Source organism: Carassius auratus, chromosome 50 (genome assembly GCF_003368295.1).
Source record: "Carassius auratus strain Wakin chromosome 50, ASM336829v1, whole genome shotgun sequence".
Lineage (NCBI taxonomy): Eukaryota > Metazoa > Chordata > Actinopteri > Cypriniformes > Cyprinidae > Carassius > Carassius auratus.
In genome coordinates, this window is record NC_039292.1 from 7,182,827 (window position 1) to 7,471,184 (window position 288,358).

The window sequence follows — 288,358 nt, forward strand, 5'->3', positions numbered from 1 at the left end:
CAGACAAAGTCCATTTCTGATTGTATTGTTGTTTGTATTGTCATGTTGCAGCATTTTACTTGCTGATGTTTTAAAAATATATATTTTTTGCATTTTATATGCAAAGTTGCTGTATGTAATTTTTAGACTCTACTAAAGCATAAAAATGTAAAATTTGTCAAACAAATGCATAAAATCAACATAAAGCAGCTCATCGGTGGCTCATCAGAAAGCATCCTGCGGGGTCATTTGTGCCTATTTGTCAATAAAAGAGAGGATGGTAATGTAGTCACTCCAACACATCGTCTTTAGATGTTGTATTTCCTTTGGATGGAGAGTTTTTGTCTCACCAACCATTTTAATACATAATTCTAACATCATCCAGCATCACTACATAGCTAAATTCAGAAAATGGCATTTGTCCTTTAATGTACATTGAAAGCAACCAGAAAGAATGAGAGAGAAATGAGAGAAATTGTAATTGTAAAAAAAAAGTTGATGATGATGAGATGAGCATCCTTATCCGATTTCTCAATAATAAAAGCTTATAAAAACTCTAATAACCTTCGTACATTCTGAACGAAACAGAGTTGTATCATGCTCAAAATTCTCTATTTTGGGCAGAAAGCCAAATTAGTTTAATCATTATCTCATGATTTTATGAACATGCAAACTTTTTCTGAAGTTCTCTATAACCAGCAGTTTCTGTGAACCAGGAAATTAAGACTAAACAGGCAGATTGGTCAACAATGTGAAAAAGAACAATATAGAAGTTCAGTGATGTTTCATAACATGTATTTTTATTCAGTCAAAGATTTGGTTGACATTTTCAAAGAAAAAAAAAAGTAGCACATTCCCCAGTTGTCTAATGAGAAAAATGGATGACAAGAAGCTTGTCTCACCCCTGGATGACAAGCTACTTTGGAACAATGGCCCCAATGGATGACGTCAGAATGTAAACTCTCTGGGAAAAAAGAATTATTCGGTAGACAACCTGGCGGAGGCTTTACCCCTTGTAAAACTATACAGACCTTTGATTCGATCTCCCAAGTCAACCTTAGCACCCACGATCTTCTGTGGCAAGATGAACTCGGGAGATGACGGGTGCTCATTTATTGGTCAAAAACATGGCATAAAGCATCGGGTTTGATGCTCTTTGAACCAGGCGGCGGAGGAGTGTCATGCCGTCCGCCTAGGGCCATCCAGTGCCACCACCAGGCACCGTGGAAGAGATCATCCAGCTGGTGGAGGGCCAAGCGGCATTGTGTCTGGGAACCATTCTCTCGTCTCTGTCGCTCATCATCCTTCCATCTCCTTTTCTCTCGCCTCGTCTTTCCTACCCCCAGGTTCCCGCAGGTACCCGTGAGCGGTCCCCGAAGGGGGGGGGGGTAGAGCGCAGTCTCGAGGGTACCCCGGGCCTGCGAGGGGCGATGGGGGTATGTGACGAGTGGGGTGGGGCCGAGAGACGTGGGAACAGGAGCGAGGAAATGAGCGACACCTGCTCAACCCACCGGTCTCGAGTCCCACCGAGGAGATGGAGGGATACAAAACCGGAGCGACGACAGTGATGGACGATAGAGGACCAGGCCTGGACTTCATTTTGTATTTGGTTTTTATTTTTCCTCGTCAGTCGTCCGTGAGGGGCTGACGCATTGTTTTGTCTTATTTTGTAATTAAAGTTTGATTTGATTGTCCGCCGGTTCCCGCCTCCTTCTTCCCGATGATTATGAAGGTTTAATTTGTTACAAAAAATAATTATGAACGACGGAGTGCTAATTGACAATTTATTACAGTACAGAAACTATAAAGTATATTTTCTACCTTATTCTGTGCAGAAAACTAAAATAATAGCTAGTTAAATGTGGTAGTCTATATAAAACAATCATAAAATTGCCATTAGGAAAAAATATTTATTACAAATGTTTGATTATTATAGAGCAGTGTATTTGATTTATTACATCAAATTAAAAGTAATAAAAAAGGGAGAATTCCTTGTAAAAATGTTAGCTAATGCATAATACTTTTAAAGCTAATGCATAATACTTTTTTAAAGTAGCTCTTTTTTTTAAATCTTGGCTTACATACATATTTACGTATGCCATGTCATGCCATACCATCATTAAACAATTTTTTTTTTCTCTCTAATGTATGGTTCTCCAACCATATAGGCTGGTGTAATTTGCCCCCTGACTATACATTTAAAAAATTTGGGGAAAGCATTTAAATAATCCTATGAATGCACTTAAAGAATGCAGAATCAAATCGTTACAGTCTAATCGAATTTAATTGTGAATCGAATCGTTTGAAATTTGCCAAAATCATTATTGAATAGAAAACCTATGAATCGTGAAACTAATCAAAGCTTACCCAGATTCACAGCCCTACTCTCAATATGTCATTGGCTGCAGAGCCAAATTGGAAAACGAGAATGGCGTAACCAGATATTCAAAATGCCCTCTGGGAGTATTAAAAGTGGTCTTCCACTCATCCCCCTCTCTTTTGCAGACCAAATGATTACTAAGATCCAACTACATAAAAAAGGAAGCACCCTGCAGTCTTTCCAAGCCTGAAGACATCAATGGCAAAGGATAAGTATTCTTTACCATGATGTTGTTCAGTCCTCGATAGTCAATGCAAGGACTCAGGGACTAATCTTTCTTTTCCACAAAGAAGAACCCTGCACCTGCATGAGAACAACCACCTGAGATGATTTTGGCTGCCAGAGAATCAGAAATATATTTCTCCATGGCCACACCTTTCTGGAGCGGAAAGCAAGTATAATCTGCCTTTTGTCATTAACAAATATTTAATTTGGGAGCAAAATTGGTATCCAAGAAGTTACCCTCAGCTCCCAAGGCTATTCAGGTTTGACACAAGAAATGAGAACGGCCCCACTGCAGTCTGACAAGAATAAGAATGGCAGTAAGAGAAGATTTTTCAAATGAAAGCCCACCCATTGTGCAGCAATTTCCCGCAGTACAAACATAGGCCTTGAGACTTGCATCTCTCTTTCTCTGCCTGGGAAAGATGAGTTCTGTCCACCTGCATGATAATACAAAGCCGGCGAACAAACATGGCCGAGGGAAGAGAGAATGAGGAGTAACAACAATACAATGGGACAGTCTCTGGGTTGATTCTTTAACAAACTTTTGATGTGAAGCAGTACTTGGCGATTATAGGTGATGATAGAATCAGCACAATGAACAACAGCAGAGAAAGCACAGAAAGCCAGAGTACTGAATGGATATTTAAAAACTGACAAGACTAACGGTATGCCGAAAAACACACAGGCACCATCTTGCACACGTCACTTGTGATATGTGCCGATCACAATGTGTTTTAAGGACAATTAATAAAACGGCATACATAAAATCTAATAATATTGTTAATATTGTTATTTCATAATAAACCGAAGCAACTGTCGAAAATTTTCATTGTTTGAAGATGTTGAATCCATGTAGCATCAAGTCTGAATATGATCTGAATATGCAAAAAGATAGTAAAAACATTTAATCAATAAATTTAACTTTTTTTATTCATTAAAAAAACAGGTTTAAAGAATGTACTTACTAGAAGCAGCAGAATAACCAATTCTGGATGAATCTACAAAATCAAAGAACTTTATTCATAAAAATCAAGTATTTTCTAAATAAAACTAGTAGTCATTCATTTCAGTTTTTGACCTACCTCCTTGTCTCTTCCTCCTTATATATATGACGACTCCAGTCCCAAACACCAGAGCCAAAACTATCAGCACTGAGAGAATCACTGGTTTAAATGGTTCACTGAAATCTAATTCAAAAATAAAATAAAAACAAAACAAAAATTAACAACATTTTAAATGTCTCCACATCTTATTACCGCAGCTACTAATTATTACCAATTATCAACATCAGAGCCTAAACTGTCAGAACTGAATTAATGACTGATTTAAATGGTTTCCTGTGATCAAACTCTGAAACATCAACTGAGAGAGTGACTTAAATGTTTTTGTTTTTACTGTTAGATTGTGTTTTCTGTAAGAGTTCATTACCCAAAGTGACGTCCAGAGTGAGGTGTGTGACAGAGCAGGTGTATTTGTGTTTGTCTGCAGCACTGATCTCCAGACTCTTCCTCATCTGGTACGTCCCGTCAGCATTGGGCAGCAGAACTCCTCCAGTGATCTCATGATCAGATACAGGCTGCCCATCTCTGAACACGGTCAGGTTGATGTGACGAGGGTAAAACCCTGATGCCAGACAACTCAAACGAGACCTTCCAGAATTTGAGATTGCTTTCTGAATGAGTCTGACAAGCGGTTTCACTGCAAAAGGAAAGAAGGGCAGAGAAAAATAAGTAATAAGGAAATATTAACTGTACATTTTATTTAAATGGCTATTGATTGTAGATATCATTACCTTTTCTGTTTAGTTGAGTTTCTCTCTTTTTAAGGTAATTCTTCAGCACTTTTATACAGGCTGGGTAATATATACTTTTATATAAATTCTCAAGAAGTAACTTGGTCCGTTCTAGATTCCGTATTTTTTCTGGTTCCGTGTAATTTGTAAATACCTGATATGTGAATTTGCCATCAAATAAATGCAGCTCATCAAATGTAGAGCCTTGATAAGCGGTTTTGCTGATCATTTGATCAAGGTTATTGTCACTCTGTTCACAAACACTCACAGCCTGATGAACTTCATAACCTGTTAGGAAATAAAGAGTGATATTTCAACATATTTGCCCTCAGGAGCCCTTTATAAAGTATTGCAATGAACTCTCTCTGTTTCTTTTTCAGCTAGCTCCCATCAGGGGTCACCACAGCAGAATAACCCACACAACTGATTTGGAATGGTTTGTGTTCAAAATTATTCAACCCCCTTGACTTGCAAGACAATTTGCTGTGGAGGATAACATTTTATGAAATCAATTTAACAAAGGCATCAGTAAAGTATTAGAGAAAGTTTGTTAATATACTTTTGAGTGATTCTGAGAATGGAACATTGATGAATCATGATAAAATTCGAATTGGCTCTAAACATTCATGTTCAAAATTATTCAACCCCCTTTGTGCAGAATCTTTAATTCTTTAAAATCTCCAATAAACGCTGCCTGTAAGTGTTTAGAAGCTTCTGTCAACTCTCTACTACAGTTTTGGCCCATTCCACACCTGAAAAAGCTTCAAGATCACTGATAATCTTTGGTTTTCACATTGCCACTGCTTTCTTCAAATTCAACTAGATATTTTCAATGAGAATTCAATTCTGGAGACTGAACAGGTCACTCAAGTACATTCTATGACTGATCCATGAACCAAGCAGCAGTAGATTTGAATGTGTACTTTGGTATGACTGGCCTGCAGGAAAGTCCATTGATCATCAGCTTCAGTTTTTGCACCAAAGGCATCACAATTCTTGTCAAAATGGCCTGACACTTGTCATTAATACAGTCATGATTTCCACTTCCTTCTACAGTAAAGAAACCCCATAACAGGACTGATCCACCTCCAAGTTTAACAATGGAGATGGTGTTCTTATGCTCATGAGCTTTGCCTTTTTTGCAGCAGACATACTGCTGATCCATGGGTCCAAAAAGTTCCAGTTTGGTCACATCACTCCATAAAACATTCCTCTAGAGCTCCACAAGTCTACACAAATGTATTTTATCAAGTTCAAGTTGTCCTTTGTTCTTCTTGATCAAGAGTGGTATTCTGCAAGATGTCTCAACATAAAGGCCATACTTGTCTAGTGTTCTTCTTATACACTGCTTTGAAATGGTTTTCCTCCTTTCATCGGGTCATCTTGCAAGTCTTTGGCTTAACATTGCAGATTTTTCTCAGTTGCTCTGATTAAACATTTTATGATATTGTGCTTTTTCTTCCACAACCTTAAAGATTTTCTGGTAAAACACACTTTAAGCGAAGGAATAAGGCTGAGAGCTGTGTCTCTAGGAACTTTCAATGTCTTGGAAATCTTCATATAGCCTTAGCTTTTCTAAAGTAATACAATATTTATTCTCTTTAGCTTTTGTGAGATCTCTGTTGACATTTTTGCTACTTAACTTCAACACATGCATGGGCTAACTGTATGTGTAATGGCTCAAGATAATTCTGTTTTTAATAGAGTTTCTAAAAGCTTAATTGTGTTTTGAGACTGTTTTATTCCCCACCATGCAAATAAGTGATTTAAAAACAGCAATGTTGAATAGGGGTTAAATAATTATGACATAGCAGTATTATTAAAAAATCTTATAACTCAAAAGTATTACTTTATATATTGACAATATCACTTTTAATATGACAGCGAACTGTTATAGATACAATTTTTATTTTATCCTGGATCTTCAGAAAAGCTTGTATTTCTAAAGTACTGCAGTCTCTAGGGGGTTAAATAATTTTGAACACAACTGTATGTATACATTTGCTTGTTTGTTTTGGATTTGTTTCTGTTTTGTGTGTTAGTCAATCCAGTAGATATATGTTCAAATATAATTAATTGTTTAAATAGTGGGCAGAGATATTGGATTGAATCACACTGAAAGAAGGCCTGTGAGCAAAAACTTATGTTTTTATTTTCTCCATGTGCAAACTAATACAACAATAAATAAATAAATGAATAAATAGTTACTTTTAAGTGTGAATCACAGCTGAATTATTTTAACATCTATCGTAAACTAACAATGTGCAGGTGCTGGTCATATAATTAGAATATCATCAAAAAGTTGATTTACTTCACTAATTCCATTCAAAAAGTGAAACTTGTACTTGTACTTCATTCATTAAACTCAGACTGATATATTTCAAATGTTTATTTATTTTAATTTTGATGATTATAACTGACAACTAAGGAAAATCCCAAATTCAGTATCTCAGAAAATTAGAATATTACTTAAGACCAATACAAAGAAAGGATTTTTAGAAATATTGGCCAACTGAAAATTATGAACATGAAAAGTATGAGCATGTACAGCACTCAATACTTAGTTGGGGCTCTGTTTGCCTGAATTACTGCAGCAATGTGGCGTGGCATGGAGTCGATCAGTCTGTGGCACTGCTCAGGTGTTATGAGAGCCCAGGTTGCTCTGATAGTGGCCTTCAGCTCTTCTGCATTGTTGGGTCCAGCATATCACATCTTCCTCTTCACAATACCCCATAGGTTTTCTGTGGGGTTAAGGTCAGGCGAGTTTGCTGACCAATCAAGAACAGGGATACCATGGTCATTAAACCATGTACTGGACGCTTTGGCACTGTGTGGAGGTGCCAAGTCCTGTTGGAAAATTAAATCTGCATCTCCATAAAGTTGGTCATTAGCAGGAAGCATGAAGTGCTCTAAAACTTCCTGGTATACGGCTGCGTTTACCTTGGACCTCAGAAAACACAGTGGACCAACACCAGCAGATAACATGGCAAGACAAACCATCACTGACTGTGGAAACTTTACACTGGACCTCAAGTAACGTGGATTGTGAGTCTCTCCTCTCTTCCTCCAGACTCTGGGACCCTGATATCCATAGGAAATACCAAATGTACTTTCATCAGAGAACATAACTTTGGACCACTCAGAAGCAGTCTAGTCCTTTTTGAAGAGAGACGCTTCTGACGCTGTCTGTTGTTCAAGAGTGGCTTGACACAAGGAAAGCGACAGCTGAAACACATGTCTTGCATAACCTCTGTGTGTAGTGGTTCTTGAAGCACTGACTCCAGCTGCAGTCAACTCTTTATGAATCTCCCCCACATTTTTTTAATGGGATTTGTTTCACAATCCTCTCCAGGGTGTGGTTATCCCTGTTGCTAGTACACTTTTTTTTCTATCACATCTTTTCCTTCCCTTCGCCTCTCTATCAGTGTGCTTGGACACAGAGCTCTGTGAACAGCCAGCCTCTTTTGCAATTAGCTTTTGTGTCTTGCCCTCCTTGTGCAGGTGTCAATGCTCGTATTTTGGACAACTGTCAAGTCAGCAGTCTTCCCCATGATTGTGTAGCCTACAGAACTAGACTGAGATACCATTTAAAGGCCTTTGCAGGTGTTTTGAGTTAATTAGCTGATTAGAGTGTGGCACCAGGTGTCTTCAATATTTAACTTTTCACAATATTCTAATTTTCTGAGATACTGAATTTTGGATTTTCATTATGTCAGTTATAAACATAAAAATTAAAAGAAATAAACATTTGAAATATATCAGTCTGTGTGTAATGAATGAATATAATATACAAGTTTCACTTTTTGAATGGAATTAGTGAAATAAATCAACTTTTTGATGATATTCTAATTATATGACCTGCACCTGTATTTGTTACAAAACCAAACACCTTTTTTATTTAACATATTTTTCATGTTTCTTCATGTATTTACATTTCCTTCATTCATAAACATCAAACACAGTCATGCAGTGATATAAACCATTCATGCAATATCTGAGCCAAATCGCTATAGCCAACTGAACTTACTTTCTGTTTCGTTGACAGGTCTCAGGAGATGTGATCTTTCTATGAAATGATTAAGCAAAGTTTCACTTCCATCCTTGAGAGGATATGGATCTATTACATCATCTTCGTTTGTAGTATTTCCTCTTGCAACATAGATCTTTGTTTCTGAATTATAATATCCTACAGTGATGTCATCCAACAATATTAAAGCACTAAATGCTTTTTCTCCACTAATGTAAGTTGCAAGCGCCGTCAAAGTGTGAGAAGCTGAAACAGCAGACATATGTTAATTAGTAATTCATCAGCGGGAGGTTCTAGTGTATATTCAAACCTGATAGGCTACATCATGGAGACGTCTATTAGACGTCTGCATTTACATCTGCAAGACGTGTTATTTAGAGTGTTTGTCATCTGCACTATCTATGGGACGTTAACTCTCAGATGTCAAATAGATGTTAAGAAAATAAATTTTTGATGGTTATGATTTAGAACGTATGTAAAACTGGATCAGAAATCAGATGTTTGCACACAACCGATTTTTTCCAAATGAAGATCTTTAACATCTTGCAAATATACGTGCTATCTGGATAATAGGCATGTGTGGAGCTATAACAGCTTGCCCATCCAGCCAGATCCACACACACACACACACATATATATATATATATATATTACAACTTTTAACTTATTAATTACTATAAATGTTATGTGTGTTGTCATGCATTTCATTAGTACAATATGATAAATAATAATGATAACAGTAATATGCTAATTAATGCTAATTAATAATGCTAATGGAATCTTCAAATCCAACACAGCAACAGGCAAAGACCCTTGGAAACAGGTCTTATGCGGAAGTTGAAATACCTGATACTCTAAAAATTCTCATCCTCTTCAAATATGTTACATTAATTTAGATTTAAGTTTAACTTTGCCGTTTAAATAAACCATAAATATTACATATTTCGGCAAGGCATCTTCCTTTAGTAATATTACGATTTTTCTTAATTACCCAATCAGATCCCTTGACCGCGGCAGATGACGCTTTGTTTGAAGTGAGGCTTGAGTGCTCAAAGATATTTCAAAATACAGCCGTGTGTTTGGAGTGGAGCCAAGATGAGAGGAAAGGAAACGAGGATGCAAAAATAAGAAATGAGAAGCACCCAGTTCTCCTGGCGCTAGCAACGTAAAATAGTGGGTTAGTTTCAAGGCAACTGGGCAAAGCTATAACATGAAATAAGATTCAAAACAAATTATAACATGCTTCTTTATCAAGTAGATCATACCTGTTAAACCAGAAACCGAAAGCAAAGTGAAACACACAAAGGCACAGGCTGTGTTCATTTTGCTGTTGACGAAAACATCTATGATAATATTATCCTAGAAAATAAATATGTTGTTTTTTATAATCACAGAGAATTTCGAATATGAATCGCTCGAACCTGCTCCAACTGGGACACTTCGAGTAACCTTGCGGTGTGGACTTTGCCACCGCGTGCGCGTGTCCGTTAAATCCAAGAGATCGAATGTTGTTCCTTAACTCATTTAGTTCAGTAAAGTTGGCAAGATATTCACAGATTCGACTTCTCCTGTCCAATAACTCGTGAGCAAAATATTTTTAGTTGAAGAATTAGGCCTCTTTTCACTCGGAGTGATGCAGTAAACGAAGTACAAGCGAGCCTGAAACAAGCTTCTTTCGCTCTGTACAAAATAAGTTGCTCTTATGCACTGGCATCTGAGAGACCGAAGGGACCTTCTGCAAAGTGCGAAACACGAAAAATGTTACTAATAATATACTCCATAACTTCATGGTAACACACTATAGTGTTAAGCCTGGCTCACACTACAGGAGTTTTAAAATCATAACCGATTTTGAAATCTGGTTGCAGCACACACATAAGGATAATCTTTGCAGATTATCTTGCCTCAAATATTAAACATGCACACACTATAAGATTTGAACATCGTGGAACATCACACACTGCAAGATATCATTAAGATTATCATGGCAGAGGGAGTGCCTCACGTGATCTCACGCAGCAGATCGTCACAGAATTTTTCTTTTTTTTTCTTTATTTAAACATGCTAGCTTTCTCTACTCACCTGGTTTTCAATCCAGCACTTCTATATCTCCTTACAGTGATGCGTTTTCGACACATTACAGACAGTTATGTTTGTCAAGTAACAGTTTCCTCTATCTCCACTATCCAACGAAGCCCTGCATCAACTGTTTTGCAGTTTTGCACATTGGCTGTGAAAGTACTGACGTAATCATATAGCCATCATCATCCCAATTTAAATCCTAAATATCAAACATGTTTGATAATAATCTGGGCTGCCCCGATTTGTGTGAGAGTAGATCAGGAGGTTAGAGATACGATCAATTTTTATGATTTTTGTATATGTGTATATATATATATGTGTATATATATATACAGTACAGACCAAAAGTTTGGACACACCTTCTCATTCAAAGAGTTTTCTTTATTTTCATGACTATGAAAATTGTAGAGTCACACTGAAGGCATTAAAACTATGAATTCACACATGTGGAATTATATATGGAATTATATACATAACAAAAAACTGTAAACTGAAAATATGTCATATTCTAGGTTCTTCAAAGTAGCCATGTTTTGCTTTGATTACTGCTTTGCACACTCTTGGCATTCTCTTGATGAGCTTCAAGAGGTAGTCACTTGAAATGGTCTTCCAACAGTCTTGAAGGAGTTCCCCGAGAGATGCTTAGCACTTGTTGGCTCTTTTGCATTCAGTCTGCGGTCCAGCTCACCCCTATACCATCTCGATTGGGTTCAGGTCCGGTGTCTGTGGAGGTCAGGTGATCTGGCGCAGCACCCAATCACTCTCCTTCTTGGTCAAATAGCCCTTGATGCCTTCAGTGTGACTCTACAATTTTCATAGTCATGAAAATAAAGAAAACTCTTTGAATGAGAAGGTGTGTCCAAACTTTTGGTCTGTACTGTATATATGTGTGTGTGTGTGTGTGTCTGTGTGTTATACTGTTATGTTTGAAGTACATATTGTATTGTATTAAATTTAATTTATTGCTTACATTTTGTACTGTTGTGTATATTCCATGTCTCTACTTTTTCAACACTGGAAGCACCTGTCACCAAGACAAATTCTTGTGCTTACATTGTAAACATTCTTGGCAATGGAGCTCTTTTAGATTTTGAGAAAGAGGCAAAATGTAATAATTAAATTAGAAATTTATTTTTTGAGTCCATGGTTGCTTTTTAATATTCATGTTTTTGCAAAAGCAACTATTTTCAATATAACTATTGTAGTATAACTAGCAGGAGAGAAGTGCTGTGGTGATGTTAACGTTTTCATAATACAAAAATCATAAAAATTGTGCAAAAGCATCTATTTTCAATATAAGTGTTGTAGTATAACCTCCAGGAGAGCAGTGATGTGTAAACTGGATTTGTTGAAAGTACAGCGTGTTAAGGTAACGTTATTAACGTTTTCATAATACAAAAATCATAAAAATTGTGCAAAATAAACTATTTTCAATATGAGTTTTGTATTCTGCCGGAGAGCAGTGATGTGTGAACTGGATTTGTTGAAAGTATAGTGTGTTACAGTTACGTTATTAACGTTTTCATAATTAAATAAAATTATACAAATTGTGCAAAAGCAACTATTTTCAATATGAGTTTTGTAGTCTGCAGGACACCAGTGATGTGTGAACTGAATCTGATTAATGTACAGTGTGTTACAGTAACATTATTAACTGTTTATCCTAATAAAAAATCATAAAAATTGTGCAAAAGCAACTATTTTCAATATAAGTGTTGTAGTATAACCTGCAGGAGAGCAGTGATGTGTAACATCTCGGTTACGTATGTAACCTTGGTTCCCTGAATAGGGAACGAGATGCTGCGGTGACGTCACCACGTATGGGAACACCTCTGGTGTGACGAATGTCTGAAGCCCTATACCATCCCGCCAATCCTATTGGCCAAATGGCGCATAGCACCACCCCACGCATGCGCACGCATGATATACCTGGGTGCAGCGCGCCATTTCGCTCAGATTTCATGACTGAAGATGAAGAGTTATCAAGGTACGGAACGGCCAGAACCGCAGCATCTCGTTCCCTATTCAGGGAACCAAGGTTACATACGTAACCGAGATGTTCCCTATCATAGGTCACTTCGATGCTGCGGTGACGTCACCACGTATGGGAACGATATACCAAAACGCCTGACGTACCTGATAACTGAGATCCGAGGAAGCATCTGCTCAAGCGGAGAGAACCCGGGAGCCAGGGGCCATCCTCACATCCAGACTGTAGGACTTGATAAAAGTGCTCGGTGAGGACCATCCTGCCGCAGCACAGATATCATCCATAGAAGAGCCACTGAGAAAAGCTTGAGAAGAAGCTACAGCTCGAGTGGAATGAGCCTTAATCCCTAAGGGCGAAGCGAGTCCGCGCGCCTCATAGGCCAAAGAAATTGCCTCCACCAGCCAATGGGACATGCGCTGTTTTGTAACTGCATGGCCCTTACTTTTATGTCCAAAGCAGACAAACAGCTGGTCAGATTCACGCCAAGGGGCTGTACGATCCACATAAGTCTTTAAAGCTCTCACAGGGCAAAGACTTAGATCTCCTGACCCAGCCTCAGCAGGTGAAAAAGCTTCCAGAACCACTTGCTGAAAGCGAAAAGGGTTAGATGCGACCTTAGGAACGTAGTTAGGCCTGGGCCGCAGCAGCACCTTCACAGAGCCTGGTGCAAATTCCATGCATGAGGGTGAAACAGAAAGAGCCTGTAAATCCCCAACTCTCTTGAGGGAGGATAAAGCCATGAGAAGAAGTGTCTTCAGTGTCAGGAATTTATCCGATACGGTCTCCAAGGGCTCAAACGGATGCCCTGATAAACCTAGCAACACAATGGATAAATCCCATGAAGGAACTCGCACAGGGCGGAAAGGCCTCAGCCGTCGCGCACCCTGTATGAAACGAGAAACTAATGGATGACGCCCCACAGAGGCACCGCCTATGTATTCGTGGTAAGCTGAAATGGCTGCCACGTAAACCTTTAAAGTTGCTGGTGTAACGCCATCCGAAAAACGCTCCTGGAGGAACTCCAGCACTGAAGCCACTGGGCAGTAAACTGGATCCACATTATGATTGCCACACCAGGCTGTAAACAGTCTCCACTTGAAAGCATATAAGCGTCTCGTAGAAGCTGCTCTAGAATTCAATATAGTCTCAGTAGTTTCAACAGAAAGACCGGGACATACTAATGCACTCCGCTCAAAGGCCACGCCCACAGTTTCCACAGATCTGGCCTCGGGTGCCAAATCAACCCCTGTGCTTGTGATAATAAATCCTGTCTGAGGGGAATCTCCCACGGAGAGCCCGCTAGCAGACTGATCAGATCCGCAAACCACGGCTGCGTGTGCCATCGCGGAGCCACCAGCAGCAGCTGTTCCACTCTGTCCCGCCGTATTCTGCATAATACCGCTGGGATCAAACGAATCGGAGGAAAGGCATACAGACTGGTCCTGGGCCAGCTGTGAGCTAACGCATCCACGCCCAGGGGCGATGGGGAGCGTAGGGAGAACCATAGCGGGCAATGCGTAGTCATGCTCGACGCGAATAAATCCACTTTCGCTTTGCCGAATATCCGCCATAAAAGATCCACCGTCTGGGGGTGTAATCGCCATTCTCCCTGTTCCAGAGCCTGTCTGGATAGCAAGTCCGCTCCGAAATTCTATCGTCCGGGGACATGAATGGCCCGGATCGACAGAAACTTGTCTCGAGACCACAGAAGAACACGCCTCGCCAGCCTGCACAGGGGGCGAGAGCGCAATCCTCCTTGATGGTTCAGATAAGACACAACCGCTGTGTTGTCTGATCTGAGCAGCACATGACGGCCGATCAGCAGATCCGTGAAATACTGGAGAGCCAGAAAAACTGCCAGTAATTCCAGTCTGTTTATGTGCCAGCCGCGCTGAGCCGCTGTCCACACTCCGTGGGCTGGTCGCCCTCGACACACAGCTCCCCAACCAGTCAAAGACGCGTCCGTCGTGACAGTCTCTCGGAAAGCATACATTCCCAGTCGAACTCCTGACAGGAGAAATTCGGTTGACATCCAAAATTTTAGCGACATCACACACCGCCGTGTCACCGAAATCGTGCGATGCGGGAGACAACGGGGTGAAATATTCCGCCTTTTCGCCCACCACTGAAAGGGGCGCATTTGAAGCAATCCCAGACGAATCACGGGGGATGCTGCTGCCATTAGACCCAAGAGCCTGAGGCACAATCTCACTGTCACCGTGCGACCCGCTTTGAAGTGCCGCACGCATGACGCAATCGACTGAGCGCGCGGGAGAGAAAGCTTCGCTGTCATCGCGCGAGAGTCCAGATCTATTCCCAGAAAAGTTATCCGTTGAGAGGGAGTTAAAACACTTTTCTTGAAATTTGTTCGTAAGCCCAGGCTGTTTAAATGATTCAGCACAAGATCTCGGTGAGAGTGTGCTTGAGTCCGCGACTGCGCTAGCACCAGCCAATCGTCCAAATAATTCAACACACGAACGCCCTGGAGCCGCAACGGGGCCACAGCTGCGTCCATGCATTTTGAGAAAGTACGGGGCGCTAAAGCCAAGCCAAAGGGAAGAACGCGGTACTGATACGCTTTGCCCTATAAAAAGCGAATCTGAGGAACTTCCTGTGTCTCTTGACGATCTGAATATGGAAATACGCATCCTTCAGATCGATCGTAATAAACCAATCGTTTGGTCGGATCTGAGACAGAATAGATTTCACCGTCAACATCTTGAATTTGCTCGGTCTGAGTGCAAGATTCAGACGGCGTAAATCCAGAATGGGCCGTAACCCGCCGTCTTTTTTCGGTACCACGAAATAACGGCTGTAAAAACCTGTCTCCATCTGAGAGGGGTGTACTTCTTCTATAGCCCCTTTGCTCAGCAGAGCTGACATTTCCTGTCGCAGCACCGCCATTTCCGTAGACTTCACCGTAGTGGAAAGAATTCTGCGGAAAGGAGGCGGGCCTTTCCGAAATTGAATGGTGTATCCGTGACAAATCGTGCGTAACACCCATTGAGAAATGCCGGGCAAGCGTTCCCACGCGGCCCGAAACAATATTAGCGGTTTCAAAACTTCCGCTCCCTGCAACGCCGTCATACGCGTTAAAACGACCGGACATGAAAAACCCGTGGCGTTCGTGCACCGGGGAAGCGTATGCGCCAGAGTCGTTGCGTTCCGTTGAGTATAATCCTGAAACGTGTCCACGGCAGGAATTAGGCCAACAGATGGAACATCGGGCTCTGCCGCTAGCGAAAAAGCGGCGGCTGCGCGAGCCGTCATAAACGGGCCGTTTGTGCAGGGTCCTTGAGTCGTCCCTCGAACTCCGAAAGCAGGACTGCGCAGAGTGTCTGAGGAAGCGTCTGTCATTACAGCTCGATCCAATGTTGCTCGAGGCGCTGTTTGCGGCGAGACAATCAATGTTTGAGCATGGGGACTGCAATGAGAGCGTAGGATGCGCGAAAGCGGTCCGACAGTGCTCTCTAGCGGAGGGCACAGTCCCTGGCAAGCAGCAAAAAGATCAGGAGCTGCTATTCGGTACCCGAGAACGAGAGGCTTTAGCCGTCGAGGTCAGGTTCAATCGTTTACGTTGACGCTGGTGCGCCGGAGGAAAAACCCTAGGGCCCCAGTCCTTACGAGGAGGCGCCATAGGTGTGGGTTCCTCTCGAGAGGCTGCTCGCTGGCGGTGAGAGGAGGTTGAGCGAGAACGCACGGGCGCTTGCCGGCGTTCGACCTCTCTGGGTCTGCGGGGAATCAGCTGGCGGAAAGCGGCTGATTGCTGTTTCGCTGCCCTGAACTTCTCCACTACTGACGTGACAGCCTCACCGAACAATCCATCCCTGGAGACAGGGGCATCCATAAGGAAAGATTTATCCTTCTCCTTAATATCGGTGAGATTAAGCCAGAGGTGGCGCTCAACCGAAATCAAACCGGCCATAGTACGGCCCACTGCACGAGCGGTATGTTTGGTAGCACGTAGCGCCAAATCCGTAGCTCTGCGAAGTTCTTTCACTGCCTCCGGTGTGATGCCCTCACCTTCATCGAATTCCTTCAATAACTCCGCTTGGTAGGCCTGAAGGACCGCCATAGATTGGAGCGAAGCAGCCGCTTGACCAGCCGTCATGTAGGATTTACCCACCAAACTAGACGTGACTCGACACGCCTTCGAAGGAAGAAGGGGGCGAGACTTCCATGCCGCGGCCGAACTAGGCGCAAGGTGTTCGGCGAGAGTCTCTTCCACCGGGGCATCATAGTGTAGCCATGGTTCGCCATATCAGAAACGGTGGCGAAATCCTGGTGGAGGTCCGGGAAAAAAGGTAAAGGCCTCCGGGGCTGTGTAGGTGTCCGACTGGTTAGAAAACGGTCGTCCAGCTTAGAAGAAGGTTGGGACTCGGCCTTGTCAACCTCCCAGTCTAGCCCCAATTTACCCACCGCACGAGAAACCACATCCAACAGCTCACTGTAGGAGGGGGAAACACGCCTCTCCTGTCCGCTAGGAGGAAGAGGGCTAGTGTCGGTCGCGAAGTCCTCAGACCCCGAGGCCGCGGTGGATAAAACATCGTCGTCATAGCGTCCACAACCGAAGGAGATGGCGGCGCATGCCTCCGGTGTGGGAAGTAAATCCTCATTAGAGAAGACGACAGGCTCAGTATAAGTTTTATTCTGCAGCAGGGTGGTGGAGAGCGAGCGATGTGGAGAATATTCCAGCGCTGCGCTGTCCACGAAGTCCATATCGCACGTGTCACCCCAGGGCCTCGCCTCGTGCGGTGCCTCGGCAGTCGCAGAGGTGACCTGACGGGGGTTAGACTCGAGGGCGACATTAGAGAATACTTCCACCCTGGAGCGCAGTACTCTGAGCCGCAGGCCATCACAATGGGGACAGGAAGAAAGGCCGCTAAGCGCCGCCTGTGCGTGATGTAAACCAAGACATACTACGCACCTGTCATGAGTGTCCCCCGCCGTGATGTACCTGGTACATGGCTCCTTGCATTTTCGAAAACTCATCGCGTCCGCGAAGAGGAGTTAACACTGCTCGAAGATATCGCTGGAGAACGCGAGATGATAGGGCACAGAAGATTCGCTATTCCTGAAGGAATGAAATCTGAGCGAAATGGCGCGCTGCACCCAGGTATATCATGCGTGCGCATGCGTGGGGTGGTGCTATGCGCCATTTGGCCAATAGGATTGGCGGGATGGTATAGGGCTTCAGACATTCGTCACACCAGAGGTGTTCCCATACGTGGTGACGTCACCGCAGCATCGAAGTGACCTATGATAGGGAAACTGGAATTGTTGAAAGTACAGTGTGTTAAAGTAACGTTATTAACATTTTCATAATATAAAAAATCATAAAAATTGTGCAAAAGCAACTATTTTCAGTATGAGTTTTGAAGTCTGCAGGAGAGCAGTGATGTGTGAACTGGATTTGTTGAAAGTACAGTGTGTTACAGTAATGTTATTAATGTCTTCATAATTAAATAAAATTATACAAATTTTGCAAAAGCAACTATTTTCAATATGAGCAGTGATGTGTGAATTTGGTAACACTACAGTGTGTTTGTTACTGTGAAGTTATTGAGTATATTATTAGTAACCTTTTTCGTGTTTCGCACTTTGCAGACGGTCCCTTGTCTCACAGACGCCAGCGCGTTAGATCCATAGATATCATATAGGTAGACGCCCTGCTAGTTGCATACCTCCGCCATCTTGGATTTCCGGTCTAGCGAGTGTGTGCGTAGATATTTCCGGTTTTGCGGGTCTTGTTATTTACTACAGAAAATGGCGTTTTACACAAGGTGTTTGCAAGATCTGCCAAATATTACTATTAACGATGTCCAACGCATCATTCAAGCCTCCTCTTCTGCACCAAGAAGTAAGCGTGAGAAGGGGTTTAAAATGTATGTATCCAGTTACATCGATAACTACGAAGGTAAGTGAACACTGCAGAAATAAAACTGGTAAATAGTTATAGCCTAGCTAACTGCAACAGCCAGTTATATAGATATTAGTCTAAATAACTAGCTAGGTAATTTCACTATTTACACAGTGTTTTAGTCTGAATGTGCTAACGATGTCATGACATTGTTTTTAGTATCAAACAAAGATCACACAGGAAGAGTGAGCGTCAGGGCTACTTGCTACAGATCTATGAAGAAAAATGAGAAACCACACAACCTTAGAGTCAGTTAAATGTCTCAGCTGTGTTCTGGGGTTTTTATGAGCCTTATCCTAGATTCTGTATAGCTATATATTCTTGTTAAGGAACCTGTTCATACACTGGAAATCTAAATCAACTAGGTAGATGACGGTAATGTTAGCTCCTGAAACATGTTTCTAACATAAGCAAGCAAGATAGTTTATAGGTTTCATTTAACTGTAGCAATAAAATCTCTGAAAAAAATCTCTTTGCCAGAATTCAAAATATTTATTTAGCTCTCATGGAAACCCCGAATGTGGTTGTGACAGCTAATGTTCTCTGTTCAGAGAAGTTTGTTCAGCCTGAACCTGTTCAGTGTTCATTGTCTTACAAACATTTTTAAATATTTGCCTGGTTTCACAGAAAAGGCTTAAGCCTATTCCCAGACTAAAATTCATGTTTAATCTGTCTTAACTGAAAGCAATTTGCAGACATATCTTAAAATATGTCAGTGCCATTGTTTTGTCTCAAGATGCACCTCAGTAATTGTTTTTTCCCTCTCTAAGCCACGTTTATAAAAGCTACTTAATTTTTTTAATTTAACTGAGGTTTAGACCTGGTTTAATCTAAGCCCTGTCTGTGAATCTAGGCCACTAAGCAAGAGGAAGATGAGACTGTGACTACTTGGACAAGGCTCAGTCTGCTTTCATGACCATTTAACACATTCTGATCAGCCACTTCTCAACTTGCTCATCCTTGGTTTTGTTCTGCAAATAATTTGAGATGACATCTTGTCATTGTATAACTGTAACGTTACAATAAATAAATGTTTGTTTTTTGAAGATCGTCTTTGTGGATTCATCCCCTGTTGAGATGTGCAATGCTGAGTGTTCATGTGTGGCTGGAACAGCACTGTGCAATCATACTGTTGCACTTCTTTACCAAACTGCACACTATTCCCAACTGAACCTTACGGCAGTCCCCCCCGTTCTGAGTTGCACTGAGACAGAGCAACGCTGGCACAAGCCAAGAACTATGGTAAGCCTCTGATCATTAAAAACAAAACTTATTAACTTTTCATTAGACATATTTCATAATAATTTAATAATTCTCAGGGTGTGAAACCAGGTAGAGTCGGTGATATGGTGGTAGTATCTACCAAGCCAAAGCAGAGGACTGTTGCTGATGGTGTAAGGTAAGGGGGGTGGTGTGTATCACATTTTGGAGGAATTAGAATTATTTTTTCAACAAATTATATTTTGCAGAATTTGAAACTTAGTGTGTTTAAATAGTACAGGGACATCTTATATGCTGAAGGATCAATTGAATTTTGATTCCTTAAAATTTAATTAATTGCTGCTTCAATCGCTTTATATATATATATATATATATATATATGTAAATCCTTTCTTCACAGGAGCACACTTTACAAAGCAGTGCAAGGAGATTTGCCTGATCAAGACATGCTTAAAGTGTCAGAAATTTACAAGGACTTTTCAACAGACATTGCACCACTCATTACTACCTTGTCTATAAATGCTGACATCGCACTAGTTGATTCTGCTCTTGGAAAAGTCCAAGAAGACAGCCCCATCTCCTTTCACCATCCAGTGCCAGTGAGCCGGACAGTAATTTACCACCCAGATTGCCCTCCTCCACCACTCCTACCTTTAGATGGTTACAGGCTTGAGCCCACCAGCTGCCAGTTTGTTTGCAGTCACCAACAGCAACTACATCTGCAGTCACTGGAGACTACGTTGGACATGGCCAGGAGAATAGAAGCTGCACAAGGAAACAGAGTGACTCTGTGGAGTGGTACAGAGTTAGAAAGCCACGGATCACCTCTTCGCGCTTCAGGGAGGTGTGCCATGTCCGCGGCCAGAGCTCCTCAGAACACCTTGCTGAACGAATTCGGAGAGGAACAGCACAAACAGCAGCAATGAAAAGGGGCCTAGCACTGGAGCCTGTAGCAATTTAGGAGTATTGCAGAACAAAAAACACAAATTTCTGGCCTTGTGGGTTTGTCATCCACCCAGATGTCCCCTGGTTAGGGTCATCACCTGATGGTGTCATTTTTGACCCAACTGAAAGACCCCCATTTGGCCTGCTTGAAATAAAGTGCCCAAATGCAAAAAGCTATGTTGATTGCAGCTATTTAAAGTTACACAGTGGTACCATGCAACTAAAATCACAGCACAGCTACTACTGGCAGGTCCAAGGCCAGCTCTTGATTACTGGAATGGTGTGGTGTGACTTTGTTGTTTTTGCAGAGGATGACATGTTAATTCAGAGAATATATCAAGACAATGAAGTAGCCAGAATCATTAGAGAGAAAGGAGACTACTTCTTTTTTTATTTTTACATGGGAGTATTACACAGGTAATTGTACAGTACATCATTGAACATTAGTTGTTTTAATCACATGTACAGTCCCTTTTGAATAGTCAAACTATGAAAATGTAAATACTTTGGAGATTTCTTAATGACATTAAAAATTTCATATTATATTACAAAGTTTTGAAGTGTTGCATTTTGATTTAAGGGGCAGGGTTGTTTTTGAATACACATGGATTATACAGGTTGATTAAAAACTCAATTAATTCCGAGATGTTAATGTACAATTGGAGAGCTACTGTCCTGCTTATTTCAGCTCCAACCCCAATCAAACACCTGAAGCAGCTAATTAAGGCATTCACAGTTACTTGAAATTTAAAGGCAGAAGTGTTTGATTTGGGTTGGAGCTGAAGTCTGCAGGAAAGTACCTCTCCAGGAGCAGGGCAGTTTAAGGAAGCTGAATGTAAAATAAAAGGTAATATGAGGGTTTAATTTACAAGTTGGCAATTTTCAAACAGCTCTATTTTGTTAGAATGTTCATTTACATACTGTTAAATCTCTCTTCTAGTTAGCTGCAGAAGACACCCCATTTATTTATAATTGAAATTCAGTGAACATTCTAGCAATAAAAAGCTGATTTAAAATGAGCATACATATCTTTTCAAAACTAGCATTACCTTTTCTTCTGACATTCAGCATTTAACTGACCATGACTTCACCAGCGGTCCATTCTGGTAGTTGACCAGAAAGCAAGCTACACTAAACAGCTGGTCAATGCTGCCACATATTGACAATGGTATGGGTTTGTCAAACAGTTTGTTCTCCTTCACCCTCCGGATGCATCTCTCAACATGTACTCGCAGTTGGGCAATGGATTGGGTCTGTTGTACATCCTGCCTGGACATCTGGGAATTATTTGACCGATAAGCAGGTCGGTAAACCTTGCAAGGAACGAGATCATCTACCAAAAAGCCCTTGTCAACCATAATGGCCATGTCTGGTGTGAGGCATTTAATAATTCCTGAAAGTTTGAAAATCTCCCGGTCACTCATAGAGCCTGCATACAGCACTGAAACAAAGGTAATGGCACCATGTGGTGCAATGCCAATCATCGCCTTCAATGTACTGTGTGATTTGTAATTCGAAAACACCTCATTCTGAAGTAGTAGAGAGGAGGGTGTTTGGCAGTACAATTCAGTGCAGTCCAGCACCACTTGAGTGTCAGGGAAGTCTGCAAACTCTGGTGGTAAGAGAGCTCTGACGACTTCTTTTGGTATCCACAGGCGAATTGAACCAAGTAGGTTGTACAGAAAGTGTGTCCAAGTCACAATGATTCGGCTAGCTGTGGTCCGATGAACACCAAAGCGCTCTGCTAGATCCCTGAGAGGCAGACCCACAGACAAGTGCATCAGAAAAAGCAGCAGCTCATCTACTGGTGCAAGTTTCTGTGAAAAATTAATAAAGAGAGTTTAGATACAGATTAATTTGTGATTACACTGTACCACTAAACCTTATTGTAAATTATTTACTATTTACTTACATACCGTTGTTTTTGTTTGGGTCAGCTCATCAAAGCTGTCAGAGGCAGCCCTTGCACTGGTAATTCGCACCATCCTACTTTTTGCAGCAGGCTCCACCAATTTCCAAAAGGCCAAGAAATGCTTGTAAGAAGCAAACCTAAGTATAATATTATTATAAGACAAGGTTAATTATCATGAAAATAATGACATGTATATTCCTTCCATTCTATTGAGATAACTGTTTTTTTTTTTATTAGTGTGCATGTTTGTGACAGAATTGTGTGAGTAAGAGACAGTGAGTGTGTCTACAAGGGGTTTCTGTGACAGAGTGTGTGTCCACGCGCACATGCAGAGAGAGAGAGTGTATGAGATGATTGTTTGCGTGCAAAGAGAGATCTCTCACACACATTTTAATAGAACATAAGAGCTATAAACGCAGACTCACGGTAATAGATAAAAAGGACAATATAAAGAGAAAACATGTGAATGTTATGCTATTCTAACAACATTACCAACCTCGTGTAAAAACGAATATTGTCGTCTGATCCAGCGATGCGGTGTAAACCAAAACGGGACTGTAACTGTACAGTTTCCAACTGATATTGTAGATCTTCCAATTTCCTCTTCAGTTCGTCATAACTCATTGCCATTTCACCTGCCATTACTGATGTTGCTGGAGTGACAGGGTAGTCATGATCAGGTGCCGTTTGTGGTTCACTCATCTCAGATTCAGGCGGAGACGTCTCTTCTGGGACGGAGCATCTTGGTCGACGATCCCAAACATTCTCTCTCGGTGTGGGAAGAGTATAGTTGTTCCATGCAAAAAGAGAGGGAATAACTCCCCTTTTAAGTTTTCTCAGTCCCCCAGGCGTCAAAACAAAATTAGCTCCACAGAAATGAACACTACACACTCTAGTATTTTTTGTAGGACTGAAGTGATCCCTACGGATTTTCGTTAACCACTGAGCACGAACTTCAGCGTCAACAGGGAAAGAATGAAAGCTTATTGCGCTGTTGTACCGAGACGAATTAGTGCACTGAGGTATACAGCAATGTAGGGAAGATGTTCTCTCCTGTCGCTGATAAACGACTTTATTCTTTTTTATTTTAAACATGCTTATTTTTGCTAACGAAGACACAGATCTTCACTTCTTCCCTCACAGTTCTATACGACCGGAAATAAGTATGCACACACTTGCGCCCCGGAAGTTAAAGGGCGCCATCTTGTGCAACGAACCAATTTGCGGCCGCCATCTTGAACCGGTCGTACTCATAGTTTCGTTGCGTAGCAGCAGTTAAGATACCAGAGCACTATGCAGTATTTTCCTGTTCTGATCGGCGGACCATCGCAAGTACGGCTCGGGATTACTTTTCACAAGTAAGATTTAACATTACTGTTGTACTATTGGTTGTAGTTTGTCCTTAAATCCAGAGAATTAAGAAGTAGCAAGGAACTTTGATAGTACTGTAACATTACTTAAATCGTAGCTAGTTAACGTTAGTTAGACTATGTATATCCCTCCCTCAACTCAAGTATTTCTCACATAACTTACTATTACTATTCAGATCAGAAAGAAGTTCGAAAAAGCACTTGTTAGATGCACGAAACTTACTTTTAGCGTTAGGTAACGTTAAGTTACGGTGCCCGTAACGTGGCTTGTTTGGTTTACTTAGTTTTGTCGTGGCCACGAAATAATAACTTGTGGGAACGTGATGATATGTCGTGGCCACGAGATTTGTGGGAACGTCATATTGTGTCGTGGCCACAAGGTCATTTTGTCGAGGTAACGACATCCTCATGTCGTGGCCTCGAGATGCTATGTTGAGGGAACGACATGTTTTTCTCGTGGCCACGATCTTAATGCGTAAACAAACCTGTGTGACCATAGCAATCAGATAATCAGAGATGGATTCATTTATATTTTATTTAGAATTTAGTAATTATTACATTACCATACGCTTTGGCTACCGGGCTGTATTACATGTGATCGTCGGCATTCAAATGAAGTTTATCATAAATAAATATTACATAAAGTGCATAATAAAATATAAAAACTTTTTTTTTATCCATCCTACAGTCTTGCAAGTCCATTAACTGAAAGTCTTTCCCCCGTAATATGTGTACATTATTATTATTATTATTAACTTATTATTATTGGTTATATTTTTTTATTTCGTTTATATTCTTTTCTCTTTTTTGCTTCAATTTCGATCCCTTAACATTCTGAATACTTTTGTAAATAATAGAGTACCGTAGATGCTCGACATTAACATAAAATGTCATAAATGCATAAAATGTAAATATGAATGAATCCATCTCTGATAATCCCGGGTTGCTATGGTCACGCAGGTTTGTTTACGCATTAAGATCGTGGCCACGAGAAAAACATGTCGTTCCCTCAACATAAGAAGTCGTGGCCACGAGAAATGGATGTTGTTCCCTCAACATAGCATCTCGAGGCCACGACATGAGGATGTCGTTACCTCGACAAAATGATCTTGTGGCCACGACATAATATGACGTTCCCACGAGTTAATATGACGTTCCCACAAATTAATATCTCATGGCCACGACATATTATCACATTCCCACAAGTTATTATTTCGTGGCCACGATAAACCTTACGGGCACCGTAGAAAATATGTAATTTTGTGTTTTTTTCCAAATCAGTGACATCATTTATGAACTTGGTAATTAAAGAGTTAAAAAAAATTTTAACATTTGGTAGTTTTGATCAGAACTGAGGTTGATTAATAGATTTATGCAAAAAAAAAAAAATTTTTTTTTTGAGAAGTTTTTGAGGGTTATGGAGTGAGTTTTGGTTCTTTATTACATGCGAGAAAATAAAAGATCTGAGAGTAAAAAAAAAGTTTGAGAGAAAAATTTATCACACTGATAGCAAAAAAACATTTCATGAGAGAAAAAAGAATATTTGAGAGAAAAAGTTTTCATGCCAATAGCAAAAAATAATAATATTTGAGACTAAAAAAAGTTTTGAGAGAAAGTATTTTCTCATAGAACATAAAAAAGATACATTTGAAATTTTTAAAAAATTATTTCTGAGAAAAAAAATCTCTCTCAAAATACTTTGAAAAAAACTCTCAAATATATATTTTTTGCTATCAGGGTGAAAATATTTTCTCTAAAAAAAAGTGTTTCTCTCGAAACGCTTTTCTTTGCTCTTGATGCAATTCCTTGCTCTCGTGTCAGGATTTTGCTTTCACTGTGAGAATTGTGTCATGGGCGGGGCCACGTTCCTATTGGCCAGTCGGGTGAGCATTGTCTTGTCTTGGGAGTCGAACTGAATCATTACACCATTGTTCGGTTCACCTGCATAGATGCCGGCCGCCTCTGCCTTATGGCTAGTTAAGTTGAGCAGTGAGCACGGACACTCCAATGTTTGGGTAAGATGATGACACACAGCTGGCTGAGCAAGTTCAGTATCACTGAAGATTAAACATTAAAAAATAGCACTCATATTCATGAATGAATGTGTATTATATTATTTGCTTGCTAATCGCTAGTAAAGCTAACCAGCCATCATGCTAGGTAAACTTGCAAACTCACCTGGTTTATACTATGTTTAAATCAAATGCCAAATTAATGTTTTGATTTCGATAGTTTCACGCCTTATTTAGTGAGTAGTTTCTACCTTTGCACTTGCTAGCCTCAAAGCACCTGAAGAGTAACATCTCGGTTACGTATGTAACCTTGGTTCCCTGAATAGTGCGAAGCGAGTCCGCGCGCCTCATAGGCCAAAGAAATTGCCTCCACCAGCCAATGGGACATGCGCTGCTTTGTAACCGCATGGCCCTTACTTTTATGTCCAAAGCAGACAAACAGCTGGTCAGATTCACGCCAAGGGGCTGTACGATCCACATAAGTCTTTAAAGCTCTCACAGGGCAAAGACTTAGATCTCCTGACCCAGCCTCAGCAGGTGAAAAAGCTTCCAGAACCACTTGCTGAAAGCGAAAGGGGTTAGATGCGACCTTAGGAACATAGTTAGGCCTGGGCCGCAGCAGCACCTTCACAGAGCCCGGTGCAAATTCCATGCATGAGGGTGAAACAGAAAGAGCCTGTAAATCCCCAACTCTCTTGAGGGAGGATAAAGCCATGAGAAGAAGTGTCTTCAGTGTCAGGAATTTATCCGATACGGTCTCCAAGGGCTCAAACGGATGCCATGATAAACCTAGCAACACAATGGATAAATCCCATGAAGGAACTCGCACAGGGCGGAAAGGCCTCAGCCGTCGCGCACCCTGTATGAAACGAGAAACTAATGGATGACGCCCCACAGAGGCACCGCCTATGTATTCGTGGTAAGCTGAAATGGCTGCCACGTAAACCTTTAAAGTGGCTGGTGTAACACCATCCGAAAAACGCTCCTGGAGGAACTCCAGCACTGAAGCCACTGGGCAGTAAACTGGATCCACATTATGATTGCCACACCAGGCTGTAAACAGTCTCCACTTGAAAGCATATAAGCGTCTCGTAGAAGCTGCTCTAGAATTCAATATAGTCTCAGTGGTTTCAACAGAAAGACCGGGACATACTAATGCACTCCGCTCAATGGCCACGCCCACAGTTTCCACAGATCTGGCCTCGGGTGCCAAATCAGCCCCTGTGCTTGTGATAATAAATCCTGTCTGAGGGGAATCTCCCACGGAGAGCCCGCTAGCAGACTGATCAGATCCGCAAACCACGGCTGCGTGTGCCATCGCGGAGCCACCAGCAGCAGCTGTTCCACTCTCTCCCGCCGTATTCTGCATAATACCGTTGGGATCAAACGAATCGGAGGAAAAGCATACAGACTGGTCCTGGGCCAGCTGTGAGCTAACGCATCCACGCCCAGGGGCGATGGGGAGCGTAGGGAGAACCATAGCGGGCAATGCGTAGTCATGCTCGACGCGAATAAATCCACTTTCGCTTTGCCGAATATCCACCATAAAAGATCCACCGTCTGGGGGTGTAATCGCCATTCTCCCTGTTCCAGAGCCTGTCTGGATAGCAAGTCCGCTCCGAAATTCAATCGTCCGGGAACATGAATGGCCCGGATCGACAGAAATTTGTCCCGAGACCACAGAAGAACATGCCTCGCCAGCCTGCACAGGGGGCGAGAGTGCAATCCTCCTTGATGGTTCAGATAAGACACAACCGCTGTGTTGTCTGATCTGAGCAGCACATGACGGCCGATCAGCAGATCCGTGAAATACTGGAGAGCCAGAAAAACTGCCAGTAATTCCAGTCTGTTTATGTGCCAGCCGCTGTCCATACTCCGTGGGCTGGTCGCCCTCGACACACAGCTCCCCAACCAGTCAAAGACGCGTCTGTCGTGACAGTCTCTCGGAAAGCATATATTCCCAGTCGAACTCCTGACAGGAGAAATTCGGTTGACATCCAAAATTTTAGCGACATCACACACCGCCGTGTCACCGAAATCGTGCGATGCGGGAGACAACGGGGTGAAATATTCCGCCTTTTCGCCCACCACTGAAAGGGGCGCATTTGAAGCAATCCCAGACGAATCACGGGGGATGCTGCTGCCATTAGACCCAAGAGCCTGAGGCACAATCTCACGGTCACCCTGCAACCCGCTTTGAAGTGCCACACGCATGACGCAATCGACTGAGCGCGCGGGAGAGAAAGCTTCGCTGTCATCGCGCGCGAGTCCAGATCTATTCCCAGAAAAGTTATCCGTTGAGAGGGAGTTAAAACACTTTTCTTGAAATTTGTGCGTAAGCCCAGGCTGTTTAAATGATTCAGCACAAGATCTCGGTGAGACTGTGCTTGAGTCCGCGATTGCGCTAGCACCAGCCAATCGTCCAAATAATTCAACACACGAACGCCCTGGAGCCGCAACGGGGCCAGAGCTGCGTCCATGCATTTTGAGAAAGTACGGGGCGCTAAAGCCAAGCCAAAGGGAAGAACGCGGTACTGATACGCTTTGCCCTCTAAAGCGAATCTGAGGAACTTCCTGTGTCTCTTGATGATCTGAATATGGAAATACGCATCCTTCAGATCGATCGTAATAAACCAATCGTTTGGTCGGATCTGAGACAGAATAGATTTCACCGTCAACATCTTGAATTTGCTCGGTCTGAGTGCAAGATTCAGACGGCGTAAATCCAGAATGGGCCGTAATCCGCCGTCTTTTTTCGGTACCACGAAATAACGGCTGTAAAAACCTGTCTCCATCTGAGAGGGGTGTACTTCTTCTATAGCCCCTTTGCTCAGCAGAGCTGACATTTCCTGTCGCAGCACCGCCATTTCCGTAGACTTCACCGTAGTGGAAAGAATTCCGCGGAAAGGAGGCGGGCCTTTCCGAAACTGAATGGTGTATCCGTGACAAACCGTGCGTAACACCCATTGAGAAATGCCGGGCAAGCGTTCCCACGCGGCCCGAAACTATATTAGCGGTTTCAAAACTTCCGCTCCCTGCAACGCTGTCATACGCGTTAAAACGACCGGACACGAAAAACCTGTGGTGTTCGCGCACCGGGGGGTATGCGCCAGAGTCGTTGCGTTCCGTTGAGTATAATCCTGAAACGTGTCCACGGCAGGAATTAGGCCAACAGATGGAACATCGGGCTCTGCTGCTAGCGAAAAAGCGGCGGCTGCGCGAGCCGTCATAAACGGGCCGTTTGTGTAGGGTCCTTGAGTCGTCCCTCGAACTCCGAAAGCAGGATTGCGCAGAGTGTCTGAGGGAGCGTCTGTCATTACAGCTCGATCCAATGCTGCTCGAGGCGCTGTTTGCGGCGAGACAGTCAATGTTTGAGCATGGGGACTGCAATGAGAGTGTAGGATGCGCGAAAGCGGTCCGACAGCGCTCTCTAGCGGAGGGCACAGTCCCTGGCAAGCAGCAAAAAGATCAGGAGCTGCTATTCGGTACCTGAGAACGAGAGGCTTTAGCCGTCGAGGTCAGGTTCAATCTTTTACGTTGACGCTGGTGCGCCGGAGGAAAAACCCTAGGGCCCCAATCCTTAGGAGGAGGCGCCATAGGTGTGGGCTCCTCTCGAGAGGCTGCTCGCTGGCGGTGAGAGGAGGTTGAGCGAGAACGCGCGGGCGCTTGCCGGCGTTCAACCTCCCTGGGTCTGCGGGGAATCAGCTGGCGGAAAGCGGCTGATTGCTGTTTCGCTGCCCTGAACTTCTCCACTACTGACGTGACAGCCTCACCGAACAACCCATCCCTGGAGACAGGGGCATCCATAAGGAAAGATTTATCCTTCTCCTTAATATCGGTGAGATTAAGCCAGAGGTGGCGCTCAACCAAAATCAAACCGGCCATAGTACGGCCCACTGCACGAGCGGTATGTTTGGTAGCACGTAGCGCCAAATCCGTAGCTCTGCGAAGTTCTTTCACTGCCTCCGGTGTGATGCCCTCACCTTCATCCAATTCCTTCAATAACTCCGCTTGGTAGGCCTGAAGGACCGCCATAGAGTGGAGTGAAGCAGCCGCTTGACCAGCCGCCATGTAGGATTTACCCACCAAACTAGACGTGACTCGACACGCCTTCGAAGGAAGAAGGGGGCGAGACTTCCATGCCGCGGCCGAACTAGGCGCAAGGTGTTCGGCGAGAGTCTCTTCCACCGGGGGCATCATAGTGTAGCCATGGTTCGCCATATCAGAAACGGTGGCGAAATCCGCGGCCGCAGCATTAGTGATCCGCGCCGAAAACGGCTGTTTCCAGGACCTCGAAACCTCCTGGTGGAGGTCCGGGAAAAAAGGTAAAGGCCTCCGGGGCTGTGTAGGTGTCCGACTAGTTAGAAAACGGTCATCCAGCTTAGAAGAAGGTTGGGCCTCGGCCTTGTCAACCTCCCAGTCTAGCCCCAATTTACCCACCGCACGAGAAACCACATCCAACAGCTCACTGTAGGAGGGGGAAACACGCCTCTCCTGTCCGCTAGGAGAAAGAGGGCTAGTGTCGGTCGCGAAGTCCTCATACCCCGAGGCCGCGGTGGATAAAACATCGTCGTCATAGCGTCCACAACCGAAGGAGATGGCGGCGCATGCCTCCGGTGTGGGAAGTAAATCCTCATTAGAGAAGACGACAGGCTCAGTATAAGTTCTATTCTGCAGCAGGGTAGGGGAGAGCGAGCGATGTGGAGAATATTCCAGCGCTGCGCTGTCCACGAAGTCCATGTCACACGTGTCACCCCAGGCCCTCGCCTCGTGCGGTGCCTCGGCAGTCGCAGAGGTGACCTGACGGGGGTTAGACTCGAGGGCGACATTAGAGAATACTTCCACCCTAGAGCGCAGTACTCTGAGCCGCAGGCCATCACAATGGGGAAAGGAAGAAAGGCCGCTAAGCGCCGCCTGTGCGTGATGTAAACCAAGACATACTACGCACCTGTCATGAGTGTCCCCCGCCGTGATGTACCTGGTACATGGCTCCTTGCATTTGCGAAAACTCATCGCGTCCGCGAAGAGGAGTTAACACTGCTCGAAGAGATCGCTGGAGAACGCGAGATGATAGGGCACAGATGATTCGCTATTCCTGAAGGAATGAAATCTGAGCGAAATGGCGCGCTGCACCCAGGTATAGCATGCGTGCGCATGCGTAGGGTGGTGCTATGCGCCATTTGGCCAATAGGATTGGCGGGATGGTATATGGCTTCAGACATTCGTCACACCGGAGGTGTTCCCATACGTGGTGACGTCACCGCAGCATCGAAGTGACCTATGATAGGGAACTGCTTGTTCATACAACCTCCCGTACAACTTTCAACTAACGTTAGTATGCATGAAAGGTGGCAACCCTACAACTAGCTAACGTTAGACAATGATTGACATACCGTTTGAAAATTTAAAAGAAAAAATAATTACCATGACAGTACAGGCACAAACATATTTGTGGGTTGCTAATGTAAGAGTTAAGCCCGACAATCGGACGGGACTAGTTTTACAGGGGGTCGTTAGAGAAATCTGCGTTTCACAGACGTACTTGGTGATTTTAATCCCGTCCGAATCTGCCACGTCTGTGTTTTTCTCACACAACCTCTGTGATAATTCCAGAGCAAATTACCTACTGTTTTTCAGCAAACTCAGTGATCCTCTGAGAAAACTAATCCTGTCCGAATGCGAATGTCTGTGATTGCCGGTGATATTTTATTTCACAACGCGTTTCCTTGTGTGTTTTGGCCAACGCGAATTATGCTCTTACCGCGCGGGTGTTTGATATATTTGCTTAGCGGCAAATAAATTATAATAAAAAAATAATACAAATAATAAAATCAAGAGCAAGATCGCGTAAACTGTAAATACCGGCTATTGTAATATCAGCATCAGATAAGATTACTCGCGTTCATTTATATACTCAGTTACATAATGTTTTAATTACATTTAATAAAAAAAAGGAAAACGAGTTAAACTAAAGGAACCACACATTAACATGGTTTTGCTATACTAGCCATTTAGTATTTATTGTGTAATAATACTAAGGCAATCATTCCGAATGAATGCAATGCACGCACACAGAGCGCGTGATCTCTGTGACGCCCAGATGCACAAATCAGACCCTCCCACCTCTGTAATAAACACGGAGATGTTAGTCCCGTCCGAATTGGTACATGAAAATCACAGACGTCAGGTGGTAAGAATCGAAACTCAAACGTATAGAAAACTAGTCCCGTCCGAATAGTGCTTTAGTCCTAGACCTGCAATTTACCTTGTCAGCTCTAGACCTCGGCTAGATGGTAAAAAATATTTAGAATAAGCCCCGTGTAGCTGAGTTTGTGAGCTATACATGCAGTGTAGCTAAACATGTAGTGCAACAACCATACAAAGACTATTTTAAACAAAACTAGGTGGGACACTTTCAAACGGTATATTAATCACTGCTCACTACTCACTAAATAAGGCGTGAAACTATCGAAATCAAAACATTAATTTGGCATTTGATTTAAACATAGTATAAACCAGGTGAGTTTGCAAGTTTACCTAGCATGATGGCTGGTTAGCTTTACTAGCGATTAGCAAGCAAATAATATAATACACATTCATTCATGAATATGAGTGCTATTTTTTAATGTTTAATCTTCAGTGATACTGAACTTGCTCAGCCAGCTGTGTCATCATCTTACCCAAACATTGGAGTGTCCGTGCTCACTGCTCAACTTAACTAGCCATAAGGCAGAGGCGGCCGGCATCTATGCAGGTGAACCGAACAATGGTGTAATGATTCAGTTCGACTCCCAAGACAAGACAATGCTCACCCGACTGGCCAATAGGAACGTGGCCCCGCCCATGACACAATTCTCACAGTGAAAGCAAAATCCTGACACGAGAGCAAGAAATTGCATCAAGAGCCAAGAAAAGCGTTTCGAGAGAAACACTTTTTTTTTTTAGAGAAAATATTTTCACACTGATAGCAAAAAATATATATTTGAGAGTTTTTTTCAAAGTATTTTGAGAGAGATTTTTTTTCTCAGAAATAATTTAAAAAAATTCAAATGTATATTTTTTTATGTTCTATGAGAAAATACTTTCTCTCAAACCTTTTTTTAGTCTCAAATATAATTATTGTTTGCTATTGGCATAAAAACTTTTTCTCTCAAATATTCTTTTTTTCTCTCATGAAATATTTTTTTGCTATCAGTGTGATAACTTTTTCTCTCAAACTTTTTTTTTCTCTCAGATCTTTTATTTTCTCGCATGTAATAAAGAACCAAAACTCACTCCATAGGGGGTGAAATGCTCGTTTTCACTCAATATCCTGTTAATCTTGAGTATATAGAGTAGTACTGCATCCTTCATAACTCGAAAAAGTCTTTAGCTTTATTATATTCATAAGAGAAAGATAGTCTGTACCGATTTTTCCCGGAAAAACACGACCAGCTGGAGGCGTGACGTGTGGGCGGAGCTAAAGAATCATGAGTGCCAGTTGGCTTTTGCGTTGAGAGCTGTGACACAGATCCAGAGGCTGAAATTTTAAAGGCCATGTTGCAGGTTAAACACCACTTTCGATTAATGGGTACATAAATCACTCAAGATATGCATATCATTTTTAAAATGTCTCAAAAATGGGCTTAAAGACCTATTTTTTTAGTTTTTGGTATAAACGTTTTTTTACGCAACTCGGTGATGACGTCATGTTGGGGAGAAGTGGAGGAAAGGTAGCCTCAGTCTAGTATGATGCAGCGTTTCAGGCAGTGGCGTAGCCAGGGGAGGGGCCATGGGGGCACTGGCCCCTCCTGAAAACTGATTGGCCCCCCAGTGTGCCCCCACATTTCTACTTGTCTGTCACTCACAAATTCAAATTATAATCTTTCAGTTTAGTAAATAACTCATGATTGAGTCGCGATGCTTCTCAACGAGGACTAAGAATAGCGAGCTGCTGTTTTCCAAAAAAAAAGCACCTATTTTAAATAGCTTATGTTTTTCGATTAGCGAGTTGTTGCAGTGCAAGAAGTGTTTGGTACTAACGTTAACGTCTTTCGGTGTTAGACAGACCAGGTTCGATGACGATGTTATCTCCTAGCAGACCAAGATGCTAATCATTATATTTACTATGCTCCTCTGATGCTGAATTTAAAAGGGGTTTACTGCGTTACGATTTCGGCCGAACGAGCCGATATAGGCAACAACGCAATTTAAAGCAATGGTTTAAAAAAAAAAACTATAATAGCAATTCTAATAAAGTCATTATTGAATCATGCAGTCGATTAGCGACTTTTTTCACTCAAGTGAGGTGACGAAACAAATCGTGTAATGTTTATCTAACGCTCCACACTTGAGACTTTTTTTTTTTTAAGTCTATATGGGTGAGACACATGCAGAGGTGGGTAGTAACATTTACTTCGTTACATTTACTTGAGTAATTTTTCGGGGTAACTAATACTTTTCGGAGTATATTTAAAAATGGGTATTTTATACTCTTACTTGAGTAAATGTTTTGGGAAAAATCTGTACTGTTCGTTACTGTGAGCGACGCTCCTCTCGTTACTTTATCTTAATGTAATAAATGTTATAAATGCTTCAGTTTATTCCAAACGCGCCGTCTACTTTTCTCTGGGCAATGAGCGATGCCCATTCGCCAATGATTCATTCTTTTGAGTCAATTCTGTTCAAAGGCTTGATCAAACCAATTGGCAAACGAGTGAATTGGTTCATGAATCAGTTTGAAGGAGTCGTTCAGTTCCCTGCCGCACGCGCTGAGCATCTGAAGCGGTTCACTCAGAGTTATAACGTTTAACATCAGCAGCGTTGAAAACGTGGCTATGGAACTGCACTGAATTGAAAGCAAATCTGCAAAGGCTATTATTTGCTTGCGATGGAGATCCTTATTAGATGAACACCGCGTGTACTGTCTACTGTTTAACAGGTAATAACTTGGGCTAAATTCGATTACAGTACACGATACCACTATGACAGTAGTTTGTTGTACGTGTGTGGCTTATAACAGAGGGGAGTCAAGTTGAATGCAGCTTCCAAAAGACAAAAAATAGCCGATTAAGATTGTATTAATTTTAATACAATCACACCGGTGCGAGTACGTTCAGCAAGTCACATTCAGTGATTTTAATGGGAGTTTCTGAGAGTGATTGAAATCTAGACTGTCAGTGAAAATGTTCTTTAATAATGTAAAAGTTATTTGCTCTCTTTCTGAACAATGAAAGATTATTAGCAATATTTATATCACATTAACGTTCAATGTTAAATTCACATTTAATATAAAGTAAGTCGTATTAAAAATATGTTATGGCATGAAACCTATATCTGTTACTTAAGTAAACAGACAGGGTTTTATAATAAATTGGAGTAAAGGCTGATGAAATATATACATTTACACACGCACACATACATTACATACATTTATCTATATATCTAAATAAAAATAGGCTCCGTATATATGACCCAAAGTAACTAACTACTTGAGTAGATTTTTTTATCCGATTACTCAAGTAACTATTCAAGACTAGTACTTTTACTTTTACTTGAGTAAATATTTCTAGAATTACTTTTACTTTTACTTGAGTAAAGTTTTTGGGTACTCTACCCACCTCTGGACACATGCAAAAACATTGTTTTTTTTTACTGGTCAATTTTGAGATTTGGACCTGTTTGTCTTCAGTAACATGTCTTCTTTCAGACTTGTGGTGAAAAAAAAGTCCAAAATACACATATAGGTCTTTATTTTTCTACACCTTTAGTCTATTTGCGTCTGTAGATTCCTAATAAATTCAGTTGGCGTTCTAAATCAGCATGGTGATCCGCGATTGCTGTCTGCACCCTGGAAAGCTCTCTCTCTAGCTCTCTCTCCCTCCCTTCACAGAAGTTATTGACAAAACGTCATTTGATGACACCCAGAAACATTCTCAAAAAAATCATACATAATTATTTAATGCATGATTAAATAGCTAAATAAATAACTAATACTAAAATAACACTGGACTAATTAAGCTATTCTAAACTGTTTTATAGGATCCACATATTTTACATGTTAAACTAAAGCTACCTTTTTGAACAAGTAGCTTTCTAACAAAGTATGGATATATGATATTTTTAAATCAATATGCTCAAGATTAATTAGCCTTGGCATAAGTTGATTTTGTTTATTCATCAATGCAAATTTACTGCAACTGCTGCTATGCAAATTGAATGGGATGTGGATAATAAACAAAAACATATAATGAAATTATATTAAATTTATATTAGTTATATTAATTAATTAATTGTGTATTTATTTCTATGAATTATTAATGTTATTCTGCATTTATATAAATAAGGCTATTATATATATATTATATAAGGCTATTATAAATAAATTATATTATTATTATTTGTGAGTCGTACACTATTCATACATTGGATTATTTTATTTATTACAGTTTTTCTTTCACTTTTGTAAAGTGAAAAGTTAATACAAATTGTATTTGATTTTTTGTTATTTAGAGCAGTGAATAATTGCTATTATCAATGTTTATTACTAATTTTAAAGGTTACTGAACTCTTGAAATGATTTGGATATACAGTTCAAACAACACAAGATTGGCCCCTCTGTATTAATCGTGGCCCCTCTTGTGCCCCCCAGTTGAAAAAATCCTAGAATCGCCCCTGGTTTCAGGCAACCCGTAACCCGTGTTTTTCCAACCTTAAACCCATGAAAGTGCACTGGAACGACAATCAAATCCGTGACTTCCCACCCGTGAACTCGTGTCTCATACTAGATTGATGTACTCCGAGTTCCAGAGCACGCGAAACAACGATGACAGCCCATACGAATAATACTGCCTGCGGATGCAGTGTTTATGCAAGTAGTACACGTTGAAAAAACAATAAAATAAATAATCTAGTTACAATTCCTTGCGCTCAGAAAGTTTTGCGTAACTTGGAACGGTACAAAGTCGTTAGTAGTGGTATGAAATAGTGATTACGAGCTCAAAAACCTGCCTGGAACGCAGCATCAGAACTATAGCGACTGACTGGGATGAGGAAGAGGTGGCGAGAGCAAACATGTATGATGGCCCGCAGCTGTGTAATTTCGATCGAGCCAGCCGTGAGAGGGCAAATGAGGAATTGCCAAGAACTGATGTCCGTCAAAGTCTATGCATGGTCCGAGGAGAATGAGTGGAGAGTTGAAGTGTCCTGGTGAGTTGCTATCATTTAGCATCGCACAATAACGACACACACACACACACACACACACACACACACATATATATATATATATATATATATATATTAGAGATCGACCGATATGGGTTTTTCTATAGCCGATGCCGATGTTTAGAGGTCAGGGTCAGCCGATGGCCGATATGTGCTGCCGATTTTTAGGGCCAATATCTTGGAGTTTTCCTCTTGATTTGCATGCTAAAATGTCACACTAATAATAAGTGGATGCACAACACATTTTTTCTAAACCTATCATAATTTATTGAGCACTGACTTGAACCATCTCTTCATTCATCTTAATTTAGTGCACTGCACTGTATTAAAATAAAAAAAAAAATGTATCCAAAGTTACAAATTAATAAACTGACCAAGTATTAAATATATAAAACAGGTAATATATATATATATATATATATATATATATATATATATATATATATATATATATATATATATATATATATATATATATATATATATATATATATGTCAATCATTTACATAAAAGTTTTAGAGCATTTACATTTATCAAGTAGAATTTTTCAAGTTTGTTGGAACATAAATGTAAACTTAAATATACATTTAAATAGATACAATTTTAGAAATAAAAATCAATTAAACTGAAAAATATAAAAAAATAAATATATAAAAAATAAATAACAGTGGTGCTGCAAAGACACTAGCAACCAGCAACATTTGTGTTTGGTATAAATGACACAGAACATCTAAAGTGCATTCTAATTTCGAACTTACATCGCAGTCTGTTCATTATTAAAATAAAGTAGAGTCAACCAAACATATAAAAGGTTACACCTCTCTGCTGTTATGCAAAGGACTTTTTTGCTCATGTGAAGAGGATGATTTTTTCCGTCTAGTTTACATAAAAAAAATATTATAGTTTAACATTCAGATACATTGCGAATATGGAAACATTTGGATATGTGCAGAACGAGACGTGAGCAATAACCTCCAAATACATCTAGCCAAACCCACGCTCGCTCGTCCTCTTATGGACTTAGTGCACATGGCATAATATCTTCTTTTTAACATAATAATAAGGACTTCTCATCTCCCAGTCTGCTGTGAAGAAGTGAGCAGTTTTCGTCACAGAGTTCTCCGTCCCCCTGGACGTCCACCCGTCTGTCGTCAGCGCAACAGAGGATGCTCGGGATAGTTCATCCACAACTTTTTTCTTCTCCTGTTCATAAAGATCTGGCACCATCTTTTCACTCTAACCTCTTTCCTTCATCATTATATCTGACAGGGAAGCCAAAATGCGCGGGGCGTGCAAGCTCCTCCGCTCGGCATTATCACTGAGTGTGGACTGAACATGCGCAACTTTTTTTTTTTTTTTTTCATAAATCAATCCGCGGGTCACGCGTATGCCGAACTGAAGATATTGATCTGAACGGATCACGGATCAATGATGATCCGTTGCACCACTACTATAGCAACAACGAGCATCACGAAACCATTTAAAGAGGCGCATTCAGCGGTCTCCTTGACAGAAAACATTCAGCAGTAAAATGATCTCAAACGTATGGCACACTCTCTTCATTTTATCAAACGATCATAATCACATTTATTCATTTTACAGTCCTGCTACTAGCATTTTATTAATACTAAAACCCCTTTAATTCAGGTTAGAAAGCTTTTTTTCCAAGTGGCTTTTGCACATAATAATAATACGCTGCAGACGCATTTTGCAGCATTAAGGTTATTACTTGATCGTTAATTTAAACGACGATCGATCATGGAAATTATCAAATATTGACATCCCTAAATACAAATGAGTTGGATGGAAAACTGGTTATTGGCTGCATCAAACCATGCTTCTGAGTATATGTCATTCACCGTTCTGGGCAGCTCCAGGACAGCTGTCTCTCCGAGCGCGGTGCTGTCTGTGAGCGGGGCGGAGTAACGGAGCCCTCAATCACGCTGCAGTGTTTAAGAGCTGCCAACTTCTCCACCCCATTTACAGAGTGAAATTCTCTGACTACCTTTATCTCGCATGTCTGTTGTTGAATCTTCCAAAAGTTTTGGCTCGGGGTGCTTCACATGCAGTGGCTGCAGCAGCACTTTCCACCAGCAGGGGTTCAGATAAAAAATCGGCAGCTGGCAGCAGGAAGTGGCTGCCATTGACAGCCGGAAGGCAGTAACTGACAGCCGGAAGGCAGTAACTGTCAGCCGGATGGTAGGCGGGACCTGCCATTCGGTGGGAGCCAATCAGTATCGACCAACGTGGGCGCAACCAATCAGATATAACTGCACCCAAACGCTTCAGTAATGGTTGCGATTGATCAAACGGTAAGTTCAGAAATTGGTCATCGGAGTAATTAATGTTTTTTTGCGTTGTAAGTTTGATTTTAATTGGTATCTTGGTGAACGACTTGGTAGACTTGGTGTCTACTTTGGTTTAATTGTTCAATGAAATCTAATTAGTGGTAGCAACGTTGTTTGTGTACCTTGTTAGGGGCCTACCATTAACTTCAAATTACGTTTGACGTACCATTAAATATTAACGTTTGTTAGCGTGTTAACAGTCTATTGAATAATATAAAAGAACGTTGTTTGACTGGAATGATAGAAGATAAATGTGCAACACTAACCATATATTTTTGCATGTTTAGTCTTTCAGGAGATTGTGTGATATACATTAACTTAAGTTTTTTTGTTTTTTTTGCATTATTGAGGTGTGTTTTCTCTAATACTATGCATGTGCAGAACTGTTCTGTGTACCAGTTGAAGTTGTAAGCATGTGAATGCAAAACAATTATTATTATTATTTTATTGTTATCTATACAAAATATAATGGACCGGTTCATAATTCCTTATAACTTTTAGGTCTAGTTTCACAGACAGGGCTTGGATTAAGCCAGGATTAGGCTGTAGTTAAATTTAGAACATTGAAGTAGCTTTTGTAAACATGCATTTAGAAAGAAAAAAAAACACATTACTGATGTGCATCTTGAGACAAAACCATGGCACTGACACCTTTTTTTTAATTTTTTTTGTAATACCCAATAGTTGCCAGATGCTGTCCTGTTGAAAATTCTTCTTTACGAGATCCTGGAGGAGGGGTGATGCTACATTACTAAGTCCGTCTTTGGTTTGTTCCAAATTCAGAAGTCTGCTGTACTGTATACAGACTCCTTTCGAAAGAGGGCACAATCCAGCTGGCTTGACTGAGTATCTTCTTTTACAGATTAGATTAGAGGTTTAAAAAGGTGCCATAACATTACATTTCTCAGTTGCCATGTCTGAATGTTTATCTTTGTAATAATGCTGTTTTCATGCTCCTCATCTCAATATACAGGTGGAACAAAATGGAGAACAAGTCTAAGCCATGTCAGGAATTCAACAAAATGTACACCCTGCAGACACTGCGAAGAGGTTTACAACAACTGCTTACCAGGTGTGCAAATTATGCATGAAAATGTAATCACTGCTCTGTACATGATGACAAGATGCAATGGGAATAATCATTAATATGGCTGTGCATGCATGTCTACTGTTAATAAAGCAATTTAGGTATTAAAGTCACCATTTTCTTATGAATAGTAAAATGCAGCAGCTAGAGTTCTTCCTAGAATCAGGAAGTATGACCGGATTAGCCCAGTTCTGTAAACTGTACTGGCTCCCTATCAAACATCGTATAGATATTAACATCTTCAATTATATTAATCTGTTTCTTTTTTATTCTGAGGTCACTGCAGTCACCTGGATCCAGTACGTATCCAGACCAGATGGTGGATCGCACCTAGAAAGGACCTCTACAGCCCTGAAAGACAGCGGAGACCAGGACAACTAGAGCCCCAGATACAGATCCCCTGTAAAGACCTTGTTTTTTCTCCATTTTGTCACCGGTGGAGTTTTGGTTCCTTGTCGCCTCTGGCTTGCTTTGTTGTGGTCACTTCATTTACAGTGATATCATTGACATGATTGCAAATGATTCCACAGATACTATTTAAACTGAACCGAGCTCAAGGATGACATCACTGAACTGAATGATAAACTGCCTTTTAAACTGACTACAAACTGAGTTTACTAATGTCCTTCTGCATTATTGACTGACACACTATTTTCCTATTTAATACTGTAAAGTTGCTTTGCTTTGAGCTGTATTATTAAAAGCACTATATAAATAAACGATGCTTGACTTGACCATGTTGCAAGAGGAAAATGAGGGGAGATGCACATCCACCCTGGGTTTTACAGTGATTGGTGCAAGATGCTGGAGAAGTAACTCTGTATACCTCATCGGTTCTGATCTAAGAGTCTTGAAAATACCTCCGGATTGTTGTTAGTGATTCTGATTGATATTTTAGTCTGCTTGCTTACTGGATATATTTTATACGGTTTACATTGTAAAGCACTGACTTTGACAACTTACTAACCCAGTTACAAATTTAACAGCTACTTTATACTATATATATATATGTATAGTTGTTTCTTGAAATACTACAAATATAACCGCAAATTATGATTTTAAATAAAGGTCTCTGAGAGATTTCTCTCTTTTCAGTCATTTATATAGCCTATAATAAATATACAACATAAACCCAGTAAGTGCCACTCTCGTATATAAATATAAATTGTTTTATTTCACACAAACAATGATACATGCATAAACATTCAGCTGGAAATTAACGTTTAGCAAAATGATCTTATTTCTTTGTTTATATTTGATCAATATTTTAAATCAAATAATATACAATACTGACCTTTTATACTTATTTAAAAAAGTATTAAACATAATCATAAGTGTATATAATTATTTATTTGTCTTGTTGCCGCTGGCAGCCTCCTCCAATTTCCGGGTATTAGCGACAGCTGCCATCCGGTTTTATTGGCAGCCACTTCCTGCTGCCAGTGACAGCCACTTCCTGCTGACAGCTGCCGATTTTTCGCTGAACCCCCTCTCCTTTCCACCGCACCAATAACACAGGGCTGCCCGCCGACGTGCCTGACTTTAAATCAGCGCCACTAAACAGGGATATCGGCCGATGCCGATATATAAAAAAATGACAAATATCGGCCCGATATATCGGCCGAGCGATATATCGGTCGACCTCTAAAATATATATATATAATTTTATTTATTTTTTACTGTCATTGAATAGCACCGAGTGAAAAATCTATGTTTTCTTTATATCTAGTGGCAGTGATCATGACGTTAGTTCAGAGAAGTACCGGTAACCTTTGTCATAGTGTCGTAGAACTGGTAAATTTTGTCTTTGTTATCTAGAAATAAAAGGCATCATGCTAGCTATATGGACGTTTCTAAGCGTTTATCTCGTCCTCCGGTCAAAATGTTGTTGCAAACGTAGCCGTGTGTCTGTCACTGTGTTTGACAGGTGCTTGTGTGGGCGGTGCTGTCCCATGTAAACTGCGTTAGAAAGCTTGTGCTGTAGGGAAGTGAGTGCGTTTGGGTCGCTATCTCTCTATCTATCTGTCTGTCTATCTTTCTATATACTGTATCTAGTCTATCTATCTATCTATATATATATCTATTTATCTATAATCTGCGTTCTGCGCTATCTGAATACTCTCGTCTCTTTAGTCACTCTCAATGCTCTCAAGGCGGGCTTTGGTAAATTCTCTCCCCAACGTGACGTGATGCAGTGCATTGTGGGCGAAAGGAGACCGCTGCAAGAAAGTACCTACTTTTTCGTATTATTTTCCTTTTTGTGATACCCAACAACATAAAATACAATGGATAACAGTTTAAATGTTTATTACCAACAAGCAAATTGCACATATTCATTAAAAAATTAACCTTGCAACACGGCCTTTAACAAGAGCAGCATCAGCAACAACGTCTCTATGTGGTCTGTACTGAAACTGTATGTATTTGCTTAGCGGTTTTGGAAAATGACTAAGTTCCACTTTGTCGTCTTTTCTTTTTTTTTTTTTTTTTTTTTTACGCTGTACATGTGGAAAGTGCAGTTTGATGACAACATCGCATGTTGTTTACTTGATGTGCTTATGCACCGATAGCTAAGTTAACAACACAGAGATATCTGAAGCAGTTTTACTCACCGCATGTGGTTTAAACACACGATCATGACCCTTTTTCGTTGTCTGACCGCCCTAGCTTAATTTTTTAAAGAAAATGTTCGGGTGCCAGACAAGATAAATCCTGTCAAATTATAAATTAACCCAGGATAGCAAAAACTAAGAAACCACCTGTTACAATAATAATACTAATAATAATAAACAGTCCAAGGAACATTTCATATGAGAAATTTATTCCATAAGTCCATGAAAGAAAAATAAATCATCATGACAAAAGATCATATAAAAAAACAAAGTTCACAGCTTTTCACTTCACAGAATGACCATAGAGAGAGAGAGAGAGAGAGAGAGAGAAAAAAAAAAAAACATGAAATAAAACTGGTTCAGATTTAAGAAAAAAAAAAAAATCAAACAGCAGTCTTGGAGCAAAAATAACATTGGCATAATCATGAAAATAAAATAAATAAAACATACAGAATGCACGGATGGGAATTTAACATGAGTGGGTATGTGTGAAGTAATGTATGAAATGGGGTGGCGTACAAGTAGGCTACTGACCAGGTTTGCAAATGAGAAGGAAGCTGAGGTTGCACGTCGTCATCAGACACTAGGACAGGAGGATAAACGGGCAGCTTTTCGTTGGACACTTCACCCATATAGACGTTTTTTTCTCTTCACTGGAATCCATTAAATCCGAAACATGCAACAGTCAACCTGCCACGCAACTTTGATGACGCGCCTCTCTCAGGTACGTCACATCTCCTTTATATCCTCCATTCTTCCGCTGTTAATTGAAATCTCCGCCTAAATAATTTCGAGTGAAAACGAAAGTAAACTAAAAAGTACGGTCACCGAAGTTTTCCACTGCCACAACTGCATTATCCTTAAGAAATAAACAATGTGCAAATCCGGCTTCAAACTGGGCCTTGTTTATAAAACAAGCATCTTCGAAATGCAGGGGAACAGACACAAACACTTGCACAACTCTGTTGATGCTCTGTTAAAATAAACTCCATCCACTGGTCCCTTAATGCTGTTTTTTTTTTTTTTTTGGTAATCTGTGCAGGGTTGTCTTGCCCTGGCAACCAAAAACACACTTCTTTTGTGACATTTCTTGACGCTCTCGCTCTGATCAGTGAACGTCTGTTGTGCTCTCAGTGCTCTCCCGGCGCGCGCTCTTCCGGCAGAAGTGCCTCAGGACCCATATAAGGAAATTCCGCTCCATCTAACGTCACACAGAGCCATACTCGAAAAAAACTGTCCGAAACTTGTGATAAACCGGAAGGAGTATTTTTGGAACAGAAATACTCCTTCAAACATACAACTTATTTTTTGAAACTTTGTCCGTGTTTAGCATGGGAATCCAACTCTTTAACAGTGTAAAAAACTCAGTATGCATGAAATAGCATTTCACCCCCCCCTTTAAGTTTCATCCTGAAGTTATACACTATGAAGATCAGAAAGGAGATAATATCCAACAAAGCGTTATAATCTCTAAAGATTTTGGCGATCTGATCTTTTTGAAACTTATCATCTGAGGTAAAAGTTAAAGTGCATTATCTCAGTCCCCTCGTGTTATTGAAAATTATCTGCACATTATTCATCTAGTATCTTTTAAAAAGTAACAAGTTATACTTTGTTTAATGATTTTATTCTCTGAATCAGCATGCATTGTTTTCCGCATTCCATTCATTTTTAGCCTACAATTTGCATATGCTCTGTATCTGGTGATTCTGGTGCCTGTTGGTGTCGCTGTTGGACAGTGTTTTCTCTACTTCCTGTTGGCCTTCTGTATCTAATCATAGCTCCATGTAGCTGTTTTTATTTTATATTTTTTCTCTATAATCTTTCTTACTATCACTGTCTGTTTGTTTGTTTTTTTAATTGTAAAATATAACTTAATTCACACCATATTTCTGATATTACCGATCAATCTTATCAGATTAACTTTGATCGTTCACTCTTCCGTGACTGCAGCACACCTGCAAAGCGTTAGCACTCGTTAGCTTGTCATTAGCGTTTTCTTTTCTCCTCTCCTCTCCTCTCTCACGCTGCAGTTTTCCACAAGTTCATCAAACAACCGCAGTAAGAATATTTCATCAAGCACGGTGAGTAATGAGATGAGATATCACACTATAGAGACTGTGTCTGTTCACCGAACTAGAAAATACAAAAAACGTCCAAACCAAGTTAAGATTAACAATTTAATTGAGGTTCAACAAATAAAAAACAAATGCAATATGGATAAACAAATGATAAAGATTGGCTTATTGAATATCAGATCCATTTCTACGAAAACACTTTTTGTAAATAATATGATAACTGATCATAATATAGATGTGCTCTGCTTGACAGAAACCTGGCTAAAACCTGATGATTACATTATTTTAAATGAGTCCACCCCCCAAGATTATTGTTATAAACACGAGCCGCGTCTAAAAGGCAAAGGGGGAGGTGTTGCTTCAATTTATAATAACGTTTTCAGGATTTCTCAGAGGGCAGGCTTCAAGTATAACTCGTTTGAAGTAATGGTGCTTCATATAACATTATCCAGAGAAACCAATGTTAATGATAAATCCCCTGTTATGTTTGTACTGGCTACTGTATACAGGCCACCAGGGCACCATACAGACTTTATTAAAGAGTTTGGTGATTTTACATCCGAGTTAGTTCTGGCTGCAGATAAAGTCTTAATAGTTGGTGATTTTAATATCCATGTCGATAATGAAAAAGATGTATTGGGATCAGCATTTATAGACATTCTGAACTCTATTGGTGTTAGACAACACGTTTCAGGACCTACTCATTGTCGAAATCATACTCTAGATTTAATACTGTCACATGGAATTGATGTTGATAGTGTTGAAATTATTCAGCCAAGTGATGATATCTCAGATCATTATTTAGTTCTGTGTAAACTCCATATAGCCAAAATTGTAAATTCTACTTCTTGTTACAAGTATCGAAGAACCATCACTTCTACCACAAAAGACAGCTTTTTAAGTTATCTTCCTGATGTATCCGAATTCCTTAGCATATCCAAAACCTCAGAACAACTTGATGATGTAACAGAAACTATGGACTCTCTCTTTTCTAGCACTTTAAATACAGTTGCTCCTTTACGCTTAAGAAAGGTTAAGGAAAACAGTTTGACACCATGGTATAATGAGCATACTCGCACCCTAAAGAGAGCAGCCCGAAAAATGGAGCGCAGCTGGAGGAAAACAAAACTAGAGGTATTTCGTATTGCTTGGCGGGAAAGTAGCATATCCTACCGAAAAGCATTAAAAACTGCTAGATCTGATTACTTTTCTTCTCTTTTAGAAGAAAACAAACATAACCCCAGGTATTTATTCAATACAGTGGCTAAATTAACGAAAAATAAAGCCTCAACAAGTGTTGACATTTCCCAACACCACAGCAGTAATGACTTTATGAACTACTTTACTTCTAAAATCGATACTATTAGAGATAAAATTGCAACCATTCAGCCGTCAGCTACAGTTTCGCATCAGACAGTGCACTATAGACCCCCTGAGGAACAGTTCCACTCATTCTCTACTATAGGAGAGGAAGAATTGTATAAACTTGTTAAATCATCTAAACTTACAACATGTATGTTAGACCCTATACCATCTAAGCTCTTAAAAGAGGTGCTTCCAGAAGTCATAGGTCCTATTCTGACTATTATTAATTCCTCATTGTTATTAGGACATGTCCCCAAAACCTTCAAACTGGCTGTTATTAAGCCTCTCATAAAAAAGCCACAACTTGACCCCAGAGAACTAGTTAATTATAGACCAATCTCGAATCTCCCTTTTCTGTCCAAGATACTAGAAAAGGTGGTATCCTCACAATTATATTCCTTCTTAGAGAAAAATGGTATATGTGAGGATTTCCAGTCAGGATTTAGACCGTATCATAGTACTGAAACTGCTCTCCTTAGAGTTACAAATGATCTGCTCTTATCATCTGATCGTGGGTGTATCTCTCTATTAGTTTTATTGGATCTTAGTGCTGCGTTTGACACAATTGACCACAACATTCTTTTGCATAGACTTGAACACTTTGTTGGCATCAGTGGAAGTGCATTAGCATGGTTTAAATCGTACTTATATGACCGCCATCAGTTCGTAGCAGTGAATGAAGATGTATCATATCGATCACAAGTGCAGTATGGAGTACCTCAAGGCTCAGTTCTAGGGCCGCTACTCTTCACGCTTTATATGTTACCCTTGGGAGATATCATCAGGAAACATGGTGTTAGCTTTCACTGTTATGCTGATGATACGCAGCTCTATATTTCCTCGCAGCCCGGTGAAACACACCAATTTGAAAAACTAATGGAATGCATAGTCGATATAAAAAATTGGATGACGAGTAATTTCTTACTGCTAAATTCAGAAAAAACAGAGGTGTTAATCATAGGGCCTAAAAACTCTACTTGTAATAACCTAGAACACTGTCTAAGACTTGATGGTTGCTCTGTCAATTCTTCGTCATCAGTTAGGAACCTAGGTGTGCTACTTGATCGCAATCTTTCCTTAGAAAGCCACGTTTCTAGCATTTGTAAAACTGCATTTTTCCATCTCAAAAATATATCTAAATTACGGCCTATGCTCTCAATGTCAAATGCAGAAATGTTAATCCATGCATTTATGACTTCAAGGTTAGACTACTGTAATGCTTTATTGGGTGGTTGTTCTGCACGCTTGGTAAACAAACTACAGCTAGTCCAAAATGCAGCAGCAAGAGTTCTTACTAGAACCAGGAAGTATGACCATATTAGCCCGGTCCTGTCCACACTGCACTGGCTCCCTATCAAACATCGTATAGATTTTAAAATATTGCTTATTACTTATAAAGCCCTGAATGGTTTAGCACCTCAGTATTTGAATGAGCTCCTTTTACATTATACTCCTCTACGTCCGCTACGTTCTCAAAACTCAGGCAATTTGATAATACCTAGAATATCAAAATCAACTGCGGGCGGCAGATCCTTTTCCTATTTGGCGCCTAAACTCTGGAATAACCTACCTAACATTGTTCGGGAGGCAGACACACTCTTGCAGTTTAAATCTAGATTAAAGACCCATCTCTTTAACCTGGCATACACATAACATACTAATATGCTTTTAATATCCAAATCCGTTAAAGGATTTTTAGGCTGCATTAATTAGGTAAACTGGAACCGGAACACTTCACATAACACCGTACTTTCTACATAATTAGAAGAATGGCATCTACGCTAATATTTGTCTGTTTCTCTCTTGTTCCGAGGTCACCGTGGCCACCAGATCGAGTCTGTGTCCAGATCAGAGGGTCACTGCAGTCACCCGGATCCAGTACGTATCCAGACCAGATGGTGGATCAGCACCTAGAAAGGACCTCTACTGACCTGAAAGACAGCGGAGACCAGGACAACTAGAGCCCCAGATACAGATCCCCTGTAAAGACCTTGTCTCAGAGGACCACCAGGAGAAGACCACAGGAAACAGATGATTCTTCTGCACAATCTGACTTTGCTGCTGTCTGGAATTGAACTACTGGTTTCGTCTGGTCAGAGGAGAACTGGCCCCCCAACTGAGCCTGGTTTCTCCCAAGGTTTTTTTCTCCATTCTGTCACCGATGGAGTTTCGGTTCCTTGCCGCTGTCGCCTCTGGCTTGCTTAGTTGGGGTCACTTCATCTACAGCGATATCGTTGACTTGATTGCAAATTAAAACAGACACTATTTCAACTGAACAGAGATGACATCAATGAATTCAATGATGAACTGCCTTTAACTATCATTTTGCATTATTGAGACACTGTTTTCCAAATGAATGTTGTTCAGTGCTTTGGCGCAATGTATTTTGTTTAAAGCACTATATAAATAAAGGTGATTGATCTGTCATTATTCTACTGTACAAAATATTAACATAGCAACGATAGACAATACTTTTATTTTACAATACTGTAACTTTCTACAGAGACTACAGAGAATATAATGTCCTATATTTAAGCAAAAAAAAAAAATAGCTTAGTATGTATTAAAAAGTATACAGAATGATGTCAGCAACAATGTCAGGTTCTTCATATAAATATTTTAGATGTTAAGTTTATTTTCATATGATAATGCATTTTATTTCATGGCGCCTTTCAGAAACACCCAAGGTCACCTTACAAGCAATATACAGGTCACTGCATAAGACAAAACAAACAAGAAACAAACAGCATATACATATAAAGTGGATTTAAGTCTTAATAAAAAAAATTATAAAAAAGCCTGTATAAAAAGATATGTCTTAAGACGCTTTGTAAAAGTCAACAAGCAATCGCTATTGCGAACATCGAGGGGAAGGGAGTTCCATAGGCGGGGGGCAACATGACTAAAAGATCTGGCACCCATAGTAGTAAGTCGAATCCGAGGTACCACAAGAGAAATTGAAGATGAAGATCTAAGTGCACGTGAAGGAGTATAAACCTGGAGAAGTTGAGTAAGGTATTGTGGTGCAAGATTATGAAGTGCTTTATAAGTGAGTAGCAAGATTTTGAATTCAACTCTATATTTTACTGGAAGCCAGTGCAATTGCTGGAGAACCGGAGAAATGTGATCAGTATAAGGTGTTCTAGAGAGAACACGAGCTGCAGAATTCTGAACCAATTGAAGTTTATGTAGCAATTTGGAGGGAATACCTGTGAGAAGAGCATTGCAGTAGTCTATACGTGAGGTGACTAGTGCGTGAATGAGAACTGCAGTATTATTATTTGAAAGAAATGGACGTAGACGATTAATATTGCGCAAATGGAAGTATGCAATCCGTGTGATATTATTAATCTGAGCTTTAAAAGATAATGTGCTATCCATGATGACACCCAAACTTTTAACCTGAGAGGAAGGACAGATTGCAGTATTATCAATGTGTAAAGAGAAACAATTAGATTTAGACACAACAGATCTAGTGCCAACAAGCAGAGCCTCCGTTTTATTGCCATTTAATTTCAAGAAGTTCGCTGAAAGCCAGTCTTTAATTTCAGCTAAACAGCTTGACAAAGATGGCGGAGGAAAAGAAACCGGTAGGTTTGGCAGACAGGTAAAGTTGGGTGTCATCCGCATAACAGTGAAAATGAATACCATATTTCCTTAAAATATTACCAAGAGGGAGCATATATATAATGAAGAGAAGCGGGCCCAAAACAGAACCTTGGGGAACACCAGTGGTGACTGTAGATATTCTTGAACTAAAACCTTTTAGTTGAATACGCTGACTGCGTCCAGATAGATATGAACTAAACCATGACAGAGCAGTGCCAGTAATACCAATGGAGACTAATCTGTCAAGAAGTATGTTATGTGAGACAGTATCAAAGGCAGCGCTCAAGTCAAGGAGGACAAGTATAGTTAAAAGCCCAGAGTCAGCTGCCAACAGTAGATCATTGGTTATTCTGACAAGAGCAGTCTCAGTGCTGTGGTGGGGACGAAAACCAGATTGGAATTGTTCATACAAGTTATTATTGGACAGATGTTCATGAATTTGAATTGCAATACACTTTTCAACTACCTTAGAGATGAATGGTAAATTTGAAATTGGACGAAAATTTTCAAAATCAAATGGATCACCCCCTGGTTTCTTAAGTATGGGTGTAATAATAGCAGATTTAAGAGATGGAGATACAAAACCAGAACCAAGTGAAGCATGAACGATTTTAGTTATCAACGGCAAAAGGGCTGGTAAACAAGCTTTAACTAAAGGAGTTGGTAGAGGGTCTAATTGACAAGTCGAAGATTTAGATTTACCTATCAGACCCACTATCTCTGAAGTAGTTGGTAGTGTAAAGTTAGAGAAGACAGAGTGGGGAGGTGTGTGAGTGATAGACTGAAAGGAGTCATTGTGAAGAGTACCAGTAAGTAATTGCCGATGTACATTTTCAACCTTAGATGTAAAAAAAGTCAAAAAGCGATCACATAAGTCAGTGGAATACATATCAGATGGCAGAGAATCAGGTGGTTTCAGAATATTGTTTACCACCGAGAAAAGTGACCTAGAGTTCCCATTGCTAACTCCAATTACATTGGAGTAGTAATCGGATTTAGCTGTAGTCAGTGCATTTTTATAATTTTGAATATGTTCAGCATACATGTTTTTATGAACGGTAAGGCCAGACCTGACGTACAGCCGCTCTAACCTACGGCCTTTAGTTTTAAGTTCACGCAGTTCAGGTGTAAACCAAGGAGCTGAATGCACAAATGAAACCCTTCGCGTTTTCACAGGTGCGAATTCATTGATACAACAGAACAGTAGAGTGCAGTATGACCATGTTGTGGTTCATAAGAGTATGTATATGATTACAGAACAAATAAAAATGTAACAATCAAAATTAACATCATAACAATTTAAATATTTGTAAAGTTTTTTTCTTTATATACACTGCCCACCTGGTTATGCAATGTTTTTCTTTATAATTACATGCATACACAAAGGACATATTTTTGTCTTTATGGATTTTAAACAGATTCAGCCATCAGCCAATCTGAGATTTCTCTCTGGTTTTCGGCCACCCATTTTATATTGGCTTTTGTCTTCTCGATGGCCTGCTCCAGAGCTGCAGTCCCTGATCCAGCGCCGATCTCTGAATTTTCTCTCTTAAACTGCAGAAGCTTTTCACCAGTTGAAAGATACGAGGGGACAAAAAAACAAAACTAATTAGACAAGTAGACTAACCTGTTCAACCTGTTTAGAGTTTCAGTTTGCAAAATGTTATAGTATTAATTGTGTACCTATAGAAAATACACACCTGCTCAAGTTCTGATTCAGTTGAAAATGTTTTGGTTATGCCACTTATAAGGCTGGCAAAGTTAAAAGACCCCACACCGTACCTAGGGACACAAATTAATTCTGTTCATCACATAACCATTTATTTCAATTCATTAAAATGTTGCAGTTATCTTGTATATGAGGATTTGTGTTGTTCATAAAGCTCACTCTGTGAACATATACACCCAGTTCTTCCTGACAAAATCCCAAGCCAATGTCCGACCATCCGGGTTGCTGGATATATACACAATGACAGAGGAAGCGTCCTGTTTACGGATCATCGATGCGTCAAGCGTGTATCCAAGGTACCTATATTTATGACAATTCAAATGAAAGTATCTAATGTTAATCCTTTGAAAAGTTGCTATTTGTTCCCAAAGAACAATATATTTCAAACCTTTCTAAAAGTGTGGTATCCTTTGCACAAGCCAGGGCTGACATGAGTTTGTCAGCTTCTATTCCGATGGTGGCGTTCTTAAACATCAGCCAGCCAAAGTCCCACTCGTCAGTGCCACCTGAGGCAATAGCACTGCAGTACACTGCAGACCTTAAATTGGGGTGAATTCTGGAAAAAAATAGATCTGAATTAGATATATGTAATAATGTGGACTGATTTTTTTCCCTGCAGTATATAACATTGGATTGCTTGGCTAGAAGACCAAATACTGAGTGCTCTAATGCATGGGTAAACTCACGGGTTGTGGTTTGCTTGGTCCATCCACTGTCTGTACCAGCCTTTAGTGAGATTTTGACACTCATCTACACCAGTGCTGCAGGCAAATCTAATGGCATTAACTTGATTGTACCTACATTCAGTAATACTCTTAAAATGTTCAAAAAGGGGGGTCACCTGCTTCCTGGTGTAGTTCTACAACAACAACAAAACTGCTAAATTCATAATACTACTACTCTGAAATCATATATATATTCTAAGAAATATAAAGTTAGAGCAGACCTGTAAGAGTTCATAGACATCAGTTTGTGTAAACATGAGGTAAAAATAATCCAGGTTGTTGAGCGCAGACTGCCATGGCATGTATTCTCGTTCTTCAGATAAGTACTTTGTAGTATTTAGGGCTAGAGTGACAGGAATTATCTTTGCCCTTGAAAAAGAGTTATAATAAAGTATGCAACTGATTTAATTCAAATGTGCTTGTACAAATAAATTAAATTATATATCTAAATAAATTGTACCCCAACTCTCTTTATGTTTTTTTTTTTTACCTTGCAAGATTAAATGCATCATCCACTATCTGAGCTCTGTTGATGACTGGAATGACCTTTAATAAAATGAACAAAAAAAAGTGATAATTGTAGTGTAATTTTTATTCTATACTGGGTCTTTGATTTCAATCACATGTCTGTGTCTTTACCTTATGGTTTTCTGTCAGTTGATTCAGAAGACGCTCCCAGTTCTCAGTGTCATAGTTCACTCTGTAATATCCAGTGATGTTCAGATTCACCAGCACCCATTCATTTCCAGTTGCCTTCATATCAGAGTGATAAACTGCATATGAAAAGACAATCATGTTAACCTATTTATTATTTAAAAATTATGAGCTTGTCCCAGTCATACGTACAAATAACAGCGTAAAACTTATTTTGTGTTCCTACCAGTTTTTTCTGTGAGCCAAAAGCGTGACTGTTCCACCTCTGCCTTCATCCAGTTGATGGGTACAATCCATTCATAACTTTAAAATAAAATGAAATAGACATAACACACACACACACACACAAAACAGATCTAAAAACAACAAAGCCTGTTCAGGTAGCTTAGGCATGTATTTAGACCTACTTGAATGGAGACTGCCTCTGTAATGAAGACTCAGGATCCAGAAGGAAGTGCATCTGAGAGACCTGGCCTGTGGTAGTGTTGATCAAGACCACCGGGAAGCCCATCTGAAGAACCCAGCGGTCCATGATTTTTTTGACACTTAATGGAAGAACTGTTCCAGTCTCATCAACAGCCTAGATGTGGTAAAAGAGAGTGATTATTCAGCCACTAGATGGAAGTACTGGCAAACTTTTTGAGTTAGTTGGGATTTAGTCATTTGTGGTAGGCCTAAATATTAATCAAATAATTTACCTGTTTATAATTAGTATGAGATTACAGGTTTTTATTTCTGATGCAACTCACAGTTTGAAGGTGGTTCCACAGATCCTCACCGACTGTATTTTGATAGGCGAACGTGGTGAGATATGTCTTTTAGAGAGAAAAATATCAGAAATATAACAGATTCAAAACAAAACATTTATATATATATGATGTAAATTAACTGTGTTGTAATTTGCTCACAGACTCAGTAAGGAAGTCTGACAGCATTCTCAACACCGACGCCCCCTGCAGGTTACCAGAGAAAAGACTTTGATAGAAGTAATAATGGATTTTAAACTGAAAGTTATCGAACGTACAGCACCTTGCTGTAGGAGATTGTATCAAACTGCTCGGTGATCTGCTCTGGTTTTATAATATCTTCCTCCTTCGAAGACAGGGGATGGGAGGAGGCCAGAGCATCCACAGCAAAAGCACGGTGTACGTCTTTAAGGATGATCAAGTCTTTCTGTGAGAGCGATAGTTGAGAAACGATAGAGTGCAAATACATTTTTTCTAAATCTTTTCGAATGTATACAATGAGGAATTGTTATAATTAATATTTTTTATATACATATTATTACTATTATTTCAGAATCCTAAGTGACGAAAGCGACGCAGGAATTTTGTTTATTCATGTGGAGACGAGTCACAAAAACCAAGATGTGTGGGCCGCATTTCTGCGAAGGTAGTACACGTGTTTACTTCAAATATTTAACGACTAAACGCCTGTTTTGTCATATGAACATGAAATTAGTTTAATAGAATAACACAAAGTACACTTTAAAAGATGTAAATAAAAGTTCATGACTGGTAAATGTTGTTTTAGTTGACCAACCATTGGAAGGTGCAGTAAAGCCATTAAAAGTTCATTAGTTTGTGAACACTCACCACTTCCCAGGACGATTCAGCAAAGTCTGCACCAAGATATGATACATAAGACGCGAAACCTTCATTTAACCAAACTTCATTCCACCACTTTAGAGTCACAAGGTTGCCAAACCACTGACCAAAAACACAAACAAGTCATAATATGATTATTTTACACATGTTATAGTTATTTAAAACTATTAACGTTATATATCATATTTTATAAATGAGAGTACCATGTGTGCCAGTTCATGGGCTATAATGGTGGCCGTTCTCTCTTTGTTTGCATTGGAGGAGATGACTGGATCATATAGAAGGTTTGTCTCCCTGTACGTCACCAGACCCCAATTCTCCATCGCCCCAAAGTAAAAATCAGGCAGGGCAATCTGGTCTTCAAGGTCGAGAATTAAAAATGCTTGCTTATTATTTTTTACCCCAGGCAATAATTTCCAAGAGATGATTTGGATGTGTAAACATACCTGATTTTGAAAGTGGATATGGTACACTGTAATAGTTTTCAAAAAACTTGAGGATTGGCCCAGTTATACTCAAGGCATAATCACCATGGCCGTCTTCGATGGCTTTCTTACGGGCCCATATTTGTATCTGTTCAGAGCAAACATCATTTAGTCATATGCACCATGAGTAAATATGCTGTAAGGCACACTTTGTGGTCAATAAATGTGAGATTTTTATCTTTTAAAACAGCCGTACAGTTCTTGGAGTTGGCAAACAAAAATGTTAAAGATTTACAATTGATGTTAACAGAGGAGACAGCACAAACAACAAGGATGCTGAAAGGACAAATGTCGGTGTATAGAGTGTATTTGGCAGACAAGAAAGGCCCGAAAAAAGACTTTGTGTGTTACAGATGCAAAGGAAATCATGCACCTGAGGAATGCAGGTTTGTGAATGAACTCTGTCATAAACGTGTGAAGCGTGGACACATAAAACGAGCATGAAGGACAAAGAGTGGTCAGAGAGGAAACAGAGAAAGGTAGAAGGTCATTTTTAGTCAAAGAGGAGGAAGTGAGTGATGTAGAGTATGCAAGTGACATCAATACAATTTACAGTTTATCTCAAAACCTACCTAAAGTGGCTTCTATCACACAAAAGTTAAAGGTGAATGGCATGGAAGTGGAGTTTGAAGTTGACTCAGGATGTGGTGTCACAATAATCAGCAAGGAACAATACTTTGTAAAAGCTTTGGATGCTTTGGAAAAGAACAGAAATGCCAGAGTGGAGGTCATGCAATATGAACTTGAAGACATATAGGTGAGAAGATGGGGGTTCTGGGACAGGTAACAGGAAGAGTGACATACCAGGAAGTAGAAAAGAAAACTGGTAATGGGCCTAGTAGAAGGGCCAGGGCCAAATTTGTTGGGCCGTGGCTGGCTAAGAGACTTGGGTTGCTGCCACAACTGGTAAATAAAGTAACAATGACTCCAGCTGTAAAGTTGTCAGACAGGCACACTGAAGTGTTCAGAGAAGAGGTGGGACAGCTTAAGGGCACTACAGTGAACATGTTAACCCTGAAGCCCAGCCACGATTCTATAAGCCTCAGCATTTACCTTTCGCAGTAAAACCCCTGGTGGAGGCAGAGCTTCAAAGACTGGTGGAAGAGAAAATTATAGAACCAGTACAGTTTTCAGAATGGGCAGCATCCATTGTACCTGTGAGGAAGCAAGATGGCTCCATTCGAATTTGTAGGGATTATAAACTCACAGTCAACAGAGCATCCAGTGTGGAACAATATCCTATTCCTAAAGTGGATGATTTGTTTGTACAGTTAGCTGGAGGACATAAATTCCCAAAGCTGGACATGAGTCATGCATATAAGCAGATCATGCTTGACCCAAGTGCAAAGAAATTTGTCACTATCAATACGCACAAAGGACTGTACACTTATTGTATGCTACCATTTGGAGTAGTGTCAAGCCCAGCCATCTTCCAATGCACCATGGAAGGAATCTTGCAAAACATGCCACACGTCACGGTTTATTTGGATGACATTTTAGTCACAGGGACTAGTGATGAAGAACATCTAAGGAACCTAGACAAGGTATTGTCTAGACTAAAAAGAAGCGGGCTGAGGTTGAAACGAAACAAGAGTGAGTTTCTTGGAGAGGAGGTGGTATTTCTAGGCTACAAAATCAGTGCTGAAGGTATGCGATCCAGGAAGCCCCCACGCCGCAGTCTGTGAGTGAATTGAAGGCTTATTTAGGCTTGTTGAACTATAACCATAAGTTTGTGCCTAGCCTATCCACCTTGTTAGCACCATTACATGCATTGATGAGGAAGGAGACAAAATGTACATTGGGCTCCGAACAAAAAGAAGCCTTTTAGAAGTCAAAAGATTTTCTGCAGTCGTTAGCCATACTAGTGCATTATGACATAAAGAACCCGCTCATTCTGGCTTGTGATGCTTCCCCATATGGGGTTGGAGCCGTGTTGCACACAGGATGGAGGATGGAACAGAGCGGCCGATCGGGTTTGTGTCACGAACACTGAATGCAGTTGAGAAGAATTACTCTCAGTTAGAGAAGGAAGGTCTAGCTGTCATCTTTGGTGTGAAGAAATTCCACACATACTTGTATGGGAGGCAGTTCACCATTGTAACAGATCACATACCATTGATTTCATTATTTAATGAAATGAGAGAAGTGCCACAAATGGCACATATACAGAGATGAGCTGTGACATTGGGTGGATACGAATACAATTGTCTACAAAGCTGGCAAGGAACATCAAAATGCTGATGGACTTAGCAGACTGCCTTTAACAGAGACAGGAGTAGAGACTCCAGCGGAGGAAGAAAGAGTGCTCCTACTTGAAGAAAATTATGTGCCCCTTGTCAAAGCAGAACAAGTGAGGAAATGGACAGACAAAGATGCATTTTTAGCTTGAGTGTGAGAGTATCTGCGCAAAGGATGGCCAAAGAGAAAGGATGAGTCCATTTTTGGTGTATATACTAAGAAACAGAAGGAACTCAGTGTACAGGGAGGCTGTGTTCTGTGAGGTGCGTGAGAGAATTACACATCAATCACCCTGGAATAACCCGAATGAAAGGTTTGGCACGAAGTTACATGTGGTGGCCACAGATGGATGCGTAAATAGAAGGCATGGTAAAACCTTGTGCCACATGCCAAGAGAATAGAATTTCTCCACCCTGTGCACCTTTACATCTGTGGGAGGTGCCGAATCTGCCATGGAGAAGAATGCACATTGATTATGCTGGTCCAGGGTTAGGGAGAATGTTTTTGATCATAGTGGATGCCTACTCTAAATGGCCCGAAATGGCACCAAACACATCACCATAGCACCGTATCATGCAGCTTCTAATGGACTGGCTGAACGAGCGGTGCAAACGTTCAAAAGTCTAATGATGAAGTGGACAAGTGATTCCACTGAAACAAAGCTGGTACAGTAAAACTGTTCAGTAACAGGATCACACCACAGTTGATGACTGGGAAATCTCCTGCGGAAATGTTGTGTGGAAGAAAACTACGGTTTACCTTGGATCTCATCCACCCGGAAAAGTCAAGTACAGGAAAAACAGATGAAGCTAAAATTTTACCATGATCGACATGCTAAAAAGAGACATGTGACTTAAGGTGACCAAGTGTACACTAAGAACTTTGGTTCAGGGCCTATCTGGATTCCTGGGACAGTTCAGAAACAGACAGGACCAGTGTCTTGTACTGTTGCACTTGGAAATGGTCAGATGGTGTGCCGGAAGATAGAGCAAGTGAGGAACAGGTATTTTGTGCCTGCAGAGGAAACTTTGGAGTTGGAGGAAACATCTATGAAAGAGGGGAAGGTCAGCTGTGGGTGTTACACTTCCCAAAGACACTAATATGGAGCAGACAGAGGAAACGACTAAGGTGGTGTTAAGATCAGGAACTCCTGTGTTGAAAGGCCATTTATAGTTAAGCTGGTCGACGAGACAGAAGAAGTCTGCTACATGTAATCCTTCAGCACATACAGAGAATTGAAACTGCATTAATCTCAGACCCTTTGTGCAAAAAGAAAACCCTAAACACTAATGGTAAAATGTAAAAATACAAATAAATACAACTATACAAATATACAAGTAAAGACATGAAAAAAGGCATACAAAAAAAAAAGGTACCGGTAGATAGATAGATAAAGACTGCTATCTGTGAGAAAGTTGGGAGAGAGTTGAGCTTCCTGACAGCCTGATCAAGTCAAGTCAAGTTAAGATTTATTGTCATTCCGCTGCATGTGTGAACATACACTGGTACGGAATGTTGTGTCTCGCAGGATCATGGTGCTACATAAATAAACATATCACTAGACAAAAGAACAATTCTTAGACCTACATAGCTAACTATCTGAAGTGTAATCTAACTATACATATACTACAAATATTTGACTATATATACGCATAACCTAAACCTGGACAGACTATCCAAGTACTTACATAATTACTTACATAATAACTGTGCATGATATTGTGCAAAAGTGGTACTCAAGGTCAAGAAGCAAGTTGTGCAGTATGATTTGTGGTGCATTCACATGTAAACATTTGTGATATCTTATTAAGTGATATTCTTATTAAATATGTGAGTGTTTAGAAGAAGGTGTCTGGTGCATATAGAGAAAAAAGAGTGTGTTTTTCTACAGGAGGTTTGTCCAGCCCCCTCACCTGTGTGTAGCACACTCAGAATTGCACAATGTTCTTGAGATTTTCAACAGTTTCCATATGGTGTGGTGGGATGGGGAGAAAGAGGATCCTGGTTTCAGGTGGTAGGGTTGTGGATGAGGTTTTTCATCCATGTATTTTGTTTGCTTTTATAGTTTTGTTGGATGTTTGGAAACCTGAATAAACCAATTTAGATTAAGAAACAAGAAGATGCGTGTAGATACTTTACTGACACAAATTTTCATCAAGCGCTGGAATTTACACAAAATTTTACGCCATGTATAGACACATTTAACCTCCCCATGCTCATCATTTGTCACACCGGTCATCAGAATCATTGTTTTGTAGAATAAAAAATGTCTTGGTATTGCAGAGTACATTGCACAGTATTGACACCAGCATTTCAGGCAAGAGTCAGCAATAAGCTAGATTTTAAGTGAGATCAAGAAAATGCTTGAACTGATACGTGAATGCAATATACTGTACGTCTCCATAAAAACAATCCATAAGTGTGAATGCAAGTAACAGGCAATGAGTCAACGAGCATAATATTAAGAAGAAGATCTTATTATTTCACAACAACCTTTTGGTCCAACCACTGAAAGTAAAATAGTGATCGTGAAAATAAATCTGATCATTCTGGCTGCAGTTTTCAGTGCAATGGCAGTAAACAAACTCTCAACTCTCAAAGTTTTGGAGTGAAAAGGACATTAATGCAAAGATAAGTGAACTGAACTTTACATCCTATTTTTTTCCATGGGGCCCTTTGGCATCCACAGGGTCACTGGAATCACTTCTTTGAAAAATAAAATAAAATGAAATTTAAGTGTTTGTTTGTTTATTTATATAGCACAATTTAATACAACTCATATTGCCCAAAGGGCTTTACAATCACAAGTTAAACAGAAAAAAAGAGAAGAAAAAAAAACAAGAAAATGACAGAGGTAGTTATATCCACATCACATAAACAGGGCCGTTTGAAGGAATTTGGGGGCCCGACCCCCACACGCACGCAAAGCCTACAGGAACTACAGCATAGCCATACAGTTTAAGTTCACCCACACTTTATATAAATAAAAAAGGTTTACAGTGCAAATACTGCTTGAAAAAATAGTTTGGTGGGAATTCAATAGTGATTTGCACTGTTTTTGTTTTCTAATAATATGACAGCACACACTTATCAGTTTAAACTCTTGGCTGTGCAGAATATCAGCTATAATTATAGAGCTTGTGGTACCTTGGCTATATAGAGGAAACATCAGCACTGAGAAGTGATGCATCTGTTAATGTTGAGGATGAAGATGATGGTGTAGCTGGGAAAATAATTGAAAAAAAATTCTGAAATTACCTGTGAAGTAAGTTTTACCATTTCACTGTTAGCATATTGACAGAGGTCACTATTAACAGCTAAGGGGTGCGTTTCCCAAAACCATAGTTGATAAGTTAGATGGTAGACACTTTGTAATAACAATCATTAATAGATGGTAAATTGATAGTTAATTAATCTTTAATCTTTGTCATTTAACTGTTAGCAAACAGTATTTTTACTTATTATAAAGTTTACCGAAATATTTAAGATATGTTAACATTTCTGTATTTTGATATTAGAAGGGAAGGGATGCAGGCAGCTGCTTTCACTACCAATGCTTAAAAACAACCCAAGCCTGATGCACAGAATTTATTATGTGGTTTTCATAACCCCCATTTGGTAAATAGATTATCACGGTGGAATAGTATAGCATGCTATTTGCTATGCCACTTTCATCTAGGGCTGTAGCTTTCAAATTTGTTAGTAATCGAGAATTCTACCAAAAATTCCATCGATTAATCGAGTAATCGGATAAAATGTGTTTTTGCTTATTAATATTAATTATGTAAGAGAAAATAAGACTCCTGGGTCTCTTAAAATGAACAACTAAGTTTCCTTTTTTAGAACATTTTTATTTTATTATTTTTAAATGCATAGAATGCAATGCATACATCAAAAATAAACATTTAATTATTATCCATCGTTTCTTTGTCTGTACTTGTACTGTGAACAATGACAATAACGTTTACAGATGAATTAAGTGCATTTAAGTCCCATTCAGTTGGGGTTTTAAATAAAGCATTTTCTGATATGCACATTAAACATTAAACACAAAACATTAATTTAATTTATATTTTAATTATTGAAATTTAAGCAAACTTAGCTTTTTGGTAAACAATGGAGATTTACTATTAAAAATAAAACATGGAAGAAAGGCTATGTACATTCTGCTGAACAATAGTAGGCTAATACATCTATGGCAAATACTTGTCTAAAACAGAACTTTTACTCAAATCAAACGGTCAAATGCTCATGAAGTGACTGTCAGAGCAGTTCTGGAGATGTTGTTCATGTGTTCTTGTCTTATTTAGTGAGACAGCAGACACTGAAATTACCGCGAGCGTCAGGTGCTCTTCAGTGTGTGTTAATAAAGGAAGTCGCGCTTCTGCTGCATTCATTAACAGAGACACGCAGAACATGCAGGATTCATATTTAAATAGACTGTTCCGGCTTAAGCCCCGTCCACACGGAGATGCGTTTCTGTGAATACGCACACATTTTTTATCGTATAGGCGTTTCGTCCACACGGATCCGGCATTTTCGCAAGGTGAAACCGCTATTTTTTGAAACCGGGTCCCAGAGTGGATAAATTTGAAAACGCCGTCTTTGCATTTTCGTCTGGACGGCTAATCCGTATATTTCCTGAAACGATGACGTCATCAGCCCACGTCTCCCCCTAGTCAGACAGCTCTACGTCACATAACAGCAACAAAAACATGAACAAACACTGAACAATTGTCTTTTTATTAACTAACATTAACACTGATTAATAAATGTATTGTTCCATGTTCGTTTGAGTACCACGCGCAAGGTTTATGAGCATAGTCCAAGTCTTCTTCTCTGTTTTTAGTGTATCTCTGTGGCAGAATTACAGCGCCACATACTGGTCTGGGATGTATACTACATCATTTTGCGGTTTCGTGTGGATGCGGATATTTCGAGACGAGGAAAAAAAAAGATCGGATTGGGGTAAGCTCCCTCTCTGTGTGGACGGGGCCTTAATATTTACAGATATTAGTCCACCACGTGAGATCACGTGGTTGGCTGGCTGCTGTCAGCGACTACTGAGAGGGGCCCCCTTGAGGGGGATCCCGATAACAGTTTAATTACACGTTACTGCATTGACGATCAAAGGGACGCTCACACAGTGTCGTTGCATTTTATTCTTAACCAGTCATTGTCTTGGGGCCCCAGGCCAGCTCGGGGCCCCAAGCAATTGCTTGGTTTGCCTGCCTTGTCGCGACGGGCCTGCACATAAACATACATAAACACTAACCCCTTTAAAAATGCTCTTCACTTGAATTTAAAAGATGTTGTTTTAAGACAGTTTTGAACATGTATAAGGATTTGGCAGATCGAATAGATTGAGGGAGGTCATTCCACAATCTAGGGCCTGCTCGAGAGAAAGCTCTATCAGCTCTATGTTTATATTTTGTCCTGGTAGTGCACAGCAGATGTTGATTCTCTGATCTCAGGGATCTGGAGGGGGTGTAGATTGTCACCAAACCGGACAAATAGCCTTAAAGACAAGTACCAGGATTTTATAGACAATTCTAAGTCATACTGGCAACCACTTTAATGAAATGAATAACGGAGTCAAAGATTCAGATTTCTTTGCCGACTTGATCACTTTTGCAGCAGCATTTTGGATTTGCTGTAAACGCATGAGTGCTCGAACGTCAACATTATTTATTTACTAAAGGACACCAAAAACAGACGACTCACCCACTCCAGTCCAGATCTCAGTTAAAAATAAGAAATCAAATTTGTGTCTAGTAAAAAAGTAATTTAAAATAAAAGACACAGATTTAATTAGACACAGATCTGGCCATAGCCAAGACCATAACGTGGGAGACATAAGTTTTTACTTGTGACTGATGGACATACTTCAATGATTTAATATTTTGAAGATTCACACCCCTTCTTTGGAGATGCAATTGAGAAGTGCAGACATCGGCCGACTGCCACTGGTCCGGTATGATGGGCAGATATCAGGCACAGCTCACATCCCAGGAACGGCGAGGCAGGTAGGTCTATAAACCATGATAACTATAGAAATGTGTGACGGGATGAGTAGAAGTTGAGACAAAGAAATGTAAACTTCTCTCCTAATCCTCATCCGGACACCTCTGTGATGTCACTTGTGATGTATGCAGATCACAATGTGTTTTAAGGACAACTGTTAAAAATGGCATACATAAAAACTAATAATATTATTTCATTATAAACCCAAGCAACAGTCGAAACTCATTTTTTTGATTGTTTGATGATGTTGATCCATGTAGCATCAAGTCATGAAATTTCATTTGATTACGCTGTTGTTTCAGTGTGTTCTTCAGGTGCTGAAAAAAAAGTTAAATGAAAGATCTGAATACGCAAAAAGATAATAAAATAATTTAATCAATAAACTTAGCTTTTTTAGCTGTTTAACTTTTTTAATTCATTCATAAAAAAAAAAAAAAGGAGGTTTAAAGAATATACTTACGAGCAGCAGAATAATCACTTCTGGATGAATCTTTAAAATCAAAAGAACGTTATTCATAAAAATCAAGTATTTTCTAAATAAAACTAGTAGTCATTCATTTCAGTTTTTGACCTACCTGCTCGTCTCTTCCTCCTTATATATATATATATGACGACTCCAGTCCCAAACACCAACACCAGAGCCAAAACTATCAGCACTGAGAGGATCACAGGTTGATTCTTTGATTCACTGAAATCTAATAAAAAAAAAAAAAATGGAAAAATGGAAATGAATGAAATTTTTTATGTCTTCTCATCTTATTACCGCAGATGCTTATTTTTACCAATTACCAACATCAGACCAAAACTGAATTAATCACTGATTTAAATGGTTTTCTGTGATCAAACTCTGAAACATCAACCACAGACTGAGAGAATGACCCTAAATGTTTTTGTTTTTACTGTTAGATTGTGTTTTCTGTAAGAGTTCATTACCCAAAGTGTTGTCCAGACTGAGGTGTGTGACAGAGCAGGTGTATTTGTGTTTGTCTGCAGCACTGATCTCCACACTCTTCCTCATCTGGTACGTCCCGTCAGCATTGGGCAGCAGATCTCCTCCAGTGATCTCATGATCAGATACAGGCTGCCCATCTCTGAACAGGGTCAGGTTGATGTGACGAGGGTAAAATCCTGATGCCAGACAACTCAAACGAGACCTTCCAGAATCTGAGTTTGCTTTCTGAATGAGTCTGACTAGCGGTTTCACTGCAAAAGGAAAGAAGGGCAGAGAAAAATAGTAATGAGGGAATTTGAACTATAAATAAAAACAAAAATGGTTATTGGTTGTAGATATCATTATACCTTTTCTGTTTAATTGAGTTTCTCTTGTTTTAAGGTAATTTGTCAGCATTTTTATACAGGCTGGGTAATAGAAATTCTCAAGACGTGACTTGGACCGTTCTAGATTCCGTATTTTTTCTGGTTCAGTGTAATTTGAAAATAGCTGATATGTGAATTTGCCATCGAAAAAATGCAGTTCATCAAATGTAGAGCCTTGATAAGCGGTTTTGGTGGTTATTTGTCCAAGGTTATTGTCACTCTGTTCACAAAACGTCACCAGCTGATGAACTTCATAACCTGTTAGGAAATAAAGACAGTGATATTTCAACACATTTGGCATCAGGAGCCCTTTAAAAAGTCTTTCAATAAACTCTCTCAGTTTCTCTTTCAGCTAGCTCCCAGCAGGGGTCACCACAGCAGAATAATCTGCACAATCGATTTGGCATGGCTTATGTATTTATTTGTTTAGGATTATGAGACTCGTGAGTTGATGCGTTTCTGTTTTGTGAGTTAGTCAATCCTGTAAATAAATGTTAAAATAGAATTAATTGTTTAAATAATGGGTGGAGATATTGGATTGAATCACACTGAAGAAGCCTGCAAGAATGCCTGTGAGCAAAAACGTATGTTTTTTATGTTCTTCATTAACTAATATAACAATAAATAAATCGTTGATTTGAGTGTGAATCACAGCTGAATTATTTTAACATCTATCGTAAACTAAAAATTTATTTGTTACAAAACCACACCTTTTTTACTTAACATAATTTTCATGCATCTTAATGTATTTACAGATCTTTCATTTATAAACATCAAACACAGTAATATAAACCATTCCTGCAATATCTGAGCCAAATCACTATAGCCAACTGAACTTACTTTCTGTTTCGTTGGCAGGTTTCAGGAGATGTGATATTTTTTGAAAATGATTAAGCACATTTGCACCTGCAGTCCTGACGATATTTGGATCTATGACATCATCTTCGTTTGTAGTATTTCCTCTTGCAAAATAGATCTTTGTTTCTGAATCATAATATCCTACAGTGATGTCATCCAACATCAATGAAGCACTAAATGCACTTTCTCCTCTAATGTATGTTGCAAGCCCCGTCAAAGTATGAGAACCTGAAACAACATATATCTGTTAATTAATTCATCAGTGGGAGGCTCTAGTGTCAATGCATACAAACCTATCACACACACACACACGCTAGCAACGTAAAATTAGTGGGTTAGTTTCAAGGTAACTGCGCAATGCTATAATATAAATTAATATTCAAAACAAATTACAACATGCTTCTTCATCAAGTAGGCTATGCGGTGAGACCATACCTGCTAAAACAGAAACCGAAAGCAAAATGAAACACACAAGCGCACAGGCCGTGGTCATTTTGCTGTTGACAAAAAAAAAATCTAGGATAATATTATCCTAGAACATAAATGTTGTTTTTTATAATCACGGAGATTTTAGAAAATTTAAGTTTTGAGAATCATCTTGTGAAATATGCGATGAATCGTTCGACCTGCCCTAACCGCGACTCTAAAACTTGCTGTGTGGACTTTGCCACCGCGTGCGCGTGTCCGTTAAATCCAAGAAACTGAATGTTGTCGAATATTCATTTTATGTTTAAGAAGTTGCTCCTGAGCGTCATCGGTGCCAAATTCGGTCAAATACATTACGCAGAACATAAAAAAAAAAAAAAACACATTACGCAGAACACCTGTATGGCTACCCCAGTCTTCTTCTACGATTTAATGGCGGTTGACAAGCAAACTTGTGGTGTATTACCGCCACCAACTGGACTGGAGTATGAAGCATTAACGGGAAGGAAGAAAACTAAATAATAATAATAATAATAATAAATAAATTCCATAAATAAATAAACCAACCGGTAGCATTATTATGAAATTTATATAAGAGTAATTTTGATCCAGATATTGTTGAACAACAACCTCATTAGATTGTTTTCTCTTTCTTAACCATATATTGTAGATGAAAATCTACTTGAGGCAAGGAAGCCTCAAAATGTGCTTTACTGGATGTAATTCTGAATGCCCTTTTACATTTATCCAATAATTCATAGATTATTTGAATTGTCGTAAACTTATAGTCATTTCTCCCAGCTCCACTTAAATGGCTGATATTGGAGAAGATCTGAAAGTTCCACTACATATTCTTAAAGATTGTGCCTGAACAGTTTCTACTTTTAAATCAAAGATTTAGAAATAGATCCATAAATTATGCCTCCATAATCAATTGCTGACCTAATCAGTGCACTATATATTCTTAGTAAAGATTTCCAACTAGCTCCCCATTCTATTCATGTTAGACATCCAAGTACATTATTACTGTTTTTTGCACTTATCAATCAACTTCTTGTTATGTGTCTTAAAGGTCAACATGGAATCCATCCATATTCCTAGATATCTTATATCTAACTTGTTCAAGTACTTGTCCATATAACTTCACTTTTATTTATGGAATATGATTCTTCTTCGCAAAACAAACTAGCTGAGTTTTAGTAACCGAAAGTCAAAAACTCAATTTTTTAGCCCATTATTCCACTTCATTAACCGCTGATTGTATGACTCTTGTCACATGATATACATTACGACCCCTTTTCCATATCGCTCCATCATCAGCATAGAGAGACCTTCCTATATCAATTTTGACATTCTGGAACACATCATTTATCATGACATTAAACAATAGTGGACTGCACACACTTGCTTGTGGAGTACCATTATCCATTTTATATACCCTGGAATATGAAGCCCCAAGTACTATTAAGTAAAAAATATTTAATCCAGTTAAACATTCTGCCTTCAATTCCTAATTGTTCAAACTTTATTAACAGCCCCTCCTTCCAAAGCATGCTGTATGCTTTTTCGATGTCAAAAATGATACCTACTACCATGTCTTTATTAACTTGAGCCTTTATTATGTCAGTTTCTAAATTAAAACAGCTAAAACAGCATAATGTACTTCGTTCTGTACGAAATCCATATGATAAGGTGAAATAATCTCTTTTTTCCTTCTAACATATAGTTCTCTACACACGATCATACGTTCCATTAATTTACACAAATTTTGACATTAATGCTATACTGTAGGTCTATAACTTTCAGCATTATGCTTGTTCTTGGCTGGCTTTAAAACGGTAATTACAAGAAGAAGAAAGACTCCCTGATCTCCACACTTTATTAAAAAGATGCAATACAATTTAGAGAAAAATCTGATACATTTTTGATCATTATATAACATATCTCATCCTTTCTTGGCAAAGGTTTTTTTTTTTTTTACTCTACCGACAGCTCGCTTTAATTCATTTAATGAGATTTCCACATCAAGATGTACATTGGAAGGCATTTTCTCAATCCTAATATTTGGATGTTCCATTTATTTGGTTTGGTTTTCTCCACTTATTTTCATTTCTTCTGATATATTATTGCTATGTACTTTAACAAACACCTCTGCTAACATTTCTGCTTTATCAGCATTAGTCACAGCTATTCTTTCCCCGTTATTTAAAACAGGAATTCCAAAATGTCTCTTAAAACCACCCAGCTTTCTTAACATACCCCATACTTCACTGACATTAACCTCCTCCCCTTTAGAATTACAATAATTTCTCCAGTAATTCTTTTTAGCATCTTTAATTACCCTCCTCACATTCGCTTGTGCTTTTTTTATATAAAATCAAATCAAATCTAAACGTCTTCCCAAACTTTTTAAAAGCCTTATTTCTGGCTTGTATTGCTTTGTTACAAAATTCAGTCCACCATGGTACGGATTTCTTATTTCCCCTTTACTCTTCCCAATAACCTCCTCAGCTGTACTGTACAATGCTTTACATAATTTATCATTATATTCTTCCTCCATTTCCCTGTTTAACTCTTAAAATTTCCATCTACCTATCTTTTCCTCTAAATCTTCACTAACAGCTACACCTATTTGACAACTAATCAAATAGTGATCACTTTGTATGGTAGAGTCCTCCCAAACATTCTGACACCAATGTAAAATCAATATAAGAACACCTACCCTGAGCCAAGTCAATTCTAGTAGCTCTACAATTAATCATACACACCAGACCTTTCCAATCCATAATTCCTTCTATTATCCTACCATTATAGCCAAGAGTACAGTGCACATTTTTTGATTACCTATTCCCAAGATACTTTCTAACATTTCCATACTAGTCTATTGCAAGGATTATAATTGTGTGTGTGTGTGTGTGTGTGTGTGACTGAGTTCTTGTAATATTTTTATTACCATTTTCTTAACTATAGCAAATAAACTGATAATGAGAGAAATGTTGAAAGTGTCTGAATAAACTTAGGTTTGACTGTATATTTATTTCTTACAGTGGTATTTTACATTTAATTGCTCAGTTTATGTACCTGGACACTTACAAGCTTGAAAAAAAAAACGTAAACACTGTGTAAATAGCACAAACAAATAAACAGAACGAACATACAAATCAAACACTTTCAGACAGGGCCCACTGGTACAACCTGCACCGGGGCCCCGCTGACCCCAGCTACGGCCCTGGTTGTACCAATGATTCACTCAGCAGTCCATACTACCATCTGTAGTCTTCTGAGGTCAGATATGGTAGCTGAGCTGAACCAGACAGTTATTGAAGTGCAGAAGATGGATTCAATGATGACAGAGTAGAACTATTCCAGCAGCTCCTGTGACAGGTTAAACTTCCTCAGCTGGCGAAGGAAGTACAACCTCTGATGGGCCTTTTTCACAATGGAGTCAATGTGAATGTCCCACTTCAGGTCCTGAGAGATAGTGGTGCTCAGGAACCTGAATAACTCCACTGCAGTCACACTGCTGTTCATGATGGTGAGTGGGGGACAGCAGGGGGGTTTCTCCTAAACTCCTCCATCATCGCCACTGTTTTAAGAGTGTTGAGCTCCAGGTTGTTGAGAGTGCACCAGACAGCCAGCTCTTTAACCTCCTGCCTGTAAGCAAATTCATCACCGTCCTGAATGAGGCCAATGAGTGTGGTGTTGTCTGCAAACTTCAGGAGCTTGACAGAGGGGTCTTTAGAGGAATGATTGTGTTAAAGGCCGAGCTAAAGTCCACAAACAGGATCCTCACATAAGTCCCTGGTGTGTCTAGATGTTGCAGAACATAATGCAGCCCCATGTTTTCTGCATCATCTACAGACCCGTTTGCTCAGGTAAACTGAAGAGGATCCAGCAAGGGTCCAGTAATGTCCTTCAGGTATAATGTGACAATATGAGAAACAAATACAGAAATCGCTTTTATAAAACCTTTATCTGGTTTTCGGGGCCTGTAGACCAAAACGGATAACCAATAACGGAGTAGCAGAATATATATTAACACATTGAGATTCAAAAGTAGAAAAGTTCCTGACAGAGACGGACTGAGATTTAAACCAGTTCCTGAAAACCATAGCCACTCCACCTCCTTTTCCAACACATCTCATAGAGCTAAAAAAAAAAAAAAAATAGTTTAAAGGACAAAGTTCGAGAGAACGAGGAGTAACAATGGGACAGTCTCTGGGTTGACTCTCTAACAAACTTTTGATGTGTGGTAATACTTGGTGATTATAGGTGATGATAGCATCAGCACAAAGCATTAACAACAGCAGAGAAAGCAGATTCGTCACCGTCCTGAATGGATATCTAAAAACTGACGAGATAAATGGCATACCGACAAACACACAGGCACCATCTTGCACGTCACTTGTAATGTGTGAAGATCACAATGTGTTTTAAAGACAATTGTTAAAACGGCACATAAAAACTAACAATATTGTTCATGTTGTTACTTCATAATAAAGCCAAGCAACTGTCAAAACTTATTTTTTCATTTTTTTGAAGATGTTCATCCATGTAGCATCAAGTCTTGAGTCATGAAGTCATGTTTCAACGTGTTCTTTGGGTGCTGAAAAAAATGTTTAATGAATGACCTGAATATGCAAAAAGATAATAAAATCATTTAAATCAATAAACTTAACTAAACTAATAAACTAGATGCAGCAGAATAACCACTTCTAGATTAATCTACAAAGAAGTAATAAATTATTCATAAAAGTCAAGGATTTTCTAAATAAAACTAGTCATTCATTTCAGTTTTTGACCTACCTGCTCGTCTCTTCCTCCTTATATATATATATATGACGACTCCAGTCCCAAACACCAACACCAGAGCCAAAACTATCAGCACTGAGAGGATCACTGATTTAAACGGTTCACTGAAATCTAAATATAAAAATAAAAAAACATTGAAAATGAAAAGACATTTTTTATGTCTTCACATCTGATTACCGCAGCTGCTAATTATTACCAATTACCATCATCAGTGTCAAAACTGAATTAATGACTGATTTAAATGGTTTTCTGTGATCAAACTCTGAAACATCAACCACAGACTGAGAGAATGATCCTAAATGTTTTTGTTTTGACTGTTAAATTGTGTTTTCTGTAAGAGTTCATTACCCAAAGTGTTGTCCAGACTGAGGTGTGTGACAGAGCAGGTGTATTTGTGTTTGTCTGCAGCACTGATCTCCAGACTCTTCCTCATCTGGTACGTCCCGTCAGCATTGGGCAGCAGAACTCCTCCAGTGATCTCATGATCAGATACAGGCTGCCCATCTCTGAACAGGGTCAGGTTGATGTGACGAGGGTAAAATCTTGAAGCCAAACAACTCAAACGAGACCTTCCAGAATCTGAGTTTGCTTTCTGGGTGAGCCTGACTAGCGGTTTCACTGCAAAAGGAAGGAAGGGCAGAGAAAAATAGTAATGAGGGAATTTGAACTATAAATAAAAACAAAAATGGTTATTGGTTGTAGATATCATTTATACCTTTTCTGTTTAATTGAGTTTCTCTTGTTTTAAGGTAATTCTTCAGCATTTTTATACAGGCTGGGTAATAGAAATTCTCAAGACGTGACTTGGACCGTTCTAGATCCCGTATTTTTTCTGGTCCCGTGTAATTTGAAAATAGCTGATATGTGAATTTGCCATTGAAAAAATGCAGTTCATCAAATGTAGAGCCTTGATAAGCGGTTTTGGTGGTTATTTGTCCAAGGTTATTGTCACTCTGTTCACAAAACGTCACCACCTGATGAACTACATAACCTGTTAGGAAATAAAGACAGTGATATTTCAACACATTTGGCCTCAGTAGACCTTTAAAAAGTCTTTCAATAAACTCTCTCTGTTTCTCTTTCAGCTAGCTCCCAGCAGGGGTCACCACAGCAGAATAATCTGCACAATCGATTTGGCATGCTTTATGTATTTATTTGTTTTGGATTATGAGACTCGTGAGTTGATGCGTTTCTGTTTTGTGAGTTAGTCAATCCTGTAGATAAATGTTAAAATAGAATTAATTGTTTAAATAATGGGTGGAGATAAGAAAGCCTGCAAGCAAGAACGCCTGTGAGCAAAAACGTATGTTTTTTATGTTCTTCATTTGCAAACTAATATAACAATAAATAAATCGTGAATTTGAGTGTGAATCACAGCTGAATTATTTTAACATCTATCGTAAACTAAAAATGTATTTGTTACAAAACCTAACCTTTTTTACTTAACATAATATTCATGCATCTTAATGTATTTACAGATCTTTCATTTATAAACCTCAAACACAGTGATATAAACCATTCCTGCAATATCTGAGCCAAATCACTATAGCCAACTGAACTTACTTTCTGTTTCGTTGACAGGTCTCAGGAGATGTGATATTTTTTGAAAATGATTAAGCACATTTGCACCTACATCCTTGATGGTACTTGGATCTATGACATCATCTTCGTTTGTAGTATTTCCTCTTGCAACATAGATCTTTGTTTCTGAATCATAATATCCTACAGTGATGTCATCCAACATCAATGAAGCACTAAATGCGTTTTCTCTAATGTATGTTGCAAGCCCCGTCAAAGTATGAGAACCTGAAACAACAGACAACATATTTGTTATAATTCATAATAATTCATCAGTGGAAGGTTCTAGTGTCATATGTTAAAACCTGATAGCACAGGTACATCACAGAGACATCTATTTGACATCTGCATTTACATCGGAAATACATGTGTTTTAGAGTGTTTGGTCATCTGAAATCTGATGTCATTAAGAAAATATCTTTAAGATGTTTATGATTTATAACGTATGTAAAACTGACATCTTAAAGATGACTATCTGGGGCCCATTTCACAAAGGAGGTTAAGTGAAAACTCTGAGTATGTTAACCCTGAAATGATGGAAACTCTAGGTTTTCTGTTTCAGAATGGGAGCTTTGTGAAACCCGAGAAAGCAGGGTAAGTCAAGCCCGTTTCTGAAAGAAAGTCAACTTATACTCAGAGTATAACTTATACACTTATACCCCCCCCCCCCCCAAGAAAATTATATAAGATACTTAGTCTTGTTTCCTGGGGGGATCTAAATTAAGTGCATTTTACTTAAGTAAAATTATATGGTAATAAAAATACTCTTAATGGGAAACAAGATTATTTGGAGTGTATATTACTAAGTGCCAATCTACTGTAGCTCCGCACTCCATCAACACATAAGGACACATGTGAATAATGGCTTCAAGGCAGTAATGTTTTGGGCACGGAAAACTAGCTTGTAACACGATTGATTGGGTTAGAGTCTGGCTTTTGCCAATCTCTTTCTTCTCACTTTTCCCATCACATGTCACATTAGAACAAAATGTTCTAATGGAAGTAACGTGCCTAACCAGTGTTTAATAATGATACAACTATTTATAATTGTAATAAACATAATAATTTACAATCTGTTATTATTGCATCCTGTTAATGTATAACAATACTGAGGTGCAAATGTTTCTGCCATTATAAAGTATAACTAGCATCTAATTATTATTTACACTTGTTGCCTTTTGCAAACAACTGCTACTTTTACATGGTAAATAGAATATATCGCGATTTTCACTATACATTTTTACTATAAGTGCTACTTGCACTTAGCCTACTGTAAATAGGAAAGCTAAGAAAGTATGTTAATAATTCCACTTAGTGTAAATAGCTACTGCCGTATTTTTCTTACTCTATTACATTATAACTAATGTCTCAAGGCAACTGCGCAATGCTATAACATGAATTCCATGTGAATAACGTGTTTCTTTATCAAGTAGGCGAAATCATACCTGCTGAAACAGAGACCAAGAGCAAAAGGAAAAGCACAAAGGCACAGGCTGTGTTCATTTTGCTTTTGATGAAAACATCTAGGATAATCTTATCCTAGAACATACATATGTTGTTTTTTATAATCGCAGAGAATTTTGAAAATTCAAGTTTTGAGAATCATCTGGTGAAATATGCAATGAACCGTTCCAGCTGGGACACTTCATGTTATGTAAACTTGCGGTGTGGTATTGCTGCTGCGTGATCCGTCACCGTGTCCATTAAATCCAAGAGATCTAATCTTGTCGAATCGTCATTTTAGGTTTAAGAAGTTTCTCCTGAGCGTCATCGGGGCTACTTCGGCGAAACACGCAGGACACTTTTACTGTCTATGGTTGTACCCAGAGCCGATGAAAAAACAGAGTTGCGACACTCCCATAGACCGCCATAGGAACTTTGGATTGGAATGCGGAAGTAACGCGTGTCGTGGATCAGCCAATAGTTCCAAACACTGATAGTTCCAGCGCTGAACTCCACACATTTTCAATGTTTCTGAAGTAGCCTACGCTCGCTGGTAAATTGATGAAATTACTGTATTTTCGACATTTGAACGCATTTGCCGACCTCTCATGCATCTATATAATAGTTGTATTTTATGTAGCCAGCTTTATTAATGTTTATTGGAGCCTGAGGTAGGTAGACTCTTAATCGCTGTTTATGTAACAAACACTTAACTAATATTAGCAACCATAATCTGATGATGATAATTTTTCTTCAAGTTTGTTGGCATACAACGTTTATCGTCGGTTTTTAGATTTGTTGTTAAAGTGATTAACACTTGTTCGCGACCGTATTAGTACACCTGATTACAATTAACTTTAGCTAGTTTAACTAGAATCAGGGGCGGGTCTACGTGGTGGCCAGGGGGGGCACCGGCCCCCCCTGAAATTCGATTGGCCACCCCAGGTGCCCCCCCTATAAGATGTCTTGTGATTGGTTCATTTTATGGCCAATCATTTTATAGACTCTACTGAAGTTCGCGAATCGCGATTCAAAGAAGTGCAGCCGCAGAGAAACAACCGCTCGTCGCGGACTTGGACTTTTAGTTTATCAAGTGTGGGAAGTCGAGACACTAGTGATGGGAAGTTCTGATCATTTTACCGACTTGAACTTTTGAGTCGCGTTCAGCAAAATGAACGAATCTTTTTCCGATTCATTTCGTTCATTTTACCAAAATGTAGTTAAAATGTTACGCATTACTTCCCCAACACATCTAGTACTTAAGCAAACGTTGATCACACTACAAACAATACAAAAATAAAATGCTATAAAGATACAGAAAAGATTAATGAATTCTTTACCTGGGTCTTCAGTCTGTGACTAACTCACCTCTTGTCTGTCAAGTCTTCGGGTTCAAATCATTCCTTAATCACATGACAGCCACATACGCTATTTCTGACATTTCTGTCACTGTGTTTTTGTAACTGTTTCTTGAGGATCTGTGGTGTGTTATTATTGTATAAATAAATAAAACCTTGTTATAAATAAAATATTGATTAATTTGTCTTTTTGACTGTCTATCAGTAAATAAATACTAGGCTATATAATAATATAATAATCCAAGTATTTATAGCCTAGTTAAATTTTTAATCCAATTCTGAGTTTGCTGGTATAACAATTGCTTAAACTGGTCTTATATATGTATAAGATGCTTGCTCAAAAAGGACATAATGACATAAATTAAAAGCAAATAACATTTTGAATCCTAAACAAGTAACACTACAGTTCTATAGTCTAATCTGAAGGGTGAACTCAAAAGAGAAAAACCTTCAAAGTGATGTCGCCGTCATAGAGACGACTCGTTCTTCCCTAGCCACATTAAAGATTCGAATCGTTCAAGAGCGACACATCAAAAAACACCAAACAAAGAGCTGGTTGGTAACCTTTATGTATGGTTTAATATGTTTGTATGGTTTTCTCAGATCAATATTTTTACCCCGTCAGGCTCTGCTCGCGTTGGTCATGGTTGATTTCAATCGAATGTTCAGTCAACGTTTAATAAAACACAATAAAAGTAAAATACGCTGGGCGCTTTCAAACAATAAACAGTCAAGGTGACAATATGCACAGAATGTTCCATAATAATAACTGTATGGTGACATTTTACTTGTTAATGCATGAGATTAAGTCAGATAGTCAGTTAAATTGTCAGGCCTAACTTAGTCATTTACACATGACATGACATGGATGCATTCTGTGCATTTCATTCACAATTAGATTTTTTTATTTTTTTGTGAGATTGAGAATAACAGACACACATAAGTGTTTCTTTTGAAGGCAGGGAAGAGAGCAGTGCCAAGCCATGAAGTAAAGAAATAGGGAGTTTCTTTCAAAAAAAAAAAAATATATATATATATATATATATATATATATATCTATATATAGATATATATATATATATATATATATATATATATATATATATTCTCAAATGTAACTTAATGGATATATACAGGGATGACAAAAAACTAAATTAATAAAAAAAAAAAGTGGTTTATTACTGCATTTGTTTACAAGTAACTTTATTCAAGATAAAAAAAATAAATAAATAAATAAATAAAATCAATAGGATTTACGTAATATACTGTATAATTTAGCTTTTTTTTTTTTTTTTTGGTCACTGGCGGCCACCCCATTCGGAGGTAGTGCCCCAGCATGGCCCCCCCACTGAAAATGCTCTAGACACGCCCCTGACTAGAATTTGTTTGTTTTTTTTGTATCTTGCAAGGTTGTTTTTTGGTTAATTTAGTCATTAAAGCTACACAGATCGTTTGTTAGACAGTGCATTGTGATGATAGGATATGTAGCATAAATGTGGATGATCCCAGCAAATAAAAAGTATAATTGCAAAAAGAAAGATTATTAATCTATTTTTAAATTGAAGAGGCTGACATGTGAAACCATTTGAGACTGACTTTTGACCAAAAAACTGAAGTCATGATTTTAAGTTGTTATTTAGAATACAGTGAAGAATTTCAGCTGCATAACTCATGTTCATGGCTCTAAAATTTTTTGTGAAAGAAGCACATTACACTGCTGCTCTGGTAACACATTGAACTTTAATCTAACAGTCCCGTTTGTGTAATGGAATGTATACACATGAAAGCAGAATACATCTTTGTAAATATAAATTCAAGTAACTATTGCATTACTTACAGCTTCCTTGTTGGAAGTCAAGCAAGTCTCTTTGAAGACCGCACATTCAAGGAAAGTGTATCTACCCTCTCACAGGATGTAATGTTTAATTAAATGTTTTGTTGAATGCAATTGGTTGCCTTGTATATTTTTCACTGTTGACATTTTTTCTTGACTTAAACTGAGCAGCTTCTGGCATTCATTGATATTCACTTGTTGTGCATGTGAAATATGCTTCATCTTTGTCAAATCCATGATCACTGGAGTATATTACATCAAATCCACTCCACTGCAAAGGAATGTCCAATATTTTCTTAATAAAAACTCCACATCAATCCAAAATATTTTTGTATATATACAATGAAAAAATAAATGTAAAATAGTTTTCTTTTCACCTTTATAGAAATCACAAGAGTAATCCATTTCTAATTTAAAGCGTTCCAGCACGTTTAACTGGATTTTAAAAGAAACCTCTTTTACTTTATTATTAATATAGAATTTGTCTACTGTTCGCCAAGCTTTACGTCAATTCACATCTCCAAATACAGAAGACAAGAAAAAGCGAGCTGGAGGATAATGTTATTAAGTATATTCCTGTATAATATTTGTATTACCAATGAATATTTTACTCTTGATCTCTTCAAAATTCAAATCTTTCTCCTGTGATGCATTTCTGAGAAGGAAGAAAACTTTTTGAGGGATTGCATCCATTACAGCTGCATATTCCTTAGGTTTAACTGGTATTTTACATTTATTCAAAAATTCTTTATATGTTCATAGAACTCCATCATTGTTCATGAGCTGGCTAACTGCTGTTATATTGTTTTCAAACCAGTAATCAAAACATAAAGATTTATTTTTGTACAAGATGTCTTTGTTGTTCCAAATTTAGTACCTCCTTGGTGAGAAATTATGTCTGTAGGCCAGAGTCCATGCCATAAGAGCTTGTTTATGAATTTTTGCAAGCTTCATCTGTATTTTTGTAATTGAATAATTGCACTTACAATTGCAACAATAATTCTAGGTCACCCAATTGCTTGAACAAATAGTTGGGAAAGGAGTTCCAAATACTGTCTTTATTTTTTAAATTTTGAATAAGCCTATTTATTTTAAATACATTGTTTAACGTATCATAACTCAACACCTCTAGACCACCATGATCTTTGGAGTTGCATAAAATTTATTTTCTCAGGTAATGAGGTCTTGTTTTTCCAGATAAAATCAATAAGCATTTTATCCAATTGCTTGGTAACTTTAGGAAGAATATCCAATGATAAGGATGTATAGATCTGGAAATACCTTCAGCTTTTGACAGAAGTACCTGCCCCTGAATTGACAAATCACTAAACCTCTTACTAGATTTAGTAATAATTGGATTGAAATTTAAATCACTACGCAAATATTAATCTTTACATATAACAAATCCCAGACATGTTACTTGGTTTTTAATTGGAATATTATGGAAATAATAATAATAATAGTAATAATAATAATAATAAAACATTTGTTGAGAGGAAACAGAACTGATTTATTCATATTCATTCTTAACCCTGATACTTCTGAAAATTATTTTATAGAGATAACTGCTTTAATGATTTCATGCAAATCTTTTACAAATAATGTAGTGTCTTCGGCAAACTGACACAACTTAAAAGTTCTCCCTAATGAAGCAATTCCTTGAAAATCACTTTTTTTATGTGAAGGGCCATTATTTGACTTGTGAAAATCAATAAAAATAAAACTATCATCTAAAATTAATTCATTGTAGTCTACAATATTTAAAAACAATCTTATATGTTATTCTAATGTGTCAACATTCGCCATGGAAATGTATTCCTAATTTGTTTCAATATTTGTAAAAAAAAAAAAAAAAAAAAAAAAAAAGTTAAATTATCTATTATTGGTGGCATATGAATTCACAAGAGTGAAATGAGTTTGATCAATGTTAACATGTAATATTACCATTCTACCTAAATTATCAATTTCATGGCTTAGGACCTGACTTCTGAAGTTTCCTTTTAAAATAGCGACCCCTGCAGATTTAGTGGTGCAATGTGAAATGTAATTTCCCCACTGACTTTTCATCAGTTTTTCACAGGCATAAGTTTCTTGCACAAAATAATAATAATAAAATAGGATTTTTTCTAGTTCCGTATCTCTTATCTTATTGAAAATGATCTCCATCTAGTATATTCTAAAAAGTAACAAGTTATACTTTGTTTACCGACTGTTGCTCTCGATTTCGAAAGAAAAGGATAATTTTCTTCTCTGAATCAGCATGCATTGTTTTCAGCGTTCCGTTCATTTTAAGCGTAGCCACAATTTGCATATGCTCTGTAACTGTCATTATTCTACTGTACAAAATATTAACACAGCAACGATAGACAATACTTTTATTTTACAATTCTGTAACTTTCTACAGAGACTACAGCGAATATAACGTCCTATGTTTAGGCAAAAATTTTTATTGTAGTATGCATTCAAAAGTATACAGAATGATGTCAACAACAATGTCAGATTCTTCATAGAAATATTTTAAACTTTAAGTTTATTTTTATATGATACAACAGAAGAGTAGAGTGCCATATGACCATGTTGTGGTTCCTTCAGAGTATGTATATGATTACAGAACAAATCAAAATGTAACAATCAAAATTAACATCATAACAATTTAAATATTTGTAAAGTTTTTTTTCTTTATATACACTGCCCACCTGGTAATGCAATGCAAAAATGTTTCTCTTTATCATTACACATATACACAAAGGTTTTGTCTTTGTGGATTTAAACAGATTCAGCCATCAGCCAGTCTGAGATTTCTCTCTGGTTTTCAGCCACCCATTTTATATTGGCTTTTGTCTTCTCGATGGCCTGCTCCAGAGCTGCAGTCCCTGATCCAAAGCCGATCTCTGAATTGTCTCTCTTAAACTGCAGAAGCTTTGCACGTTGAAAGATATGAGAGGGGAAAAAAACAAAACTAATTAGACAAGTAGGCTAACCTGTTCAACCTGTTTCAAGCATCTTCACATGAGTTTTTGTTTGCAAAATGTTATAGCATTAATTGTGTAGCTATAGAAAATACACACCTGCTCAAGTTCTGATTCAGTTGAAAATGTTTTGGTTATGCCACTTATAAGGCTGGCAAAGTTAAAAGACCCCACACCGTACCTAGGGACACAAATTCATTCTGTTCATCACATAGCTGCATTTATTTCAATTCATTCAAATGTAGCAGTTATCTTGTATATGAGGATTTGTGTTGTTCATAAAGCTCACTCTGTGAACATATACACCCAGTTCTTCCTGACAAAATCCCAAGCCAATGTCCGGCCATCCGGGTTGCTGGATATATACACAATGACAGAGGAAGCGTCCTGTTTACGGATCATCGATGCGTCAAGCGTGTATCCAAGGTACCTATATTTATGACAATTCAAATGAAAATATCTCATGTTATTCCTTTGAAAAGTTGCTATTTGTTCCCAAAGAACAATATATTTCAAACCTTTCTAAAAGTGTGGTATCCTTTGCACAAGCCAGGGCTGACATGAGTTTGTCAGCTTCTATTCCGATGGTGGCGTTCTTAAACATCAGCCAGCCAAAGTCCCACTCGGCAGTGCCACCTGAGGCAATAGCACTGCAGTACACTGCAGACCTTAAATTGGGGTGAATTCTGGAAAAAAAGAGATCTGAATTAGATATATGTAATAATGTGGACTGATTTTTTTCCCTGCAGTATATAACATTGGATTGCTTGGCTAGAAGACCAAATACTGAGTGCTCTAATAAACTCACGGGTTGTGGTTTGCTTGGTCCATCCACTGTTTGTACCAGCCTTTAGTGAGATTTTGACACTCATCTACACCAGTGCTGCAGGCAAATCTAATGGCATTAACTTGATTGTACCTACACAAGGAAAAAAAATATAAATACATGCCAATTATTTAATTGGAATAGTTAATTGGAACAAAATTTTGAATGAGATTTCATTATTGATTACAAAAATAGTTATGGATCACTTACTGGTCTGTATGGCCAGTGGGCACATGCGACCAATTTTCGGTAATAGTCTTAAAATGTTCAAAAAGGGGGGTCACCTGCTTCCTGGTGTAGTTCTACAACAACAACAAGAACTGCTAAATTCATATTACTACTACTCTGAAATCAGCATATACTTTATATATTCAAATAAAAATAAAGTTATGAGTTTCAAATGCTAATATATAAGAATTATTAGAGCAGACCTGTAAGAGTTCATAGACATCAGTTTGTGTAAACATGAGGTAAAAAATAATCCAGGTTGTTGAGCGCAGACTGCCATGGCATGTATTCTCGTTCTTCAGATAAGTACTTTGTAGTATTTAGGGCTAGAGTGACAGGAATTATCTTTGCCCTTGAAAAAGAGTTATAATAAAGTATGCAACTGATTTAATTCAAATGTGCTTGTACAAATAAATTAAAGTATATATCTAAATAAATTGTACCCCAATTCTCTTTATGTTTTTTTTTTTTTTACCTTGCAAGATTAAATGCATCATCCACTATCTGAGCTCTGTTGATGACTGGAATGACCTTTAATAAAATGAACAAAAAAAAGTGATAATTGTCGTGTAATTTTTATTCTATACTGGGTCTTTGATTTCAATCACATGTCTGTGTCTTTACCGTATGGTTCTCTGTCAGTTGATTCAGAAGACGCTCCCAGTTCTCAGTGTCATAGTTCACTCTGTAATATCCAGTGATGTTCAGATTCACCAGCACCCATTCATTTCCAGTTGCCTTCATATCAGAGTGATAAACTGCATATGAAAAGACAATCATGTTAACCTATTTATTATTTAAAAATTATGAACTTGTCCCAGTCATATGTACAAATAACAGCGTAAAACTTATTTTGTGTTCCTACCAGTTTTTTCTGTGAGCCAAAAGCGTGACTGTTCCACCTCTGCCTTCATCCAGTTGATGGGTACAATCCATTCATAACTTTAAAATAAAATAAAAATAGACATAACACACACACACACACAAAACAGATCTAAAAACAACAAATCCTGTTCAGGTAGCTTAGGCATGTATTTAGACCTACTTGAATGGAGACTGCCTCTGTAATGAAGACTCAGGATCCAGAAGGAAGTGCATCTGAGAGACCTGGCCTGTCGTAGTGTTGATCAAGACCACCGGGAAGCCCATCTGAAGAACCCAGCGGTCCATGATTTTTTTGACACTTAATGGAAGAACTGTTCCAGTCTCATCAACAGCCTAGATGTGGTAAATGAGAGTGATTATTCAGCCACTAGATGGAAGTACTGGCAAACTTTTAGTTAGTTGGGATTTAGTCATTTGTGGTAGGCCTAAATTTTAATCTAATAATTTACCTGTTTATAATTAGTATGAGATTACAGGATTTTATTTCTGATGCAACTCACAGTTTGAAGGTGGTTCCACAGATCCTCACCGACTGTATTTTGATAGGCGAACATGGTGAGATATGTCTTTTAGAGAGAAAAATATCAGCAGATTCAAAACAAAACATATATATATATATATATATATGTGTGTGTGTGTGTGTGTGTGTGTGTGTGTGTGTGTGTGTGTGTAAAGTAACTGTGTTGTAATTTGCTCACATTTAGTCCTTGCACGAACACAGACTCAGTAAGGAAGTCTGACAGCATTCTCAACACCGACGCCCCCTGCAGGTTAAAGAAAAGAGTTTGATACTAGTAATAATCAATGGATTTTAAAGTGAAGGTTATCGAACGTACAGCACCTTGCTGTAGGAGATTGTATCAAACTGCTCGGTGATCTGCTCTGGTTTTATAATATCTTCCTCCTTCGAAGACAGAGGATGGGAGGAGGCCAGAGCATCCACAGCAAAAGCACGGTGTACGTCTTTAAGGACGATCAAGTCTTTCTGTGAGAGCGATAATTGAGAAAGACAATAATAATTACGATAGAGTGCAAATAAATGTTTTTTTCTCTCTAAATCTTTTCGAATGTATACAATGTTGATTTCTTATAATTTTATTTATTTATTTATTTTTTCTAGATTTTTTTTCTTCCAAATCCTAGGTGACGTAAACGACGCGGGAATTTTATTTATTTATTCTGTTAGTGTGGAGACAAGTCACAGAAACCAAGATGTGTGGGCGAAGGTAGTAGTATACGTGTTTACTTCAAATATTTAGCGGCTAAGCGCCTGTTTTGTCATATGAACATGAAATTTGTTTTTATGGAATAACACAAAGTACATTTTAAAAGATGTAAATTAAAGTTCATGCCTGGTAAATGTTGTTTTAGTTGACCAACCATTGGAAGGTGCAGTAAAGCCATTAAAAGTTCATTAGTTTGTGAACACTCACCACTTCCCAGGACGATTCAGCAAAGTCTGCACCAAGATATGATACATAAGACGCGAAACCTTCATTTAACCAAACTTCATTCCACCACTTTAGAGTCACAAGGTTGCCAAACCACTGACCAAGAACACAAACAAACAAGTCATAATATGATTATTTTACACATTTTATAGTTATTTAAAACCATTAACGTTATATATCATATTTTTATAAATGAGAGTACCATGTGTGCCAGTTCATGGGCTATAATGGTGGCCGTTCTCTCTTTGTTTGCATTGGAGGAGATGACTGGATCATATAGAAGGTTTGTCTCCCTGTACGTCACCAGACCCCAATTCTCCATCGCCCCAAAGTAAAAATCAGGCAGGGCAATCTGGTCTTCAAGGTCGAGAATTAAAAATGCTTGCTTATTATTTTTTACCCCAGGCAATAATCTCCAAGAGATGATTTGGATGTGTAAACATACCTGATTTTGAAAGTGGATATGGTACACTGTAATAGTTTTCAAAAAACTTGAGGATTGGCCCAGTTATACTCAAGGCATAATCACCATGGCCGTCTTCGATGGCTTTCTTACGGGCCCATATTCGTATCTGTTCAGAGCAAACATCATTTAGTCATATGCACCATGAGTAAATATGCTGTAAGGCACACTTTGTGGTCAATAAATGTGAGATTTTTATCTTTTAAACGGCCGTACAGCTCATGAAAGACGAATAATGGTCGTACCAAGGTGTCATTTGCTGATGTAACATTTGTATAGTCACTGACAACCAGTGCCAATAGATAGGAGGACATGTTCTTTGTGGGTTCAAATGTTGTCACCGTAACAGGTTGTCCATCAACTACAGTGTCAGCTTTCTCTGAATAATTAAAACAAGCAGAAAATTTGATTATATTTTATTTATCTATCTATCTAGAGTATCTATCTGATGATTTCCAACTTCTCTTTAGAAAGCTTTGTCTGATTTTTTTTTTATACAGTTGCTCTAGGGACCCCGATTTATAGAAATCCATTTTCTAGTTCACATTACGTTACTTAAAATGGTCAACAGGTGTGAAAAGAGACCGTTCTTGGTAGAACTGACCGATTTCCATTCCATTCGACAGGGCCACGGTTCCTCTGTCGTGGATGAGAGTGATGTAGAAGACCGCTCTCATTGCAGGCTCATCGAAACATGGAAAGGTCTTGCGAGCATGTGTCGGATGCATCTGACTGGTGGCTACTATCCTGGAGGAAGTAATTACTGTTATATCACAAAGATACAGTGCTCGTAACGCCAAGGTACAGTACAGACCATAAAATAAGTGCTGGGTTATTGGTATGCCATTTTGGGAAACAGTATGTATTTTCTCTGTCCAAACAATGTTAACATGATGATTGAAATGCGTACACCTGAAAAACCTTGTGGATATTGTGTAATGCCCAAACACACACATAAAAAAATGCTTTATGGATCCATTAAGTAATCGTCCATGTTTATATGATGGTACAAAGGTTGAACAAACATAAAGCTGCCAAGAGGCTTATCAAGCAAACATGTGACCTGCCAACTGCAATAGCCTTGATGCCGATCCTGATAGCTTTGATTTTTCATCTATAAGAGTTCCTGGCTGGTTTTATTGAAGATCTGTGTTCATCTTAAAAAATGATAGTTGAACTTACTTTTTCTCTCCGTTCTCCTCATATTCACTTCGGTAGAACCCTGCCAGGTCATCGGCGAGTTCTCCCACAAACTCTGTGTAAAGCTCATAGAGCTCTCCATCTTCCAGCTTGCTCTTCAACTGTATGACAAGATACTGCGTCGTCTCCTGCATCCAGGTTTTCTGAATCGAAGGCGCTGCTGAGGTACCAAGCGCAGAGAGTTTGGCCAGATGTCCATCTATTGAGGTCAGGTTCAGCTTATTGGCATGAATGAGGATGAGATCGGTCTCCCACAGACATTTGAAGACCACGCTGGAATTTCCAGTGAATACAAAGAGGCTGTGACTGTTCGGCTGGAGTCGAGGCCAGAGCGTGATGTTGTAGTAGACTGGAACCAGAGCGGCTGGTAGACGATGCTCGTTCCAGGGCTCAGCAAGAGATCCCGTAGAAGGAAGGAGTTGAACGGTCCACAACCCAACAATGGTGGCCAGTGATGCCATCCCCAGGAAAGTGCATCCAACACACATTGCACTAAAATGGATTCTCACCATGTTCCCCTTCACCACAGGCCAGCAAAGATTAGACCAAACCGTGATGGCATTTTTATTTATTCTTCCAATCTTTTCTCCTCCCAAAGTGTATAATGGCTCATCCATTAACACTGAGACTAGCCAGTGAAAGTGAACTGATAAATAGAGGTGCACTAAGATAATATATTAAGGCATGTGTCTTCCTTGACATGTTTATGCAGCCATTACTCTTTAGTAGAATGTAACACTGAGACTCGTGGGAAAAAGCTCAGAAAAACAAGCACAGCAGGATCACAGCAATGAAATGATCTAATGTAATCCAAAATGTTTTCAGTCAGTGTAACTGTTTATGTTTTTATTAGCTTTATTAGGCCATATTCTGAAATCATACCTTATAAACAGTGCTCCAGACCAAGATTGAAATAATATATATATATATATATATATTTCTTGAGACAAGGTTATTTTCTGACCGTTTGTTCAAATGACAATGTAATTAAAGATAGATATTCAGAATATAAAAACAATAATGGTATACTAAAAAAGAATTACAAAAAAGGTTATTTACCATCCGTAGGATCCTGTTACATAAAGTACAGAAGTTTAAAGTAGCCGATTAAAAAAATACAATTTAGTTCATGGATTGAGGTTTTTATTTTCATTAGACAAAAAATTAGAATGATAAATACAGAACAGTTCTGTACTGTTTGCATATTCCGTTCTGTTTCATTCTAAATTATTTTGTCATTACACAATTCATTTTTTTATAAAAAAAGAAAAGGGAAAACAGAAAATTATAATGCATGCCTTAAAGAAAGATATTTATATACTGTACATCATCATAGGAAGAAAGTTGCTCTGGAATATATTTGTATTTAGAAGGTCATCCATAATAAATAATCATTTCCCTTAATGCTCATCTAGGTCAAGTAAAAGAATGTCCCAGTGTTCAACAACAACAAACTACAGTATGTGCATCTTTCAGAGTTATAATGGTCTTATGAGTTATTTCTGAACCAATCTAAGACTGCTTTTTGGTTCTTTTCGACCCATTTGATGTTGGCATTAGTCCTCTCGATGGATTGTTGAATAGCAAGGGTCCCTGACCCAAAACCAATGTGAGCGTTGTCATCTTTGAACTGTATCAGCTGTGTTTTCAAAACAGGACAGTAGATTAAGAAACATTCAAATGTAAGTATCTGCTGTACAAGATGACAGCCAAATAAATAAAGCAAGCCTGGGGAAGATCGCATACCTGTTGCAATTCAAACTGAGTTGAGAATCTCTTTGTGACGCCATTGATCAGATTAGAGAACGAGAAAGATCCACCTCCATACCTAATGAGGAATAAAAGAAGTGGATGTGCATTTATAGAAAGCGGCTATCTGTATTTTTAAGCAAATATAATCATAAGCCACACGCGAAAAAAAAAAATCTTACTGTTTGAAAATGTACTCCCAGTTGGCTCTAACAAAATCCCAGGCCAACCCTTGGCCGACCACATTGCTTGCAATGTAGATGATGGTAGAGGTGGCATCTTGTTTCCGAATTTTTTCTGGATCCAAAGTGTATTTGAGATACCTACAATTTAAATTGAAGCACATGTCTTTAGCTACATACAATGAGAACTGTATGCATTTGTCAGAATTAACCTGCAGTGAGCTCACCTGTTCAGTAACCACGGCTCGGTGGCACATGCCATTGCAGCTCTCAGTTTGTCTTTCTCTGAAGCAATAGTAGCATTTCCAAACATCTCCCAGGCAAAGTTCCACTCCGTCTCACCACCTGCTGCAATGGCACTGCAGTACACTGTGGACCTCAAGTTGGCCTTAATACTGAAGCAGATTCAATTATACATAGTCATACATTTTAACTATGATGCACTCATGGAAACATAATCACATACTCTCTAAGATTTCTACTGAGTGAAACTCACGGGTTGACATTTGGATTGTCCATCCACATCTGAAACCATTCTTTGATAAGAGTCTTACATTCTTCATTTCCAGTGCTGCAGGCAACTCTGAGCGCATTTATCTGATTGTACCTGCAGATGCAAATACATGAATACAATAAATAGATGTTTGAGAACAAATCTGAGCATTTACTGTGGCTACTCTATAGATGACTTACTGGTCAGTGTGTCCGTCAGGCACATCCTCCCAATTTGTAATCCTTTTGAAGTAATCAAACAGATCTTTCACCTTTCCACCAACGTACTTCTACAGGTACGAAAAAATGGGATGTTAGAATTCAAGCTGAGTTGCGATGACATTATGAAATATTCAGAGACAAACGTACCTGCATGGGGCCGTACACCTCCGTGCGATCAAACATGAGGTAAAAGTAGTCCAGGTTATCGAGAGCAGCCTCCCACGGCATGTACTCAGTTTCCAAGTTTAGGAAGAGTGTGGTTTTTAGAGCCAATGTCGTTTCAATAATTCCTGCTCTGTAAAGGGAAAAAATGCTATTGAGCATTTATACTGGCTGAAACTACACTAAAAACTTTATAAAAAAGAAGTTCAGATCTTACTTGGCCAAGTTAAAAGCATCATCAATTAACTGCGCCCGGTTAATAACTGGAATGCTCTAAATTAAATCAAATTAAAAAGATTGTCGTTGATTATTATACTGAACAAAAAACAATCCAAATCTTGCTCTAATTATCTTCAACAATATTACCTTCTAATTTTTATAAATGTAATTCTTTTTACCTGTCTTGAATTCTGGAGTACATTAAGTAGGTGTTCCCAGTTATTATTATCATAGTTGACCCTGTAGTATCCTGTCACATTGATATTGGCCAGAACCCACTCATCAGCACTTATTTTCATGTCATTTGATTGGTCTAAATTAGAAACGTAGAGCAGGAACACGTGAATTTGTTGAAGAAAGTACAGTATTGTCCTGTATTACTAATGAATGATCATTTGCACATATTATCACATGCAAAGTTATCTAAATCATTAAAAAATCTGTCATCATTTACTCATCATCATGGCTTTCTTTTCTCTGTGGAACATGAATAAATTTAGTAGAATGCTCTTTTTTTAATAGTTATGTCATTGTTATACATCACATGCTTTCAGAGGTTTTGCAATATGGTATACAAAGAGTATGGAAGGCTTTTATTTTGCTTTTTTGAAGCTTAACAGCCCTAAGTCTCCATTCACTCTCATTGTATGGAACAGAATCATTTGAGCATTCTACTCGACTTCTACTTTGGTGTTTAACATAAGAAACAAAGTCATAAGGATTTGGAATGACATGGATATGTAATGACAAAATTATAAATTTTGGATGATTCATCTCTTCCACCGTAAATCTAACTGTGATTGTTATTGTCACTGCCATCTTAAAACTCACCGGTTTTCTTTAGCAGCCAATATAGGGGCATTGCTGTGTCTTTCTTTGTCCATGAAATTGGTACAAACCACTCATAACTGAAAAATGAAGCATGTTATGATATAGTAATTCCACATTTCAGCAGAACTTTGTGATTCATTCTTAAGTAGGATATATTTAATAAGTTGGTATGTAAAGAGAATTCATTATAAAATGAAGTATATTATTGATCTAATTTTAAACAATTCATTAGTGCATATATTTAATTAAAGAAAATCTTGTTATTATCTCAATCTTCTGGTGAGTCTACAAACTTCCCTCTGCTGCACGATGTATGTCAGACTTCTCCAATCATTTAGTCTGTTTTAACCCTCCTATTTCTTATAATTGACTGCAATCTCACATTAAGCTAATCTTCTCCATCCAATCAACAGCTGATTGATATTTTTGCATAAATTCTTTGCATTATTGACACACTGCTTTCCTAATGAATGTTGTTCAGTTGCTTTGACGCAATGTATTTTGTTTAAAGCGCTATATAAATAAAGGTGACTTGACTTGATAGAATCAAGTCCCCATCCTATCTTCCTATGTTTTTTTTTCTTTTTTGATTGTCTGTTTTACTTAAATATATGTCACAATATAGAAGAAAAGATGTCTCGCTACTTCAGTTTCATATGAAGTAGACTTTAATTATCTATTAGACTGTCAATTCTTTCAAAATACTTTTTTACATACTTAAATTCTGATGTCCTGGTTGGTTTAGATTCAGGGTCCAGGAGGAAGTGCTCCTGTGTGATTTGGCCAGTTGTAGTGTCAATAGTGACCACGGGGAAGCCCATCTGAAGAACCCAGCGGTCCATAATCTCTTGCACAGTTTTGGGAAGATCGGTGCCGGTGCGGTCCACAGCCTATAACATTTCATATCTGAGCATGTTTTCTGTGGGATTTAGTTTTTGATAATGACATGATTGAACAGCATTGGTTAATTGAACCATACCTGTTGAAGATGGTGCCAAAGGTCTGTATACACTGTGTTGTTGAATTCAAAATGATTCAGGTAAGTCTGTTTAAAAAAAAAAGGGTTGTGAATGTAAAAAAGCATTCTTTCATTTTTATTGTACAGTACAACAAGGAATAGTGTACAAAGGGTTTTTACCGTGATGCCTTGGGTAAACACTGTCTCAGTTAGAAAATCTGATAACATCCTAAGTACTGATGCCCCCTAGAGGAAGAGACTGCATGTAGTGTGTATGTTCTTCATTATTAGACATTATAGACAAGGTAGGAAACATTTCCCACTTTACCTTACTGTAGGAAATCGTATCAAAAACTTCACTGATTTGCTCGGGTCTTTGGACCTCCTCTTCTTTAGATGACAAGGGGTGAGATGAGGCCAATGCATCTATGGCAAACACTCGGTGCACGTCATTAAGAACGATCAAATCTTTCTGGAGGATAGACATAGAAGAGTCAGTTATGATTTCATCTGCTTTTTGTGATAGCTTGTAGCATTAACAGTTAGTTTAACGCTGTTGCTTTTGCTCCAGACACTCACAATGTTCCAATTCGGCTCAGCTTTATCTGCTCCAAGATATTCTACATAAGATGCAAAACCTTCATTGAGCCAAAGGTCATTCCACCACCTGAGAGTCACAAGGTTTCCAAACCACTAAAAAGAAAGAGGAAGATGGTCATTTGCAGGGGTTATTAACTTTATAGTAGAGAAGTTGATAATAACAACTTCTGTAAAGCATTTCCCATTTAGGGTTCAAACTGGAAAAGGGGACTACTGATTATACCTGATGGGCAAGTTCATGGGCGATAACAGTAACAATTCTCTCTTTGTTTCCATTTGAGGATATTTCTTTATCGTACAGCAGGGCTGTCTCTCTGTATGTGATTAAGCCCCAGTTTTCCATTGCACCAGCGTTGAAATCTGGCAGAGCGATTTGATCTGTGCAATATTTTGAGAAATGAGTTAAACGTCTGAAAATGGCCTAAAAGTTTGAACTATTAACCTAATCTTACTTAAATTGTAATTTCGATTATAACGAAAACAAATGTTTTATTTGCCTCATAAAATGTGTCATATCATAGTTTCTTACCTGATTTGGGCAGTGGATAGGGGACATTGTAATATTCCTCAAAGAATTTGAGAATCGGTCCAGTCACATTGAGTGCATAATCCCCTTGTCCTGCACTTATGGCTTCTTGACGGGCAAAAATTCGAATCTGTTGTGTTTTAGTAGACAAACATGTTGTTTTCTAATCTTTGCTAAATTAGGTAGGGCTTAGGGCTGTAGGTTTAATTATTAAATTTGTAAAATTTTGTCTGAAGATCCTCTGAAGAGATAAGTTACCTGCAGTTTATCGATGTTTTGTTCAATGAAGCCGAAATCGCTGATAATAAATGCCAACAAATATGTCGACATGACTTTTGTGGCCGCAAATGTTGTTCTGGTTACAAGAGTGCCATCCACTGTGATGTTAACCTCATCTGAAAGTCAAAAAGAGACATTGAATGATGAACCACTGAACACTGAATTTTCTTGAAGTCAGTTTGAAGGAATTAAAGGGTTAGTTTACCCAAATATTAAAATGATGTCATTAATGACTCACCCTCATGCCGTTCGAAACCCGTAAGACCTACGTTCATCTTCAGAACACAGTTTAAGATATTTTAGATTTAGTCTGAGAGCTTTCTATCCCTCCATTAACAGACCAGGAAGAGAAGACAATGCTGAATAAAGTCATAGTTTTTGCTATTTTATATGTATTTTCGGTGCTTCAAAATTTCTAACTGACCCTCTGATGTCACATGGACTACTTTGAAGATGTTTTTCTTACCTTTCTGGACATGGACAGTATACCGTACACACATTTTCAATGGAGGGACAGAAAGCTCTTGGACTAAATCTAAAATATCTAAAACATTAATGACATAATTTTCATTTTTAGGTGAACTAACCCTTTAAGCAAACTTATTCATCAGAAGTAAACTACTTTATCAAACTAGTAGCTGTGTAGGGCAACCAAACAGTACATTGCTGTTTTTAAGCTAAAAACTTTCTAAATTGCAAGTCATTTATTATATAATATAATTTACCCATTTATATCCAAGAATGTATAACCATTATATTTTATAAATATAAAGATATCTGGTCCCATTAAGTAACTTAAGTGTAGCTACTTTTTGTATAGCTGTTAGTATTACTAACTACTTTTTCAAAGCAGTAACTTCACTGTATTTTAACTTTTTCATATTATGATTAACTTAGCAAGTTACGCTTTCAAAATAGCTTCCCCAACACTGCTCCTGTACACAATGAAGTGTTTGTTTACCTGTCACAACCCCATTGGAGAGGGCTACGGTTGCTGGATCATGATAAAGAGTGATGTGGAATACCGCTTTCATTGCAGGTTCATCAAAGCAAGGGAAAGCCTTCCTGGCATATGTTGCCTGCATCTGGGTTGTGGCGACCACTCTAAAGAACAACAAGATTTAACTATATATGAAAGACCTTTTTTAGAATAGGAGGAATTGACAAGAGGAATCAGCTTCTTACTTCTTCACTCCATTCTCATAGTATTCACTTCGGTAGAAGCCTTCCAAGTCATCTGCAAGCTCGCCTACAAATTCTGTGTAGAGCTCGTAGCTTTCCCCAGCAGTCAGTTCTTCTTTCAGATGGATTGCCATATACTGCGTTTTTGTGTGCATCACAATCGATTCAATGGTAGGAGCTGGCTTGCTTCCAAGTGCCTTCAAGGTGGGTTGCTTTGTCATGTTCAGCTTGTTGGAGTGAATGAGGATGAGGTTTGTCTTTTCCACACATCTGAAGACCACGCTGGACATCCCTGTGAAGATGTAGAGCAGGGTTGGATCTGGCTCGAGCCGGGGCCACAGAGTGACATTGTAGGTTTGTGGACTAAGAGTCTGAGGAAGGCGCCACTTGTCCCATGGTTCATTGGATGGTGCAGTTGTTGGAACTGATGTCGTTACTGCACCTGTGGGTTTAACCTCATTCTCGTTCTTGGACTTCTCTTGGGAGTAGACCACCGAGAGAGCAATAATTGTGGCTAGCGCTCCAGCGCCTAACACAATCCCTGCTACCCCAACAGTTTTACTGATGTAGAAACCCTTTCCCATGCTTCAGCAATGACAGGATGAGAGGAGTGAAACTGACATCTGCTCAACCTTTTATTTAAGGCATGGGAAGATTCTCCTCCCACATGAATGAATGGTTCATCCATTAACTCAGCGCAGCTCCAGTGTACAAGAGGGCATCTAGAACCTCAGGGTCACTGAAACCAGGGTTATCAGAATGTGGTATGGCCATATATTTAAATACAATTAAGGCATTATGGGAAGAAGGCAGGCTGGCAGAGACAGTGTTATGATCTGGGTAATGTTGTGTAGGAAAACCTTGGGTGCTGGCATTCATGTGGATGTTATTTTGACACACATCACCTACCTGAAGATTGTTGCAGTGAGGTCAGAGAGGTACCACATATTGGCACAATGCAATATGGCTTCAGGAATGGTTTGAGGAAAATAAGAAAAAATGTAAAAAAAAAAAAAAAAATATTGCACCTTGTCGAACAAGCATCTATGGGATGTACTGGCCCCACCTCGCAGGACTTGAAGGATCTGCTGCTAATCTCTTGGTGCCAGACACATTCAAAGGTCTTGTGGAGTCTATATTAGGCAGGTGGTTTTAATGTTGTAGCTGATTAGTGCATATGCATAATACATTTGTATAAATATATTTTCTGGATATATAGCCATTTTTGCATATTAAAACATGAATGTAGTGCAAAATATTAGTGCAGATCACCGGTGGGATCTATTCTTTTTCATTTGATTTTGAATTAGATGTCCCACTCAGAATCACATGCTATGGTGTCATTCTGAAAGAGAAGTGAACTGACAAAAACATGCACTTTACAAAGAAGAACAATGGCCTCAGAAGCATCCGTTTGTGTAACTTCTGGTACAGACATCTAATTAGTGGCATAACTGTTAAAGGATAACGAAATGTCACAAAACTGTGCGGTTTGAACTGTTAACAAAGGAGCAAAGGACGGGATTAGTAACAAATGAACTTGCAAGCCTCTCTCTGCGGTCGTCAAGCTACATTTTGAAGTTGGATGTTCTAAAAACTGTGAAATAAAAGATGAAATTAATACAAAGATTTGGCATTTGGGAAAATTTGTATTTTATTTATTTAACCAAGTGACCATGGAAAATCATTTAAAATTTCTGTCAATACGTCATAAATAGAACGCGACAGCAGTTTTCTGTCAGTTTTTGCCACGCCGTTCGCATCTGGTGTAGACACGGTGTTAGCAACCTCAGAGGTTTTATATTATCGATTTTTATTTGCCTTATCATAAATTATTTTTCAAACGACAAGTTATAATTTTAATTTCCTAAATGCAATAAATATTTCATTTATTACATTACATTTTATTTTTATTTGAGCAATATTTATCTCATCATTAAATCAAAAGGCTCCCATTACCTCAGTGATTTCCCTTTTCTATGAAAATCATCTTGTTTTATAAGTTGACTAATATAAAGTCTTGCTAAATATTCAGCAGTCAGAAGAGATAGTGGATGACTTCAGATGTCATCTGATGACTCTTGAACTTTGATCGTTATCTTTAAAGATGACCAATAGTAGCTGAGGCTTCTAGATAAGCTATAGATAAGCTTTTTAAGTTGTATGTAACTCATTTTTGTTGATCCCATCTTTGAGGACCTCCTAAAAATGCAATAAAGTTTATTTTATAACGCTGCAAACTCATGGTGAAAGCATCAATTTTGTCAAACATTTGCTGACGTACTGTCACATGAAACAGACCTCGCCCTGTGAACTGGTGACACTGCAGATCTTTCTGACAGTAAAATGTTGAACATTTAACATGAAATGACAAGATCAAATATCACGTTTTGTGTTTTGGAAATGTGAAGAAGTTCAGTGATCAAGATAAGACTTATCTCCAAAATACAATCTCATAAGATATTTACAACCTTGAAGAACCCTTTATTCATGGTCCAGTTCTGTTTGAATTATAGTAATAAACAAAAATAATAAAGAAAAATTAAAGACTTGAGTTTGGACAAAAACATATTTTTAATGACAGAGTAACATTTAATATAAATTATTAATGCATAACATTAGTAGTTGGTCTGTTGGCATTAATGACATGTTAGTACAGTATTGTGGAATTTTGCTACATCACAGACAAAACACTATAATCAAAACTGAAAACAGTTTGTCTACAAACCAAAGTCTGAAATTAAAAAGGTACATTGCAAATGATTGGACCCTGTAGTGTGCGTCGGACTTTTAAGAGTCCTCAGGTGATGGTCAGTCGTAAGTCCATAAATGGCAATATCTACAGTATCTGGCAATAAATGTCAACACACAATGACAACAAATAACCACAACGATTAGTCGTGCAAACTCAAAACGGGGAGAGGCTGGGAACTTTTATATTGATGTCTCCGATATTAATGTTCCGGGGTATTTCAGGGAGGTTCATATTTTTCACCGCAGAAACAGCTCGTGCCGGTGCTGCAGACAGACCGCCCTGCGGGAAAAAAAAACACACACACACACAAAACTGAAGTCATATAAGAAAACCTACTAGTGACCGAGCCAGTCAGTCAGTTAAACACTGCATTTTAGTGTCAAAGTACAGAGTACAGTAGAGTTTATTAACCACCACCATCCCATTTCTACAGTTTTTAACCAAATATTGTGGATGGATGTTGCTTCGTTCTCTTTAATGTGTGTTGTATCCTCTAATGTAACATTTCCTCATTTTAATCCCTTCCATGTGTACATAAGAGTGTGTCTAATGTTATATCAGGTGTGTGTGTAATATCAGGAACACAGTGACTGTAAATCACCGATATGGGCCCAGACACCTTTCACCATTATATAAAATCAAATTAGGCCTTCCATCTTTGATACAACCAAACGATTTGCAGAAACAGGAAAGTGATGCTGAACAAGACTAATGTAAAATGTCTTCTGAGATATCGTTCATGCTTTCTACAGACATTCCCACGGCCCTTTTAATGTGTACAATACTATTTAACCGGAATGTTTAAAAACAAAAAATTAGCATGTATGTATCACAGAAAACTATTTAAAAATGTCCCTTCCTGTTTGGATTGAGCAATGACAGATGTATAAGATGTCTGAATAAACTGGATTGACTACCGGTTACTCTGTTAAAGCTGTGGTTTTGACGCTCTAGTGCTTAATAAACAGAACTGCTTGCATCTTGCGGAAGAACATCGTAGCCGGAACTACTTCTCTCTGTTTATGTCTCTATGAAGAATCACAAAGGTACTGGGTTACTCCGCCGCGGTAACCCCGAAGCAATCTAAAATAGTCCGAATATAAACACTTATTATAGGTGCACCCTAGTGATTCAGGACAAGCTAAAAACACGGTTTGGAAAATGGATTCATGGTGTACTCGCTTATTATATAAATTTTTCTAAATTTTGAACACAAACAAAGTTACGGACCGCAGCTCTGATTGGTTATTTTTTACCGGGAGCGATGGATTCCTGCAAATGGCAATAGGAGCACTGGGAGGAGCCAGAGGAGCTTGATTTTTTTCACAGATTTTCTGTCTCATATTCTACTTTCGGGACATAATGACAGGTTTAATAAATATGTAAAAAAATATATTTTTACAAAAGTTACCTACTGCAGCTTTAATGTGAACTCACCTCTGATTTCTCCATTCTGTTCTGAAGCTCGACTTGGGCGACTATTTCATTCATGTTAGTTTCCAGAACCATCCCGCCCATGACAACTTCCTGGAGAATGTAATGAACCTGGAATAAAAAGCAAAACCTTCAACCTTCAAACCCTTGTTTTTCAGTAGTAACTTACAAAATACAATAATGATTAACAAATCAAGACCTAGGCCTGAGTAACAAAACACATTTCCCAATCTGATTCTGATATTGATTTGATTCTGTTTCATTGGGGTATTTTATTAGTGAATAACATTTAAAACATTTTATCACTGGCGTCACCTTAAATGAAAAGAATCAGTTCAGAAAATCATTAGGTCCTGAATCGTATCACACTGGTTTTGATTCTCTAAAAAAACAAAAAGTCATTCATTTGTGAATTTGACTATTCTGGTTACACATCACGTTTTGATTCATTAATACGAACCCGTTCATAGGAGTCACTTGTTCGGGAATCTAGTTATACTGTATGATTTAATATACTAAAAGAACTGCTTCCTAGGAATCATTTGTTTCTGAATCGAATGGAAAACGTGATTCATTGGAAACTCATTACTTTTACACAAACAGCTCAGCCGATAAATCAGAGCATTAAAGAGCACTGAGACTGGACTATAACCCTGAAAATACACACAAGCACAAGACTACTGAAGCGCATTACCAAACATGTTACACATGGCTCACTCAGAAACAAGTTACCATAAAGCCATACATTGCCATTTACAAGTAATTCCTTCCCATCATAAAACATTATTACTGATTAGATAACTAACAAAAGCACTGTAGTGCACACTTGTGTCATGATCAGATTTTACAGTGGTGCCATAATGCAACAGGCAATTATCAGAAAGAGTAGACTGGCTTACATATAAACTTTCCCTTATACGCTGGATTTAATTATGATCACCCCCAATTATTCATGCCCTGATGAACATTTAACAGCAACAAAGAGCACTTTTTGGTAACTAAGGAGGTAAGACATTCTATGCGTCATTATGAAAGGAACATCACAAACAAGTGTTATTTTAGTTTCACAATATACTGTTATGGTTTTTATTAGTGTTTTGAATTAGTTCTTTATTTCCGTTTTAAAGTAGCTAAAGTTTTTGTAATTGTGTTATGTTTATTTAGTTCTTTTTCATTTTTTTTTTTTTTTTTATTAATCATTTTGAAATGATGCCTTGCTGATGTTTTTTATTTATTTTCTTTAATTTCAGTTAACATTTATTTAATGTCAAGTGACTTTTTAATTGTTTTAGTTAATGATAATAATTGCTCAAAACGGACCTTATCCATGTGAAAAATTAAGTCCAGTTCACACACGTTCTCAAAGCATTTGTCCAGGGTTTCCACAAAGACCTGCATGAAAACAGTATACACAACTGTGAATAAAAAGCTGTTCTTTCAGCTACATTTTTAAAATACTTGTGTAAAGTTTCAGGTTACACAGAAAGAAAAAAAGAAGCAAAGTAACTACTCATGCAAAAAAGTAGTATGGCATTCCCATTGTATCAAACGGAAATACTAAAGGTAATAGAGAATTAGTATGGTCTAGTGAGGACTAAAGCATCCTGATATGTCAAACAACCATTGCACTAAAACAAGTGTTTAAAACTCTGCCTTGTCTTTATGTACATCTTCAAAAAACCATTAATACCTGAATGCAATATGAGTACGTTCACCTGTATGAGATCTAGAATCCCCAGCTCACTCTCTGATGAGTCCACACAAAACACAAAGTACAGGGTGGCATAGTGTCTGTAGATCAGCTTGTAGTCAGAGCCTCCGATCAAACTACAAGTGAAGAGCAAAACTAGAGTAAATCACTTCTGACATATACAGGTGCATCTCAAAAAATTAGAATATCATGGACATTTTTTGTTTGTAATTTAATTTCAAAAAGCCAACTTTTTTATTTTCTAGATTCATTGCACACAAACAGAAATATTTAAAGAGTTTTCCAGTTTTAATTCTGATAGTTATGGTTTACAGCTTAGGAAAAAAAAAATTCAGCATCTCAAAAAAAAAAAAAAAAAAAGAAAAGAAAAAAGATTTGCAAAACAGAAATGTTCAGGATCTCCAAAGCAGGTTTAATTATGCAGTCAGTACTTGGTTGAGGCTACTTATGCATGAATTACTGCTTCAGTGGCTGGAGGGCGTTTGAGGTTTGAAGCCCAGGTTGCTTTGATAGCAGCCTTCCGTTCCTCTGTATTTTTTGTCAGATGTTACTTATCTTCCTCTTCACAACACCCCATAGACTCTCTGTGAGGTTCAGGTCAGGTGAGTTGGCTGGCCAATCAAGCACAGTAATATCATGGTAATCAAACCACTTGGAAGTGGTTTTGGAACTGTGGGCAGGTCCTGCTGCAAGATTAAATCAACATCTCCATAAAGCATGTCAGCAGATGGAAGAAAAAAGTGATACAAAATCTCCTGGTAGATGGCTGCACTGACTTTGGACTAGATCAACCTCAATGGACCAACACCTGCTCCCCAAATCATCACTGACTTCAGAAACTTCACACTGGACTTTGGAATCTGTTCGTCCCCAGTCTTCCTCCAGACTCCAGACCTTGATTTCCAAATGAAATGCTAAATTTACTTTAGGACTGTGGACCACTGAGCAACAGTCCAGTTCTTTTTCTCCTTACCTCAAGTGAAATGCTTCTGACGTTTTTTTCTGGTTCAGGAGTGGTTTGGTTCTAGGAATGTGACAGCTGTAGCCCTTTTCCTGAAGACGTCTGAGTGTGGTGACTCTTGATGTGCTGACTCTGGCTTCAGTCCACTCCTTGTGAAGCTCTCCCAAGTTCTTGAATCAGCTTTTCCTGACAATCTTCCCAAGGTTGTGGTCATCCCTGTTGCTTGTGCACCTTTTCCTACCCCACTTTCTCCTTCCAGTCAACTTTCTATGAATATATTTAGATACAGCACTCTGTGAACAGCCAGCCCTTAAGCAATGACCTTCTGTGGCTTACCTTCCTTCTGGAGGATTTTGATGATTGTCTTCTGGACAACTGTCAAGTCAGTAGTCCTTCCCATTATTGTGGTTGCATGTTCTAATCTAGCCCAAAAGGTACCCAGTGTAATCAAGCAATAACCCAACTAATCAAGCTCAAAATGGAATATTCAAATTTTTTGAGATACTGAATTTGATATTTTCCTAAGCTGTAAGTCGTAACCATCAGAATTAAAACAAACAGAAAAAACTCTTGAAATATTTTAGTTTGTGTGCAATGAATCTAGAATATAAGAAAGTTTGCTTTTTTTAAATAAATTACAAAAAATAAAGAGCTTTTCCATGATATTCGAATTTTTTTAGATGCACCTGTTCAGAGCATACATCTTTATACCGTCCTAGATATAGAGATACAGGTGACAATTGTAACAGTAAAACCTTATGAGTAACATTATTATGCAGTAACCCTTCTGTCACCTTCCACCCTCCAGAAAATTGCAAACATTGTCGTCTCTTTTAGACACCAAGTGAAAGGTCTCCCTAATGATCTGTTGTTGCATATCTTCTGCCTGTGACAAAAAAAAAAAAAAAACATCATCAGTTGTTGTCAATTACTTTTTCACACTGGATTTTCACATTAACTCATAATAAAATATACAGTGGAGCAAATGAAACACAATGGTTAAACATTATATAAAAATTACTATTATGAAAATAAGATACAGATTACTACGCTTATGTAGATTAGTTTATACACATATAATAAGCAATAAACAAATTGATGCTGTATAGGCTAATGCTGTATGTTTAACTATGAAATATTGAGTAAAAGACAGATAAATGAATTAATCTGCTAGTAACGTTAGTGTCTAAATAGTAAGACTGGCAATGGCTGGCAAATGCAGTTTCAGTGTCTTTTATGCGCTTATCTTACAAAATATTGATAAAATCTGATGAGTCTGGGTTTCCCATGGTTGTTAAAAATGAGAATAGCCTTGATCATCCTTTCCGTTTGACTATTTTTATGTGTTTACTAGGTTTTTACGTTTTTAGCTAAGCTTTAGCTGGTCAATAAAGAACGACTCTAAGTACTTCCGTGTCCTTCCCTTCTTTATTATAAAAGTCCTTGGAAATAAATGTACAGACGGGGAAAACGATTAAAGAGAAGAACCTGTGTGTGTTGTGTGTGTGTGTGTGTGTGTGTGTGTGTGTGTGTGTGTGTGTGTTTGTGTGTGTGTGTTTCAACATTGTTAATTTTACATTACGAATATTTGTTTTGTATATATTTATATAAAACAATTTTACATATAATCCCACTATACCTTTCAAACTGTGACTACCCTAATAATTTCTGGAATTATTCAATATAATTAAATTCTCCATTATGAGCGGATGACTTTTATTTTGACGCGCTCACGGCCCGGAAGTCCTGCATGTCCTCTCGTCGCGTCACTCGTGTGTCGTGTCTGTTAGCTAGCTGCTACTTATATAAACAACCCAGAATTAAAATAGGAAACATCAGACAGCAGAGTGACAATAAACACGCACTGCATGAGGAATGAGACGGAACTTATTCGCTTACGTTTGTAAACTGCGGTAAAGAAAAGTGTTTCGGAAACACTGCTATTTACATTTATAACCGATTGTTTTTGTTGTTGTTGTGAAAGAACGCGTTGTATTTGTTGGTAAGTGCATCCTCGTGAGCTTTTTTATGCATTTGCTTTGTCAGTGCTTTAATAGTTAACACCTTTTGTGTATTAAAATTGTATTGTGGTCATTCATCTGCATGATTAAGTCATTTTCTAATTAATGTAATTAATGTTCATATCTTATGTTATTTAAATGTTATTTATTTATTTTACTGTAGTGTGTGTATCTAAGAAAAATAGATCCAGATCCAGTGGGTTAGAAAATTGTTTGTATTCGACAAACAATGTAGTTTGTGACCTTGTGACCCACATTACCATAGTAACGACCTTTAATTAACCTCCATGATGGTGTAAATTTACAATTATAAATTAGCTTCATGTGTGTCTTAAATAACCCTTTATATTAAAAATAAATAAATAGATAATTAATGTAATAGGATTTTTTTGCTGATAGTTCTATGGAAGTGATTTAATCCTGTTTTATCTAGAACTAAAAATGGCTTTATTTATTTTCTGTCTTTAATTCCAGCTCGGGACGGACCATCCGTGAATAATCTGCTTCATCTCTTGTGAGTTTTATTTCTTTGTTCAAGCCGAGATGGAAGTCATATGATCTGTAGATCCTGGAAGGAGTTTAGAGAGCCCTTCAGTGCTGTTTGCCATGACCAGGTGCTCTCAGGGGTGTGGCAGACATTTATGTTCTTCGCCCCAAGACCTATTTATTCACTTTCGAAGCTTTCATATAACCAACAAACTGCAGGATCAACTCAAGTTCAAAGCATATTTCTAGCACTTAGAAGAGGTTAGGGCGTATGCTTCTTTAAAATGGGAGCTTCTAATGTGAAATAGAATATCATATGTAGCTTTATAATATGCCTCAACGTTCCTACATGTTATATAGCACTTATTGTTTAGTATTATTATTGTTTCACAGGTTTGTGAAACCGCAGGTAGACCAGATGAAATTGTAAACATTTTCCTTGTAGTGTTTTGGAATTTGTACTAGATGGCGCAATTGAATCATATTTATGTTCATTCTCACTAGCTTCTGATACAACTGATATCTATCTTTCTAATATATTTAAAAATGAATGAATTTGCTTTTGTAGCTTTTGTGTATCTCACAGATGTTGGGGATGTGATCCTCTCTCACATTATGGTCTCAGCCACTCATGTGACCATGCCTGTCCATCCTTTCCTGGTCCTGCTTCCCATTCTGGGTCTCCTTGTGTTTCCATATTCACCCATGCATTTGGTAAATGGCCTCGGGATAGTGGAAAAACCGAAGAATTGTTCCCTGAGTCTTTGTAAGTCTGTCTCTCGTGCACCTCAGATAAGCTTTTGAATGATTTGTTTAAATTGCATTTCAATAATAATAATTATATATATAATATAATATATAATTATTTTTTTATTTACATTTTTTATCAATTTAATGTTTTATAATAAATATTCTTGGATTTTAATAACATATTGAGAGAAAGGTAACCACAAAGGATCATTATGTTATGGCTACTATTCTGACAGAAGTATGCTATTGCAAAATGTTTTTTGTGTGTAAATAATTTTTTTGTTGTTTTTCTTTTATATATATATATATATATATATATATATATATATAACCTAATTGGATTTTACTTTATATTTGTTGTTTAATGTCAAGCATTTTTAAACTCAAAGAAATAATTCAAAATCATTAATTATATTCCTATAATGCAATAAATATATAAGATTACACGGGTAAATGTTTTTGCACAGAATCCAAGTCAGTCATCTTGGTAATTTTAACTTTCTGTTATATCTATCAGCAGAATGTTTTGACAATATTCAATATCATTCAGAACCTGTAAGACCTAGTTCAGGTCATGTCAGATAGATCATATTTATGAGTTGAACGCACATGAACACCACCACAAATTCATTATTACATTTGAGTAAACTCTGAATTTTTATTAAATTGAATTAAAAAAAACGAAAAAAAGTAAATATCACAATGTAAATTCTTTATTCATTTTTTAGTTGTATTATAAAAAAAAAAAAAAAAAGTTTAATTTTATGTAGACAAGTTAATCTTGTTCTGACCAAAGTGACTTGAACATACCAGACATCATAATAACGACTTGTCAACACTTGGTCTTGAATGCACAAATTCTTCTGTGGAACACAAAAGAAAATATTTTGAAGAACCAAACAACATTAAACCCCACTTGAACTTGTGTGTGTGTGTGTTTGTGTGTTTAATTTTTTTTATTTTCCATAATCTCTTCCAAGAAAGGAAAGGTTTGCAAAATGATCGACTAAGTTCTAACAGTACTGTTAACTGGCCCGAAGCTCTCACACGGGTCATTATTGTTGATCCCTGCACATACATAAGACATAAAGCAGAATGAACAGATTTGTTTGATTCTTTTAATCTATTTCTAAGAATTAAACCAGAACTTTTCTTTTCCTGTTTCTTTGAGGGCTTGAGAATGAAATGCAATCTGTGTGCTACCTTCAAAGATAAAACAAGGTACCTGCGGAATATAATATTTTTTTTTACTAAAGTAAAGCCATATGTTGCGCTTTGACTTTTATACATCAAGTTTTTCCTTTGAAGGACGTGCACTTTCAAAGAAGGCCATGTGTTTCGCATTTAAGATGAAAGGGAGGCCTGGTCGGGCTGTTCTGCTTATGTGCCAGGCGCTGCTTCAGCGGGCCATACCCTTCTGCAGTCTTCGTCAAGACATGCTCTTTTTCTAATTAAATCACTTTCTTTTTCCCCTTTCACTTTGACCACACACGTTGCACTTGAGTATCTCGCCACCTCTGTAAATGCTGGCTGTGTGTAGAGCGACTGGCGTAGCCTCCGTCTGATAACACGCACATACATTGTCGGTATTGAGTTTCCATCACGTTAGCTGTACAGAGATCGAAAGCAAGGTCAGAATCACCACCGCCATCTGGAAGTCGGAAATGTTTGGAATGATGGCAAGCTATAAATACATAAGCATTCCACATTCCACTGAAGGGAACGGTGTGTTTTGGACTCGTCAAAGACCAAACGTCCTACAGGGCAACCTGTGGCGACTGCAAAAATCAGGCCAGGTCCTCTACTGTTTCACACTGCTCTCCTTTCACCTCTGGTTTTGTTTGTTTTCTGCTTTGAACAGCTGGAGAAGTGTTTTAAAAGGGAAAAATCACGATGCAGCTGGCCACTTGATTTAGTGTGTCGACGCTGACCAAGAGATGATTCATCTGGCGGTTAGCACTTCAGTGAGGTTGATTATTGATTCACCTGGAGCTTTTAAACTCTGGATGATAGTCCATTGGCAAGATCGAAAAAAGGAAATGGGGGCATTTTGGAGCATTCTGCAGTGCCAACGCAAGCAAATTCTTTCTAGCCCCGTTGGTCCTGCCGGGGGGAAGTGGGAATAAGGGATAGATTGGAGACGGATGCGGAGGTTGAGGTGTGCACACATGGCTGCTGGGAGGGGTTCAAAAAGAGGTTCAGCAAGGCCTATTTTTCCTCCCAGACGTGACTCGTTCCCAAAGACTGCAGAGCTCAGTTTGACATCCAGTAATGAGCATTCGGGGAACATCTCTCCCAGTGTAAACAACCTCTGGTTGAGGAGTCGCAGATTGTTTGTTTTATTTCATACTTTAGATCAAGTTGTTAGAAATATTTGGCCATGACACTCTAAAAACAGCCTTTGAAACTTGGGTTATGGTTGTAAAAAGTGTCCATTTTTGCTGTTTGATGATTTATGAATTGGACATTTTGATGATGTCTCGGATCTTGTGAATATGTTTTCTATTTGTTTTCAGTAACTTCAGATTCAGACTGATTTGAACCATTGACCTGTGTACTTTTCAAATGATTCATTCAGAAATGGCTCATAAGAGTCATTTAACTGTTGAACTCAATTCGGTCTGCAACTTGCTTTCAAGATCCTTTTAAAATAAGGTTTCTTTTGCCGTGGTACTGATTCATTAGCACCTCTGTCTATTCATCAGTCATATGTAGTTTTGAAGTCCATCGAAATTGACTGTAAACAAGGTTTATTTCAAGTAATAAAGTCCTGCTGATTACTTTGTTCTTCATTTTTCAGGTCCTGCAGGGGAATTCGGTTCGAAGGCCCAGAATGTTTCTTGTGAAAATGCCACAAATTTCAAAAACCCGTCAGTGGAACCAGATGTGAACCTAAATGGTAATATCTTTCCTAGGTTTACCTGCAATTTTTTTTTTTTAATCTCTTGTAAGAATGTTTGTATTTGTTTTGTTCACTAACTTGTTCATTTGGAATGATTTGTCGCACTGATACAAAACCGTAAAGCCGAGTTCAGACTGTACGATTTTCAAAGTAGTCGGGTCACTGTTCTTTTCACACTGCATGACTATCCTGGCCGGCATTCAGTCACTGCTGTGCTCACACTGCACAATGGATCGGCGACAGAAGGATTCACACTGCATGACTTTACAATAGGAAGAATCGCCGACAGCTCTGTCTGGCACGCAAACTGTGTTTCACAACCAAACACACGCGAGATGTGACAAGGAAACAACGCGATATCACACTTGCAAGACCGGGGTTTTCACGTGAGACTGGGATAGCTCAGATGAAACGTCAAACAGACACGGGTGCTCCTGCTAAATTTAGACTAATTTATTTTCCATTTCATGGGTCCAAATAGACCGAGAAGAAAGCCTTTTTCTGAAATTAAGCCATACTTGCCGATGGTGTAGTCTATAACTCCCCGAATTCCCCGCTGCTCTGTATCTTGCTCTCTCATTGGATGTCGTTCATTGCCGATGTAGTTTTCAGTCAGAACACTTTTCAGACAGCATGATTTTGAATCGCCGACAGGTCCAGATATTTAGCATGCCAAATATCTCACGGGCATCGGCGACTCGTCTGCGATTCTCACAGATCGCGTCTTTGCTCCTTCACACAGCGTGATTGTCACTCGCGTGAATTAGCTTAGATTTGCCTGTGATTTCAGGCATTTGTCGGCGATTTTTCAAAACCTGTCGGCGAACCAAAAACGGGGCTAAAATCGTGCAGTCTGAACGCGGCTTTACGTGCAAAGTTATCAGAATCTAGAAATTAATTGTGACATTAGTGCAGTTAACATGGTCCAGATGTCACCATTTGTCAACCCAACCTTTGTTTTGGCAGACTCTGTCCATCTGGGCAAAAATCAGACTGGTGAATCTGTGATGCAAAATCAGCTTTCTGACACAAACTCCCAATCTTCTCCAGATGGTTCTTCAAATAATGTCACACTTAATGCTGATGACTTCATCTTCAGGACTTCCACTACCACAAATCTGGCCACTTTACCAGACAAATTTATGACCATATCGACCACCAACCTTCAGACCACTCCAACAGAGATGGTCCCCACAACCATTACAGTGGCAAAACCACCAATCACCTCAATAACTCTGACAACACCAGCTGCGACATCCACCAACACAACTAAACCTAAACCAATCACAACCAGCCCTACACCCTCTCCAGCCAGCCCTACACCCTCTCCAACAACTAGCAGAATAACCACCACCTCCATAACAGTTGCACAAACCATGTTTTCAAAACCGTCTTCTTCACCATCACCATCAGGGACCAAAACTTCCGCCAGCATCTCACCATCAGTGCCTACAACAAATTCATCCACTACTACCGCAAAACAAATCCAAACTTCTCCAGCATCATCAGATGAGAAGAAGCCATCACCAACCACGCCAAAAACCTCATTGAGCCCCTTAGTAGTGGCATCTACACTGCCCAAGGACATTCCCAAAGGGGACCAAGCCGTGATTGAGGTGGCCGGAGACCCTTTGACCAGCCACCTGTTGAACACAAGCTCCTTGTTGGCCGTTCTTCTGTTTGGCCTCCTCTTCTTCTTGGTCACGGTGGTGCTGTTTCTCAAACAAGCATACGAGAGTTACAAGCGGAAGGACTACACTCAGGTCGACTATCTCATCAACGGAATGTACTCCGATTCAGGGGTCTGACCAGGATTGTTTGGTTTACCTTTCAGTATATTTCCTTTTTCAACGGTTGGTAGCAGATCGACTTTGGTTTGAGACCTCTTGGTAGCACTCAAACACTTGAAAGCCCCTTACGACTTCAAGATACGAGAATCCAGTTGGTGCTCGAGTGTATCTTTTGTTTCTATGCAGATTTAGCTTCCACCTAACTCTTGGCACACGGGGCTGAAGCCTTAGTATTAACTTAGCCCTCAACCTTCATTCAGTGAATGTCATTATAAGGGATTCATAGTGCAATACCTGGAAATGTTTTGTCTATTCTGTCTTGTCCAGTGTTTCATCTGCGGCTGCTGAGTTGGCTGCAATAATTGCCTTTTTTTGTTTGTCAGAACGGTTCAGGAAAATTCAAAGACATGTTTATGAATTAATGCCTTTTTTCTTTTGTTTTTTAATGGGTGTGAGGAATAAATGCCAAACCAGGAATTGTGGTACAGAAGCACATTATAGCCAAGGGAATAACTCCGCCATTGTGTATTTAGTGTCTGGAACAAAGATCAGATCAGAGGAAGGGATGAAGTATGATCGTTTGATATGTGCCAAATTGATTTTGTAAGTCTTAATCGCTGCACTGTTAAAAAGATGCATAATAAAGAAAAAACTTATTTTGCACTCAGAGTTATTTTATTATGTGTGAAGTGTCTGTCTGTTCTTGATGTTACCTTAACTTTGATCCATGACTAGGCTGACGCCAAATCTGTGCATCTGGTTTCCACAGAAACTGGAACTTTCATCATAATGGAGTTTGTGTGTTTCTCTTAATTTAATAAGAATGTAGTTCACCCCCTTAAATAAGTTGGTCAGCATTTAACTAGCACATTAAGGAATGTGACATTGCTCTGAGAAAACTAAAATAAAACATTTAGGAGATGACAATTATGCGACATAATAATATATATTTTTTATTTAAATTCTTATCATAGTTATTCCAAATCAGCACAGAAATTGAAAAAAAAAAACAAGCAGAAATGGATGCGTTCAAGGGGTCCGTCGCCTTGCTTTTGGAGCCATTGGGCCCCAGGTTTCCCACGGTTTCAGTGTTTTTTATGAGGAGTTTATATCAATCAGCCTTTGAAGTAAACAAGATGCCACACATAAACAAGCCACATCTACCGGCCAATCATTGCACCTTGGAAATGTGCATCGCACATTGTCTAGTTTTAAAAGTCTGGAATTTTAATTGGCAGGGAGGAGAATAACAAGTTGGAAAGGTGGGCTGACACCTTTACAACACTCTCACCAGGGGATGGTTTTGTTTTGGAGGGAAACACAACAAGTCATGTGAAATGTGGATTTTATTAGAGAAGCACAGGATGGAGTATGGAGTCCATTGTTATCTTCTGCTGACGGTTGTGCAACTAGTTGCTGACCTGATCTGTCCTAAAAACTAAAAAATATCATAACCTATGATTACCACATTTCTTGCTGAGCACTGTATTTTTATAATTTCCAAAGGAATTGTCTCAGGCCTCAAAATTTCCCAATCTCTCACTTTCTTTTGGCATTTCACATCATAGATTATTACTTCATGCCAAAAGAGAAACAATGGAGACAAATTTCCAATAAAAACGTTAACCACGCTCTTCAAACAAAACAGTGGGTCTCTCATTTGTTTTGATGGTTTGGTATTGATGGCTATTATTAGCCTTTTATTTGCTACAACTTTCAGCAGAATATCCATGTTTTCCTTGGTTGTGTAACTAAGTGGCAGACCCATATTCCAGCACAGCTTCAGGCTGACTATGACCATGAATTTCCAGTGAGAAGTAGGTAGCAAGCAACAGGGTTAGTGTGAAGCACACTGACATGATGCCTCTATAAACCCTCCGTTTTAAGAGGACTTGTTCCAGATGGCATCTGTTACGAACAAAATATGTCTCGGATTAAGTCTTGGATGCTTGGATGCAAAGTATAATATTCAAAAGTAACAGCGGGCAATGAAGAAAGTGATTTTTTTTATTTGTGCACAGTGCTCGGTGGATCAAAGAGAATGCCAAGAGCTATATTGCACAGGTGACTGTAAAGGCAGGTTTCATTTCAGCATGTTTCTCTAGGCCCGGGAATTACTGCCTGCTTCGCTCACACGCACTACTGTGCACATATGCTTTCACTTTGGATTTGGAGTTGGTTGCAAAACTTTAGCATTCAGCCCAATGAGCGCTTTCAGTCCGCCAGGGGTTTGGTTTGATCCTTGATGTTTACAGCACCTCAGGACTCATGAAAGAGCCCAAAAAGAATTTGCATCATTGTATTTTACTCTTGAGCTTTCATACGAGCAAGAAACATAACAGGCTAGCAACAAACAGGAGAAACTGTGCCAAGCATGGCATGTTTAAGCTAATGTTTTCACAAAGAAGAATTGATCTCTCATTCACTTACAAAGCTGGTTTTATGAATTTTAAAGCTTCTATCTCTCCTACGGAATGCAAAATGAGATATCTTTAATGTCTCATTTGTGTCTCAGATTGTCCTCTGGAGAAAAAGTCTCCAGAAAACACTCATGTGAATATGTATCATGTTTCAGAATATTTGACAATCTCTCATCAAAGAAATCATATGTCTCATCAAGTTCTCCCAAGACTAAATGAGATCTTTTTAATATCTCAGTTATTTCTCCTCCTTTTCAAACTGTTCTCCTGAGAAAAAGACATCAAACTAACATTTGTCTCTTTCAGTTTGAGAACTATTTGACAATCTTGAATCAAAGAACTCAAATATGTCTTATGAAGTTCTCCCAATACTGAATTTTAAATCTCTTTACTCTTACTATACATATTAACAATAAATATTAACAATGTTACATATTAACAATTGAATCATGTACTCTTTTTACTTTTCTGAGGATTTGTATTATTAAGAAACATTGATGGCTGCTTCTACTGAAAATCCCCTGAAGGATGAGAGTATAAAGCCACAAAAGTTCTGAGTATGTAAGTGGAAATGTGTGTATGTGTGTGTGTACATATTTATTATTAAATATAATTATATAAAAAAGTAAAATTCACTGATTTTGCGTTTGCTAACTTTATATGTCAATAAATCAGCCTGTTTGAGTGATTAAAATCAGTTTGTTACTGTAAAACTGACTGATATCAACTATGTCCACATGATGACTACAAGTTCATCAAGATTGGCCTTTCCAGCAACTGTAGCCAATAACAACACAACGAAAGAGTACAGTGATACACACACAAACATAATACAACACCACCATGACACACATAACACCATAATAAAGCAGTAACATTACCTAAAAAAACTGAATACAACATAAAAACTCCAATAGAAAATTAAAATAGGTTTAATATATACTCTTGAATTTTAATATATATATATATATATATATATATATATATATTGCCTAAAATGTATATTCCTACTGCATTTTTAATACTGAATTCTTCGCACTTTAAAAAGGATTTCAAGCTTTATTGTAATGCTGGTAAAACTTTACAATAAGGTTCATTAGTTAACTACTTTAGTTAACATGAGCTAAGCATGAACAATACTTCTACAGCATTTTAAAAACCTTAGTTAATGTCAATTTCAACATTTACAAATGCATTATTAAAATCAAAAATTGCGTTTGTTAACATTAATTAATAGAATGTTAATTAACATGAGCTAACATTTATTATAGACTGTATTTTCATTAACTAACATTAACTAAGATTAATAAATACTGTAATAAATGTATTGTTCGTGTTAGTTAATACATTAAAATGAATCAATGGAACCTTATTATAATGGTTTACAAAACTTCGCAAGTAAAAAGGCAATTAGAGCATATGACGTTTTATATATGTACATATGAATATAGAATTTAGTTGTTGATGGATTATGCACTGGCACAGGGTTTTTAGATATTTTATTTTTTATTTTTTATTTTTTTGCAATGGATAATTCTCATTGTATTGTTCTCGGTTATGGCATTAATTATAAAAAAAAAAAATAAAATAAAAAAAAACCTCCACTGGACTGGAGAGGCGACCGCGCCACAGCGCCGCACAATCCCACTTGATGACGTCGATCGGTTTCCGCTGTCAGTCATTCCCCTCCTCGTGCCTCCTTCTACTATCGCTAGAAGAGTCGCTCGGGCGAAAAAAAAACTACAAAAGTCCAACTGACTGACCTACGGACGGCAAACTTTCTCCTAACACCAATACCTCGAAGAAATGGAGCTGGGATTATGGAATTAAAGCAAGGAGCTCTTGCGATGGGGATTTTACTGCTGGAACTGCTGCTTTGTTGTAGTCTGACGGTGATTCGTGGTGAGTAACTTAGTTTCTGTGGAGTTTTTCCTGCGGCTCTGAGGTGTTGAACTCATTTATATCACCGCGAACAATGTGATACATAGTAACACGCAAGAGCGCGAGACAAACTTGCGCACGGTCGGTTTCGCGTAACTTTTACGCGTTTTGTTGTGTTTCAAACGGGTCGTTTACATGTTAAGAAAATGTAACTAGTTTTGAAAGTAAATATAAGTCTGCCTAAAGTTGAGCTGTTTGAACAAAATGATAGTCTGCGGTGGGTTTTTTTTTTTTTTTTTTTTACCCAGATGTGCACTTCTGGAAGTTGAGTTGAAGCTTTAAAACTAAAGTCAACTTTTTGTGATGCCTGCTGGAAGCATTTGACATGTTTGGTCGGAGTTTTTAAGCTCACAGGTCTCGTAAAGTGCTCTGGTTGTGTGTTATGGAGGCCTCTGCGGTGTCGGATGTCAAACACCGTGAAAAAGAGTGAAAAATTCTTAAAATGACTTTTAAAACTATTTTAAAAACTGCTATTTTACCTGGCCTTCATCCGAATAGTATTACTGAAGTTTAATAAGAGTAAAAAAAAAAAGAAAAAGAAAAAAAGACTAAGCCAGTTCAAAGACTCACAGTATAAAGATCAAGATTTTCTTGATACCACTTTATAATAACATAGATATATAACCTAAACAAACATTACTAGTGCTTAACAGCTACTTAGTTTAGTAAATTAAATTTAGTTAACGTCTAAATTGGTAGTTTGTGTTCATTTTTTAGATTAAAATGTACTTATATGTTATGTCTGTCATAAACTATTTCTAGCTTTCCACATTTAAAATTGACCTACAGAGTAATAAACTAACTCTTAAAATTATAGTCTTGCAATATCATATGGTCATAAATGCTAAATGCATACAAATTAAAAAAGAAAAAGCTAAATGCTTTTTAATTTTGTAGGTAGTATCTACTATATATATATATATATAAAAGATGAATGATTAGTGTTAGATTTCAATATTGTTACAGAGAGGCATCGCTGTAGAAAGTTGCTGATGAGAAATTGGCATTCAAACAGGCCTGTGCTTAAATATTTATAGTTTTAGCACCATGTACTTATATCGGTTTGCTTGGATTTTTGTATTCACGCCTAGAGAGAGAGATTGAGCTGCGGTTTGCTGTTATTTCTGGGGCAAGGAAGTTAAAGCGTGTGAATAGTTTAATTCAGATGGATTGAGTCATATTATGTGCCTCCACTCATATCTGTTTAGCTTCTATTCATAACTTTATTCCTAACATTTACCAACAAACACATAGTCCTTTTTTGTATTCTACGAACTCATTCCAAAAACTTTATTGCATAAATAATCCTTAAAATGACCAGTTTCTTTTAGACTAGTCTTCTAACCCATTTCAACGAACCTTATTATGTAAATATTGCTTAAGATGATAATTCTGTATATTAGGCTAGTCTTGTAATTCATTCCATTAAGCTTTATTGCATCAGTTAATGTGCTTTCGGATAGTAAAAAAATGCTTAATTTATGTTTTTTAATCTATTCGGATCAAATGAACATAAACTTGTTCTATTAAGCATTTTTTTGTGTGTGTGTGTGTGTAAATGAATTCCTATTAAAAGTTATAATATAGTGTTACCAAGTTGTCCGAACAACATGAATCTAATCCAATCCTGTTGTAATAATAATAAAAAAAGGTTCCAATTAGATCCAAAAGGTTTTACTGCCTGATTCTGTTGGAAAATCTTTAATAAGTTCCACAACAAACAATTTAATTCTCTTTAACTGTAGGAAATCCTACATATATGGGTGCTTTAGAGAACTCATAAACCACGCTGAAAATCTAAAAAGCTGTAATAGTGCAGAAAAAAAAAATTAAGAAGAGTGAGGAACAAAACCTACTTTTTTCTTGGCTGAAATGCTCTTATTTTGGCATTATGAAGTACTTAAATTATTACAGGGCTACATTGTTTGTATGCAGCTGCTGTCGCGTTATTATTCCAAGCTATTATATTGCAATTTTAAGAACAGACTGTCATGTTATTTTTTAGTTGGAGTTTGGGCTTGGTGTTCTTATTTACTTTTAGAGAAAAAAAAACATATTTATTCAGGTCACGTCTATAAGCGAGGGTTCATTTGTTGACATGTCACTATGTACGTTTGGAAATGTCTGCCAGCAAGCATCACTGCTAATGTCGCAGAGCCTCGTCTCTGGAGTTTTACTAGTAGTATAATATTAATACCAGTTGAATAAGCCAGTCGTAACCCAGGGTTTTTAAACCTTTTTTATTTTAGTGTCTTCAAAGACAAAAGTGATGGGGTAAAATTTGTTGCATGTAATGCTAATTTAACATAAGTGAACAACAAAAGGCCTTGTTGAATTTTAGCATAACAAAAACCTCAAACTTTTGATGCAATTGTCAAGCTCATACTGCCAATGTCAATAACTCCTTAAGCTAATTAAACAAGTTTGCATTTGAATGAAAGGATTTTTTTTGGGAGGAAATGTAACAACCAGTTCCTATTTTTGTGCTAATATGGGTGTTGGATTTGTGGGACATTTGTGCATTTTTAATTGTTATTTCAGTTTAAAATTGTTTAAAAAATGTGTAGCCAATTTAGACCAGATAACTAGAAAGATCTTTAGGTGTTAGGATCATAATAAGGTGTCAGAGAGTTCAGTAAAAAAAAAAAAAAAAACTTTGCATTCTTGTGTGTTTTCTTTAACACAGTCTCTGACTTTACTGTATTGTCTCTTGCTGATAAGGGTTGGAGGAAGTGAGCGACCGTTTTTGATTATAATCAGGTAGGTAAAAGGAGACTGAGGACAGAGGGAGAAAGAAAACAGTGATAGTGAATGAGCTGAGCAGCTTTTCATTTGAAGCTCTTTTCCCCACTTTCCAGGAGTCTTCACGTGTTCGTAGACCTCTAGCCTCCTTTGTGCTCCTCCCTTCTGAAGACGGTTAATTCTGGTGACAAGCTCAGACTCCTTCAGCTGTTTCTTTGTGCTCTTTCTCTACAAAGAAGGAGCCCGGTGGGCCCAGGTGCTCTCAACTCCCACTTCTGGCACTACAGAAGTCAGAGAAGAGCGGAAGTTCCTAAGTCATATGGGTGCTGGGTTTTAGACTGGAAATGAGTTCTCCTAGGGCCGTCTGTTTAGGGAGATTAGCGATCTTCACACTGTGCTTGAAAAATGTATTGCTAGACTTTGACTGATTTTGTTTCCTCTAGTAAGGCGCAGGGTTTAAATGGCCATTGAAACAAGGCTCGCTTTGCTTTTGTCCTCTAGATCTCTGGCATGTTGCCTCTAAACCCATTACAGAGTCGCTGGAGTTCTGGATCCGTTTTCCCTTTTCTTTCTCATAGTGAGCTCAGACGTGCTCTGTGAGAAAGATTTGTGTCCACAGAAGTTTTGGACTTGCAGAACCTCTCTTGAGTGGCTTCTAATTATGTTTCTATAAACCTCAGAAATCCAAAAGGTGAACTAGAAAAATAAAGTTTCTCAAAAGAGCTGTATTTGTCTTTCTTTCTATAACTTCCTCTGTATCTGTCTATCTATCTATCGGTTTGTCTCTTCTGTCTGTCTATCTGTGTATAGTTTACTCTGTATCTCTCTATCTGTCTGTCTGTCTGTCTGTATAATTTCCACTATATCTGTCTATCTATCTGTATGTCTCGTCTGTCTGTCTGTATATAATTTCCTCTATATCTGTCTATCTATATGTCTGTCTCGTCTGTTTACTATCTATCTGTCTATCTTTCTGTAAGTCTGTCTGTCTGTCTGCATGTCTTGTCTACTTTTCTATAATTTTCTGTCTGTTTATAATTTCCTATCTGTCTCTCTATTGGTCTTTCTGGAGTCTACCTGAGGTCTACCTGTCTGTGTGTCTGCATTTCTGAATCTGTCTGTCTATATATCTGTCTGCTTGTCTGTCTTTTTGTCTCTCTGTCTATAGGTATTTTTGTTTGTCTGTCTATCATTTTCTGTCTGTCTGTTCATTCTTTGGAGATGAATATGATTTGTCTGTAATAGATGATGAAACTTAATATCCAAAGACCCAAGTCGGTACATTTGAAAAACCTACAATGCAACATCAAGAATATTATCTGTCTCCAAATAATAGAGTGAGAAAGAGTAAAAAAGTTTTCATAAGAAGAGTCTTCTTTGCTTAATTTATAGGAACCATTGACAAGCCTTTACTTTTAAATGTATATGTGTTATATATTTATACTAGTAATTAAAGTGCACTCCTAAGACTGAGAATCTACTTTTCTTGAACTATAGTCTAGCTGTTCATCAGCTCATGTGTTGGTTTATCTAACTGAAATGACCTACAGTGAGTAATCTGGTCTGTTTGTATAGGAGATTGTGGTGGGGGCTGGTTGTGGTTCTTATGCATCATGCTGCTGCTGGTGGTGTTTTTTCTTGCACATTTGGGCCACAGAGGTCTGTGTGATCTCATAAAACAGTGCAGCTGTTGGGATGAAGTTATCTTTTTAATCCCCACTGCTCTGTGCTCGCCGGGGAAGGAGGTGTTCGAGTCCTCCCAGGCTCTGATGGATCATTCCAAAGGCTTTTCTGTGCAGATGGAAGCAGATGCAATTATGCCACTTAAATGACATGTACATTGCCAACAGTCCCATGAAACTGTGTATATATATATATATATATATATATATATATATATATATATATATATATATATATATATATATATATATATATATTTAAAGAAACTAGCTGATAAGAAGAAAGAATAGACCTGCATCTCATTTTCACAATGGTTTGAATATACCTCTGTCTTTGATGTAGTTTGAAAGCTGGAAGAAAGGAGTAAAAGAGGTGGATTAAAAAACTGAAAAACAATCTGTGGGCCAGGCTGAGTGAGGACGGCCGGTTATTGTTTGATGTCTGGGGTCTGCTGTTGCTTACAGCATGTGTGCTTCACGCCTCTGTCAGTGTTTAGTAGAAGGAGTGCTGTGTTTGTATGAAATGTATACAACTATAAATCATGCTAAAGTTGTGTTTACACTTGCCAAGTAATTGACACTTCCTGCGGTCATACTTGGGTATTTAGTTTGTGATAACTGAACAAAGTCAAGCTTAAAGGTGTTGTTTCGGACTTGGTAAATTTGTAATGGAACTGATGATCTTTAAAAGCTTTAAATGGCCTAGTATAGATGGAAGCATTTATGTAATCTGACTTCTCAGAGTGTTGTATGGGACAATTACAAAATATGCATATGCGTGTTCTTAGCAGGAAGTCACTGATAGTTAAATGACGTGACTTTACTGAGCATCTGGCTTAAATCTCCTTTTCCTTCAGTTCTATTTCTAACATTAGCTCAATAAAGTGTGTATACAGAAGTATATAGTTTATGTTATTTAGGTTCAATCTTTATTTCAATTGGGGCTGGCAATTTTGTTTTTTGTTTTTTCATAAAATGTTTTTCATAAATAATAAATACATTTTAGAATTTTAATTATTTGGCTATAAAACAAACTATATTGCCTTCTGAATCCACATCTGATTCTGGTTTATTTATAGTTGCGTACAGCTGGCCAGTGATTCATAAAGGTAAATGTGATGAAATGTAGGAGATCTGTGGTTAGGGCTGTCACGATAACAAATTTTGCTGGACGATAAATTGTCCAAGAAATTATCGCGATAAACAATAATGTTGTCGTTCTAAGACCAGTTTCAACTAATATAATGATAATGGCATAATAACACAGGTACACCTTTTCAAAGATCAATAAACTTTTATTTTATTTTATGGCAGATTCAGAGCAAGAAATACCAACATATTGACTTTGTGTGGCTTAAAATTAATTAATTTTGTATGTTATATTATGTTTATATGCCAGTTAGGGATGTTCATATTGACCGTTTAACCCAGGGGTGCTCAACCCTGCTCTTGGCGATCGACTGTCCTGCAAAGTTTGGCTCCAACCCTAATCAAACAGGGTTGGGCACCCCTGGTTTAATCGTTTACCGAAAATAAACATTTTGACAGATGAAGGGGCCGTTCACATATCACGTCTTTTTTGTGCTCAAGTTCGTTATTTCAAATGCGGTATGCATGCTTATAATGGAAGAGACGCGGTTCGACGCGTTCATTTTTTCCAGGCCCGTCTACACCGCATCTAGTCAAAAAATCATGTCAGCTTTTCAGAATGATGCAAGCGCAACGAAGTTACTTGCAAAATATGCTACACGGTATTAAAATAAGTGCAAGTACAATGCGGTATCACTTTATAGGCAAACATCCAAAAGCAAGTGAAAGGCGCCTCCCAAAGCTGGTCACTCTAGTGAGACGTTATCTTTTTATTCCCGGGACATCTGTGACATCGGAGAGGTTGTTTTCTACCTCCAGACTACCACATTGTGACAAATTAAACATTTTTTATAAAAATTGAAAAAATAAATATCGCCGGAAAAATTCTCAAGCTCATTTTATTTGACCTTGCGATTCATTGATTTATTGATTATCGCGACAGGCCTATCTGGTGGTTCTCCAGCATCTTCTTTCTTTTTCTCTCTACACAGAGGAGCTTCACAGGACACTAACATGCTGGTTTTCCTTCCTGGTGGTTGCTAAAAAAAAAAACCCTCAAGTCAAAAATTGCTACGGTGTTTGCTTTCAGATAACACCAAATCACATATCGTGCACTGTTTAGTCTTGTAAGACTACATGCTTAGTGGATACCATCCTTGGCAAAAATCTGCGACCACGTGATGGAAAATGCCACTTTAGGGCTGTTGAAATCTCAAAATAAGGCAAGACTTGCTGTTACTTTTGCTCATACTTTAGCTTGGCCTCCAAGCAAACCTCTAATCATAGTTATTAAACTTTGGCGCGCAACTCATTCTTCAAGTTTGTGCCACAGACATAAATGATATCTGAAATCGCATGTTTTGTTTAGGAGAGGTGTGCGCTTACTCTTCTAAATGATCAGACTTGAAATTTTTTTTCAGGACATCTGATAAAATGGGTGAGGAAAAAATCCTGCAGACTTGCAATGAATGGCTCAAATGTTATTAACTTCTACTTCTCAGAGATTTTAGCCACTTTCTTTGAAATAAAAGTCAGTTTTATTTTGATACACCCAGGCTTTTATGGCTTATATAGTGTGATGTTGGAGAATATGGATCTCATAATAGAGGAAAAACACTCAAAGGCCCAAACTGAGCAGTTTTATGCAGCTACTGCATTTGTATGCAAAAAAAGTTGGAAGATGAAATTGACAGCTTGTCATGTAAATCAATGAAAAGATTATAAAAGATTTTGTGGGAGGAGAAATATATAATGACATGCATTACAATGATGATTGAGAGACAAACAAACATTCTATAACATAAAGTCTGATGATACCATATTTGAAAATGACAATTAAAATATATATAGTTAATCAAATAAATCTAAGTTGCTTCAGTCCAGCAAGTGTTCATCTTTAAATGTTACTAACAGTATAAAGTATTTTGTGAAACAACCAGTTTACAGCAAAAAGACAGTTTTTGAATGATGCCAAAAGTAAAAAAAAAGAAAAAAAAGAAGTATAAATCAGATGACAGTTGGAGTGTAGCAAATTTTATTTTTAAAATATGCCACTGCAGTCCTTATATAGGTAATTACATTTTATTATTAATAGCTGCACCCCAAAAAACAGTAACCCGCAGTTGCTTATCGTGAGATGACATGGTTCTTGGTAAGTGGCATGCTGGTAGACCACAGCAGGACGTCCCAACCCTCAGCACTATCACTATAGTCCTTGTGTTCGCATCTAATGACATCATATGTCCTCCCCCCACCCTCACCCCCAGGAAGTTATTGACTGCGGTGTGAGTGGCACTTGCTGGCACATGCGGACGGGTGTGAGGTGCCAACTGGCGGTCCCCGCGGAGATGTCTGGGTGCCAAGATGAAGGGCAGACATTTCCGTCGTTTCATCTGCTATTCATTCCCTAGAGAGCGTCACATGTGCCTCTCATTTAGCACGATGAGTTCATGAAAAACACTGATTATTTAGAGACAGGGAGCCGGCGTTGCAGCAGACAGACGGAGTGGATTACAAAGCACGTTTTTTGAAATGGCAGATTCCTTGGGAGCAGAAATGCAGAGTCATAATTTGAAAAGAAATTGTTATTGTCTGTTCCTCATTTTTTTCTAATGATTTAACACAGTGAAATGAAATTTTGCCCATATTTTTGGTGACATCAGAATTTTTGCCACCAGGTTCTCCCTTGCTGCTCTTTGCCAACCGGCGGGATGTTCGGCTGGTGGACGCTGAGGCGGGCCGGACGGAGTCCACCGTGGTTGTCGGTGATCTTGAGGATGCGGCCGCAGTGGACTTCCTCTTCTCAGAGGGCCTGATATTCTGGACGGACGTCAGTGAAGAGGCCATCAAACAGACCTACTACAACCTCTCTACTATCTGTAAGATCAGTGTGTTGTGTTTTGGAATCACTGTCAAGGAAATTACTGTATGGCAATCTATTTTATTTTTCTGTTTGTATTTTAACATTTTTTAAGAAAACGTTTATCTAATATGTTAAATATATATTTATGTAATACAATTTTTTCTATTTTTGAGAAAAGTCTCATTACACTTTATGTTAAGGTCCAGTTCTCATTATTAATAAGCAATTAACTACAACTTTTACCTTAGACTCCTAATTTGCTGCTAATTTTGTAGTTGTTAAGTTTAGGTATTGGGAAGAATTAAGGATGTAGAATATGGTAATGCAGAATTTGTGCTTTATAGGTTCTAATAAACAGCAAATATGTTAATAATAGGCATGCTAATAATAGGGGAAGTTGTGGCCTAGTGGTTAGAGAGTATGACTCCTATCCCTAAGGTTGTGGGTTTGAGTCTTGGGCCTGCAATTCCATGACTTAGGTGCCCTTGAGCAAAGCACTGAACCCCTAACTGCTCCCCGGGTGTGTGTGTGCACTTTGTGTTGGTTAAATGCAGTGCACAAATTCTGAGTATGGGTCACCATACTTGGCTATATGTCACTTTCACTTCACTAATAAGCAAAGAGTTAATTGTGAGAATTGGTCCCTATTCTAAAGTATTACCAAAGACTCTTATGCTCACCAGCGCTGCATTTATTTGATCAAAATGCAGTGAAAACAGTAATATTATGACACATCATTACAACAAAAAACAGCAACCCTACTGTAGCACAGCAAAAATATTGTATCATTATCTGGAGGCAGAATGAAACATTTGAGGAATGTTTAAACTGATAGTACTGTTGTGGAACTGAATGGAGGCCTTGTTTTTCAGCTATGAAGGAGGGCACACTGGGCAGAGGGCAGACAGTGGTGGTATCAGGTCTGGATTCTCCCGATGGCTTAGCCTGCGACTGGCTCGGACACAAACTCTACTGGACCGACTCGGAGACGAACCGCATTGAAGTGGCCAACTTGGACGGCACCTCTCGCAAGGTGCTCTTCTGGCAAGATCTCGACCAACCCAGGGCGATAGCGTTAAACCCTGCTGAAAGGTAAGACCCTTCCACTATGCTCTCATTTCCGAACTCTCGTCCCCATCCTCCATTCAGTGGGTGGTCTTTGCATGTGTCCTTCCACCCTTGACCCCCAGCATTCATTAATGTGTGGCCTGGTTGTTTATTTATAGGCCATTAGAATTGCCCCCCCAAAAGGGAGATTGGGATGCAATATAGCGTTCAGGCTGTTTCCTGTTGTTGTGTGGCGTGTAGATCCTGCATGCCAAACCTTCACTCTTCTGGTGCCGTGTGTCCAGCCCAAAGTAGAATCCACTTGTGTGTCCGCTGCGACTTTGCTGGCGAGTTGGCGTGTTAATATGCAACATGTAACTTGAGTTCTGAGAGATCGCTCTCACTCACATTACTTAAGCCCTGGCGTAGCGTGTACACACGTACTTGGCTTGAGACATGTTAGGTAATGTGAGTCACTGTCTGTGCCGTGTCTTATAGTTGCAGGAAAGTTTTAAGAATATCAGCAAATTCAACTTTTAAAGTTTTTTTTTTTTTGTCAAATTTTTGTCTTGATTTATAAATGTGTGTGTTTGTGTGTATATATGTATTTATGTCCAATGTCAGTTCACACACAATTCACAATTTGTGGGTGTTTGTGCATGTGTACCCATATACACTTACACCTATGTGTGTATTTATTTATGTACACGTATGTCAGTATTTATATTTGAACCAACATTAATACTATAAGAAATCTATTTTTTTATATTTATTTTTTTTATATCTTCTTCAACCTTCCTTTTTTTTACATTAAACATTTGTTTACATAAAGTGTGTGTGTGTATGTATGTGTGTGTATATATATATATATATATATATATATATATATATATATATATATATATATATATATATATTAGTGCTGTCAATCGATTAAAAAAAATTAACTAATTAATCGCACAATTTTTTAAAATTAATCGCGATTAATCGCAATTAAAAGACTGAAACTTTTTGGATATGTAAATGCAAAATGTAAATAATTAATGTAAACTCAAGACAAAGAAACTATTTAAATTCAAAATATGATTGTTTATTGGAATTTTTGTTTAACTTGTAACACAGATTTTCTCATGTAAACAACATACCTGCAATAAACCATCAATATCCTCCAAATTAACTGTTGGCTTGAAAGCCATATTTATTACAGAAATTAAAACACAGGCATGTAAGTACCATTTGAATTTCAAAACAATCAATGCCAATAAAAAACAAAAATGATTTCCATGTTAAATTCTAAGTGGACTGCAAAAAAATTCCAAAGTATAGTCATTGCCAGTGCTTTAAGTGGGCCAGCATGCACCAGTACTCAGTACCGCCACTTCCAAATATAGCTCTTGAGCGTACCGCCACCTCTCCATGCGCCCAGAACGTGCTTGTAGCGTACCGGTACGCTCATTTGTGGACATCTGTTTTAATAGAGGTTATAATCTTTTACCTGCACTTCCGATTTTCAGAGCGCCCTTCACAATGCAAGCTTCCTAATTCATCCGACCCAGAGCAGAAACTAGATTACCCATTCACCCTTAAGTTATACAAGTGAATAGCGCATGTGTCGCTTTTCCCACTGTTAAGTGTCAACAACTCAACGTGGCCGGAGAAGGTGTGTGAAACTCGTTGTGAGTTATACTAAAGCAAAATCTTGAGTATTTATTGTCTGATAAACATTAAAAACTGTCGGAGGTTGAGTCGTCCTGCAGCCCCCGCTGGCTGTTCATTGGCTGCAGCATCTTTTTTCTAAGTTCTAAACAAATACAGTAGACGGCAAGGCACAAATTTAGATATTCATTTATCTAATTAATCTATAGCCTATGCACAAAGACAATATGATCTTTTTGTTCCCTTTTTGTTTTAAAGCTTGATGAAGAGAGAGAGCGCAAGTTGCTGCAGCTGAGGAGGACAGTGATGCACGCGTACAGGAGTGATTGACAGTTCGCGGCACTGTGTACAAAAAATACTCCGCTACACAATTATTTCGTCATTTTTGTTTAAGCTTATTAACCTTAGCGTTACAGAAAGGTCTGATTTACGCACTGTTACAGTCATTGTTTTTTTTTTTTTTTTAAACAATGACATTTGATTTCATGATTTTAATGTTGCTGTTTCTTGTGGCAGACTGAATGAAGAGTAATGTTTCTTGTGGCAGACTGAAGAGTAATCCGGCAGAGTTTTATACTGAAACTTTCCGTCTAAAAGTCCTTCCTTGGTCTTATCCATATTTCTTTGCACGTTGAACACACATAGGCCACAACTGGAAATAAAAAAAACTGCAACCGCGTTAATTGCGTTATTTTTTTTTAACGCGTTAAATATTTCAAATTAATCGAATGCGTTAACGCGCTAATTTTGACAGCACTAATATATATATATATATATATATATATATATATATATATATATACACACACACACACTCACAGTGAGCAAAAACAACCTTGATAGTCAGTTAACGGTCATGACAGCTCAAGTTTAGGTAAAAAAAAAAAAAGTGCTGCTGCTAAACTGTGCTTTTTGCATTTTTATGGTCCATCTAGTTGCGGACACAAGGCTTTTAGCTCATTCTGTATTTATGACACCCAAGAGCTGGGATATTTTTCCTCAGAATGCATTTCATTTTGTGCGGTGTATGATAGAGACATTAAAAATGGAGCCAGACACTGTTCCTGGCCTGTAGCCTAAAGAAACACATCTATACCGCTTGCTTTTTTTCAAAACATTAGCTGCCTGTTTTGTGAAGTTCATTGCGTTAAGAAGAAAAGTTCAAACCAAGAGATCCGTTCTCCAGCACAAAGATCCTGTTACACTGGAATCCGCAAGTCAGTGTCTGGCATTTTTGCGCATACATCCTTAATATAAGTTTCATGCGCTTTTATTTTCTTATTGTCACCGCCTGAGAGCTTTGAGTTGAGATTTACCACGGAGATCCAAGACCTCTGTCGGGGCCCTGCTTCAGATCACAGAAAGAGGGGCTCTGCTTTTTACAACCCCCTTAGAGTGAGAGCAGCCGCATGCAGGGCCCCTGAATTATGTTTGTCTGCTCGCAAGACACGTTCATTGTTTTCACATTCTCCAAAAGAGGCTTGGGAGGAGTGAAAAGATGAATTACCATCAGATGAAAAGAATAGGTTTTGTTTATTTATTGCAGTGTTAAGTTTGCTGACTCCTCTTGAATTTTTAAGTATGACCAAAAAAATACAGTTCTTCTAGCCAGACAGGCATGGCACATCCAAACATCCGACCAAGGTGTTTTATTTGGAGTTTTGATGTACCTGGTATTTTATGTCTGGAGACGTTCTGCCGTCTTCTGTAGGCATTCCACAGTCTCCTTTCATTGGGTGGCTCCAGTTGATGTTCTCTGTTGCGTGGCCAAGCGTCAGGTTTATATCTGTGAATAACACAGACAAAATCACAACAATCTCGTTCGCACGCACTTCAGAGATGCTGACGCCGGTTGTTTGTCTCCACTGATGACGTCTTTATCATATAGGTGTAATTGTACATACTAAAGTAAAAAAAAATGTAGCTTCCAAACATTTTAAAGCTGCTATTAGCAGTATAATCATTTTGCAGGCAAAAACTTCACTTTCAGACCAAGCGACTTTCTGTTTGTCAACATGATGAATTCTTGTGAACAACTACAAATTTCGCCTTCATTAAAAAGGGAAATGTGTGCCTTTAGTCACTAAGTTATCCCACGTAATTTCTCCTATTTGTTATTTGTAGCTGTGGTGCTTCTCCGATAAGTTAGATGGTTGGTTAATTAGCCGACTTTTCGGACTCATCCCTTGCTAATAAGCTGCTGAATATGAAGTCAAAGTACCAGCTATGAACCTTGCTACATAGCGACGTTCGAAGAGTTGTTGTCCTTGTTATGGTCTTCTGCAAAACCATTGTTCATCCGTCTCTTTGTTCTGTCAGCCATCAGATTTCAGCAGCAGTGTAATGTTAAAGTTCCTAATTGAGAAAAATAGAGCGAACCGTTGGGGCCACAGGCAGGCTAATAGGATGCATCTCAGGGGAGGAAGGGCTGGTTGAGTTTTCATGCTTGGTCTCCCTGCTGGCATGAGATTTGATAAGTGTTTCCGTTGGTGACACGCTTGCTATCGTAGCTTGTATTCTATAAGTAATCATGGTTTCTCTGGGCGAATGCTTCCCTCTATGCATTTTTGCTTCTTGTCAGTTGTCGGTTTTTTTTGTTTGTCTTTATTACTCCTTTCTTCTCCTTTTATTTCTTTTTTTTTTTTTGCTTTTTTATGTTTATTAGACAACTGGACAGCATTTTGATATATCATGGATATAGTAATGCACAAAACTGTAATATAATTTTTCAGTTGCGTCATATTCCCTCATAAATAGGCTTATAAGCTATATGTGACCTACAAAAAAAGGCTAGAGTCTCACACGTGACACTTTACAGCATGAACAGGCCATTGTTCTGGTTAAGAAAGGCATAAAACAATAAAAAACATTGCTGATAAAGCCAATCCTTACCATTTACTGTAGCAGTTCACTGATATGTCGTCAAGAAAAATAAGTTCGTAAATTGTGCTTCAGTTACAATACAACATTTTAAGCATGCTCAGTTGAGCTACCCATAATTCCACTTGAAGGTTTGGTGTGCCTTTACCTTTGTCAGTAGTGGTTTGTAAAGAAAGCGTTTGTCATCATTTACTCCCCCTCATCTCTATTCTTCAGAGGTACACAAAAGGAGATATTTAGCCCAGTGTTGTTGCTGCTGTATTGCACTGATTGAAAATAAATGGTACAAGTGCTTTCAAGCTACATCTCTGAGAAGACAAAAACAAAAGTTGTCTATAAATTTATAAAATAGCATTGTGTGAGAAATGCAAGTTAAGCTGCAAGTAGGGATGTAACGATTAACCACGAGCCGGGTGAAAATCGATTCAAATATGTGATGATTCAAATCGGTGAGATGTTTAACAAATCGCGATTCATTTAGGGGTAGGAGTTTATGTTAATGTATGTCTGAGGGGAACTTACTATTTTTTAGAAAAGTTTAATTGGGTTTTTTCTTTTTCTTTTTCATCTTGTCTCTGTATAATGCCTATTAAAATGCAGCGCTGCTTTGTTTACAGCAGAAACCAAGGAAAAGTTATAAACGCCACCTGTTGGCAGAGAGTGAATCTGCATCTCATTCAGCTCGTCTGCTATTTCTATTTCATGCAGATATTTTTTTATGTATAGTTTCACAAAACTGAAGTCAAATGACTCTGTATAATTTCAAAACTTGAAGCAAAAACAATCTAATTTAGAACAAAAACTGATCATGTTGCATGTATGCAGCATCTTTGTTTGGATCATGATTAGAATGCAGTGGTTGCCTCTAATTTTGAATGGAAAGAGCACAGACAAAGCCTTATTTTGTTTATATGAATATATTTATTTTATTTGTTACCTATTTTAAGGTTTGGGGCTTTTTACAAAATTTCAATTTAGTTTTATTTACATTTGCATTATATTTAAATTTAGTCATTTAGCAGACGCTTTTATCCAAAGCGACTTACAAATGAGGACAATAGAAGCAATCAAAACCAACAAAAGAGCAATAATTTGCAAGTGTTATTAGTATATTATTCGGTAACACTTTAGAATAAGGTTCCATTAGTTAATGTTAGTTAATGTATTAATTAACATGAACAAACAATGAATAATACATTTATTACTGTATTTATTCATCTTCGTTAATGTTAGTTAATGAAAATACAGTTATTCATTGTTAGTTCATGGTAATTCACAGTGCATTAACTAATGTTAACAAGCACAACTTTTGATTTGAATAATGCATTAGTAAATGTTGAAATTAACATGAACTAAGACTTATAAATGCTGTAGAAGGATTGTTCTTGCTTAGTTCATGTTAACGAAAGTAGTTAACTAACATTAACTAATGGAACCTTATTCTAAAGTGTTACCTATTATTCTAGTTTTAAATTTCAATTTCTCAAAGAAAAGTTCAGGATTTTGTCCAAGCAATAATAAAAGGACACATTTAATTTATATATATTTTTTTATTTAATTTAGTAAAAAAAAAAAAAAACGTAAATTGAATCATAGCTTAAAATCAAAATCGTGAATCGAATCGTTAGTTGAGTGAATCGTTACATATATATATATATATATATATATATATATATATATATATATATAACGAACCAAGTTGCTCTGAGAACCTGAAAACAACTAATCGTGAGCTGCTAGTGTGTAAATGCAAACAGTTCTGTGCTTCACTCTGAAACACACAGCATATATATTTTAGTTTGTTTATTTGAGATTTCATAATCCCACTAAGGCATATCACTAATTTTTAAATGAATCGTGCAGCCATTTTTGGGTTAGTATGGAAAGTTTACAATCTGTTTCTTTCCATGGAAATTGAAATTGACTGCTAGTATTTCCTGGACACAAAAAGGCTTTCTCCAACTAAGAAGTTTGCAGTTGTTGAGTATGTGTTTTAGTTTGGTTTCTGTGTTGTGTTTCTCTCATATGAAGCAAGACAGGCTCTGGCAATTATAACGCTGATTTGGTTGGCTTTGAAAACAGCCTGCTCTTGAAACGTTTGTTTAGTCTAACTCCAAATCCACGTTGCCTAACCTTGAGCAGCTTCCAGTCAATACGTAAACCATTGCAGACATCTCTATTCCCCGCTGTACTTGAGTTTGTTTGTTCTTTGTTACCGATTGCATGTTATACTTCTTGCAAATATGAATGTGAAAACTATATATTTTTATCATCTAGTCATGGGTTGTCTGAATGACTGGTTGATTAGTTTTCACTTTGTTTTCTCTAGGATAATGGAAACCAGCTGACTGATATCTGTTTGTTTGCTTTTTTTCTTTCAGGTACTTGTATTGGACCGACTGGGGGGAGGAGCCAAGAATAGAAAGGGCGGGAATGGATGGCTGCAATCGACAAATCATTGTCCAGACGCAAATATACTGGCCCAATGGATTGACCATTGACCTCGAGGAGCAGAAACTCTACTGGGCGGATGCAAAGCTCAGCTTCATCCACAGGGCCAACTTGGACGGAACAGCTCGGTCAGTTTCCTCATTCTTTCACACTTATTCCGCAATTCATCTCCTTGTATTTCTTTCCCTTTCCCATCCGGATTGAAGCAGAATGGTATGTCTGTGGCCCAATCCAAACACCCCCTCCCTATCTCCACCCACTCTTAACTTGAGATGACCTCCGTACCATATACCACTGTTACTCGATCCCGCCTGGTATTATGGGTATGATTTGGGCCCCCCAGCCAAAGGGTTACATTTTCTTTTGTGTATGTAGGATTTTGTAGTAACTTCAATAATGAAAGGTATGTCAGAGCCTCTGCTATGTCAAGATTTGCATTGCTAGTCGATCTGCAGGAGTCATATGGTCTGACTTGGCCTGTTGTCCAGCAGATGTCATTGAAGGAGAAACCAGAAAATCATCGAGACGTTTGATAATTGGTTCTCAATGGTGAGAGGGCGCTGTAGACGGTAATGTTTTCTCTTGGTTCTTGGTTCTAAATAAAAGCGACTTATAGTCCAGTGTGACTTATATATGTTTTTTTCCTCATCATGATGGATTTTTGGAGTGATGCGACTTATACTCAGGTGCGACTTATAGTCCGAAAAATAATGTGTGGATTTCATTAAAGAAATTGTGACTTTTTACTAATAAAACCAAGAGATGCGTTTTCCTTTTTTTTTTTTTTTTTTTTTAAGGAGACAGTTTTGGTGCTTGAATTGGGGAACTGATTAAACTAAAATAGTTAAGGAAAGAAGGCTGCCTATGTATTTTAAGAGAATTAGCTCAATTTTTCAGTTTTATTTTAGAAGTAATATTGAAATTGAAATTAAATGATACTTTGTTTTTGAGTGAAGGGAAGCATATATTAATGTTTAATGTTCAGATACATTTGACATTTTTAAGAGTTTCTGTAACATTGAAGGTTCCATCGCACAGTTCAATCGTTACCATTGTGCAGAAGAGTAGAGCTTGTGGATATATGGATCCTACTTGTAGCCTTGTTCAATGAGCAGTAGCTTAGCTAGTGCAGTACTTTCCAGCATTTGTCAAGTATTTTCCTACTTGAGCTGATTGGCTGTATACAGTTTTGTAAATGTATAAAATAACAAAATACAAACCGACCTAATTTAAAATCACAGACTTTTCAGAATAAACTTAAAATAAATGAGCACATTTCCCTAATTATATGAAGTGTCATAGATTAATTAAATTAGGAGATTTCACATGATTTATTCAGGTACATTCCATTAACAAATGGAAAGGCCTGAAAAACTAATCAAAAATATTATTTGTAATATTGTTACCGTAATTTTTTAAGTAAATAGCTCATTAGACTTTTTACAGTGTAATAAAAAATATTAAATGAAAGTGTCATTACTAGTATACCAAAAAAGACAGTTTAAAGTGGTTCTTTTTATTTTTTGTCATACCTATTCATACAGTTCTCAATCTGAAAAGTTGTTTTGAATTATTAAATTAATAGTTTCGCTGCTTTATTTTAAGTAAAAAAGTCAGATCTTTAAAATATAAAAAATATATATTTTCATTCTGTTATTTTAATAAATAAAAGATTTTATATGGAATAAAATATAATTTTAATAAATAATTGTATTATATTTAAGTTATTTAATTAGGGCCCGAGCACTGCAGTGCGAGGACCCTATTGGAATTGCTCCGTTTATTATTATTAATGGTTGGTTCCTTCATTTTTAAATCATATCCTCAGTTTTCTACTAAAAAATTACATGTTGTTTTCTTTTTGTTTGTTTGTTTGTTTATTGCTTGTTTTCCCACAAAATGTTGTGTTTACTCTCAAGTAATAATTGACTTTGCTTGGTTATTCTTCATTCTTCTCAAAAACAACACAAAGCATCTAGTGTACTTCTGTCAAAGATCTTTTTGCCCTTCAGGCACTTTTGTTTAATAGCCTTTTCAGTTTGCTGGCTTCAAACAACCCCGTTACTACCAAGAGTGCGTCAAAAGCTGTGAAAAATCTGTTTGTAATTACCTTTCCAGAGTGCTGACCCCCCTCCACCAACCCTCCCCCATTCCGCTGTTCGTCACACGCTGTTAAAAATCAGGAGGGTGAACAATATGTCTAGCTCTTTCATGCACGCTCTCACAGACAGACGCCCCCCGACCTAACCAGGAAAATTTATCCGCTCATGACACTACAGCTCGGTGATTGATGAGCGACGCTTCTCTGAATACTATGGCACTATGGTTCTGAACACTTGTTGCTGTGATCCGCTCCTGTTTATTTATGTCCAGTGATTCAGAAGGCTGCCGTTCGGCCGGACAAACGCGACACACGGCACTCCGATGGACTCCAAGGAAACTTCACTTAATAAGGGCAGCTGTGCTGTTAGAGAATGGGATGACTCCCTACTAACGACCAAAACAGATGCAGAGTTACAGGTCGATGACAGCCTGATTTGTTTAATTCCCCCCTTCTTCTTGGAAAAGAAGTCCTACGGGCCCCCAAAAGGGGGTGTGGGGGGTGGTTCGGTTTTCGCATGAGCTCCAGATTTCCTGAAGGGTCTAAAAAAGTCCTCAGTTGATGTTGTTGTGGTCTTAAATTCCCTTTCTATATGCCTTTTGGAAAGAGTAATACCTGTTGGGCTCTCATGTCTTTGAAATTAAGACATGTACGAAAAGCAGAGTCCTTAACTAACATTTACTGGAATTATTTCCCATATAAAGAATTCCAACTGGATTCATAAAGCAAGCTGGCTTGGAATGTGTGTTCCCTGCTGAAAGACTAAACATTCCGAGCTGGTCTTTACTCATCAGTGCTAGTCTATCCAGTCGACCAGCATGGTTATGAACACATGAAACCTGATGACCATATATATGTGTGTGTGTGTGTGTGTGTGTATGTGTGTATGTATGTATACAGTTAAAATCAGTGGGGTCTAAACCAATAAAATTTGCTTTTTTGGCAGAACTACACTACTGTTAACATCATCAAAGTGGTCCATGTGACATCAGAGAGTCAGTTAGAATTTGTTGAAGCATCAACAATACATTTTGGTCCAAAAATAACAAAGATTACGACTTTATTCAGCATTTTCTCCTCTTCTAGGTCTGTTGTGAGCGCATTCACGACACTGCAGTGGCGCCGTTGATGTATGACGCTGCTGACGTGTTATCTTTGTTATTGGGCGCACCAGAAAACACGTCAGCAGCATCATACATCAACAGCACCACTGCAGTGTTGTGAACACTGTCATGCATCACTTTAAGAGCATTTAACATCAAAATGCAGTATATATAGAGTGTGTGTTTACATATATGTGTTGATGGTTACAGGGAGGCCGTTGTGGAGGGTTCCCTCACTCACCCGTTTGCCCTCACTCTTTATGAAGAGACGCTCTACTGGACAGACTGGCAAACCCGATCCATCCACGCCTGCAACAAACATAGTGGAGAGAATCGGAGAGAAATTCTTAGCAGCATTTACTCGCCGATGGACATCCAGGTGCTGGGCCAAGAGCGGCAGCCCAACAGTGAGTCTACACGTCTCAAAAACTCAAAAAACTGGTTGATAGATGGTTGGGTTTTGTCAAACCAAAACAAAAAAGACATGTTATCCCAGGACCCATGAGGTTTAAGTGCTGGCCTTTAGATTCAGACTATTATGAAGCTCTAATGCACATCAAATTTTCACAAAGCATGTTTGTGAAGGGACAGTACTGTTCAATGTAGGCCTCAGGTTGACTCGAGAGAGCCTTCATATTCCGTGTTTAAGTTTTTAGGTCGTACTTTCAGCACTTACTGTACTGCCTCTTTGTAAAAGTGTCGGTCTTTTGACCCATGAGGCAATCTGGGGAGAATAGTTCTCAGGGAATGAAATTTTTCAAGTGTCCTGCATTCCACTCTGAACAAATAAGACGGGGAACAGCCCCAGCACGATCCCACCCCCCACCTTTGTCTGTGTGTGTGTGTGTGTGTGAGGATCTGGGTGTGGATTGCTTCAAAACATTTCACAGCCTGCAAAGACCCCACTAGGTAAGTGTTTGTTGTGTTGGAGGTAAGAAAATAAAGCGAGGATGAAGCAACCGTCATACAAATAAACAATGAAGATCTAGACCAGTGATTTCAACAAGGGTGGTTCTAGCAGGTTCCAATGGGTACTTGGAAGAAAATGTTGTGTTTTGTTAAATGTAAATATCTAATAAAATAGATAATAGCAATTGTAAAATATTAAAATAAATGTTTGTGATCTATTTTGAGGATGAAACTGTTATTTAGTTATTTGTTATTCAGCTATAATAAAGTAATAAATAATATTGTATATCATTAATTATATATTTTAAATATATGTATTTGTATTATAAAAGTTACAGAGTCAAGCATTATACTTTGTCCTCCAGAATGTGCCTGTATTGGTATTTTTTGAATTTCCTGTGGAGCAGTCATCAGTCAGTGTGCTGGGCAGACACCGCATCTGCGAGCAGCACGGAGGAGACGGGGATAACAAGTGTTGGGTCAGGGCCGTCTGTGTTTTCCTGACGGAGCTACGACAAACAGAGCGTGACCTGGTGGAAATGGAAAAACCTGTTACAGGAAATACATTTTTTTTCTGCCACCTGCTTTTGTTCAAGGGCTGAATTTTGTCTGGGAACCGAGCAATGCTGTTTTTGACTTTTCTGATCTGTCGTGCTACAGGTGAAGAGGAAGTTCATAGCTGTTTGATGCCAAATAACGCATCATGTGAGCAGACTCTCAGTCTCAAAAGAGTCTCCCACAAATAACACATTATTAAGTCAGGTAAAAGTAAAGTAAAATTGTACATTAGATCTCTTTGTTTCAGTATCTCCTAGACATTAATGTTAATAAATTGAGACAGTTCTTTAAATCGTCTTCTTTTGAGATTTTTAGATTGGCCTTGATAATAACCATTTGACCTAAATTAAATACAGCATAACTAAGACACAAAAACTTAACTATGTTAAGTTTCCTTAGCAATAAAAGAGCAGGGTTAATGCATTCACGCCGTGATTATTTATACACCAGACCAATATACAATATAATTCAGTGTTCTGATGCATTAATCATCTGATGAACTTTCTCAAATTAAGGTGGGAATTTGGTGAAACATTCAAACACTCTTTAGATCACTGTGTTTTCTGGTCATTTTTTAACCAATGCTCTTTGCAGTAATGTCTAATAAACAACAGTTTTATAGATTTTCTCTTTCCTTGTCATTGCTCCACAGTTCAAACTCCATGCAGTGAAAGAAACGGAGGCTGTTCCCATCTGTGTCTCCTCTCCCCCATGCCGCCCTTCTATAGCTGTGCTTGTCCAACTGGGGTTAAGCTCAAAGAGGATGGAAAGACTTGTCGACCAGGTATAAAAAGCATGCTGATTTGAATGCTTAAAAAAATTTTTTTCACAGAATTCATGATTCAGATAGATAGATAGATGGATATGGCTGCTTTTCTATGAAGGGCATGGAATGGTTTTGTTGCATTTGTAATTTTATTATCATGTCCCTGCTCTCGAGCGTAAAATTAGATTTTTATGAACTGTGGCCTTTCATGGGCTGGTTTTGGTATGAGGATTGGCATACTGTGCTTCTATAAAACATTTGCATGCAGTCCCGCACAGAAGACCATGACAGAGACTAATGCTTGACAGATGGTGGTTCATTTGAGTTTACAATTTAGGCAAAATCACCCTCCTCTGATTCAGCAATCATGAATCATAACCTTGTTCCATAACAGCTGACACATTTCACTCCTTTTTCTCTCTGTCGTGAGAGTTTTAGCCTAGATGAAGAGCTGGTAGACCTAAGATAAGTCAAAGGTTTGTGCATTTAAGTCCAGTTTAGAAATTGCCCCTTTGCTCATTGTAAAGTCATCATGGGAACCCCAGGGAATTTAAAAGTGACATTTACCCGGTCTGGAAAAGTCATGCCAATAGATAAAATCTTAGAAGGCATGGAAATGATTTGTTTAAAAATCATTCTTTTAAATATATATTTTTTCCATTGAAGCGACTAAACGGTTGTCTGAACCATTAATAAGCTGCTTGGTCAGAATTTGTTAACAATTGATAATCAAATTTAACTTTTAATAAAAAGAGATTCATTGGTGGAATTTTGTATGAATTATAGTAATTGTAGTAGAGTAAATTGAGGACAGCAGAAAGATCCAGACATATTTGTATGTCCAAAAATTACGTGTACAAAGCAAAATGCATTTCACTAATTTCAATTGAATGCATTTGTCCTTTTATTCTTGATGAGGATGTACATTAAGGGCTACTAAAATCAGGCTTCACCCCCTGGCTTGCTTGGTTTTTTTTCCCACCCTCTCCATATCAGAATTGTCCATCATATCTTTGCACCCAGCCTGTTAATGAAACTAAAAAAATACTTTCACCCCTTCCCAAGTCGCTGTGCCTTTCTATTTGAATTTAGAACTCCTTCAAAATTGAGGCAGTGTATTCTCAGGCCAGGAAACAATGAGAAGTATTCTTCAAGCCTTCATTCCATTGGCGCAATTGAAACATGGAGCTGTGCAGTGTTGTGGACACGGGAGGTTGTCTGGCCAAATGAAACCTATTCCCACTGACCTCAGGATTAAGCAACTCTCCTGAAAAGTTGACAACTAATCAGAACAAACAATAGCCCTTTGTACTGGACTTTCATTAGCAACAAGGCAAGGGCAGGAGTGGATCCAGTAGGATGGAGGATTAGCATGAGCAAACGTCAACACCTCATACTTGTTTAGCTTGGGTGGCTAAATTGAAGGCATTTGTTTTGGTTTTGTCAGATGTCCACTCACTTTGATAACATGCAAGGCAGAACGAAGGACAAATTAAAACCAAAAGAAGCCAAAAAAAAGCACAAGAAACCCTAGAGGAGCTGTTTTTTCCTCTTCTTATTGGTGTCAGCGCTGATGGATGTCACTACTTATTGGGTGCCTTGGACCGCAGCTGGTGTTGTGGGTATTGGAGCGTGCTCGGTTACAAAGAGAGATTAAATAAGGACAAGGTTGGACCTAATTGCTTCCACAGATTGGGTCTAGACAGATTCTGCTGTTGGTATTTAAACCAGGCATGCGTTTTTTGTAATGAAGCAATGCGATCTTGCAGTGCACTGTCTGCAGGGACAACTCTGCAATTCATGCTACTAATTGCTACTGTCAGACTCTGTTTTCTTTGACGAGTTGAATCTGTGCCCTAGGCACAGTAGTACTCTTACAAAAAAGGTCTACAAATATGTGTATTAAATGTTTTTTTGAGTTATTGCTATCCTAATTGAAGTAGTCAGTGCAGGCCATAGCATCTCTGGTCACTGATGAATCTTTTGCAGGACTGTCAAAAGAGCAGATGACTCTGTTGTTCTTATGCTCAGCCATTAAAGCAAACCTCAATCTTATCCCCAGGGGCGGAACAGGTGCTTCTGCTAGCTCGCCGCACCGACCTTCGGCGGATATCCCTGGACTTACCGGACTTCACAGACATCGTCTTACAAGTCAGTGACATCCGGCATGCAATTGCCATCGACTATGACCCGGTGGAAGGCTACGTATACTGGACAGATGACGAGGTGAAGGCCATCCGCCGTGCCCGAATAGATGGAAGCGACGCCCATACTCTGGTCACCAGTGAGATCAACCATCCTGATGGAATTGCGGTGGACTGGGTGGCACGTAATCTCTACTGGACGGACACAGGCACCGATCGCATCGAGGTAACCAGACTCAATGGCACTTCTCGACGCATCCTCATATCTGAAAACCTGGACGAACCGCGAGCCATCGTGTTGGATCCCATAAAAGGGTACGGAAGTTATGTACTTCATTTTAAGGTCATTTCTGAGATCTCTAAGTGGAGTCTTTCTGAATTAGCATGTCATTTACCCTCTTCTTGTTGCTGTTATGCAGATACATGTACTGGACTGACTGGGGTGAGGTGCCCAAGATCGAACGAGCAAACCTGGATGGCATGGACAGGGTTGTGCTGATCAACACCTCCCTTGGTTGGCCCAACGGTTTAGCCATTGACTACATCGCAGGAAAGCTTTACTGGGGCGATGCCAAAACAGACAAAATTGAGGTAAGTCAGCTAACATTTTACTTTAAAGGGGAAATGTGCGGTTGTGTCACCTTGTGTTTGCTCATTAGATTTCCTTTCACTAGAAGCATATACGAGTAGCTTTGAAATTTTATGGTGTTCCATGGCTGAATTCAGACTCAAGCTTTGATGCTGGTTGAATAGTCTGAGAATGTGGAGTAATGAGAGGGATCCTGAGGACTTTTGGAGAGTCCAAGGGCGAATTCCTTGTTGAAAGTGAGCAGTTAGTCCTTCAAGTGTTTCCCTGAAGTGATCAACATATGTACACTTTGCTAGTAGCCTTTTGGAAGGCATTCCTTGAAAGGATCCAGTTGTTTTTTCAAAACATCCATTTGAATATCGCCCCCTTCCTGTTGTGAGAACAATTGCAGTTTGGAAGATACTCGAGAGTAGTGAGATATCCGTGAGACTTGAGAGTGCACATTGAGTGCACATTCTTCATTGACATTGAGGTTTATCAAGCTGTTGTTTCAGTGTGAAGTGTTTTGGGAATCTGATGCTAATTTTTTTTAATCTTAAAAAAAAAAGGGACACCAGACATCCGGTCAGTTCCCGCACTTTTGTTTTTGTTTGAAGACCCAACCATTGTGAAACCTCAAGTATATCTGAAAGGCTTTCTTTTGAAGGGTTTCATGTTTAGATGGAATATTTTCTGTTTTATCGTTCGGTACATACCTCAGACCAAATGTCTTGAATTATTCTGTTGTAATTTCTCACCGTATGTTTTTGTTTCCTCAGTGTCTGTTCTTTTGTGGCACAGGCTTCATGGTCTGGGCGTTTTCGTGGTTTTGGCATTGTGCACTTAGTCAGCTACCTGTAGGCACAGGTCCTTGGGTGTCATAATACAGAGGTTTTTCATTCAGTCAGTATGCCTGAAAGCCTGTCGTGTAAACACAAAAGAAGCTAAGGAAACATCCCCCTCTTATTTTCTCGTGCTCGTTTGCTTTTCTTCTCACGCTGACTCTCAACAACCTTTCCAAACATGGCTCTCTCAATATCTGTCTATAGTTTGACCAATAATCTCTGAGATATATATACATATATATACATACATACATACATACATACACACACACACACACACGACTGTTTGGTACGTACCTCGTTTTTTGACGTTACGGTTCAGTACAGTTTAGGTAGAGGTAAAACTAAACAATTTTTTTTTTTTTTTTTTTTTTTTTTAAGTAAACAGTGGTTTACTGAACAAATTGCTCTTTCTTTATTAAAAAAATATTTTTTCACAGTGCCTCTCATAATTTGCATTAAAAGTAGTAAAGATGGAGAGGTGTTTAAACAGCGATCTGACCACATCAAAGAGCGTCTAAACTGCATTTATTGTTAACTGCATAATTTTTGGTATAAATACGTGTACCGCTATAACCTAATATATACATATAATATATACAGTATAAATAACTTTTTTTCCAAAGTATTAACATTTCTGTGTTTTTTTACAGTGCCTTTCTCAGTAAATATGGATCCAGAATTATTATTATTATTTTTTTTATTTTTTTAATGACAGCTACAATTTCATTGTTATAAATAGGGATGCACCGAAATGAAAATTCTTGGCCGAAACCGAAAACCGAAAAAGAGAAAACCAAGGCCGAAAACCGAAACCGAAACACCGAAAGAAATTATGCCAATTATTAGTACCATTGCATTTATTGCTATGACCGTGTACTAACTTTACTAAAATTAAGACACTGCAATTGCATAAATTAATATTAAAGTTTCAAAGATAATTACAATTACACTACTTATTTAAAAAAAAAACATAAAAATACAGAATTACAAATGATGCAAATATTTATTAAGCACATTGCAACAAGGCACAGTATCAAATAAAATTCTAACTAAAAATGTATCCCACTCATGTGTATATTTAATAACAATGTACAGGCCTACTGGCCTGCAGAAAGGTTTTAAAATGAACAGTTCTCTCATAAAAACAAAGTGCATTTAGGTGAAGTGCATTTGAAATTTTTCTATGTAGGACTAGAAAGTGCATCACTTCTCCAGTAGGCAAGACTGTTATCACTTCTGGGGATGGGGACTTCAGACAGATAACCATCTAGCTGTTGAGCAGTTGAGCTTGTCATCTGCCTGACATTTGAGAAATATTTGAGAGAGTGTATTTAAATAGGGCCAGGGCATAAATACATTTTTTTATCAAATTAAAGCAGAAATCTAGCAGAAAATCTAGCATAAATATGGCTACAATCTGATATTATGTATGTATATATGTTTGTGTGTGTGTGTATATATTATATATAGTAGCCTCTAAGATCAAAATAGCCAACGTATTATTATTATTTGAGGCACTTTCTTGCAGAATTCCACTGACCATATCAGACAGCGATGGTGCATGCCACTCATCTGGTTCAGAGACGAGTTTTTTTTTCTGCGCTTGCCGCTTCTCCGTCTCCACGCGGGTTCTCCGCATCCAGCGCGGCCTGGATCATTTCTTGTGCGCGCTGCCTTATTTCCGCATCTAAGTAATGGTCTTTATAACGCGGATCAAGCACATTCGCGATGAAGTGCAGAGGATCCGAAAAGATCTCAGTGAGACGTGTGCTAACAGACTCTATAAGACTGTACTTTTCTTTGTTTTTACTTCGTGGTCCGTCTTAATTTCTTTGTTAGGAGACGTTTTAGTGCTGCGAATAAAGGAATACGAAGAGAGAGAATGTTCTCACTGGTGTTAAGTGAATGTCGCGTGGAGCTCGTGGTCTGCGCTTTGCAGGTGCACGTGCAGGTCGCGGTTTCTGTTTGCGTCATCATCACAGCATTTCGGCCGTGTTGTTTCGGTGATAAAAGTCTATCGGCCGAAAACCGAAAAGGCCATTTTCGGCCGAAAATTTTCGGTGGCCGAAATTTCGGTGCATCCCTAGTTATAAATGTATTTTTATATGTAGAAGTTAATGTTAACCTATATTAATAAATGCTGTAAAGATATTGTTATTTGTAAGTTGAGGTCCTAAATGCGTTGACTTATGTTATCAAATTTGACAAATTATATACTTTATGGCTCAAACTGGAACTGCATAACAATACAGTCAATCAAGTTTTCTCTAGGTTCATAAACCTGTTAACCTAGGTGTGTGGCAGCTTTAGGGAAGAGCTCTCAAACTGTGCATTTAAATGGTAAGTATTATTTATGGATGCACTGAACTCCCAGTGAGTTTGCGGACGGTCACATCCAGCAAAATGCCATCACAACTAGCCTGTTTGTAACCCAAGGCTTTTTTTTTTGGTTTTAAATCTGCCAGGTTCCCTGCTGTGGCATTTAAAGAGAAGGGGGAGTAGGACAGGCGGGCCTAGGGTGAACAGCAGGGCAAGGGTGGCCTAAAAACCACCACGACTCAGCGCGAGTCCCTGTTTGTGTGCACTCTGCTTTACTCTCTCTTTGAGATGTAGAAGTGTTTTCTGTGGCCGTCAAAGGGAGGAGCGAGGTGGTGTTTTTCTGTGTTAAAGCTGGGCTGAATGAGTTGAGGATTAGGGCACTCCTGCTGACAGATCGAGCTCTGTAAAAGGCCAGATGCTCATTGAAGTCCACGTGCAACACCTTCTAGAATAATCCTCTCCCAAACAACCCAATAGATCACTGCAGAGCACTGGTACTCCCTTTTAAAACGGAGTTATTTGCGATTGTATTTTTGCTAATATCAAAACCGGTTTTAATAAAAATGTTGTATAATTGAATAATGGCATTCCCGCATTTTCCTCAAGAAAGAGAGTTGTGGAAAATGATTATATTTGCAGCGTAGGTTTTGTGATCAGTTCACCCATCCAGCAATAGAAAGACGTTTTTTTTTTTTTCCTTTAAATCACCGTTTGGTCGCTCACCATCACCCAGGATCATTGTATTTCTCAGAGGTTGCTGTTTCTTACCTCAAGAGATTTAATAAAGAGCTCAGTTAGATTTCAGCTACAACCTTGTCTCAGATGTTTCTCCCTAAAATTCCTTGGGAAAAATAAAAATAGACACTGATTAGAAATTTGTAGCTGTGAAATGAACCTAGATAGCATAGCTCAGATAAATTTGCATAGCTCAGATAATTCTCTGAAATTTCTCTGAAATACTAGAGGAGACACGTGTGAGATTACTGGGGTCGTTTTCTTAAGAGAAAAATCTTTGACGTACAAGATGCGAGCAGAAGTCCCTATTTAATTTACTTGCTATAACGGAGAAACAGTTGAGATATTAAAGAGATCTCATATGTGGTTGTCTGTGGCAACTATATTAGCGTTCACACTATCGGACAATAGCGTCTGTTTATTAGTGTTCCTGTTGCTCAAATGGTAGAGCATTGCGTTAGCAGCGCAAGGTTGTGGGTTCGATTCCCAGGGAACGCATGTTAGGTAAAAATGTTAGCCTGAATGCATAAAATTTTTTTGGATAAAAGCGTCTGCTAAATGCACAATTTAATTAAATTTTAATTAAATGTATTCTAAATGCACACTCGTCTGCTGCTTTAAATTCTCGAGCTCTGATTGGCTGTCAATGTTTTATAGTTCATCAGCTGGAAAAAATAGTTCTGAAAGTGATTCCAACTATATAGTATAGAAGACTACATTCATTTAATCTCATTACCATGTAGGAGAAACAATTAAGATATTAAAAAGCCTTGCTTCTTTGGAAGTGTTTTGAAGGGATATTCAGGATGCACTTTCTCCTGCCTGACTGAGGAGGGAAGCCCTGTGGTCATGTGTTCAGAGCTGACCCCCTGCCTACTCCAGAACAAAAGCTGCACAGAATAGAGGCGAGATCTTGCAGAGGTCCTCTTCCATCCACGCACACCACCCCACCCCACCCCTGCACCAGATGCACTTTTTGGGTGGCTGCACTGCATTCCCCAGCCTCCTAACAGCTGACAAGTGTCTTCTGTTCTCCTTTCTCATAAGGGTTCTTCAGATTCACCTTAATGGAGGCGGAGGCCATTCTTTAGCTGGCCCACTTACCCGCTGAAAGGAAGAAAAGCCCTTGAAGTGCTAATCGGCCGAGTTGTAGCACGGCCTATCCATCAGTAGTTTCTCATTAAAGAATTTCTTTTTTGCATCGTGATGCTCGCTTACCTCATTTCGGCTGCCCTTTTTGTTTTGAAAGGGCTGATTCTGGACTGCCTCTGAACAGAGTCACATTTACACGTTACTGTTTGCCTTTTTTTTTTCATCTGCCTGGTTCCTTTTGGTAGATGGTGGGTGTGAGGGAGGGCGGCTCTTTTTTAGGAGCTGAAAACAACATTAAGTTTTAAATGAGGAGTTTTGAAAAGTGCCTTCTGGCATTTGGAATGTGGCTGCTCACTGCCTGAATGGTTATAAATAGAGGAATGGTGGCTTTCAGGACCTCCTCCCTCCCTCTTGCCTTCTTGCTTCCCCCTCTTTAACACGGCTGGTGACAGGCCTGGTCTGAAAGGGCTGTTTTTTTACCTTCCTCTTTGAAAAGTTGAATTGCATTTGGGGCAGAGGACAATTCCATTGTTAATTTTTCTAGTTTGTGAAAGGACCATGTAGCAGTTTCTCCAGCCTGTTTTTGACATGATTTCTGGTTTGAAGTGTTTATTTATCGTATATGGCTGTCCTGTTTGGTTTTACAGGGATAATTTATAAAAAATAGTATATTCTGTCATTTGACTTCATTTTGTTCTTTGTCCTTACAATTTTCTTTCTTTTCTGAAATATGGTAATAGTATTAATGAGGTCATTATAAAGTTCTTTCTGTGGCACAGGAGAAATATCGGTAGCACTTTATTTTACAGTCCTGTTCCCCATGTACATACTATCTACTTATTATAGTAATTACAATAACTATGTAATAACTAGGTACTAACCCTGAACCTACCCCTAAACCTAACCCTACCCCATGTAGTTACCTTGTGTTACCAGAACTTTCTTAGATAAATACACTGTAAGTACACTATAAGTGCATGTAAGTACACGTACTGTAAAATAAAGTGCAACCGAAATATCAAAGGCTTGTCTGGTCACTCTTTTCCATACAGTTGAAATTAATCAAGACCGAAGCTTTTAAACATAAAAAAGATCCAAAAGCTCAGATTTCTTCCAAGTGTGTGAGAAACAGTCCAATATTTAGTCATTCTTCGCAGAAAATCGTGAATATATTAAAGCTGTCTCATTTCAAACTACGCATTTGTCGACCGCATTAGCCATTATTTAAGAAAATAAATAGTTACATTGCAAAGAAAAAAATGACAGTCAGTTTTCATATGTTTTTTTCTTAAATAAGACATCCTTAATGATGTATGCCGTCGACAAATGTAAACCTCCGCAATCTAAATGATTCATTTGTGAAGAATCATTTTTAATTGGACTACTTCTTTAATGATGTAAATTGCACTTAAAAATGATTTTATCTTTCCATTTGACTACATTGAAGCAGATCCAGGGATGTTTGTATTTGCTGTCAACCTCCAACTGGTGTTTCAGGTTCACAGCCTGTTCTCTTAAATAACCGAAAGATGGTTTTGAATGTGTGCCAATAACATCCCCTTTCATCTCAGGTCCTGTATGTCTGAAAAAAAGGCTTGATTATTGGCACTTGTACCGGAAGGTTTTTTCTTTAAATGGTATGGGAATTGTGGGGCTTTCATTTCTGTTCCTCTTGCCGTGTGTTTTTCGCCTCTTTTCTGAGCGGTCAGATTCCCCCCCTCCTTCATCCCGCCCCTTTGAACCCTTTAGAAGTCGCCGCAGACCCTCTCAATTCACCACCTCAGTGTAGAGATGTTTAAGATAACTCCTTTGACTGATGTGCCGTCTCTGGTGTAGAAAGTCCCCTGCATTGTGGGCCAGTTATGTAGATTCTGCTTTCACCGAGTCTTTTGAGACTCTGATTGCGAAGTGCCATGGCCCTCTGGGTTCCCATGAAGACAAATATGTAGAACAGAATGAAGCAGAACTTGCGCAAAACATGAGGGATATTTTGAGGGTCATCTCAAGCAGAGATGTTAATATTGTTGAGTTTGTACACAGGTTTGAAGAGGACATCGCAGGGTAGTTTGCTGTAACTGTTCTGTTTGCGGTATATATACTGAATACTGTCCATGGCTACATTCTTCCTTTTATCCCTTTCCTAAAAGTCTTAATTTTCCCTTTTGATAAAGCCATTTGACTACAATGAATCCCGAAGTGCATTTTGATGGCCCTTCAGTATGGCAGCACCGTGACCGTGGAAAGCAACAGCTTGAAAGAGGGCTTTATTTGTGGCAGTATGATGTGAGGTGGCCGAGGGCTCGTCTGCTGATGGATGCTGGCAAAAAAAACATTAGTGTGAAGAGGATCATTAATGCTTTTTTTTTTCTAAAGTCCCCCCAGAGCGTTTGCACCAATGCCCCTGGCACATTGTGGCCAACGGGAGCCGTGAAACTTGATTTGCGCAGGGTTTTTACAGCGAGGGGCCTCTCACTAAAACATTGGCCATGCTAATGATTGCTCCTTTGTCTATGAGTTAGCGGCACATCCAAGGCCCATCAGAGCGATGGCTGTTTAGATTTGGACTGTAGTGGTAGAATAAACTGCTTTGAAGAGCTCCGCTTACATGCGGTTCATACAGGTGATGGATGTCCCACACAAGTCTGCCAGATATCCAGAGAACTTCCTTCATAGGTTTTGGTTCTTTTAATATTTTAGGACCTTTGAAATTACTGAAATCATTTGGCAAAGTGATTTGGACGTGTAATGTGGTCAAGACCGGTCTGGAAATACGTTTACCCCTGAAAATAATTGCACACCTTAGAACTTCCGTCAGCCAATCAGATTCAAGCATCCAACTGCCCTCAAAGAATAATCTGTAATATTGGGCATAAAAAAGTAACAGTGCCAATGCCCATGATGTAAGTAAGGCGACTGGTCTCCTCTGTAGTTTTCTCACTAGAATTCACTCAAATGCAGCAGAATTGCAAGTTTGCACCTCTTTGCAGGCCAAATCCAGCCAGTGGTAGTCCAATCCAAACAGCAGTGTAGTTAATTGCCTGGTAACAGTTTGTTGTTGTTGATGGCTGTTTCACTATGAGGTCTTCTTGAACTTTGATGTTCCAGGCTCCAAGGACACACGGTTTCACTTGAATTATAGGGGTATAAAAGACACCTGACTTTCGTAATATGTTCCATCTCCTGTGGCCAGCGCTGCACACATTATCCAGCAATTCTTTCACTCATGCAGTTTTTTTAGTGATTTTGAGAAAACAAATGCACTCAAATGTAAGATTTTAACAGGCCAACAGGGCTTTTACAGACTGCAGAAACACTCAAAATTGCTCTTAAGTGTGATGACTTAGAAGAATAGATGTTTGTGTGTGCATAAAGCGTTTTATGTGTAAGTAATGGCTACATTTTAAAAGGCCATCAAGTCGGTTTGCCTTGAAAAGAGCCATTAGCATTTGTTTAGAGCACAGCGCTAGGTTTACAGTGTTGTGACGTCCATACTTACTATAATTTTACCTTGTAGACCTCCGTGGTGGTTTGCACTGCTTGGGGAAAATAATAGGAAACCAAATTCTAAATCTCTTTCTTTTCTGCTAGAAGTGCACTAGAAGTTTAAACATCCGTTCTACAAAATACCTTTTCCAATATTCACAATGAAAATATTTGTGGGCAGGATGAATTTTTTGATTCTGTATCTTTTTTTTTTTTTTTATGTATCACTACAGATCGCACACTTTTAAGGTTAAGTTCAAAGATTTGTGTAACTTCAGAAACTATTTTTGGCACAGCGTAACAAATCGATCAGTCAGTATTAAAACACTGGGCAATTCAGGTGGATCATGCGGCTAGACAATCATCTTTACGTATGAACAACTATATTGCAACTGCATGCAATAACGGCAGATTGCAACCATGCACATTGAGCTGATTTTAAGGTTTATCATTATTGTGCAATAGATAAGCCATTTCTAACAATATATGACTTAATTTAATCTTTATGATGTTATTGCCTGCTGCAGTTATGTTTATCATATTTTGTAAGTGTACATTTTTTGCATTCCCCGAATTAAAATGCAGTAGTTAAATTTGATCAGATTGCTTGTAAACATTATGAAGTCCAGTTTCTAAGCTTTCATGCAACACCGAAAGGTTTAAAGCACAAAAAATCGATTTCATCGACTACAAAATGCTGTTTATTATCACTTAAGATTATTAGCCTAGAAATGTTATATGGGTGCCTCAAGCTTTGCAGGCAGATTCTCTCTCTCTCTCTCTCTCACATTACAAGTGAGACTTGTCAAAGTGTAGCGTAAACTCGGCCTGGTTTCACTCAGCTGTCCTAGTTGTTCCTGTCCTGTAGCTCGGTTATTGCCACCACAATCCGTCTCATTTCCTGAGGGATGTACGCCACTGTCCCACATCTGTCAGCGGGAGGGTGGTGAAGGGGAAATACGCCCAGCTCTCAGCTCCTGTTCTGGAGATGTTCACGGATTATTAACGTTATACAGCAGCGGTTGTCCCACTGTTTAGTTTTTTTTAAGCAGCAGCAGTGTTGTGGTAAGCAGTCACCGGCAGCTGTCGACTCGCAATGCATCCCATATGTAACCCAGAGAAAACACATTGTTTCTGAATTAACAGCCAATTTAGGCACCATTTCAACTTGTAGCTTTCTGATTGGGTTAGACAAACCGCTGTCTGTCCCAGGCAGAGCAGCACATTACTGTAGACAGATCAAGGTGGGAACATTTAAGGCTTACGTGAGTCAGAGAACATTACAAATCCATTGCTTTCAGTCAGGGTGGTGCGCCGCAGGAGTTTGTGATGCACAGTCACATGACCAAACCTTTAACGAAACACACTCTGATAAACTGGGAAATTCACTCACCCTCATGTTGGTCAAAACATATTAGACTTTGGCTGAAAAATGCAAATAAAGATACCGCTCCCGGTAAGAAATCAACCAATCAGAGCTGCGGTCCGTAACTTTTTTGTGTGTTCAAAGTATACAAAAATGTATATAATAAGCGAGTACACCATGAATCCATTTTCCAAACCGTGTTTTTAGCTTGTCCTGAATCACTAGGGTGCACCTATAATAAGTGTTTATATTCAGACTATTTTAGATTGCTTCGGGGTACCGCAGCGGAGTAACCCAGTACCTTTGTGATTCTTCATAGACATAAACAGAGAGAAGTAGTTCCGGCTACAATGTTCTTCCGCAACACGCAAGCAGTTCTGTTTGAGCGGTTAATAAACCGCGGTTAATAAACAAAAGTTACCTACTGCAGCTTTAATCCAAGCATCGTGAGGAGATACAAGGATCACTTTATATGATGAATCACAATTGTTATCCCTTTAACTTTGTACATTTAGGGAATTGTATGATTATGGATGACAAGAGAATTTTATATTGCTTTATTGATATTTAACATTGATATAATTTTTTGGACTTTTACTTTTTTGTAGAAATTTCAGTACTGTATTGGTTGAGAAGAGAGAATATTATTAGGTTTATTAGTTTTCGATGCTTCTTCGCTGTCACATTTATATAAACTTAGATGTAGCATTTATGACAGTTTAGGTAAGATGAATGCTTTCCTCTCGACTGTCTGACCTTCTCATCTTACTGCTCTTTGTCAAAACATGAGAGCTCCGCTCCCCGAGTCCGGGGCGTGTGAGGTTTTGGGAGTTTTTTTTTTTTTTTTTTTTCGAAAGAAGCATTGGGCGTCTCCAAAAAAAATAGTTAGATATCCACCGGATGTTGATATATTTACTTATGTTGTCCTGTTTATGAACTACGTAAACAGGATACAAGCATTTTTGTGAGGTTGGTCTACGTGTCTCCTTAAATCCAGAGATGGTGCCAGCAAGATTCAGTGGCATTACACCCAAATGGAAATGGAAATGCCACAGACTCAAAAAAAAAACTAGTGTTACATTTAATTTAAATTTCAGTTTACATTGGTCTGGCTTTTGTATTTGTCTTCAAACCTTTAGAACACATATTAGACAAAAGTGATATTTTAAATATTTTATCTTGCCAATCAAGATGTCCGAACGTGGCTCTTACAGCAATGATACAGGAATGATAACTTCCCTCTCAGGACTGCAGTAGCCCGTGGGAGCTGTCGGCGAGCGGATGACCTGCAGGAACACGAGTCAATGTTTTAGCAATTTCACAACCGTCAAGTTGCATCTTTCATTCACTTTTTGATCCGCCAGCGCTTCTCATCGGGAACTTTCTCAGCGCTTGTCTCCATGAGCTCAATCAAAGTCAGAGGAAGGGCAGACGCAGCGGAGAGCAGAATGGCAAGACATGAGGATTTGGACTCTTGGGTTAAAAAAAAGAGAGTAGCAGAGCAGCCGATCATTTTGTTTGAATTAAGACCGTGCTGTTCTTGGCCTATGCAAGCAAACAACAGATGAAAAGATAATATCATCCACAGCTGAGTCGGCCCGTCAGAAGAGCTGGCCAAACCTCAGGTGGAATCGTGTGATGTTTCAAAGCTCACGCAGAAAGGGGAGGTTATTTTGCAGGAATTTCTGCTCGACTGGGTAATTGAAAAAATCTGGCAGGAGACTCCTCGGGGTTTGGCATCCAAAGTGGATGTGTTTACTCTGGGTTACAAGGTTTCACATCGTGTTGACGCGTGAACACAATCAAAAAAAAAAAAAAAAAAAAACTGATGTCCCACTCTTATTTTCCCCATCCAGTTTAATATTTAGTTTTTTTATGACAGACGCAATTTCTCAATTTATATGTTGTTTTATTATTTAATAGTAAATTGAATTTTTGTTTTTCTTTTTAATTCTCTCTATTAAAAAATAACAACTTTATGGATTTTTTGCATAGAATCCAACTTTTTGCCGACACTGAAAAGCAATCCTAAAGCAATAAACAGCCTTTATGAGATTAGCATTTCTGTATTGTACTTCGAAATGTTTTTTTGATGAGCTCAGCCTTCATTTAATTCTGTTGTGTCCTTTGCTCTTTTTCAGTAGCTCTGTGTTTTCAGAGGCCTTGCTGTCACCTCGTTTGCCTTCATATTGAGTTTGCTTGGCACCCTGGTGCCAGGACACTTTTTACAATCTGGCTTTGATGAAAAAAAAAACAACGCATCTTGACTTTGTCGTTATTGATGAGACTTTTTGGGGGGGCCTTTGTTGTATACGTTTTATGTTTTTCCACATCAAAATTAGGGTTTGCACTCTGTATTCTCAGCGCATAATTCTCTGTGAAGTGAAAAAAGGCAGTCAAAGGGAAAAAAGACACACCCTTCCTTCAGTTTCGATGGCCATGTCTAATTGTCTTTCTAGAAAATGAATAGCATTTTTGTAAGCGAGAAGAAAGCCTCCTGCTGACAGGAGCACCATCAAAGTGCAAGTTTCTGTGGTACAGTTTATTAGCCAGGCTGTGAATTTAGCAGTCTGAAAAACTGAATATTTTGAAATTACCACAAATTATTTGTTTTTGTTTTTTTCAATTATTCTGTTAAAACTTTTTTTTTTATCATTATTAATTATTTTAATTATTTATCATATATATATATATATATATATATATATATATATATATATATATATATATATATATATATATATATATACACAACTGATTGTGATATATATATACACAACAAAATTTTGTGATTAGTAGGATATTTAATATAATTTTTTTTTATAATTTTTAATATTTATTTTAAATTTTAAGACCAAGGCTGCATTTATTTGATTATAAAGCAGATATTGTGAAATATAATTACATTTTAAAATAACTGGTTTTCTGTTTGAATATATTTTTTAATGTATTTTATTTCTGTGATGCAAAGTTGAATTTCCTGCATCTTTACTCCAGTCTTCAATGTCACACGATCCTTCTGAAATTTTTCTAATATGCTGATTTGCAGCTCAAGAAACATTTATTCATATTATCCATATTGAAAACAGTTGTTGTGTGTAAAATTTTTACATTTCATTTTTATCATGTATGTATATGTTTTTATACATATGTAATGATTTTCATTACAAATAATGAGTAATACTTCCGGTAGATTCTTTTTTAATTATTATTATTATTATTTTCATTTATTTTTATCATATTGATATAATTGATAGATATGTATTCAGAAAATATAAATAACTATTTCAGATTTTATTTGTGCATTTGTTTTATTCGCGTTAGCTACACCTAAAGCACATTCAGCTTCTCTGGAAGTGTTCTATATCCAACAAGTTTTTAGCATTGTATCGAAAATCTCAGTCATCAGTCCCCCAGAGTCTGCTTTTGTGTGTTTGGGTGACCTCCAGAGACCTTCCTGTGTTTGCTGGGGTCTAAAGGGGGTCCGGCAGCTGGCCGCTCCTTAAACACACACAGCCTCTGTGTGCACTGGCAGCCATGCGTTTCTATGGGCCTCACCTTCCCCCCGTCAGTTTCCCCTCATTTCACTCTCCCATCCCCCCTTAAACTCTCCAGAGTACTCCAGAGACTTTGCTGGGGTTCTAGATTGATCAGTTACAAACTAGATCTCTTGTCCGAACATTTTTGATTTTGCAAGAAATCAGCAAAGTAGTTTTGTAGCACTCCACTCTTTCCCTTACTCAACTCCCGCTGAAACAAGCAAGCTAGTTTGATTTCATAGAACGGGATTTGAGGAATGCTTCTGGGATGCAATGGTGGAGTGGACAGGAGGGGTCAGTGCTAGAGGAACAATGTCCAACGCTGTGCTGAAAAAGGAAACAGATGTCGGCAAGGTATGCCATCCAATAAAACTCCTGATTACACAAGTGGAAAGAATTCCTATTTCACTTAAAGGCTGCTAAACCTTTTTTTTATTTTTATTTTTGCCTGAAGCTTTGGAAAACAATGTGTTTAAAACCTTGTAAGATTGTGTATCCCACAAAGTTAGTTTTTGTCAAACGTCAAAACCGTAGAGTTGGTTCAGTAGATTATTAAATTATTCCTTTTTTTTAGTTTTTGAAAGAAGTCTGTTCTTTGATCAAAAATGCAGTACACATGTGAAATATTTTCCTAATTCAAAATTACTTTCCTGTTTTAATAGGTTTTTAAATCTAACTTTTACTTGGGATGGCTAAACTGAATTGTCAGTATCATTTCTCCAGTCTTCAGTGTCACATGACTTTTCGTTCATTTGTAGAGAACCACACAGGACGTCTGACAGGCCTCCAGAAAGGTCCTTGGGTATGTTTTGTGTCTCCGCTCTTCATTGTGTGCCATAGAAACACAATTTTGTCACTTCATGTGTCAGTGGCTTTGTGAAGGAGGTGGGGAAAAACCAAACACTTTTGTAGTCTGGAGCCCCCTCCTCCTTTGAAAACCCAGTCGTGGCTTTTTCAGAAGACAGAAGGCAGCTTGAAACGCATGTTCATATCTCCTCCTTAGGAAAAAAATATATTGTGGTGGTACTGTGGTATAGTGAGGTGTCAGATTTTGTGTAAGTTCTGGCCCATCTCGTCATGTTTCTCTCCTTCATGCAGTGCTGTAGGCCTCTAACCTTACTCCAGGGTTGAGAAAAGTCTAGATCCCGCAGGAAGGCGCCCAGATTAAACCCTCGAGACGTCTATGTGTTAGGAGGAGTGTAAGAAAAATGCACCATTGTGGTTTCAGCCCACTGTCTGTGTCTGTTAGCATTCCTCCAGAGTGTCAGCGCCTCCGCTGTCTCAAACTGTGAGGAAAGAGGAGGCTTTCACAACAACTGTAACTTACCTTCCCATCTCTTTCCCTTCTTCAAGTACCAAAACACCACAAACCATCCACAAGACCACCTTCTCTGTTTAAGACATCATCTGACTGTGTTCAGTATGCAATACTAGTGTAATGCCAACTGCATACATAGTATATACTGTGTACCATTTTTTAATACAAAGTGCTATATGTACACAATGTAGAACAATAAACTTTTTTTTATTACTTTAAGCAGTATGCAATATGAAACGAATGTTGGATGTCACATGCCTTTTACATTTCATGTATGTTTTTATATACATATACACACAGTTATTTATTTCTGCTCTGAATTTAATATATTTTGGAACAGTAGAAGGGTTTGCACAGTATACATACTACATTCTGCTAGAATACTACACGTAGTATGGTCATATGCTGTTCCTGCATAGGCTTTACTTTCTCAGAGGTGGCAAATATACCAGCTTCCCTCCCAACCCCCCACAAGATTCCACCATAATGCTGAAATTACTGAGAAAGGAAGGTGCTAATTTAAAATAATGTGCACTTATTTCTTTTCCATCTCTCTTCTTGCTTTCTTTACTGAGACCGAGAGTCAGCCGCTCCGCAGGCCTTCATTACAGAAATAAATCAGGTGGACACCACTCCCTGGCAGCCGCTGGCAGCCACCCCAATCCCAAAACCCCCTCCACCGGTCCTCACAGGAAGAACTCTGGGTTGGCAAAGACGGCGCACAGGAAGTCTTTGTTCGCAGAGCTACTTTACCCAGGAACAATATGCTGCATTAATACGGCCGTCACTCAGTCTTGACTTGCTCGTTTGAGCGTTCATAATCTCATTCATCATTCAGGGAGAAGACATGATAGAGTAAACTGTCACGGGTTTCATTCGGCAAACAAAGACATCTGGCTGCAGGCGCTTTTAAAATAGTAAAAAGTGCATTTCTTCGTGTCTGATTGCACAGGTCAAGGATGTCAAAAACTCCCAACAGCTTTTGCAACATAAAAAGCATGGATGCTTTCCAGTAATGACTTCATGATGAGTACATTACATGTATAAAAAAAAAAAAAGAATTATATAAAATGGAACGGTTTTATCAACATTAATTCAATGAAGTGTTGGAATGTTGTTTTCTGGTGGTGGAAAGAAAATACAAGTGTTTGAACTCCGATCAGTTGCGGGCGTTCGTAATACGCTCGCATAAAGCTGGTAACTTTCGAGGTTTTTCGCTGCAGTTTTTCATCAGTTCCGAGCTTTTTCCAGAATGTATTTGATTAGGTGGGTAGCATTTACTGCAACTGACACCCATTCGCTAAATGTGAAAAATGGAAAGCCATCTATTTCGAGGAGTAGTAATGTCAGGCCGGTTTCCAGAAACGGTAATTGCAACCTTTTCAGAAACAAACCCAATTCCCAGCAACCCACTTGGTTTCAACCTCCCATCTGTCACTTCCTCTTGCTTTCTCCATCTCTCGTTTTTTTTAAAGAGTCAGGCATGTCTTGGCTCCACTACCTATATCAGTTTGCATTATTTCCCTCCCTGTAATGTAACCCTTGAGACTAGAATCTTATTTTGTCACATTCACTGAAATAGGAACGATTCTGTAGTCTTTCTTTAGTGAAAAAGCACTAAACGTAGAGATTCAAAGAGTCATGCTCAAGCTTGCGTACTCTGTAATGACTTAAAATAGCTACTCTTTTTGGCAGTTACATATTTGGTTGGGGATTTTTTATTTTTTTTCTCCACAATTGGGAAATCCTAGCTGGTTTGGATTAAGATACTGCAATTATGGCAGTTCAAATATCTGAGTATTTGGAGATCTGTCCAATGGTGCATGTGGTGGACAGCTGTTTGGCAAATGTCAACAGATCCAGGCTGATTTGTTCGTTTGTTTCCTGTTTTCTGCTGTTAATTGAAATTGTTTGATCTGACCACCTACAGCTGACAGTTTTCTTAAAGAGATAGTTCATAGTAGAATAGCTGCTCATCCTAATATAGTAGAACACAAAAGGAGATGTTCACGCTGCTCTTTTCTATGCGGTGAAAGTGAATGGTGACCTAATTATTATAATTTTTTTTGTTTACAGGTCATGAATGTGGATGGCACTAATAGGATGACCATTCTAGATGACAAACTACCTCATATCTTTGGTTTTGCGCTGCTGGGAGAGTATATCTACTGGACTGATTGGCAGCGGAGGAGCATTGAAAGAGTTCACATCACCAACGGCACCCGTGAGGTCATCGTCGAGCAGCTCCCTGACCTCATGGGTCTCAAAGCCACAAAAGTCTCAGAGACCTTTGGTAAGACCTCTTACTTTTGCTACTCTTCTGACCTGAAATGTTTTAATGTTCCTACTGAAAGGTACATTGAATAACTGGCTATTGATATATGCTGTACTGTGTAGTAATGTGTGTTACATAATCAGATTCCAAAAATGATGTACTTTAAAATTAGATTTAGAATTAGAATTTCTCATAACCAGCAGGGCTCACCAATAAGGACTGCCCGATTACCCATAACCAGTATGAAAGACTTTCAGGACAGTTGACGAAATTGTCACTGGCCCGATTGAGCCACCCAGTCAGCATTCCGCAAACACGCATTTAAATAATTTGAACAAATATTTGAATATCTATTAATGAACATTTAATTTCACAAACCATGCAAACTTTTAAGATATTGTGAAATGTGCATGTATCACGGTCGGTCCGTGTGAATTGAATACGGACAGGAGGGTTCAACTTCATTGAGACGCATGATCAACTAACTTTATTTAAATATTCTGCGCTTTTTGCATTTGCCCACTGTCACATTCATGTCATTTTCACTGTGCACTATATGTAAAATTACTGTTACCTTGGCTTTATTTGAAAACAAATGATTCCCAGTGCACACAAACTACCCAGATTACTGGGTGCCCTGTTGGTTACAATGTTGACTTTATATTAAATAATAAAATTTTTTGTGAAAGATACATTGTCATAAATGATAATAAATAAATTTATTTATATCGGTTTTATATCGGCCATTGGCCACCCTGTTTCCAAGATATCGGCATCAGCTGTCAAAAAACACATATTGATCGACCACTAGTCATCACAAATGTTCATAATTTGCATGTTTTTAACCGGTTTTTTTTTTTAAAGCATTCAAGCAAGATGCAAAAGACAACTCCATTCAGTACTTGTGCGTTGTGTTCTGTAAAATGTAATTGACATCTAAAATTTTGGTGTCATATAAGCTTATTTACTAGAATAAAATATAACATGAGTCAAAAACAGTAATAACAACAATTAATAAATTATTAATTATGTGATTACATATTATGATGTATAGCTGATAATTACTGTCTTGAACATATCCAGTGACTATTTATTGATTCTAGAAATCTGGACAAAAACCTAGGAAAATATTTAACATCTTACTAAATTAATTATTAAAATAATATATAATGTGCTAAATAAAATTACTCTTTATTTGATATTTTATGAAAAATTATGTATTTGATGGCATTTAATAATTAATATTTAATTTTTTATATAAATATATAAAAAATTTAATGAATTGAAATTTATTCATACTTATGAGCAAAATATTATTATTATTATTAGTAGTAGTAGTAGTAGTATTAAAATATAATGTTAATAATATATTATTTAATTTATAAATTGATTAATAAAAAAAAAAAAGGTTTCTGCCACAAAACTAACAGGAGGACTTCAGACAGCTACACTATATCACTTATGAGATCAATGCATGTTCATGAAGCTGATCCATAGATTGGGTCCATTTGTGTGTGTTCAGGCACTAACGGCTGTGCGGAAAACAACGGCGGCTGCAGTCACCTGTGTTTCCATCGGCCTCAAGGTCTAAGCTGCGCCTGCCCCATGGGTTTGGAGTTGCTGAGTGACCTGCATACTTGTGTGGTCCCAGAAGCTTTCTTGCTCTTCACCAACCGCGCTGACATACGCAGCATCTCCCTGGGCACCAACAGCAACGACGTGCCCATCCCACTCACCGGGGTCAAGGAGGTCTCCGCACTGGACTTTGATGTTTTGGAAAATAGGATCTACTGGACCGATGTCATCACCAAGGTATGGACTACTTTTTTGTCCATCATGATTTTAGCTTCATTGTGTCTTAACTCATATTGAGAAAGAACGCCGTGGAGGTGAGTGATAATCTTGTGACATTTTGAATAAATGATTATACATTAAAATCAAAGTCAGAATTATAAAAAGGTTAGCTGTTGATTTTTATTTATATTTGCATGATTATGTGTGTATATATTTTACAAAGATATATATTTATATAAAATATATGCATTTTTGTTTAGACTATCAGCAGAGCCTTTATGAATGGCAGTTTGGTGGAAGCGGTCATTGAGTTTGGCCTGGACTATCCCGAGGGTATGGCTGTGGACTGGATGGGTCGAAACCTCTACTGGGCTGATACAGGCACCAACCGTATCGAAGTGGCCCGTCTGGACGGCCAGTACCGACAAGTGCTGGTCTGCAAAGACCTGGATAACCCTCGCTCTCTTGCACTGGATCCTGCCAATGGGTAAGAACACTAGCTTTAAAGTCTGCTGCAGAACCATGTTGCATGTGCACTGCATGGTGTACACATCTTCACCCATCCGCTTGTGTTTTGGTTAACCGTAGGCTTCCTACATTTTGTAGCCCTCTGGAAGTTTGCTAATCGATTACCACTAGTTAAATATCTGATTTAACGCCCACATACTCAAACACAGACACACCCATTGGTATTCCAGTGCTTCCTCGGGGCATCAAGTTGTATGTGTAGCAGGAGACAAGTGCCAACATGCCGCAGCCCCTGCGTGTGGCTCAGAGGAGTGAAGTCATGTCCTCCAGCGCCCAGCAGGCATTCCTGTGGCTTCTGAGGCACGACTGCCTCTATTAGCCAACGCATTCTTCAGCATTGTCTCTTGTCACCTTAATACTGAGAGGTGTTGACTCAGTTGACTCTTAGCCCAGTGGTGTATTGAGTGGGCTGAGGGGTTGGTTAAGTGTGCTTTTCACTGCTTGCCTACCCGATGGGGGGAAAGTAATATTTTCAGTGTTTAACATTGGCAGCTCAGCCAACAAGCTTTTGCTGTAGCTAGACTAAACATTTATTATTATTATTATTATTATTATTATATTTTTTTTTACAAATTAATTTATTTATAAACTAGTACATAGGAATATTCTTATGTTAAAGTATTATTTATAAATATTGTAGTAACTTTAGTATCAAGCAACATTTTTTTATTTTATTAATGATTATTAATTGTTTGTTAATTAATATATAGCAAATAAAATTATTTATTTTATTTGCTGTAGCTAGACAATTTATTAATTGTATTTTATGCATTAGTTTATTTATAGACTAATGCATAAAATGCATATTTTTTGTATGAATATTATTAACTTCAGTGTCTGATTATTTTATTATAATTTGTATATGCTTATTGAATATGTATTAATTAATGTCTGGTTAATTCATATAAAATAATAACTAAATTAATTGCATAGCAAATAAAATTCCTAGTAAAATTAATATTAAATTTAGTTGTATTTTTATTTATTTTCATTTTTACTGTGTCTGGATTAAACATTCATTTGTCGTTCATTCATACACTATATTTCTATTTATATGTTATATATGTCAGTTTATTCAATACATATAAATATTAGTAACTTTAGAATCAAATAGACTGTTTATGATTTCTTGATTTGTTATTTATGATTAATAATTAAATGTTTGAATGTAAGATTGATAAATATTATATTAATTATATAACAAATAAAAATGACTAAAAAATGAATAGTACTGGTATTTAGTTTATTTAGATTTTAAATGTAAATGTTTTGGCTTTGCAGGTACATGTACTGGACCGAATGGGGAGGTCGACCCAGGATAACTCGAGCTCACATGGACGGCAGTAACATTGTGACTTTGGTGGACAAAGTGGGCCGAGCTAACGGTCTCACAATTGACTTCATCGACCAGCGGCTCTACTGGACAGACTTGGACACCTCCATGATTGAGTCAACAAACATGCAAGGTGACAAATCATAGGTTTTCAAAATCCCACAATCATTAGAAATGCCTCTTAAACCATGCAATATTAGACCCTCCAACCAACTTGAATCAACTAAAATCATTGTTTATCGTCCTCAGGTTTGCAGAGAGAGATAGTGGCCGACGATCTTCCTCATCCGTTTGGCTTGACCCAGTATCGCGATTACATCTACTGGACTGACTGGAACCTGCGTAGCATCGAGCGGGCAGACAAGCGCAGTGGCTTGAACCGAACGGTGGTACAAGGGCACCTGGAGTACGTCATGGACATCCTGGTTTTCCACTCCTCCAGACAAGATGGCGCCAACGAGTGTTCGCAGAACAACGGCCACTGCGCCCACCTCTGCCTAGCATCACCTTCTGGAGCCCAGTGCCGCTGTGCTTCCCACTACACCCTAGAGGCAAACGGACACAACTGCAGCTGTGAGTTTGCTGTTTTGGAGGGTTTTAGAAGAGAAGGTGTTAAGAGTCGCTACATTTTGTTACATTGTTCCTCCTTTGGCTTCTAATTTTAACATTTTTTTTAAATAATAAATAATCTTCTGGTTGATATCAGCAAGTAATGTAGATATTATTTTCCCTGTCAATATTTTTAAAGAATGTATTAGTAATAATAATAATAATAATTTTGTTTACAATTTATATTTATAATATTATTGCAATATTATAATCCCAGTTTTAATCAGGGTTCAACAACAAGGACATTATTATTAAATATTTGAAGTGAATAAATAATAATAATAAATAAATAATGTTATTATAATTATTATTATATAAAATGTTCAGATGTGCCCTCGCTCAACACAGTGGAGTGAATAGTTTTGTTAACTTTGTAGTGTATTATTTTGAGTCGTATGGGACGCGGTAACACACGTCCCTCTCACAAAATATTGCTTTACAGATCTATCGCTTTTACTGCTCAGAAATATTGAGAAATCATGCAGCACGTATCAGAAGATCTGCGCTCCGGCGCGGTTAACGCTCACACTCACTGATCTATATATAACTGAACAGCACTTTTGCCCACCTCTTCCAACCCAGCAAGGGACAGCTAAACGGAATAATCACAGGAGTCAGACGAACCAGGATATGTTTGACTTGTTTTTCTATAACAAACTATAAAATATTTTCTATAAAAACTTTCATGTCCTGGCAGTGACAAATAGCTTGTTTTATATTTAATTGAATTACATTAACGTTATAAGATGAGATTTAGGCTACAAAAAATATTTTAACTGCTACTATGTAAAAGGAACACTTCTGTAAAAAGCACCTTATTTGTTTAAAGTGTTTGCAAACCAAATGTTATTACACTTTTGTTCATATAGCAGTTGGCCAACTTTTAAATAAGAAAGTGCACAATTCACTACTTTTGAATGCATTATTAGTTTTGTGCGTAACAAGTGATTGATTCCGATTATTGTCTGCGATTAATCATTATTTAAAAAATGCAATCATTAATATTTATTATTATTACTACTGTTGTATAAGCATAAATAGAATGTTTATACTTTATACTACTACTACTAGTGATTATTCTTATTTCATAATATTTTTCTTATTGCTGAACCCCGACTAAATTGCATTGTTTGGAGATTTTAAAGTAATCTATGGTCTCCCAGCCATAAAGTTCACTGGGTTTTACTGACATTAAAGTGAGTCACGGGTTTTAAGATGCAGTTGGCAGATTGAAACGGCATTAGCAAACAATGGCTCCCGGCCATTCAAAACTCAGTCATATGCATTTAATTCCTTATAAGCTTAAAAATTACAGAACTTGGATTAAACAAGCACGCCAGGGAGCACGGTGAGAGCGTTTAGCCAAGAGTGCAGAGGTCTTGGCAACGCTAATGTGTTTCTACTTGTGTTTTTACTCCCTCCTTTCAAAGCCTGGAGGGAAAGGCTGATTGCGTTTAGTTAGTATGATTGCATTTAGCTGACCTTCACCTTCTGATCAGAGGAGTGGAGCTGGCAAAAGAAATGTACATTGTTGACCTGTGCTCCTGTAACTTTGTTTGGATCCCTTATTCTCGCCTTCCTCTTGTTTTGCTCAACAGCGCCCTCTAACTTCCTGCTCTTCAGCCAGAAGAGCTCCATCAGTCGAATGGTCCTAGGAGAACAGAGTCCAGACATGATTCTACCCATTCACGTTATGAAGAACTTGCGCGCCATCAGCTTCGACCCTCTGGAACGCCTGATATACTGGGTGGATGGCCGACAAAACATCCGCAGTGCCCGAGACGATGGCACTCAGGTGACTGTTTAGTCAAACAATGTTGAGGTTACTTTATCATAAGAGTATACTCAATACATCTATTATTATTAAATATTTATACTTCATTGTTATTTGATTGAAGATTATTTGTAGAATATATTTTTATTAGTAGTACTATTACAAAATCAAGAAAATGCAAAAAAGTGGATCAGTGGACCAATATTTGTTATTATCAATATAATAATAATAATAATAATAATAACTTTTAAGTTATAACTGATCCAGTTTTTTTACTATCCTATTGTATTACAAACCGTTTTCCTCATTCTTTAATTAGTTGTGATATAATTATTCTGCATATAATTATATGCTGGCATTGTTATTATAAAGATTATAATAATAATTATTATTATTGATAATAATATTATAGTATTATATAACTTATTCATCATTATTATTAATTTATATTATAATAAATATTTTAGATTTAAAAACATGAAATTATTTTCACATTATGTTCATAAAATTGTTATTATGCGATGTGATATATGAGAAATGAATTATTTGTTGTCAATTTGATTAAATATTCAGCATGTTTAATTATATATAAGCAGTTCTAATTTAAATTGGTCTGAACTTGTTTTGAACTATGCTTGTTTTATTTTTTGTTATTTTTCTTCATGATTATTTTACTTTCTTTTATGTAAAGCACTTTGAATTACCATTGTGTACGAAATGTGCTATATAAATAAACTTCCCTTGCCTTGCCTTGAACTATCCAGGCGTCCACAGTGATGACCCCAACCAACGTCCATGCAAAGCAGCCTCATGACTTGAGTCTGGACCCCTACAGTCGCACCGTCTACTGGACCTGCGAGACCACCAACACCATCAACATCCATCGCATGGACGGCCATGTGATCGGGGAGGTCCTGAAGGATGACGTGGACAAGCCTCGCGCTATCGTGGTGAATGCTGAGAAAGGGTACGATCTTTAGTTGGCAAAATAAAATATTGGTCTTTTCATTATCGTTACAACTTGCATTAAATTTAACTGTTCATACATAACCTCAGGGCCAGATTTTATTATTCAACTTTGGTTTGGCTCCTTTCCATAAACATAACAAAACCTTATCAAATGCTTTATTGACTTAGGACCAGCTGACTTGAAATTATGGTGCAGAATTTGATACTCTAATGACGGGGCACCTCGCCATTTCTTTCGTATCGTTGGAAAACTCTTGATTCCATCCAGGCCTCTCCAATAGCCAAATATGTAGAACAGATGGCCCTCTGTGGTCCCCGTGCTGCGGCTCTCACTAGCGGGTCGACCATTCGCAGGCGTTGGCTTGCATGCACTGTAATTGTGTGTCCCATTGTTAGTGTGACCGTCATCAGCGGGTTTTCTATTTGCGTCTCACCCTCATGGCCTCGAATGAGTTGGGTGGAGGGGACTTCTCCCGAAAGAGTGGAAGGACAGTCAAATTATGGAACAAAAACAAGTGTATCTGAGATTAAGCTCAATGCATTTATCCCTTTTTTTTTTCTCCAGATTATGCTGTTTTGTTTATTAGATGGCAAAATAGAATCAGCAAAATGTAAAGTCTTATTTTAGTATTATTTTATATTTTTATAGTATTCTTTTAATTTGCTTGTGCGTGTGCATGTGTGTGTGTATATATATATATATATATATATATATATATATATATATATATATGTATATATATGTATATGTATATGTGTGTGTGTGTGTGTGTGTGTGTGTGCTTTAATTATGATTATAAAAAAAAAATTCCATGTGTTTTAGATTTTAATTCACATGATAACCACTTCATTCAGTGTGCCTGATTTGTTCTGGTCCGTATATTGAATTGATCCTCTCAAAAAATGTTGTTTGTTTACTTCATGCATAAGTAGACATTACATTTGGATCCAAAATGCCGTCAAATCCAACAACCTCAAAATCTTGTGAAATTGACGAATTGCTTTATCTAGATTTTCAGATTGTTGAGGACCAAAACATCCTGAAAGATGTTCACATAAGGATTTGTTTAAAAGATGCAGGTGGGAAATTTAATACACAGAATGCTACATTCCCCACGCTAAAGTCAGACATTGGCAAACGTTGAACGAGTACATAACACTCCATAGTGCTCTGACTCAGAGAAGGCATCTTCAGATCCATCAGCCAAACCAATTTTGAGGTTTATTTGTTTCTTCTGTTCCCATCTTAGCATTGCAAATGCATCACATATAATGTAAATCCTCCAAACTTTTCCCAAGGGCAATAACTGTTTTTTTTGTTGTTGTTGTGATAGTATCAGTTTTGATCGTCTCGTTTTTAAAGACAATCAATATCAATATCAGCATTCTGTTTTTTTCATCGGATGCAAATTGTGGGATTCCCAGACAGTGTCTGAAAACAAAAGGAGGAAACGCACCTTTGAAAGTTATCACAAACTAATCTAGACATAACATTAGGACTAAAGGGCTTTTGGGATGTGTGAAGATGTACACCAATTCTCCCACACAGTCAAAACAACATGGCCCCATCAAAGTTCTCTCTGTTCAACAAATGAGTGTTCATCCATTCCTACAGATCATGTTTGCTGTTATTGCTATGCAATAACATAAATTACTACAAACACTTTCATTAAATGTTGAAAGATCTTAAAAGATGTTTATATAATCCAATTAAAGTCACTTTGCCGCACATTTTTGTAACATTGTTACTACAATTGTTTTTTGTTTATTAGGAAAATGGTATGTAACTTTCAAACCTCTTATGTTTTCCTACAGCTACATGTATTTCACTACTGTCCAGGATCGGTCAGCCAAAATTGAAGGTGCGTCTTTGGATGGAACTGAGCGTGAATCCCTTTTCACAACCGGTTTGATCCGCCCTGTGGCCCTTGCTTTGGACAACAAGTTGGGCAAACTGTTCTGGGTGGACGCAGACCTCAAACGGATCGAGAGCAGTGACCTGTCTGGTAAATACTACTATATTTTTGCTTGCATACCTAATGGTGTATATATGGTAGTTAAATGTGAAACTGAATTGAAAACATCATCTAATGCATTGAATATAATAATACTAGAAAATGTATATCAAAAGGTATTATTATATATATTTTTAAAAATACACTAGGAGATTCTAAATCCACAGGTGAAAATGCTTCTATTTTTAAATGTGTAAATAAGGTAAATGAACATGCAAAATTACTATAAATATCCATAACCTGTCCATAACTTATATGGTGCCAATTAGTGTTGTTATTGTAACTCAAACTAAAACTTAAAATATTAGATCAAGCTTAAAACATAATTTTTAATAATATGATTACATTTTATTAAATAAAAAATAAAAAATATATATCTATAAAAAAAATATATATATAATAATATTTTTAATGATTAAAAAATAATAATTTTAAATGTAGCTTTTGCTACTAACGGAAATAAAGTTGAAGTACAAAAATAACTAAAACTGTAATATTTTAAAATATGTAAATATTAAAAAAGACAATTAAAATAAAAACTCTATTAAAAGTAGTATTGAATATTATACTGGTATATGAATAACAATATGCTGTGCATTCCTAATTATCAGCGTAACAATTTGTGAACTTTGGGTTTAAAAAATAAAATGAGTTATTTTTACACGAAAGAAATGTAAAATAGATCTGTGCAGTTGTAATAACGAACATTGTATTGCTTTGAATATTGTACCAAAATGTAATAATTTACGACATGAAAAAACGAAATGTTCCCATGCAACTCAATGTTAGTCATTTATTTTGAAAATCAATTTTGATGTCAGAACTTTGCCAGAAAGATTAGGTCTTTTCACTCGTCACGTAGTCATACATGTCACTGAATCTCATGTTCAGAATGTTTTTGTTTCTTGTCTTTCATTGTATCGCCCGTGGGCAAATTGATTGCAATCAGTTCTGCAGTATTCTGGAACACCATGTGAAACAAGGACAAGTTTCTGACCTCTCCATTGAGATCTGATCTTCTAAACATGTCAAATGACAGAGCTATGGAAACCAAACAAATACAGACAGAGAGCACAGACCAGGCACTGTCTATACTTATGCTGCACATTATCTATACCATCTAGTCCAAACTAATAAAAACAGTATAGTCCGTGTTGTCTAAACCTGGTATATACTGTACAAAGCTCCAATAAAGAATATGATGGACTATAACTTCTGATGTTATTTAAGTGCCTTCTTCACTTAATATAACTTGGTTCTTGCCAATGAGCTGCCAGAAAGCAAAGTCTCTCCAGATGCTGAGCTCTGATGTTTGATGTTAGCATAAGACAGATGGTCACACCTTTAAGCCACGTCTAATCTGCTTGCGTAACAGAACTCCCCTTTGCAGCCAAATGACCAACAATAAGGGGTGAAAAGATATGATTTATAATGTGACACAGTTAATAAAAACAAACTGAATTATGACTCTCTGGATCTCTTTGTTTGCTTGCCAGGGGCCAATCGTGTGGTTCTCCAGGACTCCAACATCCTTCAGCCTGTCGGTCTGACTGTGTTGGGCGATCACCTGTACTGGATCGATAAACAGCAGCAGATGATTGAAAGCGTGGACAAGCTGAGCGGAGAGAAGAGGACCCGCATTCAGGGGCGACTCCAATACCTTACTGGCATCCACGCGGTGGAGTACATGGAACCAGAGGAGTTCGGTAAATTCTCTGATGTTTATTATAGTTTTTAAATAATAACACATTAGCTTTGTTCCGATAACCTTGTGTGCTACCTGTCTAGTCTAATCTTTAATATAATATAATACAATATAATATATATATATATATATATATATATATATATATATATATATATATATATATATATATATATATATATATATATATATATATATATATATATATATATATATATATATATATATATATATATATATATTCGAATTTATAATATTAATCAAATTATATTTAAATTAAATTATTTTAACTTAAATTAGAATGTATTATTATTTATCTTATTATTTGTCTTATTTACTATACTGCTATAATGATGATCTACTAGTATGAAAATATGAATAAATGATTGCATTATACTATTAATGCTTTTAAAATATTGTGTTTATTAAATATTAGTTATAATATAAAATGTTATCCTAATTTAAGAAATTTAACCGTATGTATAATCTTGTTCGCAAAAAAAGATGCGTATTTGCCTTGCTTGTCTTGAATCCTATAACAAGAGCCCAGTTTCTTCTTTAGCTAGCTATGTGAATTGTCAGACTAATCAACAACATGTTAATTAATTTCCACTGGCAGTTGAGCGTTTTAACCAGTTAAGGTCGCAAAAATCATATGTTGTTAAAATGGGTTTACATAAAGACCATGTGGCCTCAGAGTTCCTGCGATTAAAGAGTTGAATTATCCTTTAATCTTTTGAACAGCATCCCACCCTTGTTCTCGTAACAACGGAGATTGCTCCCACATCTGCATCGCTAAGGGCGATGGGACGCCACGCTGCTCGTGTCCCATGCACCTGGTGCTGCTTCAAAATCTGCTCAGCTGTGGAGGTACATTTTAACATATATGCACACATGTATCTGTAGCATGTAACTGAAAATGCACCAATCGGATTTGATGCATGTGTGCTGATCACATATTTACCCATAACCCCCCTCAGAGCCTCCCGGCTGCTCTAGTGAGCAGTTCAACTGCGCTACTGGCGAGATCGACTGCATCCCCATTGCTTGGCGCTGTGATGGCATGGCTGAGTGTGCAGACAATAGCGATGAGATGAACTGCCCCATCTGCTCCGAACTGCAGTTCCAGTGTGACAAAGGCCAGTGTGTGGACTCTCAGCTGCGCTGCAACGGAGAGCCCGACTGCGCGGATGGCTCTGATGAACAGGATTGCGACAGTATGTCCAACTCTTGTACCTGCTGATTTACCAGAATTTCCACCTGTGACCAATTCTGAAAAAACACACCGTCTTGAGGTGCACAGTTTGGCCAAAATAAACTGCAATTCATATTTGAACAGGGTTTTAACAGGATGTGCAAATACTGTGAACATATAAGATTTGGCTCTAAATTAAGATTTGCCCCATGTGTTGCTGCCAATATATTTTTTGGAAGTACAAAATGTGAAACACACTAAGAGAGTATGACTGTGTCACAAAGTACTAAATAGTCAACACATAATTGTGCTCTCTAAAAAAAACTTTTTGCAAGTAAATCAATAGTTTATTGTATGAATTGGTTAAAATGATTCTGAAACAGGACTCATCTGTATGACTTATTTAATGAATCGATCAGACTCACTGAACTGACTCAGATGATTCACTTGAGTCATTTAATGAACCCCAGGTGATTATATCCAAACTGAAAATCAGTTGTATTGTTGTATATCTCTTTAAAAAATAAATTATTTACTGGTTTTCATATGACAGTGTATAGTCATATACAAAAGTGTATATAGACTTTTGTTGTCTCCTAAAAAAAAAGAGAGATAGTTCTTATAGGAAACACTGAATCTAATGTTTTGCATTCATAAATGCTTCTTCATTTTTCACTTCTTAGATTTTTATAAACTAGTTGTGTCAGTCACTTATCTGTCCTCTTGCTATTTTTCCCATTAGCCATTTGCATGCCTAATCAGTTCCGCTGTGACAACAACCAGTGTATTCTGAAGAAACAGCAGTGTGACTCTTTCGCAGACTGTGCTGACAAATCTGACGAGCTTTTCTGCGGTAAGTTTACCATACCAAAAAAAAAAAAAAAGCATGAGTTGTTTTACCTTTAGGGATGTAACAATTCACTCAGTTCACTATTCAATCAGATTCACGATTCGATTCGATTCACTTTATTTATTTATTTATTTTTTTAACAAAATCATATTTAAGACAAATTATGAATTAATGGTGTCCTTTTATTATTGCTTGCAGAATGCTGTACATTTCTTTGTAAAAATGTAAATATAACTATAAAATACTAATATAGCACTTGGATTTGTTGGTTTTGATTGCTTCTATTGTCCTCATCGATTTGTAAGTCGATTTGGATAAAATCATCTGCCAAATGAAAATATTGAAATAAACATAATTTTAGTCAAGATCCAAACAAAGATGCTGCATACATGCAATATGAACAGTTTTTTTTTACATTTATGTTAGATTGTATAGTTTTGAAATTTTGAGCGAAAACAGAATGGTTTGACTTCAGTTTTGTGATTATACATAAAAATATCTGCATGAAACAGCGGTCGAGCTGAATGAGATGCAGATTCACTCTCTGCCAGCAGGTGGCGCTTAAAGCGTTTCCTTGGTTTCTGCTGTAAACAAAGCAGCACTGCACTTATCAACTTTAATATGAATTATACAGAGGCAAGATGAAAAGACAAAAGACCATCTAAACTTTTCCTCAGACATGCATTCATATAAACTCCTACCCCTGAATGAATCACGATTTGTTAAGCATCTCAACCGTTTTGAATCGTCACATATTTAAATCGATTTTCAACTGGCTTGCGGTTTATTGTTACATCCCTATGAATGCCATAACTGGAATGTAACATTGCCTCCAAGACATATTTTTCCCTGTTTGGTTAATTTTCAGATTTCCCTTCATCCCCCAACGACATTCCTCGTCACACAAGCACCATCGGCCCCGTCATCGGCATCATTCTTTCTGTCTTTGTGATGGGAGGCATGTGTTTTGTGTGTCAGAGAGTCGTGTCTCGTCATTACAAGGGCCCTAATGGAGGCTTCCCACACGAGTACATCAGCGGGACCCCTCACGTGCCCCTCAACTTCATCGCACCCACAAATTCACAGCACGGTACTTTTACAGGTAAAGCTCTGCTGTTTGATAGCTGCTGCAATCTGTTAAGGTTAATAATGTCTCTGCCCGTGATGAGTGTTTAGTGTGTGATGAGAATGTCTCGCTGTGTCGCAGGTATTTCTTGTGGGAAGTCCATGATGAGCTCAGTGAGTCTCATGGGCAGCAGTAGCAGTGGGGCACCTCTCTACGACAGGAACCATGTGACGGGAGCATCATCCAGTAGCTCTTCCAGCACCAAAGGAGTCTTTTACCCTCAGGTACTACTCTATTGATCAGTTTATTGTTAGTGTTTAATGTTCAATTAATTGTAGGAAAAAGGGTTTTTGTATTTTAAGTAAAATGCCCATTCATGTAATTAATATTGTCAGGTTTGTTTTGGTTTATGCCTTATAACTTTTTATTTTTTTTACATTTCTGTGTATAGATGCTCAACCCTCCTCCATCGCCAGCAACAGATCGCTCACTTTACAATGCAGAAGTCTTTTATTCATCTAACAGCCCATCAACAACCAGGTCGTACAGGTGTGTTTTAATCCTGAGATTCTAGATAATTGGATGGATAATATGCAGGATGGATGGATGGATGGATGAATGAATAAATTGGTGGGTGGATGGATGGATGGATGGATGAATGAATAAATGGGTGGGTGGGTGGATGGATGGATGAATAAATTGGTGGGTGGTTGGATGGATGGATGGATGAATAAATGGGTGGGTGGATGGATGGATGGATGAATAAATTGGTGGGTGGGTGGGTGGGTGGGTGGATGGATGGATGGATGAATAAATGGATGGATGGATGAATAAATTGGTGGGTGGTTGGATGGATGGATGGATGAATAAATGGGTGGGTGGATGGATGGATGGATGAGTAAATTGGTGGGTGGGTGGATGGATGGATGGATGAATAAATGGATGGATGGATGAATAAATTGGTGGGTGGTTGGATGGATGGATGGATGGATGGATGAATAAATTGGTGGGTGGTTGGATGGTTGGATGGATGGATGAATTAATAAATTGGTGGGTGGATGGATGGATGGATTAATGAATAAATTGGTGGGTGGGTGGTGGGTGGATGGATGGATGAATAAATTGGTGGGTGGGTGGGTGGGTGGATGGATGAATAAATTGGTGGGTGGATGGATGGATGGATGGATGAATAAATTGGTGGGTGGATGGATGGATGGATGGATGGATGAATGAATAAATGGATGGATGGATGGATGGATGAGTTAATTGGTGGGTGGTTGGATGGATGAATGGATGAATGAATAAATTGGAGGGTGGGTGGATGGATGGATGGCTCAAGTATCTATAATGGTAGGGATAGATATGCTAGGTAGTTTGGTCCGTAGGAAGGTAGACAGCTCATATCTGGAATGGTAGGGTAGATATGCTGACATGTATGTAGCGTAAATATCTGGATAGTTAGGGTAGATGTGCTGAAAGGTAGGTAGGTAGGTAGATAAGAAGGTAGATAACTCAAATGTCCAACATGGTAGGGTAGGTATGTTGATGTGCTTTAGGCAGATAGCTCAAATATCTGGTATGGCAGAGTAGATATGCTGATAGGTAAGAAGGTAGATCAAATTTCTTGTATGGTAGGGGTAGGTATGATGATGTGCTTTTAGTTCGATAGCTCAAAAATCTGGTGTGGCGGTGACAGATATGCTGATAGGTAGGTAGCTAGCTCAAATGTTTGGTATGTTAGGATAGATATGTAGATTTATTAAATTAAATTAAATTTATGCATTTAGCAGACGCTTTTATCCAAAGTGACTTAGTGCATTCAGGCTATCAATTTTTACCTATCATGTGTTCCCTGGGAATCGAACCCCCAACCTTGCGCTTGATAAGGCATTTATGGATGGATAATTGCATAGATAGATAAAAGGATGCCTGAATAGAGGACAGATGAGAGACTGGACAGACCGATAGATAGGTCCAACATCTCAAGTTACTGATCTTCGAATGTTTGCCCTCCGCAGGCCGTATGTGATGCGAGGGGTCGCGCCCCCCACCACCCCCTGCAGCACAGACGTGTGTGACAGCGACTACACCACGAGCCGCTGGAAAACCAACAAGTACTACATGGACCTCAATTCAGACTCTGACCCCTACCCTCCACCCCCCACCCCACGCAGTCAGTACATGTCAGCGGAGGAGAGCTGCCCCCCCTCGCCCTCCACCGAACGCAGCTACTTCCACCTGTGTCCCCCGCCCCCCTCGCCCTGCACGGACTCCTCGTGACACCCAGCAAACGGCCGCACTTTGTAAATAGTTTTAAATAGTTTTAAAAGAAGAAACAAAGATTTTATTTTATTTTCCACACGCTTTGTTCAAGAAACATTTCAGCTTTTTGCGGAGGGACGGGAAATTCATCCTGAATAAATGTACAGCAGTCGTGCCAGGACACTGCTTGCACAAATTAATTCAATTTTTAATAAGACATCCCCCCACCCCTCCCCCATATTGCTACAAGCTATGTCAGAATATGAACATATTGTTTCAGGATGGTTGTGATTTAATCATCTTTGTTTTTCATAATACCACTTAACAAGGAGTTTAGATGCAAACCAAATCCTCGGAAAAAAAAACAAATGCCAAAATCATCCGCTGCGGAGGAGTTGTACATACGTGTAATTAAGTAAATACTTTTTTTTTCGTAATGGCCACGATATGTTGTTTTAATTATGTTCTATGTGAATATGATATGATTCCAAGCTTATGTTTGGTTTGTCCTGTTTACCAAAAGTGTGTTTGCTGCTATTGTACATACATCTTTTACTGTAAATAATGACAAATGAAAACAGACAGCTGAAATGTTTTGTTTATATAATGATAACTGACCATAGACCATTGTAAAATTGTTATTAATCTCTCATCGCTAAAGAGCTTCGGTTGTGTTTAGTCGTATCTGAATATACATTTGAAACGCCATTACTTTGAAGGAGATAATGTCTTGTTTAGATTTACGTTTAAAGGGGTAGTTCGACTAAATATTCAAATCTCGTTGTTCCAAACCTGCATGGCTCATTTTTTTCTGTAAAACACTGAAGGAGACGTTTAGAGGAATTTCCGAGCTGCTCTTTTCCATAGTGAAAGTGGATGGGGGCCAGTCAAAAAAGCAACATATGAGACTTTTACGCTATATTCATAGTCTTCTGAAGATGACTATTGACTTAGTAGTCATTGTCACCATTCACTTTGATTGTACAGCAGCTTGGACATTCTCCTAAATATCTCATTTTATGTCCTACGGAAAAAAAAGAAGGTCATAAGGGTTTGAGATGACATGACGGTGAGTAAATGAGGAAAAATTTTCATTTAAGTTAACTATCTCTTTAAAAAGAAGAAAGTCGCCTGCTTTGTAGTGAACTACATGGATTTTATCATATCTCATGTACTGAACTCGTTGTAGGTGTTTTGCAAAAAGCTACAAATAATAATTCTACTAATAATAATACAGTAAAACTAAGCTATGATTTGAACATGAGTATATATGTGGTTTATTTTATCGTGATAATATGGTAGCAAACTGCTTTTTTAATGCAACTTAGAAAAGTGTGGTTTGAAATTCCCTCCTTTTTTTTGGTAAAGTTGAAGAATTGTTTCCCTCTTTAAAATGTTAATCAAAAGAGTAGATTTATTTTGCAGTTTTAACATGTTTTGTAGCACACGTTGAAATGCCATGTATGTCTGTTTGATCAAAACCATCATGAAATATTTGTTTCTTGCCAAATTGAGCACTTATTGTAATTAGGTGTCCATAAAAACTTAGAATTATAGCTGCAGAAAAAGATACAAAGGGAGTTGTCCTCTTAACTCTGATTACATGAGTTTTGCTTTTACAGTTAGCCGTGCAAAAAGACAAAGAGCAATGTCTTTAAAGGCAAATATTAGATATTTATGATAATAGAGAACTCAACAAAGATCATTTTAACAGATGATGCAGATTAGGTTTCAAGCTATTGATCTCATTACATTGCCCTCAACTGTTCATTGTGAATGTGACTGAATGGAGTTTATTTGAATTTTTATACCACTTTGGCAGAATCTGTCTTGATCGTACCATCCACTTACACCAAGATGCTTTTTGCTCTTCGGTGCACCACCAATGTCTTTGTCTTGTGTACAAAAATGCCTCATATAATGCACACTTGTGACAATTTTTGTATCAAAAGCATTTTTATATATAATAAAGGTTCTATTTTAAGAAATGTTATATTGATGTCTTTTAACATCATGGTGCCAGTCATTATTCTCATATTTAGGCATATAACTTGCCATTTCAGCTACGAAGGTAAAGGATTCCTCAAATGGCGTGACTTCTTAAAGGCAAGTGTGTTATTTCCAACAATCCCATATTTGCAGTGAACGAGGAGCCCAAGGCTGCAATCAAGCAGCTGTTAATTGAACTGAGTTCGGTGCGTCTCAGTCCAGTGGTAACCCAACAAACATGAGCAAAAATGCAGAAACACTTGGGATCACTCTAAACAGAGCGTTAGGAAATGTTATTGTTGAATGTGACATTGCCTTGGTGGAATTGCATGTTAGGGTAATAAAATAAATGTGTGTTTGAGTGATAGAGATTTCAGGAGGTTTGTCTTCTGCTGCCCTCATGTGGAAAAAACGGAAATAGGCCTAAAAATTATTTTAGTATTGCCCTCCTCACCAATCATATGAATCCCTTATTTGTTACCCTGGACCACAAAAAGTCATAAGGGTCAATTTCTCGAAATTTAGATGTATACAAGCTGAATAAATAAGCTTTCCATTGATGTATGGTTTGTTAGGATCTGACAATATTTTCAAGATACAACTATTTTAAAATTTGGAAACTGAGTGTGCAAAAAATCTAAATACTGAGAAAATCACTTTTAAAATTGTCCAGATTAATTGCAATGCATATGACAATTTAAAAATTATGTTTTTATTTTTTACAGTAGGAAATTTACAAAATTTACTTCATGGAACATTATCTTTACTTAATATCCTAATGATGAAAGAAAAATAGATAATTTTGACCCATACAATCTGTTTTTTTGGCTATTGTTACAAATATACCCCAGCGTGATCCAGGGTCACATTTCAGAACCTATTTAATGTTAGTATAATGTTTCACAACAGCAACAACAATGATGATATAATAATAATAATTCCATTTATAATTCAATTTATATATATATATATATATATATATATATATATATATATATATATATATATATATACAGTATATAAGCACATTTTATTATATGGATGTAGTACAAATGTCACTTCAGAGATGCCCATGCTATAAAAATGGGGCCCAAAGTTTGTAGCTGCAGTAAGGAACTAAATGTACATTCTCCTTTCTCATTTTTCATCTTAAAGGCCTGTCTTCAGGCCTTGACAAAAGTAAACACATATTGTGAGGCTTCTGACTGGGCTGAGGGGGAGGGGAGGTGTCGACACCCCTCCATGTACCCATCTGTCTGTCTTTGTCTATGATCTGCGTGGTAGAAGAGCTATAAACACAGCTTGGAAAAAGGCACGTGAGAACAGACTCACCTCATGAGGAAAAATAAAAAAATTAGTGTGTAGCTTCAATGCATGTGTGTGGACTATGCTTGGCCTAAATTGCAAGGACCAAGTGATCCTATAAAACAATAAAACATGACAATTGTGGGAGCCAGCTAAATAATGTCTAATGATGAAAAGTATAATGTTACAGTTAGGTTAAAAGTTTATTTAATTGAATTCTTTATATATAATCACCATGCTAATTAGTCTGTGATTAATGACCCCAAATATATAATTCCCTATAGCATGCAATTCTTTGTGCAGTTCTTTTGGAGTCTTATTCATCTGAGATCTGCCTGACAGAACACGCAGCAGATATAGAAATAGAACAAAAAGCTGGACCATAATCGTGACTGCCTCTGTCTGACGAAAGATGACATGAGAAGCATCTTTTGCTTAGTGAAGAGAGTTCCTCAGGGGGAAAAATGTAAATGTAAAAATGAATCAAATGTAAAAAAGGGGCTCTATATATTTATATATATATATATATATATATATATATATATATATATATATATATATATATATATATATATATATATATATATATATATATATATATATATTTATATATATATATATATATATATATATATATACACACACCCCTCTCTGCAGGATTTTGTTAGACAATCACATATGAAAAGATAAATCTAGCTGGGTTTACTCTATTCTGTATGAATCCATTGCAGATTTTGTTATGTGTATGGAACATGCAGCACAGAATCATGCATGTCTGAAATACAGCTGTCATCAGCTGTAACAGATCAGTTCCACAGCCTGACGCTGTAGATTTATGCATCACATTTAACATAAGGGTCACATGTCTGATCTTATTTGGCACGGTACACTAAACCTGTAATTGCCTGTCTGCACTATGACAGGCTATAGAGCACATGACCTCTTGACCCATATTTTATCAATGGGCTCAAGAAATTGAAACACTTAAACACATAAAAAAAAAAAAAAAACAGTAGAAAGACAAGGTTCTCCTATAAGAGATAGTTCACCCAGAAATTAATGAATGAATGATGTATTTATTTATTTGTTTGCATGAACTATCCCTTTTAACATTTGTGTTTTATTAGATGGGAATTATGTTATGTGAAATAATGTCTTTCTTAAGGAATTTATATATTATATATATATATATATATATATATATATATATATATATATATATATATATATATATATATATATATATATATATATATATATATGTATATTCATACATACATACATATATATATATATATTTATATATGTTTATATATATATGTTTATTTATTTATTAATATATATATATATATATATATATATATATATATATATATATATATATATATATATATATATATATATATATATATAAAGAGAGACAGAGGGAAATGCTTTCATTTCATTTCATTATAGAGAATTTATTTATTTTAGAAATATCTTGAAATGATTAAACTCCTGTTTTATGCAATCAGTTTCATGTTGGTTTGCCATTTAAATAATGCCTTTCTTGAGCCAAACTAGATGCTCCATTCAGTAATATGTGGTTCATGCACTGCTAGCTGATTGGACCACCAGCATGTCAATCACCGTGACGTCTTATTGTTGCTAGGGCGTTGCTGCAAGTAACGAGCCGGTTAAGGCGATTCTGAAAGCGACACTGTGAACGGGCTGCTTTGTGCAACGTTGTGAAGAAACTATAACCGCGTTGTCTTTATATCTTGGATATGTTGAAATGTAAGAAATTCGTTCATGGGACAAGCTCTCACAAAGAAGGTAAGACACATCATTTTGTCTGTTTTTTTTTCGCTGTACTTTTAGTTTTGAATTCGGTACTTGATTGACATTTTCGTGATCCAATCAGACGAGCGATTTTAAATCCAGCAAAATTCTATTGGCCTTAACTGCTGTGGGTGTGTCTTAATGATTTAATTTCACTTAAATATAGCCTCAACTTGTATAATTATTACATTAATTTAATTCCCACTGAGAGCATACGGTTGCAAAGATGATCTCTGGTTTCGTGGCGTTTCTAAATCGAAGATTTACCTCACACAGTCCGAGATTTACAAACACGACCAGCTTTAGTTGACACCCACTATAGCCAATCAGCGTGCAGCATTGTATTTTGATTGACAGCTCCGCTACCTCAGGTGGGGGTTGGGGTTGTTGAAGTTGAAACACCGCCATCTTGAAAAGTGAACTCTCCGATGGTCTCTCTTTCGCGCCTGTCACAATCTGTTATAAACACCTCATTCTTTCATACCTCGCCCCATTTTTTCTTTTTTTAGTCCGGTGACCGTTTTATCCAAAGGTTCGCCGGTCTTCATGCCGGGCTTCGGCAGTATTCCGCTTTCTTAATCGGTACGTATTTGTGTTGTGTGTGTCTCTGTTAGCTTAGCGTTGGCCAGTTACCACTTCTCTGTTTTGATGAATCAGAGCAGCGTATATTTCCAACCATTTTTCACATTTAACTAAATTATTCCAAAATTTTCGGGATTATTACATATTTAAACCAGCACAGACTGTAAGAAGGTGTCCGAACTGTAATATTGCGCTGGCGGAAGCTCCGTGTCGGCTAATGCCGGGGCCTGACATGCAGAAAAACTTCAGAAAGTAAGACACAAAGGCTGTTTGCCGAATCCTACTGAGCGGTCCACACAGACAACGTTTTTGGTCAATGTTATGTGCATATGAAGGTTGTATTGGGATGTTCTAACGCGCCTCTGGTGCTCCAAAATCTTGGTATGCAGTTCAGTTGGGATTGATACACAGCCAGAATACAAACAGACAAGATGCCTGAAAATGTTAAATGTTTTTTGAGATAATGTTATATTTCATATAAAATAGTTGTTAATGTGTTTTATAAGGATCCCTGAAGGTAAGTTTAAAATTATAGAAATGGGGAATTATAGCAGTGTGGTGTTTGCTACCTTATTTCTGTCTAGACTTTGAACACACAGTTCTCAATCTCTGTAGCAAAGTTGTTTAGTATATGTGCTGATCACAATCTATTTATTTACCTTTATTTTGGCCCATCCACATAAAGATCACTACAATCTTACTGCGGTTTATTTCTAAACTTGGGTTATGTGATCGCATGGGAATCCTCATAGTAGACTGTTAAGTATGAGAAGATCACTCACTCTTGTAAGCAGTCTAGCTGGTTTGACATGGCAGCACATTTTATGGTCCGGTCAGGGAAAAACGGCTTTGCAGGCTTGATTCTGAGTGCAGCCGGAGGACTTGTGGTGGCATTTTGGCCTCTGGGATGCTGGAGAGGTTTGGCAACACATTTATAGACCCTGAGAGGGAGTCACAAGGATTTTCTTCAGCTCAGAGCTACTCTAGCTGAATGGTACAGGTGATCTATGATCTCCTGAAAAGACTGGGACTGAATGTAAATGTCTGGAAATGCTACGTGAGGAAGGAAGACACCAGTAAATCACAGCTAAGTAGTGGTACAAGGTGTTAGAAATGGTTGACATTCAAAGCAAGTGTCAAGATGTAGGCCTACTTGACAACCAAGTTATGTTGACATTGAACATGGAAATTTAGCCTTTTGCACCATTCAGGTTTCAGCGCAGGTGAAATTTTCCTTACTTTAAAGATGAAAAAGTAATGCATTCTTATAGTTATTTCATTATTTAAATAATTTTGAAAATCCTTATCCAGTTGCAGAGGTTTATTGGCCAAAAGTATGTCCAGTTTCCGTAATGTCTTTTATATGTCAGTGTTATGCAGAGTCTTAATATAAACAAGTCATGCGATCTCAAATACAGAATAGAATCCGTGGTGTGTGTGTTGTTTAATGCATGCATATAATTATAGATGTCCTATTTGGCTCACCGCTACATGTTAATTTAAACCTCAATGGGCTATGCATGCGTCACTGATGACTAGTGAGTTCAGTATCAGGATGTGCTTTTTATTTTTAATTTTTTGTAATACTGAGGGAAAAAAATAATTATACACACAAAATTTTTAACGTTGAATTCACTGTCAGTTTTTGACCCCCATACTGACTCCAAAACATTATGCAGTAGTGTAAGCTGTTCCATTTTTGTGTAAATATTTTGTTGATCTACCCTTTGTCAATATTATTATTAAAGTCTTATGATGTGATTGAAATTTTTCCTTTCTCTTGGAGTGTTACAAGAGTGTTACAAGCTCTTGGTGCATAAAGAAGGTGTGACGTTGCAAAAACTAAAGTCTCAAGTCAAATCTTTCTTTCTGAAAGTTAAGAATCAACCACTCCCCCCCTAAAACAGCTCACTCTAACACGCCCCCACAACTCTACATCACTATGTGGGAAGATTTGCATAAAGCTGCCCAAATGTTCACGCAAAGTAAGAAGGAATAACTTTTTTTCTCTCTGTTGCCACCGTCAGAGCAAGTGAGCGAAGCGGAGCGGTGTGACGGTCCACTCAGTTGCTCAACCGCCCAACAAGTGCTCTCTTAATATTCCGCTCCCACTCACCGTAAACCAATTCCCGCTTAGGTTCTGCTCTGACATAAAATTTCTCTAGTTGGCCTAATTCTTTACTGTTTTTACCGAAATTCTAGGATAATTGTCTGAAATTGTGCATGCTAATAAATAGCAATTATCATGTTTCAACATTTTACATTCTTCTTAATTTGACTAATTGTATTAATTAAAATGTATTCATTATATTAATCTAACTTTACAGCCTACCTAAAAGGCAAAAACTGAAGAAGTTTATTTGATTTTCGTTCACTTTATTTCCATGAAAATAGCTGCCGTTGTTCAATAGAGCATTCAAAACAGGTTCATTATGATGAAATGTGCGTAGATCTTTACAAAATACACCTGGATTATAAAGCCTGTGAAAAGTATACACAAGATAAAATGCACTTATGCTCAGATTATAAACTGGGTTGAGCGAGTGGACCAGAATCTTCAGAAAGGCGCACTTAACCCTTTAATGTGTATGATCACACCAGTGTGATCCGTCTTGGCTGGTCCCTGAAGTGAACGATCACACAGGTGTGATCAGAACTTTCAGTGCTTCGCGTCATCAACTGCTGAATTTAATTCACTTTCACACTTAAACTGGCACAGAGCCAGATCGGACACGCTGAGCGCTTGTCATTATCAAACATATTCAGTGTTTTCAACCATATAATGCTTATTTTATGTTTCAGATATTTAAATGCACATGAGTACTAGCAAAAACATACCTTTAAATTTACATACATTGTAAAGTACGCTGATGTCTCTGGAAACGGCAATAATGACCCCTACAAATATAATCTGATGACATGTTTATTGATATCATATACAGATTGTGTAGGTCACTGTAAAGTTTACTCTGCTCTTCTCCCAATTTACCAGAGACTTTAACGTGTCTCGGGAGGAGAGGGTGAATATGCCTGTTGTAAATCCCACAGCTCTCGTGCTGGCTTGGAAGACGGCATATGTTAAGGGGGGTATCATTTCCGTCACACGCTTGAGGCATTCGGCCAATCACAACGCACTCCATAGCTGGCCAATCAGAGCACATCTCGCTTTTTCACTATGATGAGCTTTGTAAAAATCGCCGCATTTCAGAAGGCGGGGCGTAGAGGAGAAACAATTAGACAGATTGTGGAAAATGTGTTTTTTGAACCTTAAACCTCAAACACATTGCACCAAATACACACAGTTCTTTTTAGCAGCATTATATGAGCCCTTTAAATTAAAATAATAGCTCTTAGCACATGTAAGCACAGCCCCCTAAGGCTGTAAGAGCAATGACATTTCATACTTGTATCATTTTAATACAATGAAAGTTAATACACATTTAAGATCATTAAAGATCAAAATTGAATCAAGTTAATATAATTCTGCACTTTAATGGTTAATGATTGTTATTTTAAGTCTGACATTGGCACAAGAACTTTTAAAGCAGAGAGTTCTTTCAGGAAGAATTTTGGGTTGTTTGTTTAATGTTTTTTTTTTGTTTTTTTTATGTAAATTGACGGAAAGCATGTTTGCTGGAGGATGGAAGGAGGCCAATGTCAAAGCTCTTTTGGGGGAGCCTAGCCCAGCCCCCTTAGTCTATTAATATAAGCTTTCCTTCCTCTTAGTCATTCAAGAAAGTGAGGATGGCTATTTGTCAGCTTTGTGACCTTTCACCTCAGTGATGTGTGTCCATCCACCTTGTAGACTGGAAAAATTGTATCTTGCCTACCGCAAATAATGCATGTGATGTCTCCAATTATAATAATTTAATACCAGACCTGTCAAATGGACTTTGGGATTTAACCTGACATAATTGAGTCTCTTGTTTTAGAAATGATGTGCACCTTCCTTGTTAGGAAAACAAACAAAACTAAAACCACAGTCATGTGTGGTTTGTGTTGATAATTGTTACAGACCGATCAGAGGAGTTAGTCTGGTGAGAGTGACTTTTGTGTTGCTAGGTTGCCAACATCACAACAAGGAACTAGGTTTTCTTTAAACTTTTGTCTGTTTTTCCCACAAACAAAACTGCCGTTTGTTTTGTCTGAACTGGTGCATTGTTTCTGTATTAAATCAGACTCCAGTCATATTAGTTGGGTTAAAGAAGAGATGTATTTGTTCTTTACCAGGTTCTGTCTGTTCTCTGTTGCAGGTGTGTGTTGAGTGTTTATGCTGTGGCTGGGGACATTTCTGCTGCATGTGTCCTTTGTTTAAGGGTCTTTCCAGTTTCTGCCGCCTGTGGTGCCTGTAATGGGCCAGAAGTCCCAAAGAGCACAAGCATTCTTTTATTTTTAATCAGAGTTTTTACCCTCTGGTCTCTGCGACACTCAGGTAAGCCTTTTCACAATTAGTCACATTTTAGCTTCTCTACAGTCAAAGTGATAATACAAAACTCACAAAAAAAAAGAAACAAACTCATAGATGAGAAAACCTAATCTGAAAACCACCCCTCCTATTTATTAATTCCTCAGCAGCACCATGTTTTGGAAGTTTGATCTGCACACGACATCCCACATTGACACACTCCTGGAAAAGGAGGATGTTACGCTGACAGAGGTGATGGATGAGGAGGATGTCTTACAGGAGTGCAAGTCTCAGAACCACAAGCTCGTGGACTTCCTGGTGAGGCCACAGTGCATGGAGGATCTCGTGAGCTACATCACTCAGGAGCCCAATGACGATGTGGAGGAGAAGATCAAATATAAGTAATAATAACATTTGATTCTTGATCGACAAAAACATGTGTTCTAAAAATTGCTGTGCTAAGCTTCTTCATGACTTATTGACTTATGTTGGATTTCTTGTTTGAAGTCCGTTAAATGGAGGTGTTGCTTGTCTTTTTATTTCAAGGTATCCCAACATATCCTGTGAACTCCTGACCTCAGATGTTAGCCAGATCAATGACATGCTGGGTGAAGATGAAAATTTACTGATGAAACTCTACAGCTTCCTACAGAATGAGCCTCCCCTCAATCCGCTTCTGGCCAGTTTCTTCAGCAAGGTCCTGAGCATCCTCATTGGGAGGAAACCAGAGCAGGTATGTGATCAGACATACTGGTTCAGATTCACATGGATGCATAAAGGTGAACTATATCTCCTTCCTGTATCTAGATCGTAGAGTTCCTCAGGAAGAGGGAAGATTTTGTGGATCTGTTGATCAAGCACATAGGGACCTCGGCCATTATGGACCTCCTGCTCCGGATGCTCACCTGCATCGAGCCACAGCAGCTTAGACAAGATGTATTAAATGTGAGTTTTCATACTTACAAGAAAGGTTTTCATGATGTTGCATCTCTGTTTTGTTGGGGTAAAAAGCAGTTTGGTTTTGTGCATGTATAAGTTTTTGTTTTGTAGATATGGATGTTTTTCATTTAAATACAGCAGGGAATTCATCATGGATTAGTCATTTCACTGTCATCGTAATACCACCTCACAGTTTCCTCTTCATCTGTTCTCCTGCAGTGGCTAAATGAAGAGAAAGTTATACAGCGGCTGGTTGACATGGTGCAGCCATCACAAGATGAGGATGTAAGTCCAGTAAAGAAATGTAATGCATTTTTTTTTAAAAATATATTTTTTTCATTAATATTTATTTTTCAAAGTTGGAGGGTAAAAACATGCAATTGCAACAATTCTTTTTTTTTTTCCTTAAATTCTTTTCATTATAAAAATAAATAAAAAATTATATATTTATATTATTTTTTTCGTTTAAAATATAATGCATTTATAAATATTACATTTTTGGCCCTTCATATTAAAAAATTTGGGCGTCTCTGATCTAAATAAATTTGAATTGTAATTTGTTTACATTTTAATTTTTGTGGTGAAATGTTGGGTTTGAGAGAAAAAAAAAAACTGCATGTCTGACCAGCCCTTGTTGTTGAGTCCTAGTGACCCATCCTCACTTGGCTCGCTAGCTTTGCAACAATAAATGCTTGTTCCCTCCACACAGAGACACTCAAATGCGTCTCAGTCACTCTGTGAGATCATTCGGCTGAGCAGAGATCAAATGTTCCAGGTGCAGGGCTGCTCAGAGCCCGACCCTCTGCTGGCCACACTAGAGAAGTGAGTTTTCCATGTCAATACAATTCCTTCTAGTGACTTTAGAAAGCTGCATTTTTGAAGGGATTAAGGTTGAGCTCTAGTTTCAGGCACGTTAATGCTGTAGTACTGAATGGACTGTTTGTCTGCCTTTTCAGACAAGAGACGGTAGAGCAGTTGCTGTCAAACATCTTTGACAAAGAGAAGAATGAGTCTGCCATAGTCAGTGTGATCCAGATTCTTCTGACCCTATTTGAGACACGGAGACCAGCGTAAGTGCATTTTATTATTTTATATTGGTTTTCAGGGGTCCTTGTTCATATCTGAATATCCTCCTTGGTTTTTCCTTTCAGGTTTGAAGGCCATCTGGAGATTTGTCCCTCTGGAATGAACCACCCTTCATTCTCTGTCAATCAGAGTATCCTAGATGCTGTCAGACCCAGGCTGAAAGATTTTCACCAGCTTTTGCTCGAGCCCCCAAAGGTGAAAACGTTATGAATGTCTGTTGGCTAAACTTTGGCACTTTATATCAGCTGACATCACTTAGACCGTAATCTCCAAATTTCCTAATTCCATTTACTTTTGGACAACAGCAACACTTTGTGCCTGTACAAATATAACCTGGCAGAATCTTGCCCTTTTAAAGAAAAGCCTGGCTACTGCACACAGCCATATATATTGGATTAATATTGTTTTTGTAGTTGTTGTATGCTATTTTGTCAAAGTCTGTTTAAGTGTTGTAGTTTTAGTATTTCTTGTAAGTAAAATCAACTTATTTTATTAGAAAACGGTCTTGAATACCACATGGGGAGTGTTGGATCCACCAGTGGGAAATACTCGTCTAAATGTGGTGCGACTAGTGACCAGCCTTCTTCAGACCAACACACATATCATCAACCAGGAGCTCATTGCCCTCAACACATTGGGAGTCATACTAGTGAGTGATTGAGATGCAAAGCTGAATTTTCAACAGCCAATACTCCAGTCGTCAAGTAATCCGTTTGTAAACAGCGGTTTACATGTATCCATAAATGGATAAATATTCTGCTGTTAAAAACAAGTAAAGAAACCAAGTAGGAGAGTGGTTATGTGCAAACATATATACGCAACATGTGACACACAAATGCTCACAACAACCCAATCACTTCATTTAGCGTTCATGTATACACTACAATCAGATTCATCAATGAGAACGAATTAAGTCCAATTGAACCAAATATTTGTGCATGTAAACAGCCAGTGTCCCATGATCCTTGAGAATCCTTGATGTAGTAATTTTTTTGTTACAGTATAAATTCCTTTACCTCTTTTTGTAATAAGTTACACTGAAACTTCAGAAGCTCATTACATATTGGAACAAACCTGTTGTCAAAAGATTTAGTTAAGAAAGGATGTTTGTATAACACAATCTGTGCTTGAATGCCAAAAATGTAAAATAAATAATTTGTCTCTTTTGTCTCAAGGACATGTACTTTAAATACTTGTGGAATAATTTTCTACACACACAAGTAGAAATCTGTACAGCGATGATCTTAGCGATGCCTTCAACCCAAAGTGAATCTCCTGAAATCAACCGAGAAAACGACCAAGAGCCCATAAGAGAAAACATCCTTATTAAACATGTGAGTTTATCATCCCATCCACTCACTCGCTCTTTGGAAACGAGTTGTTTGCTTGACAAATCAACGTTTAATGTGTTCTTCTCTCTTCTGCCCTGCAGCTCTTTCAGAAGTGCCAGTTAATACAGAGAATTCTTGATGCCTGGGGATCAAATGAGAAGGAGCAGTGAGTAACTCATAAATCTGATCGCTTGCGTGTGAAGGAGAGGGACCATCCTGTTTACACATCTGTGACTGTGTGTCTGAAGAGGTCTTTACTAAATCCTTCATCTGTTTCCTCAGGACTGAGGGTGGGCGGCGGAGAGGTTACATGGGTCATCTGACTAGAATAGCAAACTCTATAGTCCACAACAGCGACAAAGGCCCCAATGGGACACAAATTCAGCAGCTCCTCTCAGGTTCGTTCAAATGCATATGATTCTTTTTGTTTTTTCTTCATTTCAGACTATTAACAAAGCCTTTTCCACTTACATTTGCACACTTGCAGAACTTCCAGAGGAGGATAGGGAACGATGGGAAGCGTTTACTTCAGGACAGCTAGCAGATACAAACAAGAAAAACACTGTTGACTTAGTAAGTGGGTTTCACTTTCTCGCTTCCAAAAATTCTGCTTCTGTTTTATAATGCTTATATATTTGACATCAAAACTTTTTTTCCCCCTATCCATTCTCAGGTTAACACACACCACATACACTCATCCAGCGACGATGAGGTAGATTTTAAAGACAGCGGGTTTCATCAGGACTCCTCCATACAGCAAGTAAGTCTGTGCCTGGATGAGCTCACAAAAGCTGCTATTAATTGTAATATCTTAATGATTCTGTTAATGGCACTGCTTAAAATACTTAATAAATTGATTTCGGTTTAAACTGTTAATGCATTTATAATTGTTTTAGTTCTTTAAGTGCTTTTTGATGCAAGACGCTTAACTGCTATCAGCTGTTTTGAAATGAAGCCTTGTAGTGTATATGTATCATTATCGTTGGTCCTGGGTTTTGCCAGGCCTTTTCTGATTATCAGATGCAACAAATGACGTCCAATTTTATTGAGCAGTTTGGCTTCAATGATGAAGAGTTTGCCGATCAGGATGATGTCGGGGAGTAAGTACCTTTCGTGCATGATGCTTTTTAGATTTGACGCCATTTTTGCTGCTAACAAATAAATTGGGAGGGTTTAGCGTTGTATGTGGGGGCTTTTGGTTAACTTTTTTTTTTTTTTTGCTTTTCAATGAACTCACAAAGCCTGTTTCGGTGGGTTGTGTGTGTTAAATCATGGATCATACAGTGTAGATTACATCTGATCACATAAGTGTCTCTTCTGATTATCCATGTGTCTTGAATAGATTGGTGTTGTGTGCATGGTGACTGTCTGTAATGCTGTAGGTGATGGGTGCTGCTCTTGGTCTTAAGGGCTTAACTAAACTAAAACCCATTCTTTTTTTAACCTTGCAGTATTCCCTTTGATAGAATATCAGACATCAATTTTTCCTTGAATACAAATGAAAGTGTAAGTATATGAGATATTGAATCAAATGAATGTAGATTATTAGCTGGATGTCTTGTAAAGCTCATGATGTGTTTTCATAGTTTGTTCCTATTGTGCTTGTAGGCAAACATGGCTCTCTTTGAGGCCTGCTGTAAGGAAAAGATCCAGCAGTTTGAGGATGCAGGATCGGATGAGGAAGACATCTGGGATGAGAAGGACGTCACATTCGCACCGGAAGCTCAGAGACGTCCCAGGTATTGTAATCCTTGGAACTCATCGAGAAGTGTTTTTCATCACGCCAGCGTTTGATTCTCCATGGCTTTCTTCCTACACAGGAGCTCAGGAAGTACAGATAGCGAGGATAGTACGGACTCTGAGGAGGAGGATGGGAAGCGAGACCCATTCGAATCCACCAACGCCACCTCTGACGACAGAATGGAAGTGGACTCTGGGGATGGTGAGAATAGAAATGATCAGCTGCCATGTCTGACATCGTTTAGTATTCAGCTGAAGGTCAAGGATCATACATCCTTGTTCCTTGTCTTACTTTGTTTCAGGATCGGTATGGACGGCAAATTTTGATGACATACCTATGGACACGGGCAGCTCCACGGCTCCCAGCGCACCTGTCTCAACCTCACAGACTGCAGTGCCCGAACCTTCAGGCTGGAACTCTCCGAACACTGCTGCAAACGCAGAGAGAGGTTGGGCTGACTTCTCCAGCTTCACACCTGTCAGGTACATTCACATGATACGGGAATGCATGTTTAAAATGCGCTGATTGTGCTTGAGCACAAAAACTTGTAAGGTCATGTATCCAGGATTTTTTTTTTTTTTTTTACATTGTAAACTGAGAAGATTTTGGGTATTGTGCATTGATTGTAAGGGCCGTTTCATAGTCAACGCATCTGTACGCATACGCGTCCCCGAGACTACGCATCGTTACGCTTCGGCCGCCATTATGCGTCGGTGCGTAGCCAAATGTGTCGTCCTAGTTTTTGATACACGACGCGCCGATTCACGCAATACTATGCGTTGTCGGTGGAGGCGACATTGCAAGTATTGTACATTAATTCAAGTATATTGTGTTTACAGAAGAAGAAGGTTTGAATACATTGGCGGGCGAAGAGGAAAAATTATGCGAACTTATATGTATTCATCCACATTTATACGATAGTTCATCAGCAACAGAATACACTCCTCTTCAGTTGCCATTGTGATCTGAATATCACGCGACCCGACTCTACTAATATCACCCGACTCTACTCCCCCTGTTGCGTGAGCGGTGTATTGCATACACGCATCACCCGTGACGCTTGCGTTCACTGTTTAGACTATGAAAGGGAGCGCGTCACTCGCGTTGCTTGCTCGCGTTTCTCGCGTTGACTATGAATCGGCCCTAAATGCCCCCCCCCCACAAATAAATAAAAAAACTGTATAATAAGACACACACACTGCATACATTGTAATAGGTTTGTTTTAAGTTCACTTAAAGTATATTTTAAGTAATGTTAACTAGCTATATTTTCTCATTTAAACTCAGTTTAATAGATGAATTAGCATCAGTAAAATGAAATTCATTTGATGTTAATTTTTCTCCTTTATTTAGTCCCAAGGATCCTTTGAGGAGCAATTCCCCTGTAGCCATGGAGACCAGCATAGAAACAGACCCTCTGGGAGTCAACGCGCCCATGCAGCAAGAAAGTAAGAATAGACCCTCCAACTATTCCTTCTGTCCATTGGTCAACATGCAGTGCTTGGAATAAAACAATGGTGTTGTTTAGACACAGAGGAGTGGCTTCCCAATGAGACCACCCCGACTTCCCCTAGAGGGAGGGTAGGGGATGGCTTGGACCCTGAGGAAGAGCCTGTCAGTGACCGAATCACAGAAACGGTCACCAACGGCTCTATGAAGGAGACGGTCAGCCTTACTGTAGATGCCAAAACTGAAACCGCAATTTTCAAGAGGTGAGTCCTGCAGGTTTCACACACCGTGCCTCACATCACTTCCTCTTCTCCCCTTTTGAGACACAAGCTTCACTTCACTCTGCATGTAGACCTGATCTTTCCTTGTCACGTATCCTCCTCCTCCTCCTGCACCTAGAGCCGCCCACCGTGTCTCTTTTTAACGGGGGCTGTTAAGATGCAGAGCTTTGTAACATCTGTTTTGTCTGTTTGAGAACACAAAAAAGAACAATCTTTCCTACTTGAACTGCAACTCTTACAACATGAGCTTCCTCTCTCTCTTTGGCGTACTTGTGGCTTCAGAGTGTTGAAATCGTATCGGTATGTACAGCCAATCAGGGGGCGTGTCTTGTTCTGTTTGGTTTTCCCCATGTCAGCCACTGCGTTTTGATTTGTAACCATGTTTTGTTTGTTCGTATGTTTGTTTGTTTTTTAAACCGTAATGTATCCATCACCATTTGCATGTTAATATCAGATGTACTGGATGTTAACGGCATGAAATGGCCCATGGATCCTTAAATGTAGCTCATTCTGATCCCAAAAGTTTTAAGCCCATATGTTTCCTAGTCTTTCCAACACCGCAGGTAAAGATTTATAGATTTGTATCCTTTGCTGCGGTTTGGTCACGTGGCTCTTTAACACGGCCATTTTAAACCAGGGCTGTGTAAGAACTTTAATTTGTATAAATCAGTCTGATAAAGGATGCATCTCTGTAGCCCTCCCCTAGTCGAAAAATCTGCCCTGTTCTTCCTGGCATGAGACTTTAGAGGAGGTTATAATTAATTGACTGTTTGGCCTGATGCCACCCCAAAGGTAAAGATTGCTGGCATGCGATCACTTTGTAAAATTACTAACTTTGAATTTACAGCATCATTTCACACTCGCATACTAAACAAGCTCATCGTCTTAACCAGTTGTTGTGTGGTTTATAGTCACTCCCGTCTCTGTAGGTCATGCTCGCATCATGTCCGCCAGTCCCCATTTCAGAACATTTTTCTGTTTTGCCCCATTGCTTTTAATGTGGTCCGTTCCATTCTGCATGTTTGTCCAGGGATTTTAAATGGGGCTTTTATTCTTTAGAGTGTTAGTGAACACTCTTTAAAAACGCTGTCCTCTCTGATCGTCCTGTAGCGAAGAAGAGACACGATCTACCTCTGATGACGCATCTGCAAAGTTGTTCGTTGCAGAGAGTGGGGAAGTGGAGAAAAGCAGTTGTCCTCCTAGCAACTGTCAGAAACCAGGGTAAGAGTCTTTTATTTAAAGGAAACTCCACTTTTTCCATATGTTTCCATCTTAAGACGAGTTGATGCGTACCTTTTCCCGTCTCAGTGTGTGCACTCAATCGCTGTAGCGCGCTGCGCCATTATGCAAAATAAAACGTGTCAATTTTAAACACGTTTCTATTTATTGTGTGTATAAGGAAATTATTTTTTGTTTAACCAACATTCACTTTTTTTTTTCTTCAGTCTAAAGCACTTAGAAGAGAAAGCAAAATCCACTTGCAAAGCTCTAAATGGTCCTCTTGAGGATGCGGCTGCTATGGACGAAGCCAAGTGAGTTCTGTGCCCTCCACCTTTTCCCATTTCCTCTAGTTTAGTGTTGCATCCACCTCTGACATCAAGCAACTCTCTTCTTCTCAACTAGATCAGAGCAGTGCACGGCCAACCCCGAGACAGCAGTGAACGGTCCAGCATGATGAGAGTAGTGCTGTCAGTCAGCTCCTGTCACGTGCACACCCCTCCACCAGGACCACCCGGAGAGACCAGTGCCAGACTGGAGCCCCCCAGAAACCACCACCACTGCTGCTGCTGCTGTCTCTTACTCCAGCACTGCACTGATGCCACCAGATCAGGACCAGCAATATTCATATTAGACAGTTGTACAGAAAATTTGAACTGTTATGAAGAGAAACATACTCTAATGATTTTTTTTTTTTTTTTGGCATTCGTTTATATACTATTGTTCTTATGCGGTGATTGTTTGACATCTTGCCACTTAAAAGTGAATAGTAATGTTGCTATAGTTAAAAATGATTGTATGAATAAAAAAAAAATATTTTATAAAAGACAAATGTATACAGAAAGAGAGGATTGATAACCGAAATATACCAATTGGAACATTTAATGTGTGACCAAAACATAAGCTGTCTTTTTGATAGGATTTTCCTCTTGCACACAAATCTGCTTTTTAATTTCCAAGTAAAAGCAACAGCTACCACAGAAATCTTCAATTGGCAACTTATGTCGGTCTGTTTTATTTTTACGTTTATTATCAGGGGATGCTGATTTGAGATATTCAGAAATGATTTATTTTGCCACCAGTGTTATTTGTAAATGTTTCTTGTATCCTTTCAACATGAGCAAGATTTGGACAAAAACTTTTCCTTTTTTTTTTTTTTTTTGGTATAGTTTTTAACTTAATTTATTCTCAAAGAGATGGTTTGTTAGAGACTCACCCCCTTGATGAAATTCAGATCTGGAGTGAATGCACAGATGGGTCTCTGTTTGCATGTTGCCAGTAAGAGTGATTCTTACCTTTGGGCCTGCATTCAGTACAGCCCAACTTTATAACTGTTCTCTTCTCCAAACAAGTCCACCTTTCTACCTGAAGAGTGATGGGAATGCTACAATGATCATGCATCGAGTTTTTTTCTTTTTGTAATAAAACGCTCTCTGTGCCAGCAAGAAGGAAAAGGTTCTGTCTGTGAATCCAACATATATTTCTGAATAGCAATCAATCATGCTGTTGATCTGGCTGAGGTCTGACCTAGGATCCTTGAATCCATCAATACGGTGGATTGATGATCCTCTGTCTGCTGGCGGACTCTGTTTCTGTTTAGGTCGGATTTATCAGGTAGTCTTCAAGATGGGTAATTACAAAGAAAGGTCATTTGCATTGTTTGCTGAGTGAAGAGACCAAACAGCATGACAATTTATAAACCGAGTGCAGATCAGCGTTTTTGCTTTGAAGCCAACAGGTGGCAGTAAAGTAATAGCAAAGTGCGAGTATTTGAAAAGGGCTTTCAATCAGTCATTAATATAGCGAGTACTGGACATAATGTAAAACAACAGTCATTTTTAACTCTTAGATTTTATCCGCTATAAAAGTCTGACGTGCCGTTTTGGCGCCACAAACATTTCTCCTACATGAGATTCAGGTTCGGTGAGAGATACAGACACGCGCTGTGTATAAGTCTTGTGTAGGTTTCAATTTAAATCCTTTTCGACAGCTAAACAAGTAACTTGTGATGAGAAAAAACATTGCTATTAATGACCGCACTGTCGCCGAGTCCTTCATCCTCGGTCTCATTCCTGGCTGGCGCTATATGAACACGAGGGATTTGTTATTTTCAGTGCTAATATCAAACTACTACTGACTAAACAAGATTTTAGGTCTTGAATGATAAATCAGCACACGAAATCACCATTACAATTCGTTGCCTACATTTTTGACTATAATTGGAGCGATTTGGTTCCGATACTGCATCTTATATCCGTCAAATCAGGTTTGTTGGTCTCATCTGTGCATAGTTATGCTGTGAATTTGTCAGTAGTGAGGAAATGGGCACAGGTCTTTCCACTGAGGAAAGTTACTAGTTTTGGATTGCAAATCCAACACCGTGCATTGGTCTGTCACTGTTTGGGTATCCATTCCAGAATAAAGTATAGTTTTTTTCTCGGACAGCGCCAACACGAGTCAGCCAGGTTTCACTCAGGGCAGGGATGGAGATGTTAAGTCGGAGTAGTTCTGCATCAATCAGGACTGATTTACGAGGTGAGACGCAGTCCATGTCAGAACTAACGCCAAGGGAACGCACGTCTCTCCTCACTGCGGCTGCACACAAACTGGACCCGTTACAATCATAGCCACTTATTTAAATGTAAAGGAATCATTTTACTGTCAACTTAGCGCCATAGTTCAGAAGACCCCTTCGCCTGAACGTTTGATGATCCTTGGTGACTTTAATGCCCAAGTTGGTGCTAACTCTAGTGCATGGCCTGACATTCTGGGGAAACTATGGATATGGCAACATGATAATGGTCAGCGCTTACTGGAACTTTGTAGCAGCCACAGACTTTGTGTTCCCTCTTCATTCTTTCAGGGCTCAAGCTTCTCCAAGGTCACCAGGCTTCATCCACGTTCTAAGCGCTGGCACCAACTCGACCATGTACTGGTGAAGCGTAAGCATTTGAAGGAAGTAACACACTGCCGATCACTGCACTCAGCAGATTGTGACACTGATCATGCCCTTCTACGTTGCAGACTAAGGATGGTCCCAAGTAAGTTTCATTACGCCAGGCCCAAGCCTACTCTTCGTCTAGATGTTTCTGCAACCCATGCTCCTGCGTCGCAGCATGCTTTCCAGGAACTACTTGCTTCTAGCTTTGACTCATCACCTCCTCATGCAGACATCTCAGCTGCCTGGCAGCACTTCCACTCTGTTTCCACAAAGGCAGCATTCTCCATTTTTGGAAAGCGATCCAGATCCCAGCCTGACTGGTTCAAAACCCATGCCAGCCTGCTCCTACCTGCAATTGACTCTTAAGCGTTCACCTAGACTGTCCTACCTGCAGCATAACAATCACTCAAATAAGGCATCATTGAGGCAGGCATGCTGCAATGTGCAACGGGTCACTCACATAGCCATGCAGGCTTACTGGAGCACACTGTGTGACCGTATTGAGTCAAGTGCATCCATTGGAAACATCCAAGGAGTCTTTGAAGGTTTGAAAGAAGCCTTGGGCCCAGTCCCTAAAAAATCCTCTCCACTCCTTACCTATCAGGTGAACTTCTGACTGATTTAGAATCTCATTTGGCGAGATGGGCAGAGCATTACAGCCTTCTCTATGCTCAGCCTGTCACAGCCGGCACATTGGCAATAACTGTTGCTGTTCCTGAACTCCCCCCTATGTCTGATCTGGATGCAGATATTACCATTGAGGAAGTCAAATCTGCAATTAAAGCACTAAAAAATAACAAGTCTCCCGGAGCTGATGGCCTCCCCCCTGAGCTTGCAAGGGAGGTAATGATGTTCTTGCCTCTGTCCTACATCATCTGGTTGTGATGTGCTGGAACAGTGGACATCTCCCAGATGTCCTTAGAGATGCCAACATCATCACCATTTACAAGAACAAGGGGAAGCGTGCAGACTGTAACAACTTCAGAGGAATATCTCCGCTCAGTCTTGCTGAGCTTACCATATCCTCCCTGAAAGCCAGTGTGGATTTCGTGCTGGCTGCTCCATAGCAGTCATAGTGTTCTGTGTTCGTCAACTACATGAAAAGTGTATTGAACAGCATAAATACACTGTTGACTTGACCAAGGCCTTTGACTACATTAGTCGATCTGGACTTTTCCTCATCCTACAAAGACTTGGCTGCCCTCGTAAGTTACTAAAGTAGGTGGTTACTGAGTTTCATGAGGGCATGAAGGCAACCGTACAGTCTGAAGGCACTTGCTCTGAAGAGTTCCAGATAAGGTGTGGGGTAAAACAGGGATGTGTCCTTGCTCCTACCCTCTTTGGAATTTTCTTCTCTGCCTTACTACGCCTTGCCCTCCCTGATGACTCAGGTATTCTTCTACACACCCACAGCTCAGGAAAACTGTTCAATCTCGCCAGGCTGCGGGCAAAGAGTAACGTGTGCCATGTTCCGGTAAGTGGGCTGCTTTATGCTAATGATGCTGCCTTTGTTGCCCACTAGGAGGCAGATCTATAAGTACTCTGCTCATCTTTTGCCTCTGCATGTCTAGAGTTTGGTTTGCAGATTATTCTTAAAAAGACAGTTTTCCTTGTCCAACCTGCAACCTTGAACCCTACAGTATACATTAAGAACATATGTCTATCTGTGGTAGACAAACTCACCCATCTGGGTTCCACAGTATCAAACAACAGTAACCTTGATGCAGAGCTTGACTTGCGCATTGGGAGGGCAGCAATCTTTGGAAAATGGAGCAAGCGTGTCTGGCACAACAAGTACCTCTTATTGCTCCTCAAAGTCTGTGCATGTGTACTTAGCACCTTAATATATGCTAGCGAGACATGGACAACATACAGGAGGCATCGCCTCAACGTCTTCCATTTTTGCTGCCTTCGCTCCATACTGGGTCTATGCTGGAAGGACCATGTGCCAAACTCTGTCATACTTGAGAGAACTGGTTCCAGTGACCTGTACACTATCCTTCATGAATATTTATCGAATGAATGACACCCACCTCCCAAAAATCTTGCTATATGGCAAGCTGGCAAACGCCCCCGGCAAACATAGTTGCCCCCATCTACGTTTTAAAGGCGTCATTAAGAGGGTTCTTCAGGCCTTCTCCATCAACTTGGACAACTGGGAGGCACTTGCAAATGACAGAACCAACTGGCATGCAGCAATTAAGAACGTCCGCAGGGTTTCTCAGGAGGCCTACAAATCATTTCTGGAAGAGAGAAACGGGAAGCAGTTTGTCGTACTCGACATGAACGGCCATAGTAGTGTTGTCAGTAGTTGTTCAGTTTTGCTCTCGGTCTCATCAGCTCATCATTACTTGAGGCAACATAAGCCAATAGCGCTAGTAGAGGAGCTGTGAGGTCAAAAATTAAATTGTTCCCTAAATGACTCATCTGCTGTATAAAGGTCCTCATATGAGTGTCTGTGTATATAATCAAGTTTAGACAGTTTGCAAGAATTACAGCATTTGTGAAATAAAAGATTATTTTCAATTGTGTGTATATATATATATATATCTTTTTTTTTTTTTTTTACAAACAAAGTCTCATATTATAGGAAGGATACATTCTACGACCTATCCTGCAGTCATCATTGTGAGATTAGGTTCCTTCAATCTACAAAAACAACAATTGGAAAATAATCGAAAACAACAGTGAGGAATCGAGTCTTGGAATCCATTCCCATCAATTCAAGGACCAGGAATTGGAATTGGAATCGATTCCAAAAATTGTGGAATCGAACAGCCCTAGAACGAGGCTCCAGAGTGAGTGCGGTTCATTTCGGTTTATTTATATTATTTTTTTATTTTTTATTTTTTTTAATATGGCAACACTGCATTCGCCAGAAGGTAAATGCAAAAGAAAAATAAATTTAAAAAATACTATCTGTCTGAAATTTAATCAACGCTATCAAAACAATAGCAATATGACACTACAGAGATCTTTATAACAAGTAGTTACAGAAGGCAAATAAATAAATAAAAATAAATAAATACTTCACCAACATCATCTTGCTTGTATCTTTTAAAGTGTTAGTGTCTTATAATGAGCTGGATGTGGGGTTATTATAGCACAATTCCCCACCCCAGACCTCATTGTCAAACCCTGGCTACGGCCACCAGATCTGATTTGAGATAAACTGGACAAAAACGTTTGGTTAAAAGCATAAGAGACGTCTTCCAAAAACACAAACTACTGATCTGACCATCTTTAAATGGATCATGACCTGCTTTTTTTATTGTAATGTCTGCATTGCAAGAATTATGAAAATATTGCTAAAAATAAGATGATCACATGCAGTATTCACTTTTACAAGGTTTGTTGAGTTATTATGTTCAATGAGCCTATAGCAAAATGTTGACATTTATGCTTTAAAGCAGATGCTTTCTCGGCAGACACTTATTACACAGAAATATGTCTGACTTTTTCTCTCATTGAAGCGCAACTGTATTGTTATGCATCATGCGTCAAACACCATCAGAAAGAATGTTTTATTATTATTTTTATACAGATTTTCCTGCTCCTGTAGAGCACAAATATGAAAGGGTTTTATACAGAGACGCAGAGCTGATCACTGAAGATAATTTTATTTGCTTTCAGCTGTCTGTCATCAGCTCAGTGCTGAGGGAGAGTGAAGAGATCTTTGATGTGTGTGTGCGTGTGTGTGTATGTGTGTGTTTGTGTTTGTGTGTGTGTCTGGATTCACAAAATGCCTGAATCAGTTTAGATGTTTCTTCACAACTTTTATGGGGTTCATTTATTTATGTATTTTACATCTGTCTGTTTGTCTGTTATATGCATGGCTTGTAAACTTTATTATGCCATCACCAATTATTTTGGACAATGTTAACGTATACCTTTGTCCCAGGGTTTTCAATCCTAGAATATAAAAAAAGTGCAATTAAAATATTTTTAAATGTATAAAGCAATGCTGTAATTACAATATTAATTACATTAATATTTGATGTTAACTAAAATTGTATTGATTAAATTTATAATACTATGATAATATTAAAAAAAAAATTATTTCAACATTTATTGTGTGAGAATAATGTATATGTATTCATATTAATTTTGGCAATTTGTTTTTATTTTTTATTAAGTGCCGGTAAAAAGCTAAGAAGTTATCCTTTTTGTTCCAAGAAAAATAATAATAATTTCCATTGGAGAATGATTAGTCATTTAATGTATAATGCAAATTATTGCTTTAAAAAAAAAAAAACAAAAAAAAAAACAACTTTTTTGTTATGCATGCATGCACGTTGGACATTGCCAGCAGATAAATGAAATAAACTAGTGATAGTGTGTTTTACGGTAGTTTAATTTCTGAAAGTCAGCAGAGCCAAAAGAAACAGCCACTTACTGTCTGTGAAAGGGAAAAAAACATTATTGTATCAGTGAGTGACGTAAAAAAAAAAAAACAAAGCTATAAAATAAAGGGACATCTTGAAAGCATCGCAGGAACAATAGTATGTCATAAATCAGCAAGGCATTGCTGCCACAGAAGTTTATGAGGCTCAGCGTATGTTGAACAAGCACATCACAGGCTGAGATAAACGTGTTCGAGAGTGTGTCAGCTATTATCCCCTATCTTTCCAAATAACCCATAATTGCAGTGTGACACTATAATGTTTTGAAATTGCTAATGTTATGCTCTTTTATTACCAAGATAGTAAATAACTGATGAATCAAGTGTAATTTGCACATGTCAATGGTTTTTGCTAATAATGTCTTCTATCAGGGTTCAGTGTGTGGAGTGGAGATAATTACCTTTGAGACATTTACACTCAATTCTTTGCCAAATTAGACACACTCATTATTTTGTAAGAAAAAGGAGTGAGTACAGTAGATGGCTAGAAGTAGTTACATAAAGTATATATATATAATTTTATATAAATTATTCAATATTTTATTTCCCTCAAATTTCAAATGACCATTTGAATATAATAAATATGCAGTATTTATACGATAAATAAACAATTAATGTATTATTATTATTTGTGTTTATGTTTGGATTTTTGTTACTGTGTCCATTAGAAATGAAACTTTGAGCCTTAGCCTTTGAAACCTAATTAATTCATTCAGCTACATTGGTAAAGACTGTTATGTCGATGTTGACAGGAGGCAGACACACTTTGGGTATTCGCTCAGAGTTACTGTCTGACAAAACACAATAAAGCTTTCATTAAAGTCCAGAACAAGAGGTTGACCACAGTCTGTTTGTCATGTCCTGATTCAATGACAACATTTGAAAGTTCACATACGCTACTTCCCTCGGCCATATATGGTTTATTTCTGACTAATAAGATCAAATTACACTCACAATCTTCTATCTGATCCTATAGCATTTGATTTTTTTTCTACCTACTTTCATTATGTAGTGTGTTTATTTAGTATGTTATTCTGCATTTTGCATGTTTCAGAATTTTGTATTTTTACAGAAAACATTACAATTCATAACATAAAGAAATAAACTCATTATGATTTAACAGCATTTTACTGTAAAGTTGCATTACATTTCTGTTTAGATCTTTTACAGTTTTCCCTGTATGTAGTACAGGAACTTAATGTTAACTGTTACAGTGTTTTCCAGTAGCGTTTTTTCTAATATTTTCTGATATTCTAATACAGTGAAAAATTACACTCATTTTTTTTTACTGTTTGTGAAACTTCAACAGTTTTTTTTTTTGTCATTTTATACCATAACTTTTTACTAGATCTGAAGGAAACCTGCTATGTGCCAGAAATTTTGTCTGAGTTCCCCTCGGGTATCCTTAAAGTCACATCTGCCTGCTTCTTCACACAAGAAACCATGAGCATCCACTGAGGTGAAATCCAGTTTTTCAATACATATATCAAATCTCTAATCCCACTCCATTATTCAAATAGCATCCACACAAGGATTGTCACCAATCTACCATTGAAATGCTAATACGGTGTTATGTAGCTGCTGAAAAGATGCACAGTTCTGGGAAGCTGAGTGAAATGGAGCTTTGAGGTAACGTCTCCCACCGTGTTCTTACAGACGTCACCTGTGTTCCTGTGCTGTTTTTCTCCTCTGACAATGGGATGATACATTCACCCAGCCCTCCTGATCTTAAGCCTCATCCTGCCTTATAACAGACCTAATCATTTATATTTTGTGATGTGTCCCATTTCCTTTGATGGCAGTGTCGGTGGAGATTGCTCTAAAAGCACTAAAAGTCAGCAGGCTTTAGCTTGTTACTGCAGGAGTGTGTGAGAAGAGCTCTGACTCCGTGTGCTAGAGTGACCTGACATGCTGGAGATTTTCTGCTCATCATCAAGTCTCCTAACAGAAGAAAGTGTATGGCCATGCATGTCCAAAAAAGTCCCTTTTTATCGACATCAAAGTATCACCGAAATTTGATGCCTGAGCTGTCGATAGAAGAAATTCTTGATACAAAATTTGCATTCAACTTTTAAGCGCTTCATTGGTGATTTTAAATTTTGGGATAAAAAAAATTAATACGTTTCATAATACTTTAAACATGATTTTTTTTCTCTCTGCTGAGAGAATATGGGAAAAGACGTAATTATACCAATCTTCATTAAAAATGAAAATAAATACAGTAAAGTAACAAAAAAACTATAAAATAAAAATATTTAAATGAAAAGATAATTAAATCATCCTAAAAACATCTCATACATGACATCATATGACAATGAAATTAAACCAAAAGTAACAATAATATATATCTAACCAACAAAATCCTAAAATAAAAAAAATATTTAAATATAAAATACAAAAATATATATTTACGTTTAAAATATGAAAAAAATAGATTTAGAAAATCATTAAAAACATCTATCTATCTATCTATTATCTATCTATCTATCTATCTATCTATCTATCTATCTATCTAAATAGATAAATTAATATAATTGTGTAACAACGTATAGAATTAATAAAATAACATAAAACAATATTGAATGTCTTAAAGTAAAAATAAGCAGTGTGTAAATGAATTTACAATAATTGCAGTTTCTGAGCTAAAATGTATGATTTTAATACGTGCTATTGGTCAGAAATGCTGGTAGTCCCGCCTACTGGTTGAGCCAGTGTTGCTTTGGTCAGGCTGGTCAGGATGCTCAAGTAAACAATGACACAGGGTTTTGAATCATACTTCTAGATCCATAACCCTAACCATACTTCCAAAACAGTCAAAAGGAAGACTACAGATGATCTGAGAGCAAGAAAGTCAAAAGTCTATATTGTTTGTTATCATATTGAATAAAGTGCTGCAGTTTACACAAAGATACTTTACTTAAATTGTCATATCTCACTGCTAATGAAATTATACAGCTGATTATGTTACAATTCATAAAAGTGTTTTTTTTTTTTCTCTCTCTGTGTACAGTAGACCTATAACCTAATCAAGCCAATCTAATCAAACTGGAGCCAGACTAATTTGGTACAAATAAATGTCTCGAATATATTTATCTGTGTGCTAAAGGGCAAGAGCAGCATAACCACATAAAAGTGTTTTATTATTGTTATTATAATTATGAATAGAGGACTCATATTTTGGCCAGAAGCAAAGTTTTTCACTTCACATGATGTTAACCGATGGACTGGATTACTTGTGGATTATTGTGCTGTTTTTATCAGCTGTTTGGACTCTCATTCTGACGGCACCCATTCACTACAGAGGATCAGTTGGTGAGCAAGTGACGTAATGCTAAATTTCTCCATACATGTTCCACAACAAATTCACATCTTGTATGGAAAATACATCGTGAATTAAATTTTACAATAAGAGTGACAGGCAGGCAGAGCGTATCTTTAGTGCCATCGGAAATGCGGCAAGCATATATGCTCAGTAGAGGTGAGAAACGGAAAGCTGTGTGGAACTGCGATATCCATCAAAGGTGACAATAATGTTAAATGATGCAAAAGGAGGAAATGCTCTGCCGGTTAATAGACTCTAAAATAAACTTATTTAACTAAAATGAAAAAGCTTTATGGTACCCGCCACAGGTTGGTCTCCCTAGAGACTCATCTAAACACACATAAAAGAACAAATATGTGGCAAGGATAGTGAAATTGTTTGGTTTCGCTCATTTGAAACGGCTAAGCATGAATAAAAGACTGATGTTCATTGTAATCTGAAATGATTTGAAAAGATGCTTTGAAAGAGTGTTCTTCAGAAAAGAAAAAGTCCACTGCAGACTGTGGTCTTCTGGACAACATGCGTCATAATAAGGGCTTTCTTTGATATGATCATATTATAGACCTGAAGAACAAAGAGACACATGATTGTAATAATGGCTGTAAAATGCTAACACTCTTATTTAGGACACCCATAAAAAGTAAGCACTCAGTTCTTGGTGAATAAATGGAAACCCAAAGAAAAATCAACAACAAAAAAACACTTCTTTAACTTGTCAGGCTGGGAGACCATCTTGACCAGCTAAACCCAGCTACTTTTGGTTTTTATTTTTTTCAGAAAGGGAAAAAATGTCTGAAATTGATACGCTGCTCACACTAAAGGCCTGAGCTAACCACTCAGGTAGGTTCATTTAGAAAGAGTTGCTTTCTGAATTAAGGTGACCAGATTTCTTAAATTCTTAAACCGGGGACATTTCCTAGTTCAGTGGTCAAAATATAACTGAAATTTCACTTGTCATTAGCTACGAATTTAAAAACGGGGACAATATGTTTTTTTGTTGTTTTTTTTTTGGGGTTCCATACGTTAATATCATAATTGATACAGTAGTATTTGAGGATCACACTTACCATAGTTTTTTTTTATTATTCTTTATATACAATTCACCAAAAATCACATTGAAAAATAGGGGTGATATCAGGTAAAATGGGCCATAGTAACTGTTGCAAATAGCCTGTGGGGTGTAAAAAGTCCACTCCCTGGTGAGAACATCACTAAACATGATTTAAAATTAATTTAACATACAATGCTCATTTAAACACGTTTTGGAAAGTTGTAACATTTCATTTTAAAAAGTTGTCATCCATATCAATACATTAATTGTATTTAAATTCTCGTCACTGATAGTATTTGCCATTTTGTGCATTCAGCCAGTATACTACAGTTAACAAATATATCAAAATGGACACATTTTTTTTTAATTCATTTTTTTTTGAGGGGGAAAAAGCAACTTTGCTTCCTCGAAATGCTTCCTCAGATCTGATAGCAAACTTTTGATGCCAGATATTTACTTGGTTAAAGTTATAACTGAAGCTATAATGTGTCTGCTTGATGCATGAAAACAAACCTCACTGGTTCTTGCACATCACAAGCACTTTTAAGTTTCTGTTTACCATATTTAATGTGCATGTGATAAAATAAAAATGCTAAAAAAACATTGAGTACTTCTTAAGTTGAATACAATTGTAAGGAGTAAAAAGTACTGTTTTTGTCTTCAGAAATGTAATCAAGTAAAAGTACAAGTAATCAGTTTACATTTTATATGAAGAAAGTACAAATACCCCCCAAAATAATATTAAGTACAGTAATAAGTAAAGTATTTTACACCCGTGCAAAAAGCAAACATCCCAGAATATTAGGCCAGTATTATAATACAATTATGGCTTTACAAAATCGCATCAAAATAAAAAAATAAATATAATAAAATATGATAAATACAACAACAAATGTTATTTTCTAACTGTATTTACAATTCTCACATCTGTGTACATACCTACAACCTTGTAATAAATTAAAATATAGTTCAAATGTTTGACGAAGGAGTTCCTGAAAAGATGATTACCCCTCCAAAAAAAGTATTACAAATTAAAGTTCACGTTCTGTTGAGGCAGACAGACGCACGTGAGAACGTCGTGCTCGCGTGAGCTGGTAACCATAGCAACACCCGGCCGACGATTTAAGTTTTTCAAATTGAGGAATTGTTTTTTTCGTTCCATAACAGTTACACAGAACAGCTACTGAGAAACGACTTAAGGTAGTTACTGGGTTTGATTAATTCCAATAACTAAGACTGATTCGGTTACTTTCATTCCTCTTCTTTGACTGTATAAGTTTGAATTTGAGTGAAAGTCCGAAGTAACGTTAGCTGAAATCAGGGTTTCTCCATAAAAGTATGTATGTTAGCCTAACGTTATATGTTTAACAGCGTTCAAAAGGTTCAGTAACGACGAACGGTTGCGTGTATTTTTGTTTTGGTGTTCGCCAGATCAGATAAACGCCTTTATTTTGATCTGTAACGTTACGTGACGTCGATTAATCATGACAAGTCAAATTAGGCTAACGTTACCGTGATTATGCTCCACCATAATATATTAACACATCTCAAAAATGACAAATGCTTTTCGTTATCTGACGTGTACTTATCTAGCTGTAACTGGCCCAAAGTGACTATGCATTTAGAAAGACGATTAAGTAGGCTTATCCTTTTTTTAAATAATAGTTGAAGTCCAAGTCCCTAAAATTAATTTAATAACTCGCACCATGATGGAAACTAATAACCTACTGAATGATTAACACACGGAATGATATTGAAATGTTTTCTCGTAGGTCAAAGAGACACCTATCGCCATGAACGCAGTAAAGCTAGTGAAGTTAGAGAAATCCTGCTGTCCTGGTCACTGCAGGTCCCGAGCAGTTTTCAGATTACTCATTAATGTGCACGGGACAGATGGAAACAACAGGTAACGTTAGGCTTCTTTCTCTTGTGCAGGTTAATTAGTTAGGCTATGTATTGATCTAATGCAGAGTATATTGTATAATTTTGTAATGGAATCTCATTTTGTATTCATCTGAAATGCCTGAAATTTCCCTCTCTCTCTCTAATGAAAAGACACCATACACAGTTGTATTAACTGATTTCTTTAAAAAGAAAGATTATTAATTGTATGCACTCTGTTCCATTTCATCAAGAGCTTCATCGCCAGCTGCCTCCATCATCCATCCAGTCGGTGTGGAACATCATCAGATGAGATGTCACACAGACACTCAGGAACGCAGCTCTCCAGAAACCGAGAAGCAGATGGACGACACCATCTTACAGACTCAACGCATGGAAGTAGACAATGAGGAATCCGAGAGACCTTTCCATCAGAAGGAACAAAGCCTTTTGAGAAGAGCCATCAAAATACTACTCATCTTCTTCATTATTTTGGGAATTATTGTTATTTTCATGATTGCCAGCCAATATGTTTATCTGGAGTGGGAAAGAATCGTAACGGCACTGAGTTTTAACAAATGCATGCATAGCTTTGTAAAACTGCGCTTTAGTGGAATGTACAACCCACCCATTTGAACCCACATTACCTTCAGCACTCAATAAAGCTTATCAAAAAGTGTCGTTTTGTGATTTTTGTTTTTTCTATGTATTGTTTCTATATGTTTAAGTATTTGCGTGTGTTAAAATGTCAATAAACATGGATAAATGCCGGAAACTCTCGTAAAGGGTGACTTGAGCAGGTGCAAAGGTCATTGCAAATATCAATAATACACATTCATCTCTGCAGCTCTAGTTAAAGGCATAATTATAAGAAAATGAAAAAAAGTGAGGACTTTTTTTGTGTGAAAAGGTGCGGTTTGTTCATGTTATCATGTCATTTCAGAAGGAGTAGCCTGCAGACACAAAGATGTGTTTGTTATTATGATATAAAAGTAAAATACATATTTTTACCTATAATTTTAAACTGTTATGTGCTTTATATATATTTATATACAGTATATATATATATATATATATATATATGTATGTATATATATATATATATATATATATATATATATATATATATATACACACACATATGAATCAAGTGCATGAAAACAAAGACTGCATTTCTAAAACCTTATTTTTCAGAGTAGACTTTAATAAAAAAAAATATTTCTCACACATTGTTTTACATTAAAAATGACTACAATTTTTGAAAAACAGTAACATTATTTCTTTAATCTTTTAGAAGCATGCATGTTACATTTCAAAAATATTTTAAGCAAAATAATATTTCTGTTACTGTAAAATGTGTGCGCTTATGCTGAGCTGGGAATGCGAAACTGGAAAATGTAAAATCCAAAATACCATAATCCGTCATCCAGGTGATCTTTGGAATGGAAGGTACATTTTGATGGCTACAAAAATCCATAAGGCGGTTATCATCTGATCCATGAACATAAACAGAGCCGATCGTTGCTAATTTGCTCTGATGTCATTGATGAAGAGCCTGACGATGTCACCTTTTGACGTAAACACGTCAGAGGTGAGACATTCCGTTTCAATAAAAGGCTCCGGATCGCAGGAGCATCAGAGGACCAGGAGGAAAGAAGCAGCAGGAATATCCGCCTACCAGTGTTTACTCTCCAAAGACCCAACTGATACTCAGAGTAAGTTCCCACTCTCCATCTTTCTGTTTTTCTTCGCTTTATACATGTTCTGTTTGTTTCATAATGCTTCACTGAGTTTTTCTTTTCTTTTCTTTTTTTCAGATGAACAGGTGTGTCGGTGGAGTGTGTGTGTCTCTTATTGTGTGCGCGTTTCTCACGGAAACACTCGGAATGGTGATCGCGGTAAGATTCATAATGATTCATTTCATTACATAATACTGTAGGCTGGGTTTTAACGCAAATTAAATTACGGGAAAGTTGAAACAGTGATAGTTTAAAGATAGCGGAACTGTTCTGTCTAACATCTTGTTATAGGACAGACCGGGGCTAGTTGTCACAATTTTAACCCGAGTAAAGTGTTCTGACAATCTCACGGGGATTTTTTTTTAAAGGAAATTACTGCTTATATACATAACTTAAAAATTTGCTATAAATATTTAATTGGGTAAGAAAAAAGAATGCACGTTTACTTTTGCCCCAATAACTGGACATGTTTCGGGCTTTATGGGGTAAGTTGTCACAACTGGACACGGCATTAAAAAATAATATTACAGAGTTTTCGGCAAAATAGCATAAATGTTGCGTAACATTTATAAAGGTAATGTAAAATGTAAATAACAATAGTAATGTAAAAACAAATATTGTTATTTAATAAACCGTCAAATTAACATTTTTTGTTAAAGTTGATATTAACATCATATCACTTAATAAAATATAGTTATCAGCTGTAAAATATAAGGGCACCAGTACAGAATTTTTTTTACAGTGAATTTCCAAATGTAAATGGATTTTTTTTTTATTTTTTTTTACAATGCATAACTTGTAGGCTATAACTTGAACTTTTTATATTTATATATATATATATATTACATATTCTATAAAACAGGCAAAAGAGAAGAGAGGATGGACCCTCAACAGTGCTGGGTATCTCCTCGGTCCACGTGAGTACCCCATTACATCTTTTGTAGACTTTTTTTTTCTGTCTTCTCCAATGATACAACTCTTTATCTTTCCCCGCAGCTGTTTATTATAAAAACAGTTGTGTATGATTTATGTAACTGTTCTGACACATACATTCTTTCTTCATTTGTTTTGCTGTATTTTTGCGTTGAGCTCACAGGTCTTTTTAAACCTTGTACTCTTTAGTGTGTCCGTACTGTCTGTGCAGGCCTGTTCTCTGTCTTTGATGAAATGTGTTGGGGTACACTGATGTTGAGCTCACCTGTGTAGGTCAGTTACATAAGCTCCCTGTGTTTCAGGTCGTATTGATCACCTTATACAGATTAAGGATTCTCCCAGTGCAAGGGGGAGAGAGGATCTGCTTGGTCAATGTAAGATAGCACCTGCAGGTTATTGAAGTCAGAGGAGGAATTGCTCTGTGGCGTTCCGCTCTTTGTGCTGTTTTCCGTTGCTGGTGAAGCTTCCATTCAGCATGAATCAAAGACAGATCTTTTCACCTAAACTGGAAAGATCAAGTCAAGCTTTAAAAGCATTGTTTGAGGGAATCATTTCTGTGTGCAATAGCATGAAGTATTCTTCTTCATGGACTTTCTAAATACTGCCATATGACTTCAACTAAATGTATTAAATCATGGCAGCAGGTTTAGTTCTGAATATATATGAGCAATATTTGCTGTTTTCCTTAATTGCATTAAATAGTCTGTTAAAGGTGATTTTGCTCTTTTTACATCCTCCATCTTTCGCTCTACTCTCTGTCTCTGCTTGTCCACTTGCTGTGAGCTCCTGCTGTCGTTTTTGCAGTTAAACTGCTATTTAGTGCCCTTGTGGAAAAGGAGTACACTTTAGAATAATTTTAAATTTAGTATGGAAATAACATACACTAAAAGAATATACTTCAGTGAAAACTGAATGTAATGTTATCGGACACTTACTTGCATATATTTAGCAATTAAATGGAATTTATTACAATTATAGTTTAAATTTATATTAATTGAACTTGAGTGCTTTTTTGACCCACTTAAGTACATCTCAAGTAATTTCATAATTATATAGTGTATTGCTGAATTTACTGACTAGCATTTATTGTGCATTCCCATATAGCCTATTTAATGTAATCTTTACTGAAACTTTTATGTATTAAAATAATTAGTAAGTATATATTACTTAAAGGTACAACTTTTAACTTGGCATTGTTATTAAAAGTGTGCTTAAGTGTGTTAGGAAATTTAGGTAATATTAGATTATCTGCAAGTACAAAATTAAAAAATATACTTCTAAGTTTTGAAGTTCACTACAAGTGTACATTTAATACAATTAAGTGCACTTCTTTATTTCTGCAAGGGTGTGAGCTTGTGCTTCATATTGCAACAAAAAAAAAGCAGTTCCATGACTCAATACCTGTAGGTTGCTCTACTCAGTCTGTCCCAAAAAACAGAAAAAAAAAAAAAAAAAAAAAAAAAGACATGCGTCGGATAATGGCTTGTCGCATTAGGAACATATGTGTGCCACAGGCAGGTCTATGAATATCAGCCGGGGCGTCAGGGTCTGATGGCGTGGTGCTCAGCGGGCTGTTCAAATGATCAATGTGATTATTTATTTGCTTTGTGATCAGATGCCATAGACAGCCACAGGAGCCTTAGCCTTAGTGACAAGCACGGAGTGTCAGGGAAGAGAGAAATGCCAATAGAGGAAGATTTCAAGACAGGTAAGAAACATGCACTGCCTGTAGGAACTCATCTGTGTAAAAAATGGATTTGTGTTAATTAAGATCATGATTCTATATTGTTTACTAGACTCTATAAAGGCTGGGATGTGGATTATATTATCCATTAATTGTTAATGTACTTTCACAGATGTTGTGGCAAGACTTCATCAGTAAAAAAAAATAACTCTATAAAATCTTGTAATGACTGTTTCTGCTTTTTAGCAGCTCTGAGGATATCAGATGAGGATGTTGTCCATACTATCATAGACTTTCTTTCTTATCTCAAATTAAAAGGTAAGTGCAGTTGTTATTTTTTATTTATTTATTGTAATATCATTACAAAATATGAGTTTTGAATATGACTTCAAAAAGAAACACAAAGAATATATATACATGCACATAAAGAACTAGTAATGTATATTCCATGCAATCCTGAAAAACCATCTCTGTAGGTTTTGGTCGAATAAGACCCAAAAAACTACTGTTCACCTAAAGTAATTTGACTGCAAGAAAGAGAACTGTTGTAATCTTCATATTTTTACTTCACCCTGCAGAAATTGGAGCTCTGGACAGTCTGCCTTCTTCTCTCACGTCAGAGGAAATAAGTCAATCCTAATTCTGACCGAATCCATGACACACCGTGACCTCCACCGCGCTCTCAGAGGCTGTATTAACGTTCAAATTCTTCACCGCTAAACTGTCAATATTACCACGTAACTTTAATCTGTCAGAATCATTTGACGGCTCAGGTGGAGATGGATTCAAAAAATAAAACTCATAAATGGCATTCGACTCACCTTATTGTCTGTCTCATTATCTTTATTTTATATTCATAGAAAAGGCAGTAACCATGACAGACTATTACTTTTATATTTGCAAAGTATAAACACACCCATAACAATTCTCAGAAGACCTACTATTTTACTTCTTGATTGGTACATGCAGACTGAAACATGAATAATTAATACTGCCGGCTGTTCTTCTGGTCTTAGCTTCTCAGCGGTCATCTGGCACTCAGATCACATATCCACCATGATGTTTCTCCGTTAATCCAGAAATGACAGACAAAACTGATGATATGCTCTCCTCCGGGCTTAAAGGAGCCTTCAAATGCAAGAAAATGGGTTAAAACTAAATCATTTTTATCAAGGCAATTGAAAAACACATTCAGACTCACCACTGGTCCGCCCATATCAGTGCACACCCAACCAGGGTGAAGGGCGACGCACAAGATCTTCAAACACCAAACACCTCATAACCATATTCAAGGCACTCTTGCATATTGCAAAAATCAATGTTAAGTATGTAGAAGTCTATTATCTTTCCCACAAAGCAACTAAGCAGGTGTTTTACCTTAGATGGCCTGTATGTTTAACTCTCAGATGAGCCCCAGATGAGCTGCACAGATCCCAGGATGGACGACACATTGATCACTGCAGCTCTCTGGATTCCCATGTCACTGCCTTCAGCTGCTGCCCTTCTGAAAGAGATGATGGGTATTCGATAAAGATAAGCTTTTGATTTAAATATGTAAATACTGAAAATAAAATACCATTAAGAAAGTTTGTTTATAGTTGCCTGCGGATGGTAATTAATCAGCATCCACAATGGATTCCACCTGTGCTGCTGCATCCACACTGCTGACATTTGAAATAATAAAGACTGATTTGTGAATCCATTTGATTTGGTTCATTAAACAGATTTGCCTCCAAATCAAACATGCCAATGGCTTATTTATCTAAAAAAAAATAACCAATGACATTTTTTTACAGAAGAGCATAGCTAGAAAACTGTTTATTCACTCTAGAACTTTCTATTACTTATTAAGGATTTTTAAAATCGTTTTAAGTCATTGAAATGCACTACATGGAAAGTAACTTAAATAAGCTCAAAATGACATCACAACATGGCAAAAAACAAAAATGAACATAACAAAGTTACTAAAATTGAAAACGAAAATATATAAAGGTATTCATTTAAAACATTAATATATATATATATATATATATATATATATATATATATATATATATATATATATATATATACTATAATAATTCAAAAATGATTTCCAGAAATGTTTGAATCCTGTAGATAACAATAACATAAATCCAATTTCTTCTTCATTTATATATTATATAGAGTTTGACATGTAATATATAGAGTTTAATGTGGAAATTAAACTATATTTTGTCAACGTCAATAAGAATCACATTTATTTGTCCTTTCTCTCCATCTATTGGACATATATAAGAATTGCACTTCAATAATATTAATAGGATTAATTTATGTGGAGGTTTGGTGGTATTTAAAATACAACATTATATTAAATCTTAAATAATAATACATACACTGGTTGCGATTTATTTATATTTTTTTCTATATAGCCTACTTTGAAAAATCAAGTCGCGGGTTTTGCTGTCCTGATTTTCGCGCTTTTTACAGTAACTTATCTGCAGTGTCGAAAAACCGATCCAGCCTCAGATAAGTTAACTTTGTTATTTTAAACGGTAAAAAAAAAAAAAAACTTAGTTATATGTATCACAATGTCAGTAAATTTGCCATTATCTTGATGGATGAATGATTAGCTGAATATGTCTGTGTGATACAAGCGCCATCTAGAGCTGGAGTAATGAATGAGCTGGAGGACCAAAAAAAAAAAAAAAAAAAAAGTAATCTGAGAGGTCTCTTGTTCCTTTACACCACACCCATGCAAGTCCTATACTGGCAAATCTCATCAGTCATGGGATGCATTCAGGATGGAAGAATCCCTCAGGGAGGATGACTACACCACTTACAGGATTCTTCATCTGCTGTCATGTGATCCATTGCCTCCAGTGGCCCACTTTAGCTTAGCGTCCTATCCTGAATATTCACTGGCTCAGTCTAGCCATTATCAGCATGCGCTAGGCCCCCAACCCACCTCATGAGGCTTTTCATTATGGCATGTCATCAGTGAGTGTGCACAAATCGAAAGAATTTTCTATATGAAATCATGATGTCATGATGATTGATGCTTCTGTACAAAAATAACTGCTTTGTCCTGACCATGTAAAATCAGCTCTTAGCAAACAATTTCTTTTGGCAGTTCTTGTTCTTGAGATGTCTACAACAACTGCAAAACTGCTGCAATAATACTGAACATAACTGAGGGAGATCCCAGGCTATAAAGATCAACCACATGACTAAAATAAACCAACTTAAATGGTCTCTTTTACTAGATGCCACTCATAACTCTATTATATTCCACACTTTCATTGCTCTTTATAAGCCTGTCTGGACAAGTATCCAGGGGCATTTCAGATTAAAATTGTCAATTGCAGGAAACAGGAATGTGAAGGGATGTCACACAAAAGTCTGCAGCTGCAAGCGTTCAGGTTGCCTGAAGAAATACTGCGAGTGTTAAGGGTAAACTGATCTGATGTGATGTATTTTCAGTAGTGCGTTTATTAGAAGCCACTTTACGCTTTAATTCCCCACAGGCCAAAACCAAAAGCATGTGCATGTCCACTTGTAAGTGTGTGGGCTGCCGAAACGATGAGAAAAGCCCTTTGACAAAGAGCTTTGAGCAGGACAGGCCAGTGTCCAGCAGCTACAGCCCGACCTGGTGCACGTGAGACTGTGATACTGTAATCATGTAAACAACAGCAAAATAACAAATCATTTTGTTTAAATGTTTTTTTTAATTTCCTTTCTTAAAAATACAATTAAAATAAAAAACCTAAGAACTGTAGGCTTGTCTTGTCAAAGATTAGATGTTTGTTGACTGTAATGCTTAATGTTCAGCAGTCATTACTCCAATATTCAGTGTTACATGGTCCATCAGGAATCAATCAAACATGCTGATTTGATTTTTTTTTTGTATAGAAAGTTCATTGAACAACATTTATTTGAAAGATTTTTTTGTAACATTATAAATGACTTTAATGTCCCTTTTGATCAGTTTAATGCTTTCTTTTTGAATACAAGTCTTTCTTTCTTTCCCCAAACATTTGAATGGTAGTGTATCATGGTTTCCTTTCCACATCCATTAACATAAATCATAAAAAGCAGCACAACTGTTTTCAACATACATAATAAGAAGAAATGTAATGTTTCTCTTCAAAATCAGCGTATTAGAATGAGTTCTGAATGATCATGTGACACTGAAGACTGGAGTAATGATGCTGAAAATACAACTATCACATAAATACATTAAAACAGAAACTGTAATAATATTTTGTAATATTACCATTTTTACTGTATATATATATATATATATATATATATATATATATATATATATATAGTAGATATGTGAATCAAGACGGTTCACTTCAGTGTCACTTTCAAGATTGTTAGCATCACTGTAAACTAGCCCAACGAGACTGAGGTTACAGGCTACTGCTTGTGTCGTGCTTTGTTGGTTGTTTTTTCAAATGGTAGTAAATGAGAGCAGTAGGGTTTTGTTCTTCTGTTGGTCACTGAGGGTGTCTTTTGATAGGAGTCCTCTGGAGTGCATCACGCCTGATGTAGTGGAAGCCGCATGCGGCTGTGTCCTCGTCCAGACTAAAGAGGCTGAGAAGGAAGGGGACACTTCGGCTCACGCTGAGAGAATGATTTTGGAGGAGTTTGGTCAGTGCCTGACGCAGATTGTTCGATCAAAATTCAAATCCACCAGCGTGCAATTAAATGAGTGGCTGGGGAACAGATGCTCAGTGTTACAATTGATCCAGATGTGCTTTGGTTACCAACAAGTGTTTATTTACTTTAATGTGAAGAGCTAAAAATTCACATCCGCATGACTTTAATAGCACATTTTATTTATATTTAGTTATATATATTTGACTATTATTTATTGTTTGTTTTTGTTCATTCCCACCACCTCACATCTACAGGATTTTAATTGAACATTATATATTTAAATATATTATCTAAATAAATATTTGAATGATTTTATTTAAATTATTCTATCCACTTTTTTTTATTTGTAGTTTGTTGACAGTCTTATTTATATCTTTCATAGTCAGGAAAAGCAAAATCTTTGACAAAACCTTGCTACTTAACTGTTCGAACAGGAACAGTGTTAACATGTTTTTTGTTTTTTTTTTGTTCTGGAATGTTTTATCCTGTTTGGAAACTTGTTCTCATTTCATACATTTTAAATTTAGTATGGCATTATGTTTCTCTGTAATGGAGCAGTCACTGTGTTTATGCATTAATGACTTTTTTTTTCTGTGTCAGTATATATTTATTTATTTAAAATATAAATGGTACGTGATACATATAAATCAATCAACTTCCTGCTCTTTTTTTAAATTGTTCCATTTCTTATATTTTTATCTTACACCTACCAAATCCTACTTATTAAATAAAAGTGTTAACTTTACATCACCTTTTATGCAGCCAACTCGATTCAAGCCATTTTGGCTTCAAGGTTTTGACACTTACGGAAAAACATGAGATGTAGAATTTTAGAGAGACAGCTGTAGGGTAAATCTCACTGTATTGATTTCATAATGGGCGATGCTCTTGACGTCAGGCTTTTGTGCAGGTTAATGTAGAGCGTGTTCCCATTATAGGACAAGGTGCAAAGCAAGTGATGTCTCTCGCAGGGGGCTGTATCGAACCTTGGGTCCTGTTGTTAAAGAAGGACATAAATAGAGCAGTAGAGAACTGGACCGTTCAGATCGGTTTAGTTCTTCTGATCAAAAACGATTCTTGATCCGACAAAAATGGTAAATATGCATATCCGTATTTTTCTGTGCAGACATCAGCATAGAACACCAAATGATTTTTCATCTGTTTTCTCTTCATAGATATCAAGAATGTGGATTTTATGGACGTGCACAGTGATATTTTTACTGATGAGGGAGTGTCATTGCATTCAGAAGGTACCTTTATATATATATATATATATATATATATATATATATAATTCCTTTAATTGTTTATTACAAATATTTTTTTGCTGTTTCTTTTACTCATGTACTGTTCATGTCTTTTAATAGACCACATTATCAAAGAACTGGGGACCACAGTCAATGCTTTACTTAAAAGGAAAACGTGAGTGTTGTCTGGTCTCCCCAAAACTCAAATCGATCGCCTGGTAGGCTAATGATAATCCTGAGTGTTTGTTTTAGCTAATATTCTGTTTGAAACAGTGATATGAATATAAGTGCCCAGATTTAGATTTCTTGCAGTATTCGTATTGAGTTTCCTTTTCCCCCAGATGGAAGACGATTTGTTCCTGACATTGATGACATTATTCCAAGCTCAGGGCTAAATAGCTGGTATGCAGTTCTCAAAGGTATGGATCAATAATTTGTTAACGTGTGAAATGGTTGCAGATACTACAGGTAAATTAAGTTCTTGAGTTGCTTTACCTTCCATAATGCTGAGTGGTGTGTTTTCTTTAAGGGTTTCAGAAACTGAAGTCGCTGAATGCAAGAAAACAGTCAGGATTGTTCAAAACGCAGAACTTTATTAACCGCTAACTGAAGTACAAACAGTTTACACAGTTAACCTCGGAACATTCTCAGAAGTTTCTTGCAAAGTTCTCTCAAAGTTATTGACAAACATTCTTCCAGTTGCATTAATACGACATTTGTTCAAAGTCATCTGGTCTTTTATAATGTTATCAAAACATTCGCACATAAATGTTGTTTATACATTGTTTATGAAACAATTCTCTCAAACATTTTAGTTGGACGTTAGTCTGTTTTTTTAAACATTACTACCAATTATTACTTGTTGCAGAACATTCAAAAATAACATTCCCATAATGTTTGCAAGCTAAATTAGCATATACATAAAAAACATTCTTTTAATGTTTCTCTGATTTCAAGAAAAAAAAAAAAACGTTTTGAAAACATTTAAAGAACTAGACATTTTGAAAACATTTATAAATAATGTTTTCATAACTTAATGGGAATGTCAGCAACACTTAGAACATATTTTTGTTAGCTGGGTCTGTACAGTGTGCCATATTTTGTAATGTTAAAGATTCAGAATAAATCCGTTTATGTCAAATATAACTTTTTTTTTTGCCTTCTGTTAAGTTGTATTGTTCTGACATGAAACTGTTTAGCTTTATAATCTTTAGAAATTCACAATTAAGATGGAATATCCCAATGTTTTAACAGTGCTGTAAGTCATGTTTTATAAATAAAAGTACTTTGGTTTGATGTGTTAACAGATAACATTCACAGTGATGATGGATTATATCCTAAATTGTCATATATGGTTATTTTATGCATCCACATGACAAACAGAGATCAATGTATGTACTGTACATAAACGTAAATACATGCGAGGCAACTGAGGTACTTCAGATGACCTTAAATGCCTCCGACTCACAGCCAAAGTCCAACAGCTGCAAAGAGAGAGATCAGGTCATGTGAGCCAGACGTGTTGTCTGATTAGAGAGCAATGGCTCCTTTCACTGCCATGTGCTTCAGTGTGTTCAATGAAAACACTGGGAGATATTCTCTTACAATATGTGTCTGTTTAACAGTGACAATTGCAAAGTTAATATTTCTCTCTGTCACCTTGCCATTAGCCAGTTTTACTTTCTCAGGGTCACATAACTTTGAAGCAAGCCATTCTGAATATGTTTGTGTTGTAATTTGAGGAAGTATTTGTATGAAAGGACAGTAAGGCTCTTGTAAAGCTCAAGCATTTTAACATGATCAGTTATTGCTTGATTGTTTACACAGTTGCAGGAAAATTAACTTACAAGGTGCAAATAATTGGTTATAATCACAAATTAATGCATGAAAACATCGAAAAATTTGTCAAATCCAATACTAATATTTGCTCATCTTTGTACTGTTTTCAAACTAAATATGATGTCACTTCCTAGATAATAATTCAATTAAAGGATTCGATCAAAATTCACACCTACAGTTGTTTAATTAAAAACAATATTTTTTATCTTTAAATGTTCGAGTATAATATTTATCCAATTTGCTAGACACACTACTTTACAAAAGTTTGACGATTTAAAAAAAAAAAATCTTATGCTCACCAAGACTACATTTAAAAATAGTAATACTGTGAAATAGCCTAGTATTGCAATTTAAAATGCCAATTTGACGATAAAAAAGCATTCCCTATCAATATCAATGGTGAAGAGAGTTCTGCTGCTATTATTTTTCAGGATTCTTTGATGAATAGAAAGATTTTTTATTTCCTTCCTGCTCAATAAAAGCATTAATTTCTTTCAAAACGGGTAATGTATATGATGGCGACATTTCTTATATATCAATAGCTCCATCTTCTGGTACCTTACTGGTGGGACAGAAATAACTCATCTAGTGATTGTGGTTTAACAAGGTTCAAGTTCAAGTTCAACATACACTTTCAACAGTACATATTTGAAGTCTGCGTGCATTTTGAAATACAGGCTTGAAAAGCATCCATTTAACACTTAAACACTAAAATATAAGAAAATAACCCAAACAAAGTGTGAAAATGTAAAAGAAAAAATGCAGAAAATAAATGAAGGTAAAACTAGAGGCACTCGAAAAGAAAAAAAAAATGTATGAACATACAGATTCGGATTTTTGTGTTTCAGTGCTTCCGTTTATACATTTTAAGAGGTCTTGCAGGCTGCAGGCATCCTATGATTGCAGGCACAAACACACTCTCCATCTTGGTGCGTCTTAATTTACGCAAACCGAGCCGGATAGCCAATTAAACAGAGCGAGCTTATCACACGCGCAGCGGATTGGCAAACACGCACATTTCCTTTTGTTTTTTCCTCTCCCTGACCTTAAATAGGACTTGGCAGGTGGACAAGATATTGCAGCTCTCGCTTTCCCTGTAGGGCGCATTTCGAGACCACTCGAGCCGCGCGCGACTGGAGCGTCTACTTTAGCGTTTGGATATATCCGAAAACAGACGATGTCAGGCTTGAATCGTTCTTTCAACCTGCTGAGGAGTGTGATGAGACATCAAATCACACCTAAAGCTAATATTTCAGCCAAACCAGCCAAGCATGTCCTGTCCGCTGGGGTGAGTATGAGCTGACTTTCACGCGACTAGTACATACTTGCGCACTTTGACCAGACTGACGGAGCGCGCAACAGTGCGACGGCCCATGAAAAAAGTGTTTACATTTAATACCCGAATAAGCGAATCTACAAAAGAATGAAATGAATACCTGTATCCTATATAAATAATATCTGACCTGGTATAATTAAAGTGAGACGGGACAAATTCGAAAACGCCATTAGTCGTATTTGCGCGCTCACGTACAGTGTGGAAATGGCGCGCGAGTCTGTCATATCAACATTTTCGAAGCCGTTAAACGAAGAAAATAGTTTTAGAGTCTTTAATTAATGGCACTGAACTCCTTCGAGGCCTTCTGGAAACCAGCCAATTTTATGACCTTCTCGAACAAATAAAGGCGTCCTGTTGGGAAGTTCGCTTTGTTTCATTCGATACAGCTAAAAGGTTTTAAACCCTTGTTTACTGCTGGACTATGCTTGTTTACTAGTCTGGTCCAGCGAAAAAACAGTTTAGACCAGCTCATCCAGCTACTATGTTCCAAAACACAAATACCTCAGTTGTAGTTTATTTTCCATCTGGGGTAACTTAGTTGTGCACTGCTATATTTTGCCCAACGCATAATAGTCTCTAAGGGAAAAGGCAACAAAAATATAGCCAGCTTGAGTTAAATGCATGGGAAAATAGCTTGGCTAGTTTATATATATATATATATATATATATAAAAAAAAAAAATTCTAGACTAATATATTTCAGCATCTGATGACCGTCCCTGTGTTCTCAATGCAGGAGCAAACCTTTGTCATGGTGGTTATGTTCGCGACCATCCTGGGCCCCTCTGGCTGGATCCTGACAAATTTGGAGGAGTACAAGAAACGTCCTGGAGCAGCTGAATAAGAACCGTCTGCCTCTGAGCATTCCTCCTTACGAAGACTATTTAACCTTGTTAAGAATGTTTTAATAAACGATTGTCCTTGAACGCCTCAACTGGTGGCACTGGTCTGTATCGAATAAAATACTTAATCATTTTAAGTTGCATTCTGCATACAACACATGCTCTACAGTTGCTGTTAAATGATCAAAAGTCAACCAAACTGACCTTAAAACTGAAACTAAGATTAGCTAAATTAAAGTTAAAATATTGCAATAAGCACACTGATTCACACACTAGTTATTGTGTCCATTTTCCAATAAGCAGGAAATATCTTATAGGTAGATTAACAATTCTGAGGATATATATATATATATATATATATATATATATATATATATATATATATATATATTTAATGTTTCCATTATTAACAACAACAGAAAAAAGTACATTTATAAGATTTTGTGTTATGTAACCTTAAATTACAGAATTAATTTAAATGACAGAAAATTGGTTAATACTGCTGGGCAAGTGTTTCTAACACTCTCTCTTCTATCCTTTTTTTCCTCTTTTTTTCCCTCTTTTGTAGTCATAAACACCATGTTTTTTTTTCTTTACAACTACAGCAAATAGGAACACAAATCCATTGTTTTTGATCATCACCACTATAGAAGTTACCCAACTACGATGATTTCCACTTCCGAGGCCCAGAAACATGAAAAGAGTCCATTATTAAAAAGATGACCTTAAAGTTACTGTAGAATGCAGATGAATGATGCAATATTTGAAATGGTTTTGTATATAGATATATATAAAGATTAATCCAAATGTGCAAAGCTGCAAAAATATCTGCTTAAACCAAGATCAGATATTGTAAATAAAGTCACAAAACTTACTAACTTTTTTTTTTTTTAATACAAGGCCGAAGGAAATCATCTCGTCTATTCTCTATTATGATTTTGCACTGTTTTTTTTTTTTATGCCATTGCTCCATTGTTTCAGTGCAGGATGTGGCCAGTGTAGGAGTGGGAGTAACTGCATTTCAAATTAGATTTTGGAGTTCACTTGAGGTCACACATTCCAAATGTTAAGAAGCAAACTACTGTATTTTCAGGGTTTCACTTTAACAGTGCTGTTCTCAACAGTCAATACAGATCTATAATGAACAGACCTATTGATGACAAAATGAGTGTGATTGTGGTTCAGATGAGTTGAGAAAAAAAAAGCCTTCCTAATCCTACTCAAAATGATAAAGGGATAGTTCAACCAAAAAGTAAGATCTGTTATTATATACTCAACCCTCATGTTGTTACAAACCTGTGTGATATTCTTCTGCAGAACACAAAAGAAGATATTTTAAAGAACATTTTTAGCCCACGGCATATAATTATTTTGAGGGGGAGAACTATACCTTTACATATTGTATTGCGTATAAAAACCGAAAGAATGATTGTGAAAACAAGTTGCTTTAATAACATAATGAAGATACATGTATCACACAAAGAACAGACACTCGGGGAGAATGCAATGCAAGGGAACATTTGGATGGGACAGACAGTGTGAAGGACATTTCTAAGTGAGGATGTCCTGAGCCTGGTGTTCCACCAGCATGGCCATGTTGTTAACATCTCCACACCACAAGTCCAGACGATCCTTCATGCCCTTAATCTGTGGAGATGGGGAAAACACTTTGTGTTGGCCGTAGAAAAAGCATATGTATGTGTATATAATGTCTCGTTGAGTTGGCGTACCTGCTGCACATCCAGTACTCTGGGCTGAACCCAAGTCATGTGAACTTTCTGTTCCACCTCGTCGATGCTTCCCTTGATCAGTCCAACAGACAGAGCTTTCATCACCAACAGCTCCACCTAAGGGAAAGGATAAGGATAAAACCATCTCACAGACACAGATTAAGTCTGGTCCTGGATTAAAAACACTTCTGATGACTGAAAACACCTCATTATTACTAGCTTTAACCTGAGTCTGGCAATGTGTCTGTTTGAAGAGACCTTAGACAGTAACATAAAAAAATTTAATAATAAAAAAAAAATGTCTTTCCAGAATACTGTATCTACATATAAATATCGTTATATATTAAATGTAAAAAAAAAAAAAAACCTCATTCGCTTGGCCTTTGCACATCAAATTTTTATTTAATGTCTTTCCATTAAATATATATATATATATATATATATATATATATAATTTTTATATATAACATAAAATATATATATATATATATATATATATATATATAAAAAAAAATTTTTCCTATAATATATATAAAATTATTATATATTTTTTTGTCTAGAGAGATAAAACAAACCTCATTCTCTTGGATTTTTGCACTATGTGCAATTTCCTGGAACGTCAGCTGTCTGTGATTGGCTGGCCGTGTGAAAGTCATCTATGAAGACAATCAATCATTGTCTGTTTTAGCTTTGTTACTCAATAATGACTCGGTATACAGGTTTGAAGTCAATTAACAGCTTATTACATTTTTAATAAATAGCATTTATACCTCCATGACACAGAGTAACTGGATCTTCTGCATGAGTTTTGCCTCATGAGCTGCAAGATCAGGCTTTGAGGAGAGAAAAAAAAATCAGGTTCACAGCAACAATACTGATGAACTTGATTTTTGAATTTTGAGTAATTTATTACTACTGATAATAATAATTAATTTGCTCACCTGTTGACCCCATGCTGTCTTCAGGGCTTGGAATTTCTCCACGTTGCCTGCATTAAATGCATAGAGTGTATCTATGAGCCACTGTTTATCTGTGTTCCTCAGTGATTCAAGGACTGGGTGCATCAGCTGGAAACATCACAATAATGTGGTTTGTGCACACAATCTATCAGGACAAGCAGTTGCCAATGAAGTAGACAGAGCAGAAAAATGAACTTAAAATGTAAAATAAAATAAAAAAAATGTCAATTCAAGTTTATTTGTATAGCGCTTTTTACGATACAAATCATTGCAAAGCAAAATTACGTTTCTACAATATTATTAGTAGCTTATAAGCGGTGACCGTCAGTTTATGTGCATATGGGAGGATTTTTCTGAAGAATTAAGACGTAGTAAACCAGACAATGAACACTATTAACAACAATTATTATATGATGCAATCACACTTATAGCAATATTTGTTAGTTCTGTACAGGCACTTACCAGTTCTCCAAAGTTGTACACTCCCTCTCCGAGCAGGCCGGCCAGACCTAATGTGAAAGCTCTTTCTTGTTGCTCTGCCTCTGTTGTGAGATAAATGTGCATTAACCTGCTGAATCACCGTTTTTTCATATTTTCACCTGAAATGATGCATGTATGATTTCTGTAGGGTCAACACTAGAGGGTGCTGTTTCCCTAAGTATCTTGTCAAATGTAAACCTCATCCAGCAATCTGAATATTTACCAGGCACGTCTTTTGCTTCCACACATCCCAAGTACCGCAGGGCATCCTTGTAGTACAAAGCGTGGTTCCCAACGATGCGGTAATATTTGCTCGACAGATCGTAAAACCGCCCGTGCACCGATGTCACACCCGGGAGATTGTTCAGCATCTCTTCCACTTCCTCTACTAATTTCTGCAAAAATATTATACAAAAGACTACATCAATAAAAGTGGTGTGGTCACATTAGCAAAATATCCACGTATTTCGGAAAATTCCAGATCATGTAGAATCCTATAGGAATGACTGGATTTCATTCATAAAAAAATCACTATGGCGGAATGGAAAATGTGACTGCAACTTAAGAACAGAAAAATATGCAAATAAATGACCTTCGTCGCTGGGAGGTCATTGATGTCGAGCTGGAGGCTGCCAATTGTTGTTTTGCAGAGGATGACGGCCTCTTCACTGACCTTGACCTGATTGAGTAAAATAACAAACAGTGATTTCAACGCCGTCAGACACGTTACAAACTCAAACACAGGAGAACAACTCGCTACCTTCTCCTTTGTTTTCTCAAGAAAAGTGATGGCTGTAGTTGGCTCTGTTGAAAAACAAGAGATGGTATTAATATTACAACATAAAGTAGTATTTTTTTTATTTTACACTTTACATTCTTTGTGATGGGAATCACCGAACACTAATGGGAAACACAAAGCTGTACCTGGCATTTGTCTTGCAACATGAAGGATGATTTCTACTAAGGACAATGGGTTGATTCTGTCAAAAAAAAAAAAAAAAAAAATTCCATTAAATTGCAATTAATAGTTTTCCAGAAGCAGAAGATCATCACAGCTAACGAGTTGTTAATTACGCATTTTAATGCATTTCAGAGTTGTCTCTTTTCTGTATGAACGGTCGGAGAAAGTACGAGGAACAAAGTACATTTTGACTCAGTGTTGCCATGTCTTGCTAAAAGCAACAACAACAATAACCGGCTAATAAGAACAAGCCCACTTTAATACAATCCAGATGAACCTAAAATATTGCCAAAAAACGAAATAAGATCAAAAACGCTTAATAAACAATGCTTATAATAAGTGGTCATGCCAACACTTCAGAAGTGTGCTTCTTACAAATGAGTCACTGGTCAAAATATTACTTATTAATCACATATTTAAATGTGGCGGTCACTTCTGAAACCTTACAGTGTTTACATGCTCAATGAACCGAGGCTCTAAAACGACAGACTGAACTATTATTATTACAAGTTTTCAGACACATGAGTGAATCTCATCAGAACTGCATCTTACCTGTGTTCGAAATCACTGAGGAAGTTTTCATACAGCTGTGGAAAGCAAATACAAACTCTTCAAAGGTTTCACAACACATTTCTAAAGAGTGTAAATGCAGCTGAATCCTGATACTGTACCTGAATGAGACCGTCCCCTTTGGAGAAATAGGGGTCCTGCACGAAGACGGTCAACTTAAGAGTCAACTGATGCCACAATCTGTCAAAAGAGAAAGACATATATACATGTAAATAAATCTGTTTATCTGTCTATCAACCCATTTATATACGAACCTACCTATTTATCTATCTAAACATCTAACTATCTATCTATAAACTGATGGGCTGATATTTTAAGTCAAGCAAGCAGCTCAGGAACTGATTTAACAGCGTACAAAGTGTAACTTAAATGAATAATGCATGATTTAAAGCAGTATATTACATTAGAAAAAAAATATTTAGATGAAAAACCTGAAAACAGCAACACCAGTAACGTTACAGACTAACATCTCTCCTCAGCAATGACTTGCTAGCCACATAAACACGCCAGAGCTCATTTTACAATAACTGCAACAACATATATAAAAGCACAGGCAAATTAAGGGCCAACACTGTCTTTAAACACATTCCAAGTGGACCTGGTAGAGTATATGCATTTTTATAACTAATATAAGTCGCCTTTAGCTTAGCATGCTAAATGACTCAGCTAGCCCACATCATTCATACTTTCTGTTGTACAGATCCTCCATTGAGTGCCACACTGAGGCCATCTCAGGCGTCGGGCTCTTGCTCTGCTGTTGTTTGAGGTAACCGATGACATCTTTCATCTTGGGTGAATGTTTGAGGCAGAAAAGTGATGCTCTCGCTGCTGTCACGAATCAAACTACACCAATAAATTAAATGGACGCAGTGCAAAACAGCGCGCTACCGCCACATAGTGGATTGGAGGCAGGGTTGCCAAGTTCCAGGAAAATATCAACCCTAAGCTGATTCACAAGTTTTGAGTCACGTGTGAGCAGACCTGCCAAAATGGGCTACTTTAACACTGTTGGTTTTCATGTTCGCTGGTTGTAGCTACCTCCATAACGTGACACTTAGCTTCTGGAATGTGAATTGTACTAGGGGAACCCCGCCAAAAACGTGTAATTTACTCCCTCCGTTTGTCGAGAAAACCTGGCAACCCAGTGTCTCCATCAAGAGCATAATTAAGCTCGCGCGCGCACACACGCATTCCATTTTGCTTTTCTTCTCTTCACGTGAACTCTTTTGTTTTGTCTACACACAGGCATAATCAATTTAAAAAGTAATTTACAGTGCTGATGTGGGCAAAACTCACATAATCTCTAGTTTCTGACATGACATTATAAAGAGGCCCTATACAATTTTAGCAGTCCTTCCTTAGTAGGCCTGTTCATTCTGAGGAACAATGCATATTAGTAAAAAGATCCATTTCTTTCGATGGCCGTGGTACATTAAATCCATGCTTTCATGTTGTTTACCCCAAATTCTGTTCCTACCATCAGAATGTCTCTGAAGAAATCAGACCAGACAACTTTTTTAGTGAGCCTGTGTGAATCGTAACCTCAGTTTTCTGTTCTTAGCAGACAAGAGTGCTGGTGTGGTCTTCTGATGCTGCTTCAATGTTCGACTTGTTGTGCGTTCAGAGATGCTTTTCTGCATATCTTGGTTGTTATGAGTGGTTATTTGAGTCACTGTTGCCTTTCTATCAGCTCAAATCAGGCTGGCTATTCTCATCTGACCTCTGGCATCAACAAGGTTTTTTTCTGTCCTCAGAACTGTCTCTCAATGGACATGTCTCTGAACCATTCTCTGTAAACCCTAGAGATAGTTGTGTGTGAAAATCCCAGCAGATCATCAGTTCCTGAAGCACTCAGACCAGCCCGTCTGGCACCAGCAACAAGGCCATGTTCAAAGTCACATAAAACCCCTTTCTTCCTCATTCTGATACTCAGTTTGAACGTCTTGACCATGTCTACATGCCTAAATGCATCGAGGTGCCATGTGATTGGCTAATTAATTAGATACTTGTGTAAACAAGCAGTTGAACATGCATAAATACAGGCATACTTTTATGAATATATATACTTTTTCATTTTTACACACGAACACACACACACACACACACACACACACACAAATAAATAAACAGCATTATATGAAAATATCAATAACAAAAGGTAGGTATATAAAATTTCTCAAATGAGAAATTCAGCTCTTTTATTATCATCTCACAATAAATCTCTTTAAACATAAAGTGATATAAATTATTCAACATTCCCTTCAGTTATTCGCACATAACTACATGGGCCACCAACAACAATATACAGTAATTCATCCTTTTACCACAAAGAAAAAATTAAAAGTTGATCACAGGAGGTTTTATATGCTCCTGGGTAAAACAAAAAAATGTCATAATCTCATAAACTAGATAATTACTGTAACTTAAAATTCTCCTTGCTCAGCTCAACTCAGCTCATCCTAAAACCAAATGAATGAATGAATGAATAAATAAATAAATAAATAAATATCAGGGCTCCACCATCACTGTCATCACCCAGTGTCACTTTTGTTTTCTTCTTAGACATCATTCTAGATGAAAAATAAAGTCTGTGATGTATAACTCGGAGTTCCATTCAATGAATCCTGTTATATTAATAAACTAGCACTGTGCAACCAAACCTTGTTTTCATTGTCATTGTACAGAAAATATTACCATTGTCACTGTACAGAAAAGACAAGCCAATACAATAAACCTCAACTGAAACAAAATAACAATCACCAGGTGTTTTCCTTTGCAATCAAAACAAAGCATTTAAATCTTTGTGTGTCAAACGATTCAATTATTTTATAGGATTCACAATACACTTCCGTTTTTGATTAGAATTAAACCATCTTATCCTTCCTGTTAAAAGCCTCGAGACTCATTTCAGGAGAATCAGTTTGTGTCACTGTCGCTGTCAGAATTATTGGACTCTCCGAACTGTTGGCTGGCTAAATAATGAAGCTCTTGTGGCTCCAATGAAGTCATTTTACCATCAGCTCCGATTTTCATTGGCTGGATCAGCTGCTCCCTGAAAGAAAAGCAGGTTAGCGGTTACTTACAGTTGACGTCATGCTATATTGAAAGCACAATGGCAGCATCACTGCTTGTAAGCTTCCTGAAGTCACTTTATTACCTGGAGAGTTTATCGAACATTTTGACAAGTTTCATGGCTTCGTATTCTTTTTGTTCTTCAGTCATTCCCTCCATAGGGTTAGGCTGCTCCTCCTCCACACGGCCGGTCACTGGATTGATGCTGTACAAGCCAAAATAATAAAGATAATCATATTTTTTTTCTAACTAAGATTTTATGGTTTCTGACAATGACGTACTGAGGTTTAGCCTCTCTGTACTCCTCGGTATCACTGTCCTCATCTTCTGAGTAATGTCCAGGGTCTCGGCCGCCTCTCAGCAGTCCCCGAGCGGCCAGCAGCCCTGCTGCGTTACCATAACCTGTGTACTTGATAAACCTGGAAACTGATAGACAGAAGAGAATCAATTATTTTATTACAAAAGATCGTCTTTCCAACTTTTGGCTAAATCTATATATACACTACTGATCAAAAGTCAGATTAAAAAAAATCATTATATTAAGCAAGGACACATTAAATTAATCAAAAATGACAGCAGAGAGATTTATAATGTTACAAAGAACTGGTTTCAAATAAATGCCGTTCATCCAAACTTGCTATTCATCAAATAATCCCGAAACAGAATGAATCACAGTTTCCACAAAAAATATGAACATCTGTTTTCAACATCAATAAATAATAAGAAATGCTTTTTGAACACCAAATCAGCATATTACAATGATTTCTGAAGGATCAGAGCATGTAATGGCTGCTAAAACTTCAGCTTTGCATCACAGGAATAAATTATATATATATATATATATAGTGTTTATAAGTTTTAAGAATATTTGACAATATTACTGATCAAATAAATGCACTTTTGGTGAGCGTAAGAGTCTTATTTTTTTAGGAATTAAACAAATATAACCAGTCCTAAACATTTGAAAGTTTATGTAGCTTAATCAACTTTTTTAAATAAGATGTTAGTATCTGAGGGGGATATCCCCTAGAATACATAATTTATTCTTAATTTCAAATGGCATTAAATTCACATAAAATTGCATTTTCCAAACTATAGTAAAGCAATATATTACAGAAATGTACTGGTGTTCCTAAAACAATTTAACTAAAAAATAAATAAATAAATAATAATAATAAATAATAAAAAAACCTTTTTACAGGATTTTTGTAAGTTTAAAATACACTTTTGTTTTCAATGTGTGATCTCAATATTCCAGTGATTTTTTTTTTGTGATAATGTAACGTACCACTCTCCTTGCACAGCACAAACAGGAACTCAGCCGCGCAGTGCTTCACGTCCGTGTCTATGTGTGTCATTAGACGCACTAGCTTGTTTCGTAGAGCGTTCCCGACCTCAGGTCTGTTTTTGACATCTCGTAATGGTGGAAGCACCTGTGTAGAACGGCAACACATACACTTTCATTACCAAAAAGCAAACATCTCTCAAGTTCACAATCAAGAAATCTCACCTTCATCCTTAAAAACTTCCTGGTCTCTCTGTGGATGCGAGCGCTCTCCGTTAGTAGATTTAGCGAGGGCAGCAGTGTTTCTTTCAGCTTGTTTCCCTGGAAACAATGTCAACAAGTTGAGCAGTTAAAGTGTTGTACATTGGATCTCCAGCTGTGTCCTGGTGTAGAAATCCCTCAAAGCATTCCCTTCACACCCAGCACAAAAACAATAACAACACAACCGGCACAAACAGGTGTAGAGCAGCTCCCAGAAAAAATAATTTCATCGCAGACGTTTCACATCAACCCATCACAGCCAAATTCAAGTTCTAATTTATTTGTATTCATAATACACATTTTTTTGAAGCAGCTTTACAGAAAATCATGTTTATAATATCGCCATGTTTTCTAGTCACATTTAGCAGATTCGAGCAATGATATAAACAAGTCATAATGAAGCAGTTTACATTTGTTATATAGTACATATCACATGAGAGGATAAAGTTGGACATAAGTATATATAACATTTTATATAAAGAGCTGGACAATAATATAGTTAGCATTTTGTGACAATATAAATAAACATGCAGCTGAGATTTGCTATACACACACACACACACACACACACACACATACATATGTGTGCGTGTGTGAGTTTGTATATATATTATATATATATATATATATATATATATAAAACTTTCCATGAATGTACGGTACTGTATGTAGGTTTAAAGTTGGATGTAGTCTATGATACTTATTCTACAAAAATTATCATACAAAAAACTTAAAATAGTAATACTTATAATAGTTTATATTTGCTAGTATATATTGCTTTTAAATGAATGTACTATATGAATCTGTGTAAGGTCGGATATACTAATAAAAGTTGCATAATCTGTAAATTCATTAGAAATGAATGTAAAGTAACTTTTTTTATAGATAAAAAAATAAAAAAATATGTAAATACCAACTCAAAAAATTTGTATTTCTATATATAATTTGCATATTTGCAAAGACGAACAAAAATGATGTTTAGTGTGATTGTAAAGTGTGATTTCGGACCAATGAGATTTCACTGTGGGCGGGGCCTCCCACCACTGGAAGAAATGTGAACGTTTTAAGTGGCAACCTTTCAGTCATTTTCTTGAAACCAACATGGAAGTGACTTTAACTGCAATTCATCGACTGGCCACTAGAGACTGGCTCCAAAAAGGAGTCAATCCCATAGTTGCCTCATGTTAAAATACCCAACTTTACAGCAGAAAAAAAAATCTGTTTGCAGCCTGGTAATGTGTTTTTGGTCTGTATAGCTAATGACAGGTAGACTGCCACTGCTGTCACAACAGTCAAGCTAGGTAGGTGTGGTTTCAGCAACTAGCTCCACCCACATCCCCGCCTCTTTGCCCATTTTCAATTATCCAGGAGTGATGCATGGTGACGCGCTACCAAGTTGGGGATGGCCAGCTCTGCCCAATTTGGGCTTCAAAAATGTTCTTCAGAAACTTATGGATGATGTCATGGACACTATGTACTACTTTATACAGTCTATGGAATGTTTTATTGTGTTTTAACCTTTTTAAATTATGTTTTGAAATATTAACAGTACACTTTTGCATAACAGAAGTATTCCGTTGCTCACCCGGTCGAGTCTTTTCTCCAAAAACTCCACCAGCACCTTAACGGCATCCATGTTGACGCCCATGTACTCGATAGAGCCCTGCTGGACTTTAGGCATCAGCAGAACGTCAAGACACGGAAGCGGCAGGTTCCCCAGAAGGTTCACCGTGTGGCTGTAAAACAAATTCACATCAAATTTGCTTTCCTTTTACAAATCAGCTAATTAATTGGGATTGAGACCCCTGTGGATCTGCTCTACAAATCAGAGCAAGACACATGGTGGAAATCTGTGCCAGTGTCTCACTGTCTCAAACGATTTTACATAATTTGGTTGTGAGATTTAATGCATTATTGAGAAACTGTATCCTTGCCTTAATAAAACTTCTGTTCATCTATATATCTTCTGCCCCTCTGTGAGTGTGTGTGTGTGTACCTATGCATCTCCTCCGTGCGCTCCTCTCCCTCTGAAGTGCTCATGATGCAGTGCCTCAGTATGGCACCCAGGTGTCTGTAAGTGGCTGCTTCCTCCTGCAACACACACACACCAGCACAATGCACGTCCCACGAAACCACATTAGATCCGCATCGCTAATTAAATACTGTTATTTACACTGAGAGAACAGATCTAATTTCTGCAGGTGTGTATTCAGCAAAATGTGGGAATAAACTGACACACTTCTGTGGGATTAAGGGAAAATTAGAAAATGAAAAATTACTTAATATAACAATATTAAGAAACAAACAACAAAATTACAATCTACAGTAAGGAATGCACAATCCCCAAATATCAGTATTGGTTTATTTTCTTAATTTTTAAGAAATTTAATTAATTTTATTTATTTATTAAAATTATCGCAAGTCTTAATAGACAGATAATGGCATTAATGTTTTTTGTTTTTAATGAAAAAATCTGTATTTATTTATAAAACTGGCCATCATATTTGTTAGCATTGAACATGAATAATAAATTAAATATATCTTGATTACCAAGTCAGCATAATAAAATTTTTTTGTTTTTGGTTTGTTTTATATTTATACTTTATAATATTCCATTATAGAACTTTTTGCACTGTTGCACTATTTTCATGAGAATTAAGCACATCTTACCCCTCAGTGTATTTTCGTAATTATATCACAATGCAATAATTTCTTTTAGAATACAATAACTTTTATTGTTTTGCCATAAAATATCTTTAATATATATATATATATATATATATATATACATATATATATATATATGTATATATATATATCTCTCTCTCTCTCTCTCTCTCTCTCTCTCTCTCTCTCTCTCTCTCTCTCTCTCTCTCTCTCTCTATATATATATATATATATATATATACATACACATACACACACACACACACACACACACCCACACACTTCTTTCTTGTGACTTTGGGGATATAACATGGCCAAACAAGTTCTTCACGGGTTTCATGAGATACAACCAAAATTCTATTCCAGCATATAAACAGGGCTCTAAAATTTAGGAAACAGCAGCACTGTCACTGTTTGCCCACAACATATTTCCTGACACAATTGAATGCATTGTCTCACCTCATCCACTTTACGGCGGTTGGAATCAAAGGTGACATTAAAGAGGATCTTCAGGATCTCCATGGCTCTCTCCGTCTCCTGCCTCCCCAGCGGGGGCAGCTCTGAGCAGCCGTCAAAGCCTGCACGTGCCACCTCGTACGTGTCGGGCCAGCAGAGGCCGAGCGTGGCATCCAGAGCCTCCGACAGCAGACTAACACCCCGCAGCTCTCGTGCCAGATGGGCTCTTATGTCCACACGCAGGGCGGTGATCAGGAACGTGAGGCGCAGGTCGAAGAATCGCACATCGTGGTTCCACTGTGGCTCACGGCACTGTTTCAGCCTCTTTGCCAATCCCACGATCAGTTGGAGCTCCGCCCCCGCCTCCTGAGCCGCCTCGCTATTGAACACGATGTTGCACAAGCACTTCAGGGCTTCCACGATCACTTCCAGGTCTGGGATCTCGGGTGTGATGCCCTCACCCTGACCAAGGCCAGCATGTCGGATCAGGATCTGCATGGCATGGCGGGTGGCAAAGGGGGCCAGGCTTTTCTTGTCACGGGACAGGATGCGGATGGTTTCCAAGCAGGCCAGCTGACAGGATGGCTGGAGGTCTCTCTCCAGGAAGCCCATCACTAATTCGCCGAGACGCTGAAAGGCAAGAGAGAGATAAGTTGTCAGATTTGTGTCAGATTTTACAATGGACATTATCAAATTTGTGCACCAATGTTTTTTCTTTTTAGTACTTAAAAATTACTTTACATTTTTTTTATTATTAATTTACATTTTTTATTATATAAATACATACATGTGTGTGTCTGTGTAGAAATTATAAATACATAAAATAATTAAAAGTGCTTCCGTGCTGAATTAAAAAAGTATTTCTTTCTTTCTTTCTTTCTTTCTTTCTTTCTTTCTTTCTTTCTTTCTTTCAAAAAAGACTGAAGTCACACATTTGAAGGGTGGTGTATATATTTTAGATACTAAATATAAGATAAATACAGAGATATAAAAAGATATAGAAATACATAAAAATTACAAATATACAACATATTTAAAGGGGTCATATGACACTGCAAAAAATAACATTATTTTGTGTAATGCAATGTGTTTATGGAGTTTAAGGTAAAAAAAATATATATATTTTCCACATACTGTACATATTGTTTCTCATCTATGCCACGGCTTACTGAAATGCATTAATTTTTACAAAGCTCATGGTTCTGAAAAGCGAGGCGTGCTCTGATTGGCCAGCTATCCAGCATGTTGTGATTGGCCAAATGCCTCAAGCGTGTGATGGAAATGTTAGGCCCCTTAACATACTGTGATGCCGTTTGCCTGCGCAACGAGACAAAAACAATAAGACCCATACAAACGAGGCATTAGCTGCATCCAGTGGGGACATAATTACTGATTACAATGACTTATACTCTTTTTACGCGTTGCATTGCGATGCATTGTATTGTGCTGGGTAAACATCGGAGAAACGACAAACAACAAGTGCTACTGCTCAAAACTCGCCTTTGAATCATCAGCGGCAAACTCTTAAAATATGAAAATGTACTTACAGTCTGTGAGTCAGAAGCACCAGACTGTCCAATTCAAAGATTTCAGCTTTGAATCGCGCTTGCGACTTGTTTATGCTAGAGTAGCGACATAACAACATCATGTCCATTTTCCCCATTCTTCCCAAGGTAATTTAATGAATCACACTGGGTGTTGTAGAAATAGACACCTGGAGTTTCTGAGAGGGATAATTCATAGACAGCTCGTATACACGCACGGGTGGAAGAGTGACAACTCCTCGAATTCTCCCTGACTGTGTTTCACGGCCGAGACCTTCAACTGTCTCGCTCTAGAATTTACAGTTACCAAATTGGAGTCCAACTGTGATACGTCCTTACATAACCCAGGCAAGCAATGAACAAAATGAGATCTGTTTGAAACCTATCTGTGACACCACATGGTGATAACCAAATATAGCAGCATTATGGTGCTAGAGCTTTTACCAGGGGTTTCCAAAGTGAAATTTTGATTGTAAAATGCTATGGAAATAATTATGCACTAATAATTATTTAGAATTTACTGTATACACATATTTTCCACATAACACATTAATAATTGATTCCGCCTTTAGTATTAATGACATGATAATTATTAAATTAACAAAAATAGCAGCATTATAGTGTTATAGTCTATACCAGGGGTTTTCAAACAAATACTTTGAATTGCAAAGTATTTGGGAGAGAAAAAAGGTGTAAATAAATCTGCTTATACATACAAGCTAATCTGTTATTACTCATGTATATAAATTACATGAGCTAACAACAACAGTTTATCATAAAAAACGTTATGCAAAACTTTAGACATGTAGATAATTTTTGTCTTTTGTGACTAGTCCCACAATGTTCTGGAATGCTCCAGAAAGTACTAGAATTTTACAAAATGTTATAAAAACTTCTAGAATGTTCCCATCCTTGCAAAAGCAAAAATTAGTACAAAACGTATCTGTACTAAACCAAATTTTCACAATTAATGACAGAAATTCAAAAATTTTCCTGACTACATATTTACCAAAATATTGACGCTATGTGAAAATACATTTTACAATAATAGTTAGCACCAAGGAAATACAGATGAACCATAAAAAGTTTTACATTTTGTAATTATTTTTAATTTAATGGTTTATTTTGGCTTTAGTATGAATTTAAATATTATTTAGTTTTTAAATTGCAACAAAAATTGTCTTTATAATATCACAATTACTATTTTCCTCACACAGTATAAAGAGAAAGAGAGTTCTTTGCAAGGCGGTCATTATTTTGGGGGTCCTTGGCATCAAAAAAGGTCTATACATCTCAGTGCAAATGTGATTTACTGTAGTAGTGCTTTTGGTAAAGTGGTATATTGTTGTTGAAGCTGAAAGTCGAGTATTTTAAGCGTACTTGACAACTCTGATGACCAGAGTGGCTATAGAACTGAACACTGAAATAAACAAAAAATAAATAAAAAATAAAAAAGAATAACAGGATGATAGTGAAAAGTGGTAATAGCTAAGTCTGCAACAAAAATCTTGCATTCTCTCCTCCTTTTTAAAAGATATCCTATTTTTAAATGAATTTATGACTAATATTTTATTGTTTGCATGAAGCATTGATTTTTCTCTGCTTTCCTCAACCCACCAGAAAAGACCACGAGCCATTTTCTGGTCGTGACCCATTAGATTTGAGAACCACTGGTCTAGATATTAGCATTGGCCATTTAAAGACTCGTATTGATCGACCACAAGTTTCAGCGTCACCAATGTACTCAAATGGGAAAATATTACTGGTGTAAACAATGCAAATGGAATGAGACAGCACACAGATAAAGATCTCATTTGTTTCACTGCCAAAGATATCATTTTTGACATGTTTCTGAACCACGTTGATTCCCATTAAACATTCTCCAGCCATCTCAGCACAGTGTCATCTTACAAAGCCCTAAAGCAATTTCTTTATATTTCTGTAATGTTCCCATCATGTGATACTATAAAACCTTCTTGTTATACAGTAAAGTCAAAATACCAGATTTGTCTAGCCTTAGACAATCAGGAATGAGAAATAGGCTTTGGGTTCTATGCTAATGCTACGCTACATCTAAAACATCTAGCTACCCATATACCTCTTCTTGCAAATGTCCATCCTACCGAAATGGCGAGCACATAAAGTAAAGCAAGGACACATTACAATAGTGCTAAATATGATTCAATAGATATCACCTGATAATTGAAGATATTTGGCAATTAAATATTAATTTCTAATGAATACGTAAAGTATTGTTTCTAAAATGGCTAGACAAAGCATTAAAAAGCTTGTTGTTCAGGGCTGAATTGCTGACTGCTTGCATTTTAAATTCGAGTTAGGCTTACCTCTCTGTCTTCCTCCTCCCCAGAGGTAAATGAAAAACACTGTGATTTCTAAAAGAGAAAAAGACAACAGAATGTGAAATACAAACACATACATTTATGAATAAATACAAAAAAATACTTTCAAGGAAAAGTCCACCCAAGAATGCATTCACCCTCAGGTCATCCAAGATGTAGATGAGTTTGTTCCCTAATCGGACCAGATTTGGAGACATGTGGCATTACATCGCTTGCTCATCAGTGGTTTTTTTTGCAGTTGAATGGGTGCCGTCAGAATGAGAGTCCAAACAAAAAGATCACAATAATCCACACCACTCCAGTCCAACAATTAACATCTTGTGAAGCAAAAAGCTGCATGTTTGTATTATAAAAATTCATCAAGGCAATTTAAACCACCGCTTCAGATCAAAATACAAGTCTATAATCCATAACAATGCATCCTCAAGCTAATAAATCCATGCCCTGTTGTCCTCTCACATCAAAACCCACCAACATATTTTATTAAGAACTGTTTTGTTTGTAAAAGGTTCTTGATCTGTGCATATTTCTCTCCTGATTCAGATAAGACTACTTTTTCATTAGAGAAAGTGATATTATGGACAGAGAACTCGTATTTTAGATGGAAGCAATGGTTTGGAGTTCAAAAATGCAGCTTGTCGATTAACAAGTCATTATTTATTGAGCTGGATTGGTGTGGATTATTGTGATGTTTTTATCAGCTGTTTGCACTCTCATTCTGACGGCACCCATTCACTGCAAAGGATCTATTGACTGAGTAAGTGACGTAATGCTAAATTCCCAAAATCAGTTCTGATGAAGAAACAAAGTCATCTAGATCTTGGGTGGCCCGTGGGTGAGTACATCTTCTGCAAATGTTAATTTTTGGGGTTTGGGGTTTTAGGTTGGATCTAAAAATGTAAATCAAAAGCAAAACATCAACCCAAGCGTCATTTATTTGAATTTATTGTAATGTTTATTATTATAAACATTATTAAACTTTTTTTTTTATTCAAACATACAGCATATGTAATGCAGTGGGAAAAAACTGACAAAATATATCTGCATGAGCAATAACAAAACATTTTTATATTCCTGTACAGGCTTGTAAATTCAATGGAAATTTTAATTTATAATCTCTTGATATGTATCAGTGACACATCAGTTCTGTCCTAAATCATGATTAGAGCGCTTAACCCCATGAACCTCTGTGATACCGGCTCACAGAGTATCAGGATCAGCCTAAGAAATCTATTTAGGCAGCTTGAGTCCTAATCTAACCAACGTCACACAAAGTTCTTTAACTCATTTGACTTTGCCTTTTTTTTTTTTTTTTTTTCGGTTTCTAGGCGGATTTAAATTTACCCACTAACCTATTTATCATTTGTTAAGATTTTAAAGGCCTCTCTGGTTTTTAGGATTTTAGGTATACAATCTAAAAAGGAAGGCCCCAGTAGCAGTACACAAAGGGCCTAATATTAGAGCATACAGTACTTAAAATTATGAAAACTGCTTGAAAGGATTATTTATTTTAAGAGGAGTCGAGTAAAGCTCTGCACTGCTGTTGACATCAGAGCATGTCAGCTTCGTTTCAAGCTATTTTGCCATTGTAAAGAATTATGTAATGGCTTGTCATTATGACAAAATAATAAATTACAACATGAACAAACCCTTATACTTATTCTATTCTGTTCTTCATTTGAATATGATATTTCTCTTTTTTTCAATATTCTATTCTATTCTATTTTTATTTATTTGTTTATAATATTATGTAAAAACATAACGTTCCTGATAAACATCCACGTCTATACGGGTAAATGTCCTTTACTAGTGAAATTTCTTTATATGCATTTGCATAATTTGAAACGCCTTATTCCGATCATGGTGGAAGCTCCGCATCGAAGGTTTTTTTCATGCAATATTTACAAAACAGAGGACCATTGTAACAACCAAATGTCACAGTGCAGTAAACTCTAAAATAGCCTATGCAATATTTACAAAAATATATGTCTCTTATGGGATCAAAAAAGAAACACTTTCCATATGCACAAAACAGTCACTTCCTCCCAGAATATTTACATCCATCGTCTTATAACCTAACATAATATGTACCTCTTTATTAAAGGTCTGTAGAGCTGTCAGTGCGGCGTCCTGATCGCCTGTTTCCATCTTCTGTATGATGACATTTAAGTCCATTTTCATCGCTGTTCCACCCTTCTGCATTCAGGAAGAGCCAAATATCATGTAAACACAATCAGCTTCAATCCTCCAGCTTTCCCAGAGCGATCCACTAGCTCCTGGGTGATGCGATTAAAGAAACTTTGGAATCCTGGGATTTGTAGTGAAGACCATAGGTGAAGACTACAATAAAGTCCCATCTCAGGCCTGCGCATTGTTTGTTGTGATTGGCGCGGCTGCGATCCAATCATAGACTGCGAGAAGGAGTGACACTGGCCAATCATGTTACAGGAGGCGGGACTTTTTGGTATACAAGCTGTGGAGGATGAGGAGATAGGCTACTCAATTCTTGATAATGCTTGTTAATTTTGGCGTCTCCTTTATTTGGTAATATCTACTGGGACAAAGCATGGAAAAGGCAAAATAGTAGGCTACAGGGTTCTGTATCAATAACACATTGAAATAAATAAGTGTGAATTTTGATGAAGAATAAATTTAACAGGCTGTGAATTTTGTAAACAGGAAGAAGAAGGAATTTTTAATTTGTTCACTGTTTGTTTGCAACACTGCAGCCCTTTTAATTTAAAGGAAGGATATAAAACCTATTTTAATAGAAATCTGGGGTGGATGACAGAATGTGTAATTGTTTATTTGATTCACTTTTTCATAATGGCATTTTAGAATATATATAACAAGAAATGGGCTTTTTGCAAACCAAATTTCTCATGTTTTTCCAAACAAACAAACAAACATACATACATAAAATGTATGTAAATGGAATGTTTTAACTTGTTAATAATGTCATTATATAATACCTCTTGTTATTGTGACTTTGAATTAAAAAAACTGTTCCACAATGAGTAAAAAGTGTTTGCCAGGTTACCTGAAAAATGCACTTCATGAGGAACATGAAACAAAACATATTACAACAGTTTCCTGATTTATTTGAATTCCAGTTGCATGTTTCCATTCATATTTAAAGTAGTTACATAAAAAACTTCATATTTTAAGGAAATGTTTTGTTGAAACATTGGCAAATAAATCACAACAACTCACCTATGTCTTTGTTCTCTTTGAGACTTGAATAGATTGAATCTAAGGGGGTTCTGAGGATACATTTAGATATATTAAAAAGCTCCTGCAAAGCTTGTTGGGACATTTTAATATTCTACACAAAATAAAACTACAAGGAATTGTGGAACAGGGTTACAATGACCATAAACTGTAAATGTATCCCCTGTGGATGGAGGTTGTTATGCAAATAAACGGAAACGACTTTTCAATTTAATTTAAGATGTAATTCTTGTGCATTTTTCTGATGACAGTGTTTCTACACTGAACTCTAGTGGTTGAGTGTGAAACACAAACGTGGATCTCTAGACCTGACTGTCACTGGTAAATTTCTGAAATACTTCAAACGAAATATGCTTTTTTATGTAACATTGCCAGTTAGTTGAGGAAACGAATAGAAGGATATCAAAGTCATGTTTCCCATCAACATACCCCAATTCGCCTGGTTTAACAAAAAACTTCCTCATTCCACATTAAAGTGTTGTTTAAACTGTGACAGCTGGACATCTTAGAGTGATCAAATCATTAATTCATATTTTGTCGTTTGAGGAAGTTCCCTCTAATTATCCAAGGGTTTTTTTTCAGTTGTGTATGACACTGTGATGTAACATCAACAGCATTTCCTGTACTTTGAAATGTCTGTCAGAATATAATTTATATGTTAAAGAGGCAATGGAAACCTTGTAATTGATGAATTTGATTTGTTTTTCTTTAGCACCACATTATGGGAAAGGTTTCTATGTAAATGTGCTTTCAGCAAAAGTGGTGCAAAAAAAAAAAAAAGAAAAAAAAAGAAAAAAGAAAAAATTGCAACATTAACCAACTTTATTTTATAGAAGAGCAAAATACTTTCACTTGCCTTTATAAAATAATAAAGTTGTGAAACAGCTTTGGATATTTTACATAATGAACAGAAGAAATATAACATTTTATAAAATAAAATAACTCAGAAGAGCCAGACACCATGGGACTGCAGTGTTTTACATTTGTTGGTACGTTTCTGCGAACATATTTGAGTCATCTTGAATAAATGATGCTTTAATAGTTATATAAATAAATGAAATAACACCCCTTGTCCACTCAAATCTGTTGTTTTCGAGGACAGAAACTGATTCACAATCAGTTTTTCTCTCTTCACTGCCAATGTCAATCTGATTATTTTATTTTCTTTATTTCGTTTAAACAGTAGTACCATAAAATCTCCAATTGGGTGCGAATTCACACCATTTACTTACTGGACTGAGTTTGTCTGTGTGAACTACAACCTTTGTGACTGTCTCAAACATTTGTGACTCACACTTAATAAAGGTTTTTAAAGTGTATTATGGTTACTGTCATACACTGTTTGGGTGTCTAGCACAAGAATAACAATACAAAAGGCAAACATTTTCATTAACATTATTGTCTGTTTAACATTCACATTACACCTTTATAGCCTTTAGAAGTAATAACTTGATAAATTTAGTTCTATCATTTTTTGTTTTGCTTACGAATAATAAACACTTTTTCACTTTTCCAAAGTTTCTGGACCAGGAAATAAGTAGGCTTGGTGCTGCTGTTAATATTTGCATAGTGGGTTAATGCCATTGAGTCTAACGTGCAGGGAAAACCCCTCTCAGTGCACTGAAAAAAGTGTTTCATTGGATCAAAGTAAAAAAATTGCGTCAACTTGTTACATCTAATTACTTTACTTTTTATCAACTTAAAATTTTTACTTTGAAAAGAATTAACTATCTATTACTTAGCCAAAGCAAAAAGTATCTTTGAATCAAATAATATTTTTAAGTTTAATGAGATCTCAAATTATACTTTGTCTTAATGTTTTTTCTTTGTATTAACTTAATTCTTTCACTTTCTATCTAACCAAATATCCAAACAAATACAATTTAAAACATTGATGTAATATGAAAACAAAAATTACTTTCAGAATGTGTAATTTTATCAACTAAGATGAATGACTTCAAGCATCAAACATTTGACAGTTTATTTTGTCATAATAACATCCTGATACAAATACACATGCACAGGCACATGCAACAGAGGGCAATTAATTGAGTACTTCCACACCGTCAATGACAATGGAAATGTCCAGTGCACGACTAAGAGCATCAGTTTCACGGATCACAAAAAACGCCATGGTGGTCTTTTCAAATTCTCTCTCTGCTTCCTCCCTCTGGTCAGCCTAAAAATATAGGAGAGAGTAAATTGAGAGAATGTGAAAAAAAAATAATAATAACAAAAAATATCCCTTCATCTGAAAATTCCAAAATTTATTTAGCTTTCCTACTATGGAGGTCAATGTAGAGTCCAAACGTCTGTTGCTAACTTTCATTCAAATACCTTCATTTGTGTCCAGCATAAAAATAAAATGTAAACGGCTTATTACAAGAGTAAGTGATGAAAATTTTTGGGTGAAGATGTACTTTTACACTTTCTTTAGCTTTGAAAATGCTTTTAAACACTTTGTACAAGCAAACGCTCGTACAATGTGTTGACCATTGTAGATAATCACAGACATATTCGTGGAAGAAAGTCACACAGGCTGATGTGTAAATGATAACACAATTTAGTAATTTAACTATAAAGTGATATGTCACTACCAAATCAAAATTTAGTTAGGATGCTTTGAGGGCGAGTAAAACATAGGGAAATGTTGATTTGGTAGTGAAATATAACTTTAAGGCAAACATGGTTGTAGAATATTTCAGTAGTTTACATTGTCTACATTACCTGGTATTCTTTGATCAGACAGCTTGCATCTTCACCAAGGTATGTGATCAGGCACTTCAGCAGGCACTCTCTTCTGATGTCTATGTCCAAACTCTACAAAATGTTCAAGATGTATTGTTTTTATTAGACCAATACACTACTAAATTGATCACCACAAGCAAATTTGTTTGTATGTAACCAATACCTGATCCATAACTTTAATAGTGTCCTTAGTTTTCTCACGGAGGGCTCCACCTTTGCTCCTAATAACCTGGAGAAGCTGAGAGCTGTCTGTCTGTCCAAAGAGGCCATAAATCTTGATTGTAGAGGTAAGGTCGTGATGCGAAAAAATTCTGCATTAATCTGTAAGAAAGAGAAACAGAAAATAGACTTATGAAAAAAAAAAAAAAAAAAAAAAAAAAATTACTTTGAGAACTAGTTGTAAAAGACATATGCACACAATGCATTAAACAACAAAACATATAATTAGGGCATCCAAGACATTTTCACATTGAGTTACTTGCCAATGAGAATGGTGAGGTAGAGCATAGGAGAGAAGAAAGATAAATAACAAAACTTATCCTCCAAAGCAAAAATTAAATGGTGCAAATTACTTACGTTTTTCATGTGACTGGATTATTCAAAACCTGTCCTAATTGTTGTTCAGCAGTACCCCGTCCTACAAAAGACAAAATGAATTAACCACCTGGCTCACATAAACAGATCACTTATTTGCGAGTATGCTGGTCGACACAATAAGTTAAAATAAGTGTTTAGGCATGTCACTAAAGACATGTGTTTGGGCCTTCATGTAAAGCTAATGTTAATCATGAATGAGAGACCATACAAGTAAGCAGAGCGAATAACTTGCGAACATGAGTTTCATAAATCAATAAAAATCATCATAATATATACCTTCATAAAAACGTTAAGTCTATAACTTACAAGTGTCTGAAGCGTGCATGTACTTTATACATGTAGCAGTACAGTATTGCACTCCAGCATACCCGAAACAGTCTTTATACTACGTTTCAATATCAATCCATCTCACCTGAAGCAGTTTTCTTGTATTATTTTATTTCCACTCGGTTTAACATTGTAATGAGGGAAACGTGTAAACCTTCTAAACGATTTAGAGCAGTCAAACTAGTACGTTAATACTAACCGTATGTAAAACACCAGTAAAACATAACATTTTATGAAATCATACACGTATAATTTTAATAATACGGCCCAGATGTACGTTTAAAATTACTTACCAATTTTCTTTATTCACGTTTTACCACGCCGAGTTCCTCCATGCGGTTTAACAAGAATGCTGAACGTACTCACGCATGACCCCGGATTACGTTATAAATCACGTGACAATGGGAACCAATATTTTAAATTTCAATTTACAGAAATGTATATTTTACACTAACAATACATTCTTTTAATTTTAAATTGACCAAATATTTACATAACACTGATGGCTAGACAGAAATGTAATGTTTTGAGTTAGATCAAGTAACGTTTTAACGACTTCTTTAGAGTAATGACATGTGCACTTTTTTTCAGTGTATTGACTCAAATCTAATGTACTCCCAAAAGTCTACACTCTCTTAATTCATAAGTCACTGTGTTATATTTAAGCTAATTAAGACGGACATTTTCGACATATTTTGTGTATATATTTTAATATTCAAACGGCAGGAGACAGTGCTGACGCTGTGGGTCTCGTGCGCGTGCCTCCGGTGTACAAGCACAGAAAGCCCTTGTGGGATTAACGATTTCAGTTCTGTTTCGCGGCTAATAGCGGTTTTAAAATAATCAAGCTCTTAATTTTTCATTGATCCATGATTCTTTGCACACTCTAACGTGTCAGTAACTTCATGCAATCCGCCCAATTAAAGATGCGTGGGTGTATGTACATGTGACAAAACACACCCATAAAACAGTTAACTTATTCAAACGCATCATATAACTTTACATATTTATCAGATGCAGTTACAGTAAATTAAAGCATTTTGTATAGTTACTCACCGATATTGTGGAACTGCTGTCAGCCGCAGTCTGGATGTGAAGGGAAACAAGATGGCCGTCGATCGTAAAATTCTCAAACCCAACCTCGATTACGTCAGTGGTCACGTGGTTTACACAGAACGCAAAATTATTGATTTGATGTGTAGCAAATAGTTTAAATTAAACCAACAAAACTTAGATTTACTTTAAATTAAAGTAAATAATTTACTTAAGCTCAAGAACAAGACAGAAAATTAAATAATTTAAGTCAGATTAAGTATAACATGTGCTTTAGAGTAATGACAGGGCTGTTGCACTTTTTTCAGTGTGGTTTGAGACATTTACAGGAAACTTACATTTCTCTGCACAGGTTTCACCTGTTTAGTGCTCAAATCATTTGTCATGAGGAATTCAAAAAATATATAGATACATTCTATACTGTACGTGTATGGTGTTGTCAGCCTAAATACAAAGTCAAGTTCAAATGTTGCATATGTGAATAAACTATGGTGCTTTTTATTGTTTGATAATTTATATATATATATATATATATATATATATATATATATATATATATATATATATATATATATATATATATATATGAAAAAAGTTTTAACAAAATCACTTTAGATTAGTTAAACAGGTGTGATAGCTGCAGAGCAGGAAGTATATCTTTATAGTTTCACTGTACGTTAGGTACTGTAGGAGCAAAGCATATTTGACATATTAAGTAAACACAACATTCTTCACTTAACAAATACCTATGATGCTAGGGCTGCGTAGGCTATCCAGGTCTGTTTTTGTGGTATTTTCAGTTTTTCTGTCTTTCAAGAGTGAGAAACCGAAAGACGTGAATTGGTAAAAATTTAAAACATGTAGTTGTCATTAAAAAAAAAAAATAGAGACACTAAAAATGTAAATTATGTAATGTAAATTATTTAGTCATTTATGTGCGTGTATCTATTATAAACAGTATGTCTTTCTTTCTTTCTTTCTTTCTTTCTTTCTTTCTTTCTTTCTTTCTTTCAACCCCCCCCCCAAAAAAAAACAACAACAACAACAACAACAACAACAACAAAAAAAAACTCTAGATTTCAATCTGTCCAAAACATCAATGAATCAGAGCAGTTTTGCGAACCGAATCAACTGAATCACTGAAAAGATCCGACTCAAAAGAATGATTCGATCGTGATTCCGTCATTACGTAGGCTATTATCATCGCGCGCAAAGTTAGGATGAATGACAACATTTTCAATCCATATTCACTGATTTTTCTTTCAATAAATCCCCTTTTACATTTCAGGGACATAAGGGTGAGTAAATAGAATCAGACATTTTATTTTTATGAACTATGCTCATTTGGGTTTGATTCAGTCCTAGTGAATACTGTAGCCTATTTTGACTAGAATTAATGGCTGTTCACATCAAGAATGAACTAAAACTATAACATTTTAATAATCGTTGTAATTATATGTGAATGCGGAAGACCGTTGATGTAGTAAACTAAACAGTCAAAACTTAAAGAAAGGGGAGGTGACCTGGTTCACAAACATCTTTACATAGATAGTAGGCTACATCATGGCTGACACACAAAATATCTCTCTCAGCGATTGGGCCCTGGTATCAGCCGAACTAATGCATCTCATTTGAAACCTCAAAGGAGTTTTTGAATGCGAAGCAAAAAGATAAGATGGATCCGGACTACACAGAACAAGCACAAAGCCTCGTCTGATCCGAGATCAGCTGATAGACTGTGTTGCCGCTGTCTTTATACCTGTGCTTATCTGCCATCGCTTCCCTGTTCTGAATGCTGCATCCGATGATCAAGTGCTTTAAATAATGAAATGTCTGAGTACAACCCACATGGCACATTCAAATTGGTTCATAATCAGTGTAGTGTTTTGAGATACTGCGTCCTTTAAGCATGTAAAACAGAATGCTAATGTTATCGCATACTAAGTATAAAGGCCTTGTTTAGGGTGAAATTTGATGAGAAGTGTAAGTGCATGAGTTGCACATTCCTTTTAAATCAGAAATTTGTCTTGCTTTTCTTTTAAAAATACAGTACAAAGCATTTTTGAAGTAAGTAAAGTTTTCAAGTATTGATAAGTAGGGCTGGTAATGCACTGTAATACATTAAATTAGATTGAAAGTAAGTGTTCATTTGTGTTTAAATCACACATTCTTGGTATGTTGTTATTTATGCAACTTTCCTTTGGTCCAAAAATATGAATCTGTTAGGCACGTGGTCAACCCTTGGCCCAGCTCTGAATTTATTAGCACATTGTTCCTGTGATTTGGCCGAGTGGCATGTTGCAACATGCACTGAACTGCTGGCTGTTTGTAATGTTTTACATTTTTTCCTGCTCATTCCAACAGCAGACAGTGTGAAAGATGAGACACTGTCAGACAAACTCATTTTCTCTATACCTCAGCCTTTCTTCTCTTCCTGCCACAGCCATTGAATGCACTATCCGTGGATTTCATGCAGAAAAATTACATTTTTGTGCAGTACTTGCATTAGATCAGGGGTTCTCAAATGTTTTTTGAACCAAAGGCCTCTTTCATAATCCCAAACTGTTTAATTACATCCCTATGAAAAAAAATATTACAGGGGAAATGACAATACAACAACAGACCAAAAAAATTAAAATAAGAAATGCATCATGGACTCAATTACAGCTTAAAATAATTCAGTTTTTGTTTCTCATTTATTATTTCAACCTTTACAGACTCACTCACATTGACTAACATGTATAAAAAAGCAAATTCTTCTTATAAGGTTATGAATATTAATGACTAACATGTATAAAAAAGTAGAATCATCTTATAAGGTTATGAATATTTATGAAAATTACTTTAACTTGACTTTAATTGCTGCATATTACTTAATTATTATTATTATTTGATAAATTGAATAAATAATTTATTAAAATAGATGAATATTAAAAAACATTTTTTTATGAAAATGCATTACGAATGGACTTTTTAAAATTTAAACTAACAATTACTATAATGATTAAGTAATTGCTAAAACAAACAACAAAAAACAAACATGATCCTAGATAAATACATGCTCTAAAAATAGTTTATTCATGGTGCCTAATGCATTAACTAATGTTAACAAGTGTTTCCTAAATTTAATTAAAACATTATGACATCATTTTTTTCAAATCAGAATTATTATTTGACAACAGTTTTAAAACTAAAACTTTTTTTTTTAATTCTTGAAATAAAATAAACGTCAACTCAAAAATGACCAAATAAAAATGTATTTCAGCTTAATTTTTTCAAAAAAATTGAATGTATATGATGTACTTGATGTACTTAATAGACATGTAAAATAAACAAATAAAAATGACTAAACCTTTAACAAAAATGAAAATGAAAACTTATTAATAAAATTATAATAGGATCTCAATGATACTAAATGATACAAAGTTTACTTTTTACTCCGATACATTTCCCCATGCCCGCTTCAAGTATTTATTACACTGATTTTTACAAACCAATGAAAAATGTGGTTTTCTTTTGAAAAAAAGAATGCGCGACTTCACGAGTTCTTTGCCAACATACGCTCACGCAGCAGTTAGTTCGAGGTCGAAGATGACCGCTAAAATGGGTGATCCCGAGATTCCCGACAGGGATCACCCATGGCCATATCTCAAGGATATGTTTGAATTCACTGAAGTCAAGGGAGATTCTTATTGGCTGAGATGTCTTCTTTGCCTACCACGGGTGAATGAAATTTCAGTAGGGCTGTGTCGAATGCGATTTTCATGCTCATCTCATCAGTAATGCTCCTGTAATTAGTAGCCTAGTATATATTTCCAGCACATGCGTTCAGATCAGGGTTGCCAGGTTTTCACAACACATCCTGACCAGTTGCTTCTCAAAACTAGTCCAAAACTACCCAAAAACGCGTTTCCAGGAGGTTCCCCGATAAAAATTGCTTCCCAGGGTTAAAATATACGTTTATTGGAAGGGTTGCCTTGGTAAAAGTCACATTTTAGGTGCTAAATATCAAATTATTGGGATTGGGGTTTCTTCGTCCGGCGGACATGAAAAACAACCACGGATGGAACATGTCTATTGAAAGTTCAATCCCTATACTGCGATAAGGTTCTTCATTGTCTCTTTTGATTGTAAATTGTTTGATTTGTACTTTTACTCAAGTGATGTTTGAATGGAGGACTTTCTACTTTTACTGGAGTAATTTTTTATTTAGATACATCTACTTTTACTTGAGTATAACTTTTGAGTACTTTTACCACCCCTGCTTGTTGACAAGCACTGCTCACTTCAGCATTTATTCCCATATTTGCAGTCGCTGTGCTTTGTTTTACAGGTTCCCTTCCGTGATAGGAGCCCGTTTTCTTTAGTCACAGATAGAAGTGGAGAGATAAAACAACCAAGCAGTGGCAAATTTTGTGGCTGCGGATAAAGATAAGGATTGAAAAAAATCTAAATAAATCCCTGTGAAATCACGTTTATGAACAGAACCATAATACTCCAGAATGTGATGGCAAAGAGTTGGAAGGTGAGAGAGGGATTTGACTATGAAAAATCCGACAGGAAAACAAAGAGAGAGGCCAGAGAGTGTCAGTGGCTCTTATCTCATGGAGCAGCAGGGAGCCGTTTATCTGTTGTCCGGAGGTGGCAGCACTGTGGCTATGACACACACACACACACGATGGAACAATTAACTCACTGGCATTTCGTCTTATCTGACATAACTCAGCACTGACAACATCTTTGGCCACAGCTGCTGCAAATCATTAGCTATCATTGCTATCCGAGCAACAAAAAGGAAAATAAAAGACTAGCTTGACCTCCAGCACTGTCCCTGTGTGTGAAGGGGTGCACTCCGGCACATTATTGTCCTCTGCTTCAATCAGGTTCAAATTCATCTTTTCTCTAAGTCTAAGTCGAGTCTTTTTAGAAAGAAGATATATTTTTTTGTGTCCTTTACTTCATTAGGGCTTACAAATCTCTCTTACAACGAAGTGAATATAATTTTTGAAAGTCATTCTTCCCTGGATTTCCTGGTGTCTTACGAAATTTCCCAACTTGAACATTCATGACATGAAATCTACCGCTCAAATATTGAAATTAAATTTAAGAAATGTTCACAGCAAATTTCAAGGAAGTGAATTTTGCAAAATAAATAAACTTAAAATTATTTTTCTATATCTATATAGACTATCTCTCTATCTATCTATCTATCTATCTATCTATCTATCTATCGAAATATATATATATATATATATATATATATATATATATATATATATATATATATATATATATATATATATATATATATATTTTTTTTTTTTTTTATATATATATAATATAATTTTTTTTTATTCTTTTTTTTCTTGTTTAAGATTCATATAATTCATATAATCAACAGATTCATAGAAAATCATAAAACTTCACATGCGGGCTATTTTTTTTAGTTGCCATCTTGTCTAAATTCGGCACAATTTCTATTCAATTAACTGCAAATAAACAAATTATTACCAAATTAACGGTTTGCCACAAGACAAAATAATAATAATAATAATAATAATAATAATAATTGAGTGCTTAACAACTCTCATTAGTTATTTTTAATATTATAAAATACACAAACTATAAACAAGCATTAATAAAACTTTACATTGCAGCCTTTTGTGGGTCATAACATTGACAGTCACATCAATAAAAACCACAACCTTAGTCCTTCATTTCAACTTCTTTGCTGCTTTACCAGGGTAAATGGCATTTCACATCTAGTGCGATATAAAAAAGCGAGGCGGATCACAGATGAATGGTGCTTTACGACTGATCACCAATCTCGTATATGGATTTAACGTCATCCGCTGCTCAATATACAGCTTTAAATCAAGATAAATAAAGCTTGAAACCCAAACTATTTATAATCTAATCAAGAATAGATCTTAAAATATAGTTAGAGGTACAATTAGCATCAAGCTACACTTTTTATGTGAATCACAATTTATGTGATTATTATATATTGCTTAAAACCCACTTTAAACCATCATCGAGGAGTGTTTTGAAATAACTTCTGATTGTGATCTAAAGTTCTATAATAGGCAAATATGCACTCTTGTATGTTTTATAAAGGACTGAATGCTACACCTGCTTATCATTTGTCACAAACATCCTTTATTGTTATGAACATATCATGAGCTGCACAAAAACACAAACAGAAAATATGTATCAACACAATCATATGTCTATTTGCTTTCATATTTCATGTTCAGAAAAATGATTCTCTTATTTTTTTCACACGGAAGGGCAGGAGATATGATCACACTTGCGCAAGTGGAAGAAAACGACCTGTGCTCTTCAGATCACATAATTCAGTGGAGAATTAAAATAAATTATATTCTTTATAAGAACGTGTGAATTCTCAGATATGAATGATAACAAGAACTCGGAATCCACTCTGTGTTCGTTTAGACTGGTTTTTGAAACAGCACCACCACTGTTTCATCGTGCAGTGAAAAAATCAACACACAAGCGACAAAAATTATCCTCACTTTCTTGCGTCGATAATGATCGCGCTTGGTGTGAATAGCCCCAAAGGGATCTATTTTTTCAATCCAAATTCTCACGTTCAGTGTAAAAAGGCCTTAAGTCTACTCTAAACTGAGCTCATTCTACTTGATGAACAGGACCTTGCATTCAGGACAAATGACTTTTCACAGTAGATACAAAACATTTACACTTTTAGAGTCAAATGCATACAAAATTAGTGGTACATTTGTAATGTAAACTATGTAAAGAACGTTTAAAAATATAATCAAATGATAAGTTCAAGTTCTTCAAAAAAAACAAAACTCAATAATGTTATAAATATACAGTAGGTTTCACTTGGAAGCTACACGTGAAGACAAAGTCCTTCACTTCTCAGACTCTCTCCATCCTCGAGCATTTCGGCCGAACTTATAGACAAGTCTACGTCCATCCACCCGTTCCAGAATCTCTCGTTTATAATAATACCTTTGGAGAGAAAGAAACATGTAAGAAGCTAAGAATGCTAATCAGATTTCTTTAAAAAGTTCTGGGGAAGATGCTACCTCATCGCTCGACTGAGTTTCTCATAGGTCATACTGCTGTTGTTTTTCTTCTTGCCCCAAAGCTGAGCCACGGCTTCTGACTTAAGGAAGCGGAAAACCCCCTCGGACCGATCCTCCCATTTGATCAGGCCGGGGTTACGCTCGGGGTTAAGGAGAATGTCTCGGATGAACTCCCATAGGTGTGTCCCACGAGGGTCTGTGAAAATATGAGACTGTGTGAATGAAGGTAGATGAGAAACACAAGAAAAACACTTGAAAAGGCACATCCACGTGCCAGAGGTTTTGGTATGTGCTGCTGTCAGGTTCTCTTGACAAACACCGGGTGATATATTAACAGAAAACAAAACCTTTGGTGAAGTAAGATGTGAAAATGTTCAACTCACTGTGTCTTTTGACTTGTGAACGCTTGGGATCTGAAATGAGAAAATTAAAAGGAAACCACATTTATTAGAGTGACAGCTTACGTTTCATGTGGATCATGGAAAACGTATGAATTGTTACTTCAACTTTGGCTTTTAAACATCTGTGTCTTTTGAAAATGACTACTTCTTGGGTTCATTGTTGTCCTTCTTGTAGTCAGTATTCATTATCATTGTATTGAAAAGATCAGATTGCACATGGTCAAAAACCATGGGAATGGTCGAAAACCAATTAGGGAAATGCATGTGTTATACAGTATGTGATGGCTTTAGTCCTTTGTGCCTGCTGTGAGCAAATCATTTCAGTTATGTATTACAGACGATAAAGAAGAACACAGTAAAGAGACCTGGGCAAGTGGCATTGTATTATAAAAACATATTCACATACATATGTATGCATTTGGAAGATGCAAACTTAAAGCAACTTCCACTGCATTAAAGAAATACATTTGTATCAGTTAATACATTCCCTGGGAACTGAACCCTTATCCGATTCAATACATAGATTTTTATGTGCATCAGGATAACATTCTCAAGTTTTTGGACATTTACCATGGTAGTACCTTGAAGCACCATGATATTACCCTCAGACATGATCACCATACCATGGTATCGGGATAGTACTTTTTTATATGGAAGCAAGGAGAATGCTGCTTTTAGTATAAGATTTAGGACACTTCAAATGAAGATCCTTTACCTGGGCTTGAGGGAGCAGGTGAAGATAATATGGTGTTGGGCTGGAATGAGGTTTTGAAATCAAACAGTTCTGAGGAAAGAGAACATATGACACATTATTGTCAAACTATCAGGTTAAATAATATAGACACGCATTGTCTTGTTTTAAAAGGAAATACAGAATCAAAGAATAAAAAAATAAAATAAAACACAATTTTACAGGTACCTGAAGTGTAAAAGTTGGATTCTTCCTTGAAGGGGAGGATTGAACAAGGGAAATCTGCTGAGGAAATTTAAGTCCTTGGTTACAAAATCGTGATATGGAAAGTCTATTTCAAGAGAATCTGTAAACCTTTCAGTCTTCAGCAGCAGATGTGGGTCAATGTTAAGTCACTGATATTATGTAAACTTTATGCCATGAGGATTGAAATGAAACCAAAAGCTTTTAGTTTTACTTTGTGTGTGGTTACTTACTCTCTATTTCTGTTTTAATGTCCCCTGGTGTAAACGTATCTGTTTGACCATACTGACCTGTGAGACATTAAACAAGAAAAGACAAAAAATAAAAATGAGTGCTTAATATGTCTTCATAACAGTGCTTAAATAAGTGTTGAATTAGTGACTACAATCAAATTTCCAAGTCACTCCGCATCATGTTGTCTTAAACCAGTTTAACTTGTAGGTATGGTTCTCACATGACACCTGTATATGTCTTACTGGTCTTTGTTAGGTTTAGTAATACACTGTAACGTAAAGTGTATTCAACTTACAGCACTGACTGTTTATGAAACTCTGGGTCTTGTAAGCAACACCCTCTTGGATTCATTATGGTATATTAGTATATTATATGGAAATGAACAATCCATTCTTAATTTGTTTCTCTAAAAACATTTTCATGGGAATATCCAAGGGGGGATCTTTTCATGAAAATTACTTTTGAGAAAGAAAAGTGTAAGAAATGGACTGCACCATTCCCATGTACTATACCATAATGAATACAAGAGGAACACACGCTCAATGGCTGGGCTTTCCAAGCTCATGCTTTGTGAATTTTCTGTAGAAGCGGCAAGATGGTCAAAGCATCAGTAGTTCGGTAATCAGTTTTACTAACTAGGACATGATCTGGGATTAACATGCAGAAAAATCTTATGTTTTGGACATTCATGCCCTTAGTTTGATAGTACAGTCGAAGATAGACAGGAAGTAATTGGATAGGAGAGAGGAGATTTGGATGGCAAATAGGCCACAATCTAGGACTCAAACTTGGGTCACCCAAAATCTTTGGCTCCAACCTTGGTTATCCTCATTTATTGATCATGAAATAACATTCCTAGTAAACAATTGAAAGCCAAAACCTATCATTTCTCAAAAATAACCTTACCATAACATACCCCATCATAGACAATCAAAGGGAAAACTATAGATTGACAAGAAGTGCTCATTTAAAGTCAACTTTCAAACCCCACCATAATAATATAATATCTCGTTGATAACAACGTTGATGCAGGACCAACAAAGTTGTTGATCCAGGAACATTGCAAAATCACATTAACCATCTCGTTCAGGGTTGGAAGGGTAAACAGAGTTATGCGTACCGTTCCACTTGAGGTCAGTCAGGCTTTGGAAAAGAATGGAACCTACGGATCCGGCTGCCCGGGTGAAGTCTTGGAAGCTCATGTTGCACAGTTGCCTCCCGTCAAGGTCAAAGTTCTGGAAGGGAATGCTGGTGGCATCAATTTGGTGCATGTCCAGCGTCTGTTGGAGCCATTCCCACACCTGGTACTTGGTCCAGTTTTGTGGGTGAAGATCTTGAGACCAGAGCCGGCTCATGTAACCAGATGTCACTGCGGATGCAAGTTGAGTTAGAATGGTATCAAAAGGGTTTAGTAAATGTCCCCACTGAAACCTAGTGTAGGTACAGATTTGGTGCTGGTCAGATTTGGTCTTTTTAGTGAAGTTGGTGGACCAACAGAAAGTCTTCCTGGTCGCCAGATAAAAATACTAAGTTGACAAGAATAAAGTTCAACTGTTACAAGCTGGTTAGAAGCTGTTCAAGCTGGTGGACCAGCACAATCATAGTGTTCCCAGCAAAGCTTGCTGAAGTTGATTCACTAAAATGGTCCTTTTGTTAAAGCAGGTTTACTAAGGAAGTCTTATTTGCTTGTTTAGCTAGAGCAAAGGTCTTCAACCTTGCTCCTGGTGACCAATAATCCTGCAAAGTTTATTTCCAGCCTGCTTCAAAATTCAACGATTTTCAAGCAGTTCTGAATACCCTGATTGACTTGTTCAGGTCTGTTTGATTATAAAGTAATAAACTTAAAACTGCAGGATAGTGGGTCTCCAGGAGCAGTGATGTAGACTTTTGATAAAGATGATTTCAACACTATAGCATCACATGTAGGGACCAACATCCAAAACACAATATACTGTATGCTGTAGAATAATTAATTTTAGCAGCAGTGAATCTAATATTAACAGAAGAGCATTCAGTTACATACAGTAATACGTGTAAACAAAAGTACTGCACATGGTTTCTAGATAAACGTGAATCACTTTCACTATCTGTACATAGTCCCCAGTGCAGTCAACTGATAACCTGGTTACTCCAGAAGTGACTGCTAGAGTAAATGATTAGCCTGCCAGAAAAGTCTCAGCTGATTAGTGATAAACGAAACCAAAAACCTAAAATCTGTACTGGAATTGTACTGGATGCTGGAATATTAGGCTCTGTTAGAAAGAACGTTACCATCAGAGCAGTTGTAGTGGGTTGTCCAGGTAGCAGGTGGCTGGTTGTTAACACTCACAGTAGCTGGGATACTCATGACACCGCTGGCCTGAAGGACCATGATCCAGTGCTGTGGAAAGAAGTGGAAAGGAAAGTTTATTTATTGCCACACAACCAGAGATGGTTCTGCAACGTTCACAAAATGTAACCTTCGAAAAGCAACTTGGACTAGAAAAGTCCAACTTAGTCTTGGGTAATAAAGTTAATGCCTTCTAGCTTGTTCTTTGTGGGATTTGACCCAACAACCCTCTGACTTAGCCAAATTCCCTCTACTATCACAATGTTTATAAACCTTGTTGAACGGAAGAGTAACAGCACACTTCTTGTAATAGTAAACATATATAGTGTGCCAAAAGTGGACATATAATTAAATTGTAGACGTTATACCAGTTTACAGTCATGACCAGTGAGGGAAAACAAAGGGTTTTTTATGTTCAAAAGGAGGGGGTGAATTTTGCGTGGGTGTTCTTCGTGCTACGCTAAACCACACATGCAGACACATTTGCACAGGAATGTGTCTAACTGCTTTGCATACATAAAAGGTCCACCTGTCCTTCAGATTAACAGTTAGATCAATGGTGCAGTCATACCTTGTATCATATGATCTGTCAGCATTATACAAAACACTGTTTAAAATCATCAACTGGTGTGAATGCATCTGTGTTGTGAGTTACAAAGTTAGCTGAAAGCTACTGCATAAGCACCATTTTGTACACAGGATCTCAATGAAAAATATGAGCAGGATCAAATCCCGATCAAGTGTCTTGGAATGTCTTTTGACCCTATATAAAATAATATTCTTATGATCATTTAAAAATCTAGTTTAAACACTAATGCATAAGAGAATATTCCACAGTTGACTACGACGTCAACCTAAACAGGTTTACACTCATTCCAAGGAATGTCAGTAATCTTAGTAACTTGTAAATAATGAAATGTTTTCTATATCACTGCTGAATCACATTTTTTACCATGCAAGTTTTTTTTATATGTTCATATGCTGATGTTTTTCTGTTTTTGTTTTCTTTGTATAATATGATTGTTATTTGGATTTATATATCTATTCCAAAACCTAGTGAGGTCTTTCTGCCTTCTAAGAGGATGTTCAAACTAACAGCAACTTGAAGCGTTAAAACAACCATACCTACAACCTTAATGAAAGTTGATTTGGGAATGTCCAGTAATGCAACAAAGTCGAGAAAGGTCTAGCTTTATGGAAATGAGCATCATTGGGACAGCCAATAGGAATACATTGGAGGTCACGTGACCCATGTCATGTGAGATACTTTAGTTGAGTGTACGTTATTATGTTTATTTAAAGGTTACATTAAAAATGTTAATTTTTGCAGATAGAAAACTAAAAATAAAATAACATCTTATTTTTTAAATGGCTATACATTTCATTTGAGCACACAAATAATGTTAGAATATCCAATGCAACATAAACCAACATAGAACCACCAACATAGAATAGAAATAATTTATGAATATATAAATAAGAATATTAATAATAAAAACTTTAAGTTGCTTTAATAACCTTAAAACGTACATTTAATTACTAAAATGTATTGATTAATTTGTGACATAACTTTTACAGATTTCCAATTATGAATGGACATTTTGCATAATAGCAATCGTAATTTGTCTAGCATAGTGATATGAATCTATTTATTTCTTTATTTTTAATGGAAAGAACCTTCAATAATCGAATTACTAATGAATTGTTCGTTGTTTTTATAACTGGAAAAGCAGGTTGCCAGATTCTTTCCACCATTTTGAAACCCATCTGATGTTTTCATCCCAGACTAGTGTGTTACTATGGTGATGTCTACTGTAATGTATGAGGAAAGAAAGCTATAAACATATTTTGGTGTTAATGAAATTCCTTACAGTAACTGACCCAACAAGCTGGGCTACAGGCTGTTAACTTTCTATACCAATCAGTTAATACACTCAAAGTGTATGTGTGTATGTGTACACGGTATGCAAAGTGTTTCCAAGTTTCAGAGGGCACAAATAGAATTACAAATAAATTTATATTTGTCACTGCATTACTTAAAAATAATCAAACCAAGTGGCATCTAATCACTAATTTATGATGACCACAAATTACATTTTATTTATTTTAAACAGTATACATAAATTTTTTTAAACCTAAAAACATCTTATTGTGAAATGTTTGATTCGAAAAGTTGCTTGCTTTAAAATCATTTCTTGAGTTGATCAGTCCAAATATTTAAAACTGGTTTAGTGTGCATTTGTAGCATTTATAGGGAAAATAACTAAATAAATAAACAACCTGTTTGACCTTTAAGAATAATGTATTTATGTGAGTTAAAATTATTTAAAGAAAAAAAAAAAATATTTTTAAAGTCTCATACATTGCATATGTCACTTGCTAAAATAAAATAGTTTTGCATCGTCATCTGAAATCATCACTGAAGTGCATCCGTGAATCAAACCTTTTCTGCAGTGAATCAAAGAGTCTCATATTGCTCACCAGAGATGTCGAATGTGATCCAGGCGCACTGCTACTGGTTCAAAGTGAAATGTTTCTTTCTTTCTCTTTTAAAGCTGTCAGCGTCTGTATGGAAGAGAGGATCTGAGTTTTAATGGAGAGCTTGCGTTGTGACACCTGTGGCACTGCTCAGGCATGCCAAACTTCTGTGACAGAGTGTGACCGCGTTCACCAATGAGGATTTTTATTCCGCCTGCTTCCTGCTGCTTTGATTGGCTCATTTTCATGCCAGGTGGGTAACTAAGAATTTGCATATGTTAAAAAAGGTAGTGTTGTAGCAAGTCACTTTCACTATGAGCACACTATCAGTCTCTCTCTTGCTCGCCCACACACTCACCCACATGCTTTAGCAATCCTGCCTGTGATTAATATATTTATGTTTAACAAGAACTCAACTATCCAGTTGCCATTTTTTTATGAGATCCATACAGCTTTAATTTAGATTAAAATTCTATGTACAATGGGTATAGGAAAGAATCACCCCCTTTAAAATAATATTTATTTTTTTTGCTTTGCAGTCTGAAATGAAGACAGGTTTTTGTTTTATACAGATGTATTTACTCAGTGCAAATTATAACATCCAATTGAAATTTATGACACCAGCATGTCAAAAAAAAATACCACCTTGTGTCGGTATTTTGTCGATCCACCTTTTGCTTTCATTACGGCCTTAAGTCTGTTGGGATATGTCTCTGTCTCTACCAACTTTGGACATCTAGACTTTACAATATTTGCCCTCTCTTCTTTGCAGAACTGCTGAAGTTCAGTTCAATTTGTAGGTGACCGTTTGTGGACTGCAGTCTTCAGGGTTTCACAAAATAATACAAATAAAAAAAAATAATAACATAACAAACATTGAGAATCCTCTATAATATGACCCATTATTAATTGCTTGCACCCAGACAGCTTGTTATCATAAGACAAAACAACCTCCTCCTCACTCTGCAAACTACATTGTCGAACATAAGCCAAGCCGTGTGTCTTGTGTTCTTAGAAAAATGTGCTGCTTCCTTGATCAGAGGTCTGAAAGCTCACTGACATACACAGAAACAGCAGGCCGTGAGCGCTCAGGTTATTGGGAAGCTTTACGCTGTTGATTAAAGAGTCTCTGAAGCTCGAAGACATAATTGGTAAATCACAGAGGAACTGTGCTTCACTCTGACTCAACATATGTGCTGGAGATTATGTACATCTGTGGCCTCTCACACTTCGGCCAAAGCAACATCTGCACAGCAGCACTGCCAAAGCAAAAGCACTGAAAGATTTGCTGTCACAATTTGAGACAGCAGTTGATAAGCAACAGAGAGTTTGCATTGTATGGAGTATGAGAAGTTGAATCTTGAATTTAAAATATGAATTGAATATGATATGAACAGTGTTATTTAATCATTATTTAGATACTTTATAGTCATCCATATTTTGAATTAACTTTTATTTTAATATTTTAGTTTAGTTTTAGTAATTCATACATTTGACTTTTTTATTTTTGTTTATTTAGCTTTTTCATTTTTTCCCCCTTCAATTTAAATACATTTTATTTCAGCCAAGTTATTTTAAAAGTTTTTTTTTTATCTAATATTTACATTTAATTTTATTTAAATTTTAATGAAAGAAAACACTGCATTTTATGGTTAATAAATATAAATCAAAATTTTATTGTATTTTATTTCCGTAAAATCTGAATAAAGTTAAGTAAAAGCAAATTAAAAGGAAAATTAATCCCAAAACAGTAAATAAATAAAAGCAAACAAAGTATTGTCACTTAAGTAGGCTATATTTAAAGATAGAACTAAAATAGAACATAATTCATAATTAGTTCTCACATGCATGATTCCCCATCTGATGCTTTAAATATGTTATCATTTTACTAGCTTTAACTGTTGCAAATAAGACCATTTTGATTCACTGGCTTGTCTATATTACACCTCATGTACGTTTGAAAGACTCTTACTTTTAGCTGAAAGTCCCTTTCAAAGCGCAGTGGATTGTTTTAGTTATTTCATTGTACCCTTTCAAACACTGTCAAGATTAAATTAAGATCTAATCTAGGCTTAGATTTAAGACCAGTATTTAGTTTGAGTCATGAGGAACCGCTGCCAGAAAACTCAGTCTAAAAGCGAAATGTTCGCTCAGTCTGTGACAAGGGGCTTAAAGCTCACGCGCTCATTACATACGAGAAATCCTTCTTTCCTTCCTTCCCTTCATTTTCCCGATCCCTTCATTAGGCTCTCATCAGCACGTTCTAAGCTGTCATCTTTAATATTTCACAAGAGGTGGAGAAAGAGACAGAGACAGAGAAAAGAAAGAGAGTGGATGATTTTATTAGGGTCAATTACAGCTACAAATGACAATTTCTCAGGCTAAATTGCAATTTTACATTCTTTTTGTGAGAGAACAATGACTATGTAATTAGAGTAATGAGCAGCGCATCAGCTGAATGATTTGTGCTGCATAAGGAGTTTCTTGTGTGTGTGTGTGTGTGTGTGTGGATACATACACACTTAGCTATTTGTTGAACATTGCATGTGATGTTCAAGTAATTGCACATAATGTCTAATTACACTAGTTAAACTGGAGAGTCTTATGTTGTGGTGTGTCATGACCGTATGTGTCTGACTTCCCTTTTCTTCCTGCACAGCTGCATTCTGGGAGGAGTGGGTCAGTACACCTGCAGTTCATCTCCAGGCCACTTGAAGGCACTGTGCGCTCACTGAAGTCACACCGGGAGGCTGGAACAGCACAAGTGCTTGTTTAAAATATGAAAGGTGTCACATAAACCACTACTTGTCATGTTGTTTTTCATTCGAGATATATATTTTTAATTTCACTTGTTTTTGCTTTGCAAGTTTTACAAGTACAAAGACTTTACATTGTGTGAACTGACCCGTGAGAATGGGAAATGGTAGGAAAGGACTTTCTCATGTTGGAGACAGTGCGATTGCATATATTCTGAGAAACAAACCAGAGAGAGGAACAAAGAAACACCCAAAAAGAGGCTGAAAAAGTTCATAATGCATCAGTGGTACGGGTGGCTGCCATTTGGTTGCTATATGGTTGCTAGGGCTTTTTGGATGGTTACCTATAGCCCAAATCACAAGAGCCCAATGTTTTTATACCAAACTGCTCCGTAGATATAATTGTAAATCTATGGGATTAATTAGAGATGCATGATATGTTGATACTACATCGCTCATTATGCAATTTCAATTCAGTAATTGACAGTGCTTTAAATCATATTACATTTGTAAATAGTACTAAATTATTTAAAAATTAAATATTAGTGAAATAATTATTATATTATTATATAATATTAAAACAAATAAAAATGTTACATAAATGTAAAATATAAAAAATATTAATATTTGTATTTAATATTAAATAAAAATATGAAAACAAAAAATATAAATATAGATACTAAATATAAAATAAAAATGAATACATTTAAGAATGTGTAAATAATACTAAATTATTGTTTTATAAATATACTTTAAATGAATATATATACACATATGAATCTAAATTTTTAGATATAAAAGAATACAGATAATATATATGCATACAATAATAATAATAATAATAATACAAAAATTATAATAATAATAATTATTATTTTTATTGTTAATTCTTAAATAATCATTATTATAGAATAGTTTAATTTCACTATCTTTCATAACATGAAAATAATTATCGGCCTATCAGAATTAGAAGACTTTTAATTTCATCCGCATCAAATGGTGCATCCCCTAAATTTCTTTACTTGTTCCATCTGATCTGGCTAAGTCTGATCACTTAGAAACAGCACACCTATTCTTTACATTTTGCACGTTTCGATGATGGTAGCATTCTGGTTATATATAAAATTTTAAAACGTAAGATTAAAGTTCACAGATCACATAAGTATGAGTGCTGATTATAGAAAAGCTTGAGGTTTAGACGGCTACTCCATGTTTTGTGTTCTGTATGAACTGTCTTCTTTACAGCCCACCTGCAAGTCTGTGTTGTTAAATTAGCAATGCTCTCTATTGAACCATAAACCCCTGTTATCTGTTGCCTGCTGGCTACGGCCCAAGCAAAACTCCAGTGACCGGCATCTGCCGGCCAGCGCTGCCCTCTAAAATCACAACCGCCATGGATTTCTCTGGCTCTGCTTGGACAGAATGGCTCGGGGAAAGTTCGCTTCTGATTGGCTGGACATCGGAAGAGAGGCTTAAATTGGACAACAGAGGACAGAGCTCTTCTGGAATGATAGCCGCTCTGAAGACCACAGGGTGTGCTAAGGTTGTAAATACACAGACTGGGTCACGGATGGGTAAATCACACACACACACTCAACACTTCGAATCATTTTGGTGTGCAGCCCACATTCCGTCCTTCTGTACGAAAGCCACGAGTGCTTATGGAGGAACGTCGACAGGATTTCGCAACAATTATAGCTCTCTTTTGTGTCTGCGGAGGGGTTTTGGGAAACAAATTAATTCTGAAAGATTCATTCAGACAGAACAGAACCCCGCTCCGGAGATCAGCGAAGGGGAAGTGAGCTGTTGGCGCCGGCATCGTCTGGCAAACCATGGAAATAATGAAAACAAAAACAACAACAAAAGCAAACACGCAAAACTAACAAGCCAAATCATGCGATTACACCAACAAAGTGCACTTTTAGGTCGAATGTATCTCTCTCATGGAACATAATGGGGATTATGACTCACTGAAACACATTGTTCTAACAGGTTTCTCCTCATCCTCCCAAAATAAGGTTTAGTCACTGCCAGGGTCACGATGTGCCTTTAATTTAGACACTTTTCTGTTTTAGCATTAGTATAGGCCTACAGCACTGGTGACTCATTGGGTGACATGGTTAAATTGAGCAGCAAGTCTATTCCAGTGGCAGGTGTGGGAGCAGATGCAACCCTCTCCACATCCTTTGTGGTAGATCTGATTTGAGGTTTTTGACATTCTAATCTTAACGTGAGACCTGGGTGCTCAGCCAGTACCTACATCCGGATGCATTCTCGCATGTGAGTGCCTGTGTTTGTGTTCTTTGATGAGTAATCATTTTGGCTGATGCCTTTATCTGAAGAGATTCACAACAATTACAGTGACAGCCCCCTGGAGCAGCCTGAGGTTAAAAGAATGATTTGCAGGCAGTCTGTGTACGCAAAACCATATAATTTTCTTTCTTTCGGGAAACATAAAAGTAGATAGTTTGGAGAATTTACACACTGTTCTTTTACAGTATGAAAGAACACAATGACTGGAGGCTGTCAAGTGCCAATAAAAAAATAAATAAATCCAAATACTGTAAACTGTAAAAATTGTGAATACAGTGAATAATTATTAAGGTTCTTCTATGCCACCACGATGCAGAATCTTAAGGATCTTTGACTATCAACCATACTTATTGTCTATTGACACAATCCTATTGTGTTTTTGTCATTTTGTATTTATTTAATGTATCTTTTTATTTTTATATTTATTTAATGTACTGTATATCTTTAAGTAGTATCTTAGTTAAACTAAATTCACATGAGAAATACCTTAAAATGCCTTAAAACGCTGTCTAAAACAATTTTTTTTCCAAAAAGGGTCCGTGTTTTTTTACGTTTTTTTTTTTTTTTTTACCCAGAAATGAAATATGGCAACATGATAATTCGGATTTTTTAAATATATATTAGGGCAAAAGTGTAAGGCTACACTGGCAATACTAGAATGATTTGCAAACAAACAAACAAACAAACAGACAGACAGAAAAACAAAAAACTGTGAAGTATTAATAGAAAACTGATGTTAAATAGATTTTTTTTTTTATTCAGTGTTACTTTTTTCATAATTATTTACAGAGCGGCAACCTCCCGCTCTCTCTCGTGAAGCCAACAATTAAGTGACTAAAACTGCAATTCATCGACTGGCCGCTTGAGGCTGGCTGCAAAAGAGAGTCAATCCCATAGACTCCCCATGTTAAAATGGCCAACTTTACAGCAGAAAAAAACATGTTTTCAGCCTGGTGCAAAAAATGATTTTGGTCTATATAGCTAATTTTGCCCTTCATGACAATTGTGAGGGGGGTGAATTTTTTTTATAACTCATCCGTTTAAATTATATTAAGCCTTAAATTTCTGCATAATTAAGGGAATGGCCACTTGAGTTACAGATGAATTGCCACTGCTGTCACAGCCGTCGCGCTAGGTGGGCGTGGCTTCAGCAACCAGCTCCCGCCCTTTTGCCCATTTTCGATTGTCCGGGAGAGTCCAGGCGGCAAGGAAGTCGACCGGAAGTTGAAGTCGGCCGCGTGCCGCCATCTTGTAGCAGAACTTCACTTGCGTTAGCATCCCATTGACTCCCATTCATTTTGGCGTCACTTTGACAGCGAATAACTTTACATCTGAGGCGTTTAAAGACTCCATTTGTCCATTATTTATTTCTAAAGATACACGACAATGTATAAAGGGCTCCATTACCTTCTCTGTTACATTATGGCCCCGTAGAAACAGTTTTTGTAAAAAATAGGCTAACGATTGCGTCATAATCACTCGACTCTCTGTCGCATTACCGTACAGACAGGAGGAGAAGCTCGCAGGCAATTAACTTACTATGGCGTACTGGCGTTACATTTGAAAATACTATACAAAATAATTAATCAGAATACTTACTCCTGCTCACTCACGCCAAAGAACTCCCCGCTCAAGCTCGTCCGTCTCTGCAAGATTAATGATGGCAGTTTGCACGCACAGCCACTAGAAGATTTACATCTGTCAGACAGGTTGCTGACGTCGTCAAGCTTCGTTTGAGTCTGCGCGTCTGAAACGGAAGTGCTAAAAAACGCTAAAATGGGCTTCACTTGTCTCAATTAAGTTCCAATGGGGTCGCTGTGTCCATTTCTTTTACTGTCTATGGGAGAGTTGCGTGGTGAGGCGGTGCCAAGATGGCGATGGCTCGCTCTGCACACTTTAGTCTTCAAAACTCTCTTCAGGAGTCTACGGGTGACGTCACGGACACTACGTCCATGTTTTTATACAGTCTATGTTATTTACAAGTAAAATCAACAAATTCTACGCATTCGTTTTTTTCATCTTGAAATAAATAGTAAAATATTCCAAACATGGCATCTCCCTTTTGAAGCATGTGAATGCTTTCCTACTTTATTAAATATGCCTGCATCTGAAAAATATTTAACAATTATTATTACAACGTCTGGTTGGTGAAAACATGTTAACCCAAAAAGTAGTTTGTGATGAAAACTAACTACAAAGCCCAAAATGCAATGCATCAAGTGGGAGGAGTCAGTCAGCTGGAGGAAATTGAGTAATCAAACCCATTTAAAACAGGTGATCGTGAGTGTTGAGTGAGTGTGTGCCTGTTGAGTCTTTGTCTGCTGATTCAATGGTCAGAAGTTTGAACTGCCTGGTGATAGTCAGTGCACTTTGATTGCAGATGAATGCAGTAGTCCATGATCACATGCACACTCCTGCTAGCTGCTGGTCATCAGTGGAGTCTCTTTCCTTCTGCTTGTACAAAAGGAGTGTGACATGTTCATTAAACAGCAGGAATCCCATTAATAACCCCAGCATCTACGTCACGTCACTCAAATGCAATTAGTCAAACAAACGGCCACAAGAATGCTAATTGTCCCCTGATCTCTCTCTTTTCTGTCCTCACCGCTCTATCCTTTCTTCTGTTTCATCCATAGCCTCCATCATAACTGCAAATCACTCTTTGATGTCTGATATTAAATAGTGAAGTCTAAAAACATCAAACATTTGTATTTTTATGCTATTGATCCTTTTTTTTACACTTATTTTTTTATTCTAGATGTTTTTTTTTATTATAGTATTTTAGTTTATATTTTTTTCCATTCTATTTGTTATAGCTTTCACCTGATGTTCACTAATCTAGATATCAGAGTGATGTCTAATATGAAAGATTGTTTTTGTATTATGATTTATATTGATTTTTATTATGATTTATTTTAGTTTGACCATTATTTTTAATTGCTTATCTAATTTTATATTTTAATTTTGTTTCTCTTATTACATTTATGTAATGTTGTTTTCATTCTATTTAATTTTTGTTATTATACAATTTGTTATGCTAATTTTATTTTTAATATAATTCTAGTTTTATTTATTTATTTTTCTAAATTTTCATTATTTTGTGTAATGTATTTTTGTACATTCTATTTATGTAATGTTTTTATATGCGTTATGCAAACATATGACATTCTATACCATGGAAACTTAAAGAGACTCCTCTGTGGCTTCATTGGAACTTCTAATGGTTCTTTAATAGCATTATTATATGTAATTGTTCTATGACACCACAGGAACCTACAGGTTCTTTATGAACTTATTTCCTCAGTTAACAAACTGATACCTAGGCTCAGTATGCCGATCTGAAGAACCTATACTGTAACATCAAGACCTTTTTTTTTTCTTTTATTCTTTTATAACCAAGAACCCATATAGTGAAATATTCTGTAAATGAAGAGGTTTCTCAACATAAGTGTGTATACAATCATGCACTTTATTTCCAAATTCCATCACATTCTGTCCTTGTATGTAAGAGAAAGAGAGGTGGGCTTTACTCCTAACATGACTAGTGCTGCTTCTCCAGTGATGTGGTGTAAATGTAAAACAGTCCTGTGGAGTGAGTGAGAGGGGAGTGCTGGGAAACCAGCGGTGTAAATATCTGCTGTCTCACCTCAGTGTCTCTCCTTGATTAGCTGCAGAAATGTAGTTTACTCTTCACCCCTAATGAAGAGAAAAATGGATATGTGTGTGTATTTGGACCGTGTTTGAACTCCCGTTCAAGTGCACTCTTGTCTGCTAAAACCTTTTTTGAGTCCAAATTGAGGATGACATGGGAAAGTGTTTTTTGACACTTCCTTAAGGCATGAAAAATCCCCATAAGCACTCCCTGGACCAGAAACGGCACTCATTAAAATAGTTCAACCTAATGTCTGTATGCCACAATAGTGTGATCGCTGCAGATTTTATAGGCTTATTGCCCCGGTTTGCTTGCTTGGCTTACATGGTAAGTAAATTACTGTAAATACTCCTTTTTACAAACTGAGGGATGAGTGTAAACTAGATTTGTATTTCCTGAAGGAAGAATAGTGTTACAATCTTACAAAGGTTTAAGGCTCTGTGTCAATGTAATGCAGCATCAGAGTACATGTAGCTGTACTTGACCATGAGCATAAGTGCTGCTGGTCTAAATATTAGACTGTCTGTGTTTTGGCTATTTACATCATCATCATCATCATCATCATCATCATCTATGTGAGTATGATAGTGGTTAATCGTTGTTCAATATTATTCTTTAATTTCAAACACAATATTGCTAGTCTCTTGGTCTACTTTTTTAAAATAGTTACAAAGGAACCCAAAACAGAATTAACTGTTTTGTCACCAAGCAACAATAGCGGTGCCTTTACTAAAATTAACCATAGTTTTATCATGGTAAAAAGTCTAGTAACCCTTTTGTTGGGGGGGGGGGGGGGGGGGGGGGGGGGGGGGTTTATTCCTAGTAAACCATTGTTAATTTTCATAAGGACATTCCTGAATGATCTTTTTGAATGAATCATCTGAATTAAGAACAACATTCTGTCTACTTGTTGCAAAACTTGATTTAATTATTTTGGCATGAATCAAATGATTTAGTAACTTACTAAAGACAGGCACTTTTTGAATGAATCCGTGTTTTTAAATGAACAAACCAATTGTAGATTTTTTTTTTTAACTAATTGAGCCTGTTTTTGAACGAATCAGTTGAATGAACAAATGAGTCAAACGAATCACTCTTAATCCAGAACTCGGAAGCCACATTTCAGCAAGAGTCACAGAAAAATCCCGAACCATTAATGCAGCTGCTGCGATGAAGTCTTGCACTTCATTACATTATGAACGGAACATTCTATCAATGTAAGTCACAACATTTTTACGTTTTAATCTTACATTTCTTTAAAAAGTATAACACAAGATAGTGGAGTAGTTGAGAAAAGTTTGATTATTTTGTTTGGTAGTGGCACAACAGTTACACACTTCACATTTAGGTTGAAAACAGTCCAAAAAATAATTGGTACTCAGTGTGGTATATTTATCGCAGTGCTGTATGCCATCATTATTCCATAGGAACATCTACAGATGCGGATCATCTACAAGGACACATGATGGGAGACATTCATGGAAAGCCATTGGTGCTCTCGTGTTGTGTGTCATGATGATTGTTTTCAGCACGTGCAACAATTTAGATTTATGAATGCATAAATATGGACCATCTCGCTTGAAATATACAATGACTCTCAGAGGGCAAAATCAACGTCTATAGTGGCTTCAATTATACGCCGTATAAAAGCCAGTGGGGAGAATCCATTGTTTGTGTTCAACAGTGGGCCACAAATCCATTGTGTTACGAGTATAGGCCTACAGTCTTGTTCAAAATAATAGCAGTACAATGTGACTAACCAGAATAATCAAGGTTTTTAGTTATATTTTTATTGCTACGTGGCAAACAAGTTACCAGTAGGTTCAGTAGATTGTCAGAAAACAAACAAGACCCAGCATTCATGATATGCACGCTCTTAAGGCTGTGCAATTGGGCAATTAGTTGAAAGGGGTGTGTTCAAAAAAATAGCAGTGTCTACCTTTGACTGTACAAACTCAAAAATATTTTGTACAAACATTTTTTTTTCTGGGATTTAGCAATCCTGTGAATCACTAAACTAATATTTAGTTGTATGACCACAGTTTTTTAAAAACTGCTTGACATCTGTGTGGCATGGAGTCAACCAACTTGTGGCACCTCTCAGCTGTTATTCCACTCCATGATTCTTTAACAACATTCCACAATTCATTCACATTTCTTGGTTTGCTTCAGAAACAGCATTTTTGATATCACTCCACAAGTTCTCAATTGGATTAAGGTCTGGAGATTGGGCTGGCCACTCCATAACATTAATTTTGTTGGTTGGAACCAAGACTTTGCCCGTTTACTAGTGTGTTTGGGTCATTGTCTTGTTGAAACAACCATTTCAAGGGCATGTCCTCTTCAGCATAGGGCAACATGACCTCTTCAAGTATTTTAACATATGCAAACTGATCCATGATCCCTGGTATGCGATAAATAGGCCCAACACCATAGTAGGAGAAACATGCCCATATCATGATGCTTGCACCTCCATGCTTCACTGTCTTCACTGTGTACTGTGGCTTGAATTCAGAGTTTGGGTCGTCTCACAAACTGCCTGTGGCCCTTGGACCCAAAAAGAACAATTTTACTCTCATCAGTCCACAAAATGTTCCTCCATTTCTCTTTAGGCCAGTTGATGTGTTCTTTGGCAAATTGTAACCTCTTCTGCACATGCCTTTTTTTTAACAGGGACTTTGCGGGGGATTCTTGAAAATAGATTAGCTTCACACAGACGTCTTCTAACTGTCACAGTACTTACAGGTAACTCCAGACTGTCTTTGATCATCCTGGAGGTGATCATTGGCTGAGCCTTTGCCATTCTGGTTATTCTTCTATCCATTTTGATGGTTGTCTTCCGTTTTCGTCCACGTCTCTCTGCTTTTGCTCTCCATTTTAAGGCATTGGAGATCATTTTAGCTGAACAGCCTATCATTTTTTGCACCTCTTTATAGGTTTTCCCCTCTCTAATCAACTTTTTAATCAAAGTACGCTGTTCTTCTGAACAATGTCTGAGAACGACCCATTTTCCTCAGCTTTCAAATGCATGTTCAAAAGTGTTGGCTTCATCCTTAAATAGGGGCCACCTGATTCACACCTGTTTCTTCACAAAATTGATGACCTCAGTGATTGAATGCCACACTGCTATTTTTTGAACACACCCCTTTCAACTAATTCAACTAATTGCCCAATTGCACAGCCTTAAGAGCGTGCATATCATGAATGCTGGGTCTCATTTGTTTTCTGAGAATCTACTGAACCTACTGGTAACTTGTTTGCCACGTAGCAATTAAAAAAATATACGAAAAACCTTGATTATTCTGGTTAGCCACATTGTACTGCTATTATTGAACAATACTGTATGTGTGTGGAAAAAACAAGTGTGTGGGTGTGTGGTGTTTTGTGCTTGACATTTAACTATGGAAATAAAATAAAACACCCGCTGATTTATTATGTTCCATTTTGACAGTTCTGAATCGGCTATTCAGACTGAATTTAGCTCTTTTCCAAAAACAAGTGTACTGCTGATTTAGGCACAGTATTATATTATACAGCATAATATAATACCGTGCCTAAATCAGCAGTACACTTGTTTTTGGAAAAGGGCTAAATTCAGTTCTGTACTATACAGTACAGACCAAAAGTTTGGACGCACCTTCTCATTCAAAGAGTTTTCTTTATTTTCATGACTATGAAAATTGTAGAGTCACACTGAAGGCATCAAGGGCTATTTGACCAAGAAGGAGAGTGATGGGGTGCTGCTCCAGATGACCTGGCCTCCACAGTCACCGGACCTGAACCCAATCCAGATGGTTTAGGGGTGAGCTGGACCGCAGACAGAAGGCAAAAGGGCCAACAAGTGCTAAGCATCTCTCGGGAACTCCTTCAAGACTGTTGGAAGACCATTTCAGGTGACTACCTCTTGAAGCTCAAGAGAATGAACCTAGAATATGACATTTTCAGTGGTTTCACACTTTTTTGTGTTATGTATATAATTCCATACATAATTCCACATGTGTTAATTCATAGTTTTGATGCCTTCAGTGTGAATCTACAATTTTCATAGTCATGAAAATAAAGAAAACTCTTTGAATGAGAAAGTGTTCCAAACATTTGGTCAGAGATATATATATATTATTAGTTCATAAATTTTTATTTCTGTTTTAGTTATCTTAGTACATTTAGTTAAACTTTAGGAGATTGGGAATTGACAAGCTGGTTGAAACATACACTGAAACGACTTAGAATATGATGGAACAAATAAGCCCTAATATTAGTTAAATGGTGTTACTAGCTTGAAAATAATACTAATAATAATTTTGCTATCGTCAAAGGCATCAGGCACACTGTCAAAAATACGTATTACATGATGTGTTCTGTGTTCATTGGAACTTAAAATGTTTTTTGTAATGGCATTATGGAAACGTATACATGTTCTAAGCAGCAATTAAGCCAAAAAATTGGCTCTTTTTATTTAAAATGTTAATGCCACTGAAGCAATAAAATCTTTAAAAGTAATTTAGTGTTGTAGGAAATATTAAAGGTTTTATGACACTGTCTGAAAATTCTTCTACAGCATCAAAAAAACTCTTTACAGAACCTTAAAGTTTATATGAGTGCTGCAAAGTTTCATATGAGCTCAAAACTCACATCTTTTTTTTAATTTATTTTTATGTATCAAATAAATTACCATGATTTTTCTTCAAATAGTTCATTCTCAGATGTAAGAACACTGAGTGGCTTTTCATCATCAAAAACTCAGAGCTTGAGGAAGTTGAACAGCACTCTCGAGTTTTGTTTATGCTGCAGTATACTTTGATCACGCGGCTTTGTTTGGGTTGATTGCGCTGGTGAGGGCAGATCCCACAGAGATCTATCTGCTCCATGGGGCTAAAGGAGAATAGACACAGAGCTGGACTCACCGGATAACAGGAACACATTAATTGTCTTGGTTCTGCTTGCTGTGGGGGTTTTGTGGATCTGAGCTGAAGAGAAAAGGTAATTTCAGTACAGAGCTGAGCCAACGCCATGTGGTGCTGTAAACATGTTCCTATACTGTTTCTTACCATTTTTGTATGTTATTCTTCCTTTCTTCCCACTCTCTCGCCATCTTTATCCATTATACTTTCACTGCTGCCTTAATCTCATTCTTTTTCTATCATGTATTTTTGCCATGATGCAACTAAGAAAACAGATTGTCATAGCAAAACTTCAGATAATGATCTGATAAATTTGAAAGTGAGAAACGGAGAGAGATGTGAACATATTAGCGAGACCAAAATAGAGACTTTTGAAGTTCTAATTGTTTTCAAGCCAAGATAACCATATTTACCTAACAATTTCAGAAGTAGAAACGTCTAATTTAGGTTTGGAGAATGTTCCCTTAATGTTCTTATAACCTCTATGTTCCCATACGTTTAATTTTGATATTTCGGTAACACTTTACAACAAAATTTCATTTGATATCATTAGTTAACTACTTTAGTTAACATGCACTATTGAAATGTGCTGCTAATTTATTAATCTAAATGTTAATTTTAACATTAATTAACATCATGTAATGGACCTGAACTAATATGAAATAATAATGAACAGTCGTATTTTTATTGACTAATGTTAGCAAATGTATACTAATGGGACCGTGCAAGAGTTACTATTTTTATATTATATTTCTTCTACAATTTTATATAAAATACATTTATTTTTATATTTAATACCATAACACACACGCATTACCACCTCCTTCACAGCTTGCAGCTGCAGGCCTTGAGCTGACTAACTGTTCTGACCCAACAATGACAGACTCTTCCCTCCCTCCCTCCATCCCTCTTTTACAGATCGCTTCTCGCCTTGTCTGTCCATATCAAATCTCTCGGTTTCCCACAGGGCTCAAGAGGTTCAGATGGTTTAAATGCTTCATTATCTTTCATTTTAACGGATATTAGAGCGAGCCTGGCGGTGGAAAGTGCTGCCTGTCAGGTCTGTTCTGCGCAGCTTCATTGAACGTCAGCTTCTCTCCCCCATAAATATACAACAAGCCTGCAGAGGACCAACCAGCAGAGATTGCCCCTTCTGAGGCGTGATGCCACAATATAGTTGAAATGGAGATGAGTCGTAGTGTGATCTCTGCATGAAAAATGACCCATGCAACTTTAAGACAGGTTAAATGGGAATTTTAAATGGAGGTAGACCAAATTTCTAATTTTAATCACGTACATGCACTTAAGATATATAAAAATACTGTTCTGTGGAGTGAAAAGTTGCGTGTTTGTGAAAAACAAATCCACAATGAAGATGCTTTAAGTCCATAATCCTTTAAAATGCTTTCTCTTATAAACATGTGAAGAAAAGACAGATTTTCAGGGAATCACCGATTTAATTCATTGATTATTTTTGGTGGTCTTTCGCACAATCTTGTGCATGCACGTATGGATTAAAACTACTTTTTATATGCGTGTAAGCACACTTATAGATCTAATCTGCAAATCTCAGATCCTATGCTCATTTCCGCTGAAAGGTGCTCTTAAGGAAAATGCAGCAAATCCTTTGGGGAGAGAATGAAATGAAGGCGATAAACTGATAGATATGGAGAAGGAGACAGGAGAGAGCAAGGAAGATTTTTTTTTCTTAGTCATGCAGTGCTGGGAGACATACAGCACTTAAACTCACCCTTGACAAGAAGTAACATGTTATAGGGTGTCCTATTATGCTCTTTTACAAAGTCTTGTGATTTTGTTTTGGGGTGTACTAGAACAGGTTATCATACAAGGTTTTTTCGAAAACACATTTTTTTTCACATATTTTACTTTATTACAACACCCGTCTCCCAGTCTGGCATGAACGGATTAAATAGTTCTGTATCAAATAAAGGCCCGCCTTCTGAATACGAAATGTGCTGTGATTGGTTAGCTTGGGCCAGTATGTTTTATTGATTGGCTCCACTCTGCGCCTGGTCGGGAAATGCCTTTACAATAGCCACCTGCTGTGAGCTTCAGTGTAAATATTGCATCAAAATCACATACATTTTAGTGCGATTTTAAACCCGGATGATGGGCATCTGTTCCGGATGCCTCCTGGACGCCTTCCTGGGTGTGTACCACCGGAAGGAGGGCTGGGGGAAGACCGAGGACACACTGGAGGACTATGTCAGACATCGGTATCCCCCCGGAAGAGCTGGAGGAAGTGTCTAGGGAGAGGAAGTCTGGGCATCTGTGCCTTGTGTGAGCACCCTGGTGAGCCAGCCCCGGATAAGCGGAAGCAGATGGATGGATGGAATGATTGTAACCACTCTAAGTTTGTATGCGTTGAAAAATATGCGTTGTCATTTTTGAAAAAAAAAATCTCCTTTTGAAGTGGACTTTAAGCTTTGTTGCTTTGCAGATCTTTTTTATGCTCAAACAGCAACACTACAGACTTAACTAAAGTTGAAAAAGTAAATAAGCACAATAGGAACCTTTAATGCTCCAGCTCTCCTGGGATTTCACTGCAGCACTTCCCCACCTGTTTACCTGAAATAATGAGTCTTGAATTTGTAGGAAACCAACTGTGAGATGTACACCTGTGGAACAAATGCACATCCTACTGCTTTCACTGCATGGCACACATCCAGTATTTCTGTTGAATTTATAAAACAAACCAATCATTGATGACCAATCAATTAATCTAACAGATTAATTACAAAAATGTAGTATATATATGTATATCTAGCAAATATATATACTACTAATATTTTTGCAATATCAAACAAATTATGCTTATTTATAAGCCATATGGAATAAAGAACAGACCCTGAAAACTGTTTCAGAATTAGGGTAAAAGCTCGAATTTGTTGGAGTTAGCCTGATAAAAACAAAGTTTTCTCCCAGCTTGCATGCTGGGATATCCAGCTGTCTGTCAATGCCACATCCTCCCTGTGATTAATGTCTGCATGCTGTGGGGAAAACCAGAGCGGAAGGCAGAAAGGAACGGCACTATGTCTTTGTCTCCGAACCTGCACGACTGCACATCACCGGGGCTGTTTGTACACTCTGTATCCTGCACAGATCTTCAGACAAAGAACACTGAATGATGACTTTTGAAGATGCTTTCTGAACCAGATCCTTTCATGGGAGGAAATTACTCTTTGTGGAGACAGAGCTGGGATCATGTCATGATTATGACCAACGGAGAAACTCATAATTCATTAAAAACTGGAACAATACTAGAATTACCTAGAACGAGACTTGTAATCTTGCCACGTCTCATAAGGAGAAGATTCAGAGCTCATCACTTACTGAAGTTTGTTTTTGTTTTCCGAAGTGTCACCACAGACGTACCCAAACAAATACAAATGTACGAGTGGTGCATTTTCTCACCCTTGTGCTCGCTTGCTAATCTTTTTCCTAGAAAAGGCAGAAGTGAATCTATTCAGCGGTGCGGATAAAAGCCATGATCTGTGTAGCACGATAACGTGGAGACAAAGCTGACTCGGTATCAGCCTCCTTTGTGTATATAGCCTACTTTCCTGGGTTCTTACATTTAAGGCGTAGATTATTTAGGTGCCGTTCAATGTGTTCATTCACATCTCTTTTCCCCATCATAAATAAATAAATAAATAAAGCTCAGTGTTAAAAATTAAGGCCATTAAAAAAATGTCTCACCAGACATTTCATTCGGTCTCGACACTATTGTGATCGCGGAAAGGCGCAAATGAAAACAGACGTGACATGTTGTGCCGAAGTCTTTCCATAACTACACTTCTTCAAATGAGTCTCAGTGAAACTGAATAATGTTGAGATTTTAAGATTTCAGTGGTTCAGTCACATTTGCCCTCTTCTCCGGCTCCCCCTGTGGTCTCTCTCCAGGCCCAAAAGGAGGAAATGTAATATTATTAGTGGGCATCTGGAAAGGTTACCTCGTTAGAGAGACAGAGAGAAATTTAATTCAGGAAAGCTGTGTTATTATTGCAAAAGCCAGCCACTAAAGGGCATAGCAGATTCCCTTTGGGGACAATAGAAAGTACCTAATGACTTTTATAGGATTCAGATGATCAGATGTTCCAGAATCGTGTATATGACTCTGAGTTTAGCAAGCACAACTTGTAAGCAACTGCACAGAACTATGCTAGCTTCCTTTTTTTTGAGGTGATTTCTGGTAGTCAGCATCTAATATTAGCTATAATAGATATTACAATATTAACAGTAATAAAAACAACAGTAAATTAGCAAATGAACACATTTTATTGATGCTATAATTATAAATGTAGCTATAACAGTTGCTCCAGCAGTAGGGATGACCCTATTTTGTCACACTGTTTCTAGTGAATATTTTTCAAGATATGTTTGTTTTAAAACATTACTGTGTAGATACATTAATTAAAGTCTACAAAAAAAAAAAAAAAAAAAGAAAAAAAAAGGCCAATGAATATCTGTTGAACACTACACTGTAAAAAATTATTTAGCAGTTTAGTTGTTTCAATGAATTTTTTTATGTTGACACAACTTGCAGTTACTGAATTTGTTCATTCAACTAAAAATTTTAAGTTTTCAGTGTCTCAACTAGTTTGAAAGTTGACTGAACTAGGTCATTTGTCCTCATAACTTAAAAAAATTTGTTGACTCAATTCAATAGCAATATCACGTTCACAACATCACTTATCGCGAGATCTCGTCATTCTCCTGAATGCTGTTGAAGAGAGAAGAAGGTCGTCAGCCATTCCAGTCAGTTTCTCCTCAAAGTTTGGACATTTGACTAGAATACAACTTTGGTAAGTAAAATATTCGTATTTATTGGCTTAATGTGTAAAATTACATTTGTTGTCTCAGAAGAGTAAGTATTGTTTTAAGAGTCGTATATTCTGTATGTAAGTTACTGTATGTAAATGTTCGTTTCGCGGCACTCTGAAGCCTCAAAATACAGGTGGTTCCACAGTATTCTCCTTATAAATATTAAAACAGATATTCTCCCATGCGGGACAGCGGAGCTGAACTTATGTGGAGCACGATAAAAATACAGTTTGTATGTATTATTTGAGCCCAGGGCTGCGTTAGAGACCGTTCAAACAGAGCGCGCGAGAGCTCAACAGATCACTGTATGGATTAAGAACGGCGGGAATAAAAAAAAAAAAGGACCTGCTCTAAACCTGACAGCGTAAGACATTCGTCAGAATATACATCGATGAAACATTAGGAGAAAAAAGAAGATTCCTACTCGAACTGTGTCTTTTCTGCATGTTATAAGGGAAACAAATGAGCACCATAGATGAGCACCTCAGAGTTCTTCTGGAGCGCGTATCTTAACGTTACATTTGATATCGCTGACATAAGCTTAGTTCTGATGATTTTTTTACAGTCTACGGTTCAGATGAAGTTCTGAAGGTAGCGTTACAAACTCTTCTTTCAGTTTTCTGAAGTAACGTTAGTCATTCAAGTGCCTCACTAGAACCTAGTACCCAGTGTAATGCTGCGTGAATATCTGTTTTTATACAGTCTATGGTGAATATACGGTCATAAGTAAATTGCGTACGTTTAAATCTATATATTTTAGAATAAAAGTAATAATAGCATATATCTTGTATAAATAGAGATACAATAACGATCGACACAAATGTGTTAAATTTCCTTTTATTGTGTTATAATTATGTGTTGTGTCATTTAAAAGCATTGTCTGGATGGTATAGTTTGTCTTTGGCATTTAATATAAACTTGTCAATACATCTGTCTTTCTCTGTAAAGATTTATTTATATGTATGTTTATTATTTTACAGTGTTTTAACATGTTTTTGTATTTTTCATGTTTATGATATTTTTGAATGACTGAAGATTCAGCGCAGAATTCAATAATCCTGTGGATGGACCGCAGCGAGTCCTTTTGCAGTTATCCATCAAAAAGATATGCAGACATAATGGAAATGGCATTTACATTGTAGAGATTGGACAAAGTTGTAAGTAAATTTATTTATTTATAAATGCACATTTATTGGAGTCTATGTGCTTTACAATTGTAAGGCCCTGTTTAATGCATCCCTTTGTTTTTATTAAAGCACACAGGCTCTGCGCAGGAATTCATCAAGGACATGACTGCTGGGATTACGCTTGTGGATGACCAAACTGAGCACCATCAGCCTGCAGTGATGTGATCCAGGTAAAAGAAGAAGAAGAAATCTGGGTGATCTGGGGTTGTAACTCGTTTTTAGACGATCTGTGTACTGTGTTAGACGATCTGGGACTGGGACTAACAGAAATAAACTAATTCAGGTTTAAAACAACTTGAGGTTTAGTAAATGACAATTTTCTTTCTTTTTCTTTTTTGGGTGAACCCTTTACGAAAATGTAGATATTTGCATTGGAAAACAGCTTCAAAATTTAGAGAACATAATTTGACATTATTTTCCCCAGTTTTATTCCGTGAATTTTCTATAATTGGTATTTAAAATGTCTTTATAAAGTGTTGAATTTATCTTCATAAAACCACCAGAAACCCTGTTTATGGACATAGCCATTCTTAATTATTTTGCTGAATACTGTTTTGAATCCTGAAAAATGTTCAGTTCTAGCATATTGGCCATTAGCAACTTTGCTTAAAGGATTGTTTCACCAAAAAAATTAAATTAGGCCATGTTTTACTCATTCTCAAGGCACCCTATGTGTATATGATTTTCTTCTTTCAGACGAATCTGATCTGAGTTGAATTTAAAATTGTCCTGGCTCTTCCAAGTTATTTAATGGCAGCAGAAAGGTGTGTTTTTTTTCTCAGCAGTCCAAAAATAGTCAAATAAAATGCACCCATCCATCAATAAAACGTGTCTCACATGGCTCTGGGGGGTGAATAAAGGCTTCCTGTCGCAAATCGATGCACTTTTTGTAAGAAAAATATCCATATTTAAAAAGTTGTAAACACTTTTTTTTTCTCTTCCACTGACTATCATACGTGCAAGCCTAATTTTGTGATTCTACATTGTGATTGGCGTATTGTTGTCTCCTCCGCTCTTCCGTGTTCGTCACTAATCACCGGTGCATGCATGACCCCTATGTCCTATTTTCATGCACCCGGAATGGCTCTTACGAAAGTGAGAGAAAAGGGTTTAAATATGTTTTGAATAACATTTTAAATATGTATTTTTTTTTTATTACAAAAACACATGGATTCGCTACAGGAGGACATTATTCACCTCTCAGAGCCATGTGAGGTACTTTTTATTATGAATTGATGCACATTATTTGACTACTTTTGGACTGTTGAAAAAAACACCCACCTATTGCCATAAATATTTTTTTATATAATCCGACTGGATTTGTCTGAAAGAAGAAGTCATACACACCTACGATGCCATGAGGGTGAATAAAACATACATGGGTTAACCAACCCTTTAGGGCCATTTCATAGTCAACTCATCTGTAGGCATACGTGTCCCCGAGGCTACGCATCGTTATGCTTCGGCTCTACTAATATCACCCGACTCTACTACCCCCTGTTGCGTGAGCCGTGTATTGCATACACGCATCAACCGTGACGCTTGCGTTCACTGTTTAGACTATGAAAAGGAGTGCGTCGCTCGCGTTTCTTGCTCGCGTTTCCCGCGTTGACTATGAAACGGCCCTTAGGAGTCATGCTTTACTCTGAACATGCAGTGCAACAGACTATTATTTAAAAGGAATACCTATTTACACCAATATATTTTCTGATCATTGTATAAATGGTGTGACAGATTAGACACTTAGAATCAGATTAAGAAAAAAAACCTGAGTTGTATTGGTTTGTCACATTTTATGTCATTCAGAAATCATGTAGAATACCAGTGAAGAAAAAAATTTCCCCCCATTTTTAGAATAGTTGGTTCTGGGGGTGTATTTTACACTTATCTTCCCATGGGATTTTAAACTCTTTGTGTTCAGCAGAACAAAGAATTTAGTACAGGCTTTTAACAGTTTAATACAGGAAGTTATTTTGAATGTTTCTAAACGAAACCGTTGAGGAGCACCATTTAATTTTGACTTTCATTTTTGGTTAAATTTTTCAAATTATCTTCCACTTGAAGGTGAATTACACTTTGCATTAATTGGTAGCTGTGCTTTTAACAAAACACACAACTTTAATAGTGTATGTACATATGTGTGTTCGTTTATAAATTTATTAAGTAATGTAATATTTTTTTTCTTTTCCCAGCCATCAAGTGACATTAAGGATGTTGAGAAAGAAATTGAAGAGGGCATTCTGATTGTAACTGAGGAACAGCAATGTGATGTGCTTCCCAAGGAATAACCAACATTGGTCTCATTTGGACATCCTGTCATCACTGACATCTCCCATGTCCCCAAGGCATTTGGACTCCTAATGGGTCTGTATGCAGTGAACATCCACCACCTCCAGCGCATTAAATACACCATTGAGGCTCTGCAAAAACTTGTGAAGACCAGCTGCTCCCACCGTGTGCTCGCTACAGCGGCAGGAACTGTAGGTGTTGGGGAGTGAATGTCCAGCGCTCTCTCCACCCTCAACACCACAAATAAGGTGTCCTTGAGCAAGGCACAACTTCTCCCCGGGTACTGCAGCATAAATGGCTGCCCACTGCTCCAGGTGTGTGTTCACGGTGTGTGTTCACTGCTGTGTGTGTGCACTTTGGATGGGTTAAATGAAGAGCACAAATGTATGTCATGTCACTTTCACTTTTCAGTGTTCATGATGTGTCCATCGGCTCCACCGCACTCTTTCTTAAAAAGTAGTGTTTTTCTTTTTTTTTTATAAGGAAAGGTTCTTTTGTGCCTTTCACTATATAGAATGTACATTAAAGTTTACATGTCATGACTTGGAATATGCATGTTCTCATGTAAACAAATGTTGTTTCCCCTCTCATTTTCTTAAACAGTATGTACACATTTTCAGTATGTAGCATTATGATAGGGGACGAGTTTGGAAACTTTCAAGATCCTTCTGATGTTAACACTTCTGTCTGGTCATGTGCTATGAAATTTAGAATCTGACTTTAGATTTTTGTGCTTCCATGTGCATTCATTCCATTTATATCTTATTATACAGAAGTACAGTACACTCATTTTTTGTAACTAATTGTGATATTATATTACATATATCTTGGTTTCTCATTTTGACCATGACTTGCATTATGGTGGGGGGAGTGCATGTGAACTTGTGCAGGGTTAATATGCAGAGTTCAACCTTCTGATTTTCATATTGCATTATGAAATTAAAAACAATCCCTGTGGTTTTGATCTGATGAATTGAAATGCAACTATTCGTTTCTCAATCCCATGCCAATGTTATTTATTATACATCACACTTTCAAGTGTCGGTTCAGATCTTTAGACGTGTTTGTATTTTGCATTTTTTGTTTTGTTTATCAATTATCAGTTGATGTGTTGGCAGCAAATTGTTTGTTCAATTTAAATGTGAATGAAAGTGTTGTCTCTATCATTAAATAAATTACATTAAAAAAAGTGTTTTGTCATCTTTATTTAAACATTTAAGGCATTGGAGTAACATTTGTTTATGATTATTGATCGAAGTAAAAAAAAAATCCCTGTTGACACAACATGATTTAGTTGACTGGACTAGAAAATAATAGTCAAGTCAACTTAAAGAAATTTGTTACCTGGACTAACTCCACTCTAGTTTGAAGTTGTTTCAACAAGATTTTTTTTGTCAAGATAACAAAAAAATTTTAGGCAGCGGGGTAACAAAATATTTTTAGTTGACTCAACAAATTCTTTTTTACAGTGTATGGTTCAAAAGTTTTTGGTCAGTACAATAAAAAAAGTTTTCTAATTCAAAGAGGTCATATGACATTGCTAAAAATAACGTTATTTTGTGTATTTGGTGTAATGAAATGCGTTTATGTGGTTTAAGGTAAAAAAACAACAACAACAACAAAAAAAAAAACATTATTTTCCACATACTGTACATTATTGCTGCTTCTCTGTGTCCTGCCTTCTGAAACGCATCGATTTTTACAAAGATCTTCGTTCTGAAAGGCGAGGTCTATGACGATTGGCCAGCTATCCAGTGCATTGTGATTGGCCAGCTATCCAGTGTATTGTGATTGGCCAAATACCTGAATCATATGACGGAAATGTTACACCCCTTACCATACTGTGATGCCTTGTCCCGGTGCGACGAGACAAAACCAATAGAACCCATTATAAACGAGGCATTTGTTGCATCTAGTGGGGACATAATTATGGATTATAATGACTTATATTCTCTTTTTACGCATTGTGTTGCGTATCGCGCAGCATAAACCTAAAACCATGTCTGCATTTATGACTGGAGAAACAACAAACAACAAGCCTACACTGCTTAAAATATGAAAACATACTTACAGGTTATGAGTCAGAAAATCAATCCCCTTTCTGAGAGCACACATCCAAAGCACACTGTCACACGGCATGTGAATAATAAACTAAGTTCTCTTTCATGTCTTATTGTGCTTAAACCGTCAAATACACAAAAGTTTGTTAAAAACACGTAAGTTACAAAAGCAGTCGGTAATGTCTGTGAAGGAAAACAGCTGAGAAAGAATTTACATGGTTATATTAGATCTGTGTGATTATTCAATAAATTAGTAAATCTACTGTTCTCTTGTCTACTCTGAGGTTGGGACTCTAAATAGTGTTCTGTGCTCATCTGTGCAGCTAACGATAGAACAATTAGCATGCTTTGCTCAAACATTTGCCATGGTGTTATGGTGCATTGTCGTGTAGGATAGATCGTATTTATGAGCTGAAAGCACATATATATTTTATGACTTATAATTTAAACATATAATTTTTTTTTAAAAAGCATTATGCCATATTTGTAAACTACTTATTATTATTATTTCTTTTCATATATATATATATATATATATATATATATATATATATATATATATATATATATATATATATATATATATATTTATTTTAATTGGTTGCTTATAATCATTATTTAATTTTTAAGAATCACTGTAAATGTGAACTCAGTGGCTGTACCATTTAAAATTTAGAGGTCAGTAATACTTTTTTTGTTTATGAGATTGAAACTGCCCTCCAGCAGTCAGTCTTTTTTATTTTTGATTAAATTAGAAAAAAGTAGTCTCAGACTTTAGGACCTCACACTCGTAGTATCCAACTCTGCGATCGCACACACGCATGCACACACAGACGCACACACACACACACAGACGCACACACACACACACACACACACACACACACACACACACACACACACACACAATATTCAATTACTGACAATAACTGGAACCTCAGTCTATACTGCCTAAAAACAACTGCAAAACACACATTCTCTCTCAGACACAGACTCCTGCACAAGAATGCCATCAATAAAATTAGCACTGAGGGCTGCAATATTGTTTACGACCTTCAAAACGACATTGTCTCATCTGACTGCACTCCTCATACATGACACAGTAAATCTGTTCCCATCTACGCTGCCTTTATTATTACCCAGCGCCTAGTTATGGCCATGATGAACTTAATGCATGGAGCTCCGCTATATACCTGCACTTTAGATTATTTTCAATTACATTAGCTGCTCGGCTTTCATTTAGAACACCCCCCCCCCCACACTTCCTTATCACCCCTATAACAAACACAGATGGACGGCTAAATCAATGATCATTGTACGAGCACAAAAGGATAAGCATGACTGTAAACATTATGATTGATGCCGGCTGGGTGTTATGTATCTTATATAAAAGAGTCTGTAATTAGGAATCAGGGCATGTTTGGTATTATGTCAGCATGTGTTTTATCTTCCTGTATCTATTCTTGCTTTGTTAAACTCTACTGGGATATATTGACATTAATGTGTAACATCCATTAATCAAATAGTGCCTATTTGTACTGCATTTGTATTTCCGGCAGGAAAAACAACCATTATCTTTAAGTGGCTGTTAGTGGCTGTTCTGGACACTTTTAGTTTTAGCATCACTAGATGCGTTTTGCTGGTGTGTATTTTTTAAAAAAAAAAAATTTTTAAACATAAACTGTACTGTATATAAATTATTTTAAACCAAGTTACTACATATAAAACTGCTCCATAGATGACATTCAGAGCTTTTTACTGATTTTTACAGGCTTTAGAAAAATTCCTGACATTGAAGACTATGCTAAAAAAAATAATAATAATTAAGCTCTTCATCACAGGAATAAATTACATTTTTATTGCTGTTTTTACTGTATTTTTGATCAAATAAATGCAGGAGACTTTCAAAACGATTAAAAATCTTACTGAACCCAAACTTTTTTACGCTACTGATTAGAAAGATTAAATGTACATCTTCCTCCCACCGGTATTAGGAACCCCTGATGTTGCGCTGTTTAATTAACAAAGCATTTTAATTTTAAATCCCTGTCCATGGGAGATCCCTTCCAGTTAGTTATTTACTTGAGTAAAAAAACACATTCATAGACTAGATCCGTTCACCTCCCACCTAGAGCCTCCCCCGTGGTTGACAGTATATCCTCGAGTGGTTACTTCCTCTTGTTATTTAAAGAAAACTCAAAGCAGACACTGAGTCACTGACAGCAGCAAGAAAAGGCCATTTGATCGAAGTACCTTGGAGACAACACATACACAGTCAGGTACACACATACTCACCATAACAAGAAGGTGACTTCATTTGTATCTGAGAGTGCGGACATAGGGAATATGTCTCAGGACGGGTCTGTCTTGTTGGTCTAGGATTCCGGTGTCTCCTGTTTACTTTCACTGAGGGTCAGTGGAAGGTTTTAATTAAGTCTACGGTGGCAGTGACTGAACGCCTTTGCTGCTGTGGTCACCTTCAACTCACAACTGTCATCAAGTAGTCCCACGACAACCTATTAGAAGGCACAGACAGAAGTGGCTAAAACTGTGGCTAAAACGGCTTTAGTGCCTTAAAGTTGACATTAATTCAAAGTTATTACCCAATTACCAGTGATTCAATGGTGCTCAGTTTCCCCCCCAAAAAATAAATTACAATGAGTTTTAAGAAACATGAATATAATGGAAAGTTCACAATATATAAACTCTGAAATTATAAACATTATATTAAACAGTTTCCTTAAGTAAATGTAGATATTGTCACTATAAACAAAAATAAATGATAATAAATACTGTTATTATGCTTAAAAAAGGACAATAATCTTAGAAAACATATAAAGTTATATTAAAATATATTTCTTAAATTAGTTAAATAAGTTTAGAAGTTTAAAAAAGACCAGTTATCCTTAAAAAAATGACAAATGAGCTGAAAAATAGGACTATATTGAAAATTGAATAATGTACAATATATAATCTCAGCTTTTGTCAGGATAACTGATATTCATATTAAAATCTTATATTTAGTAATTTTGAGCACATGCAAAACTACTGAGTTCTTCTCCATTTTAGACTGATTACTGCAGAGAATATCTAATATCTCATTTTCTTTTTGAATTTACACACACACACACACACACACGCACACTGCATCTGACCCTGCAACAATGACGTAGCTAGGAATCAACCAGGATAGGAGCAATTTCCCTAAACGTCCAAAATACGGGTCATTATTGCTTAGTGTGATGTGTCATTTTAGACTGGGCTGTAAGATCATCAGAGAAAAGAGCGGAAATTGGGTGTAAAGATTATAAGGAGAGAAATAAAGGTTTCTCGAGCCAGCCTATCACACAACCTCACTATATTATTAATATGTGACAAATGACATCCATTTTTAACCCCGCTTTCCCTTCTGCAAACTCAGATATGATCCATCTCAACCTCTGTCACTGAAAATGGTGTAAAATGAGGAGGTGAAGTGTGATGATCACTTGTGGCGGCGATAATATCATACAATTATGTTGTTTCATCACTGTAACGTTGTATCACTTTGAAGAACTTACACGCGTCTGTCAGTCCTACCTGAGAAAAAAAAGCACAGAGAAAACGTGTGTGAAACAGTCTGCATCAGATCAAAGGCAAACACCTTCCTTTATGGTCTCCATAATTCAGCAGCTATTGCCGGGGTCAGATAGCTCCCTTTGAGTCACGAGCGTGGAGATGCATCTTTAATACGGCCCTTCCACAGAATAATGATGCAGTCAGCCATGAGGAAAGTGAATTTGTGTATATAAGAGAGCGAGATAGTGAGAGAGAGAGATATAGAGAGAGAGCAGAGGATATATTGAGAAAGGGACACACAAATGCTGGTGGGAGTTTCACAGGGAGACTTTTGTGATCCGAGTAGACCAGAGTCTATGAGAGAACAAGCCCAATCGCCCAGTGGAGAGCCCCTTCACGCTACGCAAACATTTACAAGTAGGATTTAATGAGGAATGAGGGGTTTATAGGTTGAAAGAAATGGAACTGGGACCCACTTTATATTAAGTGGCCTTAACTACTATGTACTTACATTAATTAATAATTTAGTACAATGTACTAATTGTGTACATACATGTTTTTACATTGTACTTATATATAAAAAAAACTACATGTAATTACACCTGTATTTAATTTCTGTAATTACATTTATAATTACACTGTTGACCTATACTTTACACCTTAACCCACCCTTAAACTTACCCATACCACCAACCCTCTCCCTACCCTTACCCCTATCCCACCTCAATAGCAGCAAAAGTGTTTTACAATACAATATGAACACAATAAGTACATTGTACTTATTTTTTATGTAAGTACATAGTAGTTAAGTCCACCTAATATAAAGTGGGACCATTAACTCTATTATTCTCTAGATTTTGAGTACAGATGTTGAACCCAAGAAATTGAGGGATAGTTCACCCTAAAAATACAGTTCTGTCATCATTTGGCCCACACACCCTCACGTCCATCCAAATCTGTTACTTTCTTCTTTCTGTGGAACATGAATGAAGAAATATTACAAAAAGTCTGTTGTGCCATTTTCTGTAATGGGAACCAAGGGCTATTGAGCTGTAAAAAAAAAAAAAAAGCTCCTTAAAAACAGTCCATATGATTTATGTGCTTTATTCGAAGCTATCTTTGTGACAAACGGTCTATGAAAAGTTTCTCTGTCTAGGTTTACTCATGCTTATATGCTAATATTCTATAAAATAAGGAACATTTAAAATGTAATGTGGTCAAGACCAGCCTGGAAATACTTTTGTCCCTGAAAACATTAGCACACCTTAGAATTTTCGTCAGCCAATCAGATTCAAGCATTCAACAGCCACGTATTATAATACAATATAATTATAAGACATTCTATTCTAAGGCCACTATAAACATTATTTAAATGTATTTTTCGAGTTGGGCCTAAATTTAGAATATATTTAATAAAGTTTGTGAATAGCATTCTCTGTCTTTTTCATTCATTAAGGAATATAATGTTGCCAATCCCATTTTGTTTAACCAATAAAGAAAACAAAACAGTCTGCCAAACTCTTGGGGCCAGTTCTAATAATGTAATTCAGTTCTTGCATCAAAGTCGCCCTTTAAAAAATGCCCGCCTTGAGAATATGAAGTTGCCTTGTTCCATTTTATGTTTTGCAACTCAGGCTAACATTAACTGTTCACTGTTCACTGATGGCAGAGAACTGAGCGTATACCTAGCTCAGTTCCATGCCTCTAGGGCCCCAGATCACTAATCATTTGATGCTGAAAGCAACCGCTCCCTCTGCTGCAGGAACGAAGGGTCAAACGCATGTTAGAAGCGAGCTGCTTCTTACGCAGGACACGTCTTTCCCCACGTGCCTCTGAAGCAGCAGGGGACCCCATCAAGAGCAAGAAGAGAGCAGTAGAGGAGAGGAATGAAATCATTTCATCTCCTGCACTGTAATGCTCCCCCTTAAATCAGCCTGTGAGGAGTGTGCCAAGGCTCAGGGAACTGGAGGGAGGCAAGAAAAGCTGGAAAGAAAGACAAGAGTAATGTTGGCCCTGCTTTGATGAAAGATCTCAGGCAGTGGACACAGAAACAGATCTATAAACAAGTAGATGATGGAAATAGAGGGTGAAAAATGTATGGAGAAAAAGCCAAATGATGGGAAAGACATTTTGCAGTCAATGGGAAATTTTGGCAGTCACAACATTTCCACTCCATCTGATGTTTAACAGATGTTTTTATCCAGGCAGTTAGAAATGAGGCACATCACAAGCAATTTGTCATAGGATCTCAAATTAAGTAATTGTGTTTGATAGCATCCTTTGGAAGAGATGACATTTGAAGCGTTTTGGGAAAAGAGTGGTTATGTCTTTTATGCACAAAATATTTTCACACTTTTTGCATGATTCGCATAATTACAGCTTGATTGGAAATTATGAAAAAATAAATAAATAAATAAAAATCTGTTAAGTGATATTTACTTTATTTTTTTTGCTGTCTTCACACATCGTGTCTTGACAGCTGTAATAATAATAAAAATGTATGTATATGTATATATATATATATATATATATATATATATATATATATATATATATATATATATATATATATATATATATATAAAATGTCATAATTTTAAAAATGTCATTTTTTGTATAATTTTTATATTTAAGTTTGAAAGTCTTGGAAGATACAGCACATAAAATAACCCCTAAAACAAACAATTCTAAAACAAAGCATCACATACTTCTTCACACTAAATGGTTGTGATATTGCAATCCACAATATTATATTGTAATAACATGACATATGATTCAGACACTGATTTTTAATTGTCTGGATACTGAACAATTATTTCAGGGATCTGAACTTTTTCCAGGCAACCTGGCATTAGGCTCTGTGTGAATTAGTGGTGTGTTTCAGTGAAAAAAATTGTGAATATTTAATACTTTCCTGTTGTTTAGTCAAATCAGACTGTGACCAATATATTTCTCTGGGCCAGTGAGAATATGTATGTGAACTAGAGATAGACCACACATCTTGATGCAATTTGGCGCAAGTATGTGACCTTAACAGAAGCAGTCAAATGCATCTGCCCTTCTTTCGAGGGTCTGATTCCATTGGTCCGCCTGAGCCAAAAGTGGGTCACAGAGAACTGGAAGAAGGTGCTGGCATGCAGCTCACTTGGACCCAAATGAGCTGTAAAATGGCAGTAAATGAGTTTGAAAGAAACTGGAGCCTCTCAACATGCACCAACCTACAAACAAGACAGAAAAACAGACAGTGAGAGAGTGAGAGAGTGAAAGAGAAAGAGAGAGAGAGAGAGAGAGAGAGAGAGAGAGAGAGAGAGAGAGAGAGAGAGAGAGAGAGAGATGGAAAGCTCAACCAGCAACCCAGCAGGGTCTCTGCAGCCATTCCTAATCTGGCTCTTTATCCGGTCCCTGTGGTCAATACCATCTGTGTGGAGTCCCAAGGCAACTTCCTCCAGACCAACACACACATTCTGAGGAGCGCACAACCTTCCAGCCTGCAGATCTCTGGTTTCTTGGAGAGCTTTTGGAACTAGTTTCTCAGTTAAAAGAAAATAGCTTGATGGCTCACCGAGGCTGAAGGGCTGGCAGACTAGTTATCCGCCACATCAAAGTGCCCATTCACAGTATCTTCCACTTGACTGGGATTTGTCTCGCTGCAGATTTTGAGGTGTAAAACGAAACGGGGCTGCTCTTCAGAAAAATTCTACACATCACCTTTGAAAACCAGAGATCATGCTATAGTCAAACTCCCGTGGCCTGGTCAAGACCAATGTCAATCCTTTAAACCCCAACAATGTATTTCAGCAGCTTGTTTGGACCTCACAGGATTGATGTTCTGTCTGATCAATCAATTACCGGTGACCTGCATAATCAATAATCTCTCACTTGGGGTGCATAGAGAAACAGGTAGGTCTGAAAATAAGGCTCTGATCTTGCACTGCTCAACAATGTTTCATGCCAACCACAACTGCAATAGTAACATACATGTAATCTCGAATCAATAAGGACCTAGACTTAAAGGGACTTCAGTGTACCATTATGATTTAAAAAATATGGCATTAAGCATAAACAATAGCATCCACTTCAGAGTTTATCTGTTTATCAGAGTTTAGTTTGTTGGTTGTTGTCAACTGCCAAGGGTTCTCAAAACTTTGCATTAATTTACCGTGTATTAATATAGAATTTAATGCACATTAAATAATGGATTTTGAATTCTATATTAATTCTAGAAGTGCACAATAAAAATCTATGTTAATGGACATTATCAAACATTCAATTCTATATTAATGCATATTATACTGTTTTCATGAACATTAATTCTAAATAATTTCACATTAATGCGCATTGATTTTTATATTAAATGGATATTACAGCACATACAGTTATATATTAATACATTAATACCATATACATTTATACCAATGAAATTGAAATTCTACTACACTCTGTAGCTGTAAGTAAAATTTAACAAAAACCTTATTTAAAATAAAATCTAGAATACATTAATTTGCAGTCATATATAATGTCTGCATGTGAATTACTATAGAATATCCAAATCATAGAAATGTGCATTTTAATATATTCATATTCATTAATAAACAATAAATATTAATTAACATTAATAATATTCATGTACATGAAATTCTAAATTAAATGCAAGTTAAATGATATGTTAATGACTGACATTAATGTCAATTTATGTAGAATTTAATGCGCCCTACTGCAGATTATTGTCGTTACTGCACCATACAGTATTCATCCATAACACGGAGTCCTCATCTAATACAGTCTTCAACTATCCATTCAGCTCTTCATGAGATAAGAATATTGAGCAGCCTAACACACACGTGCAGAATGGGTTGTGGGGAGGAGGAAAGCAATGAGGGAGGGGTGGGCTATCAGTTCTCGTTCAGCTCCAGCATAAGTCACACGACCACAGCTCATTCGCTCATCACACCTCATTACCGGGCCGCATCGAATCGAGCTGATTGGCTGAAACCAATCAGATGGTGAAATGAGTATCTAAAGGGGAAAAAAGCATTTATCTCTCTCCTCTCTCTTTTATTCCACTCTTTCTATCTTATTCCCTTTCCTGGTGCAATGAAAAATTGACTTACCCTTTATGGCGTCCCGGAAAAATTGCAGATGCTGCGCACACAAAAGGAAGTGCATGAGTACCATTACCTAAACTTAATCCAGGCTATTTTCTCCATTTCCTTTCGCCTCTCTCACCTGCAGAAAAACACCAAATCGGGTCGATCTAAAGTATGAACAGATGGAAATTCATATGGATTAGCTGGAGCTTCCTGGAGGGGATAAACTCCTCATATGAGATTTGGCTAATGCATCATCAGCATCATCAAAGCCTCACTGATGAAGTCATCAGGGGCTGGAGGACAAACGGCTCTTGACCTGCCACTAATGGATGTGAAATTCAGTGAAACAACAATTACAGCCTGTGATTTACCATGACAACTAGTACTATCATGACATTACTGCTATTACTACAGGAAATGGCACTCATAATGTTAGCAGCTATAACTATTACCTCCACCAGTGGTGTACTGCAAAAAAAAAAAAAAAAAAAAAAAAGAAGTAATTAATTCTTTGATTCAGAAAGGATGCATTCAATTGGTCAAAAGTGACCTTATATACATTTATTATACAGAATATTTTTATTTGAAATAAATGCTTTTGTAAAATTCTTTTGAACTTTCTGTTAATCAAAGAATCCTTTGGTTCATGGATTCAACAAAAATATTAATCAGCAACTATTTTCAACATTAAAAAAAGTTTACTGAGAACCAGATCAGCATATTAGAATGATCTCTGAAGGATCACAAGACACTGAAGACTGGAGTAATGAATGCTTAAAATTCATCTTTGTCATCACAGGAATAAATTATATCGTAAAACATAATGAAATAAGAAAACAGTTAATTTAATGTACAATAATATTTAAAAAAAATGTTCATTTTTGATCAAATAAATGCATCCATTGTGACTTCTTTCAAAAACATTTAAAAAATATCATACTTATGCCAAACTTTTATTCAGTAGTGCATAATAATAATAGCATTTCATATGTCATTGCAGCTAGCACTGTTATTTTGGTTACATCTTAGCAATTCTAATACATTAATGCTATTGTGGCTATTTCCTCTTTCTTCTCAAATGGCCACACACACACACACACACACACACGCACAACCTTACATCTGTTAAAATTCTCCCATATAACTGCTAAAACACATTTGATATCGGATTTTCAACATGGGAACAAAGAGTAAAATATTTCAGTCTGAAACGCAAGAAAGCTATTCTCACAGTCAACTGCAGTCACGCGCTTTAATAGACTCACTCCTTGTGCTAAACCCAAAACCTTGTCTTCCAAACCACTGCTTCCTCACCTCTTTCTGATTGAACATTCTCAGAAAAGTGCTGCTTTACCACTTGAGAGGGAGATAGAGATAGTAAGGGAGTAATAGAAAGAGATGGGAACGGGAGAAGAAAGGCGAACGGAAAGAAGAGAAAAAAAGTATTAGTTGCTACGCACCATGAGGCTTATCAGAGGCAAATAACACGGGAAACCACAAGTGCTTGGTGTTCTCTTACACACGTTTCCTTCCCTCCCTCCCTTCACCAGTATTATCTTGTTCATCGCACACTAATGCCTCTCCCCCTTTCTAACAAGAGACCTCAGCGAGACTTTGAGCCTTCAAAAGATTATTAGAATTCATTTGTTGGCATGTACTGTAGGTGAGAGACTGCTAGAGCTTACCAAACATTAAAGATGTGAGAAAATCATGAGATTAACAGCCAACCATCTAATATTTCACGCATGTGCACACAAACGGAATGCAATTCATTGTGCCATTATGGTTGAAGCCTCTCCGTTTTTCTCTCCTGGATTTTTGTTATGGTCAACAGTGGCATTGGTTGCACCATTTGTGAACTCTCGGACTGCAAGACGAATCCCTTAAAGGCCCGTTCACACCAACGCATGATAATGTCCTGTTTATTATAAGCTCACTGCAAGTTATATCGTCTACCACTATAAATTATCGAGCTCTTTAAAGCAGGATGGATTCTGACTGGCTGTCAATGTCAATGTTGTACATCTCCTGAAAACAACAACAACAAAAAAAAAACATTCTGAAATGTACTGTAATTAAGTAATGTAATATCTTACATTATCTTTCCTCTGTGCCTTTATCATTATAGTTGTGGTGTAAACTCTGCTATTTTTTTTTTTAATTTAGAGTTTTTTTTTTATTTTTTACTGTAGCTAAAGTTACTGTCCTTGATGGTGAACAGGGTTTTATTCTGCAGCTCAGTGTTTAGTTGTCACATCTTCTAGAGTAACTTTTTGGTCCTTGATAAGAGTTAAGGGTCATCTTCCTCTATGTCACACGAGTTGAAACCATTAGCAAGAGTTTCCCCACAGGCTCCACAGTTTCCAGGATCAAGGGTATGACCTAGCTTGCCTTACCCTTACGAAAGCACTCCGGCGTCAGCACTGGCCCAGCAGGATGCCCCCTTTGGCCGGAAAGTGAGAGATCC

The 288,358-nt window shown here is 37.3% G+C and overlaps 15 protein-coding genes, 3 long non-coding RNA genes and 2 pseudogenes across 33 annotated transcripts; 9 read left to right on the top strand and 11 right to left on the bottom strand.

The window, feature by feature from the left end:
• Positions 1-1,739: 1,739 nt before the first annotated feature.
• LOC113066824 (class I histocompatibility antigen, F10 alpha chain-like) lies at positions 1,740-10,113 on the bottom strand. 4 transcript variants are annotated; one of them, XM_026238873.1, is made up of 9 exons: positions 9,825-10,112; positions 9,669-9,730; positions 9,395-9,560; positions 8,404-8,649; positions 4,377-4,664; positions 4,013-4,282; positions 3,667-3,771; positions 3,550-3,582; positions 1,740-3,459 (listed from the first exon to the last, which is right to left on the bottom strand). In XM_026238873.1, the coding sequence occupies exons 5-9, from the start codon at positions 4,603-4,605 to the stop codon at positions 3,443-3,445; spliced, it is 654 nt and encodes a 217-aa protein (XP_026094658.1). In that variant the 5' UTR covers positions 4,606-4,664; positions 8,404-8,649; positions 9,395-9,560; positions 9,669-9,730; positions 9,825-10,112; the 3' UTR covers positions 1,740-3,442. The 4 variants fall into 4 exon arrangements, with proteins under 4 accessions (XP_026094658.1, XP_026094657.1, XP_026094656.1 ...); XM_026238872.1 differs by lacking the exon at positions 9,395-9,560 and having other exon boundaries at positions 9,669-9,746; positions 9,825-10,113; XM_026238871.1 differs by lacking the exon at positions 9,395-9,560.
• An 8,117-nt stretch (positions 10,114-18,230) lies between these two features.
• Positions 18,231-21,626, top strand: LOC113066826 (uncharacterized). The gene is made up of 4 exons (XM_026238877.1): positions 18,231-18,392; positions 19,443-19,637; positions 19,715-19,794; positions 20,017-21,626. Exons 1-4 carry the CDS (start codon positions 18,294-18,296, stop codon positions 20,540-20,542), a joined length of 900 nt encoding a protein of 299 aa, XP_026094662.1. The 5' UTR covers positions 18,231-18,293; the 3' UTR covers positions 20,543-21,626.
• Positions 21,625-24,070, bottom strand: LOC113066825 (uncharacterized). The gene is made up of 3 exons (XM_026238875.1): positions 22,970-24,070; positions 22,478-22,610; positions 21,625-22,378 (listed from the first exon to the last, which is right to left on the bottom strand). The coding sequence occupies exons 1-3, from the start codon at positions 23,566-23,568 to the stop codon at positions 21,626-21,628; spliced, it is 1,485 nt and encodes a 494-aa protein (XP_026094660.1). The 5' UTR covers positions 23,569-24,070; the 3' UTR covers position 21,625.
• Positions 24,071-39,315: 15,245 nt separating this feature from the next.
• On the top strand, positions 39,316-40,444 carry LOC113066439 (uncharacterized). Its single transcript, XR_003279163.1, has 3 exons — positions 39,316-39,373; positions 40,094-40,255; positions 40,383-40,444. It is a non-coding gene; the product is annotated as an uncharacterized LOC113066439 (long non-coding RNA).
• An 11,126-nt stretch (positions 40,445-51,570) lies between these two features.
• LOC113066393 (aminopeptidase N-like) lies at positions 51,571-56,540 on the bottom strand (annotated as a pseudogene).
• A 6,251-nt stretch (positions 56,541-62,791) lies between these two features.
• Positions 62,792-66,417, bottom strand: LOC113066829 (class I histocompatibility antigen, F10 alpha chain-like). 2 transcript variants are annotated; one of them, XM_026238880.1, is made up of 7 exons: positions 66,233-66,417; positions 65,846-66,025; positions 64,922-65,197; positions 64,556-64,825; positions 64,198-64,317; positions 64,083-64,112; positions 62,792-63,939 (listed from the first exon to the last, which is right to left on the bottom strand). In XM_026238880.1, the coding sequence occupies exons 1-7, from the start codon at positions 66,288-66,290 to the stop codon at positions 63,908-63,910; spliced, it is 966 nt and encodes a 321-aa protein (XP_026094665.1). In that variant the 5' UTR covers positions 66,291-66,417; the 3' UTR covers positions 62,792-63,907. The 2 variants fall into 2 exon arrangements, with proteins under 2 accessions (XP_026094665.1, XP_026094664.1); XM_026238879.1 differs by having other exon boundaries at positions 65,780-66,025.
• Positions 66,418-70,011: 3,594 nt separating this feature from the next.
• Positions 70,012-74,480, bottom strand: LOC113066830 (hereditary hemochromatosis protein-like). 2 transcript variants are annotated; one of them, XM_026238882.1, is made up of 6 exons: positions 74,059-74,480; positions 72,599-72,841; positions 71,751-72,026; positions 71,384-71,653; positions 71,030-71,146; positions 70,012-70,829 (listed from the first exon to the last, which is right to left on the bottom strand). In XM_026238882.1, the coding sequence occupies exons 1-6, from the start codon at positions 74,114-74,116 to the stop codon at positions 70,804-70,806; spliced, it is 990 nt and encodes a 329-aa protein (XP_026094667.1). In that variant the 5' UTR covers positions 74,117-74,480; the 3' UTR covers positions 70,012-70,803. The 2 variants fall into 2 exon arrangements, with proteins under 2 accessions (XP_026094667.1, XP_026094666.1); XM_026238881.1 differs by having other exon boundaries at positions 70,012-70,854.
• Positions 74,481-79,761: 5,281 nt separating this feature from the next.
• LOC113066827 (aminopeptidase N-like) lies at positions 79,762-85,982 on the bottom strand (annotated as a pseudogene).
• A 414-nt stretch (positions 85,983-86,396) lies between these two features.
• LOC113066828 (aminopeptidase N-like) lies at positions 86,397-93,296 on the bottom strand. The gene is made up of 20 exons (XM_026238878.1): positions 92,676-93,296; positions 92,452-92,594; positions 91,470-91,606; positions 91,215-91,341; positions 90,909-91,063; positions 90,665-90,778; positions 90,414-90,557; positions 90,266-90,331; positions 90,107-90,172; positions 89,845-90,017; positions 89,128-89,204; positions 88,476-88,609; positions 88,295-88,350; positions 88,063-88,210; positions 87,895-87,983; positions 87,698-87,808; positions 87,429-87,596; positions 87,202-87,342; positions 87,017-87,098; positions 86,397-86,909 (listed from the first exon to the last, which is right to left on the bottom strand). The coding sequence occupies exons 1-20, from the start codon at positions 93,254-93,256 to the stop codon at positions 86,760-86,762; spliced, it is 2,862 nt and encodes a 953-aa protein (XP_026094663.1). The 5' UTR covers positions 93,257-93,296; the 3' UTR covers positions 86,397-86,759.
• Positions 93,297-95,222: 1,926 nt separating this feature from the next.
• Positions 95,223-100,966, bottom strand: LOC113066831 (AP-3 complex subunit sigma-2). Its single transcript, XM_026238884.1, has 6 exons — positions 100,785-100,966; positions 100,328-100,419; positions 98,577-98,688; positions 98,182-98,253; positions 96,865-96,972; positions 95,223-95,706 (listed from the first exon to the last, which is right to left on the bottom strand). Exons 1-6 carry the CDS (start codon positions 100,851-100,853, stop codon positions 95,581-95,583), a joined length of 579 nt encoding a protein of 192 aa, XP_026094669.1. The 5' UTR covers positions 100,854-100,966; the 3' UTR covers positions 95,223-95,580.
• Positions 100,967-101,234: 268 nt separating this feature from the next.
• On the top strand, positions 101,235-108,149 carry LOC113066832 (uncharacterized protein C11orf24-like). Of its 3 annotated transcripts, none has more exons than XM_026238887.1 (5): positions 101,235-101,535; positions 102,029-102,068; positions 102,627-102,806; positions 105,591-105,689; positions 106,743-108,149. In XM_026238887.1, the coding sequence occupies exons 3-5, from the start codon at positions 102,656-102,658 to the stop codon at positions 107,498-107,500; spliced, it is 1,008 nt and encodes a 335-aa protein (XP_026094672.1). In that variant the 5' UTR covers positions 101,235-101,535; positions 102,029-102,068; positions 102,627-102,655; the 3' UTR covers positions 107,501-108,149. The 3 variants fall into 3 exon arrangements, with proteins under 3 accessions (XP_026094672.1, XP_026094670.1, XP_026094671.1); XM_026238885.1 differs by having other exon boundaries at positions 101,236-101,535; positions 106,659-108,149; XM_026238886.1 differs by lacking the exons at positions 101,235-101,535; positions 102,029-102,068 and adding an exon at positions 102,148-102,168 and having other exon boundaries at positions 106,659-108,149.
• Positions 108,150-111,722: 3,573 nt separating this feature from the next.
• LOC113066833 (low-density lipoprotein receptor-related protein 5-like) lies at positions 111,723-171,470 on the top strand. Its single transcript, XM_026238888.1, has 24 exons — positions 111,723-111,804; positions 120,035-120,235; positions 121,092-121,311; positions 128,184-128,381; positions 131,668-131,864; positions 133,577-133,708; positions 135,753-136,149; positions 136,254-136,425; positions 153,179-153,395; positions 154,900-155,189; positions 155,432-155,658; positions 156,981-157,165; positions 157,282-157,605; positions 159,240-159,436; positions 160,180-160,382; positions 162,200-162,390; positions 163,896-164,105; positions 164,849-164,974; positions 165,085-165,321; positions 166,042-166,152; positions 167,018-167,251; positions 167,357-167,499; positions 167,667-167,764; positions 169,234-171,470. The coding sequence occupies exons 1-24, from the start codon at positions 111,723-111,725 to the stop codon at positions 169,493-169,495; spliced, it is 4,854 nt and encodes a 1,617-aa protein (XP_026094673.1). The 3' UTR covers positions 169,496-171,470.
• Positions 171,471-174,966: 3,496 nt separating this feature from the next.
• LOC113066834 (serine/threonine-protein phosphatase 6 regulatory subunit 3-like) lies at positions 174,967-189,072 on the top strand. Of its 5 annotated transcripts, none has more exons than XM_026238889.1 (26): positions 174,967-175,174; positions 179,428-179,606; positions 179,747-179,980; positions 180,126-180,312; positions 180,387-180,524; positions 180,738-180,803; positions 181,228-181,340; positions 181,475-181,588; positions 181,670-181,799; positions 182,101-182,253; positions 182,780-182,938; positions 183,037-183,101; positions 183,218-183,333; positions 183,423-183,508; positions 183,609-183,695; positions 183,938-184,035; positions 184,387-184,441; positions 184,544-184,674; positions 184,756-184,877; positions 184,978-185,158; positions 186,030-186,124; positions 186,205-186,388; positions 186,689-186,706; positions 187,517-187,627; positions 187,852-187,938; positions 188,030-189,072. In XM_026238889.1, the coding sequence occupies exons 3-26, from the start codon at positions 179,754-179,756 to the stop codon at positions 188,079-188,081; spliced, it is 2,775 nt and encodes a 924-aa protein (XP_026094674.1). In that variant the 5' UTR covers positions 174,967-175,174; positions 179,428-179,606; positions 179,747-179,753; the 3' UTR covers positions 188,082-189,072. The 5 variants fall into 5 exon arrangements, with proteins under 5 accessions (XP_026094674.1, XP_026094676.1, XP_026094679.1 ...); XM_026238891.1 differs by having other exon boundaries at positions 183,956-184,035; XM_026238894.1 differs by having other exon boundaries at positions 183,989-184,035.
• Positions 189,073-200,392: 11,320 nt separating this feature from the next.
• Positions 200,393-201,896, top strand: LOC113066440 (uncharacterized). The gene is made up of 3 exons (XR_003279164.1): positions 200,393-200,540; positions 201,113-201,246; positions 201,476-201,896. It is a non-coding gene; the product is annotated as an uncharacterized LOC113066440 (long non-coding RNA).
• Positions 201,897-202,787: 891 nt separating this feature from the next.
• Positions 202,788-206,749, top strand: LOC113066441 (galanin peptides). 3 transcript variants are annotated; one of them, XM_026238330.1, is made up of 7 exons: positions 202,788-202,936; positions 203,039-203,119; positions 203,823-203,877; positions 204,196-204,267; positions 205,509-205,601; positions 205,827-205,895; positions 206,156-206,749. In XM_026238330.1, exons 2-7 carry the CDS (start codon positions 203,039-203,041, stop codon positions 206,215-206,217), a joined length of 432 nt encoding a protein of 143 aa, XP_026094115.1. In that variant the 5' UTR covers positions 202,788-202,936; the 3' UTR covers positions 206,218-206,749. The 3 variants fall into 3 exon arrangements, with proteins under 3 accessions (XP_026094115.1, XP_026094114.1, XP_026094117.1); XM_026238329.1 differs by having other exon boundaries at positions 202,796-202,936; positions 205,824-205,895; positions 206,156-206,735; XM_026238332.1 differs by lacking the exon at positions 204,196-204,267 and having other exon boundaries at positions 202,807-202,936; positions 205,824-205,895; positions 206,156-206,730.
• A 7,578-nt stretch (positions 206,750-214,327) lies between these two features.
• On the top strand, positions 214,328-215,579 carry LOC113066836 (cytochrome c oxidase subunit 8B, mitochondrial-like). Its single transcript, XM_026238897.1, has 2 exons — positions 214,328-214,598; positions 215,382-215,579. The coding sequence occupies exons 1-2, from the start codon at positions 214,488-214,490 to the stop codon at positions 215,487-215,489; spliced, it is 219 nt and encodes a 72-aa protein (XP_026094682.1). The 5' UTR covers positions 214,328-214,487; the 3' UTR covers positions 215,490-215,579.
• A 1,341-nt stretch (positions 215,580-216,920) lies between these two features.
• LOC113066835 (26S proteasome non-ATPase regulatory subunit 13-like) lies at positions 216,921-221,068 on the bottom strand. The gene is made up of 13 exons (XM_026238896.1): positions 220,874-221,068; positions 220,289-220,367; positions 220,170-220,204; positions 219,581-219,636; positions 219,417-219,460; positions 219,249-219,335; positions 218,880-219,051; positions 218,639-218,718; positions 218,159-218,284; positions 217,988-218,050; positions 217,793-217,873; positions 217,218-217,334; positions 216,921-217,134 (listed from the first exon to the last, which is right to left on the bottom strand). Exons 1-13 carry the CDS (start codon positions 220,972-220,974, stop codon positions 217,039-217,041), a joined length of 1,137 nt encoding a protein of 378 aa, XP_026094681.1. The 5' UTR covers positions 220,975-221,068; the 3' UTR covers positions 216,921-217,038.
• Positions 221,069-222,423: 1,355 nt separating this feature from the next.
• Positions 222,424-234,137, bottom strand: LOC113066837 (synembryn-A). Of its 2 annotated transcripts, XM_026238898.1 has the most exons (11): positions 233,924-234,137; positions 231,818-231,865; positions 231,571-231,591; positions 227,932-228,558; positions 226,802-226,896; positions 226,391-226,541; positions 224,770-224,865; positions 224,548-224,692; positions 223,541-223,685; positions 223,345-223,464; positions 222,424-223,239 (listed from the first exon to the last, which is right to left on the bottom strand). In XM_026238898.1, the coding sequence occupies exons 1-11, from the start codon at positions 234,032-234,034 to the stop codon at positions 223,104-223,106; spliced, it is 1,695 nt and encodes a 564-aa protein (XP_026094683.1). In that variant the 5' UTR covers positions 234,035-234,137; the 3' UTR covers positions 222,424-223,103. The 2 variants fall into 2 exon arrangements, with proteins under 2 accessions (XP_026094683.1, XP_026094684.1); XM_026238899.1 differs by lacking the exon at positions 231,571-231,591 and having other exon boundaries at positions 222,425-223,239; positions 233,924-234,136.
• Positions 234,138-245,935: 11,798 nt separating this feature from the next.
• LOC113066838 (ETS homologous factor-like) lies at positions 245,936-253,411 on the bottom strand. 2 transcript variants are annotated; one of them, XM_026238902.1, is made up of 9 exons: positions 253,244-253,411; positions 250,705-250,813; positions 249,554-249,802; positions 248,433-248,489; positions 248,185-248,238; positions 247,981-248,049; positions 247,248-247,277; positions 246,865-247,060; positions 245,936-246,787 (listed from the first exon to the last, which is right to left on the bottom strand). In XM_026238902.1, exons 2-9 carry the CDS (start codon positions 250,802-250,804, stop codon positions 246,688-246,690), a joined length of 855 nt encoding a protein of 284 aa, XP_026094687.1. In that variant the 5' UTR covers positions 250,805-250,813; positions 253,244-253,411; the 3' UTR covers positions 245,936-246,687. The 2 variants fall into 2 exon arrangements, with proteins under 2 accessions (XP_026094687.1, XP_026094686.1); XM_026238901.1 differs by having other exon boundaries at positions 248,185-248,241.
• A 19,394-nt stretch (positions 253,412-272,805) lies between these two features.
• On the top strand, positions 272,806-275,145 carry LOC113066442 (uncharacterized). Its single transcript, XR_003279165.1, has 3 exons — positions 272,806-272,864; positions 272,964-273,064; positions 275,087-275,145. It is a non-coding gene; the product is annotated as an uncharacterized LOC113066442 (long non-coding RNA).
• The last annotated feature ends 13,213 nt before the right edge of the window (positions 275,146-288,358 follow it).

Bases quoted from the DNA above. Each gene is read 5' to 3' on its own strand.
- LOC113066834 (XM_026238889.1), top strand. From the start codon at position 179,754: ATGTTTTGGAAGTTTGATCTGCACACGACATCCCACATTGACACACTC. The intron at 183,102-183,217 runs GTGAGTAACTCA...CTGTTTCCTCAG, and splicing joins GGATCAAATGAGAAGGAGCA to GACTGAGGGTGGGCGGCGGA. The intron at 187,939-188,029 runs GTGAGTTCTGTG...CTTCTCAACTAG, and splicing joins GCTGCTATGGACGAAGCCAA to ATCAGAGCAGTGCACGGCCA.
- LOC113066831 (XM_026238884.1), bottom strand. From the start codon at position 100,853: ATGATCAAGGCTATTCTCATTTTTAACAACCATGGGAAACCCAGACTC. The intron at 100,420-100,784 runs GTAAGATAAGCG...TTTTTGTCACAG, and splicing joins TCAGATTTTATCAATATTTT to GCAGAAGATATGCAACAACA. The intron at 95,707-96,864 runs GTGAGTTCACAT...TTTTTCCCGCAG, and splicing joins ACAGAATGGAGAAATCAGAG to GGCGGTCTGTCTGCAGCACC.
- LOC113066829 (XM_026238879.1), bottom strand. From the start codon at position 66,290: ATGACCACGGCCTGTGCGCTTGTGTGTTTCATTTTGCTTTCGGTTTCT. The intron at 64,318-64,555 runs GTAATGAACTCT...TTTTTTTATTAG, and splicing joins CAGTCTGGACAACACTTTGG to ATTTCAGTGAATCAAAGAAT. The intron at 63,940-64,082 runs GTAAGTATATTC...CTTTTTTTTCAG, and splicing joins AAGTGATTATTCTGCTGCTC to CACCTGAAGAACACACTGAA.
- LOC113066826 (XM_026238877.1), top strand. From the start codon at position 18,294: ATGTCCAACGCATCATTCAAGCCTCCTCTTCTGCACCAAGAAGTAAGC. The intron at 18,393-19,442 runs GTAAGTGAACAC...TGTTTTTTGAAG, and splicing joins TTACATCGATAACTACGAAG to ATCGTCTTTGTGGATTCATC. The intron at 19,795-20,016 runs GTAAGGGGGGTG...CTTTCTTCACAG, and splicing joins ACTGTTGCTGATGGTGTAAG to GAGCACACTTTACAAAGCAG.
- LOC113066838 (XM_026238901.1), bottom strand. From the start codon at position 250,804: ATGGTCCTTCAGGCCAGCGGTGTCATGAGTATCCCAGCTACTGTGAGT. The intron at 248,242-248,432 runs GTAAGTAACCAC...AAATTTCCTCAG, and splicing joins CATTAAAACAGAAATAGAGA to CAGATTTCCCTTGTTCAATC. The intron at 247,061-247,247 runs GTGAGTTGAACA...ATATTTTCACAG, and splicing joins TTCACAAGTCAAAAGACACA to ACCCTCGTGGGACACACCTA.
- LOC113066832 (XM_026238885.1), top strand. From the start codon at position 102,656: ATGGTCTCAGCCACTCATGTGACCATGCCTGTCCATCCTTTCCTGGTC. The intron at 102,807-105,590 runs GTAAGTCTGTCT...TTCATTTTTCAG, and splicing joins GAATTGTTCCCTGAGTCTTT to GTCCTGCAGGGGAATTCGGT. The intron at 105,690-106,658 runs GTAATATCTTTC...TTGTTTTGGCAG, and splicing joins ACCAGATGTGAACCTAAATG to ACTCTGTCCATCTGGGCAAA.
- LOC113066835 (XM_026238896.1), bottom strand. From the start codon at position 220,974: ATGAAAGATGTCATCGGTTACCTCAAACAACAGCAGAGCAAGAGCCCG. The intron at 219,052-219,248 runs GTCATTTATTTG...ATATTTTTGCAG, and splicing joins ATGACCTCCCAGCGACGAAG to AAATTAGTAGAGGAAGTGGA. The intron at 217,874-217,987 runs GTATAAATGCTA...TTGTCTTCATAG, and splicing joins AGTTACTCTGTGTCATGGAG to ATGACTTTCACACGGCCAGC.
- LOC113066833 (XM_026238888.1), top strand. From the start codon at position 111,723: ATGGAATTAAAGCAAGGAGCTCTTGCGATGGGGATTTTACTGCTGGAA. The intron at 136,426-153,178 runs GTAAGTCAGCTA...TTTTGTTTACAG, and splicing joins CCAAAACAGACAAAATTGAG to GTCATGAATGTGGATGGCAC. The intron at 159,437-160,179 runs GTGACTGTTTAG...TGAACTATCCAG, and splicing joins CCCGAGACGATGGCACTCAG to GCGTCCACAGTGATGACCCC.
- LOC113066441 (XM_026238329.1), top strand. From the start codon at position 203,039: ATGAACAGGTGTGTCGGTGGAGTGTGTGTGTCTCTTATTGTGTGCGCG. The intron at 203,878-204,195 runs GTGAGTACCCCA...CCTGTGTTTCAG, and splicing joins TGGGTATCTCCTCGGTCCAC to GTCGTATTGATCACCTTATA. The intron at 204,268-205,508 runs GTAAGATAGCAC...CTTTGTGATCAG, and splicing joins AGAGGATCTGCTTGGTCAAT to ATGCCATAGACAGCCACAGG.
- LOC113066837 (XM_026238898.1), bottom strand. From the start codon at position 234,034: ATGCAGAAGGGTGGAACAGCGATGAAAATGGACTTAAATGTCATCATA. The intron at 224,693-224,769 runs GTGAGATTTCTT...CGTTCTACACAG, and splicing joins GGAAGTTTTTAAGGATGAAG to GTGCTTCCACCATTACGAGA. The intron at 223,240-223,344 runs GTAATAAAGTGA...CTTTTCTTTCAG, and splicing joins ATGTTCGATAAACTCTCCAG to GGAGCAGCTGATCCAGCCAA.
- LOC113066828 (XM_026238878.1), bottom strand. From the start codon at position 93,256: ATGGGAAAGGGTTTCTACATCAGTAAAACTGTTGGGGTAGCAGGGATT. The intron at 88,351-88,475 runs GTAAAAAGAATT...GATTTAATTTAG, and splicing joins TACTCCAGAATTCAAGACAG to AGCATTCCAGTTATTAACCG. The intron at 87,809-87,894 runs GTAAGTCATCTA...TTGCATCTGCAG, and splicing joins CCTGACGGACACACTGACCA to GTACAATCAGATAAATGCGC.
- LOC113066824 (XM_026238872.1), bottom strand. From the start codon at position 9,726: ATGAACACAGCCTGTGCCTTTGTGTGTTTCACTTTGCTTTCGGTTTCT. The intron at 4,665-8,403 runs GTAAGTTCAGTT...ATTTCCTAACAG, and splicing joins ACCTGTCAACGAAACAGAAA to GTTATGAAGTTCATCAGGCT. The intron at 3,772-4,012 runs GTAATGAACTCT...TTTTTGAATTAG, and splicing joins CACTCTGGACGTCACTTTGG to ATTTCAGTGAACCATTTAAA.
- LOC113066830 (XM_026238881.1), bottom strand. From the start codon at position 74,116: ATGAACACAGCCTGTGCCTTTGTGCTTTTCCTTTTGCTCTTGGTCTCT. The intron at 72,842-74,058 runs GTATGATTTCGC...CTGTTGTTTCAG, and splicing joins CTTGGTCTCTGTTTCAGCAG to GTTCTCATACTTTGACGGGG. The intron at 72,027-72,598 runs GTAAGTTCAGTT...ATTTCCTAACAG, and splicing joins ACCTGTCAACGAAACAGAAA to GTTATGTAGTTCATCAGGTG.
- LOC113066836 (XM_026238897.1), top strand. From the start codon at position 214,488: ATGTCAGGCTTGAATCGTTCTTTCAACCTGCTGAGGAGTGTGATGAGA. The intron at 214,599-215,381 runs GTGAGTATGAGC...TTCTCAATGCAG, and splicing joins AGCATGTCCTGTCCGCTGGG to GAGCAAACCTTTGTCATGGT.
- LOC113066825 (XM_026238875.1), bottom strand. From the start codon at position 23,568: ATGTTTAAAATAAAAAAGAATAAAGTCGTTTATCAGCGACAGGAGAGA. The intron at 22,611-22,969 runs GTTGGTAATGTT...TATTATACTTAG, and splicing joins AATATTCGTTTTTACACGAG to GTTTGCTTCTTACAAGCATT. The intron at 22,379-22,477 runs GTATGTAAGTAA...AATTTTTCACAG, and splicing joins TGACCCAAACAAAAACAACG to AAACTTGCACCAGTAGATGA.